The sequence below is a fragment of the Rhopalosiphum padi genome, chromosome 2 (genome assembly GCF_020882245.1).
Source record: "Rhopalosiphum padi isolate XX-2018 chromosome 2, ASM2088224v1, whole genome shotgun sequence".
NCBI lineage: Eukaryota > Metazoa > Arthropoda > Insecta > Hemiptera > Aphididae > Rhopalosiphum > Rhopalosiphum padi.
The window spans coordinates 43764762-44016041 of record NC_083598.1 but is presented as its reverse complement, the minus strand read 5'-3'; the positions used below and the strand labels follow the sequence as shown (position 1 = coordinate 44016041).

General features: G+C 27.4%; 5 protein-coding genes across 9 annotated transcripts; 3 read left to right on the top strand and 2 right to left on the bottom strand.

The window, feature by feature from the left end:
* Positions 1-924: 924 nt before the first annotated feature.
* Positions 925-9382, bottom strand: LOC132921053 (zinc finger protein 624-like). The gene is made up of 3 exons (XM_060983873.1): positions 9310-9382; positions 3393-3866; positions 925-3328 (listed from the first exon to the last, which is right to left on the bottom strand). Exons 1-3 carry the CDS (start codon positions 9312-9314, stop codon positions 2113-2115), a joined length of 1695 nt encoding a protein of 564 aa, XP_060839856.1. The 5' UTR covers positions 9315-9382; the 3' UTR covers positions 925-2112.
* On the top strand, positions 5324-7458 carry LOC132921644 (uncharacterized). Its single transcript, XM_060984781.1, has 2 exons — positions 5324-5735; positions 5849-7458. The coding sequence occupies exons 1-2, from the start codon at positions 5655-5657 to the stop codon at positions 7178-7180; spliced, it is 1413 nt and encodes a 470-aa protein (XP_060840764.1). The 5' UTR covers positions 5324-5654; the 3' UTR covers positions 7181-7458.
* A 5260-nt stretch (positions 9383-14642) lies between the features above and the next one.
* LOC132922127 (protein cornichon homolog 4) lies at positions 14643-19157 on the top strand. The gene is made up of 5 exons (XM_060985475.1): positions 14643-15048; positions 16269-16337; positions 16808-16920; positions 16994-17134; positions 18276-19157. The coding sequence occupies exons 1-5, from the start codon at positions 14977-14979 to the stop codon at positions 18343-18345; spliced, it is 465 nt and encodes a 154-aa protein (XP_060841458.1). The 5' UTR covers positions 14643-14976; the 3' UTR covers positions 18346-19157.
* Positions 19158-24410: 5253 nt separating this feature from the next.
* On the bottom strand, positions 24411-37593 carry LOC132921560 (bestrophin-1-like). Its single transcript, XM_060984637.1, has 10 exons — positions 37523-37593; positions 37138-37248; positions 36887-37058; positions 34969-35337; positions 30307-30432; positions 30143-30250; positions 27446-27658; positions 26483-26609; positions 25013-25155; positions 24411-24944 (listed from the first exon to the last, which is right to left on the bottom strand). The coding sequence occupies exons 1-10, from the start codon at positions 37591-37593 to the stop codon at positions 24894-24896; spliced, it is 1491 nt and encodes a 496-aa protein (XP_060840620.1). The 3' UTR covers positions 24411-24893.
* A 10425-nt stretch (positions 37594-48018) lies between these two features.
* On the top strand, positions 48019-166004 carry LOC132921562 (frequenin-2). 5 transcript variants are annotated; one of them, XM_060984638.1, is made up of 8 exons: positions 48019-48236; positions 49224-49370; positions 69103-69127; positions 76491-76539; positions 77592-77681; positions 99344-99422; positions 141658-141746; positions 165324-166004. In XM_060984638.1, exons 2-8 carry the CDS (start codon positions 49307-49309, stop codon positions 165525-165527), a joined length of 600 nt encoding a protein of 199 aa, XP_060840621.1. In that variant the 5' UTR covers positions 48019-48236; positions 49224-49306; the 3' UTR covers positions 165528-166004. The 5 variants fall into 5 exon arrangements, 4 of the variants coding, with proteins under 4 accessions (XP_060840621.1, XP_060840624.1, XP_060840623.1 ...); XM_060984641.1 differs by lacking the exon at positions 48019-48236 and adding an exon at positions 48292-48306; XM_060984640.1 differs by lacking the exon at positions 48019-48236 and adding an exon at positions 48493-48510.
* Positions 166005-251280: the final 85276 nt, after the last annotated feature.

Below are 251280 nucleotides of genomic sequence, written 5' to 3'. Positions count from 1 at the left end.
GCGTACATCTTTTAAGTTAAAACAAAAGGTGAACATTATTCGTTGTAAAGAGTCTAGCGGTTTGTCTATTTGTAAACATGCCGATAAATATGTAATATTGTATAATATGTAAAATATTTATATAATATACGTACAAAATTTTCATTTACCCTTAAACAGATATGTTTCTAATTTTACTTATAAAACACTGAAACCTGTCTATAACGGACAATATTATTTTGTTACCGTGACTGTCCGTTATATACAAGTTTCATTGTATATAAATAGGCTTGCCAGATTTTAAAACCGCCAAACCGGGACATCATATGATTAAATAACCTTTTTTTTTTTTAGTATAGTTAGTATAATTTTATGGAAATAATAAATATCCGTTATTTTATTTAAAATCAATAAACCAATACAATTTTTTTTACATAAACCACATTTATTAGTTCACATATTGTTTTCAGTCATACTGATAAGAAAATTACCACTAATGAGTTATTATTATAGTATAACATTAAACAACATTTAATTAATATGCATGCATAAAATAGAATATTTAGAATTATATTACATATAATTAGTCAAATAATTTATTTTAATTTTGAATACCTACATATATTTTACATTATCTCTTCAAATAGGTACAGTATTACTCCGTTTATCCAAACGCCTATCAACCGGCGGATGTCTATTTAACTGGATGAGAAAAAAGATTTAACGCCTTAAAAATTTATTTTTTTTTTAAATATGTTATTGTATTTATAGCTTATTCTTTTTCAGTTAAATATTATAGTAAAATTATGAACAAATAATTCTATTATAATACTGAAAATAATAAGCAATAAATACAATAACATATTTTTTTAAAAAAAAGAAATTTTTAAACTATTAAATCTTTTTTCTTGTCCAGTTAAATGGACGTCCGGTTGATAGGCGTTCGGATAATCGGAGTTCTACTGTACTTATGCATTACAAAATCAAAATAGTTCAATTTTACATTATTATGCTTACATAATATAATACAATATAAGTTTTTTTTTTTTTTAATGTACAGCTAAATTAATATAATATTAACAATTAAATAAATAAAAATTTATTTCACAAACAAATATTCTAAAAAAAAAAAAAATTATATTGGATTACGTTAAATCAATTTCAATTTAGGTATTATACATTTTTTTTCTATGTATAACCACAAAGAAATTAGTTTTACAATTGTTTAACCTTTTGTAACTCAAGTAGTCAAGTGGCTTAATACTTGTACCCACTACTCATACTACAGTATAAATATTTAATATGTAACTCAAAAGCATTTGATTTCTTTTAAGTAGTGCTCAAATAATATTTGCTGTTATATAAATTCGACAAAAATTAGCTCTAAATAAGTATAAAAGTTCTAACTTAAGAGGATATCATACCCTTGTGCATTATCTCCGTTGCACCAACACATAACTTAGACAATTGTATGTTGTGAAGAATCCATTTGACTCATTTATGTTTAATGCTTGAACTTTAAATTGAGTAATGAACATCTTAAAATATTTATTTGTGTACACTAACTTCGTGTCGAGCTAATGAACATATTTGTGGGTATGACTTAGTACATGATTTGCATTTGTATGGTCCTTCACCAGTATGCTGTCTTTTATGAACCGTTAGAGCAGTTCGACTTGTAATAGACTTTGGACAAATGTCACAATTGTATGGTTTTTAATCCAGATGAGTTAAATCATGATTTCTCAATAATACAAGTTTGCTAAATGCTTTGTCACATAATTGGCATACATATTGCTTCCATGTAGATTTTTCATGTGTAGTCTTGTGAACCTTGAGTTCTTTAGGGTTACTATAAGATTTATTACAAATATCACATGTGATTATCTTTATTCTTTTTTGTGTCTATTTAGAGATTGAACTGATGAATACGTTGGGTAACTCGAATTTACACTGGTTTGGCCTGACACCTGTGTGTTGATTTAAATGATAAGTAAAATTACGACGAGAAATAAAATGCTTTTTACATATGTTACAAATATATTGTTTAAAATCTTTATGAATTTTTTCATGTGCATATAAATTATGTTTATTTGCAAATTTTTTATTACATACTTTACATGTATGTTCTTTTCATTCTTTGTGTGTTTTTAAATGTACTCTGATACTAGGTTTACTGACAAAGTTTTTATGGCATTTGTCGCATTCAAACATTTTATTATCATAATGTGTTTTCTTATGTTTTTTAAAATCGATTAATTGAGTAAATTCATCTTCACAAATATTACACATGTAAGGCTTTTCTCCATTAGATTCTCTTTTATGACATATAAAACCAAAATAAGTTTTAAAACTTTTATAACACACAGCACATTTGTACGGTTTTAAACCCCTGTGCTTTTTCAAATGCTGTGCAAAAGATTGAAGTTTTGAAAATGATTTGCCACATTTAATACATGTATGAGGTTTGTATTTAAAATGGACATCCTGATGCATTTGCAAAGAATTCAATGATTCAAATTCTTCATCACATATGTTGCATTTATTTTTGAAAGAATGATGAGACCTTGTATGAATGTTGAGATACTTTAATTTAAAGAACATTTTTGAGCACAAAGAGCACTCAAATCTCTTGATGTTTTGATGCGAAAACAAGTGAGCTTCTAAATTAAACCTGGCATGAAAAAGTTTATTACAAACATAACACCGGTATGGTCTCTCACCTTTATGTAATCGTTGATGAGCAGCAAAGTGATAACAATTTATATGTGTTTTTAGACAAACACCACACTTGTATGGCCTGTCTTTTTTTGTTTTACTTTGTGTACTTGTATATTTACAAAAGCTCTTGAGTGTATAAAACTCATTGTAACATTCATCACATTCAAAATATACTGGTGATCTTGGTTTAAGCCTAACAGGGTATTTCGAAGACAAAATACCAATGTACTTACAACAGTTGGTACAATGATATGTATTAGGGTTTAGATGATCTATAATACTTGAACGATCATAAAATAATCTACTGCATTTTGAGCATTCATAAACTTTATCATTTTTATATTCTTTTGAATTACCTGAACTTGCATTAAATGATTCAGCCACATTAACAGATTCATGATGTACTGGAACAACAGAATTAACTGCATTTACAACATTTAAATCTGAATCAACATTATTTCTTGAATCAATACTATAAACTTTAGTTAATAAAAGATTTTCAATATTTGGTTGTTCAATTTGAACAACTGAACACCCCAATGAAATTTTGATAATTATTCCATTTTGAATAGGAACTCCACTGTCGTAATAACTTTTCTTTAATCCTTCAAGTGTGGTACTATTATTACTAAAAAAAAAAAAAAGTAACATTAAACAGTGAAAAAATTAAGTATAATCTTAATTTTGCATACCATAAATTACTATTACATTCATCAACATCAATTCTATTACGTTCTTGTTGGACAAATTGATTTTCAATCAATTGTATATTATGGTCTATATGAGATATCAAATGACTTTTAAGATCACCTAAATCCAAAAATTGCACACCACAAGTAGTACATTCAAATTTCTTGATATTTGCATGAAATGATTTGTGAACTTCTAAGTTGTATTTGTCATGAAGTTCCTTATTAAATATATTACACTGGTATTGATTTTTTTCATTGTGTAACTGTTCACTAACAGTTGAACAATCATCATCAATAGTAGGACAATCATCATTAAAATTTACTATTGGATTGGCACAATGAACATTTTTTTCTATTAATTGGGTGTCATTTATTTCTATTATACTTTCAAACATATAACCGTTAAGTTCATCTCTTTCAATTTTAACTGTACTTGTGCACTGGTTCACATAATTTGTTTCTTCATCAGAAATACTGGAAAATTAATTGTGATAAGTTAACAATAAAATGATAAAATAATAGTTAATAAATTATTTACCAATAATTACTGTTGTTTTCCGCCTCTATTTTAATGTTAATATCATTATTTATTAATTGTTGATTGTTTTCGGTTTCAACAATCATATTTTTATTTATAGGTATTATAGGTATTAAACCATCAAATTTCTCTAAATTTATTTGTGTATGTTTCTCCATTATAATTTTATACTGAAACATTTATAATAATATGGTATAAGAAGATATTTAGAAAAATATAGGAACATATAATATTGGGGTTAACCTTTAATAAAAAGTTGTTGTTTTTATAGACTACTGAACACCCGTATTAACCAATATTAACCTGAATAATAACGCCCAAACGTTTGTTTAAATATATTATTCCGGTGTTTGAACACCCGAATACATCCAGCACCCGAAACCCTAATAAATGATATAAGTGCGCCTCAAAAATTATTTTACAAAATGTGTGGTTCGCATACTAGAAAAGTTGGAAACTTCTGAACTAGACTATCAGATGTTGAGATGTCCGATTAAACGATTATGGGGTAAATGACAGGGGCGTAATTTGGGGTATTGCAGGGTTGCTTATGCATACCCAAAATTTATCAAGATCCAATTTGGCCTGACAATATTTTTCTGCGCCGTGCGAAAATTATTCTTTTTTTGTATATAATTGGTCTCAAAAATCGGTATCTTTGGCTATAAGTTGTAGTAGGTGTTAATAAACACATTTTTGACATATTTAATGTATTTGACCAGGCACCGGCAACTCAGAACTTTTTGCTGCGGCCCGCGGCCCTCCAATTATATTTTATGGTGTTTAAAATTTCAATTTTATATCTTAATTCTTAAATTGGTAAAAATAAAATTTAATCATGACTATTATATAACAATGTGCACATCTCATGAGATAAGTTATGAGCGAAAACGTAATCTTATTGTATATAATGTATATATCGTAATATATTTATATAATAATAATATTTTAATTTTGTATATGGTCCTCAATGAAAAACTGAAAAAAATTATGGCCCGTATAGGTAAAAAAGTTGCCGACCCTTATATTTGACTATACAAATGCTGACTTTCTTCATACGGGATAATGTTTTTTTATTTTTCATACTGTCTATAAAATATAAATAATTAAATTTAAAATAAAATAATGTAGATAGGTATTAACCTGGGATTATTAGGTATATATACAATAATGATATTATATTAAATCATTCGTTGCAACTCGTTTGCGCACAACTACAACACATTCACACACATGTACTGCAGTACAAATTATTAAATGTTTTATAGCAATATTATCTTATAAGTGTAGATTATATCATTGTGATTGTGAAGATTATATCATTTTGGATTTTCTAAACTACTTTTAGGATAGTTTTAGTAGGTATGGTTCAGTTTCAGTACAGTTGTGGCTATAGTCCATACCACGAGAGAACGCATACGGCGGCCGACCAAAACTCGTCATTTTCGCGCACGAGTGTCCCCTCCACTAAGCAGTCTTAAGCCGAAACAAGTCGATTGCTATCGGAGCTGGTCGGTTTTCGGTTGGCGCACGTGTATACAGGCTGATTGTTATTAGCTACGCAACTGACAACTGTTGATTCGTACGTCGCGCGTCGTTTACGTTACTGTCTTGTGTTTTTTTTACCAAGTATCTTAAGTTATTTTAATTTTTTTTTTGCGCCAGTGTTTGCGTTCTGTTTTATTTTGACTGTCTATTGTGTACGTTAATTTATTTTATCCAAAATGAGTCAAGAAGGTAGTGACAACACAGCCATCCAACAAGGAACTGCCGGTTCTCCAATGAAAAAAAACCCTCGTGGAAAAGTAAGCATTATTTTAACTATTATCATTGTATTATATTATACTGTACCATTTTTTTTTTTTGTAATATAGTATATTGTATTATATTATACTAATAATATAACTATTATTTTTAGTTTGTTGGATCTGGTCAAAAAATGATGATTGTCAATTTGTATAAAACCAAAATTGCACAACAATCAAGTGGAGATGGGCCAAAATTGACGGCGAAAGAAATGATAAAAAAAATATCCGAAGAATGTGGTATCGGACAACGGACTGTGAGCATTGCTCTGTCAGAATATCGCAACAAAGGAATCGTGACATCGCCAAACAAGACCAAAATTAGACCGAAAGTGACAGATAAAATTGACGAGTTCAACCAAAATGCTATCAGACAAAAAGTACATCAGTTTTGGCACAACCGTGAAATCCCGACATTAAATAAAATTTTAACAGCAATAAACGAAGATGATAGTTTGCCGGATTTTTCAAAAATGTCTTTGTACCGAGTACTAAAACATCTGAATTTTGAATATGTTCGTAAGTCTCGGAATAGCGCGTTAATTGAACGCAATGATATTGTATGTTGGCGTCGAAGATATTTGGAAAGCATTAAGCATTACCGTCAGTTGGGTAGACCAATATATTATTTGGATGAAACCTGGGTAAACGCAGGTGAAACTACAACACGTACATGGGTGGACAATACAGTGCAATCGACAAGGGACGCATTTCTACGGGGCCTTACAACAGGACAAAAGGCACCGTCTGGTAAGGGTAAGCGGCTCATTGTTGTGCACATCGGGTCATCAGACGGCTTTGTTGCTGGCGGTCTCCTATGCTTCGAGTCGAAAAAAAATACACAAGATTACCATGACGAAATGAACGGTGATACTTTTTACGAGTGGTTCAACAAGATTTTACCATTATTGAATGAAAATGCCGTGATCGTCATGGACAATGCGTCTTATCATTCGGTGAAGATGGACCCATGCCCCGTTATCTCCTGGAAAAAGGCAGATATTATCAACTGGCTCGAAAATAAAGGTGAGGTAGTTGATCATACAAAAGTTAAATCCCAATTATTGGAACGTGTTCAAGTTTTAAAGCCACAATACGATCTATATGTAATAGATGAATTAGCGAAAGCTGCTAATAAAACGGTGTTACGTTTGCCCCCATATCACTGCGAATTAAACCCAATAGAACTCGCGTGGTCATCGGTAAAAAATTATGTCCGTATGAATAATACGACATATAAATTACCAGATGTTCGTAAACTATTGGAAGAAGGCGTAGAACGGGTTACTCCAGGTATGTGGGAAAACTTTGTTTCCCATGTGATAAAAGAAGAAGAGAAATTTTGGAAAATTGATGTTGTATCTGATCAACTTCTGGACGAAGAACAAGGATCACATGTCTTAACGATTACAGGTGACACAAGTTCAGACTTCGATTCCGATTAAATCATTTGACAATAAAAAACATTTATTATAAAATGATTTAATTTGAATTCAGTTTATATATATTTTTAATTATGACTATATTACTGCAGTATTATTTATTATTTGTAAAAATTGTTGTACATATTGTTTTTAAATCAATCGTAAGATTTTGTACATATTATATATTTTTTAATTAATATTTTGACTATATTACTGCAGTATTATTTATTATTTGTAAAAATTGTTGTACATATTGTTTTTAAATCAATCGTAAGATTTTGTACATATTATATATTTTTTAATTAATATTTTGACTATATTACTGCAGTATTATTTATTATTTGTAAAAATTGTTGTACATATTGTTTTTAAATCAATCGTAAGATTTTGTACATATTATATATTTTTTAATTAATATTTTGACTATATTACTGCAGTATTATTTATTATTTGTAAAAATTGTTGTACATATTGTTTTTAAATCAATCGTAAGATTTTGTACATATTATATATTTTTTAATTAATATTTTGACTATATTACTGCAGTATTATTTATTATTTGTAAAAATTGTTGTACATATTGTTTTTACAATACAATTAATAAAATACTTATTTACAATTTCATAACCAAAAAAAAATTTTTTTTTGCTCCAAATACGCATCAACTGATATACGTGAATACGTGATTGCGCGAGCGCGTAATAGTTTAATTGTTTGAGCCGCTGTATACACTAATCAGCTGACTTTCGTATGCGTTCTCTGGTGGTATGGTGGGAGAAATTTGGCCTCGGAACGACGGAGCGCGATCATTTGGATGCGCGAGCCGTATGCGTTCTCTCGTGGTATGGACTATAGTGTGTTGGACGACTATTTAATATGGACGTAGAAATGTCTAATATTTTTGAAACTCAGCGAGGAAAACGATGTTTTAATATTGACAATTATAAATTTAGTGAGTATCGTGTTTTAATGAACGGAAATCTTAATTTTAGATGTACTAATAAAAAATGTCCTGTGAGTGTTATTGTTAATAAATTAAATAAAATAATAAAAGTAACCAACTTCCATAATCATGAAGAGTATAATAATCGAACCATGACGAGAGAAATAATCAGAAGTACTGTTCAACATAGTGCAGAAAACGATTTGTATATAAAACTAAACAAATTAATAACAAATAAATTTAAGTTTGAAACAGACAGTCCTAAGCCTGTTAAAGTGAGAAGGAAAATGTGTGCGTAAACGAGTTCTGACAATAGTGATTTTTGTCACAGGTAGCCAAAATATATGTGCGCAATCGAGTTGTAAAAAGGTAAAAGTGCGCAAACGAGTTGTAGCCAAATCATTATATTGATCTTATTAAATTTTTGAGCATAGTGAGAAAAATTTTTTTTGTAATAACTATTTTACGAGTATATTATAATATATTGGCCTCCTGGAAATTTTTTGGTCTGCTTTGTTGTTAGCATACCTTTTAAAAAGTTGAAATAACGCCCCTGGCAGATGAGAATTACTGTGTAAACTGTAAGTTATAGATATTTCCAAAAAGTAATTTTTGTGAATCAAAATTTATTATTGACACCTAAATAAAAGTAGTTATTAATTCTTCAATGGCTTTTTAACTTGACATTTAATATAGGTAGCTAATTATATATTTATTTCTACAAATTTATACTTTGTAATCAAAGAATAATTTTAAAAAAACATACTAATAATAAATAGTAGTTAACTTAAATTCCTATTGACTAGGATAAAATACGACTAACCAAATCAGTGGCAATAAAGTCCAACATTTTACCAATGACGCTATACACCTCTACATCAAATTTTGACACTCACCTAGGTTAATGTAAATTTGCACATTTAATGACTAAGGTGATACCTATTAAATTCTCCGTTGACAATAAATTGTAAATATATATTTTGGCGCAACTGAGTTAAATGTTGTGATAAAAAAATAAATTAACCAAAAATGTACAAGACTGTATAACAGTTGACTAAAAAAAAAAAAAAAATACTTGCTTTAGCTTAAACTAATACCCAGTTTACTTAGTGATGGGCTTGTGGTAAAACTAGGTTTATTTGTCAGTGTTAGTGTGCCTAACAATAACTTATTGTATAAATTATAATTTATAATTAAATATACTTACTTCATTTCTGGGTTTTATTTTAATGAAACTTCGGCGTCCTATGGTGATATTCAAAACCACGTGCCCGGTAAAAGAGTGACTGAGGGAGCGTTTAGCGTTTTGTTTATATTTGATTGTACATAGGTATATATGTATTGCATATGGCCGCCACTATTTTACGTTCCTATCGCCATCCCTCGCCACTGTGTTGCTATAGTATTGCCAACATGGTTTAAGACAGTGTTTCTCAACTTCTTTTATTCACGGAACCTTTGCAGGAGCTTGAACGTTTTGTGTAATCCCCATATAATTTTTGAAGCTATTCTATGTTAGAATCATAGTTCAAATCAAAAATATTATAAATTAATTTATATTTTCCGAAATTAAACCCTTAGGTTCCGTAGAACACCAGTTGGGAACACTGCAGATTTAAGACATGGGTCACCAAAATGGTGGCCCGCGGGCCGCATACGGCCTGCCAACACATTTTGTCCGGGTCGCAGACAAAGAATAAATAACACATATTACGACAAAACTATATGTGTTATGATTGTAAATTATTATTTTTGTAAAATATTATTGGTTTTTAAATAATGTAAAAATTTTTAGATTCCTTATGTGGACCTTCAAAAATATTAATTGGTGACCCCTGGTTTAAGGTATACAGGTTTGCAGCTATCGGTCGCGCTAAGTTGCATTGATAGCTTGCTACTGCGGTCAGAACTCGTAACGGGTTTAGTACATAATTCCACCACACCTGTAGAGCGCTAGTAGTATGTAGGGTCATTACTCATTACAGTAAGTTGTTTTTTTTTTTTTATATAAATTATGGCGTTTATTGAAAATTTACAATCTGTACATTATATACAATAAGTAAATATGATATAAGAATAATATAAAATGACTTTGAGTGACATGAAGGAAGACTCGCAGTCGAGTCACCTTTTACAAAGAATTAAAAATAAAAAAAAAATGTTTATGACTTCTATAAATTTATTTTAATGGTTAAGCAGATCTCTGCACCAGTTGCGTTTGAGACGTCTTGTGGGGTTGTCTGGAAGAGTTTTTGAGGCCAGTTGAAAGATGAGGTGGTTGTGGTTCATGAAGAGATTCCCATGAAATCTTTTGTAGAAATTGGTGGCTGTGTCGTGGACGGTTTTGATTTGGAGGTTATCATGGAGTAATTTGTTCGTTACGTACCATGGGGCTTTGGCAATGATACGTAGACAAATTGATTGGAATACTTGGATCGTGTTTGCATTTGATTTTTTGGTGGGGCCCCATAGTACGATGCCGTAGGTCCATAAGGGTCGGAGGAGGCATTTGTATATAAGGATTTTGTTTTGAATGTTGGTGTTAGATCTTAGTAAGGGTCTAAGTAGGTGAAGTCTACTATTTAATGTGAGTTTTCTGTCAAGTGTGAGACCGAGATATTTGACAATCGTGCAATGAGGAATAGTGGAATTATTCATGATGATCGGCGGACAGTCATGTGGTCTTAAGGAAAAGGTTATATGCAATGACTGGATTTCATTGATTTTAATTCCCCATTTATTGAACCAAGGCATAAGGATGTTTAGGTGAGTTTGGATTTGATGGCTGGCAAAGATAGGGTCAACACTTGAGGCAAGTATGGCTGTGTCATCGGCGTTATTTCCAATGAGAGTGAACTGACTAACTGGGATATCAGCAGTGTAAAAAATGTAGAGAAATGGGGCGATGTCGCTGCCTTGCGGAACGTCAGCTTGAACTTCATGGTGAGTTGATAGTCTGGTGTTTATTCTGACTCTGAACGATCTGTTTTCGAGGTATGACTTTAAGAGTAGATAGTAGGGGGCTGGGAATATTTTTTTAAGTTTGAACAATAGTCCATGGTGCCAAACGGTATCAAAAGCCTTCGCAACGTCTAGGAAAACTCCTGCACAGTATTTTTTTATTCAAGTGCCGAGGAGACGAAATCGGTTACGCGGTGAAGTTGATGGGTGGTTGAGTGTCTAGAACGGAAGCCAAACTGAATGTCAGGCAGAATATTTTCATTTTGTACTATTGGCATAAGCCTTTTTAGTATTATTTTTTCAAACATTTTACCAAATGCCGGCAGGAGACTGATTGGCCTGTACGAGGAAGGGCTGTTTGAAGGTTTTCCTGGCTTCAATATTGTTATGATGATTGAATTCTTCCAAGTGGGAGGGAAATAAGATAGGCGAAGTAGGGCATTGAATATATAAGTCAACCAAATAATTGATTTTGGAGGAAGGTTTTTGATGATTTTATTTGAGATTTGATCGTGTCCGGATGACTTGTTGTTTTTCAGGTTTTTGATAATGTTGGAGACTTCAGCAGGAGTTGTGTGCTTGGCTGGTAGGGCCATTGGTAGTGGAGAGATGAGATATGTTTCAACTAAGTCAATGTGATTTTGACTAGGAAGAGAAGAATGTGGCTGGAATGAGTCAGCGAGGTGAGAAGCTAATAGATCAGCTTTGTCTTGATCGTCGACTGCTAATGAGTTGTCATCACGGAGTAGTGGTGGAAGTGTTTCCTTATGTTGTAGAAGAGATTTGGTTTTTTTCCAAAGTGTGCCATTGTTTGGAGAAAGAGAAGCAAGGTGAGATTTGTAAAGTTCATTTTTGTGGGTCTTGAGGAGAGATTTAAGTTTATTAGATAGTGAATTGTATTTGCGCCTGTCCTCAGGGTAGTGGGAATGTTGCCAGCGATTGCGGGCTCTGCGTTTTTCAGTTATAAGTTGTCTGATTTCAGGTGTGATAAGATGGTCAGACTTCGGACCGTGTAACGGAACTGAGGCATTTTTTTTGCATTGAGAATAGTTTCTGTAAAAGTGCTTATAGCATTGTCAATGTCTGCGTGGGATTTTAGCTTGATGTTGAGATTAGTGTTGCAAGTCATAATGGTACGAAACCTTAGCCAGATTATTTTGGAAGAATTATTATTGTTGTGCGATGAAATTGAGGCATTTATTTGAATCAATACCGGAGTGTGGTCCGATGCTGGATCATTTAGGTTAGTTAGCTTTGATTGAAAATGATTAGGGAGACTAGAGATGAAGAAGTCGAGAAAATCAGGGTTGCGGTCTCGGTGAGAAGGCCAGTAGGTTGCTGCACGTGGTGCAAGTACTTTGGCGTTTTTGGTTATGATGAGTTCTGAAGAGAGCGGCCTCGAGTGTTGATTGTTGAGTAGCCCCAACAGTGGTGTTTAGCGTTAAAATCGGCTCCGAGTAGGAATGAATGATTAATCTGTGTTAGATATACAAGGAGTTAATTTTCAGGGAATTTTCGGCCTGGGGGGAGATAAGCAGATGCAATGGAAACCGGAATAGAGTTAATAAGCAAAGAAGTGTCGACTATTTGCATGTCGATCGATGTACAAGGAGGAGATGGAGTGTGCGCTATTTTACTAGAGATGATTAACGCTGCCCCACCATGAGCGGTGCCGTCTGGGTGGTCTGCTCTCAGAATGTTTTATCCATATATTTTTAAGGTCGATTTATTTGTAAGATGTGTTTCAGTAATCATGGCTATGTCGACTTGATTTTCAATTAATGATAGTTGTAGTTCGTTTATATTGTTTAGTATACCGTTTGCATTCCATAATAAAATGGTGATAGGTTTAATCAGATAATTAGCGTCCATCCTTGATGAGTTTCTCTATGACCGTCGTGAGTAGCGAGATCATGGGGTTGATTAATGACTTTAGTTCATTAATGAAGGAAGAAAGTTGATTGGTTAGGTTATTTTCGGCAGGTACATCATTTTTGGACCAGTGGTTTCTATGATTTCCCGGTAGTATGCTGACGGTTGGAAAGAGGTGGAAAGTTTTGAGAATTGGGGATCTCTTGAGTAGTATTTGTTTCAGAGGACAATTGATGAACTTTTTTATTTCTTTGTGAAGGATTAAGATGTAGTTTTCTGTATTTCAGTAGGTCTTTGTGTGTTTGGCAGCCTCTATAATTTGCCGGATGCGAGACACTGCATAGAGCGCATTTGGCTGGTTCAGTACGGTCTTTTTAACATTGAGTTGATTCGTGGTTGTTACTATACTCGCCGCGGAATAAGAACGTACCTCGTCGCGCCGGCGGCAGACCAGTTCCCCACCGCAACCTTGTCATAGTTAGGCACCACTAATATTGCATATAGAACGTCGATATTAATTAACTATTAATTATTATACACCGCGCTCAAGTGACGACGCGTACGAGTGTAAGACATGACCGTTATTTAAAATGTTTACTATTTGTAAAATAATAACTTAGCGCAAGTGTCGCAGTGGTCTGGATCCACCCCTGCTTATTTCTTTCATAAATATATAAATAAATGTTATTATTTAAATAACATTACGATGTAATATTATTTTTTATAAATTATAATAATAATTGTACATATTATATAAGGTAGATAGAACACATACTCAATTATAACCTTTTAATGTAATTCATAAAATATCTATAATAATTTACTATTTAGGCAATTGGCTGGGCCTGAAGGTTATTTAAAGTGTTAAAGATGATAAGTTTTTTTTTAATTTCCCTATTACCATCCCTTAATAATATATAATATATGAATAAATATATTTATTACTTATATTAAATGTATGATCATAAATTCTATCATGTAGGATATTATACCATAGACATAAACCTACCAACAGTACCAACAGTAAAATATGGCCCTACTTACTACTAGCGATTTATGCATGTGGTGAAAATATGAACTACTGAACCGTAACGCAATCTGACCGGGTAGATCTGTTGAGTCATGGTATGTACATCTATTAAAAATTAAAAGTAAATAGCTTAGATCATATACTATGGATGTAGCTATGCGTTTACTGAATTGTGTCCAACATCATCCCCACCACCTTCAAAATTTCACGGTACACGACAGAAATGCGCATGCCCAGAAATCTATACGAATGATACTGTTATACTGATAAGTGATTTCAGGACTTCGGGCATGCGCATTAGCGTCGTGTACCGTGAAATTTTAAAGATAGTGGGGATGATGTTGGACACAATTCGGTGCTAGAGCAATTATACGCATGACTACATCCATAGTATATGATCTAAGGTAAATAGGTAAATATTTATATCGATTTTAAATTGTGTTTAAAACTATGAAAAGATCTACCCGGTCGTATGTAAATTGAGAATGTTTAAAATCTCGAGAACTCGAATAATATCGTACCACGGACTAGGTATACCATATACCATGGTTGAGTTGTGACCATTACTCGACCACGATGGCTGACAATCAAAACCACGGTCTTAGAAGATATCTTCTAAGACCGTGATAATACCGGAGAATAATGATAACACGATTATTGTATTATCACCAAACAATGATTTATCAACACTCGGTTTTTTTTTTGTCATCTTATTTTGCATCATTTTAATATTTATTGTTTTTTAAATTTTTTGACCAACGTTCGTTCTTTTTGTTTTTCTTGCGTGTAAATAAATTCATTTCACGTCAATATAGTCTTTTCAACGTTCGTATGTTTTATCAGACCATACTGAATACCGATCGAGTTTCGCGTTTTACTTGTGGCCGTCGGGTGCTCGAGGTGTAATTTTCAAGAATGCTGTGAATCTCGTTTAGCAGTTATTTTGCATACCTATTGTATCATTTCAAACCGCCGAGGAAAAACGTCTTGAGATAAAGCACTGATATTATAATGTGGGAAATTTTGATTTACGCGTTTTCCATGTTCATGACCGGAGCATTGTTATTCCTCATGGTTTACTCTGTATCCTTTTATCAGCCACCATATTATTATTGTCTTCTGCTTTGCTTATCTAATAGTGTATTTTAATGTTTGTTTACTATATTAAAAAAGGCACTTGTTAAGTATGCTGCTTATACTTAACTTTATATCTACCAGTAGGTATGTCATAGTCTATGGCCTAATAAGATGTATATTAATCTATTAGTAATTACATTAGTTGAAATTAGAACTGAAAACTAAGTATTAATAATTCGAGAAGTATTTTAATCGTATTTACTCTATATGTGTGGAACAATTTGTAAATTAATGTGACATAATTCTTTTATCAGCATCAGCGATCATCTTAGTCTTCTGCCACAATCTATCATATAAAACTTTAATTCAAGTTTGTTATTTCTGTGATCAAACTATCGGTTTGGTTGATTAATATCTTAGAGTATACACTTCATTGTCGGTATGTGTTTTGTTTGTTTTGTGACTACTAAAAATCTAAATTTACTCATTAATGAGATAATTATACCGTTGCATAATTTATGACGAAGACACTTGCTAGACATATTTAAATGAAAGTGAACTGTAACTAACAATAGGTATTTACAACAAAAGTGAAATGATATGCTAAGGCTCATTAAAATAATATTCTAAAAATAAGGAATTTTAACGACTTTAAGTAGGTACCTAAATTGTACAAACGAAGTCGCTAAAGATATTTTTCATTTTAAATAAATAAACGTTCAGTTATACCTAATTCTAAAAGTTCACAACAAAACAGAATTAATAAAATTAATTTATGATTTTTTTTATAGGTAATATTTTCAATGTAGGTATAACACTCAGCAATAGTTCCAAATAAAAAAAAAAAAAATTGGAACGGTTGATAAGTGGTGAGATGAACTGGACTGGTTATAGCATACTTAACTTATACCATAAATAATTAATGTCACAATAGTCATCTACCAATGTTAACAATATTATATTAATATGGTTTAAGTATATTTTATTTTATTTTAAGTTTTTTTATTGCACTGTTCATTTATGTTGAACAATAATTGAATGTGATAAAAGACACGATTCATAAAGTGAAGAAGCCTCCATTGAATGAACTCTAGTAATATTTTTAAAAATTTCTATTATCTTGTGTTATTATTTCTGTAAGTAATTGGGTATATTTATTTTATTATATTTGTATAATGTATAGTTTGTATCCTATTATTATTTTCCTTAGCAATTATTTTATAAAGATTATAACACTGTCAGATCTCGAATGTGATTATTTAAATGCTCAAGAATGTTGTAACAGACTGAATTTTGTAAGTAAACATATTAACTGTTCACTTTTAAGTGTTTAAAAAGAAATAATGAAAACACGAGATAAAAATCTTATCTATAGAATGAAGATGTTTCAAGCCTATTTCTACTAAATATTTAAATTAATATTGAATTGTTTAATACTTTTTTTCTATAGTTAAACTTTTATATGATACAAATAACTAATAATTTATTATTCAATATTAATAGAAGCCAGATTTTCATTGATGAAGTATTTATTTTTATTCACTTAAAAGTATTAAAATAATTAGTTTTTGAGATATGATATCTGTTTATGATTCTGCAAGGTTTTTGTAAAAGTTTTTATTATTTCTTTTTCTTTTTTTTCAGTACAAAAATTATTATCCATACTGTATAAAAATCAGCAGTCTTAAATGTTTTTATTTTAAATATTTTTTAATTAATTTTTTTTTATTAATACTTTTATTGTAATACATACTTTTTTTTTCAGTGGGTACGACCAAAAATTGTTGCACAAACTATAATAGTTATAGGATTTTTGACTGATAGCAATTTGTGGATGGCCCTTGTAAATATTCCAGCTGCTGCATGGGTCATTTATGAGTAAGTATTTGATTAATATTAAAACTTAAAAGGCAAATTTTTTTAAAGAATTATTTTGTAATAATATTTATAGGTTTGTCACTATACCTAGAGGAAATACAGGTTTATTTGACCCAACCGAGATTCACCACCGTGGCCAATTAAAGAAGCATATGCGTAATTTTGTAATATTTACCGGATGGTATCTTATTACGTTTTTCTTCTATTTATACTTGTAAGTAAAAAGTGATTTATACAGTTAAAACAGAATCTTATTCTTATTTATAAGATACTTTTTTTACCGCTAGTGCCCATAGTTGATCATTACCACCTCACCATATGACTGCTGGTGACATTAAATTAATATGGTTTTAAATTATTAACTTTTCTACGGTGCTACTACAATAATGTACCTATTATAAAAAGAGCAGTGGCATAGTGTGAATAATTACAATTCATTTGATGTAATATACATTATTATTTTTTAAGTATAATACAGTAGACGCCGCATATAAGACTCACTTTGGCACCAGTACAAAGTGAGTCTTATAACCAAATGAATCTTATAGGTGGTCGGAAAATTTTTTTTTTAATTACATATTGATGAATTTTATTTTACTACATATTTAATCTACTTTAATATAATATTACATACAATAACTGCAAAAAATGTGAAATTTGATAAAAACCAGAAGTAGCCCCCAAAAATATGTAATTTTTGAAAACCAATTTATTTTTAAATTTTAACAAAAAATATTTATTTTTTATCATTTTTTGTTATGAAGTTTGAGTCTTATAACTGAATTTTTAATTATGTTTTTCAATATATCCCGAACGTTCCAGACGATTTTGATTCTAATAAGCAACTGAACCTTATATCCGTGAGTCTTATAAGCGGTGTCCACTGTAATATAATCAATGTTATATAAAATTAAAAATAATATGGAAAGATATGTTTGGCATGCTGATAAACTATATTTCATGACTGCTGGTGACATATGACAGTTAACATTAAATTGTTAGGATTAGAAATCTTATTATAATAACTATATTTATTATTATAATTTGTAATAACTAATAGAGTATTGATTATGAGTATATTAAACTATGTATTTTGATGAGATGTTTTGAAATATTTATTGATTAATATTTATAACTCATTAACTTTTGAAAGCAATGTATAAGTATTGTTAAATCAGAAACTTAGAAACATAAATATATATTAATTATTTTGATTTAACAATTTTTACTGATATTATTTAATACATTAGAATTTATTGCAATTAATATAATTATTGAATATTTTTAGTATGTTTATATGTTTAATTGATACCATCCAAATGGTTTTATTAATAAAATAATTTTATTTGTTTTAGCATGATATTGGCTATACTAAAAGGCAATCCCTTGGAGACTGAAGCGCCTCAGCACGTCAACAAATTCTAGTCTTTATTTTGCACATCCTAACATTTAATATAAGATTTTTTTTTGTGTTATTTAAGTTTTTATGTAAACATTTGTTTGATATTTTTAATAATATGCTTACTACATTGTAACATCGTTGATTTTATTATATACAGATGTATTTAAGTTATACCACTACAAAACTGGGCCAACTGGTTTATTTCTAGCAATAATAAGTGTGTATCCTATAATACCTATAATATAAATAGAGCAAAATGTATATTATGGTACAGTGTTATAGAATGACTGGGGAGTTCTGGTCTTAAATTGTGGTTTTTCTGTTTATTATAAAATCAATAGTTCTGCCTACTCTAAAAACAATTATTTATATTTATATTATTTTGTTTTAAGAACATTGATAATGTTAATTAGATTAAACATTTTATACAGTATACATGACTCATCACGTTTATATATCTGGTTCAGCAAGATGATATACTGATTATGTGCATTATCACGCGACACCCTACCATTGAGACCAGTTTTCTATGCAAAGGTATCACATGAGTACATGACAATGCACAGTAGAACTGAAATTAAGGCCACGGTGTGTTCTCTTGCTGGGCAGGGTATAATTGTAATTTTTATCACTTTGATGTATTACCATATTATTTCATAACTTATTGCTATGAGTTAATAAGTATAATATTTAATTAAGGTTAAGAATATATTTATAATAATGATTAAAAGTAATTGAATAATTTTTTAATTTCAACACTATAAAGTATTGATGTTAATTGAATATTTTAAATTTAAATAATGAAGAATTTAACAAAATAAAAGATTCAATATTATATTTTTGTATTTTTATAACATTTGAAAAGGTAAAATGTAGAATAGAATATAACAAAGAAGAGCTTAGTGTACTATTTATTAATTCATTTAAAACAATTAATTTAGTAACTAATTTTTAGTCTGTTCTTAATTTAATACAAATGGGGCTAAGGGGCTGTCAATTTAATGTAATAAGTACTGTTGTATGAATTAAAAGTTGGCATATAGCTTAGTTTAAATTGTTATTATCGTTTAAAATAATAATTGTGTTATTAATAAAAATATTATTCTTTTTATTTCTTTATAATACTTAAAAGTAGTATAGAATGAATTTTATTTGTATTTTCATTCATTGGCCACAACAATCTAGAAAATAATATTTAGATTATTCACTATTGTTAAATTGTGAAAAAAAAATATTTGAAGAAAATATGCAAAATTAATTTGTATGTAATATGTGATAATTTAAAACTAATTTTAACTAGTATTATTTCATTTTTTTTTGAAATTTACAAAAAACATGCAAATGCTGAATTACTCATAATGATACATTAAATTCATATAGCCTTTATATAATTAAATAAATTATTTATTAATACAAATAATAAATTTCCAAAAATTAGTCAATAATGTTTTGAACTAAAACTTGTAATAATAAACAAAAATTATATTTATATATTCAATATTATATTTTGACCAATTTAATTTTTATGTATTTAGGGGTACCCTAAACGTACTAATGTACATTATTATTTATTTATTAAATTTATTTAGGTACCTATCACCTATAATTGTTGCCGGACCGCATTAACAATCTCTAAATATATATTATATAGGACGTCGTATAGGCACGTAATGAATCAATAGTAAGATAATGGTCTCAATTAAACATGATTTAATGGTCCGTGATTGGTCCATTACATTTTAGTGAACCATTAAATTAATTAATTTTACGTAATCCGGCATAATTTAAACACTGTACATTTGTATGTATGATATATGTGTTTTACAATCGGACTAATCGGAGAAAAATCAATAAAAATACAATTACACCATAATAATTATTTTCGTATTTTTGTTGTCTACCTACCTATACTATATTAATTTACCCAATTACGATTACCTGTGTTAGGTAGGTATGTTCAAATCAGGACTAATAGGCGGCGGCGACTATTTACTGTATTTTATTTCGTTTAAAACGTAAAAGTACACATTGTCGTTTCTGATGATAATTCCGCAATAAATGCCCTCGAATACCCGTAAAAAATCTATTATTTAAATTTGTCATTTGAACTACCTACGCATTTTTGCATATTTATATATAAAATGTACAATACTCGTTCTAAGACATCAAATAATTTAAATATAGTACAACTTAGAGAGTAAAACATGCTACCTATTCAGTTAGGAATGGAAAGATTCACAAACAGTTGTACGCATGGTAGAATTAGAAAATTCTGCCCAAATAGATAGTAGAAATAAACTAGGTTAGGTGTACCTAACCTAGCATTACCATAAATTGCGCTAAATTATAAAATTAAAAAAAAAGTTTAAGTTATGCACATAAGTGCAAGATAAATAAACTTGTGGGTAAACGATACATGTAATTCGGACACACCTGTCTATGAGGTGGCATGCAATTTGGGCTTTTTTTTAGCATGCAATTCGGATGCAACCCAAAAACCCAACAGCCAGAACGATTAGGACTTCTATAAGAAGTACCTACTTAATAATATTTTTCCTTTGTGTTCTTCTGAAAGTACAAATTGTGAAATAACCAGCGGAGATGAAAATCCTATAAAATTTGATCCGGTAAGATCCCGATATAAAATAAATTCTAACACATTTTATAACATTGTCTTCTTATTAGTTGGCACAGAATAATGTGCAGGTATATATCTAATTTATTTTTGTCTTCTATATCAACCGATGAGGATCCTATTAATAATGAAAATATAAATAATGATGTTACTTTAGAGGACTGTTCTGTTTCATACTTTGCAGGACATTTCGGTTATAAATGTATGAAAAAAATAACTGTGAGTTGTGACCATTATCAAAATTAATTATTTGATACAATTTTAAACGATAAAAGCAATTGCATAGGTATGTATCTATTTAATACAAATTATACTTTAATTGAAAATGAAAGTGGACTTAAAATACCATCAAATAATTTAAATAATGTAGTAAATTCAATTTTAAATATTTTTTAAAATAATTATAATATAACTATTTGCATAAAAAAACAAATTTAAATTAATTGAGCGAGTAAAATATAATAATTGATTAAATATTGATGACTCATTGAAAAATTGCATAGAGCATAACATGTTTATAATTGAACAAGTTTTAATGTGCAAAATATTGAATAGAACAAAATTATTTTAAAGTAGTACCTATCTTAAAATTATTAGCAAAACTAAAATTAGAAATATTAAACATATATTTAAATAATTAATAATATATAGTACCTAATATTCAATTTTTATAGCTTATAAATTTTTTTCTGATTTGTACCTATTGACATAGAACAATATTTATTAGCAATATTAACTGTCCTTTTCAGGACCATATTAACAATAATTTTTAAAATTATTTACGTTGGTTACATTAACTATATCTTTTCAAAATCAATAAACATCACAATTTACAACTATTTTTGAAATTAAGCTTCAACATAAATTATTTAATATAATAAAGAAAATATTCTTATTCAATCTTTAATTTGTTTGTTCTTTAAGACTTTAAACCTAGTAAGTACTTTATTTCAAATTCAATTACCTATTTCATAAATTTTAGATTCTGAGTGAAGCGAAAAATACAAAAATTTGTTAAAATTACCTTATGTAGGTACATATTGTAACGTTGATCTGTCTTCACTCAGAATCGTTTTTCATCATATTATTATACAAAGATTTATTGCTGGCTTCTAGTTTAATACATCCAATATGGTACCTATACTTAATAACAAAACACGACTGTATTATTTTACTTTTATACATAATAATTTAATTAAGTATATTATTTATGTTGTTGCGTATTTAATCTTTTGTTAACTGGTACACAATAATATAATTTATTAATTTTTTTTTTAATTTTTAATTAATTCTATTATTTTAATTTTATAAAAAGTCACCGAGTATTAAAATAAAACTTTGCAATAAAATTGTATTCTATCATCTATTTATTGTTAAAATTTTGATAGGTACAACGTAATGTATAGCCTATACTATCAATTAGCTTATTTTATTTATACATATCATAAAAAGTGCGTTAAAAAATGTATAATATAACCTATATGTGTATTTTTTTTTTACTATAGGTAGGTGTACTGTATATCATGCAATTTTGGGGTTTTTATAATTAGAAAAAAAAATTAATACAGTTTATGTAGATACTCGAATTAAAGTATTCGTGCAGAAACCTTTTCCCTAATTCCGTGACTGTAGATAGCTGCAGGTAACGAAAATAAAAAATGAAAAACTGTACGACTGAAAACTCAAAAAAAAAATAAAATAAAATAAATGTACAACTTTCATACCAATATTGCTTTTTTCTCTCTCAAAATCAGGATTTATAATAAGAACAATGTTATAAGTATAAATTGCAATATACTTAGGCTGCAGTGATGGTAGCCGGCGAATGTCACATAGTCGAATACACATACACTTTACGTCTATACATATATATATCCGAACTTAAACGGACGTACACTGAAGAACTGAAGAAGTATTGTCAAAATAATCTTACAACTTTTCGCGTAACGAATTTCCAACAACTTACAATCCATTATGCCACGGCTTGTTAAGACTTTCAAAAGTTCATACACACAACGATAATGTTTACGCATTATACGCGTAGTATAACACCGCACTATATATATATATATATATATAAATATATAATAATAATATTAGCGTATAATAATGATATGTTTTTGTATTTATATATATACTATATATATATACACAATACCATATACCATACATATATATAAGTTTAAATTAGCTAACGAACAATGAACATATACTTATATTATTATAACCGCGAACCTTTTGATACTTATATAATATGATGTAATATCTTTTTAGCGTCTTAAAACTTGTAGGTAGAAAACCAACAGCATCAATAATATAATTACAGATCTTATATATTATACGGCCAAAATCGAATGAGTTGTAGAAGTTTTGATAATAATTGTACACAGTAACCTATTCCAATGACTGTGGAGAACAGATAACTATATATAATATACAATGCTCGAATTGGGAAAAATTAAGTAGAGTAGCTCAATCCAACGGTTTAAAAACTGCGTTCCAAGTGTACAATTACTTAACACAGACCCGTGGGAAGTTGGGGGGAGTACACTAAAAAAAAAAAATAAATAAATAGTAGGGGAGCTCCGCCCCCCGCACCCCTCCCTCTCAATTTGAGCACTGTATACAGACTGATATATTATGATACGCATCATAATAATATGAATTATATGACTGTACGTGTAAAGGCGAAGGGGCATTATATACATATAGTCACACATAGGTATATTTGAATACTTGTATATCATATACATTTTATTATATTATGTCAGATTTACCAGGTTGAATGAAATATTATATAGGTAGGAGATACTCGTCTATGCGAATGTGCATACCAATATTTTTTATTTTCTTTCATTATTTTGGGTCAATCGGCTGCTACAGGACTATCCCGTCTCACAACCAATTTTCCAGCCATCTCTATTTATCGCCAAATCCTTCCAGTTTGCTCCGCCTCCTAAGTCTTTTACATTTATTTTTTATATACCTATAGGTATAAAAGTCCATAACAGTAGATAATAATAATATGTAGACTTGTAGCAGCTGTTAACAGCACGCGATTTTAGTGTTAATACTATACTAAGTTATACTTATGAACTACCTATTGGAATTTATATTTTCTATTAGACTTTAAATTTTAACGTTATTTCAAATTTGCCGCAAACATGAGTTTATCATAGTTTATATTAGAATTTAAATAATAATTAATAATACATAATATTAATTTAGTAATGCAGACAAAGTCATTTCACCAATATAAATCAAAATATCGATTTAGATTTAGACTCAGTTGGTTGTTATGGAGAATTCGAGACTCACTGTTAGATAGCTACAGAAAAGCGATGTAAGGAGTTTAGAATCGAAAAGATAGACTTCGCTTTGCGGAACTTCCAGAAAAGAGTTTCACAATAAATTATTATTTCGGCGTGGTCGCATCAGTTGCTACCTTTAATTCGCGTTGGTACGTTTTCAAGTTTTTTTTTTTGAAATTAAATGCAATTTATTATTTTATATGAATTATTTTACATATATTTTATAGTTTGTAAAATTATATGTTCGTATCGCATAATAGTTATGTGTAAGTGTAATAAGCTTTACACACACAATACACTATTTTATATGTCGTCAACATTTTTTTTATTAGGTAAATTATATTATTGTGTAAATAATAAAATTAAAAATCTGTTATCACTGTATCTTAAAGATACAAGCAGATAAATACATTAAAAAAATTAAAAAATTAATCTAATTAAATATAACCAGCTTGTAGTAGAAGCCAAGACTGCAGTCTGTGATATATTTTATTACGAAGAACCTGAGAAAATTTTCATCAGAGTTTATAAACATATTAAATATTACCTAATAATATAATAGATACAGAAATGGCTGTGTTCTGCGGTATAATATTATTATTATATCCATAATAATAAATAATAATTATATTTTATATTCCCGATCACTGTCATCACTACTACCACTGCAACTGCTCTGTAAACATAATTGGTTTTTTAGTTTATTTCAATATATGTTTATTAGAATAATATGTTTCAACCAACCGCTGAATATGCCTTAGACCTCAAGATATATTGAGTTTGAGTAGACGTGCTCGGTAATTGTTGTGAACGACTGTAATCCGTCAACGAAACTAATGATTCTCCAAAATCATTTACATGTTTTTCCCGGTTGATTTCTTCTATGTCTGATTTATTATGTGAAATTAAAACAAAAATAATTATAAGAGCGGCTTACTTATGGTCTCGGTAAAAAGGGGGGGGCCCACGTTAATTTAAATTAACTATAGTATTTACATAAAATTACGCCTAAAACTTAGCATTTTTTACAAATAGTAATTATTATTATTATTATTGTTGTTTATTTCTTTGAAAAAATAATAGGCTCACTGCAGGGTTGTCTGGGGGCCCACGAGTTTACAATTTACAATATTATAGTTATTATTTACAATTTACATCCATATTAATACAATTTACTTTATATAATGTTTTATAATTTTAGACTTATAATAAGAAGCAAACTAATTAAACATTTATAATAAAATATATTTATTTTTGAATACGGACATTATAAAATAAAAAAAGTGCAATATGCATAAGCAACTAGAAAAAAAGTATAAACTATTTAAAGTTTTATATTTTGTTCAATTTGCAACCAATAATAAGTTATTTTTTTTTAAAGAATTTTAAGAGATTAATTTGATTATTGTCTTGTATTTTAAGTATTGTAACTATGTTCAATCCTACTAGGCGTTATGTTATTTTTAGCCATATGAATTACTACTGATGCTCTATTGTAGTACAATTTTTTTATTGGCAGTACGTTTAATTCATTACATAGATATTTTGTGTAATATAAATGATTATTTTTTTAAATAATTTTTAATGTTTTATTTTGAATTATTCTCAATGGATTTAGTGTTGAATCGTAGACATCTGCCCAAATAGTAATACATACTTCAGTAAAGTATAGTATATTATTTAAGTAGGTATAAAAATAACAAGTTCTAATTAAATATATTTTTAAAATCGTATCAGTATGCACTATGCACGATGCACCAAATACATGTAATACACAGCAATAATTACTAACGTCTCCTAACAATTAAATCGATATTATAAAATATTATAATTTATGTATTGTGTATTGACGTATTGTATGTACACCGTCTTTAGTCTATACCTATTTATTTATAATTTATCATACAGCTATCACACACATAATTATATACCAGATGTCTATTTTAATTTTTGCCCCTTTTCGTAGTATTCGTTCGGATAAACTAATTAATAGGTATGGCATTTATTAATAATTATAGTATGGGCACACATAAAAAAGGGATCCAGGAAGAGTTATTACTTTATAAGGACACCACCTACGACGTTATATATCCTGGTGATCCTATAATTATACCATTCCAGGTCAGTACTTTGTGATTATTTTAGCGTCTCCTTTACTTAAAAATAAAAAAAGTGCGCCGTTTGAAGTATTAAAACTATGAACTCGCTACTCACCTGAAAAATGATTGTAATAATCATCACGGATGTAAGCGTTTTTATGATATTCCTTTGCCATCTTAGTCATCGTGTTGGATACTTCGGTTAAGATTTTTGGTTTATGTTCTGTCTCTTGTACATTAATCTATAAAATATGTATAACCATAATGTTTATAAATACGATTTAATTATCTTCTATTGAAGTACATTGTCTCGATACAAATAATGGTACTTTGTTGAAGATTGTAAACATTGGAAATCGTAAACTCAATAGTTACTCGCGTTGTAGTATAAAATGTTAACTTAATACACTTACCTTATACACTTAAATACAACACCAGAATCTCAGCGTTTATAGGGATACTTTACTTTATAATCTATAGAAATTATGTGTATTAATTATATTAAATTAAAGTACTAAATATTTTGAAAATAAATTGTTTAACGTCAAAAGTAGTGACTCATGAGTTATATAAAATTGTTTACGTCTAGACCTATATATACACAGAGGAAATTTGGTCAAGTTAAAGAAGTTGATTTGGATGATTATAGAATTCATTGAATTTCTTATTAACTTTATTAAGTATATGCACATCGTAAATGTTATTGGTTATACTATTGTTTTTATTCTAAATCTGAATTTCAGTGCCAGTTGTGGCTTTGTGGGTAATTATTATGTAATTATTAAAATTTGTATATTCGTACGAGTTGTTAACAATAATTATCCATGTTTTGGGCTTTTATTCGTGATTAAAAGAAAAATTAATATTCGCATAATAATACGTTTTTAAAATATATTTTAATTATTTTACAAACTGTAAGATCGTGTTATCACGGCTATCACTTAAGTACTGTTATATTTAAGTTCTAAATATTATGTATACGAAATATATTTTTAAATACATAAAACCTGGCTTTATTCTTATAATTTACAAATAGATGTATCATCAAAATATTATAAATTTATGATATAAACTTTACCATTGTCTTATCGTAGCTGATAACTATAGGTTTTTTTTCATTGTAATTTGTTCGTGCTACAATGGCCTGAGCCGACCCTAGAAACGGAGTTGTCTGAAGGTGTTTAGTTTCCTCTGTATACGGCAATTCCGATGGGAATATTTCGTTCCAATATTGATCTTTTATCATCTTCGGATACTCTTGATGCATTTCGTCTACAATTACATACGATACCTAAATGCATATAAGAATATTATGTTTTACAATTTGTTTAATTGTTTATATATATATAGTATCGAATAAAGTAGGTAGGTATGTGATTTTTTAAATTTATGAAAACTATCTACATGATTATAGCTTATACCATATTATATACTACGATGATGTAGGGGCCTATTATTTTAACAGAGCCCAACTTAGAAAATATCAGTCCCAGGCAATATAATGTTAGGCGCCTTTAATATTTGTTAAATGTAATTTAAGAAAGACAGCGAACATTAAAATAACATAATTGCATCAGTGAACAAAATTTTTATTCATAGAACATAAATTAATTTTTAATACTTGTAAGTATAATATATAAACATAATTATTGACTATCTATAGTTAGTCATATAGTAATGTGAGTATAAATGAAAAGCAATAATAATATCATAAAATTTCACATTGCTACTTTAATATTTAATCATCAACAGGGGCCGGGGCCCAAAATAATATCGAGGTCCAGGGCTGTAGCCCCTCTTAGCCTCCTCCTCACAAGTTGTGCTCTGTATTTTAAAGTGATTTTTTTTTTAAGGAATTGTCTTATAAAATTGTACAAACTAACACGTTTATTATAAAAAAAATAATTATGAAGTGTATAATATAGAGTGAACAAAGTCCATATAATTAATTATTTACAACTGAAATAATAGTTATTATGATATTGATGGATATACTTTAGATATTTTCAAACTAATATTATTAGTGAAAAAGTATAAAAGTGATAATTTATATTATTGAATAATAACAATTAATAAATAATAACCTTTATTATTATAAGTGAACTTTATTTTTAATTTTTTAAATAATTATCGATGTATGTTAAAAATATAGAACTCGTTGAATCAATATGAGTTATATGACTGAACTTTAATCCTTATTCTGATCAAATAAACTATTTTTTCTTTTAAGTTGTTTCGGAGTTTGATGTGATGAAAAATGACGGCACAGAGTTCGACTAAAACTTTTTTATTTATGTTACATAAATGACATTTTATAAATATTTTGAAACTGTGATTTTTGAAATATTAACTATATTTAGTATAAAAATATAAAAATAATACTAGCATAAGCATAATATAATGTCATTCATTTTTCCCATCAAAATTTATCTAGTGGCTGCACATTTTCTGATGATGATGTCGAAGTTGGTCGCACCGTTCTAAAAAACGTTAAATCTACTAGACCTGACGGTTTATCTGGTACTTTTTTGTTCAACGACAGGTTGACCGTATGCTATACTTTATGGTTGCTATATTTAGGTGTTCTGTGGATTTGAGTGTCTTTCCCAAAATTGAGCTATTAGTGTGGCGGAATATTCAACCATGGGTTAACAATATAATGATTGACGAACAATATGGCTTCAGACCTGGCTGCTTAACTGTGTCAAACTTAATTGCACTTAACAACTAGGTATATCCTCAAAGATTTCGATGAGCACTTTCAAGTTGATGTCATATTCACAGAATTTGCTAAAGCTTTTGTCAGAGTCGAACATAATATTCTCATGGATATTCTTTATAAGTCAGGATTTGGCAAGCTTATTCTTTCTTGGTTTAAATCGTACTTAACCGGCAGATTTCAATGGGTCAAAGTTTTTGGACACATATCCAATGCGATCGAAATTCCCTCGGGTTTTCCTCAAGGAGGACACCTGTCTGCTATTATTTTTTCACTATTTACTAATGGACTAAAAAAATGTAATTCCCTTCATCAAATTCCTCGTGTTCGTACATGACCTAAAATCTTTAGTTGTATAATAGTAGTCGATACTTTAATTACAAAATGAGCTTAACTCCATAGTATTGATTGATTTAATTTTATTGGATTGTAAATTCAATACTGATAAATGCCACACTACGTCATTCTCTAGTTATGTTATGTTAGATTCATTAAAAATAATAGGTATAATGAAAATTTACAATTTTAAGTTTAGATAATAATATGTTTAAGATAAATTCAATTTCTAAATTAATATAATTTTAAACAAAATAACGTCATACAACCACAATATATTTTAAATAATTTATGAGATATATAACTTTTTTTTATGCAAATCATTTAGTTATTATTACATTTTTTTAATAGCTGGGAGAAGCTATTCAACATTATATTTTGAGAGACGGCGTTCAGTTAAAATTGAGGTAGTTGATATTTCGTTTATATTTTCAATGGAATGGCGAGTTTTCATTTACACTTAGCAAAACTTGTGGCTATGAGTACGAATGAGTCATAAGATAGAGAGATACTTTAATGTTTTGAAGCACTCTATCTGTCCGAAAGTATATAAAAAATCATTGTACAGAGGTACATTTTAAATTTATTTTAGAATCTGAAAGTTTTATAATCTAAGTCCTAACCATAGTTTCTAAACCTCAATAATATTACACATATACCACTTACATTGAGTCCCTAATTTATAGCGATAAATACTTAATTATTGTACATTTTGTTTACCTGTAAGTTTCTATCAACGAGCCAATTCACATCAAAGTCGTCGTCGTCTTCGCCAAACGGGTTCACCAAAGTTTCCGCTACCATTAACCAGCCCATATAGAAGAAAAACTGAAAATGATATGTGTAATGTGTACAATGTTTTTGAATACCTAACACATACATACTTGCAAGAACGTGAATATTGGAACGACCAAATCAATTGGATGTGTCGGATACCCTTTGCGTGGATCCAAATACTGATTTCCCATTAATGAACCAATAAAGTAAACATACACGGCTAATGTCGTTACCTGTAAAATTAGATATACTAGTACTGTATTGCCTTTAGAGGTATATTAGTGTCAATCAGTTTAAAATTTAGGTAGAATCTTCAATTAATTTTTTTGGTAACCCAAAAGTTCAAAATTGATTTGCACTTTTATACCTTATTAGTATTTATAGTAGTAAGATAAACACATACAATTGTATTAAATTGTTCAATATAATATATTGTACCAGTTACACTATTATTAGTTTTAGTTTAACATTTGACGATCATTCATATATTTACTTCCTCATTATAATGTATTTTTCTGTCTTATAAACAACGGTGATCGACGTCAGTTGAATTGACTTAGGTTGCATACAATATATAGTGAATACAAATAATATTATTTTAAGCAATCGTGCATTTCTTGTTTGCCCCGTTAATTTGAACAACAGTATTACAATGTGTGTTTTAAATAAATCAATGTATCTACGTCCAAGTATAGTGTGTTCTCTGTTATCATACAGAATTACTGACTAAACACTGGACGAAATGTAGCTCTACAATATTATTACCAATATTAATTAAAACATGGAAAATGTACTTAGAAAAAAAATATCTAGATGGGATAATTTAAAAAATGTGCTATTAATTTATTTTTAAGTGCAAGTACTGTAATGATTCTGATTTTCTTAAAATAAACTTTATTATTTTTAAATGTAATTGCGTACAAATTGGTGGGGGGATACTACATTTTTTAAATAAAGCTTACATTTAAATAGAAAAATAAAATTGTGTAATTAATTCATTTACCTATTGATGTTTTAAATTTTTGTTTTAATAAATCATTTTATTAATTACAGCCATTAATCAAATTACATATTTCTATATAACTGTAAGTTGATAAAAATTTGTTTAATATTTTATTGAATTGAGGTACCTTTAATCAAAAGAAAAAGGTTCAGGGAATATCACATAGCCAACTCGACTCGGTCCAAGGATAAAATGTATTGACTCTGACTTACGTACTACAGACTAATTAAACTATAATAGAATATAATTTTATAATAACAAAACAAATCTTTCCAATAATTCAAGCTTTATAATTAAAAAAAAACCAACAATTTTATCGCAAACTTGAGAATTATCGCAAAGAGGCCTATTTAGGTAAACCATATCTTCCTCTGACAAACATTCTCATAGATTTATTTCTCGTCACCTATGTTATTGTAGAATATTTACACAAATTCAATATGTTATAATGTTATTCGAGATTCAAAATTAAAACGGATTATACAGATACCCGTAGACAGTCATAATACATCAGGTAGATATTTTTAGAGACATAAATAGGTATACTACAATACATTTTAATTTAATATTATGTTCTATGTTCGATGGTGTAAAGTGTGTATACGATTAAAAATGTTTAACTAACAATTAGGTGTTTTAAAAAGTAAAAACGTTAATGTTTTTATAACGCCATGCATAATTACACGTATAAAACATAATCATGTATATAGCTCTGATTGTTCTATTATATGTACCTAAGTATAACTGTTTGTACCTACATGTGCTTATAAGGCGTGTTAAGTTTCCAGAGTCCCCAGAGGAAAACTGTAATTTTACATATGAAACTCAAATATATCGTATTGAACTGTATTATTACCAGCAAACACATAATACAATATTATATAGTAGAACAATAGCAAGCACAATACATAAAACATGACGGATCACGATGACATTAATATTATACAATACGGATAAACACATAACACATAAAAATATAAATTAGAATATTATGTGCAGTATAAGCGTGTACGCGGAGCAGTTTTATTCGTCAATTGATTGCGATCAGATAAATTTATCTAACACTATATTCAATTTATTTATGGATTAAAAAAACAAAACGAAATATCGCATTTCAATTTCAGTATAAAATTTATTTTAATGTTCTTTTGTGTACGAAATCTACTGCTTTATGTGGTACGTGTTTCATTTTGCAGTTTTATGGTAGAGTTATACGTAAACCGTAGCTCGTTGTTTTCAAAATTATATATCTACGCACGTCGCCGTCGCATACATTATTTACCGAATGTTGGTATAAAGTTTTAACACAAATATTTTCGATAAATTTTATTATTATTTTTTTTTTTTTATGGTTATATATAGTGTATAAAATTCCGATTCTTCGGATTCGATCAAACGACCTCTCTTACTGCTAACAACATATTTATTTAATTACCCTGTCGTCTCTTTTCAGCTGAAAATATAATTAATACAACAGTCAAAAGACAAAAGTGTTGCCATAGTGACGCTTTCCATCTTTGAAATGCAATCTAATACGAGAACGTTATACAATACGCCATACGGTATCAATAATAATGATTAGTACAAAACAAAAGCTAAATAAATTAAAAATCTGTAGGAAATTCCTAGGATTTCCTTATCCATCATATTAAATTTAGATCGTTTTTCTATTGGAATTTTACCGATCACCTGTACATTTTTAAAATTTTTTTTTATACGGGTATTTTGTATAAAATAATTGTACATTAGTTAGCTTATAGAGATATAGAGAGTAACTATGACGGTTACCTTATTGTTATCTACTATGTTATATACTATTATATAGATAGGTATTGAAAAAAGAAATTGCCGATAAATAATAATAAAAAAAACAATATTATCATGATTTCAACCTACTTAATTTCCATTTTATTTTATCAAACATATTTTCTTTTCGAGGAATATGATATTTTATTTAGGTATATACTTAGATGGTATTATGGAATGAATAAATAAGTCTATAATCCATATTTTTTTTTCTGGTGAAATATATATATTATGATGTTAATCTTAATACTATAGAGTTTGTATAATTTTTTTTTTTTTTTGATTGTATACTTCAACATAAAATCACCTACCTAATTTGTATACATTTTTCGCTGAACAGTGATACATTTTTTTTATATCTATTCAATATTAGTTATGACTTATTAAGTAGTTATTTTACTTAAATGGTTTCTTACAGTAGCATGGTCATCATTTATTATTAACAATAGTCGCTTCAACTTATTAATATTATTATCTATTTAAAATGTTTCGCTTTTAAAAAGTGTATTAGTTAATAAGTAATAAGTAGTTTGTAAATAACAAATTTATTTATTTATTTATCCGGGAAAAAATTTAAAGATAAATTAGATTTATTTTGTTTAATGTTATGCAATCGTGGTTGTATATAGCTAAAAGATGAAGAAGAGCCTGATTATATTTATATATTATATTAATTAACTTTACATTATAATTGTATATAAATTAACTGAAAAATAAACTTTTTCATAAAACGCAAATTAATACTTTGAAGTATAGATTGCATTTCGGTAGAAAATAAAATATAGGTATAAGGTTTAACGCTTTTGGTATTATTCCATTTTTGTTTTACTTTATGATGTCTGATAAGATAAATTATGTAGCCTGTAGGTATTCGTAAATTCATTTTAATTTAATAATACGATTTAAAATGGGTCGAGTAGATTATAGTGAGGTATCTACATTATAAGTAAAAAAGTAAAATCATAAAGTAAAAAAAAATATGAATTATTTTCGTCATATTATATTAAATGTTATTAAATGTTTGTATAAACGATTATACGTCCAATGTAAGATATCCACGAGCAGCCGTTAAAAAAACATTTTGAATCACATGTTTCAGAAAAAAAAACAATGAGAGTCACCTTAAACTCTGAAGTTAATATTCTTATAATAATATATAGTTATCTTAGCTAATTGTATAAATGAATTAAGTAGCCACGAATAATAATTTTAAATTACAATAAAATAGTTAAATTCGTTATTCTTTGATTAAAAAATATCTTATTTCGTCAACATTTGAACTTAAAATGTCTATAAAAAGACTAGTATTATTATTATATTATATATTTTTTAGATTTTTTGTTACTATGTGAAATACATCTGATAAACCATGTATTATAGCCTTAGCTATACATTTTAAACTATAAAATAATTTTCGAATTTTGGTGATATTGACAAATTTAAAAGCATAAAAACAATAGCGCTTCTTGAATCTTTAATTCTTTTAAAAAGCTATAATAATAAAAAAAAATGTATGAAAAACTTTGTATTTAATTTTAAAACTTTTTAATCGAGTTATAGAAAAATATATTTGATAATTTTAAATTTCTATAAAAAGCCCAAAAGGAATCAAATTATTTTGAATATTATATCAAATTATATCTAACTTTTTATTAATAATATTTTAAATATTTAGTGAAAATACTCTGTCGAAACATAATAGTTTTTTTTTTTCAAAAATTCCTGTTATTTTTGATATTGCTTTGAATAGTATAAACAATTTTTAATTTTTACTCCTTAAAGTACCAACTAGACTTGGGCTTGATTTTGAAATTGTAAAAAAAATGATATTTACTTAACACCGAATTACTTGACGAGGACTTGGTTTGGGTGGACTTTGGAGAGTGTTTGGAGTCTAAGATCCCTAAGTCCTAATATTAAGGTATTACACCTAGGTATTAATGTATTCTATTATTATTACTTGCGTGTAAACTAGTGGCACACTAATCCAATCGTAGCTTAGCAGGCTGCCACAGTTTGATTTTATCTTGTTTATCTCATCAACTAATGTTATTATTGAATGTTCATTTGTGATATATCCCTCGTTTTTGGCTTGTGACACGATTGTAGCGGCCCACACTAGTGGCATCCAATAATTCGGGTGACTAGTTTTGCTATTCATTGACTCGAGTAGTGCCTTTTCGTCTTCCATTAAGAAACCCGACTCCACCAAATGATTCATTGTCGGGAATCTCTTTTTTACGGTCGGACATATCATCGTCAACGTCATAAGTATAGACAGGTTGGCATATCTCATTATTGTCCTTCTTATTAGCCGAGAGCGATCGTTCTATTATTACATTATTATTTTCCTCAAATATCGAATAGAATATTATTATTATTATTTATTTATATTTACGTCGTGTATAAACTATATTATTATAAAGTAAAATTAAACAGTATTTTTATTTGTAGTTATTATTACAATTATGTATAGGTAATACGATTTAAAATATTATATTAGGTTATTTAAATGCTAAATAATATTGTTTTCAATAACAATAATATTTCAGAAAATATAGAAATATAAATACGCCAGAGATAAAAAGTATTTATAATTGTTTTAAAATCTATTTTACATTTAAAACATGAAGTGCTTTGTACCAGGTACTGCAGACATACCGTTAATAAATTTTATTTATTCAATTAGTGAATGTATATAAATTAAAAAATAAGATCTATATAATAATTATCTTGAAGATGAAAAATTCTTTTTTTTCCTACAAAAACTATATGAAATATAAAAACTGTAAGACGAGTCGTGACAAATAGTTGCACAAATACAAATTAGCAAGTTTTTTGTAATGCCGTATCCATTTAAAAATATTTATTCATAAATTCAAACAATGATAATTGCAGCTATCACATATGTATTATTTTTTAAATACCACTACAGGTTTACATTGAATACAAATTTCTTAGGAGTTTAATATATAAATTGTTTGATAAATTTATCATATATTCATATATTATACATTAAACATTTATTGCGGTATACGTATGTTGTCATCAGTGGCGTATATAGGGGGGGTAGTTAGGAGTTCAAACCCCTCCCGAAATGTATGGTTGGTACGGGCATTAATTATTTGATTGTATCATTAATTGGAATTTAAGAATGAACATTTTTTTAACCTCCCCCCCCCTACTGAAATTAATTTCTATATACGCCACTGGTTGTCATCGTCAGTGCATTGCGAGCGTTTAATCCTCGTTTACATAATATAATACAGTTCCATTATTTAATGACGTCACATGTCATACAAGTAATTAGAATTTTTGAAATATGTCATTTATAATAATTTAATGAAATAGTTTTTAATTTTATGCGGTGGTTATACAATATTCTACGTTTGAAAATAAAATAAGTTTTGACATTTTTAAATATATCAATTGAATCGTGTACTTTCAAACTATATGATTCTTATGATTTGAGTTTGATTAGAAGAAAAATTAGTATTGAGTTGATATATTTATTTTAAATTAAAAATTCAGAATGGTAAAATAAGTTTGTAATAATTAAAATTATGTTTTAATTACCATATTATGCTAAATAAATTGTAGTATAACCATCAATTAATCTAATATGTATAAAAAATCGTAATTATTTTTAACATAAAATTTAAGTTTTTAATCATAATAATATTTTAGAAATATCTCCGTATCTCAAAAAGCAGAGAATACATTTTTTCGGTGTGGCAAAATTTATTGTACGAGTACCTATGTTAGGTATAAAATGTATATATTTTTTCAATGTCTGCGGAAAATGTATTGTATTATTTTATATATCTACAGTAACATGATATACGCGCGGAGTGTAAGCTAATCAGGTAGATACATACTTGCCCAATGATTAACGTACTGACGTACAAAGCCAGCGAATCCGGATAAGGTATGCTTAAGTACTGATTCCACCATCGCCCAACGACAACTGCAACGTAAAATCCCAATACAAACGACACAGGTATTAGATTGGTGTACATCTGACAGTGCAGCGATATTTTTTCGAATAGACTAAATCAAGTTTTAAAAAAATGGAGGAGTTTGAGTTGATGTTATAACAATAAAATATAAACGAATTGCTGTTTCTTACTCTCTCTGCGATTTTGTTAGCACTATTCTGTATGTAAAACTTAACGAAAAATAACATATCGTGAACAATATCAGATTGGGCCACAGCAGTTTGTAAATGCTGCCTTTCCAACTGAAATGAAAGTATACTAGTACTGTACACAACATACAGTGTACAGGTGGCGGTAAAATGTATTTGTGATTAAATACATAATATAATAATTAATAATATGTATTATAGTTCAATAATTGAATAGATAACGATATTATATTCTGTTTAATGGGTAACAGTTATGTTATTTCCGATAAACTAAAATGCACGCACAAGTCCAGGTAAAAGAGTATCGTGACGATATTGAAGTTTACAAACTTCGTCGTAATACGCAGATAATACCAAACGAAATTACCGAAAAAGTAATTTCCAAAAACATCCCAGACCACGGCACGTGGCGACCTGGTCGGTGTACGTGATGGTCATTTTGCAAACATCCAAAATAAATTTGAAAAGTTTTTGAGACGAGACCTTTTCCCGAGTGTGTAGAAAAACAGTTTATGTATTTTTTGTTATTGTTTTGTATTTCACCGCGCGTAACCATGCTTAAACGTTTCCATTACAACAGTAACGTCCCGATGAATTAATTTTAGTAATTGTTTGGCGGAATCCTATCTGCTCAAATTAAACACCGGATCAAGGTAGTATTTTATACTACATCCTGGACTTGATTAAGGAACTGCTTTGTTTTAATACATTGATACGTAATGGCATTTGTTCTGTATATAATAGTGGAATTAAAAACGCCGACATCAAAATAGATGTATACTCCAAAGACATCGCAACACTAAGCGTAATAAATACAAATAAATGGGGAGAAATAGAAGAGTATCAATGAAAACGAATAACGCGGAAAATATCCATCTCAGGTCTGAGCTTTCATTGACGCACCAGGTGTTATAGTCAAGTATATTTTTGCTCTGCGATGATTATGGATTATGGCCGTATTATATATTATATTATAGTTTACGTTTACCTGTAACTTATTCACACGCATTTATTTATATATTCGTACAGTTTAAGCCGTACTGCTAATGAATATAATTTATTCATAAATATAATTATTATAATTATATTAAAATTGCTAATATTTAGAAAATGGAAGAAGTATAAGATGATAAAATATTAATTAGTAAGCAACAACAACAACAACAGTAATAATAATAATAATAATAATACAATTTTGTATATTTGGATGAAAGGTTGTTTTATATTACCCAGACAAGGTTTTGCATTAATTTGATGGCGTTTGTAGTCTCATCGGCAAAGTTTACACGCACTAATATGCTTATTCGGCGTATAGCTGATATAATTTTATATTTTTTATATATATTATGTATTATGTTAGGAAATTATAAAATAGCAAATATAATAATATAATTTTAAACATTTTATTTCTGACAGTCAAATATGTTAGCACTGTTATATTTTGTTGACATTTTTCAAATGACCTACCTATATTTTATTTAAATACTTTTTATACTGATTCATACCAATGTTAGATCTCATCGAGTATACACTATTATAATCATACTTTTTACATTTTTATAAAATTAAATCTCATCTTTTAATTTTATAGAAACTTGTACGTTAAGTAAACGCAAGGAATTACGGTTTATAAACGTTTGAGAAATACATTTTTGAATTTCTCAGTAAACTAAAGAACCAATCAGAATTCTACGAGTAAAAGTGAAAAAAAAAGGTTTATTTTATTAGAGGGGTAATTTTCTGTACAGAGTTAACCCTAGTAAGTGGTTCTAGAAAATTGAAGGAAAACAATAAGAAAGTAATATACTGTGTTAGAAAATAACATAATAAATCGATTTTTTGTCGAAATGAAATGGATCGAAGACACGGTTATCCAGGACGTTGTTATCTGATTATAATTTAATTACGTACAAATCTGTTTCCACTTACCACGGTTGTTTAAAACATTTTATGTGGTATTTAAAAACCATACGATTCTACTAGGTATAATATCTACTACAGGCATACAGTGTCGTTCAAAACATGTGTGTATTATCATAAACTGTAAACGTTAAATAAAATCGGAACATTCATCTCGTTTTTAGTGTATGATAGTAGATCATACGGATTCAATTGGTAGACGTACAACATAGTGCATATCGGTGGCAATAATTCGGCAATTCGGCTGCGGTGGATTAAATACAATTATTTGCACGACGTATAGGTATATTTGATAATTTTTATGGAACATATTTAAATCGTATAAAAAATACGATACTTATATATATTTTCTTTTTTTTCTTTAGACTATAGAGTTATCTTACTTTATGTTTTATAGATGTCTTAATAATAATTATTATGAATCACCTTAGATCGGAGTTTCTGGCATTGTTATAATAAGTCATCACATTATACACATTTTCTTAATATTATAAAGTTATATTTGAAATATTTTTCATGTATAGGTATTAGCTTTTTCACCTCTATTGGGAGGGGATGTCTGCTACGGCTGATTTAGTTAAACATAATATTATATTATTCTGGTAAATAACACTCAGATGAATTCATGATCGTGGTGTACCTAAATAGCCTATCCAAAACGCCGTGTTATTAAATTGTTTAAGATAATGAAACACCATTACATAGTGGTAGATATGGTCAAACGGTAAACTTTATGTTAAGTTATCAGTTATTATTGTTTCAGAATTATTTAAAAGTTTTTGAATTATTATTCGAGTTGAAATAACTGACTCAGCTATTAGTTACATTAAATGCAGTTAAATCATGAAGTACCTTTTAGGCAATAATTTTGTATACCATAGTACAGTCATTTGCGTGCCCGATAATTTCGAAACGTAAAATAATAATACATATGTATAGTACTCGAAAAATCTGTTTTAGGGGAACGTACAGAAAAGGTAAACGGACTCTCATACTCTACCGAAACACTGAATGTATATTTCACACCGAAAATATATTGCTAAAATGGTCGATTACTATAAGATGGGGAATTATAGTACGATATACTTTCGCAGTATACCTGTGTATGAGAATCAAAGTTTTCGTGTAAATTTATCCGTGGAAAGCTTTAACCATAATATGGTAGACCGTAATAAATAATAATATAAGCACACGATATTTTTATAAGTAGATCAAACCACTCACAATAGGTAGTTGCTCTAAGCAAGTCTTGAAGAACAATGGTTTTCAATACCGTATAATAAATAATCGTCAGGAAACGAAAAAAAAAAAACTAATGCAAATATTATGTTATACACACGGCAACTACTCAGAGTTCGGTAATAACCGATAAATCGAGCACGTTGTCCAAATATTCTACAGTAATAGTTGTTGAGTGCTGATATGGTGTTTGTAGTTCGTTTATTGGGTAGTCGGCTTTACAAGGTTCATCGTTTAAAAATCGTGTAAATTCACAAAATCAGTAAGTAAGGAAAATTCGTGAAAAAGTTGTTCGTCATTAAATTTGTGGTTAACCTTTAAACGAATCATTACCGTTTAGATCAAAGAGCATACAACTAGGATAATGAGCAACTGTGTGTATGCACATCCAATGAACGTGTATTATATATGATTTTACGCTATTTCATCGTTTGACTGCATTATATACTCGTCGTACTCATGTTTTCATTAATTTTCGGAATCCTAAGCAAATAGTAATCCAGATCTTATTTGGGTATGCGTCTGTGGAGGAATCCCAAATGGTGTTAAACATTTAAGATGCAACGTGGCAGGTACTTGTTTATTAGAATTTCACCTGTACATTAAAAGTAAGTGCAAGTATAGATACATTGGTTGAACCTTGAACTTCTCGAATTAGCTATATCTTATGATAGGATTTTATTAGTTATTACCAGGGCTCGGGACTTATAGCACTTAAAATCATTAAAATAAGCGCTTAAAAACATCATTATAAGCACCCAAATAAGCATTTAAAAACTTAAATTTGATCAAAAATAATTAATCAAAAAAAAAAAAAAAATTTAATACATAATTTATTTATATTTGGTGATTTATCAAACATGCTTATCCCATTTTTTTTCCATTTAATAATGAATATAATATTCAATTACTGATTACTCAAGTACAAAATATACTCAAAGACTATATTTTAAAATTCTTAAAATTTTATTATACTACTTATGAAGTGCCCTGTAGTGGTACAAGCTTCTGTTTTAAAATGAAAATCCCCCTTTTTACTGTAAATTATTTAGAATTTAACCTGACTTATTAGATTTATTATTTATTATGGGTTATTTTTATAAATTAATATAAATAATTAAACATTTTCAAATTATTATACCTGCCATATTTTTCAAATCTATACACTAGACTTATTATCTTAAGTACACACAGTTAAATTATTCATAAACTATTTATTTTCATTTTAATTTTAAAATGCAAACATTTTTAGAAAAATTATCCATTATCTATTATATAATAAAGGAATGTCATTTGTAAAACATAAATTTGTAATTTTACAAGACTCTCCTTAAATATAAAAAGAATTTGAAAGCATAGTTTCTAAAAAATACCCGTATATTTAAAAATTCCAAAAATTAAATTTTAAATTACTCTATTATTGAAGAAGATAAAATAGGTCAGTATATTTGGTTAATTGTCCTTTATAGTTATTAATAGTATGTCAAAGAAGAGTATTCTAAAATGTCGATTACACAACAAAATAATATTTTATCGAATGGTTTTTTTTTTAAAATTCCAACGTTCTAACTTTAATAAATTATTTAATAACTGGAAAGCAAAATAGGAATTAATCTCTAAAATGTATTTTTGAATAGTTGATGTTTGTTAATATTTAAAATAATAGAAATATTAAGGAAGGTAGAACACGGTTCCACTCTCCACATTCGAATAGTTGATGGCAACCAAGTTCAAATATTGTATGGACAACATAGTACCTACAGTAGAGCCACAGAAGTATCCCTTAAATAATGCAAGTAATGTAACGTTTACTGACACGATAAATATAATATATTTTACATTTCACAACAATATTTTCATTTAAATATTATGAACAATAGAGAATAGGAATTACATAATATATTGAATTTTGAATGAATATAATAATAGTTTAGGGTTGTTGACGTAATGGTAGCTATCACCAGTTTCTGAGAACCGTATTTTCACAGCCAACACGGAGTCTGATATTATAATATTGTAACATACCTAGTCCTTCAAAATATAATATAATATGATAATGGAATAGTAATAACAATAATAATAATACAATGCTTTGACTAGTTTTCTGTGCCTACATGAATAATATAGTACTTTATGGGGAGATAATGGAGGAGAGGGGAAAACTAAAATATATTTATGTAAAAAAAAAAAACAAACCACTATTGATTTCTTATAATAATTATTAACGATATAAGTTTGGTGTATTTTTTTAAAATCATTTCATAATTACTGTTTGATTTTCGAATTGTATGTTTATATTCGCATTATTTCGGGCTGGTCGATAGCATATTTTTTTTTAGAAAGGCGCAGTGCTAACTCGGTGACCATGTACCAATACTTATGCGTAGATATTATAATATTATCATTCATGTTGTAGTTTAAAACACGCGAATCGCTTAAAACGGGCTTGTGCGGACGTAATGCACGTGCCTAATTTACTAGATACAGTAGAATTATTGTTCATTTGCGTTACACAAATCGATGAAAATTGACGCGTTTTAATAAATTGTAAATTACGAATTTCCAACCGCGAGTACACGCAAATAGTGTGTAGGTAGAACTCTCGAGCTACACTTACGTTGCAGTAATCCAGACGAGGTGTACGCCTGGGACGCAGGTCGGTTTAATCTCGTACGCCGAGCAAACGGAATTGTTAATAATAATTACAGACCGTACGCGAATGCCGTTGGAAAAGCTTGGCAACTTTACGTCGTCACAGACGCAATATATTTTCATCAAGCCGTAAACTATACAGTTGTTTTGGTGAAATTCAGCAGACAGTTTATATTTTCGTGTAAAAAACAAAACAACTTTGAGGTAATTTACTGCTGTTCGCGCGTTTTGTGCGGAAACACTACTTCGTGTGGTGAACCGTATTGTATAATAGAGTTTATATTATTACATTTAACTAACTATTTTGTTTTGGACGCGGTGAAAAGAGAATAACCGCCTCGACGAGGTCGGGCGACGAAGAGCGAGTTGTGGAAGTGATGTTATGGAAAAAAAAACACGACAGCACCTACACTTGTTGGAATGAGTAGGTATAGGCGGTAGATATTTGAAACGGAAATCGAGATAGAACGTCTGTAGAACAACAAAAACGAAATATTATTGCTGATAATATTATTCTCGAATAGTTTGTATACTGCACAGTACGTAAACAGAATACATATTAGATATGATATAATATTAATGTGATTTAATTATTAACGAAAATAATCTTGACCGACTGCGTTAATCATCGGTAGTACGTCATGTAGATAGTATTTTTTTTCAATATTTATCAGTAGTTTGGTTAAACAATACTGAATAAAGATGAATTTTATAAAACAATTTTTTTTTTTAAAAGTGTTCTACAACAACAAATTATCTATATATATTATATACGGGCTAAAAACAAAATGCTTGTTAATTGATTCACTGTGTATCCAATGGATACACTGTTTGTGTGTCATGTTTGAAACACACAGGGGCCTGTTATAATTATTTAATAGTATAACATTAATGGTTAATAATTTGTTGCTGATAAATAAACTATGATACTATTTCGTTCGTGTTTAGGTTGGGCTATATTTACCCTTCATTTGTTTTGTACAATCGGTCATCCAATTGGCGAAATATCTTTTAAGTACGTTTTAATATTGTTATTATTTTTGATATATAAATAAACGGTGGTGTTTTACGACGGAATGATAAATACATTCGCTGAGCTCATTATTGTTGTCCAAATATTATATTTTATTAGCCTATTGACTATGAACAATTTCAGATTGAAATCGAATAATAAACAGTTATTTCATAAGGAAACATCTTACCAAGAGCGTGATGATACTTCCGGATATGTGGATAAAGTATTGCAGACTGTATCAAGGGATTTGTCCGCTGATCATGAGAATTGCTCCACGGTAGACAGTCCGTTGTGCCGGATAAATAATATTTATATGGTAATTGGTAATTTCAATGATTCAGTAGTAAAAGTGGGTGAATCGTCATATAGAAATGATTCCGAAACCAACAAGAATAAGAAGTCACAGTGTAAAACAATCAAAGCAAGCGAATGTAATACTTCTGAAGCTTATTCCACTAAAATTAGAATGGCAGAATATTTCGACAAATCCGGAAACACGGGGAAATCAACACATAATTTAAACCTTTCTACAAAACAGATGCAAACTACTGAAAATAATTTAGAAATTACTTATCATTATCCTTCTAAAACTAAAGTATAATCGATTGTATTTTAATTTTTTTTTTATCGAAAAATACAAAAAAAGTAACATTAGTAGTTATAATAATATTATTTCTATTTGACATTTTCGACATAGGTACACTTACGTCATATAAAAAAATTTTCATTTATTTATATTATTACTTCGAACAATTTTTCAAATAGTTGTAAAATACTCTTGTATTTTGATTTTAAAATTATTTACGTAGATACCTATTAATTACGCATTTTTTAAAAACTTATAAACAATTAAAAAAAAAATTTCTCAAAAATGATTGATCATAAAAATTATTTTAACAATTTTTGTTTATAGTATTTAAATTTTGGCAGAAATGGATGAAATTTTAAATTGATAAAGTTATAATTAATAACCATTTAGAGTATTCTTAATAAGTGATTTAATGTAATACACAGTACCAATTACAAGTATTACAAGTAAATTCAAACATGTTTAAAAAAATAAGATCTTTAAAATAAATTTAACCAATGAGTATATTATTATCACAAATAATTTTAAATAAAGAATTTCAAACCGTTATTTTATTAAAATATTTTATAATAGAATATAATATTTTTTATGATTTCAAGTTTCGTAAAATTATTGAGTTTAATAGTAGTGTTATTACTTATAATTTACGTATTATATAAATACCTGATTATGTGGTTATAATATAACATAGCTGAGTAAATAGAGGATTTTACTAATACCTTGTTTCTGAAAGGGCTGTAGAAATGTCAAGTATTGCAACTGCTAAAGTTTCACAGTTAATTTTTTCAATTAAATTTTATACGGCTGTACATTTTATTATATAGTGATGCATTGAAATTGCAATAGATTCAAATAATTGCGTAATAAAATATGATCGTTTGATCATAAATGCGTTCAAATCAACAACTTTGTATGCAGAATTTAAAACGGAAAAGGAGCAACGTGGTAGGTAAACGAGATAAAACCAAAATTAAATTTGTGTCAATATCTAAAATGACAAATATGTATTATATGGTTAAGCACTGACGCATACAAATAATACGTTTGTTTAATTCTAAAATTGTACAAATACAATATTATGTAAATATTTTTCATCACACTCATACTAAATCTCTAAATTACATAATAAATGAACGTGTGTAGTTAATTAATAAGAGCTAAATGAATATAATTGTTGTATACTAAAATAGTAGTTTTTTCGAAGATTAGAATGTTTTTAAAATTGAAATATACTGTTTTCTTCTTTAAATTTCTGAATTATAGAATTAATTTCTAAGATGGCTACGTATGATTTGAATACTGCAAATTATGAGTTAATTTGTATTCATGCAAGTACTGAAACGAATTTGTCTGTATATTTTTTAATACAATTATAATACACATTTAATTTCAGTAGTTGGGTTGAAATGAATGCACTATACTATTATATGGTATAATATAAATGATATAATCATAATATTCTGTAACAGCAAAACGTATTTATTTTTGTTATCATATTCTATGGAAAAACTTTTTCTTATAAATATTTGGAGTAGGTGTATAAAACACATACTTACTTATTTTGCAATTTTATGTAGTGTGCAATGTTACCTTCGTAAAATAATAAAATAATTTTGTTTCAGGTGCATTGATATTAGTTATTTCAAAAATAATTTAGATTCCTTTCCGCCAACTTTATTATTAATAAACGGAGTATATAATTGTTTTAACTGCAAAAATCGTTGTTTTGAAAACTATTGCAATTTTAGACATTTTTGGCAAACTTAAGAATTGCGTATCACTAACACTTTTTCAATATTATTATTTCGTTAACTCTTTTATGTTTGTTATCGGAATCACTGCCACCTGTTAATTTCATGATTTTAATCGGAATAATTTAATAATAATTTAAATGTCTCAGATATTAAACAAATACTTGTCTATTAATAAATAATTTAAGTAGGTATTTTTGCATAAAATAAATATGTGAGAGCACTACCTAAACATCTACAGTTCATTACTCCTCTCGGCTCTCACTTATACTAAAAATGAAATAAATTAATAGTCTTGAATTTTCCAAAAAATGTCGTTAATATTAATGTTATTATTTCCATATTACACCTTTTATTGTTATAGGTAATATTATTTCTACAATTTTAAAACATCTCCGAATGGCTCGTGTATTATATACGTATTATGACAACTGATAGTAAAATCGCAAACGTTAAACATAAACTAATTTTTCCTAATATTAACTATTTGTAACCGGACATTTAAATTTTTGTCTCTCTTTGTATAATGTATATAATATACCTATACATACATGTATAAATTAATGTTTTCTTTTTCTTCGTCTTCTATAGTTTCAAAAACTTTACTGGACCGTTTTAAATAAAAGTTATATCCAATATAGAATTATCGAGACTAGAGAAGGGTTTTTATCATCATTTCTAACTCCCCATATAAATCGGTATAGCTAGGCGACTCACTCATGAATTCGGTCACGACTCACGAAAATCGAATATTTTATTGTTTTTATATATAATATTGTAAAGTCGCTAACGATCACAGCTGATAATAATTTAGTTATTACAATTTATTTGACTATTTACGGTACGTAGAATACATTAACGGTTATGACACGCGAATGAGGAGCAGATCGTGTGCTACGCTTTGAACGGAAAAAAAATCCTCTGTCGTACAGTCCAACTCTCGAGTTTTATTCATCTCCGGGTAATACAGCGAGCGTTTAAAAAAACAAAACAAAAAAACAGACGCTGTTCGGTATATATATTTTCCGTTGTTTCGGCTCGGAAATGAAGTGATATTGCAAGTGCAGAGTTATTAGGTATAATATATTATAATAACATAATATTATTATAATGTCGTCTGGTTCGTGCGATATTTTTCGTCGCGTACAGCGATAACTTGATATTATTATATACGCCAGCGGTTCCCAACCTTTTTGAGACTATTACCCATAAGTCAGGTTAGATATTAATAAATACGCCCCCCTTCCTCCCAAAAAAAGTTGAGAAAAAAATAACGAAAACAAAATATATATTATGATTATAGTTATAATTTATTTTAATTCTTCAAACAAAGAAAATAAGAGTTATTACAATTACATTTACAGTAGTAGTAGTATAATATAGTACACATGACTAAATAGATAATAAGTACTTAAAATTAAAATAAATAGTTTAACCTTTACCCCTCAACAAATCGTGTTTTTACCCCCTTTGGGGTAATTACCCCCGGGTTGGGAACCGTTTATATACGCCATATTATTGTCGTATCGGTGCATTTCACCCCGTGGTTCGGGCCCAAAAAGTGCAAATTCGCTTTTCGCGCACGTGTACACGGGGTACGCGCGACGGTGATTAACCGCCAACGTCACGGGCGGCGACGGCGTGTAAGGGCGCGCCTAGCAGCCAAAGTCCATCGGTTTACTCGCTCTCGACCGACGGGCGACGACCGCGCGGCAGTCACGCATTGTTGCGCTTTGCGTTGCTGTCCACCGTTCGCGCGATCGCGGTCGTCGTAGAAAATCGTTTTCGTTTTTTAAAATTATTATTATTATTATTATTTTTTTTTTTTTTTGATTTCCCTCCCGCGGTCGGTAAATCGACGGTCAATGACAGTCGTCTGCCGTTCGACATAGGCGCATTCGATTTTAGACGAAAGGTAATAATTCACGTTTATTTTACCGCGGCGTATGTGTCGTCTACATAATACTATTATCATTATTGTACAGGTACTACTATAGGATTGTAAGAATATTATTATAATTCGCGATTGTTATACATCGGTGACGCGGCATAATATGATGTAGAATTGGAGTGCCGGTTGATAATTCGACTGCACTATACATATTATACTGAATAACATGCATACCGGCTCTACCTGCACTTATTACTATAGTGTACTGTAACATTTTATAAATACTCACGTCATACACGTTCGTACCTGTTGATTAAATATTTAACGTAGATACACAAAAATAATAATTTAAAAAATTAAATACCTAAGTAGTTTTCGATTTATTTTATTAAATAAAGTTTCTTAGAAAGCCCGAGAACACGGTCAAGTATTTCTTTTTTTCTTCTTTATTTACTATACATTTAGATTTAATATGTATTACAAATGGTATTAATAAAATATAGGCGGAACTGTTATATTATGTTATAAGAATAATTTTAATATTATTTATAAAATTTATATCGAACATGGTATCTTAATTTATTTTTAAGCTATTAAATTTCTAACTTAAAATGTGATTTCAGTAAAATAGTTATTAGTAAGTAAAATAAAATATCCCAAATAGTCGTTAAAATCATTTATTGTTATACAATTTTTCCAAAGTTACTGATTTTGCTCAAATGTATTCGATTTATATATTATTAATTACAAACATTTTTTTTTAATTGTAACTACTATTTTTTAATGTAAAAAACATTTAATAGAAAACTAAAAAAAAAACTAAAAAAACTAAATAAAAATCAGTAACTTAATTTAATAAAGAAAAGATAAATAAAGGAGTCAACATTTTCCACACTAAACTGGTTACTTACCATGCTAAGTGACTTGTTACTGTGACACATTGTAATGATTCATTTTCTGAACTTTAAAAAGTAAGATGGACCGAATAATAAAATGTATCAATTTTTTCAGTAATAAAACTATAATTCATTAACGTCCGTCAGATGCAAGAAGGTTGTTCTTGCATAAATATATATAGATAAGAAAAAGAAAGCATGGGCAAAAGGAACTCAAAACTGAAGCAAGATACAATCGACAAATTAATAGAAGACACGTATTGTAAGTTTTTACAAAATATTATATGTTATTATACAATTTTAGTGTATTAACTAGTTATAGTTAAATTAAAAACTAAATACATCGACTTTCTTATGTAACTAGTTAGGTATTTTAAAACAAAAAATGTACCTAGTTTTTAATAAAAATAAAAAAAAAACATTTAAATTATTTTTTACTGAGACGAGTTTGTTAAATTTGGGGAATAAAATGTTTAAAGTTGAATAAAATTGTTTCTTTATTTTATTAGCTTAATGCTTATTATATAATTCTATATAAATTAATGTTATAAACTAATTCGAGTGTATTTTTGCATTATTCATCAACTAGCAAATTTTAAGAATTTTAGTTATTATTCTCAATGATGATATTTACAATAGTTGCAGATATCTATGAGGATATTATTTAAATTTTTAATTTATTGCTGGCTAATGCATTTTTTAATGTTTTTAAATGTACTCAATTGATCAGATTAAAAATTGTAACATAGCTATTAAAATTTGATTTTTTTTTTACAATCTATACAATATTTTTTTTCTTTACGGGTCATTTGAGCCTTTTATAGCTTTTACAAATATCTCCAGCCATTCTTTTTAAATTTTTATCGGACTCGCGTTTAATTTATCATTAGATTATTTTATTGTGTTAAATGCGTTATATTTTATAAACAAAAGATATTTTAAATGGTTGAAATATTTCAACATAAATAGTTCATAAATCATAATATTAAGCTCGTGTCTACAAATTATTAGATATTTATGGATATAATAGTATCTTCTCTAAGTAGGTATCCAATGTACACTCAAGTACCTATACGAGCTGTGCACGAGACATTTTCCATGTATCTTATTACTGATTTAGATATATGAGAAACTAACTAACTCGTACTTATAAATTATAACGTTTGGATTTTGTCTAATCATACGTACTGCAGCCAACCTCGTATTTCGCATGTTATGTAATATATATTCATAGGACGGCCACTTGTTCATTCATAAATAACAGCTGATGCGAATGAAGCCTATTAAAAATGTTTTAGTGAAGGGTTTGGAAACTGATTTGAGAAAATATGAGCATATAAAGGTCGAGCTTTATTAGGATATTTTCATAAGACTCCATTAGCTGTAGTCTCGGAAGATAATGTTAACACGATAAAAAAAACAAAATATGTGTACTTAATAAAACAATAAACTGTGAAAATGTGAGTTGATACAATATTAAAGGCAGTATTATGATAGGGTGTATAGGAATAAATTATGAATCTGTACTTTCATAATATTGCATTCCTTTTGTTTTGTATTTATTCAACTAACAAATAATTATAAGTCTAAATATCACAATCTGATGATTTTGAAATAATAGACTTGTCATAATGAAACAATTCTTAATAATATAATAAACTCATTGTCAATAATATCGCTGTTTTTAATGCACTGATGAATCTCAACAAAAACCATAGATTCTATCTACAAATAATTTTTTATTTAAATTTCATACTTCAAACGTATTAATAATATTTAATTAATAATACTCACAACAATTTGTTGTATTTTTTAAGAAAATGAAAATTATTGAATATTTTATTGGTAATATTTTAAAGAAAAGTAGTCACTTATGGTTTTACCTATTATCTCTAATTATTTATACTTCAAATTATTTTAATATATAATAATTTATAGATGAAAATAATCATTGATTCAATGATCAGTTTATTATTGGCTGTAAACTTATTCTAAAACGATTCTTAAAATTGTATTAATTATAATACGAATCTAAATATCTAACGATTGTGTTTTATTTTTGACCTTTAAGAACCGTTTAAATCATCTTTTCTAGATTAAAGATATAAATATTTGAGCATGAATAAAAGACCACAGGGATTTAAGATTTGTTGAGCCATAGAGTATGTATTAAATATGACAGCATTCTTAAAAATACGGATGCGTTATATTTTTACGTGAAAGATATTTCTAAAATCGAAGGTTTCACTATTAAACTTTGAGCAACGTCACTGACGATTTGATTCAAACCCGTATGATAATGAACATTTATGAAAATATTAAAAGTTTAGTGCAGGTTATTGTCAGAAAATATTTGGATAAACAGTATAATATGAGTTTTTGCTACCCCATAATGACATTTGTACTCACTACCCAATTAGAAATGTATTAATTAAAAAAATGTCAGTTATCTTGTATCAATATGGTAAATCGATTGCTGTTACTAAGTTATTTAACATAACACTGTTCATATTACGTGGTTTCAGTGGGTATTTATTGATGGTAAGTTCATATGAATGAATTGAGTGTACCTACCTATATGTATTAATTTTACCCATACAGAATGGTTATTGTTATTGATCGTTAGAGTTGTGGAAAACTGGCTTGCACGACACAGTGATATCAATATGCGCCAACATTTTATGAAAATGTAACCTTTTTAAATATTATAAATTATTGCCGAAACACCTGTATGAATTATTTAATGTATAAATACATATGTATGATAATATTATATCATGTTTATTCCCGATGTGTGTACCCGATTACGCGTTTATATACAAAATGAGATCTCTTGTTATGGTTAGTATATTGGCAAAAAAAAAATAAAAATAAAAATGATGTGAGTTGGTTTGAGTGTGTATGTATGCACGAGTACGCGTGTAATAATATTATTAGGCCGGTGTTGAATTTGATTTCGTATTTGCAACTGTCTCGGGAGAGTTCAGTTTTGTCACCAAGAACCGTGAAGAGTTTTCCGTATAATAAATTTTCGTCACTGTCTTGACGACATGAGAAAGTTAAATCAATTTATACTTTTTTCTAACCACTATTGTATTTTGCTCGGATAACTCGATGATGAAAACTTTTATTGTTTTATCGAATGATGAGGTGATTTTATCTTTGATTTTGATTATTCTTTACAGATTGCGTTCAGTAAATCAATAACTGAGTTTTAGGTAGGTATACGTTCTTTATAAGTTAGACAAATTGTATTTATATCTTTCATCTGTAAACTAATAAACTATATAAAATTAAATTGAATAATCATAATAAAATATTTATCTAAGTATCAGATTTCATGAAGCGATGATTGTGTAAAAAATATTAACGATGACACTTTAATATACAGTATTACTTATGAGTGTAAAAAGTGGAAAAATTGACATGAGATTTAACTAAATTTTTTTCTTCAGCTGATTTTTCACGAATAATAGTGATGTACTTATAGTATAAGGTTCATATATATAGTTCATTTTTCTTGTTAACCTCTGATACGCCTGATGCGCAACCCACAAACGATAAATAATTGTAAATTTAAACATTTAAAGTTCAGATAAAAGTGGTCGAGTACCTGCGAATATCTACCCTCGAGGTTTTGATATTGTAGCTCCATCATTCCACTCATACAAATTTTGAATACTTATAAATACGCAATGAGCGTATACCCAATATATTATAATAAGTATTTGTAGAATTTTAAATATTTAAATACCAACCTTTTCAGATAAATAAATTCTGATTCGGGATGAGATGTTAAAAATATTGGTGTTTTAAAAAAAAATTAACAAGACATTCAAACGTATCGATAAGGACAACTTATATATGGTATATTTTCTACGACAAACTGACGACTATAGTGGAGATCATGCGTTAAAAAAAAAAATCCAGACCACGTCGGAAAAATTTTTCAATATTATTTTATTAACGGGACGTCGAACATTTAATGATGCGCGTCGTTTACATCGGTGCGGACACTGTTATTAGAAGGATATTATTACGTATCATTATAGTACGATCAGGCCGTCAGAAAATAGTGCTATGTAAACAATAATGATATTTGGCGCGAAAATATTATGCTAGCCGCAGTATAGCCGCGTTTACCGATCGACGACGTGCGCACTGCGAACTTTATTATGCTCGTAATATGCGTATATAGACAGACACAGAGATGACAGTCGTACGACTTTATATAATAATAATAATAATATAATTATAGTAGGTTAGTAGCATAGACGTGCGCAGACTTGAATTTAGGTGGTGGGGGGAGGGGTGCCTACAATTTTTTCGGGCCCTTTTCTTAATTTGGCCCTCTCTTAACAAGACATGTACATATTTTAATAAACTATAATGCACGAATAAACATTACTTACATTACATCACATATTAATGATTAATCAGTAGTATTACTAGTACCAAGTTATATGATATTTCATTAGATAGTTGAATCTAAAATCTATTTTAAAGATGATTGCAATACATTTTATTTATTATTTTTACATTTGTAGTCACTAGTCAATAACATCTAGCGGCTAAATTCTAGCCGTTATAATCATAATAAGTTTTACCACGCAAATTTAAAATATTTTAAGTTGTATTATTTGTTTTATCCCGAAACATAATTTTTAACCACATATTTTAGAAAAAATACCATTTTTATTCTAGTAATACATTAGTTAAAATATGGACCCATATATGTGCCCAGGCCCCCGGAACCCCCCCCCCCCCCCCGTGCGCACGTCTATGATTAGTAGGTAGCTTGACTGGGACAACAATATTATATTCTTTTGTACAATGGTAATGCGTCACCGACGACGACTCGGTGATATAAATATTATTACGTTCCTACCTGCAGCCGACCAATATATATATATTTAGTGGCAGTGGATGGCGTGCGCGTGTGTTTCCGCCGTTTCATCCATTATTCGACGTATATGCGTATCATAATTTATAATATCATCGCTCGTTATGGACGGCGCTGACCTATATATATTATTATCGAGGGTAGGACGATTTCTGGAATACGCACGTGTGGCTGCCCCCGTTGGGGAGGGGGGGGGAGGGGCCCGCGATGGAATTTAGTTTCTAATATTATAATATTGTACGAACGCGATACGAACCTTTATTAAGGTACGTAATACGTATTACTATTATACATAATATTATACAACAATATATATAAAGCGCTATTATATAACGGCGGCTATTAATCTTTAACAGTATAAACGTATTAGTTCGACTTTAATTTCGAAAACGCGTCGTAGGTATATCCAACTCGCAAGGGTGTTATCGAAAATAACGAGATAAACGTAAATAATAATAATGTACAGCTTGTACAGATATATAGGTACTGCTATATAATAGAAATAATTAAAAACATAATGTGGACCGACTGTTGTTCTAAATTTGGTTTTAATCGATTTTTATAATATTATAATTATTTTTTGTTTAAATTTAATTTGTGTACAGTGATATTATGATATAAAAGATTAAGTATAATATGGTTACACATATTTTTTACACAACAACTGGTGGTATTATCATATTATATTTTGTCAGTTTTTTTTTTTTATATACTACAATTGATATGTAAAATGTATAAAATCATCCATACTATATAAATTATATCATTGTTTGATACCACGGGTACCTTAGTAGTTCACTGTTTATGGTTCTTCAGTATCATAATAATTTTTATTAGTTACGTATACATTTTGTATATTGTTGCTACTATTGTCTATTCTATTATATTTGTATGAAATGTTTGTAGGATAAAAATTGTCACGGGAAATAATTTAATTATATTATACTTAAAGTATACCTCTGCATTAAAATTTATTAATAATTCGGCAAGAGATTTAACATCATTCAAGAAGTGCTAGGTACTAATATTTCTTCATGCAAATAAAAAGTTTAATTTTTTCTATTTTTAATATGTAATTTTTGTACCGTTTTTACTGTATAGGTATACTATATTATGTATATATATATATTATAAATTTAATAAATCGGGTAGACTAGTTTATAATTTATGCAAAATGAACTAAGTAGCAGATAAAATTTTTAAAAAGTTTTTTCCCCATAAACATAAAATGATTTTAGAACTTCCTTAAAGCTTATAGATATATACCTAACTGACATCAGATGAAAAACTTTTTTATTTTTAAAATATGAATTAGACTTTCACTAATTTAAACTTTTCAATGACTTCATAGAGATGAAAACTTCTGTTTTAACAAATCCAATTACCAAATTATGTTTCATGTTTTATCATATTATATTTTAAGCAGTAACTGTTATTTATGGTATTTGTTATGATTATGGTGTGAAATTTCGTTAAGTTCAGAGGATTAAATGTTTAAAGCAATTAATATTACAGTGTTGAATACTTGAATAATAATATAATAATATGATTAATATAATTTGTCTTTATACGATTAATATTTGTAATATAAAACGCATTTTGTGTCTTCAAACGTTTTTATTAAATTCATTAAGACAACTCAAAACAATATATTGTTATATAATTGATAAAGGAATTGATTTATTATTTTTTAGTTATTATACATTTAATTTAGCTATAATATTTAAAATACATTAAAAAAATTGAGTAAATGTTTTTAGTAAAATGTTTTTTTTTAATTTTTTTATGAATTCTCAATAGTTGCAATTAGCAAACATTTCAATATTAATTTTGTATGATTATTATTTCAAAGAAATATTTTTGACTGTGGAGTACAATAAATTATTTAACTGATATTAAAAAAAAATACCGTTGATTTTTATACAAATTTTGTAATAAGTACTTCAGAATTTTCCATTAACTAATTAATACCTAAAATTCAAAAATAATATATTTCAGATTTTATAATATGCATTTGATATTTTTTTTTAATCTAAACTTGCTTAAGGTTATCAATATTAATTAAAGGCATAAACAATTGAAAATCACAAATAACCGTATAAATATATACGTTATTTATTTAGTATGGGTTTTTTTTTTAAAAAGTTTAATAATTGATGAGATTGACTGATGAGGAACAATTTATCATTTTCTTTCTAATATTTGGTAAAATAAAAATAAAAAATAGTGTTGCAAAAAGCAAACACCACATTTATTTTAATAATTTAAAAAAATAATTAAAAGCTAGTTATATAAAGGAACGACGGACGGCGGTATTGAAAAAAAGGATATACATTGACGTAACAAATATCGATTTATCAATCAGAGATGGAAACTATTGGTAAATTAGTACTCATCATTTAAATTTTGAAAGCAATAAGTCAGGCACATAGTTATTGTAACTTGATTAAGTGCTGCAATCGATCAAAATTATATGAACTATTCAAGTTCAACTTAAACTATATTTTACTTTATAGTATTTATATAAACAAATAAATTATAAAATTTAATATAATAAGCCAAGTATTTTGTTTAACACACAACTACTTTTCCAGATAAAATTGAATAGTTGAAATAGTTTTGGTCATTTGGACACTCCATAAAGCATAATATTACATTTAGGTACTGTAGGTATAAATATTTTTAAAACACTGATAACCTAGAATTTTGAACATTTGTTACACAGATGATTGATTTATATTGATATTAAGAATAAACCGATTTACTCGTATAGTGTGAAATTAAAAAAACATGAACATACGTATTATGTTGTAATTATTGGATTTGCGGATATTTATTATATAAAAGATCATTTGTGTTTTAAAAAGCGATAATTCAACTCAAGTTTATAATTGATGAAAAATTGGTTTTTTCCCTCGATAATTAGCTGATGTTTGTTTTTTGTATTTGTTTTTTATCTGATTATCAATGATTATGTCAAAATCATAAAATTCAGAATGTCGACGGTCGATACGTATGAAACTGCAGGTAATACCTATTATACGGGTGTTAATTGATTTATATTTTCAACGTACCTCTGCACAATGATGAGCCTTATTTTAATATTTATGAATATCAAGTCAGTCATTACCAGCAAACGTATAAAATGTTATTGTTGTTTACTGATTATTATTCATAAAGTTTTAATTTCAAAAGTGTTTTATGGGTTTATCGTGGGTTTGTAACATTTTATGAAATATCGCAATGTCATTGAATTATCAAAATCCCATAACAAATCCACTTACACACGTAGATATTCTACTCGTTAATATTATAATATGAAATGTTTTTGACACATTATATTTTGTAAAACCTTATATCGACTACAAAATGGGTACTTTTCAACTTTTCACATAATATAACTTTTAGACCGTAGGTAATACGCACGTATTTTCACAACAAAATTACCATCACAAGTATTGGACTCATATTTTGTAGTGGTTTAAAAAGAGGTCTTAACAGTTTGGATTTTATTAATATGTTAGTGACAAATTTTACATATTATTTGCATTTTAAATATCCTTATGGTTACAAATAAATTATCGATAAGATAAATATTTTCACAATTTTTTGTATAAAATTGCATGTATTAAAAAAATGTAGGTACTTTTCTAGAATTCTTAAATACTCAGTGACATGACACTAGTATATAAAAAATAGTAATGTACAGGTCTTTTAACTGTTAAAACTGATTATTTTTAAATGTAAGAATATTTTGGTAGATAGATTTTTTTGCATTATTATTTTTACGGTTTTTAACATTTTTAAATAAATATTTTATGTTTTCTATAATATTTTTTTTATGTTTTAAATATTTTTAATGAAATGATACATTTTTAATTTTAAAATCTGAAACAGAATATTTTTCCGCGAATTTTAATTATAAAAATCGAATTTCTAATGAGTTTTAACAAATTAATTTATTTTAATTTAATATATTTTTTTAAAAAATACCTTTATACAAACCTAAATTTTTCAGGAAAAGAGATATTTTATTTTGAGTTCGTGTTTATTTATTTATAAAATAATAATAATAATAAAGTTCCTAAACTTTAGTATATTTAAACTTTGGGCTACGTAATAGTGAAATAATAGATATAATAATGCTAAGTGGAAGTAACTTTTAAACTACAATCCATCGTTTCATTTATATTATATTATATATATTGTAATGTTTTGAAAACTGAAAACCAAACATCCTGTGGCTTTCTGATGAATACATTTTTTATGTACATAAAAGTGTTATGTATATTTTATTTCAAAAACAAAAAAATATAGGTGAATATTTTTAAAATTCAATTTATATTTCGAAGATTCATTTTTGAGATGATACCACATGATTTTATTGGAGTTGTTTATTTTAACACATATGGATTGTAATCCATGGAAAACAATATACTATATAGATACTACTTTTTTATTATTTTTATATTTCAATAAAAATTTTATCTATACAGATACAAAAAAATCAATACAGCGACAACACCGTACCAGATGTCAAATTATACAGTCCAGTAAAAATAATTTTCTTAACTTCATAGTTTGTTTCCATTTTTTTTTCACGAATTGAGCATTGATGTATGTGCGTACATTTTACGACCACTGTCCAAAAGGCACGAAGATACTCCCATAGGATATTTAAAAATAAATATGTCCTTAGAACAATATTTTTTTTAAACAGAATTTTGATTTTTATCAAATATTTTTAGTATTTCATATCGTAATATAATGCATTATATTAAAAGGACCTTTATTTTCAATTTACTGTATAAAATATTATGGTTGAGCGTGTGATATGTACGAAATATATCATACGATAAAAGATAACAAAAGCTTTGTTTAGATATATAAGTTATTTATATTTGTCAGTTTATAAAATATGAGTAATGACTAAAAATAATTGTAGAAAAATAAAGTTTATGATTTAATAATATCGTTTACTATTATATGTACACAATAATTTAAAATATATTTATATGCAACACGAGTAACTTATATTTTTTTTCAATTTCACATGACTTGACATAAAAGTAAAATATTGTGATATTTAATAATTTCTTTATGCCTTGTAAATAATATTAAATTGAGTTACCCTACTTAAAAATGGCAAAGCGATAACATAAAAAACAGTTTTCTTCTTCAAAATATTAAATTATAAAAGGATTTTCTCAAGTAGAATAATTGTGTCAAAAATAAAATGTCACCATTAATTAAACCTTATGATACCGCGCTTGTTAAAAATTCAGGTTTTTTTGGTTGAAATTTTCAAAATTTTCAAACATAGTAAACCTGTTTTTACGAATAAAGTCGTTTGTGCGTTTTATAGTATTTTATTATCCCTACTATTATTTTAAGCTTTGAAGCTCTTAATAGCATATACATATAATATGTATAATCTATAATAATATTACCTCAACCAAGAATAAAAATCTATTAAAATTATCTTTATAAAACATCATAAAAATTATGGTTTATTTCATACAGAGAAGTGTTGTAACTTTCATGTCTATAAATAATTTGATAGTAAGTATTTGCCAATTCGATCATATATTATAATGAATGTGTTAAATTTTCGGCAATCGGTAATGCACTCGCAAGTGATCTCAATGCAGTAAATGTATCCATGTACAAAAACGTGCATGATTTTAAACATTAATTTTTTTAAAAATATTTGACTAAATTGTGTTTTAAGTTGTTTTGCGGTGTGTTTCAATAGTAAAATATATTATTAGACTTTACAGCGTGTGTGATCAACTAGCTTCTTGAGTGATTTTAAACTCACGTCTTTGATGAGAAGAATGCCGTTTTATATACACCGAGCTGAGAAATATATTATGTAACTTATCATTGAGCCGTTGAACAGCAAAGCTATACAATTAAATGCTAGTCCGAATGATGCACACTCATCACTTACCGCCTGTTGTTAAATTATACGCAGGTATTTACACGCACTGTACACAAACAACTTCAAGATTGCTGATATACATCCCCAATGTTGTTTTCGTTCATAACCAACCGATCGAATTTAAGAAAGAAAAAAAAAAATAATACAACTTATTTTTATTTTGCATAATAATATGCGAATTTCATTAGAATTTTTTTTAACTTTCATATTATTATGAGTGGTTTGTTTGATTACTTATTCATATTTATTGTACCGGTGAGTTTTATTGGTTTTATAATATTACATTTGAAAAGATTTATTTAGACTATTTTAATAATTTAATAACCACGAAATTTAGTGTAATTTATAACGAAATTATACCCGTGATATGGATATCTATATTATTCATTTTTGGAAATGCTCTGAATATTTAAATATATAAACGTAACAAAGATGATATTTTACGTAATTTACATTGAATCCGACTTATACAACAAAAAGTTTTGATCTAATTTGTTTAAAAATATATTGTGAACGTAAAATATATTTATTGTTATTAGTTTTTTCAAACAAACTTGGTTTACCAATAGAAATGATGGACCAGATCATAATATTAGGGTTTTTTTTATTCTAAAAATAATAAAAAATACAATATGTATCTATGGCTAGCAATAACCTCGGAATATCCACTGGCACTGTGATAAATAATATTAATATAGCGTGTGATATATCGTACCAAACCTGCAGTTTATCGATTTCAGCACTTATGTACAAGAAATAAATATTATTCGTTTATTATTTTCAATAAGTATACCAAGGCTGCGGCTAGTTGTCCGTATAAAATGCGATTGTATTTTATTACTATTAATAGGTATATTGTTTGTGTTAATAATAATTCGTGTACATACTATATTATTGTAGTATATTATATAGATGTGGGGACGGCGAGACATCCCACGAGGATTTATTAATTCAAAAGAGGTATTGTAGATTCAATTACCTACTCGGCCATTTTATAAATTAATTAATCTTAGTGAAACATCCTGTAAATACATGTATAAACACAGCGTTTAAAAATTATTAACTACTCATATATTTAATATGTATAATAACAGTAGATATTTTAGACGATATACAATATAAATGATCCAAGAACAGTTTAGGTATAATATAATGCGAGTATGCTTTTATTTACGCTATATAATATTTTATACTTGAGAATATAAACAAGGATTTTATTAGATTGACAGTTACAATTCGAATTGTATGACATTTTAGGAAGATCTAAATAGTTTATTGCTATCTAATTTGGAACTAAAATTACAAATTAAGAAGTATTCTCCATTTGCTGGAGAATCATTAGTAGCTAGTACGGTTTCACTAACACTTTGTTTAAAATGGCTAAACAATTCTTTGTTTCTAGGACTTACGTCGTTAGGCAATTTGTTCCTCAGTAGTACAAATTAGTAGAAATAGTTAACTTAACCTAACCTGAGCTCTTAAGATTGACCAGAAAGCTTTATAATGCTGGAGTTTAAACTTGTACTGAAATATTTGTTGGCGAATACTCGTATCTATATATATTATACTTGCTGGTGAACATGGAAGAGACCAGAAAACTTCAAGTTTCAAGTTATTATTGATCCTAAACGTGTCTTTACTCTTTATAATGATTATAACTTTTGAAATATCGCATTGTCTATATAGTCACCAAAACACTACACTTTCGATAATAAAGTTATAAAATATTAAACAATATTTACTTATCGATATTTTTATAAAATATTATTCTATAAAGTGAAAAAATACTGCACTCATAAATATTTGATTATATATTTAAACCTATTTATTTTGAGATTTTCTTGAAATAATGGGAATTTCACTATACAATCTACTCGTTTATTCAATATTCGATCAGTTCGATAATAGCTACGCATGAAAGAAATTGAAAGCATTCACTACACTATAAAAACGTTTAAGATGACGTGTAGAAAAAAAAATAGAAAAAGTAGCAAATGAATTTTTTTACATATAACGTATGATTATATGAATAATATGCACGATATATTATATCAAGTTTAAGTAGGTACATAAATAAATACTAAATAGCTCAGTTCAAAGTTATAAATAAAAATAAAAATAATAGATAAACAATATCATTGGTAATTCTTAAGCTAATATTTAGTGATATTTATTAGTAAATGGTAATAACATGTTATCGTTTTGAATAACTATAACTAGAGCTAAGGATTTTAAAACTCTTTCAATCTTAAAATATGTGTACATTAACCAATTTACGACTTATTTTAAAAAATAAGAAATAATATGCATTTATATCAATTAATATTCTCTAAAAGATATTGAAAAATGATAATATTTATATAAAAAATATATTATGTTTTGAAAAAGTTAATTGAGTAGGTAGTAAAAACTTACATCGTAATGCACGTACATGAAACGAAAATACTTCATAGGTGAGAATGAAAAAAAAATTAGTTCATTAGTGATTATCATATCGGCTCGTTACGATTTTGAAATAGTGAAATAATTAATTGATATATTATTTACATTAATGATTTTCCAAACTCATTTGACATTATCTCTGCTTAATCGAAAAATTGAGTATTTTCTTAATTGTTCTTATATCATGGTTAAATATGCATTTTTATATGCATATATTATAAAGACCGAACATGCAAGGATACATAACATAGGTATTTAACATTTTTAAATATTGTTTCCTAGTGTCATGAAACATTAAACATTAGTCACATTTTTCTACGACCCTTCTAAACACATAAATATAAAAAAATTATAATTCCTCAGTCGAGTTATAACTAAGGTTACATGTTATGTCATTAGACATTTTTAATTAATCTATTTTGTTCAAAACACACCTAGTATTTGATTATTTAAACAACAATTATATTTTATAAACACCTTTGGGTTGTTTAAATAATAAAGCCCCGGGGCATTAAATAATAATGATTTATCCAGCTAGTTCATTAGGTTTTGCTCATTTGTTTATTTTACTATTATGTAAGCTTCTTTGAATTTAGTTATTTAAAAGTTAGAAGTTTTTCCAATTTTCTGTTTTTATTTTCATTCCAACTCTCCCTAATATTTATTGTATGGTTGCATACTACTAAGTGATTTTTAATTGAACGTTTTTTATATTATTTATATCATTTAGTTCTAAAAGTCAGGGTCTATTTTCTAATTAACTTTAAAAACTACTAATATATTTTTATTATATAACATTATATAACGACGTCCCTTTCTAGGATAATATGTATTTATTTTTATTATTCGAAAACCGTGGATTTTCAAACTAATATTATGTTTATACATTTAAAAATTTAATACAGTATATTTTCATGTCAAAACTTTTAATAGAAGAAGATAAAAAAGAATTTTAGTTGAAGTACAGACAACTTAAAAAATAAAAGAAGATATTTTACTGGACAGTATTTTGCATATTCCATTTGATCAAGACGCGAGGGATTTGTCTCATATATTTTTACCAATCGTTGTGGTCTTGTGGTTATCAACGATTTAAATTTTTTTCATCGTTTTTGTTATTTTATTAAATATAAAAAAAAAAATCACACTTTAGGTATTAAGTAGGTATTTGTTTGTCGTTAGAGTGACATGGTGAAATCAGTGCTGTGAAAATGTGAAATACTGAAATGTATATTGGGTGTCCAGTGGTTAGTCATTCAGAAAGAAAACATTCTTCAGGCAATATATAGGTGTCGATAATATTGTGATAATGATATTACAAATTTAGAATATTTTTAATCACTGGAAATTATTTCATTAATAATTATTAGTTTATAAATTATAAATAAACCAAAAGTTTGTATTAACAATAATAACTACTTTTTAGTTACTAACATTCAGTTACCTGAAATTAGTTATAGTTTTGTAGAAGAAACAATGCATTCACGAATTTGGTGTAGCTGAATTGTCTATCCAAAACGCCGTTTGATCATTGCACTTTTATTAAAAATGTTAAATAAATTATAAGGTGTAAAAAATTAAGCCCAATAGTGGTACCTGATATCGAGAAGAAAGTTTGTACCCAAAGCAGGGACTTATTATACCCATAAAAAAGGTAAACTATATTTATAAATAATACAGTCATGATAATAAGCGTGGGGTTATATTTTGCAAAATTAAATCCTACATTTTTAATTTTATATTTAGAAAAATGCCATTATTTGCTCTTTTCCGTGCATTTAAAAATTAGAACATATAAATTAAAATCTTATTTTAATTATGAAATAGTTGAAAAATCTCATTAATTTCTTTGAAAAAATATTAATTACCTAATCAATATTTGAAATTTAATTTCAAAATGATTTCCATTACTTTAGGAAAAAACAAAATATATGGAGTATAGGTACCTACATTTACTTATTACTAAGGTAGAAAAAATATTTTTTCAGGTTGCAAATAAATTGTGCTTAAAAATATCAAAAATTTTAAAATATTATTTCAGATTATATCATGCATACCTATTGGATTATTCATATCTGTATAATATATAATAATATGTTACATTGCAAAGTTCTATCTATATAATTAATAATCGGCTTATATAATAAATCTTGACAAATTGTCTCTAAGTCTGTATGAGTAATATGTGCTCTATTTATTTTTTTATCTCAAAGATATTAAATTATTTGCACATGAAGTATTTGAGTGTAGATATTTTGTCTTAAGGAGCAATAATATTTTATTTCATTCTTATATGAAATAACATATTTTGATAAGATATAATCAAAACTAAAATCTTTACATATTATTCAAGCTATCTATGGTAATAGAGTTTATTGGACCCACAATAATCATTGTTTGTAGTTCTTCATAAATTTAACATGTCATTAATCATCTTGTAAAATTTTAAGTTTATTTTTAGATTTTTATGTTGTTTTACATTTCATATTATAAAAATAACAACTATAATAAAATGTTTTCGTCGTAAAACCAATTGTAGATATTTTTTTTATCTCAATCTCATTCCCAAACTAAAACAATACTTGTCAAACACGAATATTATATTTTATTCTATTACTATTTCTCTGAGCTGTTTACTCTTTCATGTTTGTTCTGAAACAAATTCTAAAAAATATTAAATTCATCACGTGTTCAATTCCTGAATTTTGTTTTTATTTTTTTATTAATTTATTTTTTGAAAATATTGATGTTTTGTAAAGTTTCAAATTTATTTTTAGTAATATTATAAAGTAGTTATAAGATGAAATAAGAAATCATAAAAATATATAAAATCTAAATAATTATTATTCGTAATTTTTTGTAAAAATATGATGATAAAATTATTTACTAGAGAAGTATTTACTGATTATTAATTTCAGCATGTCTTAGTAAATGCTAAACATGACTTATAAGATATAACACATGATTTGTTTATTGAAAAATATGCATTATAAGAGTATTATAATTTTTTTTATTAATTTGATTGTTTGGAATTTTGATTTTAAGGACTTAAAAAGTGAGCACAAAATCAATCTTAAACATTGTTTTATGCATAATTAATGTGTTGAACGTCGACTTCGTTTTTGTATACACTTAAATTTAAAATTTGTATATTAAAATATTGAATCGCTGTAATTGTTACCACCATTATTTATTAATGATATATTTTAAAAGAATGTTGTTAAATTGATAAGATAAATTATCGAATAAACCAGAAGAATCTAAAGTAATATTTCTTTAAACATCGAACTGCTATTTTTATGAGTATTATAGTATTGAAGTATTGAATTACGAGTGGGAGTGTGCCAACTGCAAAGTTTTCAAGTACTGATGGGTGGTGGAGGCACCTTAAATTCCGCCCTTTTGGGGTGGCTCTGATAACATTGTTCCGCACTAAAGTGTGGAAATAAGTTATGAACCTTCGAATGACAGGTAAGGTAATTAGGAAATGTTTTAAAGCTCATGAGTTATTAAGATACGGAAAGTGACGACACATTATGCAAGTACTATATATTTAAAGGCATACGTACTATTGAATTCTCAAATATATTCATATTTTATTTTATCTCGTTTAATATTCAGTTACATCAAGTTTAATTTAATATCACAGAGTGATTGATATCAAAATGTCAAAGCATTTTGTTATTTATTTATTGTTTACGTTATCCTAGTACCTGTGAGTTCAAAATGTCTATTCAATTGGGTAAAATATTAGATCGGGTTTTATATACTTAACTAAATCGTTGACTATTTTAACTGTTAAAATTATATTAATATTGACAAATAAAATTTTAAGAAAAGATATAGTGTTTTCGTATAATTTTATCGGATTTTATTAATTTATCATTTTTTATATAATTGCTCAGTAAATGTAAATTAAATTTAGATCAATATTTTCCAAGTAATTTTTTAATTAATGCAATTACAATATAAAGTAATATATTGTTTAAAAAGCAGTAATTATAATTTACTTCACTAGTAGTTGTATAATAAAGTGTAGATATTTCATATAAATAACAATTTATTTTATTTGAAATTGTCGTGATAAACATTTCATTAAAATTAAAAACTTTGTTAAATACAATTGAGAAGTTTTGAAAAGATAAAGAGACCACTGTGTAGTATAGTGTTTTAAACTCTGACATTTGATATTTATTTATCAGAAGAAAAATTTTAACTTACTGCTTAAGTTGTAATTACTATCTATATTATTAGTTACCACTTAGTTGATGATAAAGTAATAATAATACATAATACAAATAAAATTATTTTATAGGTTGCTTGCATAAAAATTTTCTTTGCAGACGGTCATTTTTAATACAAACCAAACATATAAAGACATAATTGTAGATGAATTGATTGATAAACTGCCATTTTATAATAAATGTAACAGCTATTTTAACACATGAAATAAAAATACAAAAATGTGCACATAACCATAGCCGTTTAATTTATAAAATATTTAAAAAAAATACCAATATATAAATATCTGGGAAATGTGTTTATTTAAGTGTTATCATTAATGACAGACATCTATAGTAAAATATAATTAAATATAATTATAAATATAAGAATATTAAGTAAAAAAAAAAAATAATATGATCAGAAAATATTAATTTTGGGTAATTTTATATTTGATTCTTGAGTAACATTTAATTATAAGTTCTTTCTTCTAACTTTAAAGTTTAATTTTAAAGTGTTAAATGTTGCATTTCAGGTCTCGAAATATTTTTAAAACGACAAAGCGAATTATAAATGTCAATTGACAAAATAACTGATTTAATTGGTTTATAGTAAGTTTTTACTGGTTTCCCGTGATATTGAAGTCTATCATTCCAAAATCTGTAAATAAATAAGGCAAGATTTTAGTCAATAACAGTATAATTTTTTTTAATTGTCTAAATCTCTGATATGAAATTTAATTTTACATAATATTATTTAAGCTTTTTCAATTGAATAGAAATTTCTAGATAAATTATGTTTTGAAATAATTGCTTGTATTTTTTTTAAAGTGCTCTTAATAATATTGGAATTTTATATATTATGCATAAACAATTAAATGTAGAAAATTTTTTCAAATTATTTAAATGATTTACAAGTTAGTAAAACATGTACATTTCATAATCTTAATAAGAATGATTTAATGTTTAAACATTTATTAGCATACTTTAAATATCATATTCTGATAAAAATATGCATTTACTCAACATAAATCTGCCTCTAGGAATAATCTTTGGAAACCAATATATAATTTATTATGTATGTAAAGAACCGTTGTGGACAGTAGAAGAACATAAAATACTAAGTACATACATAGATTATAATGGCATAAGGCATAAATTTAAGACATGCAATCTTTGAACTCCGGATGTTTCAACTATATATTATATTATTATATCAAACAAATCTACTTCAATGACAATAATATAGCAATAAGATTTACCATTATTATTACATGACCGTTATGATGTATATGACAATTTAATTATTGTCATGGTATTTTATTAAAGATTTTTAATACATTATAAATATAGTAGAATTTTAAATATTTTTCAGTGTTCACTTTTATTATAACTATCACTAATATTAGTGAACAAAAATTATTGGTTGTTGATTGTTTAAAGACAATACTGTAAAAAAATAAGCAAAAATAAAATAATGTATCTTGATGTTTACTGTGATAAAATCAAATTAGTTTTCAACTTTATTCTATTAAAATGAATGGTGTTATATGCTATAGTAGAAAAGCAATGAATAAATTTAAATTTTCTTTCTTACAGTTTCGGAATAATATTAGTTTTATCACACCTAAAACATTTTGCATTTTATTGATAAAAAAAAAAAATAATAATAATAATAAATAAATATATTTTGTAAATGAACTTAATTAATTACAGTAAATTATAACGCTGTGATTGATACAAATAATTGATTTATAGGTAGGAACTAATTTATTATTTTCGACGATATTAATGTATTACATTATACGAACGAATATCTTTGGATTAATTGTTGTCTTCGATAAAAAAAGACATCTACTCTAAGGTCGCGTAAAATGTAAGTAATATAATACGTAGATTTGTTTTCATTCGTCAAAAGCATGTCAAGTATAATATTATTCGATAACTCAGTTTAAATGCATTACAATTATCGGAATATAATTTATATTGAAACGGGTCTATTAGGTAGTGTACAAATTTTGTGGTATCGATAAATCCAAATGTGGTGCTCTACGTCAATGCGTTGGATATTTATTTTTGTACATTATATCGTGACAATACAATTTTAATAAATCAATAAATAAGATGTATCTAGTAATTTATATTATATTTAATGTTAATGCAACGATGTATAAAGGTTTATTATCCGTACAAATAAAAGTCATAATATATTTAACAGCTCGTTTAACACCGAATAACCCAAATTGTACGTGATTAGTTGAATCGATTTAAAACTTTCAGATTTGTGTATAAAATTGAATATTTAAAACATACCTGAAAAATGTCTATAATATTAGAGAAAAAAAATACTTGAAAATTATAAATTATCTCTGGGATTTAAGTGTTATTTTTATTTTTTTCTATACAATGTATATTTTTGTTTTTCTTTGTTATACCTATATTACTAATTTATTATTATATTTTGTTTATGTGTTGTGCTGCTTAGTTTCGGAAAAAGAAATCAGACAATGGTGAGTACAGTTTTTATATTATTTATTTACATTTATCATTTTATTTTTATTACCTATATTGGCTAAATTATAAATCTTTCTATAATTGAAAATAAATGCAGAAATACTATGTATATTGAAAGGAACGAATAAATCTATACAAAAAAAAAATATTAAAATTATAAAATACATTTTCTTTGAAATTAATTTCGCTCAAGATGTTACCTACTAAAGGCTTTGAGAAGACCAAATACGCTATCGATTCATAATGGCAAAATACTACGAGGGATTTAGCATAGAGAATTGAGCCTTTTTCAAGTAGACTCTCGATGACTGGTCACTTTGTTGTTATATATTTCATATTTACCACAGTTGTCTATGTCTTTTCGTAGAAAAATAAATTCATATATTTGGACAGTAAAAATAATGTTAAGTATAGGTAAGTACGACATTAAGTAAAAAATAATAAAGACGTATTAAGGAATAGGCGATTGTATAATGTATCCGTTGTGCTTAGCTGTACACTTCTAAAAATTCAATGGAGGCAGATAATTTTTTATATATCATATCGTTTGATTAAATTTTCTGGTTTCCATTAACACAAACAAATTAATAGACACCGATATGCTTATTTAAAACTAAATTTTTTTAGATTTTCTCCAAATATTTGTTATTGAAATAATATAATAATTAGCTAATATTTTGAGTTTTATAAATCTTTAAGTATCGCTTTTTTTTTTTTTTTTTAATCGCGAGTATTCTGTTAAGTGATCAATAAATTTGTGTTTAAATTGAAAAAAATCAAGTGTAAGAGATATATTAATACAACACATATGTTATAGTTAAAGTCATAAAAATCAAAAGATTTCTTCGAATTTCGATGTTCGATAACATTAATATTGAACACGAAAATGTCACCGTTGCACTATTCACCGTGAAGGGTGTTAACCTCCACACAAAATATTAATAACACCAATAATATACCTATTATTAATATAGAACAATATTAAGATTATGAAATTTTTTCAAACCTTACCAAATGTCATTTTGTATGCGTTCCTCTCTGTTTAACACACTTTTCATTTTGAAACATCAATTTTGATTTGTTTCTCAATTCAAATCAGGTATTTTTTATCACCCTTCTCCTCCCCCACTTTGGAATATACAGTTTTAATTTCCGTTTGTGCATAAATGCGCATTTCGTAGACGTGCGGAAAGAGTATGCAGCCATGCACTTCCATACTTTGGGAGCAGAAGGTTTTTTTAAAGGGCATAATATGAATAAAGTCCCTCAAAACAACACTTCTAAAGAAAGATTTTATTAACTTAACTTAATTAATTTTTTAGGTACAATCAACGTTCGCGGCTTAATGTTATGTGACAAGAATTATGAAATAATTATATGCTCTTCAATAAACACGTCTTTACAAAAATATGTTTTTAATTTTCAACACATAAACAACAATTTTTTTTAAAAACCCATTATTTTCTAAGTATAAAAAAAACAGTGATAATACAAATGGTTATTATTAATATTAATTTTAAGACAATACTATAAGCGTTATACTTAGAAGCATTAATTATATTTTCGGAGTGCACATATTATATTTTTATTAGTCATTTACCCTGCGACCAAAGTCTACACACGTTTATAATACAGCTTCACTGTAGGGTTTTCTCTTATATAAGTTTTTAGAATGGTAGCCCATCCCTTGTTGGTAATTTATAAATACATTTATATGTGTACCCACATGAATGATAAATGTATAATAGTCTGATAGTTTAATGTAATTATTGTATTATTAGTTCGTAACATTTAGTCAAATGGCTTTCAGGCTTTGTTAGGCACGACACAATAATTATTTGATAGTCTCCTCTGTAGTTCCCACATTCAAATGTCGGCGTGTCCAAATAGAAAAATTAATTTTTTTTTAATATTTGTTATATAATATCTACTTATTACATATATGAAAAGGTACTATTAACTATTAAATCGTTGTGGTTAAAAAATAAATAAATTGTTTCTAATAAAAATTGTATAATTTATTAGAAAACTTTTCTAAGAATTGAGCCGACTATAAATGCTATGCTACAAAGACAAAATATAAAATTCAGCATTGACATATTAGAAAAAACTAGGTCAGAATTTGTGCTACTCCGGAATTCTATAAAATTATCACTGTTAAACCATCGATTATTAAATAATTAATCATTGATTAGAACTATTTGTAGTGCAGTCGCTACGATATTTTTATAGCGTGTCAAATAAAAGACAAATACGATAATACAATATTATATATTGTCTTATACTCTTATCTACGATATTTGTTCATAGTATATTGATATTAAACACAGTTAATTAGATGTCGATCACTTAAATCTGAAAAATTCGAAAATATATTCATCGTGTTCATATTAATTATATAATCGTTGTCGTGCGCTGTATTATTTTACATTGCGCGACCAATGGGCGTTATTGCAACCTATAATTTTAAATAATTTAGGTACATATATTTTAACTACGGAAAGTATAATTTTAAATATTTTAATTATCATCAAATAGGTTGTAATAAGTAGCAACAAACGACAATTTTCGCGAAGCTAACTGTACACTTCTGTAGTATTTCGCTACACCGTGTGAATTATTTTAGTGATTCTGTATGATGTATAATAATTATGTTAACCGATACAAATAATGAAGTATCGTGCAACTGAAGCGTCGCTAAAATTAGCACGATACTCCCGAACACTATTCCAAACTAAATTTAATATAACGTTGATGAAGTCTTACGATTTTTAGCGGAACGCGTGTGTCTTGTAATAATTTATTAATAGAATTAATTAAAAATATATCTTAATCTAATATAAAAAAAAAACGTCTTTGTTTTAATTGAAAGTTGATACAATAATATATAATAATATTCATAATTTCCGTATCGACAGCATATAATATGTACATTGTGCAATTCAATCAACACTGCTATACAATATGAATGATGGCCACAGATACTTCCACCTCAAACTATTAAGCAACTATTTATTATGTATATTGTGTTGAACATTATTGTTATGATATTAGTACTACGGTACCCGGAAAGACAGGATCTTTTGAAGTCGATATTATAAGAGTTACAATCAGCCAAGTTTTATTTCAGTAGGCTGTCGACAAAATCATCTTTATTTCAGCGGTTTCCGAGTTATTTCATTTTGCGCAAAACTAATTTATCCTATTGAAAATTTATAGCGCACTGAAAAAGCATTGTTATTTGTTTTATAATTATACAGCCCTTTCGTGGATAATATAAAATAAATTTCATCATAATTTAATTTTGTGGTTTTGATTTAATTTAATTCGTTAGTATATTTATAAATTTTAATATTCTTTTTTACTCAATACAAATTATATTAAATGAATATTATCCCAGTAGTTTTAAGTTTATATGAGTAACATGATACTAGTAGACTATCACACTATTCATACAGGAATCATCAACAATACAATTTATTTAAATATATTTATTTTATGGTTTTTTTTTTTTGTATAAATGTAAATAATTTGAAGGTAGTTGATTAACTACTATTTTTTGACGGAATTTTGAATAACCTTACAATATAATATTTGGAATTATCAAACAGATTTGTTTAAACAATTTTTCTGATAATTTAATATTTAATGCTTGTTTCGACCATCAAAAAATTACAACAAACTATCACAAATTTAAATCTTATTAGGTAACTAATAATTTAGCTCTAGCAAAATTAAATATATTGGTTTTAAGTTTATTGCTAGTTATATAATATTAATTTAGGAAAACAAATTAACTATAAAGACTAGGAAAAAAACTGTAGTTATACTGCGTTCGTGGCCTTCCAAATTGTACGTAATACGATAATAATTTTTTTTAACAAAACATGTATATGTATCAGTATAATGTAATTACTCTCTACAAAACTTAAGAAACGTGTCTGGAATAGTATGCACGCAAAACACTACTACCCTTAGAATAATGCGTTTCCGGGATCACGATTAAGTGGATATTTCCAATCCAGAGTTCTTGAAATTTTCCTGGATCACTTGGGAATTGGAAATACATTGGCTTATTTTGTTAATTTAATATTTTGAGGTTAACTACTTACTAAGTTCTTAATCTAACTGCATTATTGAGAAACTTGTTTAATATTTTCTATATTTAGATTATCATTCATAAACTTTGTAGTGTTTAGCTTTAGGTTTTAGAAACTAATGTGAAATTTTGTTGTAGATAGGTATACACATACGAATAATCTATTGTGTATGATGTACCTACAAATCAGCATATTTAATTATAATTTTAAATAGATTAAAAAAGTTATTTAAAAACAGATATATTTTAATCACTATTATAATTAATTCCCGGGTCGGTCAAAATTATATGAATAATTATTTGAATAAAAATAAAAATTTAAAAATAATTTTTTATTAAATTATTTATTTAATTGTGTATCCGTGGAATATTTATTTGTTATTCATGATTATTTTTTTAAATCATGGATAATTTATTTGATATTCATGATTCGACTTTTTAGTAATGATATTTTTATTTGTTATTCATAATTCAAATTTTAATCATAATAGTCGTATTCATCAGACCTGGTTTAATTTGTATTCATGATTAAATGTATTAATTATGTTTTGTTATTTATGTTGAGAGGTTTATTTTTAATAAATACAATTAATTTTCTATGTAAATAAAAATATTGAGGCGCATTAAGAAAGTAATTGGCTTTTTAGTTTAATTTTTATGTTTTTAAAATTTGGTAAAGCACCATTCACGGACTCCTAAAGTCATAAATACGTAATTACGTAATTTATACCGATTTATTGACAGTCTTGAATTTCCGGACGGAAGTTTTCAATATTTTTTATTCAGGTTTCCATTTTAGCTTTGTAAAAAATTCATATAATGAAAAAAAAAAGTAATAATAATAATAATAATTAGGATTTGATTCATAATTATTTTTTTGTAAACAAAATATTGGTTCTGATCAAATTCAAATATTCTTATCAAACAATTATTTATTATTTATGAATAAATATAAATATTATTCATGCTAAAATAAAATGTATACTTTAGAGTGAAATTATTCGTGAATTGAATAACTATCATTTCAATCATAAATTGTTTAATTTGAAAAAACCCAGTACTGGTAATACTTATGAGTTATGATATATTATATTATATTATAGTTAATAGCAGTTGTTATCAGCTTGGTCATTTCCAATTCAAAGTTCAACTGGTCATCAGTTACTTTTATTGTTTTATTCAGTTTAGAATACATATTGAAAACATAAATATAAATTTCACTAATAACACATTATTTGAATATAGCTAACAATAGTAAGTAAGTCAGATCATTATGTTTTATTCCAAACTCAACTGTATCTTTATTTAGTTGTAATAATGTACCCTTTGCAAATAATGCATTGATCCAACACATTAATTCAAATTCCAATGTACATTACTGGAAACCCTTTTAGATTAGATTAATGTACTTGTGAACCTCATTATGGGTAATTGGCTATTAAATTAACTCTTTACTATATTGAAACACTTTTAAGTATATTATTATGTTTTATTTTAATACAAAATAATTTAATTCATTAGTGTATAATACTTGTTTTAGAATTTAATCAAATGCACATTATGTTTAAAAACTTGATAGTAAATAGTACAAAGAGATGAGAATATTTTATATAGTTCAATTTACTATAATAATAAAATATCTCCAACTTAATCACATAATATAATATAATCGGAACCTTTCAACTGCAGATTATTCAGAGGTACAACGTAAATCGACATTGTGTGCATCAAAAAAACTTGCATGTGCGTCACAAAATGACCTTTATTGAATTTCCAGAAGACATAGTGTACCTCATAAAGTATAAAGGCGTACTTACAATCTTTGGGTATATTTCTATTCACAAGTTAAAAAGTTCTTTTAGCTCATAGATATATCGACATAATAAGTGTTTGAATTGGTTATGCATTTTCTATTGAGATTATTTATAAACGACAGATGATATTTTTAAATGATTAAATCGTACAACTATAATGTATTGTATTTTATTGAAGTGACAAGTATTACCTTTTAACGAAATAATTGAATCGTCATTAATTTTCTTCAAACTACTTCAGCTTATTTTTAAAAAGGGAAAATAAAAACAAACTGTTGCTTTTAAATACATATTTTCTAATATTTTTTAACAGCACGATATTTGATTAATTTAATTTAAATCATCAAACTCGAAACATGAGGTAAAAGCAAATATTATACTGTTGCATTGAGTATATATGATGGAAAACAGACTTTACAAATATTACAGAATTATAATATTATAGGTATTTAATAATTTGAAATGCAAGATACATATCATTATGAACATTCGGTGTTCATATTTGTTGTATGCAATTAATATAAATGGAATATTTAAGTATTATAGCTAGCTTGTACGTTACATTGTTTACTATTTAATTATAAATAGCAAATAAATATTGATACACATACTATAATTAAAAAAAAAAAAAAAAAAATAAAAATAAAAAATAAAAAAATCAAATAGCTATAATTATCAAAAAAAATCGTTTTAAATTATGCATATTAAAATTTTTTTTATCTTAATTTACGTATTTACGTAATAAAACTTTATCAATAGGTATATTTATGTATATATATACTAGTCTTTCAGGTAATAATTCAAATGTCAATTTATACTTGGAAATCCATGGTGATGACTGATGAGGTTACAAAAATATATACAATATTATGGTATGTCACGCGAAATAAATATTAGGAATGATATTTTTAAAACTGATAAAACAACAAAAATAATACACTGTTAAGTAAAAAAAGTTTATTTTTAAAATATTCAATAGTTATGATATTTGTATCCTCATTTTACCTTTCTTGTGAGTTAATTGTATAACCAATAACCAGTATTGGTCGTATATAATAAACATTGTAATACAGTAGTTGTATAGTATTATGGAGTTCGCTGCATGTGGTATACATTTCAAGTTTCCAAAATGGTCGTTGATTCCACGATGGCAATATTTTAATATAAATTATTGTAGGTAATTTGCCGTGGTTATTATACAACATGGTCGATTGATGGCACACACAGAATCTTTAGTGATTAGACAAAAAACAACAAAAATATAAGTAGCCATATCCAATTTGTAATGTTACAGATTAGTTTATTGTAATATGAACTATCTGTATTTGTTTACCAATCATTCAAAGAAAATTTATGAAATCAGAAATTGTATAAATAAATAAATATAATATGATAATATCTAATATGAACATAATGTACTCAATCTATTTGTTTGATATGTTTTAGGCACAAAGGATTTCTAAAGGATTGCCCAAACGGACTACTGACGGAACAAGTAAGTTATGCATAACTAATTAATAATCATGTCAAATAAAACTTCTTATAATTATTTTTTTTAAATTTATTAAATTGGGCATTGCTCTTAAGCTGTACACAAAATCAAATACTTATCACTATAAATCATGATTAAAATACGTCGAGTTGTATGTATTATGTTTATTGTTAAATAATAGACACAGACTCATTTGCATTAACAATACAGTAGTACTTAAAAAAACTGCTTATTTTAATCATACAAATAAATAAATAAATTTTAAGTGTTTGGCTAACCAATGAAATGACTAAACTTATTTTTACGGAATTTCAACAGAAAGGTAGGACTTTTCAAAGAGTGACCTAGCAATAGATATTTTTTATCCGGGAATCCAACCCCTATATACGTATGGTGGCACACACGTGCACTTTGTCATTAAAAAACGAAAACAAAATTGTTTTGTTTATTTCTGGTCGCCATTAGTTACACACAAGAAAAAAACCACATGGTTGTTATTATTTAATTTGGTTATCACAGGCAAGATAGTTTTCTTTTAAAAACACTATTGTGTTAATTTGTTATTCTAAACTTTACCACGGGCTACAATTATATAGTACCCATCATTTAATTGGATATTTAAAAGCATAAACAACTGAACAATGCCCAAATTAAGAGAACCAACAGACGTAATATAATATGGCCAGATATTAATATAATGGCGAGCTTAATTATTACGATTCTAAAATTGATGATTTTTTCGCGAGCAAAGTCGGGTAATATAATATTTATTATGGATCTAAAATTAATGAATATTTAAAATGTATAATGAACTATACGCTATCTAAACGTAACATAAATGTTTTTTTAATATTAAGCTAATAATCTAGGAAAGATCTTGCTGTAAAAAGATAAAATTCACATTTTTACTTTGTATTCAAACAACATCCACATGTTAAACATATTTTTGTACATTTGAATTAATAGTGTGATTTCAATAACTGTTTTTCTTTAATGTTACATGGACAATAATTTTAAACATTTTTTATTTTCACAAAAATATTATTTATTTTCAGGGATTTATAAAAATATACAGACAGTTTTTCCCGCAAGGTGATCCAACGAAATTTGCATCACTTGTATTCAGAGTGTTTGACGAAAATAAAGTAAGTTTATTATTTTAAAATATAAAATTGAAATCTTTTTATAACAGGTAAGAAAATATTTCAATAAATTTATAAAATATGTATTTTAAACAATGAAATATACATATATATTGTTACATCATTTTACAGGTTTTAAAGCATGAATTTATTTTTATATTAATATAAACAGAATATAATATAAAATATTATTCATATTATTATTATTAAATAAATTAGAATTCAAGTACTCAAATCATCATTTTTGATAAGAATGATAGTATGGTTTTAGGTTGAAAGGCGTTTCCTCTTAAATTAGTATTAGTAATTTATCTATAAGTTGTGCATGAATGGTGTTGAATTGAAATATATTTACATGAAATAATATTTTAGATTCCATGCAGAGCGATTAATATAATATTGGTTTTATAATCATGTGATTTTTCGTATGTGTCTATAATTATAAGTTGTCGATAAAATACTTTGAATATCGAATTTGAGGGTAATTTTAGATAGAAAATTGGATCTAGCTTGTTCTTTAAAATTTTAAAATTAAAAATTCCATTATATTTTTTTGTATTTGGAAAAAACAAAAAAAAATTATGCAACGGATATTTGTACGCAAATCTGATTTTAGACAAATTTTTTTTTGTTATTTTAGTGAGTGTAACTCAAAAACGAATAGTTGTGAATACTTGATTTTTTCACAAAATGTTTACACTATAATTTTCCATACATGGTATAATTTTTAAAATAGAATTTCATAAAAAATGTTACACTTAACATTTGAAATTTTATTACAAGGTTTTTTAAAAGTTTTACAACCTATTTACGGTTAGGTGAAAAGATCTATTAATTCAATCATTTTTTGTACATTTTTGATAATATGTTATTTAATTTTTTTTTGTTTAGAGATATTATTTATCAGATCGAAGATTTTATATTGGTGAGATGCATTTAAATTAATCCCTGTAAATCATTGTTTTTATGCAATGATATATTTTTGTTTTTAAATGTCACGAGATACAACATATAATATTATCATGCATCGAGGTGAGCAATGTAAATCAAGTTTTTAGTTTTTTTGTTATTGAATATTTTAAAGATTTTATGCAAACTGCCAATGTTTATCTTATTATATTTAAATATATGTATTTATAATTCACGATGAAATCAATACATGTATTAAAAATTAATTTTAAATAAATATTTTCATTTTAATTTATGGTTTTATATTTATAATTATTGTTAATATCTTTATTTTTTGAAATGGAGAAATGTTCATAATTTATAAACTTTTTAGTGTGTTAATAATAATAATATTAAATGACACCAAATAGCCATCCAATAACTTTTGTAATCGTTATAAATATATATAAATATATATAAATATATAATACCTACATAAAAAACCATTATTATTCTCTTTCCATCGGTACGTCGTCCATCGAATATTAATTAATATTTAGGTTACACGTTGTAAAGAAGGTTAACTTTTTAAAAAGCATGTATACTTGAATGTTTAAAAATAAACTGAAAGAATTTATTATCGAACTTAGATGGAAATTTAAATTGTTTTTGTTAATTAATATATTATATAATATTGAAACAAAAGATTTTTTTTATGATAAATTTCAAATTAATGTTTGTTCAAAAGTCTTTGAATAATTATTGATAGTGATTCAAATTAAATTCGTTTAATTGTTGGAAATTTTTATATTTACAGTTTAATTTACGGATACTTAAATTGTACATGGTGGGGGTGGGAGAGTGAGAGTTGTGGAAAAAATAATACAAATGTATGAAAAAAGGCAAACGAACATTTCCTCCTGGGAAATTGGACAATTTCTGATATTATTATTATGATAAATAATAACAATATAATATGATCGTGTCTACATTTGTTTGTTTACTAATAATAAGGGAATAGTGTATAATGGATACAATTTGATAATAACGAATTTTATTTTATCAGTATTCAGTGGTAGTATTTATTGTTCATACTTTATATAATACTTTAAAATTAAACTACATACGACATATTATTATCAACCCGCAATCATATAATGAATGGTTTTTTACGACTTAATGAGTAACAGATTACAATAAATTCATGGGAGCTATTTATATATAATTATGCACATTGTTGTTCAGGCTCATCTACCTATCCAGCGATTGTCCGTTGCCCTAGGATATTTATCAATATTGGGGGGCCCTAGCTCAATGGGAAAATTAATATTTAAATAAATGATGTGTTTTTATGAGTGGTGAGTGGGTCATTTCAAATATTATTTTCGAACCAACGACAGCGCCTGGTTTATTTAACACATTCTCTATAGATACCATCCAAGTGCAACATATCCATATTATTTGCACAAACGTTAAGTGTGAACGTCGATATATAATATACGAATAATACCTGGATATTATGTTGATAATGGTTATTAAAATTATATTACAGTGGTGATTGTACATTGTTGATTTAAAAAAAAAGTTTTAATCAACAATGCTCACGTCGTCTTCGTGGACGAGTAGAAGATATTGTTCGACGTACACGAAATTTACAAATAAACCTCACCTATCGGTTAAAATGATTGGCAGAAGATCAATTTGTGGACAATGTAGATTTAAGAAATTGGGTTGCAAACACGTGTGAAAAAGAAATTCAAGATTAACGTAACGAACTATTTTGAGACAGACGCGTCCCAACGAGCCATCTACGCACACAGAGCACATGAACGACAGCGCCTGCAAGTACATCGCGTATTGACACATGTATCGTTTCTACGACGTGTCATCGAATATGAGTAGTACATCATTCGTCACCAAACCGCCTAAAAAACAGACATCGTTAACAGTGATGTTCAACGCGAACAACGGCCTTTTTGTCTACTTTTGTTGTAAATAATGAAAAACTGCTCATTGCTAAACAAAAGAACATATACGACTGAATCAATTTGTCGAAAGCAGCACAACAAGACGGATTATTGTTATTATTATTATTATTTTGGACTTACCAGGCGGCTCCTAGTCCCATTGATGATTGCGTGCGTTCGTTTATAAAATCATATATTGCGTAGTGTGTTGGCAATCGCTTCATCAGATATTGTAGTGACTTTGCTCGATAGTGGGCGGACTGAAAATTTAGCACTCGTATCGCCATTGAACGTTTATTCAAATTCAGACGTGATCTACGACATAAATAAGCACTCTGGCGTGGCTAAAGTTAGCACAAATGCACTATGGCCCATCACAAGTTTAATTCACTTTAAGTTCTCGATAGAACAGCGAAAGACCTCAACAATAATACCATACTTTTTCGTGGCGCTCTACTGCTACTGTCCGGTGATATCAGACAGACATTTTCGATCATTTCATGCGCTACATGATGTGCGGACGAAATTAACGCATGTTTAAAACAATCATACATGTATGGCGAAACGTCAATATATTACGCCTAAATTTAAGTATTTGAGTTCATCTGCAAAACGATTCATTGGCACAGTCGTTCTTCGAACAATATTGATTATCATCGATAATTGAAAAATTATATTGTACGGAAATACACAATACAACAAATTGCCAGACAATTGATGACAATTTGTCATGATAATATGATGGAGGACACGAAAGATTACTTTGATCGAAAGCATATTCTCAGATTTGCACGATAATTACATTAATCATTCGCGGCTACGCGAACGAGCTGTTTTGGCCGGAAAAATATCGATATTAATGCTATTCATTTCAAAATACAACAGTAATAATTGCAAATGAGATGTCATTGAAATTGATCGATACTGTGGTCGATCCCGGCGAAGCAGTCAACTATCCTGTTAAAGCCTTAAGTTCACTGCGGATTTACCGAGATTGAAAATTAGTTCACCCAAAAGTTTTGCTTAGGAATTTAAACGCACCTAAGCTATGCAATGACACGCGAGATTTTATAAGAAATAAACACGGGAAATATTCTTGAAGCTACCGTTTTGAACTGCGAATTTCAGAGCGAAGTTGTTGTTCTCCTGCCACGGATCCCGACTATCTCTTCAGACTCATCCATTCAATTCAGTTGCCTGCAATTTACAATTCGCTTAGCATTCGTAATGACTATTAATAAGTCACAAGGCCAAACAATGCCATTTGTGGGTTAAATTTAGTAAATCCGCGCTTTTCACATGGCTAATTATATATCGCGTGTTCTCGCGTTGGCAAACCATCAAGTTTGTTCATATTATATACACGCCAGGGGGGATTGACGAAAAACATTGTTCATATAATCACATTAGGGCAAAAACAAAACAAACTTTATTTCTATTGGTATTAAGATTCGACATTTATTTCTAACTTTACTTTTTTTTTAACATCGATACAAATATGATTGACAGGGAAATAATTTGTGGTTTTTCTCTGTTCTCTATTATTTAATCAAGGTGAAAATTGTTCAAATTTACATCACATGTTACTAGTAAGGTTACTCGTTTCTCTGAAATGACAAACACAAATATATTTTGTACGAACAACGGAATACACGAGACAGCTGATTGATAAATAAATATTCATATTGATGTTAACTTATTATAAAATATACTTGGAATTAGAGGTTTGACATAACATCGTCTCAGGTCAGAACAGTTTTTAGTATTCAATGATTTATGATTGAATTCAAATTTAACTTTTTATTGAGATCTATTTTATACTTAGGTATACTCATAACCTGTACTAGCACTACATCAAGTCTGATCAGTTGTGTTTGATAAAAGTTAAAAATATGAATTAAATAACACAGTAAAACTAAAAAATGAAATATTTTGTGTTTTTGGATAATTTAGTTGTCATTCACGATGTTAACTAATTTTTATCACGTGCAAAAACAAATAAAAAATTGACTATATTGTTAGTCAGTATTGATATTATCGACACAGACCTCCTAATTTAAAATCTTATCTCGTTCTATCCGGAACACTACGTTTTTCTTCACAGTCAGCTTAGCAACTATTTTTTTCTTCGAAACAACACCACAACTTGTCTTGAACATCTGTTTCCTCCCATATTTTATAAACTGAATTAGGATAAAAATCAAGAAGTTCAAATAGTTTTCCATAAAAACTCTTGAAACAACTTCAATTATTCAATAGACTATTATTTTAAAAGTTTTTCTCCAAAGTATTATTATATAACAATTAATAAAGATTTTGTTTTAATTTATGTAAATAATTTACATAATATGTCAAAAAAAATAATAGTTAAACTAAGAGTCTAAAGAGGACAATAGTCAATAGGATATGACATTGTATTCTTTTTAGCTTTTGTAGGATATTGTTATTTTTAAAAAATTAAGTTTTAATTTATTATTTTGTCAACTTTTATTGTAATTGTTATTTTTTTTAAATCATATTGTCTTATTTGAGTTGCACATGATTTAGAAAATCAAAATAGTAATTTATTGCATTTGTATTTATAGTACCTATTATATTTTATAGATAAAATACTTAGAAAATAAAACCATATTGCTATAATATAGATTTACCGTAAATACGTATAGTAAAATCGTGTAATCTGAGTTGTTAATTCTGTATAATACGAGTAAAAGCATTATTTACGATATATTTTTAAATCTTATTAAGTTATAAAGATAAATAGACATGTAGGATAACTCATTATTTCTATACGTAAATTACATTTTAATAATTAATTTTTATTCGGATTTTTTTTATCTTTCGCTCTTTATATTTTTTTCGTAAACAAAATATAAGCATTATGATCATTTCCATAATGCATATACTGTGTATATATTTTACATTTTTTTTTTTTTTTTTTGTTCATTTGCTGTTTTGGATATAATTTAATAGTACTATGCGAACCAAATAAAAAAGGCGAGCGAATGGAATATTTGAAATATTAACGTCAATACAAAACGGTTTAACACGTGTAATATAATTTTTTGCATTATATAAAAATATTATATTTTTTTTTTGCCATGCCACTTAGTACTTACGTTTTCGATTAGTTTAAAGTTAAATTGAACAAAACCATTAAACCAACATAAATGTTGGTTCGATTAAACGATTAAAATATATTTTTTATTTACCTTCGATTAAATCCATACACTTTACTTAAATACTATTTTTTTTAATTAAAGAAAAAAACAATTGTGTGTTAATGTACCTACCTACGTAATTTTTATAGTATTTTTGTCTATTTCCGATAAATTTACGTAAACGCAAAAATGGCAAAAAATATTAAGATATTATATTAATATTTAATTTTTAAACAGTTATATTATACTATTGTAGTTATAATTATTTCATGGTATAAGCTGCAAGATTATACCATGAAATAATTTCTCTCTATATATAAATATTATGCTATATATTATACGAATATATAAATAGGTAATATTTTTTAATCAGTTCGTTTTGAAATATTCAATCTAGTAAGGTTATTTTTAATACCACAGAACTATAGGAACTAGTTTTTTTTCATTAACTCAAAAAATAATATATAGTCTACCACAAGTTTATTCCCTAGTTCAGAACTTTAATTAAACTTTGTGCCACAGGCTATATTAAGAGGGTAACTAAGTTTGAGAACCACCGGTAGCTACAGGTTCTTGTTGACACGAAATCCTCAACGTCATGAAATGTAATTCAAATGTAAAGTCTTCCACTCCGATGCAAGCAATTCTAGGATACGTTATTTGATGAGTCGTGAACGAACGATATTGTACGTTAGTTATAGTTAGTATGTCTTTTCTATATTCATAAAAATTATATGATTGTAATGAACATTCATTATATTATATAATAATTTAATCAAATAAATAAACGAAGATATTATATAAACATTTAATCAAACCCTAAGTAAATACACATTACACACGTTTGATTTTCGATCTATCTATAAATCGAGTTCTCGACTTTGTCACGTCCCCGCGATATAATTCAAATGGTTCAAATGCACGTTCTACATAGTCGCTTGCCATTTACTAGCCAGTGATGTCATTTTTCACCGGAAGAAAACGGCCAATGAGAAGTGTGAGAATGCCTTTTATTTTGTAAAATGGTAACGAGAAATGTTGACGAATTCACCTCGTCTTATCCACTTAGGCGAAACCTTAAAAAAACCAGCCGGTATTCATTTGAAACGGCATTTTCTTAAAGAATAAATTGAAAGGAGTAGTTGCTATTTTTAAAGTTTAATTTTTGGTTTCAAAAAAAATATCAAAAGAACACTCTTAATACAAATTTATATGAATCATTATCACATAGCTTGTTAAAATGAAGATTCACGTAATATTAAAATAATCTTAATATTATAATTATTTATATTTTTCGGAATACCAACGATCGATTTAAACTCCACTAAACATAATAATATTATAGAGTCGAGTTATAATACTGAAAACGTTGTTTAACATTTTAAAGTATTATAAAACTAAATTGTGTTTATACTAAAACAGCTTAATATATAAATCCTTAGCAGTTAAGAATAATAAATAATTCATATATTATATTGAAAATGTTTAGATTTATTTAAACTTATTTTATTTATAATTTTTTAATTTTTAATCAGTCTTTAATCGTTTATTATATTACCAACTAATATTTGAGTGACTACTTACAAAATATATCGTATGGCATAATATTATATAATTAATAAATTATATCTTATAATAATATATTGCACACGATTACACACACACACACACACACACACACACACACACACACACACACACATATATGTATATTTTAATAAAATAATAACATTATAGATAATAGATAAGATAACACAAAATATTATGTTTCGTCGTAGAACTAAAATCTATTTACCGAATTAAGTATTAATTGGTTTACCTAATTATTTTGGATCATTTGAAAAGTGATAACATTTTTGCTTTTTTAAAGATATAATTTAAATACTAGCTACTTAGAGACTAGAAAGAATGCTAAAAAATGTCAAATCAATTTTAGTTAGTATTTTGATGTTTTAGTTTTCGTTTTTTTCAGAAGTTTTTGTAAGTCAAAGATAAACTAAAAAGAATAAAAAGAAGTTTGGAATAAAAGTATTTTAAACAACTCCAGTCTTATCTCCACACTTCTTAGAACGGTTTTTCAAACAAATACTATGATTTATCTTTGTATTCGAGTCTTATATTCCAACAAAAATTTAACTCCAGTAACTATGGTTCTATGACTCAACTCTTTTTATAATTTTATCTTTAGCTATCTAAATTCATATATAATTATCATATGGATTATTTTTATTCATAATTGCATTGAAATATTTGTAAAGTATAAAAATTATTTGTAGTAAAACAAATGTAAAGTATATTTTTTAAAATTTTCCTTAGCTATATCCATAAATGATAATATTGTTATTTGGTTATTGGCAGTCAGTGAATACGTTTCATGTTCTCAGATAACTTATTGTATTTTAACATTGTTACAACTATTATGGAATAGTAAATTGAGAAGTTGATATTCATTTAAGTAGAGTGCCTTTTACGTGGACCCGCAATTTATCACGATATTGACATACTGAACTCCATTGATGTTCCGACACAGCTTTGCAGGGACATTGGGGAGTTTCAATCAACTAACTTGTAGCGCTAGAAAATATCTGCCTCTAAAAACAATTTTTGTATTCAATTCACTTCAACCCTAAAAATAAACATTAGTCTTTTTTTTTTTTGTAATTCAATATACCGTCGTCGTATATAATTTACTTAATAGATATATACTTGTATCGTCTACCGTGTACTGACATTTATGTCAAACTATTAATCCGCTGAACAAAATATGAACACATTTACATGTAGTATTTTTCATTTTGTTCCCAGAAACTACTTGTATGATTTAAAACAAAAAAGTTTATTGTAACGTGACAATTAATTATAATATTACTGAGTATTTGCAAAACAACAACGTCGATGACCTGATATAGTGTTACTATAGGCACAATAGGCATACTACATACTATGTGTACTTTATCCATGTTATTGTTACTATCATTGTCAAGTATAAAATATAACGAATGTTCACAAAGTTCAACTGTACATTTTATGTAGAAAACTTATTATTGAATAATATATTAGGATAGGGTTATAAAAAAATACAAAAATTTTAAAATATAATAGAATATCAAGTCAAATTTAATAAAACGATTAATTATGGATATTTTGTCCTGATTTACTGAAGATAATAATATTTTCTATATATTTTAATTTTGATTTATTATTACCAATATTAATTTAATGCGTAACAATATGTAACTAGGTATTAACGTATTAGGTTTATTAGTTTATCCAGTTTAATAACTAAAAAAGTAATATGTTTTTAATTACATCATTGTTAATACCATTATGTAATACATTAATTTCACGATGAACACAAGGAAATTAAATTTGTATTAATCCTGTATTATGTATTTATTATTATTACTATTATTACATTGACCCACCATAAAGAGGAATTCTTGTTGGAGTGTCATCTTGTACCAAATAACAATGTAGTTAATTGTTAATAGTAGCACTCATATTTGTTGTATACTTGAAAATAATATTAGCGGATAAGCATTTCATTACAAAATAGGAAAATAAACAGAACTAACTACGTTATACAGTACAATATTTTGTCTGATACTATCGACCAAAACAAAAGCTTCTAAATTTCTAATAACTACTCACCAATATTTGAAGAATATCAAAAAAACCGAATAATTCAGTTGTAATAACGGGAGCAACTTTAAAATCACTTAAATTTAATGTAATAGAATCGTACATCGGTTAGACTCTGACCAGCAACCTATAGCCAAGTGAACTGTCATAATTTAGGGACAAATTTCCTTTCAGATCCATGGCAACATAACTTTATTTAGTAGTTTTTATACTTTGGTTTTGTTGTTTGGTATAACATTATTTTGGATTTACAGACAAATATTTGGCGTACGCATATAATATAAAAATCGTTTTATACCCATTGTGACGTATATGTCCCGTTGTGTCTGTCCCCTCTTGTCCATCATTCAGGCCTTTCATAGCCTTTGTTATCGTAATAACATTATTATTTTGTACATTAAGTATTTTTTTTTATTATGGTATTTTTGATCTACGCAAAAATAGAGGTGTACCTTATTGTAGTATTTTAGATTGTATATTGTAATAGCAAATATTATTTGATCGACATTAAATGAGTTAAATCGTTGTTTTTAATAGATTTTTGTATGGCCTTCGAGACTTTGAATGTCGTATCTAATACTTAATATTATTTGTTATATTGTGTATCAACTTGGTATCTTAGTTGATAATTTCACAACTTTCGTTAGTTTTGGTCCACATATTACGTTATAACATTGATAATTTTATTATTTTCATTAATTGCTTTTAAAAAATCAAGTAGGTACCAGATGATATTTATTTAATACTTCTTTTATTACTATTTTTATATCCCAGTGTTCTATGTTTTTATTTCGGTGATATAATAATTATATTTTTTTTTTTCATTAAAAACTTTTATGTACATTATTAATGGATATATTATGACAAATAATATTAAAAAATAATATTATTAATATTATGTTTAGACTTTTAAAGGTCTCCAATTATTAGATGTTATAAAATAAATAGTGGACCATTGATTGATGACAGGGTAATGTAATTTATCAAAAAAGAAATTATGGGTTTAAAAACAAAAATTAAATTGAGCATACAACATTTAGCTAGAATGAAAAAAAGTCAAATGTACCTATTTGATAATATTAGTACAAAAACATGTTTAATATATTTACATACTAAATAATTGTTTTATTCGGTCACAGCTAAAAGATAATTAAGTCGAATTGTAGTATAGTACTATATTATACGATACGATAATAATGTATTAAATATTTTAAAATGTTTTAAACTTTTTTTTTTAAATCAACATAAGTTATAAATTGATTTTTTTATTATAACCATAATCTATACACAACATAACTTTGAAATGCTTAGTAGTATTTTACTTTTAAGTTTTAAATTAAATGTTATTACACAATAATTGGTTATAAGGTTTGAGTTATTAAAAAAAAAAATTGGCAAATGTATTATCAACATTATAAACACAGCATTTATTAAAAAACGACATATATATATATGTATTATAAAAATATATCTATTTTCAATTATAACTATCTATATTAATAGTTCTTCTTACACTAAACTGAGGTAAGCGTTTTTACATTAATTTATATTTTACTATATCTTTTCAAGTGCATTACTATTTACTACATCATAATTTGTTTTGTTTTAAACCAAAATGTATTAAAATAATTGTTATATACCAGAAAGCTTTGATCATTAAAAATGACTCACTAATAACATACACGTTCAAATTAATATTAAAAAAAACAAAGGCACACAAAATATAAAACTGATTATTATTTACATACTAATAAGGTGTATAATACTTAACTGATAAACGTATTACATTTTATCTATATAACTTACATTCCTTAGTAACTAATTAATATTCGCATTTCAATTTTTTTTTTTCGCTTTTTCATTATATCAAGACTTCTAAACACTGATAATTGAAGAAAAAAATCACTACTTCAATGCAAAACTAGCAATCCTCTTGATTTCGCATCAAATGTAAAACGTTAATTACTAGTGCGTTACCATAAAATAGAATTTAGTAAATATTATCTTCATTCATGTATAAATAATTATTTCACAACCGGTTATTATATTCGCTAAATATATAAGTTTTGAATTTTTAGTTCCTCGTCAACATTCATTTCTTCACAAAAAATAATTAAGAAAATAAAGATGCTTACATTAGAAATGTAAACAAAGATAATTAATAAAATAACTATAACAATTGAAATTAATTTAGGTATTTACGTTTTATAAAATGTAGTGTTTTAATTAACTCACGGTCACTATATTATTAAACTGATGCAATTAATGCGTAAATATAAATGTATATTATATCCAAATATACAATTATATTTTAGATTCCTATACTGCACGTACAACCGCGTTTAATTAAACAATACTTCATATTTAGGTAGCTAATGAACATAGTTTAATTTTATGTTTTCAAAAACAACAATGATAATTTCCTTTGCACGGAGTTGTTAAAAGTATAACAATTATATGAATGGCATAACTATAACAATGCTTATGTCTTCAAATTTAATTATATACATCTGAATATAGGTACAAAACATAATATTATTATTTAACGTCTGATTATATAATTGCAATGGTGTTATGATGATTTTACGAATAAATATAATATTTCATATTGATATAAAAGACAATTACGGCATTTTGAATAACTCCCAGAAAATTAAATTACACGAATATTATGGGCATTTGTCATATAATAAAAACTAAATTAAAATAATTTGATCAATATGAGTATGAAAGTTACTACCATTATCTTGTTGACACGTATGGAAAACAATTATTTTATCAAATAATGTTGTTTTCTATAGTCATCGCTTATTATTAGGTACATACGCGCGCGCGCGCGTGTGTGTGTATTATCTACCCAATGACAATGTTAAAATACCTTAAGACAAATTCTAAGGTGGTAAAATAGAATTTGTTTTATGTTTTCAACTAATTTAAAACAACAATTTAAGTTTCTATGTAAATTTAAATGTAATTATTTTTGCTTACCTAACTTGTTTTTCAACTTCAATTTATATAGAAGAATTGATTTATTTTTTTCTTAAAATATTTAATGTTTTTAATTATATAATTATTATTTATCGAATAAAAACTTAACTTTTTTAAAAAAAATATTATTATTATTGCTTAAAATATTAATGATATAATAATATAATGAACCAGACTTCATAAAATAAAACAAACAACGATTTTAAGATATTATAATAAATTATGATTTGAATTCAAAGGCAATTAATTAAATATTTTGTAATAAACAAATAAGTAGATACAATAATAACACATTATTGTGATTTAAATTTTTATATAAAAAGTGGCAAAGTGGGTATTGGATGTGTTAAATTTTAATTCAATGATATATCATTGAATATAAAAAAACGATTTCGAGAGGAGGTGGTCTATGATCAGCTTATATCATTAAATATATTTTATCAAACTCATGATGTCGTTATTAAATTAATTTATTTTAAAACTAGTAATACAGTGTGTTGAATTAGTTATTGACGAAAAAAAAAATGTGAAATCGAATTACTTTTAATCTATGAATAATTTTTAGACTTGTGATAATATATAATATATTTGGAGAATAAATTGATTTTTTCCAGTCACAAAATAGATATTTTTATTTTAAAATAATGCCGACACCTACATATTATAATATACATATATTATTATTATTATTACATATATATATTATATTATTTATTTACATTAATATTTATATGTATATATTTATATATATAACAAGACAATAAAAAAAATTAAATAGAATAGAGTAATGTAGTTATATAGGGTAAAAATGATATGTTTTATAATTTACAAGTTCATAAAAATGCCATTTTACAGTGGAAAAATATGGGGTTTATGAACAACGTTTAATAATAGGTAGTTAATCAATTGATTAATATGCATAATATAGAACGTACAGTTGTAAAATGATAATGTTTAATCGAAAAATAAATAAAAAATAAAACACGAAAAAATATACTATAGGTATTATAACTTATTATTTATTTGTATTTTTAATAAATAAATAAAAACAGGAAAGAAGGTAATTGCTCTACAGTACACTAAAAGTTAAACGCACTTTATCATTGAGTTTGCGCTTTAATGGTTGTGTTTGAATTCAATGATAGGGCATAGTATACGATGAAAAACCTTTCTGAGCTAAGATTATCTTACAATTATTTTAATAAATAATATTAACATTTTAGCAAATGTTCGTATTATTTTTATATTTTTTCCCAATTATTTTAAAAAGTACTAAGAATTTTAGATTTTTACTTCACAAAAGTACTAACTAGATCCAATTTGCTTTAAAAAATCTTTAGAGCTTTTTTTTACTAGAAAAGTATTTTCAAATACAAAAATAATAATAATAAAAATAAATATCATTGTAAAATCAATACATGCATTGCTATGATCAGAATCTAAAATAATAATTTATTTTTTATATTTTCTTTCGTATACACTTTAATGTTCTCAAAATCAAAACCAATTATATAAAAAATATATTAAAATACATTTTAATACATAGTAAATAAACTGTAATATTTTAGTACTTGATGAGGAATTTAAAATCGAAAATAAAGGTATTTATTTTTAAATTATTGCTATGTGATTATTTTTCTCCTTTAGAATTTTAAAAACTAATATGTATATAATATACATAAATATTCAGATGGATTATATTAATGTTAACAGCGTATATACACATATTAAAATACATAATATACTCCTATATGTAAAAGTAAACTTGTGTTTCGGGATTACAAACAAATTACGCTTTTTGTTTTCGGTGCCAGACATAACTCCCGTTCATATATAGGTTGGTGAAAAACTTGACTCGTAAATTATGCCGAGTAGGTATTATTATTATATAATAGTATAATCAAGCAATAATATAGAACACCAACATGCTATAAAAGGAGAAAATATTCAAACAAATGCATATGATATATTATACTAACAGGCAACAATAATAGTTTAATAGCACCATTAAACGTACAGTATACAGTATATTCTAACGTGAGTTATGTAAACCGTCGAATGCTGTGATTACGGTGTACGAAATAACATAATAAATTCGATCGCTAAGAAGTCAAAATAATCTTGTACGTCCATTATTTATTTTGATAAAAACCGTTTCATGAAACCAATAAGTTAATTACAGTCAATTTGATCATTCTGCTAAATATTATAAGCTTGAAATTTGTTGTTTTTTATTTCGAGTACTTTTCACGGTATTTTTAGAGAACAAATGAATCATGTCCTTCAAATTCATTGAATACGAATAGAAAAAAAATGTTTAAAAAATATTCACTACAACGTAAATTTTATATATAGTACGCAATGAACATATTATTACTTGTATAATAAATGCAGACGAGTATAATTAAATTGATATCGGCGCAGCATTTTACATTTTATTATTTGTGTTTAATGAGGTATATTCAATATTACCGTTTCTAAGTGGATGATGTGTGTTTTCATAAAAATTATTCATTTTTAAGCTTTGTATTATAGGAGAAAATTGTATATAATTGGTACTATTGGATGCACACGATTTATCTAATTGCAATGTTATCATTTATCAATAGAAAGTAATTACCAGTACTTTTTAACTATAAAAAAATTGTCTTTTCGATTTCGTTTATTTGTTGTGACCGTTTGCCAGGTTGTGTGAATAAAGTACAGTACGGTTGACTTTGCGGGAAAGAAGTAATTATTTATTTTTTTTATTTTTATGATTACGTTTTAAACAAAAACCTGTAAAACTATTTAATTCGGCTTTTCCTGTCATGTATTGTGTTTGTAACGTATGACTTTTGCCGGCATACCAGTGCACAGTCGAGAAATATAAAGAGACGGAGTTATAGAGAGAGAGAGAGAGAAAAATTCTCTAAACGAATAAGACCGCCGCGCTTATGTGATGGAACGGATGTAGACTGACGATCTGCAACGAGCTTTAACCCCTCGCCGCCCGCCCGTCGGATGATAATAATATAATAAGTGTCAATTGACGAGAGTGCTACAATACTATATAATAATACTTCACGCCGTAGTAAATACCGTCGAACGGCGTGCGTACCTGTGTGGGGTGTATGAAACCGCTTCTGCGGCGGTTGTACGGTGCTCACTATACATTATATTATCGTGTGAAGTACTGCACACCACACACACACACACACACTCTTCTTTTCGTTTGTCGTCGTCGTCGTCGTTGTTGCCGCCGCTCTCTTCAACCGCACAAATAATATGACGTTCGACACACGTCGTGTGCATGTATTATATTATTATTAATATTAAATTTCGCGGCGGACGACGAATCGTGTAGTACGACCTCACGACCGCGAGCATTCTGCGATATTTAACGCGACCGTACGAAAATTAATATACAGTCGACTCGCTATAACTGGCCGGCAGTCGAAAGGAGACAAAAATTCGCAGCGAGATATGTGTTATTCGAGACGTCGTCTGACTCGAATTTATATTAATTTATACAGTCGAGTCGCGATAACTCGAAAAACTTGACGACTCGAATTTTTGTTTATTCCCCTAGAAATATAAATCATACATCTCGAAGCGAATTTTTATCTCACTTCAACTTCGAGTTATCGCGACTCGACTGTATTTCTAGGGGAATAAAAAAAAATTCGAGTTGTCAAGTTTTACGAGTTATCGCGACTCGACTGTATATTATAATATAAATATGTATAGTAATATGTATTATATTAAAAAATGTATAATTTATTATTTTCGTCGCATATTTTATCACACGCGGATTATGCAACACGACGGCAATGACGATTTAATACAACAAACGTATAAATACTCGTATTATATACCTATTTAATATCTGAGGGTACTGACGAGTGATATGCCCGCGCTCCGGCGTCGCTCGCGTATAACCGTCGAGTAGCGCACTTCGGGGGATTATTTTATTATTTTCGACGCAGTACACGCAGAACCACTCGACGACGCATTTTGTACGTCAATACGATGTATAGGTGTGTATGGGGTACGTATATGGCGCGTGATAATAATATGTCCGTTTCTTTTCCGGTCGCCGCCGTGTCTACGTCCGGGACGTTGAAAACGGTTACCGGTAAACACGTTATCCCGTGGGAATGAAATGCCCGTAGCGTAAAATGTACGGCTCGATGTCAAAACATCCGGAAAATAGTATCCAAAGACAAAAAGCATAAAAAAATAATACTTCTTTGGAATAAAATATGAAGGGGAGCGACGACGGCCTGGCACTTCCCATCTCACCATTGCAGTTCATCATAATATATAGTTTAACGTCCGCTGACGGCACGACTTACGAAGCGACGATCGTGCGAAAGGCAATAATAATTGGTCAGAGCCAATTCATAGGTACAGCGTTTCTGGAAAACGTATTTAAAAATATTCATAATCTACCTTATATAGTTAGAACGAACAATAATTGAGCTTAAATGTTTTTATAATTTCTACAAAATGTAAATGATTATTTTTTGATTATTTATATTAATAATATTATAATATAATGGATTTTGTATACGCCTGAAGTTATTATTAATTAAACACCAACATCACATTTAAAAGCCCGTAATATTATTTAACTAAATTTTACGAAACAATACTTTTAACTTTTATTAAAATTCAATTTTATATTAACTGTAAATATCGAGGCTATTATTATTATTACTTTTTAGAGGTATGTATTATATTATGTATGAGATGAATATTTTATTTTGTTTTTCAAATTTAATTTTTCCGTTTGTTTGAATGTTTTCAGATTTGGATATTCTATTATTTATATTCGTAGAATATCTTTCACAAAATGTTTTTTCCCTACACATTTTCTCTAACATATTTTAAAATATATTCAGTGTGGTTTTTCAAGTATAATATATAGTTATATGGATAGATTTTTTTTTTTTGTAAAAATGGACTTGGGTAGAAATCAGACAAATAATAATAAATAATATAACTTATAACAAAACACAATAACAGCTCATATAATATTTTTTAATTTTAGATTCTGAGCGGAGCAATGAATTTATCGATTTCACAACGGAGTGTGTGTATTTTTTTTTTTATTACCCGATTTGTAGTATAAAAAATGCTTTGATTTTCAATTTCAATATATTTTCTGGTAGAAAAATAAATCTAGTTGGTAATTTTAGGAGGTCAAAATTGAAAATTCCTAGTACTTTTCAAAACAATCGATATAAATAAATATATATAGACAACCGTTATGTTATTGTTCAATGCATAATAAAACATTCGTGTTTGTACTATGGCGGTGTCTTGTTTTATAAAAAATTCTGTTCTCTTTAAAACGACCAATAAATTATCTTTCTTCAACGGATCGTTGTTTCTTGCTAGATAACTGTGTAAGTGTCACCTTTACTCCGCAAATAACTCGTTAACGTATACAATATACATTATAATTAATTTATTATTCATATAGTGATAACTATAACGATATCATTTAAACGCATGACTAGATTATTTGACTTTTTTGTACCAGAAACTGAATAAATTAATAAAGTTATAATGACTAAAAAATGAAAAAAACCATACTGTTTACTTTGGTTAACTATTATAATTTATAGATGACAAGAAGAAAACTTAATCGAGAATTAGTTTCTTTACTTAAAAGTGTATAAACTATAAACATATGTTGTTTTTTTTCAATTAATATTTTTCAACTGTTTTAATTAATTTAGTTTAGAAATTTTGAACAAATATAAATATACTAATTTAAAAAAATTAACATAACGTTAATTCATTCGATAAGGAAAAATCACATGATTAATCAAAATTATTATTCTTAGTAATAATATGATGTTTTTAAATATCATTATTACAATATATATATATATATATTTAAATTGCAGAATTAAAGTATATATTATTATAATATAGTATTGATAAAGACAATTTAATTGTATTTATGTTTCATTAATTATAGGTGCATAAGTTGTCAAATAAATTACAGTTACGAGAAACTATTTATTTTTATATTCCGTAATGGGTTTACCAAAAAAAAAGATAAAATCGTACAAAAATTTCTTATTTTGTTGTTAATAAAATTTTTTTAAAAAGTAAGTTATTTTCTAGGCAATTAAAATTCGATAAAATTAAAAATTTTTATAACTAAGGCTTAAAAATATGATACAAGATTTTTCATAATTTATACTAAAATCAAAAATCTAAAACATGTACAAGCACTTATTATTATAGGCATTTGAATTTAGAACTTAGAAAAATTTTAAACAAAGAATAACAATTTGAGTTGCTTAGATAAAATTTAAAAATATTTTTCACGCAGATTTCAAACTTTAAACTTTAACATAAAATATAATTTATTTTATAGACATATCAATGACATTTTAAAACGCAATTTTTTGAGCAAAAATTAATACAATCTACCGTATTACGAATAGTATAATAAACTCTTAAACAAAAATATTATCATATGATATACATAATAATATAGGAGATACACCATCTTCGTTCTGCATTATTTATTGTATGCAATAATTTACAATCGAATTTAAATTTAACACATACATTACAGTGTCTTAATCAATGACAATGTAAGTAACTCTCGAGTCCTGTTGGCCATTGAACAGAATAGTGGTAACCTTACTTTTCCTCTTTTTTATTTATTTATAATACATATTTAGTCAAAGTTTTAACAGCCGTTTAAAGTCATTGCATAATAATATGGCTATACAAATATTATAATTTCGGTTAAACCATTATGCATTACTTTTCTTTTTAATATTTATTTATGAACCTTAGGTCAAATTTACTTACATACCCCGAATTCTAATTGGCTAATATTATATATTCATATATACATTAAAAGGTTATAATATGCCAACAAGATTGAAACAAATATTCAAATATTTGCGAATTAAAATAATATATGATATAACGTATATTTATAATGCTATTATTATTGATGTGCAATTTTCAAATATTAACCTTATAAATCTGAATTTTGATATTATTTTGTCCTACAAACCTTACATTCATATATTATGTCTAAGAAAATTTAAACTTCGTAATATTATAACTGTAGTTATTGTCATACCTAGTATACGTATAACTATTCAAATTAAAGATTATGTTTTAATTTTATTGTTTTGCATTAACGGTTATCTGTTGTGTGTAGGTATATACTTTTGTATTTAATTTAACCAGATTTATGAATAATGTCTTGTTTAAATTAATAAAATTACTTTATTATTAAAAGAAAATTATTTCAAGATGTTTCTAATGTGATAATAAAGAGAAATCACCAAACTTGGTAGATTTAATTTATTTTATGTGCTTTTTAGCAATAAAATGTATGAATTAAATAATCATAAAATTAAGCCATAAAGTTTTTAAAGTGACATGGCTTTTTGTTTCTGTATGATAATGTAATGTAATAAATGAAGAAGAACTTAGTAAATTATAATATTATACCGTTGAGTTATGCCATTTTTATTAGTTGGGATGTTGGTTATTAATAAATTATTGAAAAAAAACTTTGTATATAAAGCAATATCTGAGATTAAAAATGAGCACACAAGAATTTTTAAATTGATACTATTTATTTTGGATATCGTATGAACTTTGAAGCATGTAAAATGTAAAGTTGTAAAAGCAAAGAATTCTTCACATAAAATAATTTTAATATTTTATTATGATTCTTCTTTAGAAAATATCGCATTTGTGTTTCATATTTAAAAATATTAATAATTGATCATTTTAAATTCCATTTACTGCACATGCTGGATAATAATACAAAAATATTTATATTACAGTTTATTAGAATTACTGAGAAATGGGATAGGTACTATACCTTCCTTGAGTATCCGATATTATTTTATTAAGCCTGTATTCAAATACATAGTGGAATAAATTATGGTATGCAAATTACTTATTTATTTTATCTACATCGTAATATTAAAATTACTCTTAAAATACAATATATTTTTTCAATAATATCAAAGTGATTGATTGATAAAAATGTAATTTTTTTTTTTTTTTAATGTTATATTATAAATTGAAAGTTTATTCTCAATAAATAATACTACAAATAGTCTTAATGGTTTAAAATGATTTTAAATGTAATACGATACTATATATATTGTATTATACTGGAATATTAAACTAAATATCTCAAAATAATTGGGGAAACAAAATAAAAATTACGAAACCCGAGTTTTTGATAAAATCGATATTGGTTTTATATTGTAATTATATTTTACTTCTAAATTAATATCCAAATACATTTTGATTTAATATTTATAATGGAATTTTTAAGACGTTATTATAATATTTTTGTAACATTTTGGAAGTTTTTAAGCTATTAATAGATATTTATCATTTTTAGTGTTACTGATATTTTTTTTTTCATAAGTTGAAAATTGAATACACACATTTTCTCATAACTCACAAGGTTTATTATAGAAATTTAAAGATATAGAATAATATACCTAATATATGTAATCACATTTTTTGTTGAGCGTACGAAGATCAAATTGTCTTAAAGAATCTTGAACTTTAAAAGAAAATAACAATTTTTCTTTGTACAATATTATTTATTTAGTTAATTATTATATTGTTTTTTAAATGCAATTAAATTTTAGCACATATCGAGGTATCTCTCGAAACTTACTATGTAGCATAATGACTACCTGTTTTTTAGTGAATTAAATATTTTAACTTACAGACACATCACTTATGTAAAATATTTTAATATTTTTTGAATTTTATTATTAGTTAAAAATAATTCAAAGTGCTTTCTAACTAAACTGGAGTTTAACAATTTTAATAGAAATAAAATATTATGTACACGTTGTTCACACATTATTTAGGTTTAGTATAATGTTATATTGTATTTTCATACTAAAATATATTCGGTAATATAAAAAATAGTATCTACACGACTGTTAAATTGTATGTTCTTATTTCTATATTACGTAGAATTTAATCAAATTATAATATTATTTTTCAGGATGGTTCTATAGAGTTTGAAGAATTCATCAAAGCTCTATCAGTAACGTCCAGAGGAAATTTGGACGAGAAACTTCACTGTAAGTAAATAATTAAGATTTTTTACTTTTTCCTCATTTTTATAGTGAAGTATACAACCAAAATACGTGGCGATGATATTAAGTTGTTGAATACAATTAGTATACTAAATGTATAGGTCTACTTGACGCTTATGTATATTTAAAAATAATAAAACGATTTTCCGGTAAGGAAATAAGTTTTAATTTATATTATGACGAGATACTCATTATCGTTAAACGCAATTTATGTTTTGTTTAATTCGTATTATTTATCACCAAACTATTTGTTTAATGCATAGACTTCAAAGTTGTTTTTGAATATTAAAATCATCATCTATTTTCAATGCCAAAAGTAATGTATAATATTTACGTGAACAGAATAAGAATTCTATTCCATTTTAAAATCACGAAACATTTTGTAACGGAGAGAAGGTTAAGTGCCTGCAGAAACACGTCTTATAATGTTTTATAGTATTTAACGGTATAATTTATACACATTAATAATAATATCATTCATCGGCTTGTTTTGCAAATGAATGTAAGTGTCGAACTTACGTTGAATTGTGTATTATAATATCGTGCGAACAATAAAATCTGACACATAAAGAGAGATGACCACGTTGAGAGAAGAAAACGGAAGGTTCGTTTTTAATGGTCACGTTCAGTTTTACTTATTACTCGAGATATGAATGACGTGTATTTCTTATTTTTTTGGTAGAATTTTCAGTTTACCTACCACACACACCATACTACCACGAGTTTCGGAGAGCTTGAGAGTTTGAGAGCTTAAAACAGTTTGTAACGCGGTCGTTATATTCCAATGGGCTCTAATAGGAGTACCGAGCAATTTAATATTGTAGATCAAAACACTACTGAGCTGATGACTGTACATAAACATTTAACAGTGTATCACATTACCTACCAGATGTATATACTTGTGCACGCGTTGAAGCGATATTATTATCATTTGTTTAGTAATGGGTAACACCTTCATATTATTATTATGATTATTATGAGTATAGGTATAATACCGCGTCTGTTATCTGAATAAAAAGTGTTCCTGTAGAAAATAACATATTACACGAGTGTACGATAAAAAATATGTCGTTATATGAAGTGTGAGTTCGCTTTATATATCCGGAGAAAGGTAGGTAATCATTATTTATTTTTTTTTTTCTCTCTCAAACGTCATACGGTTTTGGATACAGTCTGCAGTGCAATCGTCATTTGTGCGGAAAGGCCATTAATTAGACGTTATACTGTCGCTCAATAGCGAGGCGCATTATACATCAGCAACTATATCTGTAATGTATTGTGTACGAATGACGTTAACTGTTTGTCGAAAATCACCAGAGAATATTTTGAATGCGGTGCGTTGGAAAGGTTAAATAAAATAGTTACATCGATATTTCAACTTTGCCGGTGGTACAATAATATTGTCGTAGGTACGTAGGAAATAACTTCCGAGTCACTACCTGATGTATATAATATAATATAGGTAGATCATAATATAGCGGGGTTGGCTGGTACACAAAATAAGTAAGTATTGCCAATTATTTAAGTTTGATCAGTGTATATTTACAAGGATGTGTGTATTTTTTTTTTTTTTTTATTGATTTATTTACATGTATACACAGTGCATACTTCATTGACGTAGTACCTACCTACCTACACGTAATAAAAAAAAAAATAAAATAATATGTCTACAACGAGTATATTATTAAATACGCCATCTCAATAGAAGAAAATTGTATACCTTTCGTCGAATTGTATGCTAAATTACGAAAGTTTAATTTGTGTAAACCGTAATTTTGTAAGTAACAAAATATATACACAGACTCGGTGAAAAGTTTTCAAGTTTGAATACGTGCATTGTGTGCTATGCCATTTTTTCCATTTCCATTTTGTTTTATTTACATATTAAATAAAATACTATTTTATTTTATTCGTTTTGAATTTTTAAAATGAAAATGTGATGGTAAAATATGAATAAAAACATTTTAACCATAGAAAATTAAAAATATACAACTGTGTGCACCTATTCTTTGATATATATTTTTTTTACCACAATGTACACTATTGTATGAACACGAATAATGTAATATTTTTAAGAATACTGAAATCTATTTTAGTCGTACTTTTTTTATCTATACACATAACATACGTGCAATATAATACATAAAACAAATATGAAATACCAATGATCTAAATGTAGATAATATATGTAATAAAAATTTATCAACGACATAGAATCTGTATAAAATTGGAATAGAAAAATATTTAAATTTATAGCATCATTTAAACGAAAGTTATTTTGTTAATTGTATAGGTAATGATACTTTATTTTATGAATACTTTAATTCTGTTAAGCAATTTTTATGTTTATTTTAATTTTAATACTAATTTAAAATTTAACCCTAGGTCATAATTTAAATAATAAATAATAAAAAAAAAGACAAAAAAATCAAATAATCGATTTAAAGTAAAATAACCTATAAAAATGCATTGTTATAAAAAATAAAAATGTTTAAAAGTTTGTTTTCGTTAAAAAAGTTATAGTACCTATTCGTATTTCATAATAATTTAAGATATTGTTATACGAATATATTTTATGAAAATAACAAAATCTTCCTTGATTTTTCCCAGTTTCATAATATTTTATAGGTATGTACTTTCGTTATTTAATAATAGTTATAATTTATAATAAAAAAACAAAATAATTTTGATTATATTCTGAATTTATTTTACTAAAAATTACTTTAAATTTAACACTATCAAAATCAAAATGTTTCGGTACTTTATAGTATCTGTTTGTAAATATTAAAACTATTCGTGCCCAACAGGTAACAAAGAAAAAGTATCTCTAACATTTGACGACGGTGATCGATGTTTAGTGGTCTGTTGGATGGTTACAAAATAATTCACTCATTTTTTTTTGTTTACTGGACTGAAAAAAAATAACGAAAACAAAAACATAAGCCGTTTCTTTTATTTTTCTTGAAATTAGGAATAAAATTATCATACCGTAAGGTAATCCCCTGCCAAGGTCGTTTTAACTCTGAATTTAAATTTATCTTGATTAAAAACGATTTTTACTGGGTTTGCGTAGGTAATACTAATAATCTAATATTCAAATATTCGCCAAATGTATACTTGTTACACTGATATCTTAACATTTTTATGTAGGTAAAAACTACTTTGTAATACAACTATTATAATTATCCTATAAATATCTATAAATTTTTTAATTGAAAATATAATCTTTACCTAGTTATCTACGAGTATTGATAATAATATACTAACACCCAAGGATGCCCGCTGAAAAGTAGCTCACTAGAATCAAAATATTTTTAGTATCAATTGTATTGATAGCTGTGGAGGACTTTGGTTTAAGTTAAACAGATGTTCTATAATTCATAAAGTGATTTTTGTTACATCATTTTGGATTAGTTTATTACATTCCGTTAAGTTTAAAAATAAATCCCTCCATTTGGTTAGTACTTAAATGTTTTCATTATGTTATCAGTAATTAAATACACCCATTTATGTGATGTGAATAGAATTGTTATGTACTTTTAGATATTTTATTATGAAATTCATTAGATATGCCTTTGTCTAAACTATTATTTAAGTGCTTTTAAAGTTGAAATTGTCGGTACTATTGTTAAATGATTTGTAAAATGTATCAACAAGTAGTTACTTCCTGTTATTATCATATCAGACTTAATTTTACAAAATTATTCTTTAAAATAATTCAGTCTCCTATAAACTGTTTTCGGACAAATCAGCGTTAGGAAACTAACATGTGTTTGTTTGGTTAAAAATTATTTCTAAAACTAATAGAATATACCTAATAGAATATTACACATTTTTAAAAGTATTTACAGTTATTCGTATTTGAAAAACAAGAAAATAAGAAAATCACTTTTGTCAAAAACTAATAATGCGTAAAAAGTTTTTTGGAATTTTAAATTTTTATTTCCCTAAAGTACTAAATAGATTCTCTCTCCTTTAATTTATTCTTGTTTACATATATAAAAAAAGCGACATACTATCAATATAAAATCAATACATTCGTCTCGTTCACAATCTAAAATACGTTAAGAATTGTAAAAAACCAGGTAGTCTGGTTTACTTAACTGGTTTATTAAATGAACTCCTTTAAGAATCCTTGAAACAGTAGAATTAAATTTAATGAGCACGAGAATATTGGTTTTCTAATATTCCTATAAATATCTACCTCCTTGTATTGTTTAACACTTTTTAAAAATAGTTTCCGTCTTGTTCTATATAAAAAACGCGTTTATAATAATATTCTATTGGGTAGAAAAAATATGCTCTGGTTGTGCTAAAAAAAAAAAAAACTGAAAAATTATATGTAAATGTAGCAATAACTTTTCATAGGTATAAAAATCAATTCTATAAAATCCAAAACGTATGTTATAGATTAATATCAAACAATAACAACAGGTATTAAAATATACGCGTAGGTGTAATATTATGAAAATAGTATCCAATCACTCGCATCGAATTAACTGTATATAATTCGCATAATAATACCATGTCCTACGTCTTACTGTATTGATGTACACAATATGCAATTTAAATGTCCGCGCGTATCATAATACGTCGTCTGAGTCGTCAAAATAATAATGCATAATATTATTATAATAATATACAAACCATATTAAACACCTCGCCGTGAATCATAATGACCAGCTTTGAAGTAAACGACATTTTCAAACACAGTACAGTACGCGATGTCTTACGAAAATTGTATGCGTTCTCTCCAGTCGTCTATACGATTAGACACAGAAAAAAAAAACAAAAAAATGTACTATAATCGATATTAGTAATATCAACACGTGGGCAATTAGTTCTCTCCTTCGCGCTGCGCCCGTCAACGTACATTTTATTTTTCATGTCGTATTTAATAAAATTATTATAATCAAGGACGAGAGTCGTCCTGCAGTGAATCGCTGCAGCGGACGGACGGACGGACCTCGCGCTTTGACTAACTACGTAATGTAATATTTTAATTCCCAACAAAAGGAAAGGCCTATGTGCGACGACTTTCGGGTCGTGTGTGATGTGTGCGCGCGTATACGTTATATTATAATATACTACGCTATACTATAGGTTATATTATAATATTATTATATTAAACTTGTATATGTGTGGCGGTGCGGGTTTTTCGTACGAAATCGTCCTAATACACACAGCGGCTGTTCTGGCCGGGTAGATCCCTATTCGGCGAATTTGCATATTCAAATTTCGTATAATGTGTAACCCGAGAACGAACTGTGGCGTGTAAAATAATATATAAGAATGTAATATATTTTGTGCGCCTATGAATGTGAACTAAATCGCTGGGATTACGTCCCGTGCGGAGTTACGCGCTGTATCGCGCGGAGGTGGGATACACGACGTATAATTACATCGAAACAATGAAATGCATATCGATACCTACGCATAATGGGTGTAGTTCGACCGGGTAGTTCATTAATATATATATTATTATGGGAGACGGTTTTAGCGAAAAATAACCTGCAGATATCGCCGACGTTGTGTATACATTAATAACAATAGTCTGAGTGCGTTTTTCATTTCGATTTTTATATTTTCAACATACGTTAGACAGACGTGACGGAATAAAAATGCGTAATACGATTAATTATTAAAATCTGCAGCGACACGGCGTGTAATATTTTCCGACCGTTTTAACTTATGATAGGTGTAGCGTATTATATTGACACGGCAACAAGTTGTCTAGCCTACGTGTGTATGTTTAAAGACAGTTATTTGTTTATCCAACAACAATGTCAACAACTAAAAAAAAAACTATGAGTATTTTCGATCTTTTAAAATTTAAGGTAGTTACATTTTTTCCGTGAAAGTAATGCTATTTTATGACTATTGCAGATATCTTTAATTTAAACATCTCGGGTAAATATGTAACAAATTTTACGAAAAATAAATTTTATATTAAAATGCCATTAGTATTGCCTATATTTAACTCCTTAAATCCGACGAAGCTCTACATTAATATTTACTATAGTTATTACCACAAATAATTTCTAAATTAACTTATTAATATTGATTTCTCACTATCAATTTCAAAGGAGATTCTGAAGCCAGTTCCAACGTGGTTTTGAGAAAAATTAATATGCTCACTTAAAATAATTAACTTCTAGACGTAAAGCTTGTATAAAAATATATAATATGTAACAACATTTTACGGAGCATCAAATATCCATTTTTCGGTACCTACATCAAGTATGTATATTTTATGACATTTAATTTTATAAATTCTTATATTTTCTTTTTTTTTTTTTATTAAATAATGTAAATTTTTGTTAAAACAACATTTTTAAACCTAACGTACGAGTTTATTCTCAAAGGTTGTTATCTTTAATTTTCATAACATGCATTTTAAAACCGTAATTATTTCTCTAAAAGCATATAATATATATATATCTGATTTGCGACAACATGTTTATGTACCGTCATTTTACTGAACTATTAATAACAGTTAATTGAAGTTTATTCATAATCACGATGTACAATATTATCTTTCGTTGTCAGAGAAATTTTGAAATCGTGGCCCTTATTTGTTACTGTTTATGTATACATTTCTTAACCACTATTAATCGTTAGCTGTTGTTTTGTTTTGTTTTGTTTTTTTTGTTGATAATTACCAGATATTTCTTATACCTACTTTGTTTATGTGAACGATATAAATATAATCAGCCACATATTGATTCGTTTATAATGTGCATGAAAATATTATATTCTATAGAGTATTATAATATGTGAACAACCTATAATAATCGAATGAGATAATTTGGTTTATTTGATATTGGAAAAATACGAATTTTACCAAAGCACCATCGGACCGTCCCCTATCGCATCGTCTGCATAGCAATAATATCTTTCTTAAAATTGAAAAAATATTACACGATTACAGCAGTCTAAAAATCTGATGTTTTAATACATAATATAATATTATATTTGCAAATATATTTTTATTTTTCAAACGATATCTATATAGGTATTTGTATTATTATATTTTAAAAATAGTGATTTTAACATTGAATCTATCAACTATGGAACTATGCGAAATAAATCATAAATAAACATCAATAATAATATTGTACTTTAATGATGTCGATCAATTCTAATTCTAAACTATAATCTCTTTATAATATTAATTTCTCGAGTAGCATCATTTAGAATTTGTTGGTATTTTTTTTTCACAATTCCTATTTTATTTTATCAGTAACACGAAAATTTTATGATTTGATATTAAGTTTTTAGATTTTTAACCAAAAAAAATTAAAATATTCGTGTTTATTGTACATTATTATAAAATATATCATGAAACAAAGACTAGAACTAAAAAAAAAAACATGCAAATTACTTAACAGTAGGTATATTTTTAGATTTATATGTTATTTTTTGTAATTAAATTTATAATGGGTCATTAACATGTCGAGTACCTAATACAAAGTAAGTTTAATTATTAATACACGTTTTACTTAAAATATATTTCTTATAATTTATAAGATGTCAGTATATTAAGTAGTGGATTTATGAAAACACTAATTTTAGTTACCCACGTTACTAAACAAGTAATAACTACAATGAAAACACTGAAAACATTATACAATAAATTATATTATATTATTAATTATATTGTAATTGTAAATACCAAATGATAAAAATATTAATAATATCCTTTCAATTTTTTGGTCGTCAACAAGTAATATGAAGTGAATTTGATTTTTTTTAAGTTAATACACACAGATATAAATATTAAGTATACATATTTTGGTATTAATATTTTACTAGTCAAATTTTTGTATTGGAATTGACAAAAATATAATAATATAGTTTTCTCATTTTTTCTGTAGCGTTCTTCACATTTATACTTAGAGGTGTAATCAAAGTTTGCAAGACCTTAAAAAATCTGTAATCCTTTTTCACAATATATAACGCGGAAGGATTAATTAAAAATTTAACTGAGGACGATTACCTGTAGAACTCGGAAATGATGTATTTGTTTAAATTTAATTCAACGCGATAATAAATAATCTAAAATAAAAATAAACTAAAACATAAACATCAATATAGGTACATAAAAAACCTGCTGTGTACAAAAATGTATAATTATTTTTTTATTACTGTAATTTTTTTTTGGCTATTTTTCATCATTGCGTGATATTCAAATGTTTTTACATGTATAAATAGATTTAATAATACGTACAACCCCGTACAACAGGTGATTGTATACTATGGTATTTCATTATGCATTTAACAGTAACGTATCTGACGGCGGACTGAGGAGATTGAAATGGTTTAATATATTGACATCTCTAGAATAGTCACTATAATATGAATACATATACAAAAAATCAAGTCCAATTCGTCTGGCGATTCGTGAGGGGGAGGAAGTGGATCATCTAAACACTCGACTATTAGTATAGTATTTAAAGAGCAATACAATAATATAACATTAACTATTCTATGTTACACATTTACGGTGCATATATTTTACGACCCAGTTACATTATATTTTGTCATTTATTTTTTTTTTATTTTTTTTTTGTATGTGTACTGACCTTCAAAGCAGGTACTTGACCGCGATCACGACGATATCATAAATTACATTGGCAGCGATGCTTATAACGTATGTGAATTACAAAGTTTGCATTTTCTCTTCTATGTTGACCCGCAGCCATCGGATTGTATAATATACCGTTTTGCTCAATAGCCGTTGGGTTTTAATAGTTATATACACGAGATAATGTAGTTGTATATATACGTCATACTATCATGTCATGCATACGACGCGTCATCGTTTACTTTGCGGAAGTTTAGTCGCGGGTGTGTGCCCGTCGTCGAAATAACGACCAGCGTCGTCGCTGCGGCTGATCGAAAATCTATTCCCGAACATTACTCGCTGCGCCTTCCACTTGGCAAGGGGTGTTCGGTTGGGTCGGGGATGGTGGTGGGGGGGGTTGCTCGTGGGAGGTATACAGCTGTGCTGGTGTCGGTGTCAGCGTTCGTGGCGGTGGTCACCCTTAATATTATTGTTGCTATTGCGATATAACCTAACCCAAGCATAATAATATATTATATATATTACATGCCGTCACCGCCATCTAATGCCGCCGAATGATTGATTGCTGTTTATGCGCAAACGGAAAATCATAATATTATACATATATATATATTATACATCGCGTACATTATTTTTTAATATATAATACATAATATGTGTGTATACGCGCAAGGCCGTAACTGGAAATTAATTTCGGCAGGGGCTGAACCCCCAAACCTCCCCCCGCCAGGTACGGCCATGTATACGCGGACCGGAGATTTTGCCGAATCGCGATTAAGCGGTTATCACGGAACTGCGTGTACGTATAATTGTACAATAATAATACCGTGTATAATATACTATATTATTATAGAAACATATTAAAGTGGCGTCGGCACATCGTATTTTATAGGTCTGTAACAGCATATTTTATAGCGTACCGATACGATTACGCGGGTGTCAGGGACGGTGATGTGCTGCAGTAGTCGTAGAGGTGGTCGATCGTCATCGCCGTTATCGTTCACATATATATTTTCCAGTATTATTGTTATTATTTTCGCGATTTTCGATGGATAATCTATCCGTGACTGCATAATAAAGTGCATATTGGTCACGAATTTCAGTACAAATGTACAATGTATGCTGAGCGATGTCACGCCTACATAGTGCGTATTTTAGTTTATTTGAATATATTATTCGATGATAATCTGCAATTCGAATAAAATTATAATATTTCCATTTAATAACATTATTATCTCTATTAGATTATGTTCGAAACGACAGATGTATTATTGGTTGTATAATGACATGTTTTTTTTTTATGTCTAACTCTCGACACACTTTTTATGCTAGAAAACATGTTTTGATTTTTAACTTAAGGCGATTGGGTACCGACCGTAATTAAGGAGTTGTAGGTAACCTGCAATTTCTGGTTTTTTTTTTTTTATATATTTTCTGGTAGAATAGTGAATCTATTTAGTACTTTTGAGGGACAAAAGTAAAAATTCCAAGTACCCTCTTCTTAATGGTTACAGGGAAAAGCGGTAAATTTAGTAAGTTTTTGATAAAATCAATTCTATTTGAATCGCAAAAACAGCCAATTTAGAGGAGTTAAGGTAATACGTTTTAAATAGTAATTACTCATTTTAAAATTATTAACTGTAATTTGTATGCAGGAAATATCAAATGGGAATAACTTCATTAACACGAAAATACGGAACGAGTGTGTGAAACGCTCTGTATAATATAACCTCGCCGATAAAATTGTTATTTAAAATAGACTTTTATACAAAAGGGAAAATCGTTAACGTACAGTTATCCGTACCATCATCACTTCCATCACCACAAATTCTACGAGATTTTTAACGTATAAGCTACCTTTTACAGAGCAAACTAAAACCCGGTCTATTGATCGTCGTGGTGTATAATATTTTAGACAGCATTCGTCAATTTCCGTCATTTTATTATGTTCCATTATTGTTCGATGAGATGGATTGGAGATGGAGGCGTGACGTAGCTAGTCGTCGGCGTATACCTACTACCTACCTATAACACGACTTTGCGAAAAAAGTTTCCTCTTTAACTCCACATTATCGGCCGCCGCCGCTGCGGTCTATATACTATAGATATATACATAATAATACCACATTGGCCGAGAATACAAATTGACGGATTAATTTACGCAACGGAAATTTTATGGCGGTCACGAAATGTTCATTTTTTTTTTATTTTACTCCCCTCAATCATAGTTCTATTTTTTATATCATATATATATTGTCTTTCGATTTTTCCGTTCAAACAATATATAGGTACAGTAGGTACATAACTATATATATTTTTTATATTTTTGTGATTCACCGTGTACGAACTTTCTTCCCGATTGTTCTTATACTGCAGAATATTTTACTGCACTGCGGTGTAGACAAACGTGCAATATAATATTATAATAATTGTATGATTCGATTATGCGTTATTATTGTGTATCATCGTTATATTATATTATTATGTATAATACATCAATACTGTGTGTCTGACAACAGTAACAATATATGGCTGTGCATTAAACAGAATTTCGAATTCGTTTAAATGGTTTACGTTTGTTAATTGTTTTATGTAGGTACGTAGATTATTTTAAACGACAATACCATATACACGGTTTTAATTTAACAGCTTTTATAATATACATTAAAATTGTGTTGGACGTATAACTTGTAATAATAGTGACCGATGGGCATTGTGTTGTTTTAATTATTCGAGATGGATTTTTTTGTTTATTTTGCTACACTATAGACCTTACACGAGTATAACTGTTTATACCGGATATTAAACCTCACTTGTTAGTTGAACTACACGACTTACATTATGTTATAGTTAGTAGTAATAATTAATAAATAACTATTATTAAATTAATATATAACTTTGTATATGAATCCATAAATTATTAAATATTGATTTTAGTGTAAAATATAATTTATTTTACATTCTCTTGAAATTGAATCAGTTAAAATTAATTCATTTGCTCAATAATTATCGTTGATATATTAATAATATAAAAAGAACACAATTATAGTCGTCTTTATTTATTATAAACATAATATGAATAAAATTACAACGGATTTAGAATTTTAAGATGTTTTTAATTGGCAAAATATTAAGCAGCGATGGTGTTCTTAGAATTTTGCAAATCAAACATTGCACCGTAACAAATTTGTTTTGACTATAAATTATTATTGTAATATATTATAATATAATTGTATACTCATACTTAATAATATAACATTTATATATATTACATAATATATATATATATATACATAAATAGTATGCTTTTTACAGTAGCATGTCAAGTACATAATATTATATAACAAGCTAACAATATAATTATTTTTATACTTTATACTACTGTAATATAACTTTTTTATTAATTAATTCAACAATCTAGTTGCATTCTTCTGGCAGTGTTCTTTTATCATTTGTTTATAATAAAAATATAATGTATATATGATAATTTTTTTAACTTAATTAAGACACCAATTATTTAAAAAAAATTCGAATTTGTATGAATATATTTAGCTTTAAACAAGTAGTATTTATTCATACTTATTCATTAAAAAATAAAATTATTTTAAGGTTTTGAGTAGATCGAAAATAAATGTACTGATTTTATAATGTGTTTAATTTTTAAATTTTTAAATTTTGAGACAATTTAAAGTAAACAAAATGTTTCGATCTTTAACTTTTAATGTGGTTTCTGGTAACTGAATCTTTGGATCAGATTCTAGTTAATACTTTTGAGAAATTTAAATAAAAATATTCACAATATTTAAAAAAAAAATAAACAGGGAAATAAGGAAAATGTTTGCACAAAACCAGTTTTAACAAACTATATTATGTGTTTTTGTTGTAATTAAAAAATAAATAATAACGATAGAGACTTAAAATATTTACTAAATATTCATATCAGTATTTAAAAGATATGATCTAATATTGAAAATCGGGTTGTAATAATTATTAAAATTGGTTGTCTATTTAGGAGCACAGTAATTTCTCAAACTCGTTATATTACCTCTACACGCTCATTTAGAAAACCCGAGGTAACGCGAGTACAACAGTGTAGTAAGATGACCGATGTGAACCACTCGTCACACGCGTCACATCTCAGGGGCACTCCACTCCATGTCGGATTTTTAGTCGTTTAATCCTAATATTTGGAGTAAATGTTTCGTCTGGTTGTAAATAAATTCGTGTATGGATTTAGTGAATAATTAAATAAAACATCCTGTATAACTTGTATACACATAATGCTGAAATGTCGATACATTTTATTTTAATATTTTTCTGTTATAAGTGGTGGTAGAGCAAAGAAGCTAAAAATTAACAGAGAATTGTATTTAACATAATATACAATAACCACAAGAGAGCTTGGTGGCGTGTATTTAGACTGATCGCTTTTTATTTTTTTAATTTAATTTCATCACATTTTTTTAATATTAACAATTATATCTTTATTTATTTTAAAATATCTGCTTTTTAGTTGATTTTCTAAAAAAGATGCAGCAACATTTTAGAAACCACGAATTTAATGTATACCGTTTACGTTCAATTTCCAGTATATTATAGGTAATCATAAATATTGCATGTCACATTTTAAGTTTAATAATTGTTAATAATCGTAAAGTAAATACAGCTTTTTGGTTAGCACTGAACGAAATAAGTATGTATACATTTATTATTCTCCTATTGTTTATATAATACATCGTACGTTTACGCACAAGGCTTATACCTCGGTAATAATACACTAATATTTCTTAGAAATAATAATAAAAAAAAAGTAGTTTACAAATGATGCATTTTTTAGTTATATTGGTTGGTTGAGCTTATTTATTGGGCTTTAAAAAAAAAATAATACCAACAGTTTCACAACCACTTTTACCACCACCACCACCCCCGTCACAACCATCACCACTACTACCACCACAATAACTTTTGTTCACATACCTAGTAAAACTATATAAACGAGGGTGCTTAATTTTGCATCATAAACATTTATACAATAGAAAATGGTTTTTTTACTTACGCTTGATTGCACTTGAGGTTTTCCTGTTATACGCATATTATAAATATTTAAAAGAACGCAAACACTAAAACACTGCAGTAAAATATGCATACACGCAAACTTTATAAAATATAAATACCTATGTCTCTAATAACTTTTACATTTTTCTCTTTGCCGAAAAAACACGGCAGTTCCCCATTTTAGGAAATAAATCACGTTTCCGTCGTCAATTCAATTGTAGATGACATGCGATTAATCAATTAAAAACAATAAAATTAAAAAACGATTTATCAAAATATTATTATTCTATAATCATTAGTGTTATAACCGCGGAAAAATCATTTCCGGAGACTAAATGAAGGCGAAAACGTGTGATTGCACGTTACACATTTGCATATTGTATTAAAAAAATTCATCTTTAATGATTCGAAATGTAAACACTATAAAGTTACCAGTGTTTATTTATTATTTAAAACCGGAGCGTTAACCAAATAGAGTAAAACTTATAATTCAGCAGGTATACTGATATGCTAATATTAGAAACTCGTAACTCTAATTACAAGGTATCTTATTCTCCGAAGGGGTCGTAACCTTGCATTTAATGAAACTCGAAAACCTAATAAACTTAGTATTCTAATTTCAACTAATATTGTTGCACACGCACGCTCATGAGAATTACCATGAACGAATACCGCGGCGTGTTGAAATATTCCTATAGATCAATATTATTGTGTTTTACTAAACAGCCGCAGTAGGCTAGCTCTTATATTTTATTCGCGCTCATTAATATAATAATTAATATTTATATGCGTAACAAAGCCATTGCGATAACAGTAAATTATACAATATATGGTGCAACTGCGTAACACGCGTTTCGTACTAATATTGGATTATATTATTGAATCTAAATATTAGCGGGTAGTTTCTTAGTTATATTAAACTTTATGTACTATACGGATAGCATTCCTTTGTTTAATGACTTTACGTGAAATGTCAGTCCAGTACTTAATAAACTCGTATAATTATTTTGAAAATCATTAAATACTAATGATTGTATATTTACAGTAATATTATTTATAAATCATCATAGTCGCCGTGTCTTCTAAATCTTATCAATTGATCTATTAACCTGTTTTTAATTTTTATTATTATTTGAACTGTTATTGTTAATATTTGAAAGAAGAAATTTATATAACCACAAGATAATAGATAACCTTTTTAGATAACCTTTAATGTTATAAAAAATCCAAGTATTTGAAAACATTATTTTAGTAAAATCAAATATTACGAAAATCAGAATCCAAAAATATTTATTATTAAAGAAAAACGCGGAGGTGAGCTTGTTGAATATTGTTCTGTATATTAATATTAATATTATGCCACAATGTTGGTACGCTTATGCTTTTTGAATATATAAAATATTCGGTCAATGACGTATTTAATAAAAAAAATAATAAAAACTAAAAAAAACACAATTTAAACCGTATTGGTTTTTAGTACCTAGTTACAATTCATTAATTATTATTAAGTAATCGATAATCATGACAAATATAGTTTTGTTTCAATAATGTGAAAGTAAATTATTTTTTAAAAACAATAAAAACAATGAATTGTATAAATTGAAGGTAGAATTATTGTTCATGTGATGTAACGGTAGTTATGGACAATCAAACCGACTGTATTTTTTTTTGTTTTTAACGGAAATAGATTTAGTTAAAGCTGACAGTGGTCGAATTATTGTACTTTTGAATGTTTACAGTAATATATATATATATAATATTGAATATGGTATATATATTCATTTGTTTGGCGTCAATTGACATGTTTGTTGATATAATTATACCGTATGTTTATTGTTTATCCTAACGGTTAATATGTCAATGGAGGTGTATGTAATTCGTAATAAATAAAAAAACTGAATTTTCATTATACGTCATGGAAATTAATTTTGCTAATTTGCGCTACCTCCATAAAATTAGATAAAATACTATATTTAGTCAACATTTATGGTTTGGAGAGTTCAATGTTATGACATTAAATAATTTTATTAATCTATAATTATCGTACTAGGTACCTACATTGGGTGAGAAGTAGATATATACATAGCTAATGCGACGTGTAGATTGGTTCTTTTATGAACAACTATAAAAACAATAACCGGTCGAATTTGAATCTACTGAAACGACTAAGTGAAATGTCCAAAAAATATATGGTTGTCGAAAAATCTGTAGTTCGATTTATATTTTTGCCTATGGAAACATTAATATATTTTTTCATCAATAACTTTATATCAACTCTCTGAAACACAAACTAAACGGATCGATTTTTATTGCACTGCTGGGTGAAAGTTATTTTGCCAGAGTTGTGCGTCTGTTCTCCTCTCAGTTTTTCTCGTTAACGAGAAAACTGAAAAACGATATTTTCTCTTGCTTGACAAATATACAAGTTAATACAAACTTATTTTATTGTTTTTTACTATCGAAATGCGTACTTTATAATTTCATATAATATTCACTTAGCTTAAACTATATTATGTACACGGGTACCAGTTATTTTTTTAGCCAATAAATAAACAGAAAATATTATATTGTGTAATATTTTATCACAATATAAGTAATATAATATTACATAAATATATAATAAACGTTAAATGTATTAACTATAAATATTTATTTTTTTGAGTGCTATCCTTTGGTCGCGTGCATTGAGAGACGAGATTCTAAACTTCCATTTGATAAATTTTAAAGTCTAATATTATTAAATCAAATTAAATAAAAGTGCAATATATCATTTGTACAGTAGTATTCTCGAAAGCGTATTTATTTCGTATTTTGTGAGATTTATGATTTTTCTTTATAAACGGTTATTTTTTTTTTTTAACTAGTGTCTCATGTAAATGTCCTGAAATATGTCCTATTCGATTACATGGCGTATTTGTTACTGTAGTGTTTTATTTTATATTATGGCCAACGCAAAGACATAAACATCTCATGAGACGAGTACCAAAACCGTATATGATACACGCAATACTTGCACGCATCGTGCTGTTGCATGTTTCTCGTGATTCTAATATATTTCTATTATTTTTTTAAATTATGTAACACTGTGACATGCGTTCCCATCGCACTATTAATCTCGCTTGATTTATATCAAATGATTGTCTCTATAAGACCATACCGTGAATCGAAATTCGCGATTTGAATTATTTCGTCTATTTTGTTTCTTTTCATAGTTTTGATCTTATTTGATATCGCACCGTACACAGCGCACACGTTGATATTGAGATCTACTGCTGCGTGTTCAGCACTGCAAGGCAAGTTTCCCACGTCCCAACGTCTCGGCACGCTTATTTTATTTGTTGAGTTTATAAGTTCGAAGTTGCCGATCCGGAATTTTATTTATTGCGTAGTGTTTGCATTGTTTTGAATGCTGGCCAAAACGCCCTGAATAAATGATTGATATCGGTAGTGTTGCAGTAGGCTGTATTACAAGACCATCGCTACTCCGCGAATTGATTCGACAAGGAAACTGTTTGTATATATAACGAATTGCGCGCAAGTCCAGTAATAGGACGTCAGTCGTAGTATAAAATAATATTATGTAAAAACACTGAAACATACTATTAGTATAGATTAGAATAATTATATATTATGACAAATCGTTCTTACTTACAGAACAATGTATAGTAAATAAACACCTCAAAAAAGCATTGTACTAATAACTGCCAAAACATTATTGGTACAAACTATAATAATCCACTAGTATACTATTGACAAGGTAAACGCGTCGTTATAAAATATAATATGACGTATAATGTGTATATAAATAAAAATTATTAAGTTAAATAAAAATCGGTTGTGGCTTATACTTATTTTGGCTAATATTTTTATGTATTGAAACTTTAAATTTACACCAGTGTCATTATTTTATCTTTTAAAAATTTAATTTTATCTCTAATTTCTTTACGGTGTGGTTTACATATATTGGAACTTCTTATAATAATATTATTGTTGCAGCTTGAATACTATATAATTTATAATTTATTATTTAAAAAGTTTAATATACTTGGTTGTGATGAATACAATTCGGAACGAAAAGATTCGCATGAGTTAGTTGTCCGATAAATGCTATTGCTTTTTTTTTGCCCAAATGTTGAATCATTGTTCATATAATTTTCTACTAAACAATGATTAAATTTTTTACATTTTCATTCATACGCTGTATTTCAGCTAATTCGTTGGAAATACAATCCCCAACTGGTTGTGGATCTAGAAATGAAAATCCAAACATATATACGTTAAATATTGGCATATTTCTGTATTTTGCACGTATACTATGAGAACCTCTTGTTAAATAATAATATTTTAGAGTTAAGGTAGCCAATTAAAATATTTATTTTTCGGGAGCCAATTCAAGGGTCAACTTCATATTTACCGAAAATTGGGAGCCAATTCAATAGTAGCCAGCTAAAACACACAGTTTACTGAAGACTGTTATCAGTGTTATCACTGTTTTACATTTATTTTGAATCGTGATACGACGAGTTTTTTGTAAACTATCATTATATTTATTTTAATTAAGTGGTCACTGACGTTACCATCTATAATTCTTAATTTATTCCATAATTATATGTATATATTGTACAAGGTGTAACAGATAGAACTTTTGGAATAAATTTTGTTCTAATTAATGTTTAAAATTTTTTTTTTTATCATTAAGAGACATTAGCGCTGCATGTATAATTAAAAAAATTTTTGTTTATTTTTTAGTACTGAAAATAAAAAAATTTAAAATAGCCAATTTGTGAATCTGATTATAAATATAATTTTGATGGTAAAAAGGTTTATCTAAGTCAAGTAATTTATTTTTTAGAATTTTTTTAAAATATCATTATTTTTTGATTTAATTTATTTGGAACGTAAAAACTTTTTTAAAAATATGATTTTTGTGAATTTGCTGACATGAGGATATTTTTTAAATTACTTAATAATCATATAGTATTAACATTTTTTGTCATACGTTTAAGTAATATAATTTATTTATTTATTTTTTTTGGTTTAAGTATATCTGTTACACTGTATATTTTCTTATTTTTATTTCCATGTCTTTAATTGTTATTATTTAGTTACTGCGTGTGTATTCTGACGATATCATACTGAATTTATTTATGCACCATACATTTAAAATTTTAAATGTTTAATTTATCTATTTTTGTCTTTTGATGGCAACTGTAATGATTTTAATATCAACTATGCTTTTCTCATAATAATTTAATAGATATTATTTAAATAACTGAGGAAAAACATAATACAATGACGTCTACAATACTACTTACTACAATACAAAATGTATTAAATATATTTTATTATTATTTCATATTTTTAGAGAATTTAATAAGTTAAATTAATATATCATTGTTAAAAAAATGTATAACTATGTTTGAAATAGTTCAGTTCTAGTTATATCTATAGAGAGAAATTTTTAATTTTTTTCAAGAGTGTGGAGCAGTGGTTCTTAACGGGGGTGGTAAAGGCCCCTTGGGGGCATTTCGGTCTCTCTGAGGGGCGATAGTTTTGAAGGGGGGCGTTGAGGAGGCTGTAAGCTTTTTCAAATGAAACAAAGGAATCGGTTGGACATTTGCAACAAAGGTGATCTACGTTTAGCTTTGACCAATATCGAACCAGACATCGCCACATTAGCAACTAATCATCAGCCTCAGGGCAGTCATTGATAGGTATAATTCTTATATTTTATACTTTTTGAATAGTTAAGTAAAATTGTTTTGTTAAGTGGTGTAAAATATAACCATTACTATCTAAAAATAAGAGTTTTTACTTTAATTAATAATGTTATAATTTACTGATGAATAAATAAATATATATATATATATATATATTTATATTTATAAGAAAATTTGATTTTGCATGAGGGGGGGGGGGGCGTTAGCAGTTAGTTATTACGATAAAGAGGGCGCTGAACTAAAAAAGGTTAAGAACCACTGGTGTGGAGGAAGGGTAACTTTAAACTTCAATATTCAATGACCAAAAATCAAAGGTCATCAAGTCATTATGAAGAATTATTTCTCCGATGCCAATTTATTTATTTATGTCTAGCATTTTTGGATTTGTTTCTAGATAAGAGAACAGAATCCCCTGGCTATGGCTATATGGAAGTTATACTATTAAGTATAAATATTTATATACACTTTTAAACGATTTATTTATTTTATTTTATCATAGTATATATTATGATGCCAATTGCAAAAAAACTTTTTAATGTGTAGTTAAATTAAATTATTTTTTTCTGCGTGCGTATAATATATAGAAAGACAATAATAATAGTATGTATAATAATAATAATAAAAAAAAAGATAAATCAATTATAAATGTATTGTGGTGTTATCAATGGGGTATTGTGTATTTTAATCCTCGTCGAATATGTTTAACCTATAAATATGATCAAATTAAACTGAGCTAAAACCTTACACTACATACATTACTGCAGCATATACACGCCATTTTCATAAATCATACATCACTGCATCTGTAACTACGTTATTTACAGTTTATGTATCGATTGGTTTTGTTCTTATATACTAAACATAGATGTTATGAAACTATACTGAGAATATTATAATAATTCATACATAATATTATAATTTACAATATATGTATTATGACATACATTATATTGTTATACGAACATATTTCACTGTACGCCGGTATAGTTGAGTGTAAGACTGAAACGTTTCGTATTTTCAGCATCGGAGTATAATTGTCGTTGCAGTATTAAACAATTTGTATTTCACGTGATATTAACTTTATGATTAGGTATACGAATTTCACTGCATTGAAATTGTTTTGCGTTATACTACAGTTCTATCGTTTTTTGAGTACCTGCCTACTTTACTTTTCAAATTTAAATAATACATGAACTTTCAAACTCGTCACACGTATTGCTAATTGCCAGCTCGTGATAATTACAAATTTACAAGTGTAGACGACTTAAATAAATTAAGAATAACTGCTCTATAAATCTGTCAAGTGCACGCAGATAAACCTATCGACTTGGTTGTAAAATGTCGTAAATTTATTATTTATATTGTCGTGAACTATCCAAGCAGTCATTTATTAAAAATATTTAACAATACACATTATAATGTATGCTTTAGTGGAAATTGGATTTAAGAAAAATAAGTAATTAGTATGGATAGTACTATTAGTACTAAAGGGTAGATTAGGTCGATGAAGTGAATGTGTCGAGTGTTGGGACCAGTGACATAATATTATGTTAACGATGATGGGGCGAGAGGGCGTAATTAACAAATATAAATTATATGACTATTGCATTATTTTAATAATAAAAATATAATACAATTAATATTAAAATAATTTTTTACGCTAAAGAAAAAAACAGATCAATTTAAAATAAATCAATCAACATTTGTTTTATATAGTTCTTAATATTATTCAAATGCGATTATAGCATAATGCTTTGGTGTATATTTTATACCTATTTTGTTTTGACCGTATATGGTTATGTATATACTTCTGTGGCAGATTGGAGATATTTTTCGACGCGGAAAATATAAATCAATGTGGCAAACAATAACTTAATATTAAATTTCTTTATTTTTCTAGTAAACTATGCTCTTTATTACTTAATATGTTTTATTACTATAACAATACATTTTTATATTCCACGTCGTTTTTACTTAACAAAGTAATATTATATACTGATAAAGCAACTAATATAATAATCTATATCAATATTTAAGCTAGTTAAATATTTAATTTCAATCAATTGAAATAATAATTTAAAATATTACTTATCTACGTTGAAAGAATCGTAAGAAGATAAGTATCTTTTTTTCTTATATTACCTATATAAATGTTATTATTGATATATCATATTATGTATCACTATAAGACATATAATATAAAATATACCTTTGTTATTAAAAAAATTACATCGACAAACAGTACGGTTTACATAAATTTTGTTTTTTTCTCAAGAATTTTTAAAATACCAATTAAATCAATATTGACAGTTTTGTAGGTTTTCATTTTCATCAAAATTATGATTGTCTATATAATATGAATTGGGTAAATAGAATATGTTCAATTTTATTCCGATTTAAAACAACACTTAAGTATTTTGATTGCAAACTATCTATATAGGAATTATCTTTATTATTACCTATTTTTAAGTTTTAAGTTAATTGCATAAAAATAATTTTCCGAAAATTAATTTTTAAAACTATTAAAATGTAAATGAACAGTCGATAAACCACAAACGCGCTACATCTAAATAAACATTCTCCCCGTGTTTATACAAGTTGTTATATTAACAACTTTATTCATCACAGTAGGTTTAGGAAGGTATATATTTATTATTATTATTGTTACAGTACATTTTTTTAATTGTATAAATGTATAGTCTTTGGTTAATTTGATTAAATTTTAAATGAGTATACGTAATTTATTGAAATATTGTAAGCTGTAATTGCATTTATAAAATGTTTTTTGTTACATAGATACGAATTGTGTTCTGGTCCATCAGAAAAGTTCCCAAATTTTCCATATGCCAATCCACCCATGTTCGATAATATAGAATATAGACCCTTTTATACTATAGAGCATATTTGATATTATATTTAGGTATACGATATATATTTTTCATGATTACCTAAATTCATAAATTATAGTAGAGACATTTAAAAATAGTAAAATATATCAATATAAATGTAATTGGAAGTGGGTGATAATGGCCATAGAGCTCGTGTTTGCGATTTACATCCGTTTTTCTTTTTGGTGTGTAATATATTATATTTAATTACATTATTGATACTATTATTCTAATTAGCTCCTAAAACAAAAACAAAATAAATTTAATAAAAATAAAATTAACATTGCTTAATATCGAATAATTTTAAAACGATATGGGTGTCGTTGCAGGCAATCAGTCGCCACTAATCAATAATAGGTTAAAGTAGACAACATATTATTTCGTATATCGAATGTGTTTAAAAATAAACTCGTCGATGATAGTTAAATTATAATAACGACCAATCAATAAAGTTAATTGTCCAAAATGTCACACATTTTCACATTTTGCATGATTGCACGGACATAATTTTGTTTATGCCACACTACACTATGTAGACATTTCAAAAAAGACATTATATTATTATTATTATTTTTTTTTTTTAGAAATGTGAGTTTTTTTTCATATTATTACGATACAGCAGATGCAGATCCCTCTTTAATAGTCAAAGTTTATCAGAATTTTCATTGGGTGACTGAAAACTAATGGGGCGATCACTTCACAAGTATCAAATAATAAAATTCATACCACATAAGATATTATGTTTTCCCGACTAAAGTGTTCGATTTTTCAAAACGTTCATAATAAAAACACAGCATATCAGCAACAATGGCTCATACATATACGTTGTCATAAAATAGCAAAGTGCTCAAAAACTATTGCAGTCTTAACAATTTTAGTACTTAATGCGTAACTATATTTTAATGCTATTATTTAGTGTGACATATTTTAAGAGACAAAACAGCATTATTTAGGTCAACCAAACTTTTCAAGACAGCGCTAATAAATCTTATCTTATACATTTATATAAAACTATACAATAATATATTAGTTATATAATAATAAATATTTGACTGGGTAATCGAAGAATTTTTGAACTATTATGTTAAAATATATAGCATGTAGGCAAATAAATTAAATTTTAAATTTATTTAATTTGATTTATTACTAAAATAATTATAATTGTATGCATGCTATGTTATGATAATATGTTAATTTAGTAGTTTACCAGTTTTAATTTAGTTAATTATAATTTATTTGTTAATCAATGACTTTACATTCGTTTGATTAATGTCTGAAAACAAAAAATCTATAGCATCTGCTAATATTGTTGTGATTATTTTAAGGATAATATAATATAGACATTAGACGCATACACACGTAACGTATTATATTATACATATATGTTCTATATTATGATGTATATGTTATGTTGTTGTTAGAGATATAAGTTTGAAATATTATTCTAATTATTATTAATCTATGAAATATAATACTTGACATTTTTCAATTGCAATACATATTTCAAAATTGAAAATTTCACTGTTTTCGAAATATTATTGAAAATTATTTTAACTTCTTTTAAACGTGTTCGGTGATTATAGATGATTAGAAATAATATATCTATTACACACAGAAAATATCGATAGTAAGTATGCAAAAATATGCACTATACATTTTTGATACTTTTTTGTAGTCCCTGGGAAAAGATTTCTAGCTGACTAAGCAATAAATCCAAGTCCAAAAAAAAAAAAAACATGCAAATACAACAACTTCCAAGCCCTAGTCCTCATAACTTAAAATTTCATAAAATTTTAAAACCCTAGTTGTTGTACCTGCCTACATACACAAGTCTTAAGTAATCATACAATAATATGGCGTACAACTAATGTCGTTAAAGAGTTTGTATTTATTCCGATTTTCTCGATGGATATCATAATATTATTGGATTTCAATTGCGAAAAATCTAACTTTAAATCAACCCTGCAGCTGTTATAGTATACTTAAAGTTCTATATGTATATATTAATATAATATACATTTTCGTACACTCGATGAAAATAATATATACCCTGTATGCCATCATTCACGGATTAAAATACATTTTTATATTATATTACAAGTATGTGCAACATTGTCTCGAAACTATTTTTATGTCATTTCCGGAAATCTTAAATAAAAATCGGCGGTCTTCTGACGGTGTCGGCGGGTAGTATTATTGTTTTTTTTTCCGAGACGGCGCGAGGGGAGGGAGGGGCCCGGATGCCTACGGTTCCAGTAAAATCGGCGCCAACTCGTACGGCGGCGGCCGCGAAGTGGGTGGATGGCTCATCCTCACGCGGTCGTTACGATATATTATCTTACACGTCCTACCACTATATGATATAATATACGAGCGCGTACTTATGTGTATATATTGTATTACTACGTTACGATCTGCTCTTAGGCCCAGCGACGAGACGTCGTATATCCGGTCGGCGGTTAATCGTTCTCCGGACGGTTTTATCGGACCACTCACTTATTGAGATCGACCCGTCCGTGAACGTTCCAGCCAACCGTTCCCATACGAATTTTATACGGCTTATGATAATAATATACGACGGCGCTACGTTTTTATCACGTCGGCTGCAAATGCTATACGATGAAACCACCACTGCTGTATCGTATGCGTTGTCTGCAGAATGCGATCGCATCACGGTTTTGTATATTTATCGGGCCGAGGTGAGGTTAAACGATATACACATGCATTCCACTGTGTCATAATATACTCACTCACGAATTCGTTTAAGAAGAAACGTCGTAATCATTATTATTACGTGTTTGTACAATATCACAATAATAATAATATCGTCGACGGAAATTCTCCCTCAAAAATGCGTTTGTCGTCACTACTAACTCATCAGTGCGCACGGCATCTCTTATGCGCGTGCTGAAACTATATAATACAATATATTTGATATTCCGAAAATATCGTACTTACACGTAGATGACATAATACTATTATAATATTTTGATACGTCTCTGGTATCACGACCGACCACATTACTCCCACGATTTTGTATAACATATTAATAATAATAATAATAATAATAATAATGCCGTCCGCGCATGAAACGCGGTGCTTACCGTTTTGATTGTGATCATTATGTTATCCGACCAACATTAGTGTACACCGATACAACGTCATAAGATTTGCAGCATAACCATAACAAGCACAGTGTAGTATTGAGCATAACTAACAAGCTTACTGGAAATTTTTTGTACATTTTTAGATTATTCCTAGAACTTGTTGGACTTTATTTTTGCAGGCAGAGCTTTTTTTAAATTTGTGCTAACAACGGCATAACTTTATGTGAGCGAACTTTTACCCGAATAAGAGATGTCGATATACATTTTTAGACACACTCAAACCACTTCAAAATTGTTTTGGAATTTATTTCCGATAGCTTAGAGTATAATATGTACTTGTAATATACAAGTTGTGAGAGGTCTTCCGACAAAAAATAAAGTTCATCCGAGTCTGGGAGTAGCCATGGCAGTGTCAAACAAATTACCAACAAATTTGTTGGATATATTTCATATTTACTCGTAATGGTGGTGCTGTTAACTATTAATGAAGGTTTAGTATACGCGTATGTACGATTATTATAATATGATTTTGATGTGCTAAGTTAGACTGAGTCAATCATTCATAGACTTATATAGAGTAAACGCGTAATTTACTTTATTCGTCAAATATTAATGTTATTCAACGTTATATTGTGTTCGTTTCGTATTTTTAGATACTTAGCTATTATATTTAAAAACAATACAATATTATCATTATATTATTATATTATACAGTATAGTGCATTAAAACATATTTAATCGAATCCTACGTATTTTAACTCATGAGGATTGTTTTTATAAAACACAATTTTCTCCCTAAAATTTTTCTGATTTATAAGTTACACTAGTATTTTTGAATTTAACGTCAGTCCATTCTGCTTAATATTGTAGATATACTCGTTATTCCGGAAAACAAATTTTATTGAGAATTTAAACATAAAAATTAACATGCCTTAAATAAAATATTAAAATATTTATAAAGTTTAAAATATAAGTTAATAATAACCAAGTCAAAAAGTTATAGTTGACATAAATTATTATCTGTGCTATGACTTATGGCAGAACGAAAAATAAATTAAAATTAAAATATTAGCTCAATTAACTGCAAAGAATATAGTTATAGAATATCGTCATAATATGGTCTCAGATCCATGACATGATAAGCATTATACATATTTAAAAAAACAATATAATATATTGTTATGTTTTAAATTTAAATAAAAAAAATGTTATCATTTTACAAATCGTGTCACGTAATATTCGCACAAATACGCAAAACAAAAAAAAAGGTTCAATACCCAATTCCTAGAAGGTATAATATTATACGCGTACCACCACGAAAAAAAAATATTATAACGTTAAAAATCCATAGCATTATTATAGTTTTATTATATTATTCTCGAAATTAAAAATGTTTTGCTGCTTAATATTCGCTTACAATAATAGTACCGACTTTCCGTTTCATTATCGTAGTATTTAATAAATAATTACAAAACGGAGAAAACCGAATGATAATATTATAATACAACGTAGTTAACATTCAATGGACTCAGTACAAGAACATTCTTTTTTATTAACATTTTTATATATTTTGTGGAATATCTAAATATTTTGTCGATATTTCATAATGATTAACGCGCCTTTCTGTTGACATATGATTTACTTTCAATACGGTTGTACATACACGAGTACTACAGCTGTAATATATTATAAAGTCGCTGTAAACTTTTGGAACAATGATTTTTTTTTTTTTTAATATAACTAAAAGATGAAATCGAGTTATTCCAAAATTCAAAATATAACGAAAAAAAAAAGTGAAAACGACGGTACAAGTTCTACTCGATAACGAACGGCTACATTTGTTGAATTGTGTTCACGACGTTTGCCGTAAATATTAATAATCCTACTGTTGAGATTTTAGTTTTTCTTTCACGTATGCACCACACAAAATATTATAATATTTTAATTTTTTTTTCCGATCGTCGTTCAATAACGCGCGTATATACAGTTTCGTTTTATGAATTTGTAGTTTTTTTTTCGACTAAACAGAATAGATGCACAGATTTACGATACGTATGTTGGAAAACGAAATAATTAATATTAATCCACAAATTTGAATGGTTTAAACATTAAACATTTTATGTGTAACCATTAGTCGTCGGGCCGCAGCTCGGTGGTAATTGCTTCATTTAATATTAACGGTACAGGAGTTGGCTTTATTTATGAACCACGTCAGCAGAGGCTATGGATCATAATTGTTGTTTCATCAGTATTTTATTTTATTTTTCGTCCGCCTACCCGCAAAACAACCATTGATTATATAAACAAACAAGATGGCTTATGAAAACTCTGTTGTGTATTTTTATTTTCTTTACGCGCACCGACTTTGTCCGAGCCGTGTTTGCGACATTGTGTACGTGTGTGTGTGTGACTTCCTGCGTTTTTATAAGTATCTCGTTGGTACGGCACACCGTGAGATGTTCGAATGCAGCTGCGGTAATTTTGGCTGTAAAATACGGTTTCCGGAAATGTTTGGGAAGGCCGAATTTCGCCTCAACTAGGTCAAAAGGAAATTTGTGAAATAAGCCCTAACTTGCCTGACATGGACAATATACATTTAACACGGTATACGTGGAAATAAAGTTTTCGGGATTTAAGGACTAATTTATGTAGGTACTTGCTTATTATAATCGAATTGTAAACCGTTAATGGTATCAACTGCCGTACATAAATATTAAATTAAAGTGGGGCAATAATTAGGCATGGAAAATAATAAAGTCACCAAAACACTAAAGTACACTCTGTGTTATACCCCCAAATAGCAATCCAGTTTGATAGCTTATAATTTATAAGTATTTACAATGTAAATAATAAAACATTCTGAAGAATATATTTGTTTTCGACGGCAGATCTATGCTCTCATTTCTTATGTCACTTCTTTTTAGTTAATTTATGCAATACATATATAATTTGTTACTATGTATTGTTTACTCTTAAAATATTTACTTTTCGGTCGAAAAGTTGTAGAGATGCTTCTTATTTCATATAAACTCTAAATGATTCTAAATAATTATCTATTGATTTGATGTCCATTATATATATTAAAACATAATTTTAGTATATAAAATTGAAAACAAAATTTGTTTTAAAAAAATAAATAGAAGAAATATTATATAACAATTGATATTATACATATTTTATATTAAAAATGATCGGTAATATAATTATCTTACCGAACATGTCGCAATGATGGTAGTGGGTTAAAGTATTAAATACGTTTTTAAGTTATAAAAAGAGAAAAATACAACACAAAAATACCTAAAGAAATCGATCGTTTTTCTATGATACAATTGTGCAGCAAAACAAAATATGTTTAAATTCAATTCAATATTATGTAGGTATTCGTAAAACGCACTCGTATTTTACATCATCCTCAGTAAGTATCTAAATAAATATATATATATATGCGTGAGGAGGTGATGTTCTTCCAAAAACAGGAGACAGGATCTTTTCTATTTAGGGAAATGACGTTTACCGATACTCCGTAGTAAACCACCCGGATGATGGGTTTTTATATTATCATTATAATATAGTAAATTAATTCGGCGAGTTTTATCTCCCTCAGTCTTTAAAATATGTAATTATGCATATGTAATACATCATTCGCCGTCTTGCATCGATGAGTACAAAATATAATACTATATGCGATGTTTACAATATATTATTACATTATTATTTATTTTAGTGGCATAATAAAAACGATGCACTAGTTGCATCAAACTCGAGCACCACTAAAGACGTTAGATGAATGTTAAAAAAAAAATACAACTAGAATACTTTCAGAGGCACTCAGATGACATTTATTTTAAATTTGCTTTTATTTTGCTGTTTAGTTAAGTTATGAAGCATTAAAATACAACTATGAACTAGTTTTATCATAATAACTAAACATGTACTGACCAGAATGGGAATGTTGATATTATACAACGTACAAATACCGCAAGCAGTGCAAACAGTTGCAAACTCATTCAACTCGGAAATAATTAAAACTTCTTTTACCCCGGAACTCGAAGTCCACCGGTGCCTGAAAAAACTTTTAAGTGTTTCAAAAATCAAAATAACTCTAAATCTAAAGAATTGAAAAAGGTTTTTGAGCTTTTATCGTTTCAAATATTGACTTCCCAAAAAATGTAAATCATACTTTAATTGTTCAGCGTTTATAGACTAAACAGTGTCGCATAATATATTTTATGTACTATGCATATATTTTATATGCAGTTAATTGTAAAATTATGCCTCTAAACAGTCTAAACTACTCGTGTCTTGTGTATTTGTTTGAATTGTAATATTTATAAACATTCTGCAGCTCATCATGATCAATAATTTATAATTATAAACCTATACAGTAGATATAATATACAATATACATAGTATATTAGCTAACTAAATGTAACAATCCCCAACGTCATGTTTATTTGCTATCGCTATTCGCGCAGTTACTCCGTGTTTTATACAAACAATACATCGATAGTAGAAATAAAACGAGTGGATGTTTTAGGGACACTATAGTGGATTAACAGTTGGGACGAGCTCTTTGACGTGCACGAATGTACTACGAGTAATATTGTTTACAGTAGTAATAGTATTAACCAATAAATGAGTGACTAGCTACCACAAGCTGAAAAGGCGGACGTAGTTAGACGAGTGATGGCGCTTCTGAATGGTAAACACAGTCAATAATAATATAGTAGCTATATATTCCATTTTCCGCAATAATTGCATACTATTAAGCTATACATTCTTGGTATATTGCGCAGTGAACGATGAATAAAATGATCACAAGTCCTGCCAAATCTTAGACTACAAAATCAATAGTAGCTGGTCCAGAAACAGGAGATGCCTACGTGGGTTAAAATATTGCGAACTTAACACAGTATATAGCTAGGTAATATAATATGATGAGCATATACTCCGACGTAAAATGCTCGTATCAAATGTTAGATTCATATCTTTGTAATCTTAATAAGACGACCTATGAATACATTTAATTATAATCTGAAAAAATCACGAACAATGTGCATCGTAATAAATTATTATGATAAATAAACAATTTTATTAAATTGTGTATACAATCAAAATATTAATATGATGATTTTATTGTATCACAAATTAATATTTTTTTAACGTAAGTATACCTATGAAAAGAATGTTATAATAGACGATAAATACAGGTGGATATTCAGACTTATTTTAAACGATATAAATGTACTTCAATTACGTCGTGGGAGTACATTTGACTTACGTTATTGTTTTTTTTTTTCAAATAATATTGATGATTTAAGTTTTAAAAAAGATTTTCTATAGTTCAATAAATAATAATAATAGAAAAAATGTTGATCCCATGCTAGTACACATTGTGGTAAACTATACTTGGCAAATTCAAATGGGATTTAAGAATCAGAATTACATTTCTAAAAATATTTGACTTCTTTTATTCGGAGGATTTCTGGATCTGGATAAGCGAATTTATTTTCTATTTCTAGCGCACATTTTTGTGATTTAAAATGTTCCGGGTGATTTGTCATAAATCATAATCTATCTTCGCCGACTGGTTGATACTAAAAAATAAACTGATATAAAAAAAAATATATAATATTATTAAATGAAAAATATATTTTGTAATTCCTTGGTGTGTAGTACCGTTATTATTATATACGCGTATCACGAGGAAATGAATAAAATGTCAAATATTGCGCAAGCCAATGATTAATGGTAATATAATAAGTACCTACATACACACAGTTATTGTTTGATAAATAAAGTACATTTTAAATATTGGAACTCATAATTAATGTAATTAACAATTTCTGAAAATAAAATATTAATTAACTTAGGTTTTACGGATTCTATAAGGACGAAAATAATTATACTGGTGCGTACTATATGCAGTATGTGTACATCACCGTGCGCGCCGTGCACGTATTTTTATAATACAACGTAGTCGGCCCTTGTGATGCCTATATCACAATAGACGACTCGAAACTATAAAACCAATTTAAAAATATATGTACAATAATAACTTATATTTTAATAAAAAAAAATCATATGGTAAGCAATTATAAAAATGAAACATGTATGAACTATAATTATTATGTATTTTAAACAAAACTAAAAAAAAGATATATGTAGATGGTAATAAAAATTAAAAATAACCATATTGCAATATTGGTTAGATATTATTATTCTATTGAGTAAATACTAAAACAACGTTTATAATAAAATATATTGCATTATTGATTTTCCTACTGTGCCTACACCTACTTATTAGAATGAGATAATATTTTACTTATTAAACGGAATTAATACCTAATAATAATATAAAATCTTTTACAATAGATTAGTCTAATCATTAGACGGATATTTTTAAAATTTTTAATCATTGTAAAAATTTAATATAGTATTGTATTCCTTGTAAAAATTAAAATACATATTGATTTTCACATGAATTATGTTTACGAGCAATGGCCTATAATCTATATAAAGAGTTTTGATCTATCTCGTTATTGTGTACAATATACTAGAGAAATCTACTCAAAGACGTACCTAATTAAGGATTTAAAATAAGCCCTCCTGTGGAAAGCAGTATATTATAATATCATCTTAGAGCTATGGGTTTCCTCCATATTCTTGTATGTCAGGCATAGTCTATTAGCGTATTGAATCAATGTAAGCCATAATAAACAAAATTTAATATGGTCCCTATCTGAATGCACAAATTATTACAAACTTATTGAATTACACGGTTTTCACAGATAATTATTGGACGCAGTATACACACATCTTAGGGGTACCGGACTATTAGCTACTATTTTTATTTTTAACGAAATTTAAACAATTTTAAATCAATTGTCTAAGCGTGTTACAACAAGGTTCCTAAGAATAAAAATCGAAATCGTCGAGCAATTTATTCGGCGTCCTTGATCGTACTGAAAACACTAAAATTATTTAAAGCGTCAAATTTGATACTCCTTGTAAACGGTGAATCCAAATAGATTTTATCAAGTGCATTTTCGTACCATTCGGTCGGCCAGTATGAATGAATAAATGTAAAACAGACTTTTACTCTTTAACGAAAATTAACATCGGTTCTCGAATAATTATGCTATTGTGTGCACTGAGTGTTTACGACTCATACGGAGACATAACATGCAGTTTATACGAATGATCGCAAGTAAATTTATGTGCATATTTCAACTTATATGAAGCCCTATTAATTCATCTTTTAACTACGAGTCATGTTCATTAGCTTGCAAATATTCTTCAAGCCGTTATTTTTAGAATTAACGAATCGTACCAAAAATCGGAGTACAATTTTTGTACGACGAAACCGGTATAATAGATATTATACAATATAGCAGTTATCCCAAACGACCGATCGCCCGTACCTACATAATTTCGTTATATAAACCTAAAATTAGTTTGAATTTATGTAATTTGTTTCAAGGCCCTTTACCCAACACGCTGGGCCAGTGGTTCTTAACGTGGGCGGTACCACCAACTAGGGGGGATTTCGGTCTTTCATGGGGACGTTAGTTTAAAGAGGCCGTTGGGTGGGTGGGTGGGTGGGGGGGTTATAGAAAGGTTTCAATTGGAGTAAAATAAAAAAGTTATTATGTTTGTTTATTATATAAACATTGAATTGAGAGTTTTCATTTAAATTTAGAATACTGGTCCATATTCGTATGAGAATTTGTTGATTTGTATTCGGTATTGATAGGGGGGGAGTCCGTCAGTTATCTCGGTGAAGCGGCGCTGAACCGAAAAAAGTTAAGAACCACTGCGAATATAGGCGAATAGTTCGCCCGCGAACGCGATTATAATTCGCTTAAAATTAAACAGCTTGTATTAGACAAATGACCATTCACAATATGTAAAGCGAGCGGATAAAATGCGCCACTGTCCGCAGCCGATCTCGCGCATGCTTAATTTTAGCGAACATTCACACAAGACGGCTAAAATAAAACACGTTGTTTTGACTGGGTCCATATTCATTATTCACATCGTGCCAATGTTTGCGCGCGTTTCGCACGAAGTACCCAATGATGATTTGGCGCGAAGTTTAACCGGATAAAATGTAGTGTGTTTATCTTATGTGTATTTTTCTAAATAAAAATGCATTAAACGATCGGTCATAATATACTCGAAATTTCTTCGTAGTTATTTTATTTTAAGGTTAGGTTATAATAATTAAATCGAATATTGGTAAAACAAAATAATGATATTGTTATAATATCTTGAAAAATGTCAATTAATGGATTGAGCATTTTATTATTATTATTATTATTGTTTGTGCAACGTATTGTATATTTAACGATTGCACATTTAGGATATATATATATATATGATGCGTGAAATACCTGAATATTATTAATTCAAAAACTCTACGCTTCATAATACATTAAGTATTACCTATTTTTCATTACATATGCTTATTGTTGTTTTCGATTTTTACTAAAAGTATAGTTATTAAACAGTATGTATCAATGATTAAAGGCCCAAATACCTATTAATGTAAATAAAGTAGAACCATACTGGTCAGTGATCACTGGGTAGTATTAAATAATTTAAGTTTTTATTTATTTTCTGTTATTAAAAATAATGTGGGCATAATATTATTTTATTATTTGTAATGTGTGAATAGTTATAAATTTATATTGGTAGGTAAACATAAAATATTTACCGTTTTTATGTGTATTTATGTCAGACGACTATTTAAAACAATTGATAAACACTGAATATTAATAAATACTAAATAATAGAAGATTGTTAAATTAGGTTAGTATCATTGTATATCTACGATAAAAAGGAATTGCCAATTGGAAACAGCTTTAGTGTTCTGTCAACGTCTATTTCTAATGATATTTTACTATACATTATTTTATATTGGTAATGTCTGTTACCTGTTAAATTAAATCCATTTTTACCGTATTACCATACTTTATTATTCGTAACCGTTGTATAATTATAATAATTATAGAATATTGAGTCTCTAAAACTTTAAAATTCATACATTTTGTTAATTACCTTCTAATAACTATATAGTCAAATGTTTCATTTCCCTATACAAACTACTATTGCGATCTACAACAGAGTGGTTGCTAGTAAAACTTGTTATCTACCAATCAATTTTTTTTGTTTTTTTTTTTTTATTAATAATAATTTTATAATTTATAAATGTATATGTAACACGCGTGATGTGATTTAATAAGCAATGAAATAGTAAAATAAAAGATAAAAAATTAAAATAGGCAAATACAGGAGGTATACTTGATAAAGTACAAACTATTCCAATGATGGAATTTCATGGCGATTATTTTTGTGAGAATTTATATAAAATAGTGGTGATGAGAAGAATATAATAGTATTTTAAACGGATTTAAATTCGTCGAGGAACTCAATAAGTGATATTTAATTGTTATTTATAGGAGTAGAATTAGGTTTGAATGATTGGTGACCTTCTGTTACATTATCATACGAACGTGGTTTTGTCGGGTTTTCAGTTTTGTTGATTAAGTGGTTCAGGATTGGTGTAGAGTTGGATAGCAATGGTTGTTGACGTTTTTAGGTTGAAATTTTGTTATATTCACCGGCCAGTTGTTTGTATATTACACATAATTTGTAGTTGACAAATGACAGGGTGTGATGGTACTTTGTAGAATGTAGATGGCGCATTTGGCTGCTGGGTGATCTAGTGATTTTACGCAGAAGGTGAACGTATGGTTTTTCAAAACTATAATTAATGTAAGTATATTATTATTATTTTTTATACTTATACAAGTTTATCATCCCTAGAGTCTAAACTCCAGAACATTATTGATAAATAATGATTTATATTTATATAATATATAAATATAGATTATCTCTTGAAAGTTGTTTTGTTTTTCAAATTAGTAGGAGTTACTTAAACTCTACAACTTGTCAAAATTTAAACCTTATATTGTAGTATGGACATATATGCATATTAATCTGTTATTTACATAATGAAATACTTCAAATCCAGAATATGCGCGATATGGTTATTATACGCGAGAAAGAGAGAAAATTAGAGAAAATTCAATTTTCAAATGTCGTTATGCATGCCCGGAATAACTACTCAAAATGCGAATCATAAGCCTAATAATGTTATTCCGTGCATATTAAGGAAGTAACTTTCTACGCGTATGATTCTAAAATTTACTAAACTACTAAAAGATGATTAATGTCTAATGCCAATACAACATTATCTTGCAAAATATAATCATTTAGTACACCGAATTTTGTCTTTATCAACAATTTAAAATAATTCAGTTAAGTTGTGTGAGTCTATAGCGTTCACTATTGCTATATGTGTTCTGTTTTATTAAATATTTATAAATTGCCTTGAGTTTTATAATAAAATATAATATACTTAAAAAGTTGATTAATACATTAATTTTATCACATTATTTTACAATTTATTCAATTTTTGGTTCAAGGTAAAAATAATTGTGTTCGTGAATTGATTATATTAACAACTTCGGAATTAATCAAATTGCAAACGCCGACGTAAAAAGTAATTATTTTTAACAATCTGGCATAATTATTATATGTACTTTTGTCACTGATCTTTTCCATTATCATAATATTTAGAATTGTCATTTGTTAATAAACAACCGCAATTATATTGCAATGTATGGGGGTACCTCTACATAAACAACAAACGCATATCTGTGTGTTTGCTTTTGAACATAATATTATTTTAATCTTACACAGAAACGTAAACAAGGTTAATTGTAGGTAAAGTAATTTAAAATACATATATAGTTATAACATTATGTAGCGTAATTAAGTGTTTTATTACTGCTATTACACGCACGAAAAAATACAAATAATGAACACCATATTTTAATTGTTCCCTATTGGTATTTATATGAACTCGAAACATAGCGATGTATGTTATTTCACACATGGGCACTCAATGAACAATTTATGCGTTTTGAGTCGGTCTCGTTAGTGTCATTTTATCATTGTAACACGATAAAACTCTATGTGATTATTACATTCGACGATGTCAATATATAATGACAAGTAAATCGTTTTTGAATTCGAATACACGATATTAATATATATATATATATATATTATATACATATCAATAAATTTGTATACACACTTTGCTTTCACATTCAAACTTTTAAGGGTGAAATAAAGTTTTCAATTACGATGTACATATATTATTATACTAAAATATACTCTCAACGTCGTTAATCCATAAAACATGAACCTAGTGTGTTTACTTAGTCTTATAATAAACAGAATATAGATTAGGCCGCGAACATCGAACAAGTACCTGCACACAGCGCATCGCGCGGGCGGTATACTTACATATACATAATATATTATAATACACACCTCGATCGACGAAATTACCTTGGCCACAAAAAAACTTTTCTCTGTGTACATGTATACATTATTTTATAATATGCCCATAATATATTATGTACATTGAGATTACATAAAACACCGTAAGACATTAGCTAGGCGCCGCGTTACAAATTTCTGTGCACATAAAAGGAGACAGAGATAAATCGGCACACCGACTTTTGCGGTTTAATTATTTTTCGAATTACCGATGTCCTATAAATTTACTTTAGAGCCGGCCGAGATAATACACGTATAACGTATTTGTGTGTATGACTCTATAGATTTTCGCGGTACTTTCTCCGGTTTCTTTTTTTACTGCGAAGTTTCATTACGCGAAATTAAAAAACTAGCAACCGAGTTTAGAAAGAAAACCATTTATATTGTGCACGAAACACCGCATAATTATTGTAATTCACCGGTCAACTTAAAAGTTAGATTGATACGTAAATGTGTCCAAGAAATTAATGTAAAATGTGGTCGGACAAAGTAGTCGAAGGCTAATGAAGTTTACCATCCTAATACAGTATTTAAAAAACAAGTGATATTAGTAATAAAATATACTATTTATCTCGATTACTTTAATACTTAACTCAGTATACAATTTTAATAATAAAATATAGTTCTATATCCTAAAATATTAATCTAATTAACTTAATTTTGAAATAATTTTATGCATATTGCATATAGCTAGTGAACTATTTTGAATTCATTATATGTGTATTTCATGGTATACCTAGGTATTAAAAATGTTCAACACATTTATGTGAGTGTCCTTCATAAAAAAATTAAAAGAACAATTCGTGCTAGTTTTTTATACGTGAGTATTATTAAAATGATCAATAAATTAATTTCACAACTATCAAGACGTATAATATCATATAATATATAGAACTTCGCTTCATCGTCTGCCCTGCGTATATATATATACATATGTGCGGGTAATCTGTAGACTGATATAACTCAATATAAGTACACGAGAACTGTACATTTTTACATAAGTATTGTACATATTATACACGATGACATAAATATTATTAGCAATGCAATTATTACGATTACCAAATTACACGTGTCATAGATGACCAAGCGGCCATAGTAAACATAATATACTGTTAACAAAATATATGCATACGAAATAATGCATCATGTTAAACTTAACTGATTTTCTATTATGCATTTGAATACAATTGTTCTTAACATAACCTTAATAATTCAGTTTAATAGTTTAGTGTCGGAGTATTCTGCGCGTAAAAGGCATTCAGGTAAACTGCACTCCTATTATTTAAATTACACTTTTTCTAAGGACAATATTATAATATAGTAACTATTGGTTAAATATTCGACGTTTAAACATCAACAATTCAAAATTATTATTAGAATCTATAATAATAAATTGAAAATTTACTCGAATCACAAAAATAAATAAATACAAGTGAAACCCATTATGAAAAAAATACTCTTTTTTTGTTAAAAATCAGAGCTATCGATTTAAAAAATATACAGTACAATTAAATAGAGAATTATTATTGTACCACGTGATCAAAATAACGTATATTATTTCATTTTTTGTTCCCTTCCTTTCTTCCATTACCGTTACACGCAGTGATTTATGAGAGATAATAAAATAAAAATACGAACATTAGGTACCTATTTATATAATATAATATAGTGGGGATGTACTTTATACTGCTATCATATACATTATAACAATATACCAAATATTCAATGTGACGGGTGCAATATTTTATTGAAGAGAAAATATTTTCATTTTTTTTTTTTGCATTTTGTTAAAATACAATAATTTAATATGGTATGCCCTTCGTATAAGATGAAACAACAGTAGATGTAGTTACTAATCAGTATAAACACTTTCTGAAATGCTCTAATAATAACTAAAACATATTTTAATTCAACAATATATTTTAACTAGATTTATGTTGATAACAAAAAATATGAAAATATCGCTAGGTATTTGTTTTACTTTATAGTTCCTACACTGTTTGGAATCCTAATATTTTTAATTCAGAAATATGGTATTAATGATTAATCCTACTATAAATTTAAGACACCGTGATTTGATTCTTTTTCTCAGTTATTATTTATCAAATTTAATGGAGTGGGATATCATTTTTTATAGTTTTAAGTAGGTATGATAAGGAAAATAAATATTAGGGTACCGTATTTTTTATAAACTAGAAAAAAGTAATTTTAAAAATAACTCGAATTTATAGTGGGTACGGAATAAAATGAATATTTTTATTACTTGCTGACTAATAAAACAATAAAATGGATGATCAAAACATTTAAATGTATTCCAATTATAGTTTTTTGTTTTAATTTTAAGTTAAATTTTAATTTGATTAAGTAGGAAGGAAATCGGACTACTAACTCGAGACAATAAAGGTAAAATCAATAATACATGATAATATTATTATTATAGTTAATATAACAAATTTATAACATTCCGAAACTTAAAATTTGCAAACACCCGCACAAAAAAAAACTAAATTGACGGACGTTTTCTTATACAATTAATATTTTGTAATAATTTAAATTAAATACACGCTGTTTAATGTAATATCAAACTTATAAACAACGCACCTATACCTATATTGATAAAATAATCGTGTATATATTTATAAATATAAAATGTATTTTAACACTGGTATAAACATATAATTATAGTCTCCTTGGCAATGAATTTAACGTACTATAAGCTATATTAGATTTGTTGCCAAGGACGGATTTAGGACATGGTTAACAAAGAGCAACCGGTAGGGCGTAGTTTAAATAAGGTGTAACATTATACAAAGATAATAATATAATATTAAACATAATTTACATAATTATTTAATTTATACTAAAAAAAAAAGACGTTTTAACGTTTTTTTAGGTTTTAGAAAAATGTACTTACAACATATGGTCACGAATCAAGACTTCTATGTAGATATTTATAGTAATATTTACCTTATTTAGTTATCCAAATAAATAACGACTTGCATTAACATAAGTTGAAAACGTTCGCCTAATTTGCGCTCTTGTTAATGCAATGTAATATATCAATTAACTAGCTATAATTTAATACATTGGTTGTATCAGTGTTATATCATTTCGTTGTTTTTCGCTATTTGTACTCATTTACATACCAGTGATGACAGAAAAACATGTCGTATTAATCAATGGAATTACAATTGAGGAAGTCTAAAAGAATATTTCTTGTGATCTTCTAAGAAGCACTTGCTAGAATAATGATCGCTTGAAATTATATGAATGATGATTAAAACAATAGAAATCTTTTCTTTGATAATACAATACAGATCGAATAAATTATCAGGGAAAATAGTATTATAATTAAATCGGTTAAATAAAATACTTTTACTTGGCGTTTTTATTTTTTATTTTTATTACACTCTTAGATCTATGTAGTTTTTATCAGTGTAGCTGTACTTGGATTTTTATTTTTGTTTTAACCTAACATAATATAGCTAGCGGGTTTCGTCATTTTTATACAAATATTAACAATCGGCTTTTCAATTTATATAAATACAGTATAGTATATTTTAACACGGTGGACACTGAATATATAAATGTTGATCACCAGTTCTGGTATTATTCGTAGCTTTTCCCTTGATAAGTTACCATATTAGAATTAAAATAACACCACTCGCCATATCGAATTCTCTCTAATATTGAATTTTTGAAATCCAACTTATCATACTCGCAAAAGCCGTTATAAAATTAAATAAATAAAACGTTAAAAAAACCCTTTACATTATTATTTTTTTAATAAAATAAACAATTATTATTAAATAATAAATATTATTACATTTTAGTTGCTTAAATGTGTAAGTGATGTATTGAAATTAACTGTAACTACATAATATGTCGTATAGTGTTCGTACATAACGTTATAGTAAATTACATTTAAAAAATTGAAGAAAGAGAACTGTTATAAAATCCGATAAAGAAAAATTGTTGATTTCGTTTAGCACATTGAACGTGCCTAAAAAAAGATCAACTAGGTAAAATACAAGGTTTTAATTCAAATAATATATAATATATAGGTAATAAAATATATATAATAATATACATAACGATATCGTTGCAAAATGTAGACTACGGGAAAACGCTTGCGTTAAACACGAATACAACATTTTTCCATTCCTACTGCATATATTATTCTCGTTGTTATTGATATTACATTATTATATCGATTGCATAAAACTTTTTACGGAGCACAATGTATAACTGCAATAATGCAATACACGCGTTTGCATTTTTAATTATGTAATGACTGCCGCAATAATGCTCTTCTATAATATTATGATTACGATTATTGTACTGTACGCATCAGATGGTTTTTTTTTTTATGGAGAACTATTGCATTTATAGGATTGTGATATCACGAGGATCGATAATAACACGAGCGTCGTTAGAAACCGCACACTTTTGATAGATTAAAAATCAAGCATTTATTATTAATTGTTATTAAACATGTCGTCGTAAATTTATATAATATAATACGAGTTCTTCAAATTGTAATATTATATTAATTAAAAATAATTCAATTCATATAATACGATAAAATGTTCTAGTAGATTGAAATAGATTTAAATCATATAGCGTTTTCAAATATTTGATCATATTAATTGAATTGTTTATGATTTTGTGATTTAGATTAAATATGAATATACGAGTAATATGATAATCTAGTGTGCTAAACGATAATGCGATTGTGGATAAATGTGTTCGTTATTGATAATTAATATCAGTGTGAGTGGCATTAAACGGTTTGGTTTTGGGAAAACTGTGCAGAAATTATGTATAAAAGTGTGTGGATTTGAACGATGACCTTTTTTTTGAAAGCGCGCGATTATGGGCGACTGTCGTATAACAAATCATGTTATGAGCCTACGAGTGTACGCCGCGATAATTGTACTAAAATAATTTACAGTTGAACGATTTAAATTTTAAATATTGTTCTTCTTTTCTTTGCGTATTTAACACGAATGGTATAATCCATGACTAGCACACGAACTTTGTACATTATATAATCTCCCTGTATGATTTGTCAACTAAGCAAAACACATCAAAGGCATATAATATATATTGTGTATATTTTAAACGAATAGTATACCTGATGTGCCGGGCCTTAGACGAGAGATAGTTGAAACGATTTTCGATTAAATCAGTGTTTCTTCTGTGATGCGTAGTATAACATAATAATACAATTTACTCTTGAAAATTCGAGTCTTTCGATCTTGCGTGTTACACGAACCATAAATTCAAATGTTCTACTACAGTAATGAATTATGGTTAACAATAATGTGTTATTACACATAACATTATACAAACTCGTGAAATAATTTCAAATTATTGTGTGACCAATAGCCATATATAATAAGTAAAAATATTAAAACGGTGTTTAATTTTTTATTTCAGGGGCTTTCCGTCTGTATGATGTCGACAACGACGGTTTTATAACCCGAGACGAGATGTACAACATCGTAGACGCTATATATCAGATGGTGGTGAGTAGGCACCTAGTAAAAAAAAAAAAAAAATGTAGAGAACAGATAAGGCGGCGAGTAGGACATATCTAATATAATGTGTTATATTAAAGCATTTTTATAATGTCCAGACTCGTAAAATATCCAAGTTTTTCATTTTTGGAGTAATGTGTAATATTATTGTACCAACCCTATCTCATCGATATCACGAACAATGGCGATTTTCTTTATTTTTTTCCTTATATTTTTTTTTTACCATTGTCCGCAGTTTCGAAGTGAATGCTTGTAGAAATGAGTGTATATGCGGAAAAGTAACAAAAAAATAAAAAAAACCGTCAGAATCGTTTTCCGCAAAATGTCCCGATTGTTGTTAAAATAAAAAGACAATTTTTGACCGACGAGGAAAATAATACATGAACATCTAATTTCCCATGCGTGTCGTATTTTTTTCCCCCGTCGCTCTCCTCGCGAGGCGACAAAAATTTCAGAAAAATAACCACCCACTACTAAATCAACAAATTCGCCGACATTATTTACATCGTCTAAACATCGCGAATATAATACACGTGTCCCGGGACTTCGCTTTATTCGCTCTGTTTCGACACTGAGTTAATATTTAAAATTAACGTATTCTCGGTGTTGGGCACACTCCGTCCACCAAAATATATGAGCAGTGCCGTCGATAATATTATAATATCGAGTTATAACAGAACACTCGTTGTGAGTCGCGGTGATAATATCAAAGATCACGTCATCGCACAAACGTTTATATAGTGATCGACATAGCTAACGCAACAGGTTGTGCGGGCGCCAAGCACCATCCATCAATCACTTTGAGTAAACTTTCATTTAAGATTTTTTTTTCCCTTTACGGTTATTATTTCGTCACATTCCTGCAATATATAACACTAATACACTACAGTAACCGAACGGCACTTTTGTTGTTGTTGTTGCTGCTGCTGTTATGATTGATGTTTATTGGTTTTAATGAAATAAACAAAACCATTATACAATATTCATTAAAAATTACTTACTATTACGTGTTCTATATTTCAATAATTTGATTAATTTTTATATTTTCTTCACAACATTAAACAAAAATGAGTAAACTAGATGTTTGTTAAAATGTTTAGTCCGCAATACAAGCGACGAATTAAACATAAAAGTAATCATACTTGAGTAATTTTACTAAAAAGACGTAAAATAATGTTTTCATCTTTCTGAGTAATATTAGAGAAAAACCACCCATTATAAAATTTATGAAGAATAATATTTTTGAGGGCATTAAATATCAATTCATCTAAATATTGTCTCAAAGAAATTTCATATTATACATTCACATTCACTTTTTTTTTTAAGCCAGATAATTAGGAAATTAAATGATTAACGGATATGCCAAATTCTCAAAAATATTATTTTCGATAACTTTTGAAATCGTCGATTTTAATCTAAGTTTACTCGAAAATCATAAAAATAACGATTTATATGAATGCGTTGTATCTACGTTGCGCATATAGATCTGAGAGAGAGAGAGAGAGAGCACAAAATATATTTGAAATCCTCTTAAATAATAAAAGTAAAAATAATATTTATTAGCTTATGTATTTTATACTTAATTAGTTAATTCTGTAGAATATTTAAGAGAAATGTAAAATATTCAAGTTTCAAAGAAGTTAATTAAAAACTATTGTTTTGCATATTATGGATATTTATTAATTTGTAATAAAATCTACTTATAAATTACTTTAGAGTTTATAAAATTTACTCCTTAATGATAAAATCAGTGTTTTTTTTTATTCTTGTTTATAAATTAGTTCGAAAAATGTTTACATTTAAATTTCAATTATTTTTACTGAATCGAATAAGATTAGTTTTTTGTTGCAACAATACATAATATTGTCAAATTAAATATTATACATGATGGTTTTATTGTAATTTTTTTTGTTCATAAAATTCTAAATTAAATAATTATTGTTTATTAAAACAAAAATTATAACTATATTTAAGATATATTCTATAAATAGGAACTAAGTACTTTTATATAAAATGAAAAAGAGATTCCACATTATTATTAATGTATATTTATAGGTTAGATGTATTATAGGATATTAATACTTTAATGCCAGAAATAAATTATACATTTCGCTGAGGTATACCATTTTGTCATTATTACTGATAGATATAATATAATAACATCGGCGACCTAAGTATTGAATAAATTAATAAATTAAAACTATAGGTGTATAATTACGTACAACTGATCTTTTAATTTTTTATCATCAAATCGCATATTAATAATATGTTATTATTATTTGTTACCTTGTGTGGTATTTATTTATCCTACGGATGACGACACAACTAGAATACAACTTTTATTACTAATTAAATGATTAATATAATAACACGATAAATATAAATAATGATCATTGTATGCTTAAAATAATATGAATTGATAATAATTTAGTTATTTTAAGTAGGTATTCTATTATTTATTGTTGTTTGACTTTTGTATTGCATTATTTGTTTTCCTTACTGTAGAATGATATTTACGTATTAGAATCTTATCAGTTAGCAAGGTAAACTAAACAGTCGATTTTCGAATGTTCGTCTGTTCAAGATATTATAGCAAACAATTATACAAGTGGTGTGACGGTAAAATATTTTTGAAGTGTATACATGTATGTATTGGAAGGAATACTCAAATTTAAACTAATACATTTTTATCATCCTGTTTAATTTCGAATTCACCAACAAATCTAATATTATTTTACGGAAATTTCACAAATATAATATACGTATATGACTATCACTATTTGATTATATATATTTTGTATACAGTCATAATTAATTTTGTATAGAAGATTTATATTATTATTTTTTTAAATTTCATAATATTTACAAACTTATACTACTGTCTACTATCACTTATAAATACTGTGGATAAATATAACCTATACAGGTACATAATGCATGTATTTGTGTTAATTAATAATTTAGTAGGTAGTACATTATGTTGCCATTTTAAATGTCACGTTTATATACTCATATGTTGAGAATTATGAAATGCAGTTAATTTATTTAGATTAATTCATGATAATTAAAAATAACAGTATCCGGCTAAAATAATTAAAACAATGAACGTTTTATACTTTTCCTAATGAAACTAATACACATAATTGTTGATTATTTGCTATTGATTTATTGTAATAAATTTAAAATTTGGACAATTAACTGTTATTGTATAGTTTTTCATTTAATTTTAACAATACTATAAATAGAAAACAATTAAGTACATTTTATACATAAGTTAAACTAACATTATTGATTTAATTGTTTTAAATTTATTTTAGATATAACAATATGTGTTCAATATATTTGTTTATAAGTCTTAAAATACAATTTTATTGGATTTTCTTGTAAAAATTACATAAAAAAATATACTAAATATAATTTCCAAGATAATAATATTTTGTTAAAAAGTGCATGTGACTTTTTCATTTTATCTTCCGTATAGTCTTCTTGGCACATTAAATAATGTTTGATAGGATATTATGTTCGTGATTGTATATGTATACAGCATTAACTTTGAAATAAAATGGAATATACAGGGTGATTCGTCAAATATGCTTATACCCTTATAATTTTATTTAATAATAAATTTATTTAAATTCTGATTTTTGAAATTTTAATAATTCTGAATTTTTATATTTTCAAATACTTAAATTGTATATACAATTAAAGTAGGTAGTACCCTATGGCAACACAATATCATTTTCAAATGAGAGGCACATTTTTTATTGTTAGTTATTAGATGATTTTTAAATTTCGAAATGTTCAAAATTTCAAATCAATGTTTAAACGAGTATGTATCGAATTTACTTGAATTTGTGTAATACAAATAATAAAACTATAGTAATGTATCTGAATGATTGAGAATTATGATGATTTGAAAATTAAAATAATTAATATTGATCTTTCGACATTTATAATATGTAAACAAAATCTTAATACTCGTATAATAAAATATATAAGCTCCATTAAATTTTATATTACTTGTATTTTATATTTTTTTAAAACACTATAAAGGACTATTACCCTTGGTAAATATACATTAATAATACATTTTAATAAAGTCATAATCCATTCGTTCAAATTTTGATTTACATATATACATCAATGTTTACGAAAACATCTGCTTAATATTTTATAGTAAAATTGTTGATTCTTAAAAAAAAAATAATAAGTTTATATCATTACATAGTACATAATGATACTTCTTAAATGATAAAAATCTAAATAATTGAAAATAATAATATGGTCTTCAAGTTTAAGTATACTTCAAAAATCAGAATTGTAATAAATTCATTAATAACGGAAAAATTAATGTAAAGTTCTTGAATCTCTCTGTATACTATGGTATTCCGAGTATTGTATACTCTTTACACAGAGAATACTTAATCTACTGCCAGAAATAGCTTTAATAGATTTCGCAGTGTAAGGAATGAATGGTGTTATTGCTGTAATATTTCTGGTTCAGTTGTTAAGGGTTACTTGTATTTCACAAAGACATGTTGTCTATTTGATATTAAATGAAATCCTGTGCAATGAAAAGAAAAAAACTTAAATAAAATAAAAATATTATTTTTTTAAATATATTGCTGAAAACTGTAGGCGAGGTTTTAAGAATTTCAATCTACAGATCACTTTATAAATTTAATATTTCACAGATAAATGAACAAAGATGTTGCAGAGAATACCTATCACAAATTTAGAAGGTGGAATCTGTAAATCATTTAAAGTAGTTTTTCATAAGTGGAAACAATTTTTTTTCAGCTGTTGCTAGTATATAGGAAATGTTTACGACGAGTATGTATTATAAATTATTGAATGTTAAATTAGGAAATGACTCAGCAAACATATAGGCATATGGGAAATGATACATGAATAAGTCAAGCTATAAGGGTATTGGAACTTGGAATCGATCCGTTTTTATTACAAAAACGTATCTTTCGGGAAAAACTTTTACTCTTTATCTAATAGTCAGATTTCGATTTTGAAAACGCTATTTTTAGAAATTTTAATAACTTTCTAAACAATAACAATGTTTATTTTTTTTTCTGAAATAATATTTTAAAGTTAAATAAAGAATTGGAGTCCAATGCGTCTAAGTAAAGTTTCCTGTTTTAGGAAAATAAGAATATAATATTTCGAATTTATGTAGATTGTATGTCTTAATTTACACATCATATAATACACTCAATTTAGTTTTCGCTATCTCAATTCTTCAGCTCACCAAATCAATCGCATAACGGATAAAATTTAATCCCCACTGAAATAAAAGCAGTATTATATGTCTCCTTTTTAAAGTACAAAAAAAATCTTACTACATTCATATTTTTTTAAATTTTTCAATCGTGCTTTGCTGAACGACAATTTGTTGTCTACCACCGTAGAATCTTATCATACATATCCAAAATAAACGCTGGAGCTCTACATGGAGCGGGTAGCTACCCTACTTCTCACTAACATTTTTTATTGTCATCCAACACGTCTTCCTAAACACCATAACCGCGGAATACGTCGAAGATAAGTCATTATTTGCATTCACGAACACCCTCTTACGGCTTCCAAAAATCTTCAATCCCCTCATGATGAACCCGAATCATGGTATAAAAACTGGAAAGTTAAAATTAATGAAAACAAATCATGGCATATCACCTTTACACTTAAATATGGAACACACAATCTTATAATATTAATTAACATCATAATATTATAAACTTCGATTTCAAATTAAACCTTTACTATACACTTCTTCTAAAGCTGATCTAGACTTAAGAACTATATACATTCGGGGATCTGCCAAACAATCTAACCTGAATAACATATAATTATTCCAAAATAAAATGATATATTTAATCACGAACGCCTCATTTTAATACGTCTCTAATCAAACCTTACACTCCGATCTACAAATGAAAAAGATCAACAAACCGCTACAAATTACTATACTCATTACCATAATTCCTCGAAAAAATACCCGAACATCTTCGTAAAAGATTTATACTTACCTAAATCTGAAAACTCTCCTAAAAAATGTAAAAGAAAATGGTGTCACGACCGTATTCCCGCTTAATCGAAAAGAATAATTTAATGCCCTAAATAGTGTCGTCAGTGGGCGATTTCTTCAATTCAAACTTTTATGTGATTGACGTTATTGTGCACTTATATATCTTATGCTTATTTTACACACTTTGCATAGATTTTACAATTAAAACAAATATATAAATTATATATAAGTTATTTTATTATTTATCATAATATACATATTATTATGTCATAGAAAGTGGTAAAGTAGCTGAATATAATATACCCGCAGAGGGTTGGGTAAAACAGTGTGCAATGGAAAACAGTTGAAACTAGAGTTAACATTTGTTTTAATGGGTTCAATTCTCATATACTTTGGTGAAGTGTAGTCCACGAGTACATGGTGTATACATTATCAAACTACAGAAACTATCAACTATACCTAACTAAAAGTCAGTGGAATTTGCTTTAGTTCGTAGTGTATAATATTATTTTCATTAAACATAATACTCTGTATTAATGCTGTCGTTTTAAGATGGTTAAAATATGATGGACCCGGGTAAAGTTTTTTACAATTTCTACAAAATTTAGCATTATTACATATTTTATATTATTTATTAAGATACAAATCATCAGCTTTTTATCATTGTAATTTCATGTACAAATAATATGACTAAATTATTTTCAAACAAAGTTAATGTTATTAAAAAACGTATTGTTCGATTTAAGACTATACTGTTTCTTATAACACAACTATTATGTACCAATTGTACGTTGAAAAATTACATCAGTAACTGACATAATATTTGTGTAGTTGTAACACATACTAACTGCTAAAACTATATCTATACTCGCGATTAAAATGTTAATTGCGTTGTTTATTTCGAATTTGAACGAATATATTTAATTAGGTACTTAACGAAATTTAAGTGAATACTCGACGTTATTCTACGATTGCTTCGATTAGTATTCTCAACATTCAACAGAAAAGAAATATTACACCAAAATTCGTTCTCTTGTTTCAAATTTATTCGAACAAAACAAATTCTATCTTCTAAAACTAAAATAGAAAACTGGTTTAGTATAATTGTATCGCTATATCGTACGTACTATCTATGTACCGAAGCTAAGTATGTCGCGATACGTTTATTTCGCTACAAAAAAAAAAAAAACGTAATGGTTAGGCATATAATATATTATGTATACGCGAGTCGGACGGTATTACGCGAATATAAACGAATATACCTTATAATATAATAAAATATAAATAATAATGTTATACAAGGATAAGCACATCGAGAACGAGCATATTACTATAACCGCTCGATGGTGGGTAGGGGACCAGACAAAAACCAAAAACGAAAACTGGTGGGAGAGTTCAACGACTGTGTGCGGCGCGGCTCGCCGGAGCTACGTGTGCTTTCAGTCGCGATGATCCGCTGACCGCCGCGGTTATGGTGTTCAACGTGTTATATTTCATCGCTGCGTTCGAGTTGGTGTTGTATAGTTGTATGGTGGCCAACAGGGACTGGCTCTTCTCTTCGTATACGCGCACTTTATCGGACGAAGCATATTCCGCTGTCGGCGGCAGCGGTGACGGCGATTCGGACTTGGAGTATGACTACGGGTCGTTTATCGTTGACTATTGACATTTTAATGAGTGAGTCGCTATTCCACTACGATATACCTAACTATCGCGATTTCCATAATAACACTGATGTACACATAATATATTGTGTTTTGTAAACTCTATATTATTAATAGAGTGATTAAAAATGTATGTCACAGCCTATTTCATCATAATAATATAAACGTTAAACAATCAGAATGGAGAAAAACGAACAATGAGTATTGTTTTTTTTAAATTTTATTTAGAATCACCTGCAATCATTTGAAAATTTTATAATTGTCATGTCTATTTATTTATTTATTTTTGGGAGGTAGGGGTGGTGCAGATTTTAGAAATTCTAATGTGAACCTTTATTTTTTTTTTTTTAAACAAAATGTGAAGATAAGCATTTAAAAATTATATTTTGACCAAATGGTGGCGTGCGCGCGGTAAAAATGATAACATTGTATGATAAAATGGCTGTGTAATAAATTTTAAATCATTCGGTATCATATAATCATGTGCTGTTGTAGAATATATTATCATTTTTTTTTTATAAAATTGATTATAAAACCAGTATAGTAACTGATTAGTTATAACTTATAACTTAAAAATATTTAAATTTTAAATGAGGAGAATGATGTGGAATTTAGCCAAACCGTTTAAGGTCCATGCATGTTCACGCTCATCTTAACTATAAATATATATATTTATAAGTTTATAACAATAATATATTGACATTCGATGTTTGCCAAATCTTCACGTTTTCGCTGTAGGTTAAGTTTTTGTTTTCTTATTAATATTATTGACTATTAGTTATAAATTCCATAACTTTTCCAATAATGTATCAAAAGTTTTTAAGACATATTTAATCATAAATACAATATTATGAATAGGTAGTAATATATATATATATATATATTTAAAAAATTCACAGATTTAAGATTTTAGTCTACTAAATTGTAGATGAGTTACGTGTTGTGAATTCATAATTAAACTAAACCAAAAAAAAAAAAAAGTTTAACCTATTTATACGTCGAAGTTTTTATTCATTTTGGATTTTTACGTACTTTTCCTATTGTAAATAATGTAAAAACTAAACAGTAGAGAATTATAGGTATTTATGTTGCATGTAACTCAATGTAAAAACAATATAACATAATGCAAAATAAAAATAAATATAATATTATGCATATAACTATTATATATATATATATTTTGATTTTTAAATGCGCGATTATTATACATTATAAAACTAATATTGTGACATTGGTCTGCATAAATTAAAAAAAGAGATTTTAGGAAGTGTAGTTCTAATGATTTACCTCTGGTTTGGATCGTCTTTTTTAAAAGTGACGGTTAACTAATTACAATTATCGTTAACCCTATACGTACATCTAATATTTTCTCTCCCGTCACCACAATAATCCGGCAGTATTAACTCTCTTTTTTCTCATATATAATATATTATACTTCATCAGTTCAAACTAAAGTGTCATTTTGTGTATATATAGGTACTTCACGTACAGTTTAATTATAATTACTTTATTCGATATATGTGTGTATTAATATAATATATACATTCTAAAAGGGTTTTCTCACGTACCTGCACTTTCTAAGATCACTTAAAGAACATTATAAACATCTATAATATTATAAAGTTAGTCAAGTTTTCTACGAATATCTTCAACCAAATGCAATTGTTTTTATTTTGCATTCCAAATATTATTTGAGTACAATAAAAAATACACTCTGTGGCTCTGTCGGACATTTTTAATTTAGCGTTTAAAAGCTGATTAGTGATTACGTTTTTGAAAATGTCTGGATCCTATAATAAATGACGTCATATATGATATATGTATAACGTCGATGCTCCGGACTAGGTTTTAATTTTGTTTTTCCTCTGTCGTTGGGAAATCTAACCCTCGGCTTCGTTGGTGACTATTTTAGTTAAGTCGATTTTGATTAAATTGCGTTCCTATTAATTTTTAACTCACCGAGACAATTTTGTTTTTTCATTACTTTACTTACCGAGTGATTCTTCAATTAAATAATTTTATCTACATGTCGATAAAATATACTATTTATATATGTAAATTTTTCTTCTCAATTTGTTGTTTTTATCATAATGATTGTAGTGCTACCAATACATAATTGAGTTTAACAATATATTGGAAAACTGTTAGACTGGTGTCCGGCGGTTAACTTGATTAAGTGTTAATTTATTTTCTCTTTTCACTTGTCTGCCTATATAAGTTACCAAAAACCAATAGCCAATCTGTTAAATTTCAATTTAACTTTTCTCCTGTATTATTATTAAATATAACATGATACAAAATAAAAATAAAAATGCTGAACTTGTTTATAATTGAATTAATAGGATCGAAAATATACGTTCTAATCGTCGCGGCATTAGGCTAGGTTAACAGCACCGCTAAAACTAATGAAACGCGCACGTTGTATTCGAATTAGTTAATCACTTGGTGGTGGAATCCGTGTTAACTACATGTTTTCAAACGTACCAAAATGGTTTTAATTTTTAATTATTACAATTATTACTTATATAATCATACACTAACCTAGTACAAAATTAATTTTTAGAACTTTTATTTATTTGTCATAATATCATACGATGGTCTTGAAATTGGTTTTTATTTAAATTAAAATACGTTCCTGTCGGATTTACTTATTTACCTAAAGTATAAAATATATAAAAACATGATAGATTTTAAATTGATATATTTTATCCCGTTTCCCATTTATATCTAAATTAAGAAATATATTTTTAAATTCGCATAATGAATCTGAGTTGGTTGTTTTGTTAATTAAAAAAAAAAAATTTTATTCCTATATAATATTGTAGGTAGACATTAAATACTTGTACACTGGTAGTTTAACATGAAAATAAATAATAATGTTTAATATTAAACATTTTTTAGTTTAAAATATCAAAATCCCCAAACAAAATATGAAAATGTAATCGTAATAAGATTGTTTTATTCATGATTGTGTGTACAAAACATTGTAATAAACAATAAATTATTAAAAAAAAGCTTTTTCCAAAAAATTACATGTAATATTTAAATATTACCATAATTGTTCATTGTTATAAATCTTAACATAAACCTATCCTACAATATTATAAGCAAAACTTGTTATAAAAGAAAGTTTTATTAATAATAATTGAAAAAAAGCCCGTATTATATTAGAAACTATAGTACATTTTTCAATAAATTGTTGAATATATTTTTTAAATAAAATATTTGATATTTAGCATTGATTAGCCATAAATTTGTTGAAATATTGTTACTATTTCAGAAGATAATAATTATTGAACATTTATATTTAATTTTCCTTTATACTCGTAAATAATGTTAAATTGTCATTACTGTCGTAATTCTACATAATACGTCCAGTTGTACGTTACAAATAGGTAATTAATAAATGGCGCGAAAAAAAACAGTGAATATCTATATAAATATGATAAATTGAATATTTAAATTCTTAGTTAGTAACCACACACTTAATATTAAATCATATTTTGTACTTATAAAATAATATAAATGTTGAAATTTGTATTCACATATATATAATATATTTTATGTATAAAATATTATCATATTTAACGATTATACGTATGTGATATAAAATCTACAGTTTTTAACTTATACTCTTTAAGGTAGAAGATAAAATATAGAGCTATGTTATATCTGTACAATAATATTATATTTTATGGAAGATATAATTACGATATATACGCGAGAATAACATTATATGCGTATTATATTGGTTATAGAATAACAGCTGTTTCTAGTTTGTGGCTAGAGCCATTACGGCATCATCAGGTATTATGTATTATTAACTACAAAATATATAATATCTGTAGTATTGAGATATATATGCCTATTATTCGGACGACAAAATAGCACACGCGTTATTAAGTACATACGACTGTTTTAAGAATTGACGTCATTTAAGTAATATTTAATTTTAATTTCATTCGATACAAATCTATAATGCACACATTATCAGTACAACGATTTACTACTACGATATACATAATATAATACTAGTTTATACAACGTCAAGTCTTCGATATAATATGTAGTTTAAATAATAACTAGAAATAAAATAATAACTGATAAGGTTAACGACAATTAGATAAAAATCCTTTAAGTATTGACTTTAATTCACACAAATCATTATTTTTCGATCTATATTATGTATAATATTATAATATTAAACGGTCATTTTTTTTATAGTGATTACAATACAACATTGATTAGGTGAATATAGTTGGATATGTACCTGTACAGTATAATATGTGTTTTTATTCAATAATAACACTTAGAATAGAACCTAAGAACACTTAGGTATAACTTTGTACGTGGGTTGACATTGCATTGAGCTGGCATCACATTGAACGAACTTGACAGCGATTATATAATCACATATTAAAATATAAAAGGTTATTATTTGCAGTGGATTTCATTTTTTCAGACCGAAAATAAAAACAATCATACTATGAATACATTTAAATATGTCTTAAAATTAATTTGGGTCGAAAATATCATAATAATATTATAAAACTTAAAAAATGGAGTATAAATGAATACTATTCTGCATTATGCAATTTTTTCTCTTCACAACAAAGTCAGTAATTATATTAACGACGAATGCATGATAGCTAAAAATTTTTACGCGTACCTATTTCCAATTGATTTCCGCATCTCATGAATAATAAATTAGTAAAATGTAAAAAGAATAAATATGATACTTATGCCGTACGTAGTTTATTAACTCTTTGACTACTACAAACAATTTTTTTAAATCGACAAAAAACTGTCTAAAACTTTTACCGTAACTTCTTAGAATCGTTTTAATTTTCAAAATTGTTAAGAATAAAATAATAATATAATATAATTATTGTTTTTCATACCATACGTATACACATTCAAATCGTTTTATTAGTGTTAATTTTTTCATACTTTTAAAAAATTAGACATAAACTTTTTTGTCACCAAACCGTGTTTTTAATTTATCTGGATTTTTTTTCTAACAAATATAGGCAAATGTATTACGTAAAAAATACACTTAGTAAATATTATTTTCAGTGTAATTTACTATAATTAATATACAAACGTAGAAGATATAATTTTCTTACTTATATTATACTAAAGTATATAATATAATATTCTTTGTATTTTAATTCATACTTGTCTTATAAATCACATTTTGAATATATTTAATTAACCTTAAAATATATGCTCATTATAGTTTGCTTTCAAATATATATTTAGTTTTAAGGTAGTCCAAACTATTATTAATTTATAAATACAAAATTAATAATATATTATCTATTATAACTGAGCACTAAATAGGTATTACCACTTGCCAGTGACGAATATTCGTATACGTTATAAATACATTGTTTTGGGGGGGAACAATGAAAAATAAACTAATCCATGTATCTTTATAAGCTTTGTAAGGTATTCATAATAAGCAAAAAAAAAATATTTATATATTCCTGGGCCATGGACTTAAATGAACAATAAACATAACATTTAATACGGTGAAACACTGCAAATTAAAAGATTAATGTTTAACTCATTTGATATAGAAAAATAATTTTAGATGACAATTAAACTCGTCAAATCCACAATCAGTAGATCGATTGATCTAATCACTTATCAAATAAATCAAAAATACAGATCTATTGTATTTATATAATAATATTTTGTAGTCTCGTGTATAATATTATAATATATCTACTTTAGTTTATAGAGAATAGCAGTCAATCTAGTTACCTATATAAAAATGCATATATTGAAACTATGTATAATATTATATGAATTATACAATATTAATATGTACAACTAAATATCTACTTATTTTTAATGAATATGAATAACTCCATTATATTCGTAAGATTTTTCTAAAACATATTATATCATAAAATGTTTAAAAAAAAGTCACGTGGTCATCCGACGCCCACATATTTCCTTCTTCTATACGCCCCCGGACACTTTAATGGGTAGTTTAATCTGAAGTAAAATATAGTAACATTTAGATCGTGTGTAATATATTTTATATTATGGAATAGAGAAAAATATATTTTGTGACTATGGTACATTTTTATCATACTTAAAATCAAATAAAAATGATAATTTTGCCTTAAGCGTATTATTTGTTGGATACCGTTCAAAACTATTTAGCGAACTTTGAGCTAATAATGACTAAAAAAATTTTGCATTCCAATAAAACGGTCGCTAAATTAAATAAGAATATGTATACTGTATAGGTAGTCTTCGTACACTAAGTAAATTAATATTTTCTCGACGAATATTTAAAATGTATTTTATTATATTTCTTTAGATATACGAGATTCATCCTTTTACATTTGAAACAAATTAATTAGTACTAAAGTATAGATATGAACTAAAATTAATATACAACAATAACAATAGAACTAGTAAACAATAAGTTACAGAACAGCTATAACTCCAGAAAAATAAAACTATATACAATCATTCATTAAAATTTATAACTTTGGTTACTCAGAATTTATTGCTGTAAAAATATAAAATCAAAGTTTTTATGCTTAAGTGTACATAGTCGAATAATTATTAAACAGGTGAAACACAATCAATGTATTAAAAAATAATTATTAAATATTAAAATAAATAACATTTTATCAACATTAAAAATATTTTGTACACTTAATTCAAAATAAAATCATAAGGTTTTTATTGATTGTTGTAAAATAAATATTTATATTTGAATCGACATTTTTTTTGCTGTTTCTTTTAAATATTGCAGAATTTGTATTTTTTTTTGCTTGATTTGCGTCAACAGTTTGTTTGTGCGCTCACCTTTAGTTATTGCTATTATTCCATATCCGATTTTCACGATAGTTCATATAGTAAAGTTTTTAAGATCTGCATTGGTATTTTTATCTTTGGTATTGCGTTCACGGCCAGATTTATACATAGTTTTTTGTAAAAATAAAAAATTATAATGTAGATGGTCATCAGCCAAAATTCTATGTTTATTACCTTCAATGTTTGTATAGGGTCATTTTTATGTAAAATTAAACAGTACTACAAACATGTGCACAAGCAATATATGATTGCACGAGTATGAAAAATAACTATGCATAATTTGTAGGCACTCAAAGAAACATGATCGCGACGATATACTAATTGGAAGATAAAGAAACTATTTTTATATATTACTATCTATTGAATGCGAATACTAACCTGGAATTTCGAAACAATCTAAAAATAAGTAATTTCATACCGACTGTTGTTTTTTAATGAACTATCTGAATTCTTTATATACTATAATTATATATATTTTTTATGTGGATCATGTTATAGCATGCCTATACAAAAAAATAAATAGATAAACAGACTATTAAGAATTTAAAAGATTGTATTTATTTATATAGTCACAATTCAATAAGCCTGCTCGATCGCTATATGTAATGAGTAATGACGATTTTTGTAAAATTATTATAATAACAAATATTTCATAAGTTTAATTAACAATATTATTAAACAGTGTCGTTTTCCAATTTAACAACACATTATTACGTTGTTTGTAGGACGAAGGTAGATACATAGATATGGATGGTAGGAACTTAAAGGTAGACTTACAAGGTCTTTACTGTGTAACGTGTACCTGATGTAGAATCTGTGGTTTGTGTAATAACAGTGCGCGTAATCATAATAGTTTATTGCAGGTACAATGAGATTATGTATTTGTATAGTATTATACTTATACAACACATTATTACTATTGTTCCATATACATAAAAATAACATAATTCAAATGTATTAAAAGTTCTATGTTTTTTTTTACTTTTATTAAATAATATAAATTATTATAATGAAACTAATTATTGTACCTATGTAAAATTTTGAATTACTAAAAAACTATGTAATAATATATCCAACTTCTTAACTTCTTATAACTCAATCAAGATTGTGTGAAGTAATTAAAAAAAAACAAGCCCTAAAACGTTAAAATGTAAAATATATTTATAATGGCATTCAAACACGTTTCTTACCTATACGATGGCATTCAAACTAACATATAGTTTAAAATTATAATTCATAAATTTAACTACTAGAAGTACATTTTGATTATTCTGTGTACCTGCCTTAATGTGACACCATTTATTGAAATATTCTCATAAATATTAATTTTAAAATATTACGTTTCTTTTTATTTTTACTTTCAAAATGAATATTTATTAGATATCTATTTTTACAATTGAAACTCTTAACAAATTTATTTTTATTTTATTAATATTTACATATATTATAGACCAATAAAGTTGATTAAAAAACATTAGGTATATTTTATCGAATAAAATCCACCTATAAATCAAATGTCACTTTTAACGTTCCAGATTATAAATTATACTTTGTGGCTATTCAAACTTAAAGCCCCGAGCTTTAGCTAAATATTGCTATTTGTGACACTTGACGTGCGAACTAAACGATCTTATACGTGACTTGTAAGATGTTATACGACTTGAACAAGAGTTAGAAGTTGACGTGACCCATGTCAAATTTAAACAGGTTCAATATGATGAATAAGTGACTCTACGACAGACTATAAATAATATAAAAACATTAAAATCTACTGCCGACTAAAAATTAGGAAAACTGTTTAATCTTTCGAAGGATGCGAATAAATACATGAATACATTTGTAATGGCGTTAAAAATGAATTACGAAAATACATTTATAGAACATATTGTAAGTAAAATCACACGAAAATGAACGGTTAATTACCAAATAGTAATAATTAAACATAAACGTTATATTCGTGTATCGCCATTAGTTTTAGATATTATTAAGAATAAAGTTCAAACCCAATAAAAATATATTCATTTAATTCCGTGTGGAACGGGCTTTGTACAAAAGTTTCTTTGCCGTTGTCCATAAAAGCATCATTCATTTTGGGAAATGGAATTAGTAATACTACGGATTATTTGTATCGTTATTTATTGCCGAAATGCATAGACGCAACTTATAGAGTGCCGAATAAAGTTATGTCAAGTAGACGCGGCGGACTTCACCTCTACCCCCACTACCACCACAACATACCGCTTAAATTTATCTTTCACGTTTTTTTTTTGTTTTTTTAATCTTACAATATTTCACATCATATTTTATTCATACATATTGATTGTTATTTAGATTTAACCCGAGAAGAGATATTGTATAGGTAGTCACATTCCAACATAAAATAAATTACAATACCAGACACAAAATGATAAGTGAATAACACATAATATATTAATATGTAATGAATGATACCTGCAGTTTTTAATTTAGTGTTATATTAATCCATCTTAAACGTAATTTTTATCGACATATATAAATAGTTCTCAGATAACCAGAATATTAATGAAGACAAAATCCATAATATATTATTGACTATTCGTTTTTTATGAAAGTTTAAACGAACCTTTCAATCTAGTTCGACGTTTATAGTACTTAATATGGAAGAAAATTGTATTGATCTAATCATTTTTTTTATGTAATTATAGATGTAAAATATGTTTACCACAGAAAATAATAAATATAGGTTTGATGGAAAATGAAAAACGAAATAACTTTATTTCGCTCGAGAAAAGTACACATTATTTTAATGAACGATAAAAACTGATTTACCTACTTCCTCATCCTCGTTAAAAAAAAACTAAAATTTACACAATTTCAAACATGAATAATAGCTATAGAATTATTAAGCTTGACTATTTAAAAAAAAAATATATGTATAATTTACCTTAGTTGATTATGAATATTGATAAAAAAAATTTCAATAGCATTGGTATAACGTGTACTATTTTCAGAATATATTTTTTTAATATTACAGACTTTGATATTATACATCGGTATCTTAGTCTGTATTTAAATCACAAAACCGGACAAATTTAAATAATTAGAATATTAAATATTTTATTATTATCGTATGACCTTATTGCAACAAAATATATAGCCTACAGCGATATTTGCAGTCAAGATGTATTAGTTTTTTTAATTAATTTTTAGACGTTTTGTACATAAAAAAAAAACTATATAGGTACTGTGAATTTTATTTGATATTTTTTTACTAGATTTTAGATTTTAAATTCATAATAATAAATAAATAAAAAATTTGGAATCCATAGTTAAGCACTTAAAATACAATTTAAGGAATAAGATAATAATATATAGTTTCAATATTTGTTAATTTTAATTACACTCATAAAATGGATAAGACATTTACGACATGTGAGTTTAATATAGTGAATATATCATTAGTGGAAGGGATACAAATAACCAACCGAAGATTTGGAATTTGGGACACACTAAAATACTAAAATAAAATGTTCAACGTATGCCTGCAGTGTGATTATAGTTGCAAAACCGGCAATAACTTACGATATATGTACTTTGGAAGAAAACATTTTTGAATAGGTACTTTGTACATTCACTAAACATAACTTCTGATTTTTATGACATCCAATCCGAACATTTTCGCTAGATAAATCCAATTTTATCCGCAACGCCAGCAGTTGTTTAACTGTCGCTAAGGATGTTGTATTACTAGTAGGGTAGTGTTTTTTTGTTTTTATTTTAAACAATACGTTTCCCGCTGTTTTTTGGTTTTGTTTATTTAAGGAAATTCAGAGTAATCATCTAATCATAATAATTACACGAATGTTTTATTCAAATGTCTTATTTTTTAACTGCAAAAGCAAAACAAATATACAAAACTTTATAAAACGAATGGCGTGAACTGTAAACAGTAAAATATATTAAGTAACATAGTCACAGAAATATTCAAATAAATAAATCCATTTATTTTTAACCAAAAGTTTGATTCGACATTTGCAAATATTACACTGTTCTGAAACTTTATTTCGTATTTACCCAAGGCTTATCGTGATGTATTGACAAAGTTTCTGTTAACACTAAATATAAATATTATATACGTATACTTATTATACTGTAATCCTGTAATCCAGGAGATTTACGGCCTTCAAACCAGTTTTGACCGGCCCTCTGAAGGACGATGAAAAATCTATAAATATGTACCTAAAATAATAACCCGTAAATTTGTATCACTTGCACTCCTCGTAATAAGCCACGCGTGCGTGTATCACGTAATACATACCCTTAGGTTCCGCGGAATACACTTTGGGAAACGCTGCTCTAAACCATACCTGACATACTCTATACTTAAATATAAATATTACAATTCAAAATTGTGTTGGCTTTTAATTTTAATTTTCGTCCATTAAACGCTTTTAATTTTTGTAGATAGTCTTCGAATAAAAATACTTAAACAGCTGTAATTGATCATCGCATAATATGTTTCTGAGACGATTCGTGGTTATCGTTGCTCATGATTATCGATTGCTACTCCGATCACATCTGCTTAACCAAAGCGTCACCATTAAAACATAATGATTTAATATACACGTGTATAATATATAATTTATTTATTTTTTATTACTCTACAGCTTTCCGGTAATAAAGCGAGTGAGTTTATTATAATTTAAGAACGATGATTTTGCGAAGTTGGATTCAGAGACTAATTCGCAACCTGCATCCGTATAATATAATATGGAAACATGTATACAGCGTACCTACTTCATAACATATTATAAGATGTAGGACGAACGAACATTACCTGTATATATTTTAATTGCTGAACTGTATAATAATATATTAAAATATTTAATATTATAAACTATATAATATACAATATATACTCGTATAGCAATCACATTATCATAACGACAAACAGAATATTCAATATACTTTATACATACGTTTAAGAATTCCGCGACTGTTCCGATAAGTAATAAATAATATTGTATTTGCCATCTGATAAAAAATGTAAACGTCCAGTATGATAATGTACTTGATTATTACCATCGACGCGTTTCGTTAATAATTTTTTTAACTCTTATTGTGTGTATTTTTGACGTAGTGAAAAAACGTCGATTTGAGTACTACGACCCATTAGACTTTTCTTTTGATCTGTCGAACGTTTTTCATAAAATTTGATTTTAATTGTACGCGTACAGTTTCTATGCGTTTAATATAACATTATTGTGTCTTAGCTAATGGATAGCCTTCTGTGCTTTGTGAGGTATTTCATAAAAGCGGTCGTCGCCAGACTTTGTTCCTGATATACCAAATTCATATGCAAACAGCATAATTAACTAACCGCAATTATCGTTGTCGAACAAGATTAAATAAAATTTAAATTAATTAAAAATAAATCTGTTAGTGGATGGATATACGATTTTATTATATCGTAGTAAATACATAATATTATGTATATTGTATACGCATATAGGTACAAATTAAATAGAATATTATGTTGAAAATAACAGTAAATCGAGAAATTCAACTTTTAATTAATAAGTCGATGACTCGGTGGTTTAATTCCGTGGCCAATCCGCCGTCCGATGGTGTTAAAATAAATCAAAAATTATAAAAGAATTATTAATATAGTATTTTTACTCGATGTCTCGGACTAATTTTACCTTATTCAGGTACAATGCTAATATCAGTCATTAATTTGTGTACAGACTGTACCTATAAGTATAGATTGTATTTGATACAATTTGCCCTAACACTGATACCGAAATAAAAAAATGTTGATATGACAAAAACAACAAACCCTTTTAGACGGCCATATTACTCGTTGGTTGACTCAAATTCATTGAATATTCGATACAATACATATACGTTCCTATTGAAAATCGATTCATTAACTATAGTCTATAGTTCAAAATACGATACTTATAGTTAAATTGATATTTTTATATAAAATTAAAATATTGAAATTATAATATTTATAATGCTGTAAGATTTTTTTTTTAAGTTTTTTACCAGTCGTGATATTTAAATAATAATATATTTTATAAATTAATAAAAGTGAGAACTTGTACTTGTTTGTTATATATTCTATATGCTGTCTGTATACATCGAAGAAAAACGCTTTAATTGTCTTTGACTCAAACTAGTTTACAGTATACTAGAGGGTAAACTAAAATATGTACTCTGAACCGTGTTTTTAGACGAGTTTGAACATGATCGTGAGTGGGACACATTATTATATTGAAATAAATTTAAAAAAAAATCAAATAAAAATATATTTTTAAATTTCAATGGCTTTCTGTTCCTGTACATAAAAAAAATTGACATAGTATCAATTTTTTTTTTTTTTTTTTTTGTAAATATAACTTTTTTGTATATATTATATATAACGCATTATGGTACAGCAATTAACGAGTCCAGTAGTAGGCGGAAATCCATTAATATAATCCAGGGAGTTCTGTATACTTAATGTTCACGTCGATGACCATGAAATCTCAATGTTTTTTTGTTTTCTCCGCCAAGTATATTTTTGGTGTTTTATTTGAAAAAAAAAACATTAATGTCTCCCTTTTGGGGGAAACATAAAATCATTAATATGTCTTACAGTAGATCATAAAACATATTACTAAGTTATGTTATGATCTTGAGATATATTAAATGATATCAAGAAGTAATTTTGAGTAAGTGTTCATAATAGGTAAAGTACAGAATATAATATTGTCTTAGTACATTTTCAAAATGGACATGTCCGAATGTGTATATAGGAATATGTCACTCAGTTAGTTTCCAAGTCACGGAATAATACTTTGCTAAGGAATCTACCCACAAGACACAGATATAAGACGTATTACTGTCAACACATTTTCAAATTGTACCTATGAAAATGTTAGTCGACATAATTTTAAATTTTGAATTTTAACATTTCCACGTTTTATTTTTATGTTCTAATTAATATAATTTAATAAAATCATTTGCTTCTTGATAAAACATTATTGAAAATAAAATTTTAATAACAATCATAAATTAATAATATTAATAATTATCTTTTTTTTAAGATTATATCTTTTTAAGTTATTTTAAATCACTGGCAATCTGAGACCCAATTATAGATATGATTTTTTATTTTTTTGAGACTTAAATTTGGGAGGCAAAACAAGGTAACTATGTTGTTGAAACTTCTCGACAATCGACGTGTTAAATATCAAGGAAAGCAACTAAAAAACAAAAAAATCAAAATGGTAAATTATATTAAAATATGAAAATATTTTGGAAGCACAGTTGAAATATAAGGGCAGGTAGATTGGGTCTATGAAAAATTGTTTACATTTTGAAAGAATTAAATTAAGTTCCACGGAAAAAGTTGTAGGAAAATTGTGTCAGTTCCTCTTTCGATTATTATATACATTATTATTATAATATTTATATCTATGTCATATTATTAGCTGAAGAGTACATGATATTAATCTTGATTAATTAATTTAAGTTTAATTTAATAAAAATAATAAAAGTTGTTTTTTCAATAAACAATTTATACAATTTAAACATAAAATATATAAAATATACCTATTATTGATTACTAAAGATTATTAGATATTAAAAATAATTTGTTTTTTCCTGGGATTCGATTTATCTTCTACCTTTTTTTCCGGGACCTAATTAACTGAGAAAAGGTCATTCGCGACTCAATCTACCGATCTCGAAAATATTTATAAAGTATAACCTCCAAACCTCTATATACTATAGTACAATCGCCGGTCCCATAAAAACGTGAAAAACAATTGAAATAAAAACTGAGTATTGAACACTTGTCCAACTCGACTCACATGAATGCAGTCTATTAAATAATATTGAAAATAAAAAAAAAAAAAAAAAAAAAACAATCAAATAATATATCATTGCATTCAAAGGTCAATTCTAAGCTCACTGAAAATGTTACATCTGCATCGACGGTTGGCAGCAGTTTTTCCTCAGATATGGTTAGATAAACAAATAATAAAATCTCAGCTCTTGAAGATATGTGTTGATCTCAATTTCCGATTCATGATGTGAGTTTATAAAATTGTGAGTTGTTAAATTTTTCTAGGCAGTCTAGACGGTCAAATTTAGTGAATTAAATATATTATTACGCGTACGTTTCATCTCCTGCGAAGTCTCGTACTTGTATTAAAATCTTCACTTTGAATTGAAAATTGAATAAACAGTTTTACCACGAACGTTTTTCAATAACCTATTATACTCCACACATAAAATGAGCTTATAAACACGCGAAAAGTCGTGATGCTGGTGGGCATTTGTAATTCTATATATTACACTAACAACTATATAAGTAAAGTGCATAACCTATAACACCAGTCGGTATAGGTATAATAATATAATAACATATCGTCAACTCGTCGCTTAATGTAAATTGTAATTCAGAAAGCAGCTATATAGGTCCTATCGCACAGATCATTAAAGAGTGTCTAGGCCGTACTCGATCTACAAGTTATATTATTATAGATATTATATATAATATCATCAAAATTATATTATAAGCTTAAAGTCTATTATTATAGATATATCGATCGTTATATATATCGCGTAAAACCGATTTTTTTGTTTTTTGATTCTTCACGATTTCCGGACATTTTTGAATCACTCGACTGACACTGACTTAAACGCGGAATAATGTAAATATAATGCAATATTATGATAAATACCGTATAGGCATATTATTATATTATTATTTCATAATAATATAATATTTACCTGTCTGGCAAGAGCGAGCGATATCATGACGAAACACTGCAATAATACATTGTCGAGTACCTATCCCGTCATCGGTAAAAGTCACGTAACGGCTTTGTTGCTCTAACGCATATCATAATACACGTTTTAATATAGTATACCTATTTTCGACACGAAAGCATCTTTTTCGAAGTTTGAAGATGTCTGTCGCATTATCCCGCAGAGTGCCGATGTATAGAACGCTTTGACTAATTTGTTTGTTGTGATCGTTTACAGGGTCAACAACCCCAAGCCGAAGACGAAAATACCCCACAAAAACGAGTAGATAAAATATTCGATCAAATGGATAAAAATCACGATGACAAACTTACGCTGGAAGAGTTCAGGGAGGGAAGCAAGGCGGATCCGAGAATCGTGCAAGCACTTTCGCTCGGTGGCGACCACAACAATGCTGCAGCTCCCCAAGCAGCCACCACATAAGTCTGTCGGATAAGAGTTTTTTTTTTCTACATATTGACTTTGTTATTTATATTTTTGTGTCTAATTTTTTGACCTCTTTGCATTATATTATAATAATAATATTGTAATTTTACTTATAACATACTTAAACATTTTATGAGTGTTCGTATGTAAATTACTATGCCTACCTACTACTCATATTTTAGTTTTACTTTATAGTTATAAAAATAAGGTTATTCTTTATCCACCTTAGTGGTTATACGTACAGTATGATAATATTATGTAGTATTTACGTATATATAATAATAATATAATAGGTATTATCAGTGTTATGCTTTTATATACCTATATAAAAACATATGTAATACATATGGAATATGAATACATATAATTCAATTTTATTAATTTTTGTGTGAAAAATAAATCAATATATTTGTATTAAGCACTATTATATAGTTATAAATATAAAAAAAATATATATATATTCTATATATTCAACCGATCTATGCACAATTATTTTAATCCTATTAATCTTTGTAACTTTGTTATATATTTGTTTTATTAACTAGAAAATCAGTTTTTTTTTTCATAGTTTATAACTTACAGAAGACTTATTTCAAATAATTTGATAGATAAATTTTACGATTTTCTAGTCGTTAGACTATTAAGTAGCTTTATTAATAATACATTATGAATTTTCCTTAAAACCAATATTTTTAACCGCTCAATGTATCTATGTTTTGTTTTTAGTTATCTCCCAGAAGTTTTTTTTCGTGTTTTAAAAAGTAATAATGAAGTTTCGCTTGAGAAATATTTTTATAAAAAGTAAATGTTAAAAAACCAATTTTAATTGTAATTCTTACTCATTGGTTTACTCCTAGATAAACTAAAATAAAATTCTGGAGGTAATATTTTAGATTTTGAGTAGATATTAACTTATAATTAATAATGTGTTAATTTTCAAAAACACAATACTTCTACTTCTATAGAAAATACGGATTGCACTAAGAAAAGTAATTGTTCTCTAATCTCAATAACCGTAGATAACTATTAAAATATTGCGATTAAATATAAGAAAACTAAATATTGTCCATTTTTGGGTAAATCATATCCCACCTATAACTATTTCAATTGTTTGCGTCTATTAAGTATACTAAATATATTGTTTTTTTTTTTACTATTATTAAATAACGATATTAACTATCTGCACAAAAAAAAACGAACAATAAGAATATTTTATCTATAATTTGATTTTAACAAGCATGATTGACGTAATTAAAGAAGTCATCCGTTAGTGGCACTTCAGACGTCTACAATACTAAACAATTTTTGTATGTGTGTTCAAACGATATTACATGACTACTTTATTATTAACAATTTGGTAGTAAATACCATTAGATAATTGTTATGTACATTATTATTAAATTTGTAAGAATTTTGTTTCATCCTTTTAGTATCTATCTATTGATATTATTTTCATATGTTTTTATTGTAAATATTCATTTGTTGTTATGCTTTTGGTTCTGAAGATAATGCATTATATACTATATATTATTGTCTTCTACTTTATAATATTATCAGCTTAAATAATAAAATATTGTTTTTTTTGGATTGATATTAAGCGTAATATTTATGTACACAATAATATTTATTATTTCTAATTTAAATCTAAAAGAAGACTTAGATATTCCTATTCCTGCTAGTTACTAATACAATCGTACATGATAACTAAACAACATTTAAAAACTGTATAAAATATATTGTTTTTCACTGAGAAATAATGTAATAGATTATTTAGTTATTAAAAAAAAAAAAAAATGTATTGAGTAAAATTACCTAGGTTAGGCGATGAAATAAAAACATAAAACGCATTCTAAAACCTATCAATGTTACTTTACGCCAGTTGAAATAAAGTAAGAGAAAACCTGTTTGCCTCATATCCTTGAAAAACTCTTTGTATCGATAGCTAATCATAACTAACCACAAGTCGCGCTACAAAATAATTGATTTAAAATAAAAATAAAATTATACTGAATACCATGACTTCAGTAAATACATAAAAATTGTAAACAATATAGTTGAGTATAAATAGATAGTTAAAAATTAACAGCTTGGCATTTTTTATGTATCATGAGTGTATCTTATAATTTATAAGTATACATATTTATTTTTACAAGAAAGTCGTTATGTTCATCACGACGGTTGTAAACAAAATAATACAGGAGTCTATAACGTAATGTGTACATGTCAGTAAGTGTAATAAAATAAAAAATAGATTTATACTTATGTTTGGTATTGATGTTTTGTAATTTACCGACTTGTTTTCTAGGATATTTAAAAATAGATTTGTAATTTTTATTTTTGTTTAGGTAAATTTTTTTTGCGAACTATTTAATATTATTAGTTGCATTGAAAACGTATATAAGTTTTAAAAATTTAAGTCAGTTAAGCATCTAGTGCGAGATGGTCAGTCAAATGGTGATATTTTCCATAGTCACACAAGATTAAACATTTTTTCCAGTTTACTGGTCGGAGTGATTATACCGTAATTTTTTCCTGTGAATGAACAACACGTCGTTTACTCTTCACATAAACACGATATATGCATATCCAATACTCACGGGGAAATGTGAATTTTTAATGTCGTTTAAAATTCTACGAGTACGAACCACTGTGCTCAACCGTGTATAATATATTATGATGCGTATCCACGTTGTAAGAAAAATGACTTATTTTTAATATTTATTTTTGCAGGCTTCCGTGTTAAATTATTACACTTCAATATTCTCGGAGGCAAGAGTACAACGATTATATCTTATTTAAACGTACCTGTGTGATTCCGAGTTGTACATGTAAACACGAATAGCCCAACTATTAAAATAGAACATAAATCATAATATATTAGTATAATATTGTTGATTGTTGTTTACAAATCCATCATAATCGGATAGATATCTCAATATCTGTAATAAAATGTACGTGTATAGTTATACTCGTTTACATAATATTTATATAGTATATGCGTTTAATAGATGTATGTGCTATTATACCAATATTACGTAAGTCCTTTATCAAAAATGTAATAATTATTAAAAAATACACTAAAATAAAATTACTTATACTTTCAATGATCCGTAAGATTATTGATTTACAATTAAAAAAGATTAACCGTTGGATTCGCTTCTAAGCTATACGTTTCACGCGAAACACGAATTGATAAACTGTTCCAGTCTAATTGTTGCTTAGGTTAGGTTAGTTAATAATTAGTGTATTTCAAAATTATGGTATACGTTTCGTACTCATATAACAGTGATGGAGACCGGTTGACGCATTTCGATGATTTTTACATATCATTTATTTTTATTTTTTGTGCACAATAATTAGAATAATATACAACTATAGATTTTCTTAGATAACTAACTCAACTTGCCAAAAATAAGCGCAGTTCTATAACAAATTGATATAACTATAAATATTAATATATTTACAGTACATTTCGACTATAATAAAAAAAGTTGATTATCCATATAATTTATATTACTATTCTAAGTTGAAGAGAGTGTACTGTGAACTGAAGAAGGAGTTGACTATTTGTTACTCCATCATAAATTAAATTATAACTTGTAAAACGACACCCAAAAAACTACGCGTTTTATCTTTTTGTATCTTTGTTAAGATACGTATTTGTATTGTTGATTTTTTGGATTAACAGTGTCCGTCAAAAAAATAGACCTCGATGATTACAAGAACTGGATAAAGTTATATACAATTTAAAAAGTTGTAAAACGTGAAAATAAAAACAATTATTTTAAATGATGATAATTAAAAATCTTAAAAGGAAACAGAAACCGAAATTCATCATTCCCTTTGGCGTTGCTGTATTGGATAGTGCAGCATCATCATATGAAAATACAAAAACATTAAATTAACGTTTTCATAAAACGGTTATCAATGAATCGTGGTTTGAATACCACTTTCTAAAATGTCTTCAATATTTTTCGATAATTATGTATGAAGATACGGTAAAGTGGCCTCATCTGCTCTTATATTATTATTTATGATTTAAAGCTTCTTTACTTTCTTATCATTTAAATTTATAACAGTAGATAATATTATAATATATCGTAATTATGGTATTTTTACTCGCCACCAATATTGCTTAATTATTATCATAAATAAATATATTGTTCAATAACATTTTAAACTATCGTTGGCGTTATTGCTAAAAAATCAATGTCCACCAATAATGTGAAATACACTACGTTATCCGAATACAATTGAAAAAATACCATTTGCCGTTTCGAATTTATTTTAACCAACAGAATGAAACTTTATTAAATTTATACTAACCTCTGGGTTCTGGCCTCTTTTATTTTAATCTTAGGACTTATATGCACACATTTTAGAGACACATATCTCGTATTTCATTGTTTGTAAAGTAAGAAAGTGGCGAAAAGCTTTAATTGTTTGCAACACGCTAAGGATTATGTTACACATGCAAGATTTTGTGCTTTTTGTGTTTTCAAGATATTTAACCGTTTCAGACATTTCTGCTCGAGTGAAAATGTACTCAGATTTTCATCAGTTGCTTACACTAAATATTATACGTAAATCATTGAAATAATATATTACCATTTACCAATAATGACGTATTTCAGGTAGAATTTAATACTAGGTACTTAAATACAAGGTCGAAAATGAACATCAAAAACTACTATTAATACTCCTTACAACAAAATAATAGTGGCGTATCTTAATTATATCATATAATTATGCAAATATTTTTTATTATAATTATACACACTTAATTATTATTTTAAATCATATACCTTTTAAATTGTTTTACTACAAAGCGCTTTACTTTATTGTGATTTGTATTATACCATTAAAGTGAACCCTTTTATTCATAATTTTCTTGATTCTAGTGTCAAACACTTAAATGAAAATATTATTATCATCTAAAATTTATTGAATAGATTTAATTTGGTTTTTTTGTTTTTGTTAAGGTATGCCATTTTGTTGGTGAAAATTGAACATTTTAAATTTATTATAGCTACTAACCTGAATTTGAATACCGCCGTTGCTTTCACTTCGCAAATATGCATCATTACTGCATTATATTAATAACATACCTATTAATCAAGAATAATGTGCAAAGATAGTTATGCACGAATTAGCTGATTTAAACAAATATGTGATCCGCAATAACGTTATAGGTATGCAATATGAATGTTATGAGCACATTGCATATTATGTATTTTTTATTATTCCTCAATTAGATCTGTTTGATGTGTAATTCGTTTTTTATCCTCCGTACTTAACCTAACCTAACCTAACCTATGGTCATTGGAATCTATTGATAACATTCAATTTCAATGATTCTAAAACATTGTTATCGAATGCGCACATAAAATTCGTTACACTCAATACGTGCCTATAGGTGTGCGTAAAACGTTAACGATTTGTATTAAAATCAATAGGTCCTTAATGGGGTTTTATCAAACCATAAACAAACCAGTAAACCGGTTAAATTTTTATGTAGAAAAATACTAATACGTTATTTAAGTCCTCAATTGGAATAATATCGAAGGTGGTCTCGGTATTTCTGATGGAATAAATGTTTATATGTATACAAATGTACTACGCCTTGATAAGTTTTAAATTCTATTTTTACAGATAATTGATTTAAACGTTTATAATGAATATTCCTATTGAAAATTTTTTGGGTGTAAGACAAGTGTCTTATAATTCCAATAAATTTGTAATATTTATCTTAAAAATTGGCAAATATTCATCATTGATAATAAATTATTTTGAAATTTAGATGATTAAAGTACAAGAAACATGTCACCCTTTATTGTCTTGTTTGATATAAATAAATATATTTAAAATCCATTTTTTTGAAAACGTGTTGTGTAAGTTTTTGAATTGTAAGTACACGCTTCTTAATTCCGTTTAGACTCCTAAATGTTTTTTTCCCATAAATTAATTTAAATTTTAATCTGAAAAATCTAGTGATTAATCATCATGATTACGACACAATAAAAAACTATTTAGTTATTTATTCGGAAAGACAAGATACCGAATAAAAAATGAACTATAAGTGGTTACAACATACTTATTAGATATTATATAATAATAATATATAGTACATTTTTAAATAAAAAATAACATAAATTGAATTATAGGCTATTTGCAATATAAATATGATGCATCAAACTACAAGTTCTAGGTTGTTTTTTACATTTTTTTTTTTTAATTATTCAAATATGTATTAAACATATCAACTGTTTTACATGAAAATAAATCAATACTAAATACATAAACTAATTTCATTATCTGTTAATATATAAATAAATATAAGCTATACTGAATATAATTATATAGATATGAGCTTATATATCATATCTTTTATATTATGTATAATATGTAATATTTATATACATATATATAGTATATAATATATATATTATGTATATCTTTTCTGCTGACAAACTTCTCATCAAGATGGTTTTTTTAATATCATATACAGGTTTCCTTCCACAATCATATATGAATATAAAATATTTAATGTAGAAGTAATTACAAAATAAAATCTGAATATTGATTTTAATTTAAATATTTTAAACGATTTAGGAAATGTTATTCGTAATATATTCAATAAATTAAAAAATGTATAAATTTTTTCTTTATTCATGCAAAAAAGAAAATATAAGTATTTCCTAAAGATTTTATACATAAAATATTTGTCTTTTTTCTATAAATTATTTTCTTAACTTGGTAACTAAAAGATTGCACTATGATATTACTGCGTTAAACGTTTACTCACTTAATTAAAAAATGAATGAAATCTCTATAAAAAAAATAGTGTTCGGACAGATGTTTTTGATAACACTTCTCAGAGGCTTATATAATTGTGGTATTAGGTATAATAATATATTATTTTAATTTTTCATGAATAAATTATTCTATAGTTGTTAATAGTGTCTATTAGAATTTTAAAATAGGTTGATTTGCAAGAAAAGCTGTCTGGGTTGATGATATTATATCTTCTATAAGTCGTTCTTATGTAATCAAGGACGCATTTAGTAAATTTAGGTGGAGGTAAACTATTTTAATGATGTATTATTGATAATATTGATTTAGCCTCTAATTTGGGATATCGATTTCGTTATTATCGATGGATATAACCTAACCTAACCTAACTTAGGTTGGCAATCCCCCTCCCCATAATCTGAATTTTTTAGGAACAATTAGAATCTTATTAGGCGTATATTTTTGGTCATTCAATTTTTTTATTTAAAAACTAATCCCCCCCTTTCAAAAAAAATTAGATTTAAGTACGCCACTGCAACGAGATACAAACTGAAAGCGGCAAGAAAACGCTTGCGCACTATTATCTATCTGCGCAAAACTATAAAAAACCTATGATATAGGTATAATTTTAAAAACTACCAATGAAAATATTTCACAGAACAGTGTTTATCATCTGAAATTAATTAAAATTGCTTTAAAATATCCAGTCAATGTTGCAACTTCATACTGTGACTAAGTGAACACAAATCGAATGAATGTCAATTTCTATTCAGTTTATTTCCTGCGTGGAACTTACCATTTTAATCAAACAAATACTTTTATTTTTATTGAAAAATTGTTAAATGCTAGTTGAATTATAATTGTATATTAATTTAAGTTCAGTTGTTTAAAATATCGAAACCCAATAATTATTGTTTATAAGCACACACATAGTTTATACAATTTATTGTATAACATGGTCTATCTTATTGGCCTTGACGTTATAATATTATATAGCTATTATGTAGGGCTTTTGTTATAGTATAATATCATGTTTGTAGATTACATAGCATATGATTGAAATGGATAAATATAAAATAAAATTGTAAATTGTTTTAAATTCATACGAATACACTAATACAGTGTTAACATTTTAAAAATAACGTAGTTAATAAGTTGTCGGTGTTGTTCGTTATTCTGTTATTTATATTTAACCAATTAAAGAACCTTTATATAATAAACATATCTAAGCTTTAATGTTAATAATAATAATATATGGACCATCGATTAGTTAAATTAATAATTATACGACCATTATAATATTTTTTAATTTTAAAAAAACATATTAAAATAATATTATTTGTACGTTGATTGCCTGTGATTTTGAAGAAAATATCATATAAATAATATAATAATGTATTTACATTTCTTTGGATGTAATATATTAAAATATTGATCTTATGTTTTGCTTGATTATAATTTTCCGAAAATATCTAGACACAAAAATAAGACAAATTACAACAACGACTATTGTATTTAATTGAATAAAATGCTTCTTACATAATTATACAATAAATGTATTTTAACACAATATTATATTCACTTTTATTTGGCAACATTTTAAGATGGAAGAGAAGATAATACTACCCAAAACGATTCGTAGTACGTTAACTTACTAGAATTGTTTGATTCTCTGAACGAACCCACGATAGTAGCTATTATAAATTATTATTTATTAACAATATTGATACTCACGAGACCGTGTCGTAAAGAATTCGGAAAGGAACGCATTACGGACGTCTGTTAGTAATATTATGACGACCATCGCACCATCGTGGGTTTGTCTTACACACAATAATAATGTATGTTATAATTCAACGCACTCGAGATACGACGGAAGAGAAAATAAAAACGACCCTGCAGAAAACGTAATAAATAATTGAGTCGGTCTTTGCGATGATGCGATTTATAGTAGTTATATAATGCTGCACCATTTAACACGTCGTGTTGTATTTACCGTATTTTGATAATAATTTTATTTTTAGAGTGACGTCTGTCATATTATTCCAAAGGATATATCGCTTAAAACGACAAGTAAAACCCGTACAAGCAACATAAAACACGAATTCTCTGTGAAAAACTACATAATATAGTTATATGTATACACGATATAATATATATGTATGTATTTATATATTTTACCTACAATAACAATGATTAACAACGAATGACTGTATAGTGTATACAGTACACTGGCGAACGATAAGTGATGAGATCTCGACGTATATAATATATACATCATAACGATGCAACAAATGAATACGTAATGAAGGCGGTAGAAGGTAATAACAGAATCAACTCTATCAATCATATCTATTAAAAAACTAATGAAATAATAATAGGTATAGTTCAAATACATTTAGTATACACTATAGCCATTATAGGTTTATAACTACAAAATAATTTGTGAATTTAGAAGAAGTTTATAGCAATTAATAAAAAACTAAAAAATTGAAAATTGAGAATGTCTTTAGTCAAAAAGTGTTAACTTTTTGTGAAAAATATACTACGTGTAGGTAACGCCAACAAATATTTGGTGAAAATGTCAAAGTATCTAAAGTTATTCGTTTTTAAGTTTTACAGTACATACACACACAAAAAAAATCGATTTTATCAAAAATTACACGTTTTTTCCATTTTTTCTTAATTTTTTTGTTGTTTTTCTTGATTATTTTGAAAATTACTGGACATTTTTATCTCTCCAAAATATAGATTACATTCGAATTCCTATCAAAAACGATTCTCAAAGTTTAAAGTCGAAGCATTTTTTTCAAATACTTTATGTACTATCGCATTCAATATATAATGTATATATTAAAAATTGATCACTCCGCTCTAAATATTAAAGCACAGAGATGGTTAATAACATCCTGCTCTTTTTCAGTCAATGTTCCACAGTTATTATAGCTTAGCTTTCGATAAGTTTGTTTAGAAAATCTAAGTGTATAATATTGTTATACAAAATTTATATTTTTTAAATCACTAATATAATTTGTTAGTCAGAACAAAGCTTAAGTTAAAAATCAATAATCATAACTACATTAATAGATTAAGAATGTATATGAATTTTATTTATATAAATACACATAAAAAATATCATCACTATGTCATTATAAACGTGCAATATGATGTGTATCAATAGTACTGCTGTGAAGAAGTTACACAAAATGATTTTAAAGCGTTAACCATATTGATACTATTTCAAAATATAACAATACAAGTATTATGATGAGTAGATAAAATAGTAATCACTAATAATTATTGTAATGTATTCGGGTTGTCCAATCACACGAGCAATATATGTATATATATATATATATAACGTTTAAACTACGTCTAAGCATCAGCATATTATACCGCATACTAGCCAATATAGTATTACCAGGATGGAGCATTATATTATAATTTATTGATGTGCCTACACATTGTGAAGTGAAATGCCGACCCGCTGAACTAACAAAAATGTTCTTTTTGAGAGATTTTATAAGGACATACGTCCTAAATTGAGCCATATATCTGTTACGGGAAATTCGGAATAGGTACCGGTCAATGTGTACATTGACCCCCGAAAATGTGGTCCTACTCGTTCAATGTGGTGAACAGCGAATGCAAATAAATAATTTTTTATTAAATTTATTATTACTAATAATTATTTAAAATTAATGGAAATAATATTCTACATATCGATGACAATGAAATTATAATAATATGCGTAGACGGAGGTGATTACTGATTATATTGATTAATCAAATCAATTTTACACTCGAGTTATTCTATTAGATTTATGTACGATAAAACGTGTGTTAATGAAAAAAAAAAAACATTATTTTACGGTTTCTCAAAAGCTGTTCTTACGGCGGCAACCTTAAAATATCAAAAATATATACGTGCGACTTTTTTTTATACACGTATCAAGTTCAAATGTTGACAATAATTGGATTTTTTAACAAAAATAAAGATTGTATTAATTTTTTTGTTATTCAAAATATAATATTGTTATTCGTAAAGACTTGAAACTTTTCACAGTTTCATTTAATTTTTTTTTACTATTTAAAATGGCATTTAAAAAATATTATGCTGATTTTCAACTTATTATACAACGAACCTGTTGTATTATTCACAACGATCTACGGCACGACAGTATTAACTTATAAGATAATAACAGTGATTTATATGATAATGAAATAATATTATAATAGTTAAAAAATAATGAATACGATCTTAATTTTAGTAAAATATACTCGTATATAGTATACTTACTGCATAAATCTAACAGAAAACAAATTGCCAATAGAAATGTAAATAATCGTGGTAGCCTCAATAATAATTTCAAAAAACTAATTAAAATATAATTTTATAATTAATTACATTTTTTCTGCCCTAATAAGGCAACGAAAGAACATTTGCTTCCTTTGGTTCATGATTATTTTAATTATTTTTTTTCGCATTTCTAAATAATTTTACCTGCAGCCTGCAGGCATCCCTGTACTTTCTCAATTTTTGTTTTCATATTATTATACCATAAAGTAATTTTTTTTATACAATATTAATATTTATTAATTAATTTTGCATATTTTTATTAATTATTTTCCGTTTTTGAAATGCATTTGCATGCGGTCGGTTGCCCCTGCTCCCCACGCAATTTCTTTTTTTTTATGTTTAACTCAAATTTATTTAATTTGTATGTATTTTTAATACTTTTCTCCTATATACATCCCTTATATTCACTTATTATGGTAATTATTTTATTGATAGGTAAATATAATTCTAAGTTTATTTTTATTTTATATTATATTAATCTATTTTATGAATACCTATACACATTTTATATTTTCAACTTCAATCCTTAACTACAGGTATTTAGGCTCTAATTATATCTTATCTATATTATCGTTTGTATAATCATAAATCATACTTGTTTAATCATTTTGGTTTAATATTTAGAATAATCTGCAGTCTCGATAAAATGAATGGTTGTTAAATTATTGGCTTTATACTCGTGTATCAAGACAGATTATAATCTTCAGCTTCTATTATAACATAATTGTATAGTTTAATAATTTGTTTTGCTTTTTAAGACGCATTTGACTTTTGATACACCATTTCTTTTCACTTTTTTTTATGAAAAATTATGCTCAAGTTAAATTATTTTTTAAATTTTTTCAATTGAACTCTAAATAAATCATTAGTTATTTAATCTTAATCATGTTATTAGGTTTTTGGCAATACAAATGCATATCAACTACAGACTCCGTTTGCATTACAATATTCTTTTAAAATAGTTAATTTATTCTTACTTTTTTAAGCTACGTATAGTACCTACATATATTTAAGAGAGACATAATTTTTTATTCATATTTTATTATTTAAGACTTTAACTATTCATTTGTACATGTTTATACTTTTTCCAGTAATCAAGTAATGTATAAATAACTATCAATTAAATAAATAATTAGTTATTCATTTATTCGGTTTAAATATTAAAATACAACATAATCCCTGACATCCATTACATCATCATTTTATAGTCAATAATTATTCTTATTGCTTCTTAAAATGCAATTGCTTGTAGATACCCTTAGACTTTTTTCATTTTTTTTCCTATTACAGTTCTCTAATGTATAATATACACTTTGTATACTTAAGCCTTCAACTTTAATTGACTCCTAATCATATTTTAACTATATTTTCGTTTGTATATTATTTAAATCTTTTTAGTTTTATTTTATTTTATTTAACTGTAATCTCTGTTTTCCGCTACAACATAATTTAAATGGTTAATTTAATTGTATCTGCTTTTTATTAAGAGTTTGCTCATTTTTAATTATGAGCTATTTAAGGTATATAAAAACAATTATTAATTTTTTTTTCTTATTATTATTTATGCGAATATAGAAGTCAAATAGGTTGTTGAATATTAAAAATATAATATAATTCAGAATTGAGTTTAACTCGCGGCATCTAGTGTCCAACACGTTTGTATATATACATTCATGATCTTACTTTGATCTCTCCGATAGATGGCATAGCATAATAAAAGTTCGAATTTGTAACAGACATAATTATTATATTATATTAATATTATAATATAATATATTATATTATATTAATGTATATATCTGTGTTTTTTAAATTAAAATTCCTTTGACTAATCGCCCATTACCGCCCGGAACATTTTAAATTTTTATTTTTATTTATATTACCTGCTATCCTTGTATACTTTTTTGACTCTTAAAATTACGCCTCTTATATGATACAAACGTTATTAAATTCGTTAATAATTATTCTTGTTATTCTTAGGCGTTCCTTTTTTACCTTTATTAAGTCCGCGTGAACTTCATCGCTCGTAAAATATCATTTCTTTTATAGAGCGTTTTTAATTGTATTACATCGTTAACTGGCATAGTGGATATTGTCGGTCACCGATCTACCGTCACCCATGCTATTATTTTGTTTTTGTTTATCGATCTTTCTTATTTTTTGATTTTTGCTCAGCTCCTAAAGGTCGTAGCGCAATGCCAAACAATGTATAACCTTCCTCAAAAGTAGTACCATCAAATGCAATAATTTTCAAATCCAACTGGAAGTTTTATAGATTATCGCGTTCAAACAAAACAAACAAACTCTTCAGGTATATTATATTAATATTGATCACTGCTTATCCATGATGAGGTTATTCGGTATTTTACTAATACGATGTGTAGCTACGTTAGATGGAACGTCTATTTATATCACCAGTATACGCACCAAGTGATCTGATATTTTACTAGAATCACTTTAAACGAGAACTCATTATATTATTATGAATTAACTATAACATGCGTGGTGTTTTCATTAATGAATATAAGACGATAATCCACGAGTCAGTTAATGATAATGTGTAAAATGTTGCCGAATCTTATTGATTTTGAATACAACTTATTGTATTGAATAAATTACATAAAACTGCACCATTTATCAAGCATGAAATTAAACCGTTAGTTACGTCTGCATTTGTATATTTTAAAGCGTGTTGATGAATAAAGTGCACATAATAATATTTACTTAATGGAACGAAACGTGCAAGAAAATGTAAATAATTTTGATTAACGCAAATAATATGTTTTACATTTGCACCATAAAAAAGGTTTACTAAGGAATGATATTATCAAAAAATATATCTCTATAAAATAATTTCAAAAAAAAAATATCGAGTGACTAACGGTGTTATTATATCCGCATTAATTATACTAAGGCAAATAATAATTCGTTAACATATTGAAATAAGTTCTCGGAAGTTGTACATTGAAACTCATCTATATTTCTATACATTCGCGTACTATTAGCGAGTGTCGTCATTATTGCAGGCCGGCATAATGTGTACCTATGTAATTCTAGCTAAACGATGATGTGTATGTTGCACGTTACCGGCGGTTTTATCACAAAACGTGTACTAAACTAAAAATTAAAAAAATCGTGTTCGACAGAAATCGGAAACAATAGTTCGCAGATATCTAATTAATATTTAAAGATTTTCAGTCCGACTCGTGCTATTATAATACATAATTATAATTGATACTTATACGTACATATTGGCTAATGTACACATAATATTATTTAGGTACGTATGTTGAATATTTATGATTCTATTAGTGGTGCATACTATAATTATTATTAGGTAGGTATTAGATAACATTATGTATCACTAAATTTACAGCCTACAGCTACAATGTATATTTTAAGGCTGTAAATCACTTAACCTATCATTTGTAAATGCATTAATAGTCAGCCAATATTGTTTTAAACGTCGTTATGTCGTAAACCAAAAATGTGCAATGCCTAAGCTAATAGTTTCTATTCGATAATAAAGTTGTAGGAAATCGATAATAATGAAAAAAAATGAATGCTTAAGTACATTGTTTCTAATAAAGATTCGCTACCGACAGTATTGACTTTTCACAACAAGTAAACGAAAAACGCATATCGTAAATAACAAAAAACACGATAATACAGAAATATCCACCAACTGAGGTAGGTACTGAGATGATTTTGCATTTGAAATCGATGTCAAATCTTCATATTCATTGAGTGATAATAATGGTGGCCGAAGACATGTTCATTAATACAGAGACCAAATAGAAAGTATTTTTTGTTTTTAAATTAAAAGTACTCGTGTAAAAATGTCAACAATTTATTTTTATATATGGCTAAAATAGAAGTTTATTTTATGCTTCAAAACAAATAACCCACGACGGTACACCACACAATAAGTACTTAGTCAACAGGACCACGCATTACACCCGTAAATTATGTGCATGAAACCGTTGATCATTTAGATTTTAAAGTAAACAAAAACCGACCAGAATACAAGCGGACTGATGTCAAATTATACCTCAAAAGCGCACATTCATCATGCAACGTTGAATCTGCCATGATAAATTTACCATTTATTCATACGGGCTTGACCTGTTTTCACCAAAAGTGCGTTTATCGTGTATAATAATATACTTGTGCCTTTTCTGGAAACTAGAATTCACAAACTTTTTACCTGACTCGGGCACGCGGTTTGTGTATGATATCCAATTCAGTCAAAAAATCAAACGTTCCTAATCAATATACTTACACTTACTTATTATATTTGAGAAAATTGTCAACGTGATAAATAAAAATGCATTTCGGTTGTGTGTTCAATCGTCTAAAGTAATATTCATGTAGTACTTAAACAACGCCAGCTGTAGAACCGATATCGATTGTTTAAATGTCATCTTTTTCAATATAATAATAATAAATTATGATATCCCATTTAGAGGTGATAGAATTTTTTGTATAATACAATAAAACAATCATAGTTAATTTAGAATTATAATTCGTTAGACATTATAATACATTTACACTCAAAAGTTATATTCCCTTATTATATTATTATCTAAAATATCCTAAAGGTTAAATAAGAAAATGAATAAAAATTTACTATTGGACAACAATCATAATAATATAGTGTTTATACTCTATTCTTTTGAATACAAGAAAATAGAGGTAGACTACAAAGTACAATGACCGGATTAAGAACTCGCATCAAAAATAAGACATAATACGTATTCTAGATTTGAATAATAATAAGGAAAAAATATTTAATTGGATTATGAGTAAAATCCCTCATATTGAACAAATATGCCATTCATACAGAATAATAGAAAAATGGTTTTACACAGACATCAGCATAATAGTCAGCCTGCACACTGACTACACGTGTACGTAATTCAGACATAACAATAATTGTGACATCGGTACTTTGAAATGCTTAAATGTATTGCCATACTTTATTTTTATTCGAATTCGAAGCAAAAACGTGGCACTGTTGACCGTTTACGGCGTCATGCTATTATTAACTTATTAGCGAACCGTGTTACAAATCTCATTAAAAATAATTGTATTTCTTAGGTGAGTAGATAAATGCCGTAGGGGCATGATAGTATGAAGAATCTATGCATAATCTACATAGATGATTGATTGATGCGTCTTACTCCCGTTGCACTAAGTCTGTAATCTTTTGCAAACACCAAACCTCCACCTTATACCGGTATAAAAAATATATCATATTATATTGATATGGTCTATGAATGAAATGAGTTAGTTCGTTTAAAATATTTAAAAAATGTAGTACGCCTTTGATTTGATAATATAGTAAGCTGTGGAAGAATCACGTCGGCGTATATGTGGTTATGTTCAAATATTCGTGATTTTTAGAATCATCGAACTTGACAATATCACGGAGAGCGTTATAACAATTCCTAGGCATAAACATTTTTATATTTTATTTAATGTTGATGACGGACATTTTTTCATTTAGTATTAGTTTTTTGTTGTGTTTGCTTAAAATTTGACTACACGTTCATTGGTACAACGGTTTTATCTATTTTTGAAAAAAAAAAGTTGCATGGTCCTATCTAATCAGAGTCCTAAAGTCATTTGTATGCCGTACGCTACTTTTGAACGATAAATACAAAATTGTAATGTTAACTAATACATAGTTTATAATTTAAAAAGAAAAACAACTTTATAATTAGGTTCTATTCTCCAGAAAGGTTGGGTGATTGATGGCTGGGAAATACTAAGAATTTGACACTGTTTTAGAAACTTTGACAGATGGTGAAAAGCACGTACCATTACGTTGGTATTAAAACATCTAAGTTGAACATAAGTCGAGTTTTAGTAATAGTTATTGTGACTTTTTATAATATAAAAATAAATAACGTCAAAATTCAAGTTCAATGTTAGTGAAATATACGCTACGCATTATGCGCTGTCCATTGATTGTAAGTGGGCGTTAAGGGTGTTTATGATATAAAATATAATTTAATAAATGTTTTGTTAAACAATTCAAATGGGTAAATTAGATAAAGAGTATAATATGTACAATAACAGAGTTGTGTTATAATGACCTTGAAAAGTAGGGTTTAAAAAAATATATAGCTGTCATAGTAACACTAAAAACCACAATAAATTATCAATAATTATAGTCAACATATCAGGCAATAACCAATGGTTTGGTATAACACGTCAATCGTATCAATGAAATGATTGTTATTGACTACCAATAATACTATGCGCAGTAGTACTATAATAATAAATTGTGTAGGAATAATAATTAAGTATATTAAAGTAAAAAAATTAATAAAAAAAACTACTAGTGAGAGAATGCTACACCAGACAATACACTAGCTAGCTAATAATTACGAAAAATACGTAATCAGAATATTGTCATACTTAAGTGATTTTTTTTCTTTGTTTATTTATTTATTTATTAATTTTTCGACTCACTTCTAATTATAAATTCAGATTTAATGTGAAGTAATGATTGATTTCTAATTACTCAAAGTATAATACCGAATCAGAATAAGTGATCAATAATAATTAATTCAAAATATTTTAATATTTATAAATGCAAATATGACAATTATAGAAAAATTTGCTCCCAAAGACATTATGCATAATGTTTTTGTCTTATTTAAAGAGGGGCTTGTGCGATTACTTGTGCATTTTTATTTACGTTTGAATGGTTATAATGTTTATGTTGGTATAATATGTGGAACAGTAAAAAAGTGTAACAATTCACGGTGGCTGTGGCTTACAACCATAATCCTTAATCTTACTGTCCGAGTGCTTTATATTTGTCAGCTATACAAGCAATGTATAATATTAGTATACCTATTATCAAAACATTAAAAAAAAAAACGAAACAAAATATCTTGCTCTGTCATCTTTATAGTCCACTGTCCGCTTTAAATGTATTACCGGGAGTGGGCAGAGGGTTTTTTTTTTGAAAACTATCAAACCTAAAAAATTATTAATTGACACGATATTATAATGGTTTTATGTCATAGGATTGTCTGTTAACTTAAAATTTGAGATTATTGAATTGTTAATAACCGCAATATTTTATAATATTAAAAACGAATTCGATTAATTTATGCAATTCGTTACGCAAATAATTTATGCTTAAGCTACGTCCGAATTTATCGAGCATATTATTGTGAGTTTGTCGTTCTAATTGTTTTTTTATCAATATCGGGAACGCGAGTTTAGTATAATAGTATAGCGTATAAAATATTATATTGTTTTTCGTTTAATAAGTAAACCTCTCTGTGACTGATAACACATACAACGATTAACGTTGATATTATTTTTTTATTTTTTATAACCATCGTCAGAGGAAGAGCGAGCTTAATAAATTACTTTGTACATAAAATACATAACTTAAATATTTAAACTTATTAAATATAATATTAAACACGATTCACTTATAAACGAGTTTAGTTTCCCGGCGCCATATCTCAAACAGGGTGACTCTTGACCTAATTCGACTTACTTTTCAATATTTATAAACGAAGAGTGGCACGAAACCACGATACACACGTGCATATGGGAAGTGGACACCCACGAACACTTAATAAAAACAGATAGATCTAACATAATGTAAATTCCTACCCTTTGAAGTCTGAAAATGTATAATATTATATTCTAAACTATACAAAAATATATTAAAACAACATAAATATTTGTCAAATGATTGAAATTTGTAGGGCAGCATAGGACATTATAGTGTTACGCATGAAAATTGTTATGGTAACAAATCAATTATTTGTATTGTACAATTGGTAAACCCAAAAAAAATTACATAAAATTATTGGCCTCGACTATGTCCGTACTATCGTTGCGAGTTATAAGCCAGTTTCATTTAAATTTTTTTGTAAAACGAATTTTTCCCTTACAAATATTATCTTTTTAATAGTTATCATAATAATTATCAATATAATATGTGTTCATAAAAAAAAAAAATAAATAATATGAATAATTTTACTACATACATTTTATAGTTTTGCGTAAAATACAAAAATAAACCAAAAGTGTAATATAAAATCATATAGTATCATCCTAAAAATTTTAAAATTCTTCTGAAAAGTTACTCCTATAATTTTATTACAATTTCTTCTGGTACCTAATTTATTATTTTAAAATGATATGATTTATTTATATTTTTAGAGGATTTAGAAAAATTTTTTTTTGAAAATATACCAGATTTTAATCACTACAGTTTTATTATGTGTACTTTTATTTTATGATTTGTCCTTTTATATATTCATTGGTTTTAATCACTTTTTTTTATTGGATGTCAGGCTTTGACACTAAAATTAATCACATAACGTTTAGGTATATTTAATTATATTTAATATGATTATTTTGACGTGAGTGAATAATATCACAACTGCAGTAAAATAATACTTATACCATAAACAGTTATGTTTGGCTACAATACAATATATTATTATAATGTATACGGATAGAGTGCTACTGAATTTTACGTATATTACTCGTATTGTGTCTGTATGGGACGGGTAAGCACTAACAATAATAGAGTAGACCATAACACTGGCCGATAATGACGTTATATAATATTTTTAATAATTAGGTGTCGAACGATTACAATTTGTGAAGTGCTATCAGTCTTAATACTGTGTGTGAATCTTTAATTTAATTTCATCCCTAAGCCATGGACCAGAACACATTTTGTTCACGATGTAATTACATTATATTATTATCGTTGTACAACAGCGAAAAGCGACTAACATCGGTTAGTTGGAGACGTTATACACACACACACATATAATATATTATATATACGTCGTTTGACCAACATCTGTGCGTATGGTCGCGCTATAATAAAATACTTAAAATGGATATTTTCTCGTGGCGTCGTTCCATCGTCAGTTAAATGGCCTGTTGTTTTTTTCGGTTTTTTTCACTCATCCTTTGCCTTAGCCACACCCATCCACTCACTTACACATACCCACACTACCGGTGTAAAGTTAATAAAACGCGGAATATTGACCTTTGAATTCCACAAATTATTCTACGCTTGTATAACCTTTTCCGACATAAAATCGTTACCGAAAAAACGGTATTCATTTGTATGAGCGTAAGTCTTGAACGACAACACCAATACCGACAGTCAACAACAAAAACAACAAAAAAATGCGAGGATACTGTACACGAATGAACACAAATTTTTAGTTTGGAAATTATTTTTCATATGTTTTCGAATACGATCCATTCGATTTACGTGGGCAAATGAAGTCCAACGTTTACAAAGGTTTGATACGGTAGACGAATATTATTATTATTATTCGAGGATTTCATACGATTAATTTACAATATGCAGTATGATTTTCCATGTACAAATGTTTATCCTAATTTATTCCTTTGATTATTCATCCGTATTATCAATGATTACTTATTTAGATCTCTTCATAACATACAAGGAGTATCTTTGGTATCACACCAACTTATTTTTTTATTTGAAAATCATCGTTTTTGGTTTAAATTTTTAAGTAGATGACTTTTTAGGTCCATGATCATAGGTTTAGGAAATATAATGACTAGTAATTAATATAAATCTAGTACAATTTTATATAAATCATAAATTGTCTAAGTATAATAAATACTATATTAAGTATAATACAATGTACATTTTATATTTTTGTAAAACTATTATCAAGGCATTTATTATATTATGTTCATATAAAAACTCAGTGCCCGTTCGTTTGAATAACGATTTGAATACAACATTACAACACTACAGTAATAAAAAATAAATCTTCTGTTCAACAATTTACGGTAAAATAGGTAGGTTTTTGTTTGAAAAAAAAAGTTTCTCTTTTTTCTATATACTAATAATATCAAAGTTTAAGTAAAATCGGTGATCGGAATATAAACATGCGTTAAACCGATATTTTATTATAAAATGTATACTTCTAAAAACCACCAGTACAATAATATGCAGATAACGTTAAATAGATGAAGAATTTCTTAAAATTATATTTAAAATAAAACCATTGTAATAATCCTTCAATTTAAAAAACTCGATAGCTAAAAAGCAATCGGTTTTTATAATGTGTTTTATCGTTCATATTAATAATAAAAAAAAAAAAAGAAGAAATATTGAAGTGTAGTTTAACGATTCTTTAAACGTAAATTATAAAGTACAATGTATTATTATGGTTAAATTAACTCAAGCCGTCATTGCAATGATTAATTTAAACTTTATGAATATTGACGACTCATGAAAATATAATGTAACATATTATATTATTATATGCGTGTACAACTACTATCATCACGACACGGTGTACACTGTACGGTGTATGCGATAATAATGTCTCTTATAATATAGTGTTGTACTCACCAACCAAAGCGGGTTTGCTTTAATATTTAATTCATATAGTTTGCGGTTGAAAATATGTAATAGTTAATAAATTATTTATGTTTATTATTATTTTAATAATGGCATATTAAAAACGAATACTTTTGGTGAAGCGGGGGGGGGGGGGAGAGGATGACAACGTGCAGCGCGCGTGCGCTTGCGTAAAGAACGACGACTTGGTGAATTATTATATAATAACTGTCGTCAAAATGATTCCATAGTAAGTGTTTTTAAAATAAATGTCATGCATTATACGGCTTAGCCAGCGTCTCTCGGTTTGAAATAAAGTCGTATCCACTTTGCGGGGCTGTTGCAATGATAATAGTTTAACGGCGAACAATTATATAGGTATGATGCGTTCAAAATCGCGCGGTAATTCGTTCGGTCACATTGTTCTTACACGGGCAAACGGTTTGAGGACGAAACAATCGAAGGGATGTAATAAGTGTACGGCCGTACCCGATGGCGCGGGTCTATAGGGATGAAAACTACAGCGGATAGACACATATTTATTTTGAAAGTCGTAAAAGATAAACATGAATCGAAAATAATAAACCGTATAATAGACATACATACGTTATTATAGATATGGGGTAAGTACTATATATCTATATAATATTATGTATAATATAATATAGAGACCGATGTAATACGAATTGTGAAAAAATTAACCATTACAAACAAGAATAGTGTTCATTTCGAATGGTGTTTAAGCGCGAGGAGCTTAGTGGTACCTACTCGCCCCTCGTTTACACCCCTCTCTCACCCCCCCCCCCCCCGTCAACGTCGCCGGTATAAAAACGTGCGCGTTTACCCGGTCGTCTGCCTGCAAAACCCCGGTGGATTAAAGTAGGCTCGTAGCACAGCCCTCGTTGATAAATGTATATTATAGGCGTCACAGCTAGCACATAACAATATATATATTTTGTGTGTACAGCTGCTGCTGCGGCGCATGCAGTATGGTGTGTGTATAAATATAAATACGATATGACGCGTGATATCCGCGGGGATACAATAATATGCGCCGAGACGATATTCAAACGAACGGAAGAATTCGCGCTGTTTATCTATATAAGCGTATGCGATACGAATAATCGAGCCAGACACACTGATTATTCTGATTATTCTCTTAAACGTTCATTTCTCTCTCACTCTCTCTCCTCTTTCTCGAAAAAATACGATTTATCCGCGCGATCGGCTGTGGTGGCTGTCGAGACCGCGTCGCGGCGCGTTTCCCGATCGTTGATCGTTTTACGAATGAAAACCACCATCACGTCGTCGTATAATAGGTACGTACGATAAAATATTAAATAATTTAATGCCAATCATTATTCGTATTGTAGAATATAATATACGTACGCTGTCTGTGAACTCTAAAAGCGACGGCCAGTCGAGTCAGTTGAGACAGTGACTGTGGTGGCGGCATCCCCTCACGCATCGTGTTATTACATATTATTATGTATGGATATTCACGAGGTATCGGTTTTAACGACCTCGGCCTGGTCCAGAAAAACGTAAATACGTTGTATAGGAGGTATCTCGCGATTCAAAAATTCGTATTTCCCCTCCCACCCGCCGTACTTATCATCTGAGCTTTCTCTCATCCGCCGTCGACGGTACACATCGAAATCGGCTTTTGCGTGTCTCCGTGAATTTTCTCCTCCGGTAGACTTTCCACGTCTGACGTATTGATATTACACACACACACACACACACACACACTCACGCGCGTACGGTCGCTCGCTCGTACACGAGCACGCGGTCCTTTTTATCATCCCCTGGGGCAGGTCGACCTGAGAATATAATAAGTCTATACAAAACCGTTTTATGAATATTTCATATACTTGGCGTTCCACCTTCGTGCCGGTGTGTGTGTGTGTGTGTGACAAACCTAGTGCGCACGCGCACGAGGAATTATATAAGGTTATGCGAATCGTGCGGGTGGAGTGTGGTGTGTGCATATACCTCGCAAGAAGAAACAAACTTCCTCAAAGGATATAAAAATAAAAGAAATAGAAAACGAGGGCGTGATCTATGGGTGGGCGGGTGGCGGCGGCGGTCGAGGGATGAAACGCGATGCAGTAGCGTACACCGTGCACTATATCGTTATATTATATATATTATACATGTGTAAGTACGTAGGTATATATGTGTGTGCGTGTGTGTGTGTGGATATATATTGTGTACACACGCAGTGCCGTATAGTGCGATATAATTTTATTGAGATTTCGGTGTACGAGGACGACTATCCGCGGCGGGCGGACCCGGACGGACGGACAAGAGAACGGATACAATGTAATATAAACTCGCACGTGTGTATAGGTATATATAAAATATATAAATATATATACATGTGTATAAGCTACACACCGCCGCCGTGTACACAATCGCCTTTACGTGTAAAGCATGATTTCGGAGTTATATGCCCATCGGATTACACGTCACGTGCCCGTCGTAACTTTTCGAGTAATCGGAACGACATTAATATTCGATGATGACTGGATGCTGCGTATATATTCGAAACCGGTAGTAGTATTTTATCGCCGAGTGTGGCTGGCGGCGCGCGGCGGCGGTGTCGTATATACGAACGGCCGTATAGTATGTATTACGGCGTGCAGGGGGAGGTGGCGCAACCGATTAAATTATTACGTCGAATTTTTTTTTTCCCCGTACACTCGTCATCGTATACGTTGTATACGCGTGTAATAATATAATAAAGTAATAATGTTTTGTGGGTCTGTCGCCGGTGTAATTCGTGCGAGTGCGATGAGCGTTTAAAATTTTGCGCGGACACGAGTCGATTTTTAAATACTTATTTCAAAATACCACTCGACGCGGTCTTTTTAGTACCGAGCCCTTACTCTTATTTGCCGTCCTGACCACGACATACCTGAACTAACCGCGTTGGTCACGATTCGTGGCGGGAGTCGTTATCGTTTCACGGGGTCGATTTCACTCTTACACACACCGACAACGTTCGCCGGCTCTTCTTTTAAAGATGGTTTTTTTCTTTAAACCGTACAGCATTTTAACCGTTATTTTATTTTTCGATGCACAAATATCACTCGTGTTCAGGCCCGTATAGCCGGACCAAATTATCAAATGGAGCAAAGCAAATTTTTTTGGGGGGCATTATACAATATGTCCCAAAAGTCACGTATTACACTTAATATTTCCATAGAAAATCAATATATTTATAAACATGGTTATTTTACAGTACATAAGTATGGAAATTCTGATTGAATGGCATAAATTTCAATTTTTTTTTTTAAAAATTCAAAAATTATCAAAAAAATTGTTATGCATTTAAGAATTTTTAATTTTTAATATAGCCATTTTGTTGAACACAATTTTTAAAACAGTTAAAAAAAATATATATTAACATTCAATAAAAATAACACGAGTCGTGTTATTTTCGACGACGATAATTTATTCCATAACTGTGTTCTATTTTAAATAAACAATATAACCATATATTGTTTGTTATGGTGCTAGGTTAATATAGATACTATAGTATCATAATGGGTTAATGAGTAATTACGTAGTTTTGAGGAACCAGTCCACCCACAGTCTCTACAACCACACATCCTCCACGGACATTGAAAATATCGAACGCTTATTGTAATATCTATTTAATCCAAACATCATATCATATATCAATCGTACGCGTTATATGTTATTATAATAAAACAATGCATAAAATATTATTATTATTGTAAATTGTATTAATTATCTTGAACTTCGAATCAAATCTTAAAATCATAAATCTATCATATGGAAAGTTTTTTTTTATTAACATATAATATGTTGTGATTATATCACTGTTAACGTACTAATCGTGAAAAAAAAAAACAAATTTCCAATGATCAATAAAAACGAATTTAAACTTCATAGAACATCATATTGGTTGATCTATTTAACGTAAAACTTTCATTAATTAAAAATTATTAAAAATTGTATATAATTGTTCGTCGTTATTAAACATAATTTTTCCAAAAACAATTAATAATTTTTACTATTTTTTAATCGTTCACTTTATTCTAATGACGATGTATATTTTTAATACCTTGTTCCACCACGGAATATTTTTTAGAGCACTTTAATATATAAAAATCAAACTTTGGTTGAATAGTTTATGGATTATAAGTATTTAAAGTTTAGATGAGTAGAATGAAGTGGTATATGCTGAATATCCCACAAAATGCTGTTTCGTGACCGCTTGTCAAACTTTAAATACTTAAAATAAAAAACTACTTAATTCTGTCTGAATTTTTATAGATAAAAATACTTCAAATAATACTCTGCTTTAGAATATAAAACTTAAATTAAACGTTGTTTTTGAAAAATTAATGATTATTATTATTATTTTTTTCAAGTCTCGTTGTCGCTCATATTCGTTTATTATATAATATTATTAATATTGTTCCATTAAAATTATTATTGTCTGTTTAATTTAGTTGTTTTACACACGTCCATAATAGAATTTAAGAAAACACCATATCGAAAAAATCTTATTCTAAAAACTGGAATTCTAGTAACTTATTGTTTGTAGCAATGTTCTAAGTAGTTAGCAACTCAACGTTATATACTGAGTGCTGTATGACGAATCCCGGAAAATAAAGTTTTCGTATCGATACTATATATAAAAAATCATGATTTTAGCAAATAATAGGATTACATATACTTTATTATAAACTTAATTAAAGTAGTTCTACTGCTAAAATGGTTTTCAAAACTTAAGACGTGTTTTCTGAGTATAAAGTTTCAAATTATCTCCAGTCTCGAGTGTATTGTTTTCAAAGGGCTAACAAAGACGAATCAAAACAAAAGACAAATAATTATAACAATATTATAAATTAAACTGCATAGAATGATAAATCGTAATGCCATATTAAATAAAATTATATCATATGATATTTAAAATTTAATTTTTAACTAGAATTGAATTTCATACGTTTAACGAAAATGATTAGCGTAAAAACAGTAAAAAATACATATAAAAAAAACTTAGACGTGTTTTGCATCGAGGACATCATGGCATACTACCCAAATACAAATGTTTACAAAAAGTCTCTAATAGACATATAATATGTAAACAATGATATTTCCCAATAACTCACAGTTATTTTTGCTAGGATGTTATGTTATAAATACTTTTTTTTTATATAAAAAATATTTACAATCTGTATACACTGGATAATACAATAAGTAAATAAGATAACATGGAATACTAGACATGGTAACATGATGGAAGGGAGCGTCCATCGACACTATACTTCCAAGTGTATAACCACTTAAACGGAATAATAATATGACCTTATCGTTTCAAATAGTGTATTGAATATTATTATTTGTACACTACTCATACAATACGTAAAGTATACATCATTGCAATAATAGTAATATTTTACACAATAAAACGCGCTTATTAATCTATTAATATCATCACAGGTAAAAGAAAAAAGTAACAATATTCTTTTAAACGAAAATATTTTACTCTTAATAATGAAATATATAAACAATATGTTTTATACCGTCATCGTAGAAACTTTTTTTCTTTTTAATTCAACAACGTTTTGACTAAAAAAATGATTAATCCCTCTAACGCTCATAAAAAATCAAAAAAAAAAATCCTAAGCCTTGTATAGCGTATAATATTATGTTAACTGCATAACATTACAATATAATATATATATATAGAGCCACTTTTGTAGTTATTTATAGTACTATATTGTTATAATATTACACGTGTCACGGAGATTCGCCGATAACGTAATATATTATAAACGATATGTTTTGAATATTGTCTGCTCGACAACGGTATAAGGCCAATAACATCGTCACGCGCATAATATATAGGTAGTGTATATCGTGGGGGTGTGCACTGTGTGCGCATATAGCGCGTGTCGATGTTTTGTGCACAGCGATAGAGTGGCGCGCGTGTGACATCTTCACTGCGGTCCGTCGAGTGAACTATACTACGCGTACCTATGCAATATGTATAGACGATGACAATAATAGTAATAATAATAATAACGATATCGTATGGTCTATTCTAATGTACTATGCACGACTACTCGTCGTATATCACGATAATTATTATTATACACTTCTATACGTTGTGTGTATAATAATTAATAGTACACGGCGAGTAATAATAATAACATTAATATTCGCGCGGTTTAATTATATGATTATTATGTATACGGTGATTTCGAGGACGTCTAACCCAGATAATGACCGGCGCAAAACATAATACATACAAAATACTAAACACAATTCGAAAAAATAATGTAATATAAATAATTTTATAATGTATTATAAAAAAAAAATAACAATGAAAAAAAAAATGTAAATAGAACTATTATATCTGTATAGTTGTTGTAGAATTATAATCATTTCAAAAGGTCGTTTCGTTTTAAATCGAAAATCGCATAGGCTATCAGTCGTTTTAGACGTTATATTTTTGACTCGACGCCTGCTCGATTCGCCGGCACCGCGATGATACACTCTAAAACTGAATATACGTGTATTTCCGTACGATTCGTCTGTCCTTTGCGGTGATAGGTACACTGTCACGAGCTGGTCGTTTTTGCTTAGTTTGCCTCGAAATCTCGTAAAAGTCGAATTTTTTTATATTATTGTACAAAATAATATTTATTTATAATTTATAATATCTGTATGGCTTCGAACTCATCATATTATTAATGTCGATTAAACATACACCGCATGTCGGGCGAGCAGTCTAAAATCGCGTATCACTGTCAATGCATCAGTGGTCATTCGGCCAATACATGTAAATGATGGAATCAAAATAATATTATGATAAAAGTAATGTGTTTATAAAAAAAATATAATATTATGCTTACAAATATGAAACACTTCAAAAGTCTACAGCTTTTGGCCTTCGTGTTTTTTTTTTAACTTCCTTTGTGATGTTTAGCGGGTATTTAGTGCACACGGCTTCAATAGCGTTTGAATAAAAGATAGATAATATCAAAATATGATAGATGTGTACAATCAAAAATAACTATTTTAAATAAGTATTAAAACAACTGGCTATACGTCCTACTATTATAATGCCTGCAGTACATGTACTGTTGAGCCACTGTTTTGCACTTGTATCTTTCAAATAGTGTTAAGTGTAAAATAGATCTCATAAAATATGCATGATATATTTATATTATAAATAAATAAAACAAATTTTGCAGTTAAAAAATTTAATTAGACGAACAAAAAAACTATATTATACGTATAAGAAGAAAAATTGAATCTGGCGTCCTTGATATTAGTTTTAAAATTTCGTTTTTTTATTATACACTTTAAAAAGAAGAATTATTTTCAACACGTTTTTATTTTAAAAATAATTCTCTTTAACATTAATACATTTAATATACTTAGCTGTTAATCAGTTATTGGGTTTAAAAATTAAAATTGACTGTAGTCCTTGCCCCTTGGTATACAATATAATTTTATATTTAATTACATTTTTAACCTTTTAACCTTTTTAAAATTAATTTTAAATATATGTGACCTCTGACTCTATTCCCGTATTTTTTCACACCATATTAATAATCGTTAACTTTTTTTAAATAGTTTTTTACTATTTTAATTTATTTTTTCCGTTCATAAAATGTGCTTTAGTTATGGACACCACAGTTACTTTTCCTATTTTTTTTATTTTAGCATTAAACAAGTTAATTTATTTTATTATAATATTTATAATCTCCTGCGATCAATAATTTTTAACTATGATCGTTATCGTATCAAATGATTTGAATCACTGTATAGACTATAGGTTATTCGAAATAGACTCCAGTTCAATACTTTTAAATTAAATACAAATCAATAATTGATTTTATTTTATTCCAATAATTAATTAAAAAAAAAAAAAATAATGAGTATAGCAATTATATTATATAATAATATATCCAACTATGACTGACAGCTTTTTTAACATTCTTTTGGAACATCCATACATTAAGATTATGCTATTCGGAATCGATAACGTTTATCGTAAATTTTTTTTTAAAACTTCAAAGCAATAAAGTGTCGTATTTTTTCGTTATAAAATAGTTTAAAAAAATAATCCATTATTTTAGTTTATTCGACCACGGTTTGTGATATCATGGAGACTACAACGCAGGATCGTTATTCAAAAGTCATTTGATTTGCGATTTTGCGGTGGAGTCAGGCTTGGCAAGTAGATATATATCACCATAGTAATAATAATAATAATAATAATGATAACACGACATTTGGCGGTGGCGGCAATGACACTTGAATAATTGATTGCGTGAGGCCACCGGACCAGATTGTGTTGGGTTACCTGCACCTGGGTCGTGGCATATAAACTGCTTTTTTATTTTGTTTTTTTTTTCAAGCCGAAGTACGGAGACGCACACATGCCATACGAGATTATTATACGTAAAAAAACGATAACAACAAAATAATATATACTATATATATTATAAATGAATAGATGAGTATGTAACTCTGATGAATATAATTATTATAGGTGTCAAGTGTACCTTGTCATTGAGTAAGTCACTGTTATGTATGTGTTAACTTTGACCTTTAATGATAAACTTATACATGAGAAAAAAGACTCGAGCGAAGACGGTCAGTTACACCCAATATTTTTAGAATTTTAACGAATATTGTCAACATTTGAACTTAAAATGCTCAAAAAACGTGCCTAATATGTATCTTTAATATTTTTAAATAGTTATAGTACAATTTTATGAGGAACCTTCAAACTAGTTAAGACAATCATGTTATACATTATATTTTAAGAATCCTCGAATAGTGTACATAATATTACCGAAAAAATACAACGTTCAATTTATACATCTTTTCCGATATTATTGATTAATAATAAATAAATAAATCAATAAAAAATCAATAAAATAAAATTGGTTGTTTCATATAATAAGTATTATCAAATATCATGTGCTGTATTTTTAGTTTATTTTCTACAATGAACTTGCAGAAGACTAAATACGGGAAATTTGAAATAGCATAACGCATCGGGATTAGGTGAATTAAAACTCTATAACGAAAAGTGCGCAGGTGTCCATTTTTGCATGATAATAAAAACTAATTCTTGAAATTTTAAAACATCCAAATAATAATGATAACATTAAAAACGTAATTATTTTATTTATCATATTATATTTGTTACACAGCGTATGCGTATCGAACGCCAAGCATTATTGTATTTATATTTTTAAGTGGTTGAACTTAAAGAAAGTCAAATAATGCAAGTCAAAAAATCTTCAATGTACGCCGCCTCAAGATGACAATATAATGCATTTTTAATATAAAAATTATATCCATTATGAAAGTTTTTAGGCGCATTGTTTTGTTCAAAGAAATTTTTTTTTATTCATTTATACCATCATATTATAAAATAAATAAAAATTTTTCAACTTTCCAAGAACGTTTATTTTGTGAAACGCATTAATTATTCAATTGTTTTAATGCGATTATGTTGAGCTTCAAACTCTACCACTGCATATTGTTTGCTCGAAAAAAACGTTATTATAATATTTAGGTCTTGCAATTTCGGTGGCTACGGCAGTTTAACTATGGGCAATTTACTTGCATATTGCTTAAATTTATACAAAAACACAAATAAAAACAGTAATCAGTTAATTGAGGTCGTATAATATAATATTTATTATGACCATAGTTCCAATATCCACGTTAACGCACCCAAAAATAAAATGCAAACGGAATAAGCGTACCAGGTGTTTTCGAACGCTATTTGTTATGCAAGTATAAAACGGTAAGACTTGGTGACTTTTTACTCGTATTTTTTTCTTTTTTTTTTTTTTTAGATTCGAGGGGAGTGTAAATATATTAACAATTCATTCTACTACCATACAAATCCGCACTCCAGATGGACCAGATTTATCCGATTTCTCTGACGGAGTGAGCGAAAACATATTAAATATAACATAATATAATGTTTCGAAATTTTTTCTCTTTTACTAGATTTTTTTTAAAAATCCTAAACTGTATTATACATGTATTATGGGCTCGTTCAAAAACATTTAAAAGTAAGCGAGATTTATTGATTTTTTACATTAACTATATAATTATTTACTAATAAAAGATACTCGCGATATAATAATATTATATGGTTAGATATGAATTTATAATAGAAAATGATTTAGTTGATCAAAATATACGTATATCGTTGTGTAAAAATCAGGAAAACGGCATTGTATGCTTACAACATAGGTATATATAGTCTATTCTGATGTTTATTTGTAATATTTCAACCAATCTCTATTTTACATAGGGGAGTGGTCTCGTTAGGCACGCAGATCAGTAAACGCGTTTTCTTTCGAATATAAATCAGTTTTATCATATATTTAAAAAAAAAGGAAAAACAAAATGTTTTACAACAATGACGTTTTACAGTTGACGGGCTTAATATGCTTGTTTCTCATTTGAATCCACGATATTATTAGTTATTTCATCATAGATATTTTATGAAATATATACATGTTATATTCTTGTTATGAAACATGTCAGTCTATGAAAACTTTACGTGCTCTGTGTGGGATAAAAAATATATATATTTTAAACGAAGATGTTTAGTTAAACTACTGTCATCCCAATTCAACGTGGTCAGAAATGTCATAATTTTTACAGTAGCTATACTTCTACACACATTTAAATGTATGCTAATGAAGAAAAAATAATAATCGCCATATTAATTTATGTTAGTCCGAAAAAATAGCATTTTCCTAGACCTGTTTATTTAAAATTTGATTCTGTCAAATTTGGGTATCAAATGCTTACCAATAATAATAAATAGCACTCTCGTAGCACAATTTAATCAAAATTAAATTTTGGTGAGGTGAAGCTGAAGAAATTAACCTGTTAGAAGTTAAAATTTAGCAAACTTTATCGAAATCCTGAATATTGGCCAATTATTTAGTAGTTAAAAAAAAATAATAATTAAGAATTTAAAATGTAATATTATAAGATTCCTCTTAAGTTTTTCTTGCTTGAAATATAAAAAATATACATCGAGTATGACCTAATTTATTTATTAGTTGTGTTAAGTTGACATTTTAATGACATTTAATATTCAATTGTAAAATAATGATTTGTCCTCAATCGATACAACGATACTTGTAATTTTATTTAATTTTATAAATATTAATCGTAGGATTTTTAGCAACTTAAGTATTTATTGAATCTTTCTTCAGCTTTTTATGTTTGGATTAAAAATATTTCCAGAGTTAAGAAGTGTGGAAAATTCTAAAGTTAATCATTATAATTGTGTTTGTATTAAACATTTCAACTGAAGCAAAATGGAAAACAATAGAAAGATAGATTAATTTTAACCAACACAAAGTCTGGTAATACAGTTAGTTATATAAATATATAACAATAAAGTTCCTTTTTTTTATGTCCGGGATAACTAGGAAACTATCAAACGATTTCGAACGACGTTTTTTTTCAATTTAAAGAGCACACTATGAATTAAGTTATGATCACAGTGTAATATACAGCATATTATAGCACCCAATTCCTCAATTCCTGTTCACGGAATATTGAGCAATAAAATAGGAATACAGAAGTGTGGCACCATCTGCCTTATAAAATAAAATTATAAACATTTAAAATACATAGTATAACTTCTTCCCGAACAAGTAAAGCTGCATGCTAGTTGTAAAATATAAACATTAGAAAATATCATTAGAAAAAGAAGCTGACTGACCGTCATCACTCAAAATGTTTTTTGTACAACAACGTATCATTTAGTAATTCAAATTGAACACATCCGTTATAAGAGTCATTTATACGTGAGTTTTTTTTTTTTTTTTGATAATGTTATTGTTTCTAAATATTCTAAATCAAAATGCTACCAAATAGTTTGTGAATTTATTCAATAAAATTTAAATAATAAACAAAACAATTGTGGGTGGTGAGTATTTATGTGTTTTCTCTATATAATAACACCTAGTAGCACATTTAAATGTCGTAAATAAAACTATGAAATAAATATCAAGTAACCAAGTAATGCGTATTTTGGACTTCGAAGAACCCAAGATTGACAGAACTTTTAATAGGATAAAATAAAAAGTATTCTTCGTAAAAAAAATTTAAAAAATATTGACGTTGACATAAGGATTTATGATTTTTATTAACATCATAAAATGCATTATATTTTATATTGTTTCATGCCATTCTACAGATTACTTATATATAGTTATATATGCATATATAATATTACATAATATGTGAAATATTAATAAGTAACTATCAATGCTCAAATTTTGGGGGTGCGCAAGGGGACGAAGCTCCCCTACTATTTATATTTATTTTTTTTGCGTACCCCAACTTTATTTTTCCACAGGAACGGGGGGACGACACAAACTTATGTCCAAAATAATTTTTATTAAAATGTAGATTTCAATTTATAATATCATGTATAATGGATTTTACAATTTTTAGTATCAAAATTATTTTTGATAATAGTTTATTAATTTATTATTATTATTATTATCACTTCTATGGCCCTATATTTTTTTTTTGTAGTTTCTTTATGAATTAATTATAATATCACACTGTTCTTTGCCTATAGTTTATTGCACATATCTATTCTGTGGACTAGTATGAAGGTAGAATTGAAATATCTGTGTAGCTAAAAAGTGGCATTTAAAATATAAGTAAGGTTAGCAAGGTGGGTGTGGGTTCTGTGCTAAATCGATGGATTGAGCTCCTCTACTTAATTATTCCCAATTCGAGCACTGGTTACTATTAGTTAGCATATAATCAGTTATAAGTAATATAAGCACTAATATATTAACTGCGTGGCCAGAAAGTCACATCTTTCAGCTGTCATAATTAAATCATTCAATACTATTTTTAAGCACATGTATTTAATACAATTTTTATGAACAAATCCACTGACTATGATGTTACTCCTTAACACGAACCACCATACTACGAAAACAGCATACATATTTTATATTATTCGTTTTTGCGAAAGGATTACGTATTCGGTGCGTTTTCTCGAGCGATCATAAAATTGCATTTAGACAACGAATACATAATATCGTGATCCGATTGCCGAGTACATGAGAAGTTGTGCAATGAAGCGTTATACTCGTATGTTTGCAGGCTGTATAATACGATGTCAGCATAAGGTCTATTCTGCATAAACAGTAAATATTGTATGTATCATGACAAAATATAGTAAGATATGAATGTATGATCACAACTAAATATTTCTTCATTTCGCCTATATCGTAGACCGTATAGTTTTTTCCACTTATCATAACACGCACAGTAACTATCCAGGAAAACAATTCTATGATAAAAATAACGCGTAAAACATAATTTGTATTATATTCACACGATTATCTCGCAGTATTTGATTTAAAAATAAACCAATGGTATATTTTTTTGTCATATTAAATAATAAATTTGAGATAAATGTCAATACACTTGTGTATACATCATACATATTATGCGTTAAAAATTACAGCTTTTCTCAGGCCTTTGGCTCACAAAAGTATTCGTGTTTAATAAATTCAGATAAGAATGAACAATTGACGAATGTCTCGGATAAAGCACGAGTACACCACTACAGTGCCACATACACAGCACAGAACATAACACATTACAGAATACGTTAAAGATAAAGTTAGAAGTACTTTTGTTATCCACCGTGTCAAGCTATTACAATAGTTATTAATTATTACCGTATATTAAGTTTGAAATACCTATTTGTACGCGACTGACAAAATACCGGATTCTAAAGAATACATACATGTTTTTTTAATTATTAAAAATAATGTGGCATTTTTCAAAATCATATATGCGATTATTTTTTTCGTGGATATTTTTCACGGCATCTCTGTAACATAGAAAAAACCTTGATAAATTAAAAGCGTATAACTTCGGCATATTACGCTCAGCACGGATGAGATGCATTAACTGAACGGTCTTAAGTTTATACAAATCATTCTTACAGTTTATTTTGTCGTGACATTTTATATTGTGCATGTGATAACCACACGTATGTCATGGTGCATCCGTGCTACTTCGGGCAGCAATATATTAATATTATGAACGTCACTGTACTTATAGTGATGTTATTGCGGCTGTGTGACATTGAAATAAACTCGAATTATTTAAGATGGTTTAATAATATAAAATGTTGAGGGTAGTTGTCCTAAAAAGGGCAATATATTATTTTCCATACATTTTGAACGTGGTTTCGATAGGAGGCCGGTTTGTTGTGCTTGTTTTAAAATATAATGTTTATTGCGGTAACGCGTACCACTCTGTTCGGTTTTCATGTTCAATAAATATGATTTAGTTGCAACGCAATGATTGCAATTATGGTATCGTCGTGATCGTCACACCTCGTCTTTACAACGGATATTATTTAGCACTAAGGACAAAAAAATTCGTTGATTACGATAGATATTCTTGTATAATTCGAGCACAGAGAGACCGCTGCAATATACTGCACGAAAACGTGTATAAATAATCACTCGGCCGAGTGTCACTCGAATCACGAACAATTAAGTCTGTTTTGATTACTCTATATATATGTATATATATATATATATTCTAATCTCCGTTGTATAGATACATCGTATCGAGTGTAATATAATATTTAAAAGCAGTAAAATTATTGTCACAATGTTTGATTTAGATAACATTTATCAGCTGTCACCGTAGCAATAATTATAATATTAAACTTCAATATATTATTTACATCAGTGTTAATGAAAAATTATAAACGATCGTCTGTAAATAAGGAAAAAAATTGATGATAATTTTGGGAGTAACTGTCTTGGAATATACGTGTGTTACAATACTACAACAATATCATTACAATGACATTATAATATATTAAATGTATTATGTATATTGTATATATTATATATACACGCTCACATAATATACGCATATAATATAACATACACGACCCCGAATGTATATCATTAATATGGAGGGCGCGATTTAGGTGTTCTTCACTTTTTATGGTGACGTGTCAGTCCGGTTATTGAAGTCTCACATATATTCAAACAGTGAACGCGATGGTTGATGGCGGGAAAAAAGGTAGTTTTCAGTTAACGATAACACGCTAAAAACAATAATTCGCATTTTCACCACGCACATGCATTAACGGTCGTTCGAGACCATCTGGTTAGGTCTGAATAAGAGCACAACGGGACGAAAAAAATAACTTTCATTCGAAAATTATATATGTACGAAATAAAACAGTTTTTGGCAAGTACGAGTAGTTCGACGACCGCACAAGCGGGCGCTGAATGTGTGAAGATGTGGAATTTTGAAAATGCGATGTTTGCATTTGTATAGTTTTGCAATTTTAATTTCGAAGACCGTACGATTCCGACGTAGGTTAATTGTATGCATTCCGACTGTAATTGTTTTATCATAACGACATAACGGTAGGGAAACTTTTCGACCTACTTCACGAGAAAAAAGTAATTTCTCACATTGAGCCGGTGCCCATACGCAAATTCCAATTATGATGGCCGTGCAGTATTTTATAACCGTATCTAATATATAATATAAATATTGTACATAATATGTAAAATATTTGAAACAGAAAAATTGAACAATTCTTTTGGGTTGAGTCAAGAAAATGCATACATTCTTTACAACGCGGGATGTCGTTCTGCGCCCAACGTTATATATGCTACACGGAGTTAACCTGCAGAATATGCACACGTTTTTACTGTGTACGTTTCGAGAATAAATATTAAATTTTTATTGTGCACCGAACTGATACACGTGATGCGAGTGGTGTAACGCCCCGCCGAAGAAGAAAATAGCGACGACAATTTTCGCGAAAAAAAAAATTCTCTAGCGATTTCAGCTGTTGTATATATACAATAGCGCCTGACTAAACTTAACGGCGTTTGAACGTTTCGTTTGAAATAAAATAAAATTTCAATGAATCGCATAAAACTTGCCCATCGCCGAATGTGCATTGTTATTATTACCATTATATAGCGGTGTACGTTGCATCTACGAACAGATTTATTTCTGCTCATGTCAGAAAAAAAAAGCCCAGTTCTTCTACAATAATAATAATTATGTTCGATGGTACGTAAATGTATAGAGTTATTGTAATGACACGATGCAGTTTCAAGACGGTACGTTTTTGTAAAAAAAATAAAACGCAATACCGAGAAAACTATAATAGTTGTTATAAATATAAAGTGTTCATTATATATTTTAGGTATGCGTATAATGTACACTCGTTTATTTTATGCATTGAATATTTTACGTCAATGTTGAATGCATCATACTTTTATTACCTAATACCTGTGTTTTTAATTTTTTAAGATCGTCATAATAATACCATACTCGGTACACGCGTCGTATTTTATTTGTCCGTAACTGTTTCTCGGTTCGGCTATGATATACAAAGATACCGAAAAATACCATTGCGACTTCGTTATTACGTTTTTTGTTTAATTATAAATAAATTATTTTATTTTATTTAATAGTCTAAATATTTTTCGAGTACGGATGAGTATAATATTCTTTATTGTAATGCCTACATTGAGACAATATAATATGCAGATTTGATTTTGTAAATGCTGTAATTTTTATAAATAAAAAAAAAAACGTTTTTATTTGTATAACATATAATATTTTTTTACAATAAAATGAACGATACCTCGTATATTTGAATTCAAGAGTGTCGTAATCAGTGTTGAATAATGACTTTTGACATGGGATATGTCAGATAAGTGATAACTAATAAAAAAAATATGCACATATCTATATGAAAGTAAAAATATTATATGTTTATATGTTTGGAGCAATATTATGAAGAAAAAAAAATGTTCAGGGACATAAAAACACAATATTCTAAGCCCAAGAGATCTTATTTCACTCCGCTCTGATTAGAATATACAAATAGAGAACAAGCGTGCAGATAAAGTAAAATATACAGCCGGGACTGTAAACCTAAAAATATGGTATATCCAATTCTAAAAAAAATATTACGAAATAAAAAAATCGATAAAATAAATATTGTCACATGCGTTTGGTTGCGAATTTGTAAAATGTCATCAATTTCAAAATTGATCATTTGGTCTTTCGAAGGCAAGATACAATCTGACAAAATTAGGATATTATTTTTGTCTTACAGGCCTATTTGATAACATTATAAAAACATTAACCCTACTTATTATTTTAACCTTCACCGTCGGGTTTTTATATTTTGTAATCATATTGTCCATCGATGTTCGAGTCTTCCAAGAATTTCGGTCTATTTACTGCTATGCTCTTGTACGTGTTTTGAATGAAATCCAAGCAAACACAAGGAACGTTACCTATACAGATATTCTGGAAGAAAAATTTTCTCTCGCGTAAAAAAATAAAACAATAAAACTAACGAATAATATCAATTTAACAACTGCAATTATTTTTTCAATGATTGCGGAATCGGACGACATAAGAAAAAATACAACGAGAAATACACGCGATCAAAGCTCTAAAACAATATATTAATATAGTCGGATCGTTAAATTGGATAATAAGTACTTGTTGGAAATATTTTCGATTATTACCTGTGCTATATTGAAGGAAACAATGTGTAATATACATTTTACTTTACTCCGCCGACATTTTAGAATAAAATTATATTTTTCTTATTTCAAAAAAAAAAAAATTGACGTGTTTTCTGTTTCCTATAAGCAGTAATCACTTTATTTATTTATCTTCTTTTACTATTTTACTCACCCACTGACTCATTGTCTAATTAATTATTAATCATCAATTTATCAGCATATTATAATATTGATTATCTTAAGTTTGTTTTTAATAATGAAATTATACATACTATGTATGGCAATTGTATACGATATCCAATATCTAATTACGGATTTCAGATTCAAGACATTCGACGATAATCATATAGATATATACGTCGTATATATATTATACGTAGTAGATTTTGTCACATATAATATTATAAGGCAGTTATTTTCAATATTATTTATATTCTACCAGTGGCGTAACTTGGAGTAACTTGGAGAATGATATGGGTGATGTATCATCCTCAGATCTTTATTTTTTTTATTTTACATAATATTCTTACTGGTTAGGAAAACTAAAACTAAATATAATGTATAAATAATTGGAAATTATGAGGTATTGCTTGTTTTACTCCTTAAATGAGTGACAATAATAATTATTATGAAATATCTATGTTGCCATCTAAAAATGGTCCTAACTACGCCACTGCATTGTACATATTAAGTGGATTGCGTATTACCTATACGATGTCTATTACAAATTACAAACAATTTATTTATTACAAAAAAAAAGATTAGATTAATAAAAATTACATGTGTCGCGTATGTATGACCATTTACATACGTTCGCTATAATATTATTATTATTAGATATTACCATATGAATACAATAAATTACCCTATGCGGTTGTGTATTATTTTATTAGAAATAAACAATATTGTTTATTGAATATACCATCACTTATTATGTAAGCCGAACAATATTCTGGGAAAGTTTTTTGTGAATACAAATATGACAGTCGAGCAGCTTACCCCTTTTAAACTTCTCGGCCTTACGCCGCGAAATCGAGATTTTATGACGACCGAATACGATCGTCATATTACAGGTACCCTGTAAAATTGGAAGTTGTATTTTTACAGGATTTGTTACCGGAGAAACTTCGAAGTATGAATGACTGATAAATACAACAAAAAAATCGTTCCTGTGACAATGCGATGTTTAGTATATCATATCTATATCGGCGGCACAGCAACCGACGCGCGAATCGTTATTGTTGTATGTTGAGCATCAGAGTTTATGTACAATAATATTATGTGCTTATGATGTTTATTCGTACTCGGATCTCGCGGGCATACACGGCGGAGGGGTAAAAAACGAGATTATGCGCCTAGCCGTGGCATAAACGAAAGTTTTTAAAAATGATTTATCACGACGGTGGAGTGTGATACACAACTTAAAAAAAAATCTTTCTCCTTCTCTCCCGTCACCATTCCGACCACAATAATACGCGACCCTTGCGACCGCCAGTGTTCTTACGCTCTCGTTGTCGTATTCAAAAGGCGCAGGATTATGTTTTTATTGATGTCTGCAATTTATATATTTTGTGGCCTCGTTTCTGCCCCCCCCCCTGGACTGGAATGTGTATATAAAGGCCTCGTCTATATATTCGATATAACGAGTCGCGTTGGTCGGCAATATAACGTCCCGCCACGCCTATATTGTACGAACATAATCCGGCGATTCGTCAACCGACTACATCGAGGAGATCACGTTTCCGAAATATCGTATTTCAGTGTTTTTTTTATTTTTATTAGATTCACCAAATTGAATGATATTATGAAAATATTATTATTAATTAAACGTTATACATTTTCCGAATAATCAATAAGCAGTATAATAATACAAATGGTAATTATAATAATATATATTTTATACTACTAAACGAAGTCGCGTACGCATTATAATACAAAATCCCAAGCACTTGTGCATTGTAACGTATATAGGTATAACTATTTTTCAGTTGTGATAAACAATAGGAAAAAAAATGTTTTGATATAAATTAACTGCAGCTATTATTATCTGATATGGTACGTGTGATTCAATGCGTGTCTTTTCATTATACTTATATTATAATGTAATACGAGTAGATTGAAAAATTTGTTTTGTTTTTTAAATTCTTTTAATGTTAGTTTTCAAATAACAAGTTTTCCAAAAACAATAAGTATATAAATTATACTGATTTAAACCATACATGAAGTTTGGGTATTGTTCGTAGTATACAATAATATTATTATAGTAGAACAAAGCTAAAAAAAAATATATATATATTAAGACTGTAATTTATATACTAGCTATTCCGGTATCACACATACAAACAAAATATATGTATTTATTTAGAATAAAAATAATGAAAAACTTTTAGTAGTGTCTGTGCGAAATAGCGAAATTGAAGTTGACATCCAACAATGAAATGTTTTATCAGTAAAATAATGAATAGTTATTATAGTAGTACAAATATGAAATAACGTATAATTCTAGTTGCTTGTTTATAAAATAAATAATAATATTATGTTTTCGTGAGTTAGATATTTTATTGTATTCAATAGAAGATTATTCTACATAGAATAATTTATATTTAACTTCATTGGCTATAATATGAAATTATTAACTATAACAAATTAAAAATTAATGTGACATTAATATTGTTGATAATAATATATTAATTCCTATACGCATGTAGATTATAGGTATAATAAAATTGTCATAATTATAATTATAAAGCAAAGCAAATTGTTCATAATAATAATAATAATATACAGCTGCATAGAAAATTTTCCCGTAAATACAAAAAAATAAATTTAAAACTCATTAATTCAGTCATTATTTTGATAACGTCGACATAACGATCATAGAATTTTAACAATTAACTCAGTTTTATAGGTTTAAAACGAATGAATGCAAACGTGAGTACTCTTTGAAATTATACTTTGGTTCAATATTAATTTCTGATTTGAAAATAAACTGAGGTAAAAATGTTAACGACGTAAAATCGACAATGTAATCAAACAGTAAGGAATATTTTGATTTAAAATATTTTTTTTAGTTATTTATTCGTTTATACTTAAAGCAACAAATAGAAAAATATACAGTGATTTTCAGTTGTAAACGGGTTATTTTTCGCACCTTACGAAATTTTCAATTTGGAAAACATTGATCGATATATTTTTTCTATAATTCTTAATGTCTTTCAATTATTGATAATAAGTAAACCATTAATAACTATACAGTTAAGTAGCGAGCTTAAATATAAACAAATATTATGTAAAAATAGAGTTAATTATCTAAAGTTGAAAAAGAAAAGAAAAATATGACATGGAAGTATAATATAGTATATATAAAGTGATATAATGACAATGTTTTGATGGTTTTTGGATGACGAACTATGAACTAAGAAAAAGTCGATAAAACATGTGTAGGACATTGTTGATGTTGGAATGAGAACATTATTCACAAAAATAAAGGAACATGATATGAAAAATATGATCAAAGCTTCACAATTATAGGACATTTATTTTAGGGTGCGCTGAAGAATCATTGATGACTATAATCTGTACGAGTGATAATAATATTATAATTAGAGTTAGTGGAAAGTATGTATACGTTTATAAGAGAAAATATAAAATAGGTACATTTCGACGGAGAGAAACTTTGAAATTATTTTGTAAGCCGCTACAAAATATGATAAATTATTTTCATCGAAGTGTATTGATTGTCATTCATTGAAATTCGACGAGAAAAAACAACGTAGACAAGGAATTATACGAAGTATGGCGCGGAGAAAATTGTTATAAATTGGGTGGTTTTTTTTTTTCTAGAGTCGTACCCCAAAAATTTTTACTCGCACAACTCGAAATCCGGCTCCAGGATTTTACATACAGCAGGTTTATATATACATATACCCGATTAAGCTTTGCGCACACGCATAGATAATATACAATATTCTAAATCGTATGTGTGGGCGCAATCAGCCGTCAAACGTCGGCTCAATTAGGACCGCCAACGGTTAAAATTCCCAGCTTTATGCTCGAATAATGCTACGGTGGCGAGAATGGCGAACAAATAACGTTTCGGTAGACAAAGACTTTTGGCGGGTTAGTCGTACTTTTGTCGGCGGACTGCGAAAAGAGTAGGACGACATACGTATTATACGCATACAATATGCATGAGCATTTTTTGTTTATTTACATATATGCGTAGGTATAACGTTTATAAAAACTGATTTCTCCGTTCGTTCGAGCTTACGGTTATTAATTTTATCGATGTTATTAATTATTTTCGACACTCGGTTATGACTTGAAATTAACACGTCAAGTATATTATAAATATAATACATTCAAAGTGCGTGCAATCATAAAAAAAATAACCATATTTACCTATATTCCGGAAATACAAATATTGACCGACAAATTTGAATGACTGCTCGTATAGTATTTTTTATGATTATAAATCACATTATAGTACACAGTTGACACGCGCAAGGTGTATTTGTATACACAGTAGACAATAATTAGACAACTATATATATATTGTAGTGTCGTAATATTATTATAACAGCAGCTGCATTAAAAACGTCTGCCAATCACTCCGTGTCCCGGTAACCGCGGTATTCATAGAATATTATTAAATAATAATACGCCGACACCTATTTATACGCCGTCGTCACCGTCACTAAACCCGATATCCGTTCGTTAAAAGAAACTATAATAATTATTATAGAATATAATGATGTTTTGATTTCAGGCGCTGTGCCGAAAAAATGCGTAAAAATAGACGAACGTCCCCCGGTCACTCAGACACCGATGGAATTTAATGTATATCTAAAAACCGTAGATTAAAAAAAGAAAGAAAAGTCCATAGTTATTATTATAACTCAATTCGGATTTTGGGTAAACATTTTTAATACGAAACGTGAACTTCCAATACTGGGCGTCTCGAAATGAAAAAACCCGTTATTTATAGATATTTTAAATTAACATTTTATTTAATAACAAAAATTTCAACAAAAATAAATATTGTTGTAAAACAGTAAAACTGTATAAGTTTAAAAGAATAAAAACTAGAGAAACTTATTTAGTTTGTTTATTTACTGTTAACTTTATTTATTTTTATGTTTAACAAAAAAAAAAAAAAAAACTAACATATATTTAAAAAATATATATATCAACTTTGAATAATAATTAAGTTTAATTTGAAATATTTAGATTGATATGGAATGATTTTTATACGTCATGTGTTTATTTCAAGTTTTTTATGATTGTCGAAATTAAAGTAGGTACATAATTTGTGTTTGTTATGATTATTTATATTCTCCAAATATGTTGTCATGAATAATAATTGTAGTCCACATATCAGAAATAGAATTCCTAATCACGAAATCAAACTCCACGAAACTCAAAAGTATAGTATAGGTATGGCATTAGCACGAATAGATATAACAGTGAAATATGACATAATGAGTTATAACTCAATTCGTAAAATCGCATTCAATAGTGTGTAAGTGAAATTCTTTTTAATTTGATGTGCTGAAAAAACCACATTTCAATACGCTTAATAACCATGTTTTAAAATGCAAAAAAAAATACTATCAATATTAAAACAAAATTAAATTAATATTTTACGAAAGGACAAAAATGTGTCATACAATTTGTTAAATTCAAAAGTGTTAAAATAAAAAAATAAAGTTGAGCAAGTTTATAAGCATATATTATAACTTATAAGCAATATATTATTACACCGAATAGTACTGACGTTTACGATACTATACCATGTACAGAATATTACGAGGCTAAAAACATTAAAGTATTCTTATAATATATTAATCAGATTCATTTTTAATGCAAACTTTAATTTATTATCCCACTACGTCGCTTAAAAAAAGGATGTCATTCATTTTATTATTCATGATGTTTTTGGAACCTACCTAACAAAAAATATGAACAGTTTAAACGCTGGTTGTTTTTTAACTGCATTTATTAGTAGAAAATAAGTATTGCGTTTCGAGAAATGTTTAAAAAAAACTGCATATAGATAGCTCATATTATTTAACTAATAAAAAATTATTCGACCACTGTGGTTCACCTTAAACTAAATATAGGTTTTTAATATTTACTGTACTATTTTTTTTATTATTATTATTGCTTTTAAAGAAATTACTGTTACTGATGAAAAACAAACTATAGTTTCAATGACATGAAATATTCCATTCTACTGTGTACTTGCTGCTATAGAAATCAAATTAGATTATATTGTAAACAAAATCACGTCTGATAGAGTCGAGTATTTGGAACACAATAAATATAATACACTGAACTTTGAATGTAACCGAAATTTGAAAATGGAAAAAAAATGTCTTGGAGTTTCATGTAACCTTATGAAAATTAACAAATAGATGAGTTTATAATAATCTCAGCTCTAAAGTTAAACCATTTTAATACAATATACATATAGACGTATTGATTTTAAATAATAATAATAATCTCAAAAATAACATTATAAATTACATATTAAATAATTTTAGAATTCGTATTAAATGTAAAGATATTGATAGAATAGTTATCGATCGAGATATTCTAATAGTACGGCCAGTAAATCAACTATGAATAATTCCATAACTAATAATGATAAACAAATTTGGCCAAGTTTTCCATGAAGAATATGCCGTGTATCTACATACTATTTTTTTTCGCAACATCGTCAAAGTACGTTACATTAAAATATAATAACCCATTAGTCGTTGCAGATAATAATTACCATGGGACGTTAAGATTAAGTGCAGTCACCGCAGTTTTCTCTTAGCTAATAATTATTTATATTTATAGCCTACAAGTTTCATACGTAATTTAATGTGCATATTTCCGAAAAAAAACACTCGATATTATGAGAGTTTACAAAGCGCCTGACTGCTAAGCATTTATTGTGTCGTCCATACGACCTAAATCAGATCTTACGTAGTTATCAATATATTCTCTCATTATTTGTGAAGACAACTAATATAATAAATGTAATTATCTGAAGATACATTTTTAAAAATCTAAATTTGGAAATATCGAATATCAATCAATATGTAATTAAGATTTTATACAAGTATAGTGATGTATATAAAAGACAGATAAGTCAAAAGTGAAAGCAAATGAGTGACATGCTAGTATTTTTCCATAATTATAGCAATATTAATGATTACGTACAAAAAAAGTTGGCTTTTTTGTTTTTAAGTTTCACAGTTTTAGATTAAAAAAATTAAACGTATTTATTTAATTGTGTATAAAAATGAATAAATATTTTTATTTTTTTTGGAAAAATACTCCAAAATAAACAAAAACATTTTTAAATTAAAAAAAAAAAATACATAATTAATGAGTGTGACAATAATCATTAAAACATTATATAGTACATAAAATCGTTAAATATTAGAACAAGTGATGCTATACATGTGCGTATACATAGATAATGAAATAAAGAAATGAACAAAATTGTTGGTATGATAACAATAATTTAGAAAAGTATTGTATCGAGTTTATTCAAGAGTTTGGATACGATTATTACTTTACAGTATTACTTTTTACTAGCCATACTTTTTCTGTTTAACATGAAACGAGGGCTGAAACGACTGAAACAACCACAAGCCAGAACGTAGCATGGGACGAATTTCCGCTCTTCCATATATTAGTCAAGCATTTTTATCACGCGTCTCTCACTGGCAACAATATATTTACATTTTACAATAACGACTGGCGTCGTGACTCGTCGTCGAGTTTTCGAACTAATATAACGGCGCGTGTTGGACTTTTCGGTCTGCGGTGAGTACGAGCAGCGGATAAGTCGAACGAAAATGTTTTCCGAAAAAAAAACCGCATATATCCGTATTTACAAGGACTAAAAAATCGTTTATAATCTTTGTTAGTCACCGTTTGATATTATGTATTTATAATAATAATATAAAATAAAATATACTCAAAACGATATTATGTTAATATTTTGTACGTTTTTCGTGTTATTATAATTTATAATTTGTCATTTATATAATATTCTCCTCTCACGTACATCGAAATACGTAGACCGCCGAGAACAATTTAATACCGCGAAACACCTATTAGGTAAATTATTATCTAAAAATTACTTTGATAAAATGATATTATAATATTATACTTATTATAACAATATAACCTTTTCATTATCAGGTCACACAATGTCAAATAAATGTTCATGAACGCATCGGCTGTAATTCATTTATTTTAGCTCAATGGCTTCTTTTTGACAAATAAGTGAAACAACACATTAGACACTAGATACTATTGAGATAAAATAGAAAAACTAATGTGGCGAGACATCGACCACGAAACATTATTATAGCTCGTGTATTAACAAGTTCTGATACTATCACATTACCTCAGTGTCAGGGCTTACAGAACAAAAACTACACGTTTCTCATCTTAATGCACATAATAATAATATCATAAAACATATTCTATAAAAATGAATAAACTTTTCCAAACTGCGTCACAACCATTAATTGCACGCGCTCTATAGTATTATATTATGTATACCTTAGTTATACTCAATGAGCGTGAAAAGCCAACGATTATTCTATTTCGTAAACTTATCGTTCTAGATTGGTTTAACTATGCAAATCGCATAATACGGGTATCTATAAGCTCAAAAATACATCATATCATAATAATATCTATGTATGACGTTTATGATAATATTTTATATAGTATGTATATGAGTAGGTACCGTGAAAAAAAACAGATCCGATAGACCACGAGCCTTTACGTGAAAATCTAATGTTTAAGATAGGATATTAATATGTCTTACCGCATATAAATTATTATTATCTACTTTTAAAAAATGCTAGACATTTGGATTATCATAACAATAAACTCGATTACAATATTAAACTATGATGACGAGTTTGATTATTATATAAGATAAAATATGTCATAATTCATCACGAGGGTAGAGAAGACATACAATTTGAATATTTTATTTCCTGTGACTTATATTTATGGTTAAGTGGGATCTGTTCTTTAAGTCAATGATTTTATATTTAATAATACATATATTATGATTTCGCATGTTTTAGTAGTTTTTTAAATATTTATTTTTTTATTGTTTTATGTTTATACAAATTTACTATAAATGCATATTTAGTAAAATTATATATTTTTAATAGAATTCGGCATGAAATTTTATTTGTTTCTAGTCAATAATGTATATAATGCATTTAATAATTGTAGCATTTTAAAATTTAGTATAGTATAAATATAAATATTTATTTTATCGAACAGGAATAGTATACATCCAATCATCTAATCACGTATAGTAGTTACCACCCACCTAACCTTGTTTACCATTAAAAATAACATTTTTCATAAAATACATTTTTTATATTTTTATAGTATTTATAAAATTGTATTGGTACTCAATTATTTTGCATAATAAAATAAGAAAATTCGGTGTATTTATTACATGACACGTAATCGTCACAGTAATATTATTTGGCGGCATTAAAGGCCGTCCAATGTCAAATAAAACCAATTAAAAGCAAAATAAGTAATAATCACTTTTTATTATTTTATTCGCAGTTACTTACACTATCATCCAATCGTACAAATAAACTTACAGTACATACTAATATTTTAACATTCAATTATTTTTATTAATGTAATTATAATAAAGTGGAAGTTGAAGTAACAACTTACAATAATAAATTAGGTGTAACTGTGTAAGGTATAAACTATTAAGACAATATTATTAAGTAGGTAGTACTGGAAAAAAACCCGACGCACGTAGCTAAATTGCCTATACATTGCGCCGTGTTACCATAATTTCGTAACAATTAATAATATTATACTTATTTATACGTATGTTATTGCCTACAGGAACATCAACTTAGTGTAACCTAAAAATCTGATATCAAACCATCATACATTCGCAACAAAATTCAATAGATATGTATTATAGGTTTTATGTACAATGCATTATATTGTGTTAAATTAAAATATAATAGGTATGTTTTAATTTATAAAAATCGAAAAATAAATTAATGATCCTACCGCATAACAATAAAAAGCAATGTTGAAAAACGTCCAAGAGAACAATAATTGAAAGGGTGGAAAAACTACAACACGGATGATGATACACATGTAGGTACAACAACTGTGATTGAACCTAGTTACCAGTTCGGTTACTCAGCAAAACATTGAAAAAAAAAAGGGAAACACCAATGACGAAGGGACAAAGTACGGACTTTTCTCGTACTCTGTATAATACGATTTTCAAGGTAGCCGTCGATTTTTATTGTAATTCGAAGCAGATAATAATAATAATAATATACTATACAGTACACGTCATATCGTATAGTCGTATAATGGGAGTGGGAGACGTTCGCGCACGTATATTAGTAAAAATAATGACAAATCGAGCGCGCTTTTTTTTCTACGGCTTGCGTAGGTGCTGTTTTTCTCGATATAATGGCAACGGCGGTGGTTTGGCGATGACGAAGATGATAATAACAACAATGATAATTTATCATATATTCGTCGGAAAGGAATCGTTTAGTGTCTCGGGAGAATAAAAAAAAAAAAAAAAAAAAAAAAAAAAAAAAAAAAAAATGAAAATAATAAAATAAAAATGTACATCCTCGTACAGGTTAAGGCAGTTAAGGCGCGCGAGAATCGCGAAGAAAAGCGCTTTAACGCTAGGCCCGCCGCCGGGTTTAAGCACCGCGTTTTGTCGCCATCATTTTTCAATATTTTAAACGTTGTCTTTGGAATATATGTGCGAGGGCGCGCGCGCGCGCGTGTGTACAATATAATACACCCGAGTTTTACTGGGTTTTTATACGAAACGGGCCAGCGATGATAAATCGTGATCGTACGTCATATTATTTCACACACTACTCGCGCGATGAAAACGAGCTTTTACTTGTTGTTGTTGTCGTCGTCTCTAGCGTCGTCATTTAAGTTTAGTTTACTTTATTTTTTTTTTTTTTCATTTTTACGAGACGTCTTGGCCCCGCTACGCGTAACGCCGAAGAATCCTCCGCCCACCCGCCGCCGACGCCGCCGCCGCCGCCGACAGACGACACTTTTTCTCCGAGTGTATGCCGCAGGTACACGATATTCTATTTGCCACCGAAAATATACTAAACTAACTCCTGACGTAGATATATTGTTATACGAAATTCAACGCGTTAATAAAACATATGCCCCGGCAATATCGGTTTTCGTATAATAGGTACGTCAATTTTATAATAATATACATACAATGTGATTTACCAAGCACGCTCACTCCCGTTTTTTTCATTCAATAATAAATTATTTGAATTTTGTTTTGTTTCTTTTTGAATTTATAAACATACTTAAAGACCATATTTTTTTAAAATTCTTTGGTTTTTTTTTTTTTATAATAAACATTGATCTGTTGTAATGCAAAGTTCTGATTTCAAATGATAACCTCTCTTTTTTACTGTAATCTATTTAGTTAATTTTTTTTTATGAATGTTTTGATGTACTCAACCGAAAATTTGAACGATGAGTAGCTTAAATATTTATATTAAGAACAACAATTATTATTGTCAACAATTTATGATAAAGTTACCAATTTCACACGCATATTTGGATCACTTATTTTTAATAATAAGTTCTTAAAGCAATATAAAATATTATATTGATCAATTATTTGAAACGTGCAGTGCACACTGACCTGACTGGAAAAACAGTGTTTGACAGTGTTGATCTGTCTATTTTGTTAATAAAAAATAAACTATAATATAGTGGTGTTACTAGACTTATGTTAAAGTGATTAAAGCTCATTCTTGTAAATTCAAACAAGTTAAATTAGGTGATTATATTATATCATCGTATATTAATATAATTTTCTCTATCACTCAAGGTAAACGTTGGACAACAATATTCTTTTTATTATTATTTATGAATAGTGTAAACAACAAATTAATGTTGTAAATGTTTAATATTCGTTTATGATCTTAAACTGCATTTACGTATATATATTTAATTTTAATTCGTTCTATTCTATAACACTGTTCGGTTATTTAGAATTATCATAAATCTTGCGTTTGTTTATCAAAATTAAACGTATTCAAAACCGATTTTGATGAGTACAACTTGCATATAGAAACAAATAAAACTGGCGCGTCTCCCGGACATCTGATTATACGCTTTGATATTGAATAATTTGAAAAGAGAAGACAACTTAATGATGTGCTTTGGCTCTAAAAGCTACTTAACTTTAAAATCAACTGTCTTGAGTTATTGAGTAAAATACCCTTAAACATTTTCCCTCGAGTTAATACTCACAAATATATATATTATATGATACATATATCACAAAAATTCTACACATCTATAATGATAAAAAATCTAGACTAAGATATTTATACAATCAGGTTAAAATTGTTGCTTGCTTTAATCTTAATAGATGCGTCATGATAAATTATATATTTAATATACTATAGTATATTGTTATTAATTAATTATATACATATTATATTAATATTATTATGTTAATAATTATTATTTATTATTGCACTATGCCAATTATAGGGTATAACATTATATGATTAATAAATAGATAAATCAACTAAATGATAGAATGGCATAAAAAATTATTATTATAATAACTAGCTGTTTTAATTATCATTATAATTTTACTGATTCAATGATGTTAAAATCAATATACAGAGAAATTTATGAATATCGGACCTATCAGACTATCTTACTTTGTGTAATTCATAAAGGGTAAATGTGTAAAAGGAAAAAATATGCGTTAGGTTAAATTTAATTATAATAATATTATTTTTATGTTTCAACAATATAATAATTATTTTGATATTTCGAAAATAAATATTCAAATAAAATATTATAAAGAAAGGAATGTATAGCGCATAGGTACACCCAGAAATACAATTAAATTTCATCTGAAAAATCAGTTTTTAAATGAGTGTTATCGTTGTATCAGCGTAAGCGCGTTTTTATATCATCGTTTTGTCATTATTTTTAAATTATGATTAAAATAGGTTTCTACTGTTCAGAGATTTTTCATTGAAAATTAGTGTCCAAAAACGTTTTCTATTGAAAGGGGACGGTTACGGTAGGATTCAGTGTATACATTTTTTCTCCGAAAATCAGTTCGTATTATAAATCCAATAATAATGCAAACTAGAAACAACACATTCTATTTGTTATATCACTGTGATGTATACAACACTCGAATAATAGCAGTATGAATGATAAATGTATTATTTTAATAAGTATCTCGTGAAAAACGTAAATGTCAATTTTAGCATTGCATTCAAAATGGATTTAAAAAAAAAATTGATTTTTATAGTAATTCTATTGACTACTAAATGCTTCTATCCACACTAAATCATAGTATTGTTTGTTATATTTCATCTGGAGGTTAGTTACGTTAAAATAATTATTTATAATTAAAGAAGACCGAAGAGACGAACTGCCGTGCCTACACAGATTATTTTATCAGCGTCTGAGAGATTGCAAACAGTAATGGCATCACGTTCGTTGTGATAACATGATTCGGTTCATATATGTAGGAACTCAAGTGAGATTTACTCTTAACAATGTGAAACAAACCCCAATTATTCCGAAACAATTAAAGAAATAATTGTTTATAAGTTATATACATATACGACCATATAAGTCATTGTGTTCTGGACAAATGAAACTCGTTTACATTACCTCTATAGACTCTATATTATGATAATAATTAACAGTTTTTAATTTTTTTAACAATTCAAACGGATTCATTTTACGATACAATTATATAATGATTCGTTAACAACGGATACATAATATAATAATATACATTATAATTTATAAGCTTAACAATTAAATCTACATAATATATTAACTTAATCTTCTTCGAAAATGCATATTAAAATGGAATACACATTTAAACAAAAATATTTTCTGTTTAAACAGTGAATAAATATTATTTCCTCGCGATTTAAACCCAACGTTTTTAGTCTTTAAAATTTAAATAGATTTACGTACGCGTTAATTATACGACGTATACTAAACACTACGTCATTATATTATTATATGATATATATTAAGTACACAATTTCTAAGTATTTGCAGCTATCCACGTTGTTTATCATGATCCAATTTTGTGTTTCTCCACTCAATTTGTTTTGATTTTCAAGTGTAAGGCAGCTGTATAATATATTTTTAGTAACAACACAATATTCCTAACAAGTGTATCACGTTTATGTACTTCAAAAATGTGTATGCATACATGTTACACGGATATTCCTATAGGGTTCATATTGAATTTAATACTCTTCCTGGAACACTTTTTCACCTTTGGATATAATGTATATAAATATATTTTTTTTAATTAATGTTAACACAAAAACGGGCGCGCAAGTAAAAAATCTCAATTTGGTTTAATTATTTTATATGTTATTTTTCGCATTTGGAGTGACTGTCGATTCGATGATTTTTCTAATTTAAATCGTTGTTTGAAATCGTTAGATGACATCTTCACCGGCGTTTTGAATTAATGGTTATTTCGCACGACACCCTGTACGGTTTTAAATGCCTATAAAACATCAAGTCACGTAAACAAAAATTTTAAATGGTTTTGTCTAAGCCATGGTAATTTGCATAATGAAATGATGTAAAAAGGGTGATTTTAAACAATACAATAGTATTACTTTATTGCATTTTATATATTAATTTACGAGCGACATATTCTATATTCCAGTTAAAATATCAATTAACCAATAAAATGTCACATTTTCATCATGCCATTAAAAAAAAAAAAAAACTTTAGTGACCACAAAACATAATTATTATGCACGAGACGCATGTATTATTGCATTTTAACTATCAGCGTTGGTGCAGTGTAATAATAATGGCACGTACAGAGCTACGTTTAAACGAAAACGAATTTACTTAAATCTGCCATTTAAAAGTTAAAATGTAATATTTTTTCTTTGCAACAAAGTTTTATTGGTAAATGGTAAATTCTAACTTATATCAGCATTTAAAAAATCAATTCATGATAAACAAGGTTTTCATTAGAAAGTTTTTTTCACTACAGGCTCATTAAATGTCATAAAATAAAAATTAATTACTAATTAAGTTATAAGTACCTATAAAGTGAAACATCCACTAACGGGCAGCTCCTAATAATGGACACCTCTCAATAGCGAACATTTATTGCCTATTTTATTTGTTTTTTGTGCAATAAAAATTAGTTCTGAATACGTTTAAATATCATAATTAAGCAAATTATGACGATTAAAAATGACTAAGTCATATAATTCAAGAATAAAACGAACTAGAAAAAAATATAAAATTTTTAAACAATAAATTATGATTTTTAATTTTTGAGATATATTGTATTAAACCAAAAAGTTTTATTGCATTATGTATTTTTATGGTTTTTCAATGATATAAGTATATTTTTATAACAGACACCTACATTTTTAATACTAAAGCTAAACCAAATTGATTAATTCTGTAGTGGAATTTTAAATTTGAGTTTCGGCGTGATAATATGTAAATATTTCTATACGTTTACAATAAAACCATTTATTTTGTTGAACACTAAAGAAAATAAAACAATATTATGACAATAATTAGACGTAAATACAGTCTTAGATCATAAGCTAAGATTAACAATTTATAACTTTTAATGGATATATCATCTGCATCATTCATAAAATATAAAAAGATTATATTGGCGTTGAGTATGTACCTCGAGGAATACTGGAAGTGGCGTTATTATTGTGTTTAAGAAGAATCAATTAAATCAAATTAATGAAATTGATTATACAAGTATGATCTACACCATTTTAACTTTAGTTAAGCAATACCATCATATTCTAGTTTTTTTTTCTTAATAAAATATTCAGATCATTGCTGTCAAACGTTTTTGTAATATCAGTGAATAATTAGTTACATAATATTTTATATTGCTTTACGAATATATTATTAAAAAGTGATCCAAACTTGCGTGTGAAATAGGTAACGTTACGGTCAATTTTTAACACTACACTATTTATGTTCAATTAAATCATATTTATATACTTTCATTGATATTAATGATATTATAGACTATTACTTAATTCATTTAAAACAAACATTTAATACGTTTATAAATCGAAATAAAAGAGTTGATTTTGTAATACATTTTTAATAATTTGATCTTTATTTTTTCATACGATTCTTAGAAATAAAAATTGTTTTTATTATCGTAAACTAAAAACTGGTAGAACTTTGTCATGTTCATTTTTCATGTTTATTTTTATGTGAATAATATTATAGTTTAATACATAACATTTTATACATAACAATAAAATAAGATTCACAGTATATAATAGTTAAAGTAGTTTAGGGAATGATAATATAGTAATTGGGTTGCGAATGGAGTCCCAAAACTAAAAGAAAAATTAAATAATGATTGAGTTCTACAAAAAATTTTTGACTATAACAATTTTATTGAGTCATCATCATAGGCGTTGGTTAAAATTGTATCAATAAAAATATTATATTTTTTCTTTTTTATATCTTAACAGTAAACAAAATAGTATGAACTTAGGCTTAGGGCTATCTAAAATTTTAATTTAAAATTTGATACAATTAAAATGTTTTTTTTTCGTTATAAAAGTCAGAATGATATTTAAAAAATCGGGACTTAAAAAGTGAAAAGACAACATCCAAATATTATGTTTTTTTTTCTGGGACACGATTCCAATAAATACAGCGAATATAGATGTATCTTGTATGACGTGTAATTACGAATTAATTCATTTTTTTTCGTTCCATTTTCTGGCCTCTAAAGATGTTTTTATTACAATTTAGTTTATTATTATTCTGTTATGTTAGGTACGCTCTTCCTATCATTTTTTTTATTTATATGAAATACGAAATAATAAGAAATAAAAAACAAAATAAAAGTTTCACTACAGATTAGTATAAGTTTTTAGCACTCTTATTTCTTTTATTTTCTCAATTTATTTTTTTAATTTTAAATAATTTCTGTAATATACATTTATTTACAACATTTTTAATTAATGTTATTGTTTTAAATATAGTTTATTATATTGAACCAAATTAGTAACTTTTTAATAGCGTAGATAAATTTTTTTCTCAATTTTCTAATTAAAATACAATTTACTACCTACGTACGTTGTTATTTTTATAATTTTACTCTTCCAATTTGTCCTTGTATTATAGATATATAATACATAATATAAATATTTCTTCTTTAAAGGTACAGAAAAAATGGGTAAGATTCGCACTTAAAGTTTAAATGTAATTCTTATTATGCAAAACGTTAAAAAATTACATTTTGTGTTTATTAAAAACGAGGTAGACATAATGTCTCATTGACCATTTAGTTTCGATATAAAAACACTACAAACGACTAAAATATTTTAAAATAGGTTATCTATGCAATATATTATCAATTGATATAAATATAGATAATCATCTGATATTAAAATAATCAATTTTATGACAATACATTTAATGAAAAAAAAATTGCCAGATAAATCATGTAAATTGTAAATAATTTGCTATCAAGTAGGTTTTATTTTAATAAAACATCAATAGGGCTGTAACTTCAATATAACTTATACTATAACTACTATATTATAATATGTTGACAATTATGTAAAATAGCTTGGTCTAAGTGAGAAATTATTTCCTAATTACTACAAATTACACTGTTTTTTTTTTTTTATTTTACTTTAGATGATTAATTATTTTTTTCTGATGTATAATCAGAATTAAACAAACCATAATGAACCGTATGGCTTTATAATTTGTCCTCAAAAGTGATAAACAACTATCAACATACGGAGTTTAATGTTTAGTGAAAAATGAAAGACTCGGTAACAACACAGTGATACAGCAACGTCGTTAAGAACTAAAAGGTTGTATCCAACATTATAAAATTACACAGGAGAGCAGTTTTAAACTTTAAAATGTAATATTGTTTCATAATGAAAGATTTTTAATGATAGTTAAATCTAAAAATTAGCAAAGTTGTTCTGCGTTATGTGTAGAAATTTGGTTTTTGTTCTAAACTAAACTTAACTTAAAAACAATCATAATAATGTAAAAAATTGCAGTTAAGAACCAAAAAGTTCTACAGCTGAAAGTATAGACCTTTTTATTTTTAATATATTTTTTTTTCACTTGGTTAACAACGTTCTTGTTCTGAATTAAATGTATGTTTCCCGGGAAACAAAATTCGATTAAACAGCAGAGGTTGTGTTGAGACTCGTGATGTTATAACCAAAATAATACGAAGGTTCCATTAGTTATACAATTATTTATTTATTGATAAATGCACAGTAATATTGTACTTTAAATAATATATAATATTCTTTAGGTTATCGTTTTTTTTTTTTCTAATTGTATCAGTAAATATTGATGTGAATAATATAGATAGTTCTATTTGAATCATTATTGAATTAAAAATCTGTAAATTGTGTTGATTTAGAAACTTTACTAGAAAACTCTCAAAATAATGTATCTAAATGGATCATTGTTTATTTCAAGGTGGTGAGTGGGGGGAGTATTACCCCCTCCCCCGGAGAAAAAAGTAAATTATATTTTTACTTATCATTATTATTTACTCCATTGGCATAGCCCCCAAAAATGTATAAAATGTACGATAACCCGTGATAGAAGTTCTGAAATAAACACTTGCTTTAAGTAAACAAAATCGATAAGTCCAACTTAATTCATTATAATATATTTTATGTAACATGCATAAAAAATTCGATTTAGAGTCTTTTGGTTTCTGAGTCTACGAATACTAGTGAGGTAGTAGACATGACGTACAATCCGTATTTGTGTATTATGTTCGTGTAATCTATTCTGTTTGTATTTACGTATTTTCATATCAGTGGCTTTGCGTGCTGTTTTAATAGAATATTCGCTGCTCGCAATAATATTATAAGAAACGCAGTCGTATGGAAGAATTTTTTTTTTCGTTAGTTTTCCATACGCGGGCAATCGTGTATACATCGTTCGCATCGTCTTTTAAAAAGAAAAAAGTCGCGTTCATACAAGTACACACAAATATATGTAATCATATAAATAGCAAAACGATTATCCTATGTCGACGGCGAAATCCTGTACATATTTTGTACAGAAGGTAATTATTTTGGTGACCGCATCGGAATTTACCTTTGCCGGAAGTACGCGATAATACTCCGGAGAAAACCGTACTAGCCCCCCCCCCCTTACTTTATTCACCTAACCTGTTGACTTCGCTCTTCCTTTTTTTTTTCATTTGTCTACCCTCCCCCTTTGCTCGATTTCATTGTTGCTTGTTCTATTATCGAAATGCGGTTGAACAGACGGATGACAATGGATAGCTATCTTATTTCCCCTGGGACCGTCGTCGGCCAATACGGTCGGCCGTTCTCTGTGACCCACGCGCGCGCCCGTTTGGTTAAGTTTTAATTTGTTTTTCGGGTGTCCGCCGACAGCAAGAATTCGCGTGGACGTAAATCCACGGACGACAAAACCACTACCGTCTTCGCGTCAAACTTTTATCCCGTCGATCCTCAAGTGTAAAAAAGAAAAAAAAAGATTGAAAAAAATCCACCTACAAGCTTTTCAGACATTTATTGATTTTGTAGGTCAAACTTTGCCTGCTTTTAGAGGACACATTTTCATTTCACACGATATTAATTCGATCCGTTATAACATACCTATGTGATATTATGTACATACGAGTATTAAGTACGTATTAACGGTGTTTGATTTTTTTCTGGAATACGACTATAAACCATTTTTTTATCCAAATTTATACAACTATGATTGATTTATTTTATATTTTAAAAATCGCATGTGTAACAAAATATTGCAAAAAAAACAAATGTTTATTTGCTTTTTTACCTATAAGTTATAACTAGCAGTATATCGTATCTAAAATGATGATTTATTATTTAATAATATTATAATATAGTCCATGTATAAAACCATAGTTTAAACTTTATCTTATGACAACTTTCCGATGTAATTCAAAAACTTCACGGCGTTGTCAAGCTCTCCAATTAGGAATCAAGTGCCTGCATAGTGCATGCAATATAATATACTTTATAAATACATTATAGTATATCATAGCATTATACGTGCATTTGTGTACGCGTGTATCCAATATCCATTGCAAAGTATATTTATGGTTATAATTTATAATATTATCTACGAACAAAATATATAAACATACTTACAAATGTAACCGAATGTATGTACCGTATAATATAAACCACTCTATCTCTAGTCTCAACTCACTATATTTTAGATAAACTTAACGTTTAAATATGTTACAAATTATTTGAAAACCCTGTTAAAGATAATCGAATAATATGTACGATGTACGAGAATAGGTTAGCTGGTCCAGTTTCACTACCTACCAAAGTGTTACATTATTCAATTCCAATCATTTATTTATTTTTAATCTATTTAAAAGCACAATAATTTTACATTAAACTCGATAAATAATATATGTACGAAAATATTATGTTTACATTCGACATTTGTTAATGTCCGATACTATTGGTTCCTTCTAGTTTTCAACAATAATTAACAAACTAAAAAAAAAAAAAAACATTTTTACGTAACTTTTATAATTAAAAACAAGCGGACACATTTTAAATTATTTTTTTTTTCAAATTTTTAACCCTATTTACACCGTTGTGTCAAGTCATTTCTGCAGTTAAAAATAAAACACCGTGACAGTTTGTTTTTAGTTAACTACGAGTGTATCTTGTGAAAATTTATCAACAATATCTTGACATTGAATTTAGTTCGAATGTATAATATTATGTGATAGTACTATGTTTAGTAATAGTTAGTATTATATTCAACAGTTATTTGAGATACCTAGGAATTATACAACGCATGATAGTATATTACTATAATATAATCCAAATTAATGAGAAAATAAGTTAAAAATAAAAACAAACAATAAACAAACTTTAGACGATTGAATTACGAGCAATAACTTTAATATATTTAATGTCTAGATACATTTTTTTATCAAATTATATGAAGTAAGTTTACTTTTTTTTCTTATCTATCAGTGACCATGATGGCTAAATTTAATGTGCTCTATATAAGAATATTATAAAGTATTCAATGGACTGAACACTGGTGGTACAGAAGAGTAATTATTATTTTTTCTATTTGGTTTTGAGAATATTGTAAAAAACAGTAAAATATACATATCATGAATTTTCATTTTCGATATTTTTTTTTTTTTTAATAAAAATACTTTCATACACATATTATAAATTTTGATTGATTATTGATTTATTATATCGTTAATTAGTAATGTTAAATTAATTTTTTCTATTTTAATCTCTACTTATATGTTTGATAATAATATATAATATTATAGTCGTATAAGTTTGTATTATAATACTCTTCTTCTCTATAGTCTTGAACAGGTGCATTATTTATGTGATTCAAATATTATGTGATATTTCCATTCTTATCGCTATAAACTAACAACTATATTTACTCATTTTATTTGACAGACTTTTATTTGAAATTGATTTATGCAACATAAATAATAACATTTTTATGGTATTAGAGGTTTTCATTGATAAGTTGTTATCAATATTATTATTATAATTTTGGAATTTCGATTATTGTATTAGCTATCTTTATCTTTTATCTTAAGAGGACGCCATACCCGCATGTGTTGTCTCTGTTTTACTAACGTACATCATAACAAATTTTCGTTCAGCAGAATACATTTCGTTAAAGTTAGCTTTAATATTAGAGTAAATTTACCTATTATCAAATTTAAAGATAAGAATATTATCTAGACAATGACATATGATTTTATTGATATTATCATTTTAAAGTGAGTTATGAACATTTTAAGGTTGTAATATTTAACATAGCTGTAACTTACTTTAAAATAATAATATCATTAAAATCATATGTCATTGTCTAGATAATATTCTTACCTTTAAATTTTATAATAGGTAAATTGACTAATATTAAACCTAACATCACAAAATGTATTCTGCTGAACGAAAATTTGTTATGGTGTACGTATAATAAATAAAAACGAATATTTATAATATAATTATGTTACTGCAATATTACATAATGTTTAATTATAATTTTTATTCCTGAAATCTGAATATATCTACTTTATGGAATTTTTAATTTTTTTATATGGTTAGCTATGGGAAAACTATTTTACATTCTATACAGAATTCTCAAATAATGTCACTGGTCTAAATGTAGTACAATTGTAATACAATTTAAATATCATATAATTAAAATATATTATTTAAAATTAAATATTTTATTAATAAATTATATGTTGATTACGATAGTTTGACACATTTTATATTAAGTTTTGTTGTTTTTTCCAAAAATTCATGTTAATAATTAGTTACATTTTTTTCTTTACAAAAATTTAAAAATATCATTAATACTTTACAGTTATAAATACAATTTTTTTTATTAAGCCTTACCATGTCTTCGGTAATCTAAAATAAACATCATAAAAAAATGTATTTAAATATACCTTAATATAAATTACATTGTTCTGCTATTACTAAGTGTCTTATTAACATATAAATCTACTAATTTTTTACCTTTGGTGTTAATATGTTACTGTTACTCTGTATCAGAAATAGACAACGTTTAATGGTTACTATCGTGTAATAAAAATATAAAATAAATATCCCTATATAAAAGAAGCTGTTTGACTCATATTTGTTCGGAATAGTTTTTTTTTTTTGTACAATTACTTGACACGTCGTCTTTCGAATTATTATAATATATGAGCATATCCTTTTTGAATGTCCCCTTGAATAATTAAATGGCTTCATTTGTCCTCCACACATTGATAGTTTTTAAGGTTTCTCAGTGTACATCTTGAAGAAATGCTCCATTTTATATTTATTTTTCCATCTCCAACAATGAACACACGTTAGGTGGTTAATATATCGCACCAATACTGATCTTTATTTTATAATGTCTACTTTTTAAACACATTATGTAGTAAGTTATAAGTTAATTTTTTATGACATTTTAGTATAAAGTATCTAAATTTGCAAATAAAACTTTGTAACTATATAGCTACAATAGTCTAAACTCTAAAGTAATAATTTATTTGCGTACACGCTTCACACTTTTTGAATAAGAGCACGATTCGATTTACTTACCTATATACTTTAAACATAATATTATAAACCGATGACAAATTGACAATTATTTCGAAAAATATGAAATTTGATTACGAAAATAAACAAAAAATTATAGATATTTTTCAATTAGTTAAATATTATTATATTATTAGTATTATATTCATAAAATACAAAATATTATAAATCATACATTTTTGGTATACGATTACATTTTTCGTAAAAGGACCAAGAGTAATAAATTAATAAATTAATAAGAAGCTCAATGGAATCTCATTAATTGTTAAGTAATTAGGACAGGCAAATTTGATAATGTGTAATTTTTTGAGAATCAATTATCTTAGTGGTTCAATAATAATTACGCATACATTTTGTGCATCATGTAAATAATAATATAAATCCTTAATATTCGATTGATTGCATAATATTATTTTATAGTTCACTTAACCTAACAGAACTACAAAAAAAAAAAAAAAAAAACAATGTACTAATATACAAAATATACAATATATTCACAAATTAGAACTGTTTTATGCATTTCCAGCACGATCAAATCGATTTTTTTAAAGAATCTTTCAAACACTTGATAATATTTAAATTTTCGTAATGTGTGGCGTATATGTATGCTCAAAAAAGGTGCACGCCCATAAGTCATGTACAATTATTGTAAAGTGTCACGAAATAAGTGTTCTCTATAAATTGTAGCGTAATCGGTTTCTATAACGATTGATAATCCGATTTTTCGGAAACCATATTTTTCGAAATATGTATATAAATCCAGGAGATTTTCGTCGTCCCGTATTCTCGTCACATACACCGCCGTTGCACTCGGTCCACCGTTGCAGTTCTTGTCACGTCGACCGTATAACACGACGCGCGCCAAAGTGGTACCCGCCGAGGCCCTCCCTAGAAAAGTCCAATATAATACAATAAAATATATGCACATACATATTATGATGATATTATATGCTCTGCGTATATATATATATATATACGATATCATAGTATAATAATGCATAGGTACGGTTACGTTTGTCGGTATAAATCATCTTCGCGGTCGAACGGTAGGAATTTCTTTCTCTCGGAGCGAAACCGGCGCGCGCCATTATTTATAGAATCGCGTATAGGTAGGATATAAATTGTTAAATTATATTATTTTGAAGTATACGCAGGTACATCATATTAATACGTCCGGCCATATTATTATGTCATATTATGCTATATGCACCGCGGCAGACTATACCTGTATATACCCGTCGGACGACCACTGCAGACAGTATAATAATACGTTCCTCGACTGTAACGTCGCCGATAAAAAGAATTTCGACGAACGGGACGTATATACATTATTATACATATGTGTGTGTGTGTGTGTGTGTGTGTGTGTGTGATGTGTGTGTGTGTGTGTGTGTGTGTGATGTGTGTGTGTAGTCATGTAGCGCCACCGTCGCGCAATAATATAAAAATATCGCGATATTATGTCTTCGGCTCGTATTGTGCATGTAGTTTTTCCACGTCCTCGTCGCGCGTGTAACGGACAGCGGTCGGACCGCCGACAAGAAAAATAGTAATAAATAAACGAGAGGGGAAAAAATGTATATAAAAACCTATGTATATGCGATTATAACATAAATATTCGTCGACCACCGCTGACGTTCGGACAGTGTTTTATGGGCCGACATTATATGCGAATTCGTTGTATACGCGACGGCGGCGCTACGACCATAATACTATTAGGTATATGGAAATATTCACTCGGCGGATACCTGCGACATGCACACGACGACGAGCTCTCGCGCACTTACATATACATATATATATATGGGTATACAACGCGTACATTATTGTAATAATATATAATATCCGCAAGACCACCGCCGCCCGCCGCCGTTCGTCGTTAGGTCTTTCGCCGCCGCCGTCTCCACCTCGGCCGGTTTCCGCCACGAAAACATATTTATTGCGTAATTTATGTGGACGTAAAAAGTCTACCGGTGCATTGTAAGCGAACTAATGACATACATATATATACTCACATTGTTGTGGGCGCGTCCCCGCGAAACTTTCTCGAAGAGTTGCGAGAAGACGGCCTCCTCCTCCGCCGCCGAGGATTACGTTTAGACTCGGCAGAACAGACACTTAATATATATATATATATGTTTATACGCCACTCCCCGTTACCTTACCTGCACCTGCCGGGGCTGCTACGTATACCATCCCCTTCCGATCGCCCCCGGTTGATGTTTCAGCCGCCCGCACACGTACACCACGGTATAGTATATCCGCGGGTATCGCGGTAACGCTCGCCCGAGCGCCGCATCGGTGGCGGAAGTGACGGGCGCCGGAGGATACGACGTTTGACGGGCACAATACTTAATCGTTCAGCTAGAAAATCGCGTTCGCCCACTTCGAGCACACTGCGTAGTGTAATAAACGTAGCGGGCAAAAAAGTATGCATTTACGGGGCACCGAACGTGCAAGTTAGAAGGAAGAAAAAAAAACGGAGAGAAAACACAACTTTAGCCGAAGTTTAGATCGTCGTCGTCGCCGTCGTCGTCGGCAACGGCAATAAAACGGGCATTTTATTTTTTAATAGAATTTCCAGGAAGGGTCGTCTATACTTGTACCGTCATACTGAAACTGCACCCACACGCTTTACAGGGTGGATCGAGAACCGTTCCACTGAAATCCCGTGAGGTAGAAAAAAAATGTCGTTTTCATACAAACCACGCATTATTTTATATCATGACGTACATAAAAATATGTCCTTAAACCAAACATCGAAATAATTTAAACTTCGTAATAATATATCATCAATCATATGGACTCTCCGAGTCAAAATAACTCGGGTGTTAGCTACCGAGAGGTTTCAGTGTCGTATCGCAGATCGTCGTGAATACATCGACGGATCGAACACTAAAAAAAAAAAAAACTCACCACGGACCACCTTGCGTATACTTAACGTGCTACCTTCTCGCCATCGCTGACTTTAGTCTAGATGTTTACATATTCATGACGTACGAGATACACATATGTGTGTTGCAGAGAGTAGGTATGAATATTATGTGTAATGTGATATTCACTTTGCATTCCGCATCGTATCGAGTGAGAGATTCTTCAAATCGATTTTAACTAGGTTTCGTTTCACCATAATATAATATGTCTGATAGACATTTGCCTGTTACAAAAAAAAAAATAATAATAAAAAATACCAGAGGCGAAAGACAAAAACGTCACCGAAGCGGATGTTGTTGTTTCAATAAAATGTGTCGACACTACAACAGTTTACAGTTGAAATCCTAAAGGAATGCATTTTAATAGTAATATTATAATATTAAGTTTATTATGATTTTGCAGATAGAAATATAAGAAATGCAAAATGTTTTTTTTTATTATTCGATAAACAACAAATACAAGTCAAAACTCGAACATATTTTCCCCGAGATATTTTCTTGTTATTTCAGATGTTGTAACGTATTATTGATTCACCTTGCCATTCGGCCTCAGAAGTGATATTAATAACTAATAATTATAATTAATTATTCGTAGGTATACAGCATTCACCCGCTCAGAGAAATACCAATATTGTTATGGTACTCATTCCGCGAAATACGTATTTACACAAAATAAATAACGAGAAGCGGTAATTTTTAAATAATATTACAAGAAACAAAGCTGACGACAATCTATCTTTTAATGCACACAAATCATGAAAAGTTTTTTAAAAAACGTCGTGGACCATAAGATGAAGTCGTCGCAGTGACGTAGTATGATTTATTATTTATAATAGCTATATACTGCATAAGTTTTTATATTTATGGAAACGTTTTACGGTAAAGAAGTTTTATTATTACGTGTTACTTTTCTATAATACTGAGTTGCAGTATTGATCTCGTAAATTGTAATCAACTGGTTATTAATATCTTATCTACATTTTTACTCACAGAAACCTCGTTGCTTATCGGGTTTTTAAAACTACAGGTATTATCGTGATACAATATTTTATTCACACGCGATGTTTATCGTCTGCGATGATCGTTACCAATGAGATCCGTAAAAATTTTAAAACATTTTACAGAAAAAAAATGTACCTACTTCACATAACATGTAATAACTACATAATAACAACAAGTATTATTCTGACTAAAGTCCGTTCATTACAATTGATCGGTCGAAATTCGAGCATTCAATAACAACAAGTAATTTTTAAGCGAAATAGTTGCAATATTATTACAGGGTCTAAAACACAATTATACGCAAGGGAAAATATCTGCTGTTGTCGTGCAGTTTCGTAGAACTGTTTTGCCAGAAAATGTCTAATTTATCGCGATTTTAAACAACAATATTGTTTTTTGGTTATATAACAATACCCACAGAATGTAACTATCTCATTTTAGTTTTGAAAAAGTTGGGCGTGTGCAACAATAATCGATGACCATATTTTCCACCTTTCACGCTAGGTTTTTCCGAAATTCCGAGAACTTATTGTTTTGACGGTTTTACTCTTTCGTATACTCTGCTTACATCAATTCGAATTAGCACCCGATAATAAATTTGTTCACTATATGTTTGTTTTTATAATTAGTGACGTTTTTTTGAACACCAGAAAAGAATCATCCGATATTGTATACCGTGCGTATCTTAAAATTATGAATATAATATTATAGTAAACATATTATTATTAAACTAACTCCGTTATAACGATTGACGTATATCGAGTGCGAATGCAATGTCTAGTCTAGGATAATATCTATTATATAGGTATATTTTTTTAGTATCAAACAGTAAATGTATTTATTCAATAAAAATATTGTCTCGTACTTAATTTTAATGCATTTTTCAAATTAAATGATTTTATTTATTAAGTCAATTTTGATTTATTTTAACGGAAAAACAAAATAAAATAAACAAATACACACGAGTTACTCAATAATAAACTAATGTTTTTAAAAGGATTGTATTTATTTAGTGAATTATAATTTTAAACAAATATTAAGACGATTGAAAAATGACGTGTTGTTTATGTTGCGTCTGTAAAAAGTATGTAGTACGAAACTTTTTTATAAACTCAATAACGACGTGTATTTGACGGTAAAATATTATAATTAATATCCGTGTAACATTCGATTTGTAAAAACGAAGACGGTATAATAATATGCACAATTTGCACAAAATATTTAATATACACGAGTTATGTGCAATCATTATTGTAATGCGTGTTATGTTGTTCGAATATATGCATTATTTAGAGGTTTCCGTTGCATTCCGCTGATCCTATCGCGTATACGTATTAATTTCCTTACATTAATTGTATCGTATACGCACGCGGTTCGCCCGGTTGGCCTTATCTATAAGCGATATTATTATTATTTTATCGCGGTTTCTCCGCACACCCACGACCCGACCAAAACAACTGTATCCGATGAGGTGAAATAATATACCGTCAGTCTTGTGTTCTGTGTTCTTGCGGTATAATATTCGTGTTAGCACTACTGTTCGTTTTCACTTTTTTGTATAAAATTGATATAAAATAACACACTGACACTGTCAACGGTCATTGCTATACCTATGCAGAATAGCCTGCTGCTGTACGGCGTGATCATTATATTATTCATTAGATTATAATATGAACTCGATTGTTTATGTCCTCCGTACGTGGATATTCGTTTTAACTTTATTAATATTTTACATACGAACACGTGATAATAGAACATCGTAGAGAAATAAACACATATAATAAATATTATTTCTGTGAACAACCTAGCCGTCTAGTTTTTTAATAATATATTTTCCATATACAAACCATACGAGCACATTATTTCCAACTCGGATAATATAAATATTGAAAGTTGTATCAAACTCAGAGTAAATATATTTTTAATTATTTCATTTATACTTCTTGCCGGGGAACAGAAAATAATAATAACCACGTTAAACCGATGACTTTATTTATTTATTTTTATTATATTATGTAATTAGATAATATGGATATTATATTATTAAAGACTAAATAGTGTAACTCTTAGTAGGTATAGTTTCATAAACAACAAATTAATAGTAAAATGTATTTGTATATTATTTTAATACATTTAATGAAATATCGTAATTGTTTATATGAACCAATGAAACTTTTTACAAGGATAAAGTTTTAGCGAACCATAACGATGAAAGTAAAACTAAAATAAAACTATTGGCATTATTAATTTACATAATAATCATAATTATTATTAACGTAATTAACTTATACAAAAATACCTGAACTATAATTTCACGGGCAAAAACAGTTTTATACTCTTTCAGAAAATGTTTCCACTGTTGGGGTTGTTTAACTATAATTAAATTATTAAATGTAAAGCAAAAAAAAATGATATACGCTTTTCTTTATGCATCGGTATAATCAATTCTAAAAATAAAATAAAACCCCCTTAGACTTTCAAGTTTTATTCGTTGACAACATGTATAGCTTGTAAGGTAAACTTAAAATTAATTAAATAAATACGACGATTATAATTCATATTATTATAATATAACGTTATATATTATATGAATAATATATTTATTTTTCGATGAGAAAAAAAAATCATTATTCAACTATACAATTATTATTAATTCAAAACTAAATGAAAGCTAATTACAAACGACTAATGAAAGACCTTAATGAAATATATGACACGGCAATAATTAAAGCTTTTACACTATATAATGTACCGATTATTTTTCAAAGGGTTTGTAATAAATTTAATTTAAACCATTTTACAGGTAAAATACAGAAGAACATTATATTTCATAATATGTATATATTTCTATACTACCTAGTATAACATAAAGCGTCCTGCTTTAGTCGGAAACTCTAAATTTAACATTTTTAAACAATTATTTAACAAAACTCAGTTTTTATTTTAATTTACAAGTAGGTACAATTGAGAAACTTTTATAAATAGTCATAATAAAATAACATTAATTTAATAATATTTTTATAAATAATGCAATGAATTGGTGTTATTATAATTTACAATATTTTTATTTTTTCACTTTTTTATAACGGAACATTTACACAAAAAAAAGACCAACAAACACAACCCATCTTATCGTGCCATTAGTCAAGTTATGAATCTCATAAGAGAAGCCATAACACGACGATATTATGTATAACAAATGGTTCTACAAATTATGTACGTATTAAAAGCGATCACAGTGTTAATTAATTTAGTTAATTACTAAAGTTTCAAAAATTGAATTAATGAAAAAATTATTAAAAAAAAAATGTTTTATCACACAAAATATATTGTCAAAACTAAAACTTGATATACATTTTAATATTTTACAGACATTTAATTACAAAACGAACGACTTATTATTTTTTTCATTTAAAAATAGATTTATACAATTCCATGTCAAGAATAATTATTTGCCATTTAAATTTACCATAAAACGAAAAAAGATAATTATTTATATTATTTATATCAAAAAACAATTTTTGGTTTCAATGAAAATATTATGTTATGTTAAGCTACTATTTTTAGACTGTGCATTTTTAATTACATTTTTAAAACACTTAAACTCGAACACCGTAGATTTTATATCATTATGTAAGAATAAAATTAAAACAATATGAACTATTTAACGATTAACATATAGTTTTATACACATTTCTCGGAGACAACAAATAAAATTCATGTGGTATACATTTTTTTAAATTTTTAATCATAAGTCATAACATTAAACCACTATCCTAGTATGCTGATACGATTGAGTGACTATCATCTCGTTTATGAATTTCTACGATTTCTACTTGTATTAGAAATCATAAATTTAATTTTTGTTAATGGCATCACTTTACTCTAATCCTAAAGCGGCAACTAAAATACCATTTATTGTTATTTATTGTTAATAGAAAGAATAGAAAACGTTGGCAAACATGTTTCTTTAAATAAGACTGCAATGTATACAATTCTTAATTTTATGTTTAATGGGTTTTTAGTTACCTAGCGCATCTTAATAAACACATTTTATGCAACGTTACTATGTTTGTATATAATATATATAATATCTATATTTTTTTAAATGTTACAGAAAATAAAATAAACGAAAAAAAAATTGTTTTTTATTATGATTTAGTCGTTATAAATATGATGTATTTATCGTACAGCATGTGTCTGAAATTGTACACATATCTAGATAGAACAATAATGGGTAAACCATAGCCCCCGACTGCACTTAATTTAGCCCGAAAACCTTAATTTATTAGATTGTAAAACAAATAAACATAATACGAAATATATTTTACAATGTATGCTTTTTTTTTTATTGCTACCGTACGTATTATTCATTTTTATTGTTTTATTGTTTTGCTTGCATATTAAACGAGTTTGCCTATCCCTGATCTAGACGATCTGAATATGAATAATAAACCACATAATAGTTTAATTCGGAGAAAATCAGCTTTGGTCACTATAGGAATGTGGACGTTCAAATCCGGGAAAATGTCCAAATCAATTTTTGACTTGCATGAATTATAAATTATATATGCCATTCAGCCGTTTGCGGGGCTTTTCACTTAAACAGTGCCCTGCGAATAACGGATGAGTCACGGTCGGCAACTATTGTACGCGCAAAGTTTGACCGCGGCGTTAACGTGCGGCATTGCCGACTCGTTAATTCACGTCGACTTCTCGTAAGAAATATTCTGCTCATCACGGCCGCAGTCGGGCGCAAAATGTGTAATGAGAGAAAGCTGTAAAAATGTCATCTAAAATGTATAAGTTTAAGAAGTGTTTGGTCGATGGTAAAAAAATTACGTCAAATTTAAATTTTATATGCGTAGTCCGGTGGCACTTGCCTTTGGACGTAAATCCTCCTGACACGATAATTTTGCTTTTACCCAACTCTGTCTGGCTCAAAGCGCTTGAGTCCTTTAGACCAAAAATACACACGTAATATACACACAAAAACAGACACACACACACACACATACGCAGCACAACGGTCGTGAGTATGTATTTGAACTCCCTCCGGAATTTTATCCGATCAATTGTATAAAGGAAAAAGGTCTGTCACTCAAAACGGTAATTCCAGTCTATCGAGACAGCACACATACAACGTTACCATTTTCAGCTAAGTTAATCCCACCCAGGACTGAAAGTACGTTATGTACGCATAGTTTTTTTTATTTGTTCCGGTTTTCACTTTTCTATGATTTTTTATTACGGTTTTCGTGTCTAACAATAATGCAATACTCACTATATCATAATAATATACTTATAATAATTAATCTGTATTAATAATCGATTTTATTTTTACTCGTCATTTCGTTATTCTTGTGACTCGACGTCACGGAGTCACGGTGTTTTGACGTTTATATTTATCTTCTTCTGCGAATTATTATGATACGTATAGAATGTAATATTTATACATCACACCCCACGCTAATACAGAAATCGTAGTAACGAAAACAATACAAATAGCAATACCGTTCGCTTTATTATTTATACAATTTAGATATATTGTTAAGTATTTCATTTCTAGATTATTCACCAGATACCATTCTATCTCAATATTTATATGCACACATATATGTGTGTGTGTGTGTGTGTGTGTATAGTTTGTATGAAACTGTACACAATAATGTATTTCTGTTTATTTATTATCATATAATGATATACCCACGCCTTCGCTAGCGTTATACACTTTTATCGCTAACGTTTTATTGCGAATAGAGGGTAGATACAAAATTTTGCCAATTATTCAATAAAGAATACACTGCAAGTTTTAAATATACTACGGCAAAGGTTTAAAGGAAATCGTTAAAGATAAACATTGAGGATTCGCGTTGTTACGCGTAGAATTTCAACACGATAAAATAATTTCCCGGGCGCGGTACTAATACAACAAACAAAAACTTGTTCAGTAGTTCAACGTGATAATTCCCACTGGGTAACAACATAGATCCCCTAAAACTTCACACCGTTGTGTCGTATATGCGTTATATATTTATAGAGAAAGATAGAGAGAGAGAGAGAAAGAGAGAGTAATTGTACTTGGAGATGATGAGATAAATAGTATAATTTTGTTTAGTGAAAACCAAAAAAACCATCAACATTATCTTATTATATCTATCACTGTCTAGTATTATGTCGAGCAGTGAAATTAGAATCATTCATTGGTCGTCTACGTGGTATTAGATATGAATGCGAATTTTCCTCTCCCTTAATTTGTTCTCTTCATACAAATGGTCGTTTACTCTGCGGCGTTCCACAAACATATTCCTACACGTCTTAGTACTGTTTTTGTATATATTAATATTATATTCCACAAATATTTTAAGTTATAATATTAAAATATTATCGTTTGGTAGGTGTTATAAAAAATTAATCTATGCTCTATTCCATAATTTATTGAGGTGTAAAGTTTGGATATTTTTAAGAAGTCAACAGATGAAAAAAATAAGATACCTCAGTCAAACATTTTTTTCGGTTTGAATTAGTTCATCTCTATGTTGTGTCGTCAATAAATTATTTCAATACGAGTTGTATGCATGCAAGTGGTACCCATAGTATTATAGTACTATATATTATAATAAACTTAATTTAGTACATAATATATGTATCTATATTTTTTACAAACTTCGAGCACTTTAGGTAAACCTATTCATTAAATTAATTTATGGATTTAATTTCAACATACTACGAATCTTTTTAAAACGTATCACATTTTAAATTCTGAGAAAATATATATATTATATTGATTTTACAATGTTGGTTTTTTTCTGCGTACACGTTTTAAAAGTATAAAAAAAGCTTCAGCCTTCAACTTTGAAAATAGTTTCTGATAAAAAATTGTATCTTTTTGGTATTTCTAAAGTGGTAAAAAAATAGCACCTATAATTTTTTTAAAAATAAAAAAATTAATCGAAAAAATAATTAAGGAGAAACTGGAATTTTTGAACTGAACCAATATATCGACAAAATTTAAATTGTTTGAAAATATAATATATATACATATATTTTAATATTCGAAAATAAACATGAATTACTGTAGAAACTTGAAATTTTGACAATTAAATATAAGGATTAAATGTTGACAAATTTTTTCAGATATGAATATATGATGTAAATTAATTTATAGCAAACAATCTCAATTTTTTTAATTTTAATACTTATATGTATTGAAATACAATACAATATTTCTCATAAGTTTGATATTCAAAAAAATAAAAAAATAAAAAAATAAGCATAAATCCACATATATTTTTTATGAGTAATTTTATTTCAAATGTTGATTAATTTAACAGACACAAACTAATAATTTATCCTCAAACAATTTTTGTTATTTTTTAGCAATTAAAAATATTATGTTAATTGAAAAAATTCAAAAGTATTCACTATTGCTTAAATTATCATTTTTTATACAAATAAAAATATTTGCATTAATAAATTTCAAGCTACTTAACGACATATCTATTCACATTGTTCTACGGTATGTCTGTATACGATTTCGTATTAACTTACGAGTATAATATGTCGTTATTAACGCATATATAATTATTATTATTACTATATAATATTATATATTTTTTTTTTTTTTTTTTTATTAATTAGCTTTTAGTATGTAACTATAATAGCTCAACAATTATTAAGTAAAACAAGTAATAGCTATGACAAAAATATAGTAAAACAATATATGGTAGTTAAAAAGAAAGAAGTAACAAATTATAGTATCTAATTAAATAATGATATGCGTAGATACCACCTTATATTACAAAGCCAGCTTCCAATAAAAAATGTATTATTTTTTTTATAGCTGTTTCGACTTGGGTGTTGAGTATAGAAGGGAGAGTGGGAGGAATGTTTAAGAACTTAATATAATTAATCAAGGATGTACGCTTAGAATACAATGACGGACAGTCAAATAGTAAATGAGAGATGTCACAGATGCTTTCGGTTATGTGTAGTGTACAGAGGGGAGAGTCATTTAGGCCAAGATTGTATGCATGATCTGGAAGAAGTGAGTGGCCCACGCGGAGTCGGTTAAAACGGACAATGATAGACCGTGGTAGGTCTAAGTTGTAGAACCAAGTTTTTTTATTAGTGATACTGGGGACAATTGATTTATACCTAGAAGCAAAATGAGCAGGCAGGTTATTCCAGTGATTGGACCAGAGGCTGATAATATGACGACGCAATAAAGGGGAAAAATCGGTCCAAGGCAATTGCGCAAGAGGAGGAAGGATAGTATAGGATGCAGCTTTGGCGAGCCCGTCAGCCGTTTCGTTCCCATGTATGCCGATGTGGCTAGGGATCCATAAAAATTGAATATGATGATTGGACTGCTCGAGAGTGTATATATATGATTTAATTAGAAAAACAAGAGGGGATAATTTAGAATTAAATGGATTAGATGTAAGAGATTGTAAGCAGGACATGGAATCAGAAGCAATTAAGTATCTATTAGGGGCTAAATCAGAAATAAAAAATATTATATATTATAGTATATAATGCATGTAATTTTTATTGGAAAAAAAATAGTTCAATCTACCGTTTTTACTAACAGAAAAATATTTTATTATTAGCAATATATAAAAATATATACTTCATGAAATATCCTTTGATAATTAATATACACCGACAGACCGTTTCCACTCATAGTCATTTTCCGTACATATGCAATGATTAATCATTTAATTCAAATTTAACACATTCATCACAGTGACTTGTTCAATAACAACAAACATTCGACATATCTTATGTAGCACAGTGACTTCCGCGGTTTTTCTAAATTTCTAAAATATTCGGGCTAGCAGTTTGCGCAAAAGTTTTGATGTGCCTAAATGTGTTCGTTTTTAATAGAAATGAAATGGAAAACGCAGTCATACAAAAACGTGATTCAAGAATTTTAGGATGTATGTACTAGATAGAGAACTATCTGCCAATTAAGTTGAATTAAACCTCAAGTATTTAAGAAATGTCTACATTCTTATAAGCACGATAACCGTGTGTGCGCTACACTATGGAAACACAATTTTCCGCTTGAAATGAAACCAAATGATACGATTAACATTCTTAGGGCAAAAATAATTTTCGTCACGCCATCTTATAAACACATGACTTTATTTTAAAATGTTGGTTCTGCTCAGGATTATGAAACTTATTTTTTTATTACATCCACGTGCTTTATACACTAGTACGGTATTATAATGTATGATAAATTAAATAATGTAAACGTCAATATTGTATTTTAATAAATCAATAATCCATAGTGGTTATATCGATCCAGTCGAAAAAGCATAATATAGATTATTTTATTTCGTATTTGCATTCATGGTTGTGTCTATTTATATTATTATTTTTTATACTGATTGAATTGTTTCCACAGTTTATATTATTACACAATTTTTATTTTTCTAAACTGCATTCAAGTAAAATTAATACGTCTAATGTCGCAATTCAATGTTTTTTTTTTTTTTATATTAATATAATTGTTTCTTTTATTTGTAATGTTAATTTTAACTGATTTAAGATTCCGAGAAGAACCATGTATAAATTGGTTTAACAATAAAGTGATGTTTTTTTTTTAGTCTGAAAATGATTTTTAATGTAGAAAAATACTTTTATCTTTAGTATTAATGGTTGTTTCTAGTATAAAATTAGATATTATTTATATCTAGTATATTTGGGATAGGCGAAAGGTCAAAAGTAAAACTCCCCAGCAATTGAGAAAAATAAAAAAAAAGTAGGAAAAACAAAAGTATTATTGTTTTATATAATATATACGCAATATAATTTTAAAAATACTAAGACTAATTTTAAGATATTTATACCTTTTATGCTCTGGATTGACCGGCTTTGTTAACATCGTGCCATTATACTGCTATAGTATTTTTGCATTAAATTACTTATAAGCAAATAACAATAATGTATTTTATTGCACAGTGATTGTTCAATACATCAGGCAATAATCTTCTACCGAATAATGCTGTCAACGTGAGGCTAAATCACAGTCTGTACTGTACAACTTTCTCACATGCGACTTTCATCATTCGTTAATCAATCGTCATGGTCTCTTATTCATTAGAACAAATTTAAAAAACCGCCTTTACTCTTTTTCTCTTTCAATAACGTAATCAAAATGAAATCCGTTATCCATATTATTAACAATGTTAACTTAAAAGTTATAAATTGTATGATGAGCCTTAATACATTTATTTTGTTTTTTCTTGTTCGTTTTGCGTTACTCAAAGTTAATCGATTATAACTGTTGAAATTATATTATAATAACTTATGCAAATATTCCATCAAAATAATAATAAAATTAAAATAGATAACTGTTATGCTGTATATTACGTTTCAAGTATATCTCTTCATTGAGTAAGTCAATGTTCTAAGTATGTTAAATTTGAATTCAACAATAAATCGGTGCATACGAAAAACGATTCTGAGTAAAAATGTTATAATATCAACCTATACTACTAAATATATTTGGCGATATTTTTTATGATATCATTACTAAAGAAATGTGTTTTACAATAAATATTACGATAGTTTTATTTTAACTTTGTATAATTTTACATATTGTAAATACCTGCATCAGTACTGACAAAATTAGACATTTTGAACTTTAAAATAATTAAATAGATTAAAAACTATTTTTAGAAAGAAAGGAAGACACCTGACACATTGCTGATACTGATGATAATCGTTTTTCGTGCAAAAATATATATTATTGAATTCAAACTTTAACTCATCCGTCACAGATGAGGTATACACATTTTAGAAAACCATTCTTACCTATTAGAATAAATAAATTTATTTAAATATGTATGACTGTATAAATTTTTATTAATAGATATCACTGCTTCAATAAAAATAAAACGTGTTCTGAAACAAAAATGTAAAATTTTCAACATTAATTTTAATTAAAATGTATTAAATCTGAAATAATGCATGTTACCAATAAAATAGACAATAAAAATAATATAGTATTTTCCCTTGCAAAGAATATATTTTATAGCATGTTATACGAAAATATGCTAAAAGCCATAAAATAACAGAACAATAATAATGCAACTTTACTATGACATTTTTACAATTAATCATTAGATAATGAATAGCATAGAACATTCACAAGACATTACTAAAAAGTATGGCGCTGTACAAAACGTATTTATATTTCAATAAATTGTTTACCGTTTTAAATAACAAATTTTCAACAGTTCTAATTCATTTATTTTTTACATTTTTATTCCAAAAAGTAGTCTAATATAGATATAATTTGATTGAATTGTATTGTTTACCACTTAACCCAGTACAGTTTGTGATTTTATGGACAGTTTATGATTTTTGTATATATATATATTATCTATTTTTTACCAATAAGTTAAAAATATTTCAAAATAAGAAATAACATATTATAGTATTATGATTTATTGAGACTTGACAATAACGGCATAACTATTACTGGCTTATATGAGTGTATCAACGCCGCTATAATATACAATATTATACATATCTAAAAACTACTATTTTTAATCCATATAGCCTTGTCAAGTGATTGAAAATAATGTATGTATTTTTACAAATAAAATGGTTAAAAAAATATATATAATATATATAAGAATAGTTCATTTGTGCTTTGAACAAGTCACCTATTACGTGGTTATCGGATAATGGTTTCGATATTCATCAACTATATTTTATACAGCGCGCGTTCAGTCTCCACAGGATAGGTTCAACGTTGTTGAAAAATGCAAATTAACGACGGAAAACTTGACCCATTATTGATAAGAAATCCGTACTGCTCCTTTTTTATGCGACGATAAAAGAAACGATTCTTTCCGTATATATACGGGTATACGGACGCACTATGTTACGTTATTCCCATGCGGAATATAAAACACACTAGCGCGTTTTATTTATACACCGGCTTGGAGTAGGGGCGCTCTCAAAATGCAATTGTAACGACCGAATCAAAAACGATTTTCAAAAAAAAAAAAAAAACTTACCCTCAGCCTTCACTATCTTTACAAACACACACGCACACACACGCGCGCGCGCGCATAAAATATATAATATAAAATATAAACGTGCGTGTTTGTGTGTTACATAACATGTAGGTATATAATCAACGTTTGAATAGCTTCGCATATTATGTATGCAGCTCTATACAATTTATGCATTTCAAAACTAACTTTGTTCTGTTTAAAACTATTAAATAGAGACAAAGTAGAGCTTATACACATAAATGTATTCCGTTTGTTTGTGTTGGCCAACCACCATAACCATTAAAAAACGCTAAACCCAGTGAAATAATAAGAATCAAGAATGCAATATATTATGTTATTGAATATACATCCAAAGAAAGCGGAAATTAACTAAGAATAGCCAATTTTAGAAAATTAAAACTTTGTAAACAAGTTGGTCATGACCGTTCTGGTATTGTATTTGTTTTGTTAGGTGGCATATTTACCACCCCTTCTCTAATTAATATGAACATTAAAACCACAATAATAATAATAATTTATAACGAATAAAATATATTATTTTGTTGTTTGTATATAGCTTAATATATATATATATGAAACTGACAAACATGGGAGCTGGATTACCACTATACATTATTAAGTAATTTAGTTATATTTCAGTTCAATATTCAATCAACATGATATTGCGTTTCTTATGGTATCATAACCAAATTAGTTACTTTACTGTATGTTACTATGTCGGTTATAATATACTGTCGTGATAACTCGATTCGTAAACACGAAAACTAAAATCTGTGATTGAACTAAGTCAGTCGTTTTATTGTCACTTAATTTGAAATCGTCGCGTTTCTCGTCGTTCTGTATTTTTTTAAGATAAGCCACATCTTATTAATACCGTATAATAGTTCGTTTATCTATAAAAGTGAGGATGAATACCTTTCAAAATCCATCTGAACTGGCGAACTAAAATTGACAATACAATGCGCCAATCAAATGATATAATAGAATATTGTTATATTCTGTGAATGGCGTGATGTATTGGGATTTTCGCTACGTCAGAATTATTTCTATATCAATTTTAAAATATCTACCTAGTCATTAAAATAACGGCGAATGTTTGTCGTAGAAAACTACGTTTATATTATAATTTTAAAACCGTATTAGAAAAATGTTATTGTCAATTATTTCGTAATATTTGCAATATTGAGTGGATAATACTTGCAGGTATAAAGTGTAAAGTGTTGGTACTTCATGGAAATGTACTCTTTTTATTTTTCTTATCATTATATAGCTATAAGTTATAACGTGGAATGAAATACTATAATATTATTACACTACCTTAAAATAACCATAATAATTCCGAATATAAAATCACGTGTTACATTATTATTTTTATAATCTTTGACAGTCTAATGGAGCTTTGTGATGCTGAAAAAAATAGAAATTATATAGGTTGTATGTTAAAAATTTATATTATTTTATTGTAAATGTTTCAATCATTCACGTGGTATTAGTTATATTTGTTTTTAGTATTCAGTGTTAAGTAGGAAAAAATGGTATTTGTATCGTTTAAGTGTTACTTTTTTTCTATTTAAATAAAATTGTAGTTAAATACATCACACATATTTAATAAATACTTATAAAATCCTTTTATAACTTAGAAATAAAGACATTTTAAATAATATTATTTATAAGTAAGCTGAAAGAGGCGAGAAACAATGGTTGTTGAAATGGGCAGTACAATAGAATCATTAAGTTAGAAACCGAAAGTAGAGTTTGGATAATATCATGTCGCTTTTTCAGACTGCAATAAACCCATTAAATCGTATAACATTGTCACACCCTTGATGTAATTGTTTAATGTTGATGTTTTCTTTACTCTATATAAGAAAACTGGTGCTAAACTCGTACACGTAAATACGTAGAAAATATTTTGTTAATTTATTTACCGAAATAGATTTTATCAATATTACTATTGAATATACATTTTTTTTATTATATTATTTTTTTATTAGTATATTTTAAATTAAAAAAGAAAGACAATAATATAATAGCAATGAAAAAATAGTATTTATATCTTTATTATATAGTGAAAAGAAAATCATTAGGTACCTTATATTATTATCAGGGCCAAAAATAGATAAATATCTGAAAAAAAATAATTTGTTTAGAATAATCGCCCTATAAATCCTTTTTTAAAGTCAAGTTTTAACGAAGCTGTTTTCATAATAATTTATTTGAAGTGTATTGGAAAATTATTCACATAAATAGTAAGTACCTATAGGTGGAAATTTAAATGTAAGATTTACCCAAACAAAGGGAATCGAAATAATTAATTTTTAAGTGTTTCAGCTCCATAAACAGTGTGATATATTAATATTTGAAAATATTATTTATTTTATATTTGAATGATATGCGTTAGAATGTTTATAGTGGCTATTAGATTATTTGATGATTGATTTTCTGTAACAAGTGTACTGTGTTTAATAAAACCTATCTTAAAGTTTGTTAAGACAATATTTAGAGATTGATAAAATATGTCTAAAGAAACTATTCTACGGGTTTGAAACTTCTGGGAAAAAATTGTTTTTTTTTTAATAATTATACTTCATAAATAACCTTTATAAAATAGACTTGTTATTTATTTTATCTCCAAGGAAGAGGAAAAAAATCAGAAATTATTATAACATTTATATATATATATTTTTTATAGTAAATAATATGAAAAATATATTTTAAGTAAAACTTTATAATTAACTCTGAAAACAAGTACATACCAGGTATGTAATTATAAATGGTGAATTCAAAAAATACAGAATGCTGTAAACATTTTTATTCATTGTAAATAAATGAAAAACACATGTTGATCATTGTGTTGTTATTACAGAAATTCATCAACTTATATATTAAAATAAAATACAAAATGCATCATTCTCGTACAAAGTATTTATTTTATATTTATTTAATAATTGTATTGACGTCGTGGGGAAACATTTAACTAATTCAGAATACAGGACGATCACAATAGTTATACAAATTCTTGTACATAAAATACTAAGTTTTATCACTATACATATGTCTTAATACCATGATAGTAATAACTGTTATTATAACTCATATAAGGAATATACTCTACAGAAAATAGAGTATTTCAAAATAAATCTGATGTCGAGCGTGGCGTAATTGCAGTTTTCAAATTGTCTCTGTAAAGATGTGCATTTTTTATCCTTGTACTGAATGCTTATATGCCATAACGATCAGAGATTATAAATGTACGAAGATATAATATCGGTACGGAAAGCGAAAGGGGAGTGAATCGTTATTATTTTATACGACGAATATTTTGTTTGTTATTTTTAGTATGGGTGTACAATTTGTCACTGTGTGTAGCTTATCCGTATGAAACAGATACACCGTTAGCACTGGATATTACTGTTTTATCGGTAAACAGAACAGCAAAATAGCAATGAATAAAATTACCATCGTCAATATTATTTTCTTAAAGAATAAAACAAGGAAGGGTAAAATAATTGAAAGGTTCGGAGACCACAGGAATAAGAAAGTGGCGTTCTTCTTTTTCTTCTTCTTCTTTAAAAAAGTAACTATTTATGTTTTAAAATAAGTATAAGTAAAAGAGATTGAAGTTTTCGAGCGTGCTTGACTTACATACGATAAATAAAAGATTTTAAATATGATCAAACAAATTTTTTATTCACGCAATCCTAATACCTAATTATAAATCTTTATATAATATAAATAGCATATTGTAAATAGATAGATAAATGTACCATATTATTTAATAGCGTTCTACATTCTTGTCATAAATGACTTTGATCTATTAAAATATGACATTAAATATTATTTAATAAACAACTTGGAACTCATATTTAGCGACGTAAGCAAAATGTCCACTATTAATCTCAAAAACATTCCATCGCACTAAATAACAATACAGTGTACTATACATAAATAATAATGGCAAACACATTACATTGCATCTTAATTTATTGTTAATTAAAAAATATAATTTAGTACTTTAATACTTTCAATGAAAGTAGTAGGTACTATTACATACATATTTAATTCAGTGATAAAATATGAAATTCAAAAACACGATTCCAAGCATTATTTTACTAAACAAAATGTTAGAAACGATAAAAGATCAACAAGAAATCATACACAAAAACGTAAAGCAGCAAAAATCAAGTTTTAAAAATATAAAATAAAATAAAAACTTATCATTTTATTTAGATAAAAGTATAATTTGCGTTTGCATGCATACGAATTTTAATCGAATTAATTACATTTTCATCACCAATATATTATAAATAAAAACAATATACTTGGATTTGATAATAAAAAAATTGTTATAAAATAGTTAAGCTAAGATTTAAAACGCAATATACATTATACACTATACATTTTTTCTCTTTTTCATTCGCTACATTTATTTCCGTTTTATTGCAGATTTTAATCTTCTTTTGTGAAAAACCAAAAAAAAAAAAAAAAATTATAGACATCAAATAAAAAAATGTGTGTGTGTGTTCGTGTATGCGAATGTACGTGTGGGTGTATGTGATCTAAGGAGCACACTATATGGCACTGATGAACGACACCCGAGTTCTGCAAACATGCCGAAGACAAAGATTGAACACGCTTCGCTGGAGATAATATTTAATCGCACAAACTCGAGAATCAGTTCTTTCGGTGACATATTATTAAACAACGCTATAGAAATCTAAATGAAAATAGACTTGTGTTCTCCTTGTTATTCAGTTGCCATTACAATCTAGTGTTTTTAAAAAAGGTTTTTTAAACAAGAGTTTATACAACAAAACTGATTTAAGGTATATCGTATAATTTTGATTTTAAAATAAGTAAATTAAAACATATTTTATTTAGTTTAACACCTTTATGTAGTATATTATATTTTATAGACATTTAGTAGTTCCAATAAAACTGTACAAACAGTTTGATCGAAATATAATTGAAAACAAATACAAATATTTTAAACTTTGCATAACATTTATTATTTAATACTTTCAAAACAAATTTATTAACAGTTGCATGTTCTTTTAAGTTATCCTTTAATAGTCTGCTCAAATAAGCAAAGTTTGCTAATTTCGTAATATATGCATATTGACATATTATTTATGTAACATATGTAATCGCGAATGTGTAAATTTATTTTTGAACTATTATCAAAATAAATTTGATTTATGTTAAGTTAATTATTTAAAAAAATGCATAATAATATAATATAAAATATATACCTATATTTTTTTCTATTTTCATAGGATTCAAAAATAAATTTAATATTTCAAGTTAGAATAAATAAACAAATTCCAGATATAAAGGATTTTACGTATTTTTACTAATTTTGTATGTGCATTATTTAATTAGACACAGATTCAAAAATACCTAATACTTTAAAAGTAATATTAATACTATTTACAATAATATTCTTTTTACAAGTCTATAGAAATAACGCATTTGTCATAAATATAATGGGATTGTCATTAAATTATGAATTGATTGATACAGTACAGTTTATTAAGTAATAATTTTAATGATTGTTTAATGTAACAATTTAATTGATATACTCATATCCCTTAAATCATATATAAATATATAAATACATAATACACGTATATTATTATCTCATTAATTATACAAACACAACGGTCTTGTTGTATAAAATATATGTTAATATAATACGTGTTACTTAAATCGCTGAACTGACATGAATGAAAACGAATTTCATTAGTTAAAAAATGTCATCTTACTAGTCAACTATTATTTGAATAATTCATTATTATTGCGTTTACGCCTAAAATAAACTATAACTTGTAAGAATATATTAGATTTTTCATTTTTCTATGTAAATCATGACACTGCTGATATATTGTATAGTAAATCTTTTATATTATCTACATTCTCATGATAACAAGAACGTTCTTATTGACTTTACTACCACGGTACTCCATAAGCAATATTGTGTGATGAATAAAATATCTCGTTAAAACGAATAATTGATTTTTCTAAAGTAATTATTATAATATTATGCACATAGATGGACTGGGTACCTACGGGCATTGAATAGATTGGTGAACGTTAACAATGCACCACACCGTATGGTAATAATTTCAACTCAGAATATATAGCATAGATTATTCTGTGATTATAGCGTCTCGTTGTTATCTTAAGACATTTACGGGAGCATCACGGAATAATAAATTTCAACACGCTTGGTGCGAAAAACAAGCCATACAAGCCCCGAGGACGTGCGACATCCTTCGGTATTAGTTTAAGGATATATTTTTTTTTAGTCAAACGAAGCATAGTCACTCTATCGACTATAATAATTATAGTATATGATGGTACAATAGTAAAATATATCCAGAAATGCATCTCAATATACACAATATTATGTTTGAGTCAAAGTAACTTCACAAATATTCTTGAAATAATAATTTACGCGTATATTAAGTATTACCTTAGGTTAAGTTAAATTAATATGTTTAAGCAAAAAAAAAAAAAAAATAATAACCATTGTAGAAAAACAAAAGTTAAACGAATAATATTCTAAACTAATAATTGTATGTAAATGCAATATGTATTTTATATTTGTATGCATAATATTTAATGGTATTTCGTTTACTAAATAATTACTAGACGTATTAAAAGGTCGCGTAAATAATTTATATTTTTGAAGCAAATATCTGATTTCTTTGATATTTTCCAGGTGATGCCATTTTTTTGTACGATCTCGTAACTATAATACAACCAATAACTATACTGTAATATCGAGAAGACCACTAGAACTGACTTTGAATTAGTATTAAAATATATTTAAGATTAAAAATTTAAATTTTTATCATGATACTTAGCTAGTATGCTAAACCCTTACAAAAAATGGCGTGTGGAGTCATCTTAATAAAATAATAAATTGACGCTTCTTTTTTTATATAAATCGTTTAAATAAACAGGTATTTATTATAAGTGATGAATACAAAAGCAAACCATGTACAAATATAGTATTTTTAATAGTATCTACTGGGAAAACTATGGGTGTTCTATAATAGATCCTCGACAAAAAATCGATTCGTGCAGACCTACTTATTACATGTTTAGACTTAGTGATGAGTTATTAAAATGCCATTAGAAACTGGAAAATCAGTAAATGTCAATAATAGTGGATGCACCATAACTTTGATTCGTATACTTCGTATACGAGTACATGTATAATTTATTTACATATATAAACGAAAAAGCCATATTAATATATCCTAGTCGTGCCCGAGTGTAAAACGAATATATTATTTAAGCCTAAACGGGTCGGTGTGTAATAATAATAATAATAATTATTTGATTGAAGATTTTAAATATTCGTAAC

Excerpts from the sequence above, each read along its gene's own strand:
- LOC132921644 (XM_060984781.1), top strand. The coding sequence starts at position 5,655 with ATGAGTCAAGAAGGTAGTGACAACACAGCCATCCAACAAGGAACTGCC. Across the intron at positions 5,736-5,848 it reads AAAAAAACCCTCGTGGAAAA|TTTGTTGGATCTGGTCAAAA; the intron begins GTAAGCATTATT and ends TATTATTTTTAG.
- LOC132921053 (XM_060983873.1), bottom strand. Across the intron at positions 3,329-3,392 it reads GAATGTAATAGTAATTTATG|TAATAATAGTACCACACTTG; the intron begins GTATGCAAAATT and ends TTTTTTTTTTAG.
- LOC132922127 (XM_060985475.1), top strand. The coding sequence starts at position 14,977 with ATGTGGGAAATTTTGATTTACGCGTTTTCCATGTTCATGACCGGAGCA. Across the intron at positions 15,049-16,268 it reads TATTCCTCATGGTTTACTCT|ATTATAACACTGTCAGATCT; the intron begins GTATCCTTTTAT and ends TATTTTATAAAG. Across the intron at positions 16,338-16,807 it reads GTTGTAACAGACTGAATTTT|TGGGTACGACCAAAAATTGT; the intron begins GTAAGTAAACAT and ends TTTTTTTTTCAG.
- LOC132921560 (XM_060984637.1), bottom strand. The coding sequence starts at position 37,593 with ATGACCATCACGTACACCGACCAGGTCGCCACGTGCCGTGGTCTGGGA. Across the intron at positions 37,059-37,137 it reads CTAACAAAATCGCAGAGAGA|TCTATTCGAAAAAATATCGC; the intron begins GTAAGAAACAGC and ends AACTTGATTTAG. Across the intron at positions 26,610-27,445 it reads TCAGCTACGATAAGACAATG|ATTAATGTACAAGAGACAGA; the intron begins GTAAAGTTTATA and ends CATATTTTATAG.
- LOC132921562 (XM_060984638.1), top strand. The coding sequence starts at position 49,307 with ATGGGCAAAAGGAACTCAAAACTGAAGCAAGATACAATCGACAAATTA. Across the intron at positions 99,423-141,657 it reads TTTGGACGAGAAACTTCACT|GGGCTTTCCGTCTGTATGAT; the intron begins GTAAGTAAATAA and ends TTTTTATTTCAG. Across the intron at positions 141,747-165,323 it reads ACGCTATATATCAGATGGTG|GGTCAACAACCCCAAGCCGA; the intron begins GTGAGTAGGCAC and ends GATCGTTTACAG.